The sequence below is a fragment of the Nylanderia fulva genome, unplaced genomic scaffold (assembly GCF_048542155.1).
Source record: "Nylanderia fulva isolate GAGA-0341 unplaced genomic scaffold, ASM4854215v1 Scaffold129, whole genome shotgun sequence".
Classification (NCBI taxonomy): domain Eukaryota; kingdom Metazoa; phylum Arthropoda; class Insecta; order Hymenoptera; family Formicidae; genus Nylanderia; species Nylanderia fulva.
In genome coordinates this window covers 51,349-339,706 of record NW_028189507.1, presented here as the reverse complement: position 1 = coordinate 339,706, position 288,358 = coordinate 51,349, and the positions used below count along the sequence as shown (strand labels likewise).

Below are 288,358 nucleotides of genomic sequence, written 5' to 3'. Positions count from 1 at the left end.
AAAAGGGTTTCGACACCGTTAATTGTTTAATTTTTTCCCAGCGTGGGTTTTTTTACGAAAAAGGATAATTTATGGGGGGGGATATGTTTTAAAAAAAAAAAAATATAAAAAAGATATGCCGGGGTTTACTTGCGATCGGAAACGAATATTCTAAAATATTCATTTAAGTATAAATTTTATTTCATGTAGTTTTTTATTATGCGTTTTAAACATTCCCCCCCCCTTGTCGCGCAGTGACAAAATGTTTTTTTGGGGGTTTTGGGGGCGGCGGGGATCGCCCAAATCGATATTGATCGTGGTGGGGGGGACGCGCAGGCGCGGAGAAATTCAAAGTGATGATCGCGGGAATTTGAATCGATCACGGAGCGTCCTGCGATGGCAGCAGCTATCTCTCCGGGAAGTGGAGCGCCTGAAACTACTCGAACCACTGGAGTGGGGGGCGTCCAGCTCGTCGGGGTAGTGGACAACCAGGTGTGACCTCCCGGCTCGCCCACGTTGAGATCCCAACGACACACCAAGCCGTAACGCGTAGCAGCCGATGAAGCGCAGAGAACCGAAGAAGGATTTCCGGTTCGACGACGACGGAGCCCTTGGTCATCAGGCTGGTTGGTGCGCTGTTCAGGAAGGTCACCCTCTGCGAGTGGACCCTCGGAGCTGGGCCATGCTGTCTCGTCCAGTGCCAACCAGGTAGGCCCAGTCCCCATAATTGCGTGGTTGATTAATTCTCCAGGGTAATCCTCTCGATGCGCAGTCTGCAGGATTATTCTTTTCCCGGCTACGTGTCTCCATCGAGCGTCCGGGAGCTTGTCTGGATATGAGCTACCCGGTTGGCGACGAAAGTTTTCCCAGCGAGGGGCGTGTCCCTGGATCCAATGAAGCGTGACCTTGGGAATCGGACCACAGATATACTGGAGTAGTTGCCAAGCCGAATGTCGCGGACATGCAGCGTGAGCGGGGTGAGTAGGCTAGCGGGCGCACAACTCAAGTCGCGGCAACGAACCTGCTTAAACGGGTTGCGACCTTGGATTCGCCATGAGTAGATTAATTGACGGTTTTCCTCTTTCAGTGGTGCGGGTAGACTACTTCTCGGCGTATCCTCGTTGGGAAGCATCAGAAAAACCGTGAGCTGCAACCTCGAGTGTCGTTGTCGGTGCTGAGCCACGATTCACGCGTATTCCTGAGCACGGCACCTGATCCAACAGCTGTTGCCAATGTCGACATCCTTGGCCGGCATGGAGCGTCCCAATCAAGTTGCGGGAAGCCAGGTGCTTTGGATTAGGATCTTCGCCCGAATACGACAGCGCGAGCCACCCCATCGGGTCGAATAGGCGTGCAGTTTCGGAAAAGGACTCGTCGTTTCGTGAATTTGCTGACGGGCCGAGGATGTATTGCGAAGGGAAAAACCGGGTCATCCTGAGGACGCCATCGCAGGCCCAATGTCGAATGGCTCTCTCCTTCCCAGGAATGTTTGGTCCTTGCTGCGGCCGATGCTCCTGTGGGACTCCCGTGAGGACCTCTGGATGGTTCGAGCCCACTTCCTCAATGGAAAACCGCCCGCCATGCAGAGGTTGCGCACTCCGTCTGGAGGTTGACGGCATCGTCGAGGTTGTCCCCCGCCGGGGACCACGTCGTCGACGTAGCAATCAAGCCAAAGTACTGTGGCACCTTGAGGAAACTGCGCTCCCCTCGTCCGCACAAATTTTTTGCGAGTTCGATGGCCAGGAACGGTGCACCCCCATGCCGTAGGTCACCGTCTGCAGCTCGTACTCTCCGATCTCGTCCGTCTTGTTTGACGCCACAAAATTGTTTGGAGACGGCAGTCCCCCAGGATTTACGAGGATTTGGCGGTACATCTTCTCGATGTCGGTGACGAAAACTACCGGTGCCCACTCCATCGCAGCAACACGTCGGTGAGCGCTGGCAGAAGGTTTGCCCCAGTCAGCGCTGCGATTGAGCGAAGTACCGGCCCGTGTGGCCTGAGAGCCGTTGAACACGACTCGGAGCTTTGTCGTCGTGCTCGATTCCTTCAGCCCCGTGATGCGTAAGTAGCCCTCTAATTCTCCGTTGTTTGTTGAGGTATTTACCTTCTTCATGTGTTTTCAGGTCCTCGTATTCCTGCATGAAGCCGTGATAGAGGTCGCCAAATCGAAGATCTCGGCTGCCCTTGGTCTCCATGGCTTTCAGTAGGCGCTCCGCTGGGCGGCGAGTATCCTAAGAGTCTCGGCGGCGTGAGAAGGGCAGCCTCACCATGTTCTCCCGGTGGCGTGGCGCGTGACGGTGCGCACGTAGAGTTTCCTCGCACTTGTCTCGTCGGGAGTGAGTGAAACCCGGTTATCGGCTCGCTCTCCCTGCTCCCAGAAGCGCGAAAAAGTCGGCGAGGTCAGATCGGGCGGTGCAAACCCGGAAAGGGGCGGCGATGTCCCGTGACTGCTGCTTGCTCGTAGCCGCCAGAAAGGATCCATCCCCAGGGTGGTTTGCTGAGGCGATCGGCATCCTTGATTCACCCTTGCGGAGGCCTTCCTCGAGATCAAGGAAAAGACCCTCGGCTCCAGTAAGCAGCTCAGCTGGTCGTCGTCTAAAAAGCGAGATCGGCCAGTTGGATTTCCCTTGAATGAGGCCAGCTGCGTTCTTCCCGCGAAACCGAGCCTTGCTGCAGCGATATGCGGGGCAGCACAAAGGCCACCACTCTGAGTTTTGGCGTTGGTCACGTCTGACGTTACTTGCAGCGTGACCTTGCCCACGAGCGGATCCCGAGCGAGTCCCCCCCGATGCCGAAAATGGAAGGCCCGTTGAGGCTCGAGGAGGCGAAGACGTTGTGCCAAGGTCCCGAAATGATCGACAACCTCAGAACATTGGTCGATCAACGCGCTACGGCTTTGTTGGGGATCCGTACCGATCGCGACGTTTATTCGTGCCTGTTGCAAGAAGAACGGCCTTGCACTCTGGATTTTGCAGCGTAGCGGTCAGTGTGGGCGCGTGTGGCTTCAGTTGACGCTGACGAGTGGGGTGCTCTCCGTTTTAACATCGTGTGGTGTCGTGCGTCGCATGTCAGACCCGTTCTTCTTTGACTGGCAGCGAAGAGAAAATGGTTGCCTAAGCAATTGTAACAGAGCCTGTTACTCTCGACAAATGCCTTGCGGTCGTTGACAGTCTTGGCCTGAAATCTCGGGAAAGGGCATCAAGGGGTGCTTCTCGCGACACAGGCACAGTGCGGCACTCGGTTCCTTGGTGCTCGTGACGTGTGCCTTGGCTACCCTTGGAGCATCTCCGGGCGGTTTGCTGGCCTCTTCGTCGTGCGCATTGAGCTTTAGGATCCGACGGCTGATGAAGTCCACAAGTGCCTCGTTTTTTTGCCGGCTCTGATGAGTCTGACGTGGACGACTCCCACTCAAGACGTGTGCGTGCATCAAACAGCTCGGTGACCAGGAAGTTGAAGAGGTCCTTCCGTGGGTTTGATTGGACGGTCCGATGCTCTCCTGACCATTGACGGCGGCAGTCACGGCCGTTGGTGAAAAGCGTCTCAATTCTTCTGCGGTATCTCCCTTCATCTCGCACGGGCGATGAACGTGGGGAAGTTGGAGCGGATCTTCCTTTTTGTTTTTTGTAGTGTTTGTCCAGAATCGCCCAAGCGCGATCGTAATTGTCGCTGGTGACAGGCAATGACCTTATTAACCTTCCACTTTCCCCCTCAACATGAGCGCAGGTGGGGAAAGCGCTCGATGTTGGAGATCGCATTGCCACTCACGACGGGGAGAAAAGATCTCGGAACGACGGCCAATCGGCGTAGGCACCAGAAAATGGCGGCACTTTGATACGCGGCAGTTGATTTACCTTGACGTGGGGGTCGGCAGAAGAGTCGTTTGGGTGCCATAGTGTTCAGCGTAGCTGTCTAGTATGCTTCTTTGTGACACGTAGAGATTCTCCGTATCAGCATGCAACTCTTGATTTAAAGTACTCGCTTTCACTGAACTTTCCTTCAAGGCCGCACGGATAAGGTCATCTGCGCCTCGAAATTTTGTCCACAGCTGATCCAGATTCTGGGGCGTGTGGAGATAGCACTGGCGGTGATTTTGGAAACTGCCCAGCTTCTTCAAGTACTCCACAAACGTGAGATGCGGCTTGAAGCTCACGCTGACAGTCAACCAGCGTGGGTACATCCATGATGACTGCACCGAAACTGCACTATTGTTCACCACGCGGGGAAGTCACGCTCGCGAACTTGCGGTTGCCGGTGCGACGTCTCCGCTCGAAGGACCAAGATATGTTCACGAACGCGCTGCGTGAGCAAAGGTCGCGCTGCCCGAAAGGGTGAGTCACTTTTTTTGTAAAACAGGACTTTAATAATATCACACACGTATTGACAAAATACTATAACAAACTTATTACAAAACTTTAATTATTTTACAGTGAAATCGGATCAAATAAAGTGCGGAATAGCGGCGGGGCGTCAACGAATTTTGCGGTGTATCTGATAAGCGGTTTGCGATATGTTTTCACGACGGAAAAGCGATAAAAGCTCTGATTTCGGGTGCGAGCTCCCCTTTATGGGTTTTCCGCAAAAAACCCCCTTTTCGGAAGCGGCCAATAATTTTGCGTCTTTTTAAGTTGCGCGAGGTAACCTGAGCGTATTACGCGTAATTGGCCGCTGTCAAAATTGACGAACAACGGGTGTTAAAGCATGCGCGAGCTGGCGACACGATATTATTGGCGAAACGAGGCGCCCGTGAGAAGCCGCGCATGCTCAATAAATATAATTATTCGGCGGAACGGTTGCGAAAAACCGTTAATTGTTTATATTTCGAGCGTGTTTTTTTGTACGACGGATAATTTATGTCGCGATATTTTAAAAAAAAAACATATAAAAACGATATCCTGTTTGACTTGCGATCGGAAGCGAAGATTCTAGAATATTCTATTTAAGATATAATTTTTATTACATGTAGTTTTCTATTATGCGTTTCAAACAATACATATACTCAGCAAACCCAAGTTAAGCTATAAAATTGTTAGTTGAAATTTCCCACTCAAAATATACGTTTATTATAAAAATTTAAATATTGTTGAGTGGAAAATTACAACTACCAATTATATAACTGTAACTTGGTATTTGCTGGTATAATACTGTAATAAAATAATTTTTTGAAATTTTGTACAATAAGATGTTAACGATAATCAAAATTTTATTAGCTTCCAAAAAGCCGGAACATTTTAACATGTGGCGCAATTCAACAGCAATGATGTAGCAACATTTTGCAGTGAATTTGCAATATTGCAATATTGCGGTGAAAGATTGGTTGTAATGTTTTTGCAATCTAACGGTGCTGTATGGGATAAAATATAAAACATGTTTTATTAATTTTTTCTAAACCGTAAAGTAAAATTAATGAAATATATTTTATATTTTATTGTGATTTTTTTTCCTTTTATTTAATTTTAATAACAGTAATTTTAAATTTTATCATATCAGATTTGTCACTGTATCTGGTTCCGACGCTCGGCCCTTTTTATAGACTATTGAATACGTGATTGAGGTTCGATTGTCGTTCTTCAAGAAAAAAGAAAGACGGATTCGCGGATCCGTTACAGCATCCCCCTTTTAATCGTTGGGTGCTCTTGACTGTGTCTTTGGGCTAACTGAAATCTTTTTTTAACCGGGGAAGACACCGATTCGGAATCACGAGCTTTGCATGAACTCGGCGCGTGACACGCGCGCGGCTAATCGTGATTCGCTTGCCGGTTGACCTGTCGATGTCCGCTCGAGGTGCCAAACAAAGTCGATCGTTGGTCGGAGCCTTGGGGTCCCGGCTTCGACTCGGAACCAGAACAATATATATATATTTTTTTTTTCTCGACAGCTTTTTCCAATTTTTTAAAATAACGCCCCGCCTCGCATGCGAACCCTGCAAATCATTCCAAGGTTTGAGTCGTTATAATGTTCAAATTGAAATCGTGTTAAAACTCGCTGAAAGAAAGAGGCGTGCTTCATCTCCTTCATCATAGGCGGACATAACGCGCCGCTTGATGCTTTCATATTTATTTTGAGCGGGCGGATTTATAACAAGATCGGACACGCTACGCAGAGCTTCGCCGGACAATTGTGTGGTAACGTATCTGAACTTTGTGGTATCAGACGTTATATTGTAGTTAGCAAAAAACAAGGTCTACCTGGGCGAACCATAGCCGTGGATCGGCCTGATAAAATGGCGGCAGTTCGATATGGCGGGAAGATACCACTGAAACTCCGCCGTTGGGCTCGCGTCCTTGGGGTGTCTGGTTGCCACCGGGCTGATTTTGGGTTGTGCCAGCGCCCGGGGCGTCTATTCCTCGTGAAGGCGATCTGTCTACAGGCATCCTTTCTTACGCGGGATCACGTCGGGGTCACCAATGTAGCGCTCGTGTATGTATATATGTATTTTAGCGGGAAGGAGATTCCTGCTGAGGCGTCTTGGATGCAAGTAAGTATATTTTCTATATCTTTCTAAATATATAAGGAGACTTTATTACTTCTTTCTCACCGAACACACTCTCTTTTGTCTGCCTTTGATACTATGATACTGTCCGTTACCAAAGAAGTAATAAAGTATTCTTATATATTTAGAAAGATATAGAAAATATACTTACCTGCATCCAAGACGCCTCAGCAGGAATCTTCTTGCTAAAATACATATATACATACACGAGCGCTACAGAGCCCCAGTGCTAAATTTCGAAAGCTTACATATCTCGTACGTCCACAGCCACTACGGCCAGCCTTGATCGGTCATATGTGACGAACATGGCGGAATCCACAAATAATCCGGAAGATGACCGACTCTCGTGTAAGATCCTGATTGTCGGCGCCGGCATGGCCGGACTGTCGGCGGCGAGTCACTTGCTGAAGAACGGCGAGACGGACTTGCTCATCCTCGAGGCGCGCGGACGCATAGGCGGACGAATTGTGTCCGCGCAAATCGGTACGAGCGATGTAACCTCTCCGTCAGTGTTTGTGTCACCTGCTTTCTAAATTATTTATTTATTTATCTAGCTGCGATTTATTATAAAATATGAGACCATATTCCGCAATTGCTGTTGTAATATTTGGAAATTTCGAAATTTTTAATATTCATAAATTATGATTTAGGGAAATTATATCTTTTGGAAAAAGAATTATTTTTTGGAGATAAATAAAATATATATATAAAATTAAAAAGTGAGTAAGCCAACTAAACGAGCTATATTTGGATATTAATAAAACAATTTTTTTATTATTTAATAAGGTATACGTACGTTTCGCCTGGACTCATTGTCAGTCTTCTTTAATACAAAAAGCGTTAAAGTATATATTTAAAATAAAATTAAAATAAAATAAAATATTGCAGTTGACTGAATGGAGGAGTTAATTTATAATCAGTTAAACGGTTAAGCGATTAACTTAATAATTATGATTGATTTGTATATAAAAAAATATTAAATACCAGTTAAAATAACTAATAGCTATTTGACATAAGTTAAGCCGAAAAAACTTTTAACGCAATTTCTCGTTAGTAGGCGAAAAAAATTGATGGTTAAAATTTCTTTTTGATTTGTTTTCTTACAGAGTGTTAAATATATATATAAAATGTAATATATATAAAATTAAAATCATATAATATTGAATATATAATTTTATGTACCTTGTCAATTATTCTAATAAACTTATTTTGCTCTGTGATAGAATAAGACATATTCCGCAGTTATAGTATATTGAAAGATTATTTAAAAATATTACTTATGTTTGAAATTATTAATACTAATAAAATCATCTAATAATAAGCACAACCAGTGTTGTGCTTAGATGATTTTAAAATTTACTAGATAAAGATGAGATAAAAATATGTAAATTCATTCTTGTTAGATGATATAAAGGTAATTTTGTTTGAAATGTATCTAGATACAAGATAAAATGATATGGCTTTATCTAGATAATTTCCAGATAATATTTTTAAGACTATTTATGTAAACACAGTTATTAAAAAAAATGTAAGTTATAAAAGAAATATAAAAATATATTTATATTTTTATTTGTAAATTTTTATTGCTTACTGCTTAAGTTCTACTACTTAAATATTTTTATACGCTATGACTAAATGAAATTATCTGAACATTATTCTATATAATTTAATAAAGATAACACTTTTTTCACATTTAAAAGATAATACATATTTTTAATCATCTGTACAAAAATAAGACGATGCCAAAATTTCATCTAGATGATCATCTATATAATTTTATTTAGATAACAGTAAAGACTGTCAATAAATTATTAATGACATAGAAAAATTAAGTGGAATATGATATGATACAATGCCTTAGGAAAGAGTGTGATTTAATTACAAAAAAATGTAAATAATAGTAATGACCTCAAAATTTCAAAAATGCTTTCACCTAGAATAAAACTATGACGTCGCCTTTGAAATCCTACTTTTGTTTCAAATATTTTTTTTATAGAAAGTTTAGTTTTCAAGAAATTTCAATCCAAAAGTTAAAATGGGACACCCTAGAAATTTTAATAATACTGTTATTCTCATTATAAAAAAAATTATAATATAACATAGAATAAGAAATTTAACTATTGTGTATACAACTCTTAATTTTTTCCTTTTTGTCCATTTTATAGGCAATGAAAATGTGGAATTGGGGGCAAATTGGATTCATGGCGTGCTAGGTAATCCCATGTTCGAGTTAGCAATGGCAAATGGTTTGATAGACATTGTACATGTGCCGAAACCCCACAAAGTGGTGGCTGCGTTGGAGGATGGGAAACAGTTACCATTTCCTGTCTTGCGAGAGATCTACGAGGCTTATGTGTGCTTCTTGAGACGATGCGAAGAGTACTTTCTGAGCACATACAGTCCACCGGATGGTATCACTAGTGTAGGAGCGCACATCGCGCTGGAAGCAGAGTTATACCTTTCGTCTCTGCCGTCTGAGCAACGACGAGTGAGACAACTGATCTTCGACTGTCTACTCAAGAGGGAGACCTGCGTTACAGGCTGCGACAGCATGGACGAGGTGGATCTTTTGGAAATGGGCTCCTACGACGAGCTCCAAGGTGGAAATATTAGTCTTCCGAACGGTTACAGTGCTATATTGGACCCAGTTTCAAAGCACATACCAAAAAGTTCTATTCTTGCCCATCATGTCGTGACAAAGATTAGGTGAGAGTAGTCGTGATTAATCCTACAGTAAATACAGGCAAAAGTTCACTTGTTTAGATAATTCGAGTTAGTTTATGCTCTTATCCCCTCTAATTACCTCATCTAGAGTTTAGTGAGAGGCTTTCAAACCTCTGCAAGGAGCAGAAAGTTGTTACATGTATTTATTTTAACTTGTATTTAACAGTGAACAAATTTTTTGGGTAGAGCTTAGCATCACCCGGAACAAGTGAACTCTTATCTGAACATTAACATATACTAGTTCTACAAAATGATCTGTTTTGCAGATGGCGTCCCCAGGAAGGCGAGGATTCTACGGGAAACTCGAATTCTAAATCCAACAGCGTCATAGAAGTACAATGTGAAAACGGAAAAACGATTACCGCGGAGCACGTGGTATGTACGTTACCACTGGGCGTTCTGAAAAGGACAGCTTCGGAATTATTCGAGCCTTCGTTGCCGGCGTATAAGCTCGAGGCGATAAACAGATTAATGTTCGGTACAGTGAACAAGATATTCCTCGAGTACGAACGACCCTTTCTGAATCCCGGTGTCTCGGAGGTGATGCTCCTCTGGGACGACGAGCGTCTGCCCGAAGCAGAGAGGCGGGACGTCAGCAAGACCTGGTTCCGGAAAATATACTCGTTCATCAAGATCTCGGATACCCTGCTACTGGGCTGGATATCCGGTCGGGCTGCGGAGTACATGGAGAAGCTAAGCGCCGTGGAGGTGGCCGAGGTGTGCACGACGATTCTGCGGAGATTCCTCAACGATCCCTTCGTACCGACTCCGAAAAGCTGTCTGCGCACTACGTGGCACTCGCAGCCCTACACCAGGGGTTCCTACACTGCGATGGCCGTCGGCGCGAGTCAGCTGGACATCCGGAGTCTGGCCCAGCCGTTGATCCAGGAGAGGACTGAGACGGAGGACGGGAGGGCTAAGGTTCTGGTGGCCTTCGCAGGCGAACACACTCATTCCTCGTTCTACAGCACCGTGCACGGGGCGTACTTGACGGGTCGAACGGCGGCCGAGTTGCTACTGGGGGTGAAGCAAAGCGAGAAACACGCGCTGAGCCTCAGCTGCGAGGACACTAGTGATCTTAGCTCGTGGATACAAGGCATCTCTCTGAATTAAGGCATGATTTCTCTTGTTCCGAGAAAGGAGATGTATTTAGCGGCTATATATATGCGTTACGTTTGCGAAATTATTATTATATCATTTTGTAAATATTATAGTGCGAAATTATCATTGTCTCTATACACATTTTATGTACATAATGGTGCTTTTTAAAGTTTTAAGACCGCGAAATACGGATAAGGTGTGCATTTATCGTATTATGCATACCGTGCCATAAATGAACGAATAACGCAATAGGCATAAAACTGAGATAGGATAAAGAAATTCACATGACATCGATGTCATCGTGAATGAGATCGACGTAGTATGCGTGTATGTATGTGTTATCAGGGTTGAGAAAGTTATTTTTTTAAAATATCTAATTATATAGTTACAATTTGTTATTTTTTGAGTTATTATAACTGTAACTTGTTATTTTTCAGAGGTAACTTTTTTGCAATGACTATATTATATTTTAAATATAATAGTCTTATATATATTTCAATCTGTACTAAACTATATGTATATTTGATTATGTGCTATATTATTTTATATGTAATTACAACTGTTTTAAATTAAAAATGAAAATATATTTAATATATTAAATTAATAATTTAATACATATATATTAAATATATTAAATTAATAATTTGTAATAAATTAACTTTTTCAAAAATTAATATTATTTACTTAGAATAAAAATTATGGGAGTCAGATATTTCAGTTAAAAAATTCATAAAATTTCAAACAATCAATTTAACTTTCTGAAAAATTGTTAGCCCTAAGTTTTAAATAAACTAATTATTAAAAAATAACTATTAAATTAGTTACTAGTTACCAAAAAAGTATAAGTTACAATTATAGATAAAGAAAAATGAGAGAAGTTAAGTTATAATTATCAAAAAAATTTAATTGTAACCAACTTTGTTACAACTAACGAGTTACTTTCTCAATCCTGTGTGTTATAAGTGCATTTGGCACGAATATTGTTTCGAGAACGCGAGAATATATGTATATCTTAAATTTTAACTACACAAATGTTCTTAGGTGTTCATGCAAATATTTATTTTATAAAAGTTGCGCAAATTAAAGCTCCTGAGTCCTTGCCGCGGTCATGTTAGATTGTGACGTCAGGGGCGAGAAAGCACACGCTGAAAATTTTTAGATCATAATTTAAATAAAAATATATTTTGATGACGTTATTTCAGGCTAGTATATTTTTAAAATACTTCGAAAACTGTTTTTTCTCTTGACAGTCAATTGACAACCGTAAAATGATCGTGATAGACTTTATCATGTGGACTGAGCTTCATATTACAATCATTTTACAGCTGTTGATTGATCATAAAGGGAAAAGGATACTTTTCGAGGTATTTTAAGAGTGTGCTAACTACTTGAAATACTGTTTCATTGAAATATCTTTTTATTTGGTGTTTAATGGCATCTAAAAATTTTTAGCATGCATTTTCTCGCACTCTGACGTCACAAATCCAACATGATCGGCCAAGAGCTTTAATATAATGTTTTTGCTAAACTCGTGTAGATAATATACATATATGATAATATATATCGAATTTACATGGACGAGCCTAATTCTATTTGCACGAAACATAACGATATTTTTAATGATTATGTATGTATGTATAAAATAGTAATGAGATTTATAAGAAGTCGGAAAGCGTATATCGTATTTTATATTCTTAATTTTTCTTGTAAACGTTTACTATTGAATGTGAATTATTCGTTTGCTTGACTTCTTTCTTGTCACACATCGTATTTATTGTTTAGTAAAAAAAATGTCGTCGGGCATTAACTTAATCTAGTCAATTTGAAAAATATACAAGGGCGATGTACGTATTTGATAAGTAATGACGGATATTCTTTGACTAAATTGATAATAACAAAATCAGGATAATGTCGTGTATCGAAATTGAAATGATTTGTAGAAAGTAGAATAAGCATTCTACTTGCTCTATATTATTTTTTGTCACCAAAGTATTATATTAGCAGATGTTATGTGTCATCGGATTAGTATTAACTCTTGAAATACTAAATGAGTGGAAAGGATAGATAATGTTTATTTGAAATTACGAGAGTTATTATAATACATATGTAAGTCCAGAGAACTTATAAGAATAGAAGTAATTGTTTATTAACGAATGCTGCACTTCACATTAAAAAGAATATTAATGTGGATTAAATGACTTGATTATTTGAGAGTTTAAAAAAAATAAATAAAAGCACACTTTCAGAATGCGAGAAGAAACAAAATAATCTAACAGAAGAAATTCCTATTTATTTTATAAAAATGTCGAGGAAATTAATATATGTCAAAAATAATATATGTGAAAAATATCAAGTTCTGTAAAAAAGTCATATTTCTGCTCTTCTTTTTTTTTAATCGCAAAAAACTTTCTTGCTAGAAAAAAATGTTAAATATTGTGTTAAGATAATATATTGTTAACAAAAAATTTTAAAGATATAATATGTATTTGAGTATAAAATTTTGAGAAGAAAAAAGGAGAAGATAATTTCACAATATATCTTCTATAATATTCAATGAAAATAATTCAGTGTATAATTAAGAGTTGATATTTTAAATGTATCTTTTCACATCTTATTAATGCAGCGATAAAAATTATACAATCAAGTCTTGTTTTTATATATATTGTCTCAATAATTATTATTTTGCAAAAAAAACATTTAAAAGATAACATCGATTTTATTTAAATTTTTATGATAATAAATAATATAAATATTAATATTTATATATAATATGATAATAAATAATTTATATATAATATGATAATAAATATTAATATAAATATTAATATATTCACAATATTACTTTTGATATTTAAAATTATATTTAATATAAATTATATTGCATGTAATATTCATATTATATCACAGAAGGCTTTATTTTAGAAAATATGTTTAAATATATAAAATATAATAAAAATATATAAAAAATATCGCATTTTAGAAAACAATATATATGATACTTTTACTGTCCTTTCTGTATTGCCTCTTCACATAGATACATACATCTACATATCTACCATATGATATCGCAGGTTCAAAGTCGCAAAAGTGTCAATCGTGACGTATAATAATCGTGCCTAATAGTGATGGGCGATGTTAAAAAAAAGCATCGATTCGGAAATAATCGATGCAAAATAAAATCGATATTTTGCCAAATAAATCGATTTTAATCGATTTTTTTTATCGGGACAATGCGCGCCTAATTTAAATAGCTGCAACTAAAAGGAGAAAAAAATCGGCTAAAAATTAATAAAAAATTAAGTAAAGTATTATTTTGCTTTTATTAATATTCCTATTTTTTATTATTTTACTTCTTATTTATGTATATACAAAATTAAGCATGGAATATTGATGTTCCTGGTAATGGTTTGAATGCTGTATGATTTATAATTTTATCTTGTTTCTCTTATTCCAGAATTGTATCTGCCTCCTTCAAATACATATCTATACAAAGAAAATATTTATTAGTTCTATGTTCATAAAAAAAAGTTAACCGAATAAAAATAGTACAATAAGAGTAAAGGTAGAAGCTTGAGAAACAGGTTATAATTTTTAAAAACCCAAGAAATTTGATATATTATGCTATATTATTAATTCCTGTAAACATATTACACATCTTGTACATAATTTTATGTACAGTAAGAACACATGCTTCTTATTTCGCGAAGTGAAGGAAACATCGATGTTATTTTTTAATAATCGATTGTTACTCGATGTATCGATCAGCAAAAACATCGATTAAAATAATCGATGTTGTAATAAAAAGCATCGATTTTCTAAGCATCGAGTGAACATTGCCCACCACTAGACTGCCTAATCATTCTGCCTCATTTTCTACGATGCTACGTACCGCATTAAATCAAAGTGCCCGAAAATTCGGCACTAACGTCTCTTCTTCGGTAAAATGCAACCGATTAGAAGGAAAAGTCGCGATTGTGACAGCGTCTACAGAAGGGTAAATATAAAAAAATCATATATATATATATATATATATTTATTTATTTATAATTCAAGCAAACAATTCTGCACAATACAGTCAATGTTGTTCAAGAAAGCTCTGATATTTTTTATTTTTCTTATTTCTTTCTCTGCAAAATAGTTACCAATATTCTGAATTTCCTTGCTTAGGTTACCTTGCTTCTTCTTAATTTCCACAGGATAGGATTTTCTATAGCGAGACGTTTGGCACAGGAAGGTGCTAAAGTGATGATCAGCAGCCGTAAAGAAGCAAATGTGAAAAAAGCTGTAGAGGAACTTCTGTCCGAGGGATTGCAAGTTGCAGGCACCGTCTGTCATGTGGGAAAGGCAGAAGATAGGAAAAATTTATTTGAAAAAGTAAATGTTATCTTTTTTCTTCCAATGTAGAGTAAAAAGATAAATTTTGAATTAGCACAGCCAGTTCAGCTGAAAAGAACAGATCTAAACATGAACTAGAGATTAAAAAAAAGAGTCACATATTTTGAGAGCAGATAGTATTGATCAAAACACGAAAAAAAAAATCTAATTAATATGAGTCCTATAATTAATATCTTCAAAGATATTAAACTAAACAAAAGAGTATCTACTAGTTGCTATATTATAACATTGGATTATAATAACTGGGGTTTTTGGGTATTGTAATACATTTTTTCCAATTATTATTGGTAGATTATTTTATTTTCTAAATATAATTGTGTATTAGTATATATATATCAATAATTCAGATAAATTGTGAAAAATTGCAGACCAAATCAAATTTTGGAGGTCTGGACATTCTGGTATCTAATGCAGCTGTTAACCCAGCAGTTGGTCCCGTATTAGATAGCACCGAGGAAATATGGGACAAAATTTTTGACATCAATGTCAAGTCTACATTCCTGCTTATGAAAGAGTCTCTGCCGCTTCTCAAATGCAGTGAATCACCTTCTATTATTATTGTATCTTCAATCGCTGGATATCAGCCTTTTGGTGTGAGTTTATTTAAAGTTTGTTTCTATTTTTATATAAAATCCTTTATTTAGACTAAAAGAAATTTTTATAATAAAAAAATATATCTTATTAGAAAGAAAAATTATATTAATCTTTTCTTTAGTTGCTAGGTGTATATTCAATTAGCAAGACTGCTTTACTGAGCCTAACTAAAACTACTGCGGAGGAGCTTGCAATTGAAGGAATTCGTGTAAACTGTATTGCACCAGGAATAATAAAGACCAAGTTTTCACAACCGGTATTTTTCCATAATTTTTATTGTTTTGTGGAAAAATAATCTCTTATACATAAATTTATTATGATTTCAGTTATACGAATCAGAGGAAGCCTACAATGAAGCAATATCACGTATTAATATGAGAAGACTGGGAACATCAAATGAGATTGGAAGTGTCGCTGCATTTCTAGCAAGTAGCGATGCTTCTTACATTACCGGTGAAACTATAGTAGCATCTGGTGGTATGCATGCAAGACTCTAAAATTTATTTACAATAATATTACATTTTTATACATTTTTTTACATTAATATCTCTAGCTTTGTACAATAATGCTAACAGAGAAAATGTTTTATTTTTATTCTTAAATCTTTTATTTTTGTATGTATATATGTATAAATATGATGGTTGAGTTTTTTTTATAAAATTATAATTGTTATACATATGAAGTTATATTATCTTGATATATAAGATATATATTGTACAATTGAAGAAAATGTAAATAATTGAGAAGAAGAAAATTAGTCATATTAAATATGTAGTTTATGATAAATTGGATTAAAACTCTCGCTTTCTCGTCAAACGTCAAAAGTTAAATATATTTTGTATATACAGTGTTTGCTGTTATTTAAATAAAGTTATATAGATGATCATCTATATGAAATTTTAGCATTATCTTATCTTTGTATAGATAATAAAAAATATATATTATATCTATATCTGCATCTTAGAGGAAAAAAGTGTTATTTTTACCACTGACGAGATACTGTAATATTCAGGTAATTTTTTATTTAGAGTACGTAACATATAAAAATATTTAAATATTTTTAGTAAGTGCTAAAAACTTAGAAATAAAAATATAAATATAGTTTTATATTGCTTTATAATTTATATTTTTTATATTTGTGTTTATATACATATAAGTGGTCTTAAAAAATATCTGGAAGTTATCTAGATGAATCGTCATATATATAATTTTATCTTATCGTAAAAACTAAAAATTATTTTTATCTTATCTAAGATGAATTTACATATTTTTATCTTCATCTTTATCTTTTTTTAAGCACACACAATACACTATAATTTTAAATACAAAAAATGTAAAAAAAAATTCTTCGCGCCTTTTCCCACGTTATATCAATCTTATGATGTCACAGGGCGATATATAGGGTGCGTTCCGTTATGCACTGCAAGTACTGGCACTATGACGTCATGCAAGTGTACTGTTGACAGCGTTCCTTTTTAATTTTGTGCACTTTGAAGCTACTGCAAAATAGTAAAACGGAACGCACTACAGTACGCTTTCAGCAGACTTTTAACTAACCTTTTTCGCTAATAATCATCGAGTGAAAAATTGGTGAAATGGATAATACCATTATTGCATTAATTACATATAATTTAATCGAGAATATATATGATTCGAGTGAGTCATCAAGTGAAAGCGATTTGGAAATGGAATTAATAAATGAAATGAGACGACAAATTAAAATACCTAGAATAAAATGTAAAAATTACGTTAAAAATATTGTATCATTATATTCAGATATGGAATTTAAAAGTTAGTTCCATCGTACACATGGAGGTAGCCATCTTGATTACTGCGAGTGCTTTACCTCGCCGGTTGCAGTAATCGCAACAGGAAATAACGTCAAAATTAATGACGTCATATACTCATGATAGTACTTTCGCAGTGCACTGCTATCTATATCGGAACGCTATTGGTAGTACTGTCAGTACTTGCAGTGCATAACGGAACGCACCCCGAGTCTTCTCCGTACCTCTTGGAAACACAAATATAAATACAAAAGTTTCACGACGCTCGTTTACAAACGAATTATATCTGTCATCTCCCGAGACCTTTTTGTAAATATTATAAATTATATTATATTATTATTTTCATTATTATTATTATAATTATCTTCCGAGACGACGATCCACGCAGCGTCAAATGCTCGCGCGTGACGTCAATCGTCAAACATCAAACGTCAAACGCTCGCGTTGACGCGCGCCTACGTCACATGACGTATGAAATCGTCATCATCGCGTTCGAATCGATTCGTTCGCGATTCGAGCTCTCGATATACATATTTGACACCGTTAGACAGAGGGCGCCACGTGGCGCTCTCTCTCTCTCTCGCTTCGCTTTTATTTACCACACGCACGATACACATAACACACACATACGAAAGTAGGGATACGCTCTCGCTCGCGTAGCTGTAAACATGGCCGTCATCGTGCTTTGTGATGACGATTATCCGCGTGAGTTTGTCGCACGGTCGTGTTGCGTCGCGTGCGATCGCAAATAATATGGACACGCGTGGCACCGTCAGTCCCGGGGACCCAGGTAAGGACGAAGGCAGACGCCGAGGTGCGTCCCCCTCCTCCACCCTTCACCACCCTCCCACCACGGATTTTCGTTCGCTGCTCGTGCAGCGATGGCGATGTGTTTTGTGTGCAATTTGTTATTAGCGTTGCTCCGATTTTTTTCACCATCGCATGCGTCTTGTGATCCTTTTTTCCGCTCCTTTCCTCGTCGCGGACGCGAAGGTGAGCGAACCTGTGCAGTTCTTTCTCCCATGTCTACGTCATGCATCGACTTGACATAACGCGCCCTTTATTTTGGATCTTGCAGTCAGCTTTGACATGTATGTCAAAAACGAAGAGAGTCTGTATATATACATATATATATATTTTTTTTTATTATTTTATTCGAGTAAATTAATTCTCGCAGAAAGATCTCTACCTCTTCTCTTCTCTGTCCTGGTTCCGGATGGTGATATCTCTTTCGCGGAAATCTGTTGCCATGCGATGCATTATCAATATGTCAATCTCTCTCTCCGCTCTCCAGCGCTCGATCTTAATTTAAAGACCTGTTTTTTTTTACGCACTCGAAATATTAAAAAAAAAAACATGTCGCGCTAATTATTTTAATTACGCGTTCAAGTTTGTTTTAGTGCATTTTTTTTATTTACATTTTTTCCTGTTTTTTTAAAAATATGCTCTGATTCAACCAAGATTTTTGCTCGAAATAAATTTGTGTTTACTCGAATATTTTTGAAAAATAAAAATAAAAATTTAATAATAATAAAACTTTTATATATATCATTTGTCATAATTAATGATAAAATTATAATTATGATTATTATTTATACTTTAATTTGGTATATTATATATAGACATGGATGTAGGAATACTTCCTATGTCCATGTATATAGATTACTTGTTTTTGTATTTAGTATTGTAAAATGACATTTTGATATTTAATGACATTAGTTTGCTACTGAAGAATTTTGATTTACTTTGATATATGTATATACATTTATATAATATATATATTTATAATATATTTAAAATATATATTTATAATATATTTAAAATATATATTTACGATATATTTAAAATAAATATTTATAATATATATTTAAAATTATATTGAAATTTAATATTTGTTCAATTATATGTTAACATGGAATTATTGCCAATAGATTGCCATTGACTTATTTTAGACTGTTGTCTGGGTGAGCAATGAATGTACTTCGCATCCTGACACCGTGTGTGTTGCAACGCAGACGCATAAGAAGTATAGATAGTACGGATAAAAGGGATTCCTGGTATATGAGAAGACAGCGTGGAGATGCCTCTCACATGACACATAGAATGGGTGCTTCTGCATCATCAAGCATCACCAACGTAGGTGGAGATCCAGTCCAAGCAGCCAGACTTTCAGCATCGAGTAGTCCGGAGCAACATGGCATTGCAGTTAGGTACATTATCAATGTTTTATATAATTCACTGCTATTGCTCTTTAACTCTTTACAAATAACAGAAATATTTTATTCTGCTTACATTTTATAATATATGCTACATTATTTTAATCAATGATTGCCCTATATATAAATAGATTTGAAATAAAAAATGTAAAGTTTATATATTTAAATACGTGCTTTAGAATATTATATTTCAATGTAAGAGAATGATTTAAAGCTGAAAGTGACAAATGTGATTGCACATCAAACTTCCTATAGTTGTTTATTCATGTACAGAGAGAAAAAGAAGAAGATGACAGGATTTGCAACACTGCGCAAGAAATTTATCAGGAGACGCCGCTCCTCAAAAGCGTGCGATCATGGTAGAATTATTAGAGATCTGGTGTCCACGTGGAGTCACTTGGAAGCAACGGCTCTGCTCGAAGAGTACGAGGCGTTGGCCGCGTTGAAAGATCTTCATGTTCAAGCTGAATTGGCCAGACCGCCAGCCGCCACTTTCAAACAAGACCTGTCAATGTTATATGATTACAAACATTGTTCCGATGTGGATCTTGTATATAGGGGAGCGTGCTTTCCCGTTCACAGAGCCGTGCTTTCTGCCAGATGCCCGTATTTTAGGGATCTTCTGGCTGGTTGCCCCGGTATATATACATTTATTAATTTAATTTACAATTTAATAGTATATCTATCGTTTTTTGTCTTATGTGAAATCAATTTTAGTTAAATCAGTTGATTTTTTTCTGATATGTTGTAGCTTATGACTTGCTGAACAAGGGATTCAAGACTCAAGGAACTTAGAGCTAAATAATGGACAATTATTGAGTTACAGCCAGTCAAACAGCTCGCAAGGCCTGAGTTCTTTATGTTTGACTGATTGTAAATCAATAACTGTCTATTATTTAGCTTTGTGCCTGTTACATTTTTTGTTCAGTAGGTCATACGCTACAATATATGAGAAAACCAACTGATTTTATCAGGATTCAATTTCATGTAGGATTTCACATAATTAAAAAATTACGCCCTAATCTTACAGGATGTCCCATAGGAAAATGCTGAAACTAATTAACTGTTATTTTCTAATGCATCCAATTATTGAGAAAACAAAAATTATGTTGAAAAGAGGAAAATATACAGTTTTTAATGGATTATTAGCACTTTTTTCATTACTTTTTATCAATAAAATAAACTAGTATACAAATATTTTATTTATATCCATTAAAAACTGCAGATTTTCTTTTTTTCAACATAATTTTTGTTTTCTCAATAACTACATGCGTTAAAAAAATGACAATAGATTAACAATTTCCTATGTGACACCCTGTATATAAAATCTAATTTTAAAATCTGTTAGTTTTTTCGTATGTTGTAGTTTTTGATTTGCTAAACAAAAAATGTAATAGGCTCAAAACTAAATAAGACGATTACTGATTTACAATACAATCAGTCAAACACGAAAAACTCAGATTCTGCAAGTTGTTTGACTTGCTATAGCTCAGTAATTGTCTATTATTTAATTGTGAGGCTCTTACATCTTTTGTTCAGCAGATCAAAAGTTACAACATATAAAAAAAGCAGTCAATTTCACCAAAATCCAATTTTCATAAGAATTATGAAGGGTCCTTTAATTGTAAAATTTAAAGTTCCTCAAGTTTTAAATAAATTCTTCCCTGCTATATAAAAAATAATATTGAAAATTGCAGGATACGGGGCAAGAATATGTTTGGAGCTGAGGACTCCGCATCTCGAGGTGCAGATGTTCTCGGCGTTGTTACGGTACCTTTATACCGGCGATATCTGTCCGCACGATGCGACGTTGGAGGCGAATCTGCTGCGGCGACTCGGCGAGGAGTTCGGAACACCGAATCCGTTGGAGCACGATCTCAGATATCTGCTGGACACCGGTGATTACGCGGACGCCGCCCTCGTCTTCACTTCGGACAACGATTATCAACGACCGGACAGCGGGAGTTCGGAGTACGGATTTCGTCCGAAATTAGAGCTGCCATGTCACAAAGCGATACTCTCCGCGAGATCTCCCTTCTTTCGAAATTTAATACAGAGACGGACCAGATCGGGCGAGGATCACACGGAAAGGGCGCTTCATATACCTACTAGAATAGTGTTGGACGAGAGTGTGATACCTAAACGGTACGCCAGGGTTCTGTTGCACGCCGTGTATCTCGACACCGTCGACTTGTCGCTAATATTGCGGGGAAGCGGCTGCGGAAACAGCGCTGGTAGTCTGGGAGAGGTGAAGATTTCGGTTATCAAGACGTCAAAGTATTCTGTACATCACTAATGTTCATGTGTAAACTTGCAGGTTCAAGCTCTGACACATACGGGCCGAATGCGACCGAGTCCTCTGGAAGAAGCGATGGAATTGTATCAGATCGGACGATTTCTCGAGCTTGATATACTGTCGCAAGGTTGCGAGGATCTTATTTTGGAGTATCTCACCCTGGAATCGCTTCCGGCTGTTCTCAAGTAAGTTCTTGCACGCAACTATTAAGCAGCAAATGACATCATTTGACGTCATTTTGAAGTTTATGACGTCATTAAATGGCAAAATGACATTTATGATATCATTAAATGTCAAAATGACATATACTTGCTATCTGGGTACTGATGGATTCTCTTCTAGGAGTATCAGTAGTTACAAAGAATTATGTCATAATATGTGCAGGTGGGGCAGTCAACCTCACGGATCAGCATGGGTGCACAGACAAGCATTACATTACTTGAGGGAGGAATTTCAGCCGATTGCTTCGTCCTCGATTCTCCATCAGCTTGATCATGCCCACTTAGCGAACGTATTACAGAGTCATTTTTTACAAGCGAGCGAACTTGAAGTACTGCAGGCAGTCCTCAAGTGGGGCGAACACGAATTGGTACGTCGAATGGAGGATCGGGAGCCTAATTTGCTCAGCCATACCGTGCACTCCGTCACCAGGAAGGGTATTAAGAAACGAGATCTCAGCGACATCGAATTACGGGAGATACTCAGCGAACTTTTACCGCTTGTCAGAATAGATCACATATTGCCGCCAAATAGCGAAGCATTAGCACAGGTAATTACGCGTGTTATTTCTTGCAAAATATTTTAAACCATCGAAAAAAAAATTATTTTATTAATACACTACATTTTTTTAGGCTATTAGGAGGGGACTGGTTTCAACCCCGCCGAGTCATATGATAGGAGACGAAAGGGATAACTTGCGGGTGAACGCTTGGATAAGGGGCGGAAAAAAGAATGGATTTTTCGTGAGGCCGAGGCTATTCATGCCATATTACGAAGAGATTAAGGTAGTATTGATAATGTTTAAATTTCTAGGAATGTGTATTTGTCGATGTGGTATACGCTGATGAATTGTATTTATTGACTATTGCAGTCCTTGGTGGAAGAACAGATGGTCCAGGAAGCTGATCTAGTGAGATTACGGAGGCCGCGATACGTCGCGGATATACCGGATGCGTTGTACATGGTTGAGGAGAAACCAAGAGCCATGGGTACCGCTGGTGTTGACGTCCTTGCTGCGGCGTTTCCAGGTGTCTATTATCTTATTACTTTCTGAAAAAAATATCCCTCTGCACTAATCTTATGTAAAATGGTTAATTTCAGTTAAATCAGTTGGTTTTTCATATATTGCTTATGATTTACTGAACAAAAAATGTAATAGCTTGAAAGTTGGACAGTTACTGATTGGAATTTAAAATGAAAATGCTTGTAAAATCAGATAATTCTCTGGAAATTTTATAAATAATTTTAGTAGATGAATTTAATTGATGCCCTGCACTAATTTTATATAAAATAATTAATTTCGGTTAAATCAGTTGGGTTTTCCATATATTATAGCTTATGATCTACTGAACAAAAGATATAATAGCTTCAAAGCTAGATAATTACTGATTGTAAATTGGTCAAACATGAAAAACTCGGGCATTGCGAGCTGTTTGATGGACTGTAACTCAATAATTATCCATTATTTAGGTTTTGAGATTATTGATTTTTGTGTTCAGTAGGTCATAAGTTACAATATATGAAAGACAGCTGATTTAACCCAAATTATATAAGATTAGTGCGGGGTACTTCGAAATTGATTATGAAAATTTGCATGGCTATTATTTTATCCAATCTCGACGCTTAACTTTATGATAAGAAAGTAAAAACATTTTAACGATTTTTAATAATGAATAGAAAACATTGGAAAGCGCATATAAATTATTTTAAAAAGCTGTATCTATCAATTTTCTTATTTTATGTGTAATTTTAAATAAAAATTCTTATAAAATCAATTGAGTAGATAGATGAATTTAATTAATAATTGATGGAAAAACTTGTGATTGATTGCGTTATAGTGCCAGATTCTGCAACGATGGCTGCTATGCTAAAGCGAGAGCAGAAATTGAAGCAATCGCCGAGCTGTCAACGAGCTATAAGCTTACCACTTTCCTCGCGACACGAAATAAATCGGCAAGTGCGATTGCGCGTTGTCAGAGAATTCAACCTACCCGACACCGTAGCCGATCTTCTGGAGGTGAGTAATTTCTAATTTCGGGTAATTTATATAGTAATTTATAACAATAGTAGTTTGAATAATATGAGTAAACACATGTATGTAAATATTTGCTGCTTTATTATACTATATATATATATATAGTCTCATTTAATAGTCATATAAAATACTACCTTATAATTTACAATATTTACACGTTAACGTGAACAAATTTTCTACTTTATGTCTGAACGAGAGGCAAAATGCGGCGAATATTGATCGTATTTTTAGCCTCGTGACAAATAAATTGCTCTAATAATTTTTACATCATCTTAGCAATTACTGACTTAATTCTCTCACTAGTTTTGGTCCTAATATCGTCTTAAAAATAGAATTTTCTCATCGTCTACATTTATATACAACTTTACAAATACGTTCGCATAAGATACTTGTCAATTTTCTTTACTACTTATTGTCATTATAACATTATTTGGCGACAATGATTTCGGCTAACACAGAACGTTCTCTCTTCGCTAAAAGGACTGATCTTATTTGATCTTTTGCACAAGTATATCCTTCCACTCTTCATCATTTCACGAGCCATCCCTTCCGATCGAACACAGACAAGACGTGTAGCATTTTTCGCTTGTAATTCTCGTCGTCGATGCCGCCCTTGAAGACGTCCTTGTCCGCCGTGTCGGTGGATTCGGTGACGGAGCCGCGTGCAGCCTGAATCACCTGCACCATCATGATACACTGCTTGAACCTGATGGGCGCACACTGATTCAGCTGCTGCAGAAACTGACTCTTGGGGAATAGGTTCGCGCTGACGCCCAGCGATTCCAAGCACTCGACGAAGGAGTCGTAGTACAGGTCGATCATGTTGTCGAGATGTTCGTCGAGCACCTCCTCCCGGGCGCTTGACATTAGGAAGAATATGAGATCGTGCACCCCGTAGTCGTAGACCGTCAATTGAAAGTCCACGATCTTCATGTCGATCGGCCGGCCCGTCGACTCGTCGTACTTGAACAGCATGTTGTTCACCCAGAAATCGTTGTGCACCAACGTCGTCCAGGGCTCTCTGGGCGTTAAAGTGACTCGCGTCGCGTACTCGAGCGTCTTCTGGATCCTGTCCAGATAAGGCTCCGCTTTTTTCATGCTTTTGTAATCGTTGTGGGCCTTCTGCACCATGTCCACGACGCAGTCCTTCGCGTCCTCATTTACGGAGTACTCGAGGACGGGCAGGATCGCCTTCTCGAAGAGTCCAGGTTTCTTCAGCTTTAGGCCGATCGTGGTGGCGTGCAACTTAGCCAGGTGATCGATCGCGAAGTCCATGTGCATCTTGTCCAGGCCGCGGATGCGATCCTGGGTCGTGTAATGGTTCTCCTTTAGGTTCTCCAGGATAATCGCGGCCTGCTCGTCGAAGCACCGCGGATCCCGCAGACCTAGTCTGCCGCCCAGGAATTGCGGGGTGATGACGCTCAGGGTCTCCTGGGGGATTCCGCTCTCGTTCTGTAATCTCGTAAATTCCGGCGCCACCGTGCTGTAGAAGTCCAACTCCTTTTTGAAAGTTATCGGACTGTCAAACAGATCCAGCAGGTATTGGGATCTGGGTGGTAGCTTGACGACCATGTTTAGGGTTCTCTTCTTGCCGCTCTGCTCGGCGTTTACAGTGACGGCTAGTATTTGGCTGCCGAAGTTTTCCCCCGGATCCGTCAGTTGCTTCCACTCCGCGTCGTGTATTTGAAAATCCGGACCATACGTTTGCATCAACAGTGCGTCCAGATTTTTAACTGGAAGCATGCTGGTCGTTGATTGCGTCTTCCTAGGAAGAAGAGGTGTTATATTAGCGATTGCCTCAGAAAAATTGAAGATCGAGATTATTAAACAGGATGTCTCAGAATTAATGGATCATTTGTTAATGGAAGATTCCTGGGAGACGATTTTTCCTTAGCGAAAATGTTGAGAAACCCATCATTTTTTGCTTGTTCCTAATTTTTGCCAAAATGTATCTTTATGACTAAGTTTTAAATTAAAATTCTATTAAAGTGAAAGTTCTACTTGGAAATTAATTGAAGAATGTAGTTTTGTTTATATCTTATTTCCGCAAAGCTTAGTTTGTGAAAATCCCTTTATTTTGATTGTTTACCTACCTAACATAATTTACTTTACTTAACTCGAAAATTACATTGTTCAACAAAAAAAACACCGGCACGAAACTAGTCGTTTCTTATAGGTTTTTGAACGCTAAACACGAATTCATCACGTGACAATTTTAAGAGACATGCAATTAAAGTTACAAAAAAGAGCTATTTTCACGAACTTTGTCATATTATAGCTACAATAATTAAAGCGACATGCTAAAAAAGTTTTCTTGCCACCAAAATAAAGTATATTGTTTGAACTTTTAATCCTCAATAGGAATTTTCGATATCAGTTTTGGTTCATAAGATATCCATAGTTGAATAGGGGATATTGCAGAAATTAACTGCCTAAATAACTGACTTACTTAGGTTGACGAGTTACAAAAAGTTTTAAATTATGTTTACTTATTCAAAGGTCTTTTAAGTCACTGAATACGAATCCAATATCAAAATTGTCAAAATGGTGAACTCAATATGGTGGATTAAAAAAAAAATATTATTTTTTATTTTTACATACCCCATATTGAGTATCATTTTGAACTTGACAATTTTAACATTGATTTCGTATTCAATGACCTAAAAGATCTTTAAAAATAAATAAACATAATATAAAACTGTTTGTAACTTGTCAACTTAAATATGTGACGTGATGGAGCAATTTTGAAGACAAATTTGTGTTCAATCAGTGTCCAAAGAACTATAAAAAATGACTAGTCTCGTTCCGGTGTTCGAAAATAAAGTCATTTTTTAAACAGTGTTATTGGCAGCTCGAGGAAAAATCAGTTTTAAATGATTCTAAAAATCTACCATTAATAAGTGATCCGCTAATTTTGGGTCATCCTATATACACATATTATAAAATAATCGACATACATTGTACGTGGAAATTGGAATTTCGAGTTTTCTTTGGCACAAAATGGACGTTATTTGGTTGTCAGTATCTCTAGGACCTCCAGTTAAGCTGTAAAATAAATTTCTCTTAAACTGAAAGTTGTTTAAAGTTATCTACATAATGCTATTATTTACAAATTTTATTTTTAAAAATCTTTAATCCTTAAGACCCCTTTGTAATTAATCGACGAAAAGAATAGTTTTTGACGTATTTTACAAGTGTACTTAAATCATCTGAAATAGTGTTTCATTGAAATATTTTTTATTTAAAAATGGCATCTAAGAATTTTCAGCGTGATAGGTATAAGATGAATTGAATTTCAGAATTGATAGAACTCGTCGAACAAAAACAACAAAAAATATTAATAAATAACGTACGTCCTAAAACTAAAATTTTAAATATTCAATATTTTAATTTATTTAAACATATGTATTAGAAAATGACATTTCCAAAATTCAAACGTATATTTAACAAAAAGTTGTTATAAATAATTAGTAAAATTGTCATTGGATCGCGGCGGAGATCATATATTCTACAATTTGTTTTGAATAAGTGAAATTATTATTGTGTTATGTTGTGAATTTGTATCAAGATAAACTCTCGTTAACTTTAATCTAAACAACAATTTAATAATAGTTGTAAATCAATGTTTTTCGTAAATTTTGAATTTTATGCTTTATTTAGTATCGAAAAATTCTATTAAAATTTGAATTCAACGCAAACAAATGGTCGTAATTTTATGCATTTTCGATTTTCACGAATTTTGATATATGAAAATATACAACAGATATATGATATATGAAACATACAAAAAAGACTTTTTATTTATAAATTTAAAAAAAACCAATACATATTTCTCTATAAAGTTCTTTCAATTTTCGAACATGCATTTAATAACATTTTAATTTTTTAAAATAAATTTTACCAATTTACTTACACCCAGAATGAAAACTTCGAATATCGTATAGATACGTTCGTGACACGAATCGGTTTGTAAAAAAAAAAAAAAAAAATCTCACTTTATCATTACACTGCACAATTGACTTATTATCGATATAGACATGTATGTATTTTTCATTGGGCAACGTATCACTCGTGTATCCAAGTCTGAACTGTCATCGTGACGAAGTGTCGCGTTATTTTATATGTATACCACGAAGAGAGAGAATTGTTTATCAAAAACTGTCGTTCGCGCGACTATGATTCTTCATGCAAATGCATCTTGTAGATAAGCATTTTCCTTATCGTCTCTCGGAAGATTACGTATAAAATAAATTGCAAAGTGTAAGTATAATGTGCGCATAAAAAACTGTGTATGAGAATATATATATAAAAAAAAGAGAAAAAACGGAACGACTTGATAACGACCCGATTTTATAGAATGAATGACGTAGTGGTTCTAGAAGTCATTATTTGCAATGCACTTATACGTGGATGCAATTGTGCACCGTATCGATAAAAATGCGCGATGCATTAATTAAGTCCGGTATCGCGGGCAATAAATAAAGTGCATGATTTTATTTATAGTGCGATAAACTTCGACTGTTGTGAGATAAATGTTGCAGAAGTACAAAATTGATGTGTGTCCGTGACACTAAATTCTTTCTGAATAAACGCGAATTTTTAATTACGCAACAATTAAACGAGCAATTGCGACTTTATTAATGTCACGGTCATTCGGATTCGTCAAGTCTGTAAGACTGTCATTTATTATACAGTTAATGTTCTTTTTTTCTATAACATCTATTTTTTTCAAGATTGAGAAGTAACTCGTTACTTGTAACAAAGTTACAATTACAGTTATATTTTTTTGGTAACTATAACTTTGTTCCTTTTTCTGCACTTATAACTGTAACTTAACTTACAATTAGTTACATTTTTGTGGTAATTTAATAGTTACTTTTTAATAGTTAATTTATTTAAAACTTAGGGCTAACAACTTTTCGGAAAGTTACGACTGTCTAAAATTTTATGAATTTTTTAATTAAAAAATCTGAATCCCATATAATTTTTATTCTTAGTATAAATAATATTAATTATTGTGTTAAAAGAAGTTAACTTATTACAAATTATTAATTTAATATATTAAATATATTTTTATTTTCAATTTAAAACAGTTGTAAGTTATTACATACAAAATAATATAGCACATAATCAAGTAATATATATGTAGTTTAGTAAAGCTTAAAACACACATATAAGATTATTATACGTATTTAAAATATAATAGTCATCGCAGAAAAGTAACGCATATTTGTAGATGATCACATTCCGATCTGATCAAAAGTTCTAATAAAAAATTGAATAGGGGTTGTTAGTTTCATCCTCTTATAATGATACGGGAAGATTAAAAAATATTAATAAATATACTTTTTGTGGAAATTAGTGAAAAATTCATCAATTTTCATTATTTAACTTATCCAAATTTGAGAAAAAAATAAAAACCTAATTAAATCTCTCTTAATTAAAAAAAAATTATTTCCTAAAGTTTTTCTGACTTATTTAGAAAACATCCTGTATATAGTATAATAGTTAAAAGTTAATAGTCATTCTCTCAAGATTGTGTAATCCGTTGTTAGCGAGATGTATTCGATTAACCTTAGTATAACCTTGTATAATTGCTTGTGAATGACTTTCCGTAACATATATGTGATATTTTATTATTTTTAATAATAAGTGCGCGTTTATTTTCGAAAATTATTTGCGAACAGGGATGCTTAGATAGCCATTTCTTCAGTATAAAATACAGATTTTTTATCATTACTTTCTTTTTTCTCCAAAATTTTCGCGATATAAATTATTTTTTGCTAATAAAAGGGGGAAAAAATTCTATGAGAGATTAATTAATTAATAAAAATTGATATAACTTGTAAATGATCGATATGTCTCGTTAAAATGTATAAATTTAAAAATTTTGTTATTTGATGTTAAAATTATCACTTAGCTTTTTGAGCATATTTTTTTATATGAAATACTTAAAATAAATAAATAAATATATCTGGAAATGCGTTGAACTGACGGATGATCAAGTGGAAATGCATATTATGAATATTGAATGTCTTTGACAAACTCGTATCTCTATATGTATATATTGAGAATTTAATAAAAGACATTTAATATGCATCATATGCATTTCCAGTTGATAATTAATCTATATCAGTTTGACGCATTTCCAGATATTTTTCCTCGTCTTGTTATTCATGACAAAGTAAATAAATAACTAATCTCCGGAAGATCACTATATCGATACACTATCGGTAATTCCCTCTTAATGATTATCAAGTTACTGGAAGATAATTGCAGCCGACAAGAGAAATTACATCAAGAGACAACAAACACAAAAAAGGGGAAAACCGCTTGAGGCAATTTTTCACATACCGATAAATATCGTAAATTGTTTGCGCTTCTTCTGCATATTATCGTGATATATGTAACATAATAATTGGCCAGTAATCACGTAACCTACATGAATCTTAACACGGAAGCTGTTTTGCATTGGATTACGCGTTCTTCCAGGTTCTCATCTCACAAAAACCACATTGATGTTAGATACGTAATGTTACTTAACTTTTACACCTCGTTTCGGTGCATTAACTGTTACTTTACACAGGATACCCCTGATCTTTTGCTTTCGCTACTTTCTTCTATCTATGGATTCCTTAATCAATTTAATATTGATCCTTGGCTCGATAATTTTACTGTGTGTAATCTCCTTTGGGTATAATTTTTTATTAATTATTTTAATATTAATATAAATCAATCAAAATTAATATTGGACGCTAGTGGTGAAAATAAACTTGGCAAAAGTGATTTTGACGTAACTAGCAATTTTATTCAATACTTTCACGACGTTTCGACCATTTGGTTGTGGTCCTTATCAAGTGAGAATTCCATCAATTAAAATGAGATTAACGCAATATAAAACCGATCTTATTTAAAATTAATAGTTAAAAGAGGAAACACGTCTCATCGCTATGATGTTTCGTCAACGACGGTATTGAATAAAATTGCTAGTTACGTCGAAATCAATTTTGCCAAGTTTATTAATATAAATATTATTAAATTATTTAATATAAAATTAATAGAAATATTATATAATTAATGTAAAATTATTGAGTGTATGTTTAACCGGCGTTCGTGCACAGTGTAAAGTTATGACTGAATTATTACTCTAGTTCGTTCCTTTCACTGGTTGGCATGATCGAATCTAAGATCTTTATCATCATTTAATAGTCTGAAGAGGACCCGATATAGCGGTCGAAACGTTGCTAATAAATTAAATTCAACACCTTAGCCAGTTGGTCGATTTAATTCTCTCTTATCAACCTTGATATAAAATTAATATAAATATTATATAATTAATATTAAATTAATTAATATTAATATTAAATAAATATTATTAAATTAATTAATATTAAATTAATTAATATAAATATAATTAAATATTAAATATTAATTCTTCTATGGGTTTCTATGGGTCTTCTATGGGCTTCTATGGGTTCTCGCGGAGGCCATCTTAAATTGTGACATCAGAGGCAAGAAAGCACACGTCGAAAATTCTTAGATGCTATTTCGAAATAAAAGAATATTTCGATGAAACAGCACTTCAGATGTTTCAAACATTTTACAGCTGTTGATTGATTATAAAGGGAAAAGAATAGTTTTCGATGTATTTTAAAAGTGTGTTAAAGCTATATGGAATTGTTCATGGACATATCTTTCGCCTCTGACGTTCAACATGATTGACGAGGCGTTGGGAACCTTAATAATTTATGTATTTTATTAATATAAATAATTTACACATTTTATTAATAATTTAATTAAATTTAATATTGATAATTTAAAAATATTTAATAATATTAAAAATTAATTAAATTTCTTTTTCTAATCGCATATAAATCTTCTTAAATTATAATTCTATAATTCTAATTATGAGAGAATAGTGTAGTATTTTCTGCAACAACAATTTTTAACATATACAGCTGATAATTTTACTTTGCGTAATCTCCTTTCGATATTTATTATCAAATATTTTTCTAATCGTTCTGTAGACTCGGTCTCGTACTATACTATCTTATTATAATTAGATTTTAATTCTTAGCTAGATAATTTAACTTCGCGGATCTAATCTTCTTTGGATATGATTCATTATTTAGAATTTTTCGGAATTTTAATTATATAATAAGATAGCATGTATTTTCCCTAACTGTAATTTTTGACGAATACAGCTGATATATCGTCTATGTATATATTTTTCCGGATATAATTAAACAAAATTTATTACGCAGTAAGCGATAGAAATTATCACGCTTTTTCGTTTATAACATATAATTAGTACTATCTGATCGGGCTATCTCTACAATTATTATTATCGTCGTTGAAAGGAAAACGAAAACTTCGCGATCGGTATTTCCCGCAAACACTTTCCTCTTGATTACATAATCAAGGATTTTGATTGGTTTTATTAATTCTTCTTTAATCGATTTCCTTGTTGCATCATTATCGTCGTCGCACGTGCATAAATGACTGCGATCGCGAAATGACACAATGGCAACCGTAACAATAAACAGATGTCGCGAATTAATTCTAATCGTATCTGGGGGAAGACTTGCGCATGCAAAACACGACCACGCGTGCGCACACACATACACACATACACACCAACACATGGCAAGTTTGACGTAGAGTTGAGAACTTGGAGACGTGTTTAGCGTTCGGAATGTCTTAATACCTCTCTGCACCATTGATAATATGCTAATTTTTCCTCATGGATTTGTAGAGCTTATATCATAATTTTATATAAAAATAAATACCAAATCGTGTTAATTTATATGTTTAAATTTAATAGATTTCGGATTTTTAAAATTATATAATATTCGTGTGAGCTTTATAAAGAATTTTCCATATATGATTACTAATAATTAAACAAAACTATTTACATAATGACGGAGTAGATCAATATTAAGGTTATTAAGGCTCCTAGGTCCTTGCCGCGGCCATGTTAGATTATGACGTCAGAGGCGAGAAGCCTTAAGAATGGGATGAAGTACAATATGTACTTAAAACTAGGAGTCGAATTCAATTAATCGTTTTACTTGCTTGCTACTTACAAGAAATAATAATTCATATCTTGCGAAGTAATAATTTTTTAAAGCAATTATAAAGAATTCTAAATTATACATATAAATATAATTGAACTTATTTGTATGATATTTAATGTCATCGTCAATTAAGTTTTCCCAAAATATCTATTTGAAGTCGTGCGAAATTTTGACGTGAAATTATTTATGTAATAATTTTATTGACCAGTATATATACAGGGTGTCCCAAAAATCTTGCAACAGTTAAATATCTCGAAAACAAAGGCTTTCTGAGGAAAATGTTTAAATTAAAGTTATAGAGCTATTAGTGTGACTATAAATAGCATTGTGTAAAGGCCACGTAAAATTCACTTTGAAATTTTAAAGTCCTTATTTTTGATTACATATTTATGTAGCTTATCTTAAGAACTTTTTAAAACATTATAATAAAGTTTTTTTCCGTCAACAATAAGTATTTTTCGAATTATGAGGTTTAAAAGATATAGTATTTTGACATAAAATACAAAATATTTTGTAAAACATTCAATTTTTTGTAATCTTATCTTAATATTTTAATTATATTTATAACCTTATATATTAATAACCTATTGTTTATACACAGAATAATGAGAGAAAAAATATATTGCAAATTATATACATTTTCTTAAAAATAACTACGCGTTTTTTTACACTAATTGATTTGTCTAATTATTTTATGTATAAAAGTATTAAAATAAGAGTATCGAAAACTAAATATTATACAAGATATTTTATATTTTATGTAAAAAAATACTAATATAAACTTCAAGCATTATAATTCGAAAAACACTGAATGAAAAAATACTTTATTATAGCATTTTGAAAAGCTCTCGATATAAGCTAGAAGAATATGCACTCAAAAATAAAGGTTTTTATTAAAAAATTTTTAAATAAATTTTACATGACCTTAACAATGTTATATATCGTCGCACTAACATTACTATTTAATGCGACATTTAAAGCTCTATAACTTTTATTTAAAACATTTTATCCAAAAAGCCTTTTTTTTTCGAAGTATTTAATTGTTGGGGATCTATTCACATGATTGTATGCTGTCAAGATTGGGTAATAACTAATTAATTAGTTAAAAGTTAAAAAGAGATTTAATAACTTTTAACTTAGCTTACAATTAATTAATTTAAAATGTATTAGTTTTTAACTTTAACTAGTTATTTTTTACCTTAAACTTATTAACTTTTTTATAAAAGTTATAAACGTATTATTTTTAAATTAAAGAATTATTAATTCTTACGTTTATTTGTCATCAGTTATAATTACCAAAAAATATATTTCTATATAAAAATCAAAATTTCTTTGTTATTTGTTATTATAAATTTTAAAAGAATTAACAAACAAAATTCTAATTTAATATAAATAAAAGTTTTTAAAAATTAATTTTTGATTTAATTTCAGTTAATTTAATCTTAACTTTAATTGAGTTAATTTTTTGTTTATGCAACTATTAACTTAACTAAATTAATTTTATAAGCAATTAACTTTAACTTATCTTAGTTTTAAAAATTGTAAGATTATAAGTTACTTATTAATCATTAACTTATCCAGCCCTGGATGCTATCAATTCTTATCATTCGATAACAGTGCCGTCTTTTTTCAATTATCTGGCCCGATACTCAAATTATATCATTGACATTTTATATCGCGTAAAAATGCAAACAAATAATAAATGACAATGTTGACTTACTATAAGCGCACTTTTTTTTATTGTGATATAATGCAGCGATACTGAAAGGAACAGAACGTCGGAACATTTTCGCGTGTTATGCAACTGTCATTGAAGTCAGTTTTTATCTCGAATAACACGTTATTAAGTATTTCGTCTCATCACGAAGACGTTGTGAAACCTTAGGCTTTAAGTTATCTTCTTTAAACAACAATATTGAAAATTCTTACAACTTGCATATCATTTATAAATAAACCAAATTACAATTTAAACATACTTTTCAAGATATCTGTATCTTTTATTTTATTTCTTTTTACATTTGTAGAAAAAATGTTTTTGTTCTCGAAAAATACTATGCAATTTATAATTTGTTATACAAATTTTCTACCTATCGATCGCACGCAGACAGTTGCGTACAAAATCTGGGCCACCAAAATCAGCTGATGAGGTCATCTGGTTTTGGCGAGCCTTGACATCGCTCTTCGAATTTCGAAAATACTTTGTATTTTTTTTATACATTCGCCTTTTTGTATAATTTATCAATTGAGAACTTATTAAATTTAATTCTGAAAATTTAAATATTTAAAAATTAAATTTTGAAAATACTTTTTAAACATTGCAAATAATGCACATAGGTTTCTTATTTATTTTTATCTTTTAATTATTTAAACATGTGTTTTTATTTATTTTTTTAGAATTAAAAAATAATTTTTTTAGGAAACGTATAGTTTACATATTAATCAAATATTATTTACCTAAAGTATTTTTTTGTAACAAAATGCAAAAATTTGTACTTTTTACTAGTCATCATTTATCATCAATCATTTATATCACGTTTCAACTCTTCTGACTTTTAAATTCAATTTTGAAAATAATGTTTTTAAACATTGCAATAAGTAAAACACATACATATTTTTTATCTATTTTTATACTTACTCTTATTTATTATTTATTTATTATATTACTCTTATTTATTTATTTATTTATTTTTACTCTTATTTATTTAAACATGCTTTTTATTTATTTTTTAGGATTAAAAAAATATATTTTTAGAGTAAACGTAGAAGTTTACAATCGAATATTTATCTAGAGCATTTTTTATAGCAAAAATCATCACTTATCATGATGACAGTCATTTATCATACATCCTTCAACGCTTCTGGGTTTTTAATTGGCATTTAATTATCTCTTGCAATTTCTTTAAATGATTAAATTAATTTTTGTTTTGCACATCTTATTATTGGTTGAGGGTAGCATTTTACCTTAATGACACAATATGAATGACGATCGATGACGTAGGCGAAATAATTCGAAAAAAATACACGCGGTGTCGTCAAATTATTTTCTTGTTTCATGTACTTTTATGCACTTGCGATGCGTCGCGCTGGTTTTGCACAACTGACGAGACACTCTCATCGCTCTGTTTGACTTTGCCTGTTATTTCTCCCTCTTTTTCAGCTGCCCGTGTCTGTTATCTGCGTCTTCTAATGCGACATTCGAATTAGACACTAGAGCGCGAGAGCGAAATAGAGATAGAGGCAGAGAGAGACAGAGACATCGATAAAATAACGATACGTGAGCGCCGCGAGATGCGCACTTTGTCTCGATGCAATGAGATGCAAACGAGTCCTCGGAAGTGTTCTTCTTGTCAGGGAAATCGTGATTTTGAATAGAGGTCTCTCAATGTCAGCATACCTCATTTTACGCCTTTTTTTACGTTTAAGTAAGAAAAAAATATGAAACAAAGCATAATTTATGTGAGAGGATGTTAGGAAATTCACTGAATTTTTCAGATTTTTAATTATTAAAGAAACTTAATTTGAAAAATAATTAAATATTTTTGAAGTATATAGTATTTTTTTAATACTTTTTTTTTAAATACTTAAATTACTATTCTAATATTTACTACAAAAAATATATTTTTTCAATATTTAAAAAATGCCTACTTAAAAAAAAGATATTTTTTTAAATTAATTTTTTAAATAATATTTATAACAATTTTTTTAAATATTAAATAATCTGAAACAACTTGATTACTTTTTATTCCTTCCTCTTTAAAAAAATATTTAATTAAAAAATTTATTTAAAATTAAATAATGACATGGTAAGTGACTAATGGAAATGTATTTTTCATATTTTTCCACAAAAGTGCTTTAAATAAATAATATTCCATTGATATATATTATAACTTCTATTCTAACATTTATTTCAAAAAATATATATGTTTTAAATTAATTAAACATTAGGTTATATGTTTTATATGATATAAATAAATTATAATAATAATGAATTTTTTACTTAATATATATACAATAATTATTTTTATTATATATATTTTTATATTTTATCATACATTAAATATTTAGTTTAATATTTTTAAATTTTTTTTTGTAGGAAACTTCTTTATATAAATTCAGTTTTACCAAAAATAATCTGTCGTGATATTTTGCTTCACACATTTTATACGAGGTTACACTGGGTGGGAGGTGATAATACATAGTAGTATCGCATCGGGGTGACAAGCGAATGAATCATGTGAAACGACATTGCAGTGCTGTCAATCGGATGAAATGCATGCAATCTGTTGTAATACGCTGTATAGCATTATGCATGAATAAATACAGATATGTATTATTAAACACATGCAGTGTATTGCATCACTGCAGCTTGTGGATATATCTATATAACAACATGTAGGTAACAAGATGCGCGAAAAAAAAAAAAAACGTTATAAATATGGAAATTGTTCGAATTATAGATTCTTTTATTCAATAAATAGAAGAAGTTGTACGATAATAAATCGGATTTTATTTTGAACTGTAACAAACGCAATGGGGTTACTTTTAAGTACACAAAACATTTATTGAAAAAGTGGGTCACGCAAAAATATTAATTCATATAATTTTTATTGTATTTTATTCGCAAATATTTATCATAGTTTAAAAAAAATATAGATGACAGAAACGTTTACATTTCTAAAATTTAACATAAAGAAATAATTTAATTAATTTTTTTGATAAATTTTAATGTTAAATGATTGGATTTTTTTATATTTATTATAGTTTTTTTTGCGTTGATAATTGCTACACTTTCTGTATTTCCTTGTATCACTTAGATGATGCGAGATAAAAAAGAAATCTCGTCATCTTGTATTTAACAGCACGTGCTACATTAATTTTTTTTTTTTTAATGATTCACCGACATGTAAGGCCGATTCACAAGAAAAATAAATAATTATTTCAATCGAATAAATTGCTATTCGTATTTAATCGAAATCATTTCGATTCTAGGTAACTCATTAACTAAGATGGATTAAAATATGCGCCAATATACGTCATTTCAATATATCGCTATTCGTATTTAATTGAAATCATTTCGCGCTTACGTCTTTGAGTCTAAATAATTGATTAAGATTGAATAAAATATGCGCCAATATACGTCATCGCGAAATATCATTTGTGCATTAAAATATTTTTAAATTCTCTCTTTCTCTCTCTCTCTCTCTCTCTCTCTCTCTCTCGTAATAAAACAGTTTTTATCATTAAAATTAAACTATTAACAAAGATATAAAAGTAAAAGTTGTTAAAAGACTTTAAATAAATGTGACACATTTTCAAAATATTTGCATCAGTTTAATTTAATACAACGTTAATATTAATATTAAAAGTTACATCCAATCAAAGACAAAAGAACATTCTATTTATGCAACCTATTCCTCTCGTTGGATTATGTAAAATGTAAATGATTAATATAGAATAAATTAATTTATTTATTTGCATTTTAATTAAAATCTTATTTAAAATATTTAATTGATTTTACGAATCAGAAATAAATAAATGTATTTCCCATCAAAGATTACAGATTATTAATTGAAATAATTATTTCTCTCTTATTGCAAAAGTGGTAAAATATTTACACACATTATTTGCATTTATTCTATTTGCTTTTCTTTTAGGCCTATTTTTTATATTTTATCAAATCGTAATTTCAAATAGAAGAAATTCTCTGATAATTATTTTAAAATTATTATTTAAATAATTTTGAAATTATATATATATATATATTTTTTTTAAATATTTTATTATTTAAATTATTATTTAATTAAATAATTATTATTAAAATTATTTTAAAATTATTTCAATGAATAATTTTTCTAAGAGTAATTATTAAGTAAGATAAACTTTAAATATTTTATTTAAATAAAGCTATTTAAATAATAATAATATTGTATTATAATATATTTTATATAATAACATTATATTAAATAATTATAATAATATTTCTTCATAGTTTGAATTTGAAATATTTCCACTATTGTGTGCCCATCTTCATTTTCTAGATTTAATTAGTCATAATTGGCGATATACACAAATTCTTCGACAATATTATTCCTATCATGTTGTTTATACAATTTATCCCATACAATCCGTCAGTATCTTTATGATAAGACGATATTGTTTGACACGTAAACATTATCGTAGATATCGCGGAAGTGTGTGCAGAAGATTCTATTGTATTTTGTGTTGATACCATCTTGCTTATATTTTGATTCGCGACATGTAATGCAATGATTTAATATCTTCCTGTTTGGAAATGCGTCATAGACAAGAGCGTGACGAGCGGTTAATTGAAAAAGTGACAGAAGGGGCTTCGAGAAGGAGGAAAAAATCACGTGTGTGTATAATTGAACGAAAAGAGTATTATGTCATATTATATGAGAATTTTTCGAGCTCGCGTCTATCGAGAAGACGCGCAATATAATTTTGTGATTCAGAGTCAGATGTGGAGAGATTTTAATGGAGGGAGGGTATCTCTGAAAGAGAATCCCGGGCACATCGAGTTAATAATCACGCATGTGTGTCGCATCCACGCTTGCTAATTTACAGCAGCGATAACGTATGCAAAGCATCGCTCTTCAATCGCTATATATTGTATATACAGGGTGTCCCATTTTAATGTCCCACCTTAAGTAACTTTTATTTTCGATTGAAGAAAATGTTTCAAACAAAAATTGTATAGTTTCGAGGGAGACATAAGGTATGATTACCGAAAACTGAATATTTTACATTTTATGTCAAAAAATTGTTAACTTCGAACCTTTATAACTCAGAAAGTACTTAATGGAAAAATATTTTATTATACGGTTTTGGAAAGTTTTTGAGATAAGTTACAAGAAAAATAGATGATTTCATTTAAAAAATTGAAGATAACCTTTACGTGACCTTCAAGTAACTATTCAAGGTCAAACTAATGGTATCATCTTATGTCTCCCTCGAAACCATACAACTTTTGTCTGAAATATTTTCTTCTACAATAAAAAAGTTATTTGGGGTGGGATATTAAAATAAAACACTCTGTAAATAGAGTGTAAATAGATGTTTCTGAAATACTTGGACGAACTGCTAGAACTGCTCTATTCCTCGCGTCAAAATAAAGAAAAAGGTTTATTTATAATTTACAGTAAAAAATGACTGGTTGCGAAATTATAGCAAAACAAAATGTATGTCAACATTATTATTAAATAACATTAATTCATAAAAAAATTTTTTTCATTGTTTTAAATCAGACAAGGTATTTTTATAAATTTTTCGATGCTGAAAACGATGCAAGCCAATTATCAATAGTCAAATTTCTGAAATAATTGAAGTTTGATATGCAAAAAATATTTTTGCGATATTTGAGATTTTTTTGCAAAAAAGGTTAATGTTATCTGGAAATTTTGATCAGATATCGTGAATTGTTCATCCCCTATAAAATTTTATTTCGATTTTTTATTTTGATTTAATTTTTTTTTTATTTTGATATCTTATTTTTTAGTCACGTTAGGAAGAATTTAAATATATAGTTTTGTTGAGGTAGAAAATATTCTGCGTATGATGATAAAATCATAAATTATATACTATGTACTCATAATTTGTAGTTTGCGATTATCGATACAGAGTGTAGCTTATCATAATAGCTTCCACTAAATAATATATTTCTATATAGGATCTCATTTTAATTGCTTACCTTAAATTTTTCGAAACAAATGCATTTTCAAAAAAAGTTGTATGATCTAAAGGCGGACAAGTAAGAGTAAAATCAATTTTGGAAAAATATTTTTTTCAAAAAAACTTCCTCAAATGGAAAATAATTTCCAACTTTAATATTTCAGGCATACATGACTAAAAATAAAATATTAAAATAAAAAATGCATTTTATAGGGGATGAACGATGTATTCATGATATTTGATCAGACTTTCTAAATAAGATTAACTTTTTTTTTTACAAAAAATCTTAAATATTGCAAGAAAAACCATTTTCTACACATTAAACTTCAATTATTTTGGAAATCTAACGTGCTAGTGAAATTTGATTTACGACATCACTTTCAGCATCCGAAAATCTAAAAAAAAACTTTGTCTGGTTTAAAATAACTTTTGGCTATAAACTAGTGTAATATATTGGTATTTCTTCGTTATCAATAGGTTGCAAATAGTAGATTTTAGACGTTTTAAATATCCTCATAGATAACAATTTGCTTTCAACCAAATGGAGACACAATTTGTATATTTTTTATCAGTTAAGTTAGTTATGATTATTTCTCACAATAACGTTGACCTAAACTTTGTGTTACTATAACTTCGCGACTAGTCATTTTTGACTATGAGTACATATAAACTTCTTTCTTTATTTTGACGCGAGGAATACATCCTACAATTTTGCCCAAGTATTTCAGAAACACCCTGTACATATGTCATTTCTTCATGCAGATCACATATGAATTAGGTCGCGTTCCATTTCCGAAGGGGAAGAATCCTTCCTCCCTCTTTCTCTCTGTCTCTTTCCGACGATAGAGCTTCACCTCCATTATCAGAGCACGTTTCTATGTTCTTCCCGCGTGAGCTCTCGACCAATCGACTCTAATTCTCGCGCTACGCATCGTCTATTTATGTCATTAGCCTCGTTTTATTCGACACTCGAGATCGCGGTGATTCAATATATATATATATATATATATATATATATATATATATATGTCTCCGGATTCAATATATATATATATATATATATATATATATATATATATATATATGTATCTTGTACACATACGTTCACAAACCGCTCCAATTCCGCGATCTTCCTCTTTCCTTCTCTCTCTTTCTCTCCATATTATTCCCGGCTTTTAATGCATCTTTCATTTAGCGGACGGCGCGCGATAAATTGCCCGTGATATTGATTTCAGAACACAGCGTCTTACAGTATGAAAGAGCAAAACGAGCAGAGGATGACAGATATAGAGGACATTGACTCGCCGGGCATGGGTATTCGTGTGAGAACTACCGCCCCGGTGTGTTACGGGAGGAACATGACATTTCCTCGGCCGACTTCGTCTTACGCACATAGACACGAACTTCCAGCTATAGTGACCGAGGGAGAGAGCTGCAGACTTCTGGCCGAGGTAAGGGAGAAGACGAGCTAACGCTACTCTATAACATATATGTATGTGTACGCGCGCATACACCGATATATTGCACTGAGAGCAACTTTATAATCTCGCGTTTTAGGCTCGGTTGCGTCTTTCGCTCACTCGCTCGCGCTTAGATCCTCGCAATTTTCTTAATTAGGTTTCCTTTGTTCGGTCTTGTGTATCGCAAACTGAGATTATAATCTGGCAAATGAGGAAGATTACTAAATCGGTCTAATTTAATCCAAGCTGCGCTGGCGCAACCGAAACTTTCTTATGAAATTGTTTTCTCTTCTTGTATGTATTGTGGAATTTTTCTCTTTTTTCTTCTTTTTTCGTGTTCTCTTCCTTTTTCTTCTTTCTTTTATTCTTCTTTTCTTTTTTATTTTGTTCTTTTTTCTATTCTTTCTTTTCTTCTTCCTTCTCTTCTTTCTCTTCTTCTTCTTTCTTCCTTCTTTTTTCTCCTTTTTTTTCTTTTATTTCCTTTTTATCTTCTTTTCTTCTTTTTTCTCTTTTATCTTTTTATTTCTTCTTTTTTCTCTTTCCTCTTTTCTTTTTCTTCTCTTCTCTTCTTTTTTCTTTCTTCTCTTCCTTTTCTTCTTTTCCTTCTTTTCTTATCTTTTTACTTCTTCTTCTTCTCTCTCTCTCTCTCTCTCTCTCTTTTTTTTTTTTTTTTTTTTTTTTTTTTGAGTCAGGAAATTTGCCAAAACCAAACTTCACCGTCCTGACCCCTGAGGGAGGGCCAGGAGGCTTCGTGGTAGATTCCCGCCCTATCCCGAGGGATTATCGAACGGGGGACCGACCTAAAACCTGACTGAAGCGTCCTTACTTCTTTTTCCTGTTCCCTCTCTGTTTTTCTTTTTTGTTTTTTTTGTTTTTGTTTTTTATTAAAATTTGGTTGCAAAATCTCTCTCGATTAGTGTGGTAACCTTAACCGATTCGAGAATATCGGATGAAATGCAAGAGATGGGTCTTATTTCTTATTCACAGCAACAAGAGGCCAACTCGTGTAGCGACGGCCAATTGTCGGGCGTGATGCCGGACGTAGCGATGGCGACGGCCTCCTTCGGCGCTTTGCATTTAATCGAGGAACAGGAACTGGAATTGGATCTCGGTGACGGGGCGTCGCACCTCCTGCCGCACATCTCCCCGTCGAGTGGCGGAAGCATCGAGGCCCACCGATCCTCGCTTCCTCATCAGCATCAGAGGCACTTCTCCGGCCCGCCGCCCCCACCTTACGTGTATCACCGAGCTGGCACTGCCTTACCGAGGTTTATTTGAAATTTATATACAATATGCGGTAGGAGCGAACAAAGTGGCAACTACTGATCTCTTTTTCTTCTTTCTCTTTCTCTCTCTTCTCTTTATCGTCCTTTATTATTATGTAGCAATTTATCGTAGCATATATATATATATATATATATATATATATATATATATATATATATATATATCGATTAAACCTTGTTATTGCGGGTACAAATTTATTACAAGAATAATATAACACTGTTCGACAAAAAATGATTTTTTTTTTCGAATACCGGAACGAGACTAGCCGTTTCTTATATGTAGCTTTTTGGACGCTGAACATCTGTTTTCAAAATTGCTCCATTACAATTTTAAGAGACATGCAATTAAGATTAAGGCTCCTGCATACTCAATTGCCAAGTCCGCGTTGATAGTGACGACTTAATTCAAAACAATGGAAATAAGAATCTCTATATTGTTTCATCGATAAAAAATTGTACTATAATAAAGAAAAATTATATGATTAATAAATAATACGATTTTGTTTATTAATAATAAGCATAAATGACATTTTAGCAAGCTAAGATTTTTTGGGGATTTATAGCGTTATTTTTCATTTTACTGTGGTGTTTTTATGTTTAAAATAATTGCCGTGGTGTTAAAATATACCGACGACTCTTATTTTGGCATAATATGTGAAAACATATAAATATTTATTTCATTTGGATATACTTGTCAAACAGCTGGTTTGCGTCCTTGATTAGGTTTAATTCATAATTTGATATATACATATACACATATTATTTATTGATTACTCAAACAAAAAGAGAGTTCGATATATTTTACATGTCTGCTTTATTGACTTCAAACGCTATTTTATTGAAAAACATTTTTATTTTAACGTAAGTCGCAAAAATTTTTATGATATATTTTCTCACTTTTGACGTTATCAACCCAAGATGGCCCCTGAGTATACAGGAGCCTTAAAATTGCAAAAAAGGATTATTTTCACAAATTTTGTCGTAATAGCTACAAAATGCGACGTGCTAAAGAAATTTTTTGTCATCAAAATAAAGTCTATTGTTGGGACTTTTAACTTTCAATAGGAATTTTCGATGTTAATGTGGTTCATAAAATATCTATAGTTGAATATGAGGTATTGCAGAAGTTAGCTGACTAAATAAGTGACTTAGGTTGACGAGTTACAAACAGTTTTTAATCATGTTTATTTATTCTTAAAAGATTTTTAGGCCACTGAATACGAATCCAATGTCAAAATTATCAAAATGGTGAATTTAACGAATTTATAAAAAAATATTTTTTTTAATTTCTATATCCCCTATTTTGAGTACTATTTTGAATTTGACAATTTTGACATTGATTTCGTATTCAGTGACCTAAAAGACCTTTAAGAATAAATAAATAATAAAATTGTTTGTATCTTGTCAACCTAAGTAAATCACAGCTAACTTCTGCAATACCCTATATTCAACTATGTATATTTTATGAACTATAACCGATATCGAAAATGCCTATTGAGGGTTGAAAGTCCTAATAATATACCTTATTTTAGTGGCAAGAAAACTTCTTTAGCACGTCGCATTAATTATTGTAGCTGTAATATGACAAAGTTCGTGAAAATAACTCTTTTTTGCAACTTTAATTGCATGTCTCTTAATATTGTGACGTGATGGAGTAATTTTGAAGACAGATTTGTATTCAGCGTCCAAAACACTAAAAAAAAAAAAAAAAAAACGATTAATTTCGTGCCGGTAATTTTTTGTGTTGAACAGTATAATGATATGTACATTTTTATTTAAAGCAAAGCTTGAAAAGAAGGTAGGAAAGTACTTGGGGGTTTATAAGGGGATTTAACCTTAACGAAAAATTCCTCCGGGGGAGTCGCACATTTGCGAAAGAAAAAACTATGCTTATGAGTACAGAGGTTTCACTGTACAATATATAAATATATACATATATATATATATACACACATATATACATATATGTAATAATTAAGTGCAATCGTACGAGAGACAAAAAAATTGCGATTGTGATTTATACATATAAATTATGTAATCGTGATATGTGTATGTGGGTGTACTTATGCGTGTATGTGTGTGTGTATGCGCGCGTGTAATCTGGGGAATAAAATGTGTATTCATTCGATTTCCGGAGAAACTGTCAAGACTGTTTAGCAAGAAAGTTTCCAAGGAGGAGGAGAGAAGGTAAGGGAAAAAAATATACCATGTGTACGAAATAAAATCTTTCGCGTCTGTCTTACTCTTACGTAATTATAACACGAAAGAGGAGAGTGAAAGTGTGTAATAATTCTTTGTTCCTGGAGGGGTAGAGCAGCAAACCGTTGGCGGCAGCGATATACTACATTACGCGAAATGGAGCCGCGAAGCGGCTTGATGACATTTTACCCGCGCGCATGTGAAACTTTTTAATTTTTTTTCTCCTCTCTTCTAGGGCAGTTTCGATGTATGTATGTGACACCGGGAGTCTATAGTAAGACTGTAAGTATACAAAGAGAGAGGAAATCCAATCGATAAAACATATATCGCGCGCTGACGGAGATGACGTCCGGGGCGCCTCGGGTCGTAAAAAGCGTGCGTGACGTCCACGATATTTAATGGGTTAATTAATTATCGCTAAGTGCCCGGGTGCATGAGAATTTTCTAAGAAAAAATTTTCCATAAATTTAAATGTATATGTACGCCTTCACCGGCCTTGCTTTCTCTCTTTCTCTCTCTTGATTCCACAAATATTATATATATATAGGATGGCTCAGAAGTCCGTGTACTATTAAAAGAAATAATGCTTTGCAATTTCGGCAAATCGAGATTAAGAGGGATATTAAAAAAAAAAATTTTAGGTGATATTTAACTTGACAAATAAGAATTCCAAATTTCCGGTTTAGAAGAAGGTGATTGAGGGAAAGTAACGATAATTGGGGATTCAGGAGATGCCATCCACAGCCAATTAAACTCTCGCGCGCTGAAATTCCTCTTTAATCGGAAAAAAGGAGAGACTTGTAGTTTTTAGTCTTTGATCAGGAATTTGCAATTCGAGAACAAAAGTTTATTTCTGGGTCATTGTGTATATACATATGTCGTGTATTCCGCAAAATGTCAAGACTTTATTTCAATTCCGCCGTAGTAGCGGAATACTGTAGGGAAAAACCATTAGCCACTTTCATTCTCATCTAAGTAACACACAACGATCGGAGGGGAATTAATTGCTCCGTAAAGAAGAACGTACAGATGTAAGATTAATATGAACGGATATTATGACTGTCCTTTATTTCATACGCCACTCTTCTCTGCATCGCGTGACATGCGTGGGATGTAATTATTATCATTAAGATTATTCTCGATATAGAGAGCTCCTGTTTAAACATATATATATATATATATATTACGAGGGATTCCTTTACCGTCCTTACGTTAAATACTTGAAATTATTATTATTATTATTTTCTGCGTATATATGTATATGTATACAAATATTATACGCGGTTCCGTAAATCTCTAATCAATCGTTCGATTAATTTTATTGTATTATATGCATTTTTTTGTTATACATATTATATATATATATATATATATATATATATATATATATATATACATATGTATTTGAAAGACGCGTTTCGTTTCTGAACAGGAATGAAATTCGGCGTTGTCGGCGCTGTTTTATCATCGCTGACATAAATTGTGATATTATTCGAGAAAGTTCTTGGTTCGATGATCATTGGGGTTTAAATATAATATATGAACCCGTCTCTTGCAGACTTCCCCGCCCTGTGGATTAGAAAAAAATATATATTATATGTATAAATATATATATATATATATATATATATTTATATATATAGTATATAATATTAATATATATTATATATATAAATATATATAAATATATATTTATGTGTATTATATATAATATATTATGTAAAATATATATTAACTCTGTAACGCGATTCACATAAACTATTATAAATACCGATTGTCTGCTTTGTAAAGTGTGTCATTCGCGTTTACTACTATCTTGCGTATAAATATATATATATTCGTAAAAATTATTGAGTCTGTCAAACGATATTAGATCGTGAAATCCGCACGATCGTGTATCAAGTAACGTAACAAGCGTCAGTATAGTAGGTGGATCGCGAGAGGAGGTTGGCGAAATTATACATAATTTAAAAGCAACTAGACCAACTTTTAAGACCAGTATAAAAAAAAGAATAGTTATCACGTAGATAAAGATTAATACTGTATAGACTGTGTGTATGTGTGTGTGGTGAGGTATATCGCGAGAGTAGTATTTTGACATTCGCATATAGTTTCTTCGCAAAATAAAAAAAGAGATATAATTAAATAATACTTCCATTGGAATACTCACGATTCTTCTTTTCTTATCTTCATAGTTATTTATTTGTAATAAAATAAGCTATATCGGCTAAATCTCGCGTTGCGTTCGGCAAAAAGTGAAATTCTCGAAATTCAGTTGATAATTTTTATGATTCGCACCGATAGGTAGCGCTCGCTGGACATATATATTATATTTAAAAATATAAAAAGTTTAATAAATATATATATATTTCAGAATGGAAAGCAAGGACTCTGGCTCTAGTTATTTATTCCTTCTCTAGCATTTCACCGTGAGATTTTTCCCATATAGGAGGAAGTATGCTAAATCGTACCTCCTTGCGATAAAACTATCAAAGAAAATAACATAATTTTTTTATTTATTGAAAATTATGGTTCTTTGTCAACGATATACGCAAAACATTAATACAAATTAAATTTATTATTGTTTCATATCGTAAAAATAAAAAAAGTAGTATTTGGTACAATTTGTAATATTGATTTGCTAAGATGAAATAAAATGAAAAAATGCTTTAATAATAAGTTTAATTGCTTATCTTCCTCAATGTGATAGCTTAGAGATGCCACATATTAAAATCATATAAATATAAAAATCTCATAAAATATATTTATGAATGTCACTCATCAACTGTATTTCTTAAGCAGAATTAATATCTTATTAAAATAATTTAACTCTGTTTAAGAAATACAGTAGAGATTGATTTAACGAACGATACGATTTATAGCATACTTTCCCCTATTTTTTATTGTGATAAAATAAGAAACATTGTGTGTGCAGATGTGCATCATGTTTTAATAAAGTACACGCTTTTTAACGCTAATATAAGTATATCATAGGAAGCGAGAATGCGCTCAAGGAAAACGTTCTTACGCCATTGCTTATACCGAATTTATGTAAAAGCGCATTGTACGTACTCGGGGAAAGGAATATTGCAGGCAAAAGCCTCTCGCGTTCGCTCTTGACGTCACAATCGTACCTTTACAGCGGCAGCAGCAGCATAATTCAACATATAAAGTCGGCGGATGACTTGTGTCGTTCAAGCAAAAATTCTTGTCGCTCGCGTAGAGGCAGATTTTTGCTGTTTCGCATATAAAAATAGTTCGGAGCCGCTTATCGCACAATCTCGGTATTTTTATATAAATATACAGATTTACTGTTAATAATAATTAGTTGGCGAGAAAAATAAATAGGAGGCGATTTTAATCTTTCATCTCTCTCCTTCTCGATTAATTTAAATTTTCTTAAAATATACTTTCTCTCACCGATGGATTTTACGATACCCTTAATAATAGTAATTTTCCTCAAAGTAATAAAAAGATAATATCGTATTTATTTTACACACGAGAATTGTATTCTCGAGATTAACGACGTTCATTACGAATATCGAAGGGTATGTGGAGTTTAATTTATATCTCGATATATTTACGATGTTATAGAAAATATGTTTCAATTCGCGACTTTAATTTTAACGAAGGTATTTGACATTTTTTCTAATTTTTTCTTCCTTGAATTTTCTATGGAGTAAATAATGATCATCTTTTTCGAGTTAGTGATTGGAAGAAATAAGTTTTTTTTTAATAAGCTAAGCTTTCAAAGATATGGAAATAAGTGACATTAATAACATGATAATAAAAACAAATAATTTTTTTTATATTTTTATTTAACTTAAAGTAGACTTTACGTTAATAAAATTACTAATCCTCGATGATTTAGCTTAAATAAAAAGTTATAAAACATTTATTATAGATATCGAAAGATATGAAGTTTAATTTGTATCTCAATATATTTACGAGATGTTACAAAAATTATGTTTCAATTCGATTTTAATTTTACTTTAATTTTAACGAAGAATTTTTTTGGAGTAAATAGTGATATTTTTTTGGAATAAATAGTAATTTTTGAGTTACAAGCGATTGGAAAATATAAGTTTCTTTTTAATAAGCTAAAACAAATGACAAAGACAAATAATTTTTTAAATATTTTTATTTAACTTCAAGTAGATTTTACATTAATAAAATGTCTAATCCTCGATAATTTGGCTAAATAAAAAGATAAACGTAATGTCGAAAAATTGGAAAGTCGCTGCTCTCTTCGTATTTCGACATTATTGCTAATGAAAAAAATCGAAACTACAAATTGATTGGAGAATCTACCATTTACAATCAAGATCACGCAGGACACATTTTCTCTACATTTAGTATCAATAATATTACAGATCTGGTATATTTACAGTTAATTCGACGACACGCATCAAGTCACATCCCCTCAATCGCAATTGAATTGCGTTTTCACGTGTCATAATTTGCTTAAGCGTTTTGACTGTCGAATGTAAGTATGTTTAACTTTGCATAAGGCCTCTAACTTCTTTTTTTCTCGGGAGACATATTAAGAAAAGAAAAAAAATAGGAATAATTTTTTTCTACAATGTATTATAATTAAGAATATTATTGCATTTTTTTTATAAAGAAAGAAAAGAGAGGGAATTGTCAGAATGCGAGTCTTAGTCTTTTCACATTAATGAAAAATCAAGTATCGTCTACAACATCTATAACGTCTTGTTTTATTATGCAACTTTGAAGAATGTGGAATTCATTTAATCGATAATGAGACGCGATTCAAACAATTAATTCTATATTTTTAGAATATTATATGAGGACAAATCGTGCCAGGTAAACTGAAAATGCGTGTTGCTTTTTTACACAAATATATAAAAAAAATCACGGCATACCTCTCCTTCCGAAGTTTAAATATCTTATCCCACGATAGAATCGATATTTTTTTAACGCTCGATGTCGAGGTCAGATAATGACGCGAAGATATAGATTCTTCAAGATAATCAATATAGCTTTTCCTGGAATTATGTACGCATGTGATATAAATGTGTTCTATATTTTCTTTCCCGTAAACGCGAATTCTTATATACGAAAATTTATTGCTAACTGAAATACGAGGCACTGCCGGAGTTTTTTTTCTTTAAGTATGTTCAATGTTTATTTCTCTATAAAACATCGATCTGGTTGTAAGTCGATAAATAGTAAATATATTAATTTATCGCATTTGCACTAATTTACGCACGTAATTAATATTTTATGTTACGTTAAAAAAAAGAACTATTGTCATAATAAGGCACAATTCGAGTCTTGTATCCGCGATTTCTTCTTTTCGCTATAAAAAATATCTGCATACTCCGCAGATTAATAAAATCATTTATCAAAGGAGGCTTTTACGATAGTGTAACAAATACATTAAATCTACTTAATTAGTAATTATAATATGCGCAGTACTGTGGCTTCTTTTTAACCCTTTACTCCAGCCTTCGTGTGTTTCTGCAATATATAAAAAAAGAAAATAAATTATTTAAATAAAATATAAATAAATAAAAATTTTGTTTGTCTAATTATATTATATAAAATAATATAAATATTATAAAAATAATATATAAAAATGTGTGTCCGAACTGAAATATAGAAATCTTACCGCTTGTTCATTCTCCTTGCGTTCTACGATCTTACAAAAAGAACGTCCGGTAAGTCCATGGACTTGCTCGCATGTGCAATCCTTTTCCATTTCGACGCTCACGAGACCCTCGGCGATTCTTCTGGCAGCGACCTGGGCGAACTGTCTCTTCTGATTCGGTTTACCATCCACCAGGTTGTTGGAAATGAACGCCGCTCCGCCAGACTGCAACGATGATTCGATATAGTTTATTCGTTATATTCGAAGCGACTGATTTCTTTTTATTAATTTATTTTATATATTTAATTTAATATATTATTTATATATTTATATTAGGGTTGGGTAATAACTAGTTAATTAGTTAAAAGTTTAAAAGTTAAAAAGTTAATAACTTTTAACTTAGCTTAGCTAATTGAAAGTGTATTAATTTTTAACTAGTTATTTTTGACCTTATTTTTAAACTTATTAACTTTTTCTTAAGTTATTTTTTGACAATGAATACTATTATTGTTTTTTTTATAAGCTATAAACGTATTATTTTTAAATTAAAGTATTTTTATGTTTATTTGTATCAATTGTAATCACGAAAAAATATATTTCTATATAAAAATCAAAATTTCTTTGTTATTTATTATACATTTTTTATAAAATTAAAAATTGTTCAATAAAAGGCAATTTTCGAAAAAAATTTTGCGAAAAAAACATATGAAAGGAACCTACAAAAATAGGTACATACATGCATACATACACTCATATATGTACATATATATGACAAAAAATGTTATTTTATATGAAAAAGTGTGCAAATTGCTTCCTCACTATTCTACATATTTCGCGTTCATTAAGTTTCCTTTAGGAAGTCAAAATTGAAAAACCAGCTTATAGAGAATGAGAAAGCTGGTTTCCAAAATTTGCACATTTTTTAAAATACAATATATTGATTTAATATATTATTTAATATATTTAATATTTTAATATATATATTTTATAATTTTACTTTTGTTTTATTAAATTTAATATATATTATTCAATAAATTTAATATATTAATATATTTCATGGCTTTATATTTGTTTTACTGGTCGCATTCAGTGGAGAAAAATTTTTAAATTAATAATATTTTAAATTAATTAATTTTATTTTATTTCTGAATTAATAAAATTTTTAAATTAATCGAACGTGATTAGTCTCATTTTTATAACATTCAACGCTAATTTACTGATTCCCTCTTTTTCTTAAATTTCCAATTACACTTACCGCGACAGCAAAATCGGCGCACACGTCGATGGTAGGGAAGATCAGGTTGTTTCTGAGCTCGCTGTTTCCGCTCAGGGGTTTCTTCTTGCTGTCGGCGAATACGTAGACGTTGTCACTGTCGTAACCGACGATGTTCTTCTGCGGTTTACCGGATACTTGGATCTCACCCGGGTAGTACACTTGATAGTAAGTCAGACCCAAGTCTCGGTATATCTTCTCCCCGACTATAAGTCTCAATTGTTGCAGCTAGAAAAAGCGGAACACGTCATCGTTTAGCGTCATAGTGATAAACAGTGTTGTGCTTAGATGATTTTATAAAATTATCTAGAAAAAGATGAAATCATTCAAGATAAGATAAAGATGATTTTGAATTTAAATATATCTAGATAAAAGATAAAATTCCAGATAACATTATTTTTAAAATCGTTTATGTAAACACAGTTATTTGAAAAAATGTAAATTATAAAAGGGACAAAAATATATTTATATATTTATTTGTAAATTTTTATCGCTTAGATGATTTTAAAATTATCTAGAGAGATATACATATAGATGAGAGATGAAAATATGTAAATTTATCTTAAATAAGATGAAAATAATTTTGAATTTAAATTATATATTAAATTATATATAACGATTTATCTAGATAACTTCTAGATAATACTATTTTTAAAATTGCTTATGTAAACACAATTATTTTAAAAGATGTAAATTATAAGAGAAATATAAAAATATATTCGTATTTTTATTTATAAATTTTTATCGCTTGAGTTCTACTACTTAAGTATTTTTATGTGCTATATGGCTCTAAAGCAAATTATCTGAACATTATTCTAGTAACATTTATTCTATAATTTAGTAAAGATAACACTTTTTTCATCTAAAGTGCAGACATAGGTAAAATATATTTTTATTCCCTTATAGAAATTTATCACTAGTAATGCCAATTTATAACTTATTTCGAGTATTTAAATTACTGTATAGCAGTATTTTAAGTACTCGAAATAAGTGATTAATTGGCGTTACTAGTGATACATTTCTACAAAGGATATCTATATAAAGATAAATAATGACGTCAAAATTTTATCTGGATGATTATCTATATATATATATAATTTTATTTAGATAACAGCAAACACCGGTGATAAATAAATTTATTGTATGGAAGAATGAGGAGACCATAATATCTTGTACATTTGTATTTATCTATTGTACTATTTATCTGGTAAATACTCTCTTAGAAACTGTCTTAATTGCTTTTCCTTCGTGTAATTATTAATTTAGTGGTGGAAGTGAACGACGAAGTAATTAGCTTGTCGGTGTGAATTCAGCTTTGGTTATCTAAGAAAATGCAGTCTACAGGTTGTTCTCTTTTAATTTCATTAATAAAAGTTGAGTTTTATAGATTCTCATACTCGAGCAATCATATTTATTCCATAAATATTTGTCTAATATTGTATGTACACTTATTAATATTAATAATTATATAACTTTAGGTTAAAATGTAATCTGTTGTTATGATTTAAATTTTGTATTATTTTATAATAAAAGATTTTTTGGAAAAAAAATTATTCTTTTCAGAAACGATTTTGCTATTATTTAATCCCCCTTTAGATCATACAATTGTTGTCTGAAACATTTTTTCGGAAATGCATTTGTTTCAAAAAAATTCAAGATGGGCAATTAAAATAAGACACCTTATATATAAATATAGTGAACAATCATAATTAAAAAGTAAGATATCGAAATAAAAAAATGTATTTTATAAGGGAACAGTATATTTATGCCTTTAGAATTTCAAAACGACGTTGATCTTTTTTGCAAAAAAATATTTAAATAATCACAAAAATAAAAGCCATTTTGTTGCATATTAAGGAAACCTAAATAATTGAAGAAATGATCGGCGAAAATCGGCTTGTGGCATTGTTTTTAGTATCCAAAAATCTATAAGAAACACCTTTCATCTTATTTCAAATAATTAAAAGAAAAAAATATTTTTTTAAACTAGTGTGTGTGTGTGTGTAATATTTAAAGAATATTTCATAAAAATTTTTTCCATGAAATTGACTTGAATCTTAGTTTAATACCGATACTCGAATATCCCTCTGGATATCCGTATGGAGAATTACAATTCGAGAGAGAGAGAGAAAGCTTGGGAAGAGGGAGAGAGAGCGAAGAATCGATTATAAACTGCTGTTAAAGTTAGACGGATCGTTGAATGTGACACGACGAGCGTATCTTAGAATACTTGACAGGGGGGTAAAAATAGAAAAACACTCTCTCACCGACAGAGGCAACGGACTCTTCTCGCACGGGGTGGCGATAATTGCGACGACAGCCTTGACCGCGCCGGGTCTGAACGGATAATTGATGCCCTCCTCGTAAGCGCCTGTCAGCTTGAAGGTACCGAATTCCATGTCCAGCCTCTGCTCGAGATACTGCATGCGCTTCTCGAAGTTGCCTGCCTTGGCCTCCTAAGCACGACACACAGATATATGTATTTCGAAAATGTTCCGATACTATCGAGAAGACTTTAAATATTATTATATATTATTTAAATTATTCATTAAATTTTAATATATATTATTTATAAATTTTAATATTTATAAATATTATATATTTCTCTCTTAAATAATCATTTTATTAATTTATTTTATATTTAATATTTTAATTTTTATTTTATTAAATTTTAACATTTATAAAAATTAGATAAATATTATAATAAAGAAAAATGTAAAAAAATATAGAAAAATTTAAAAAAGATTGAACGTTTGACGCGCAAGTTACCTCGAAAGTGATAAGCGGATCCAACTTCTCGAATTTTATATTCTTCACGTCGCCCTCGATGTTAAGGTTGCCGCCGGAAGTGTAGTGTTGCGGCCACTTCATGTGCTCGCCGTAACCGATTAAACCGATGTGGACGTCCCTGTTATAAAATAGATGTGATAAAAGTGCACTGGTTCGATTCTAAAAAGAGAGAGGGAAGTTTAGGGTGAAAACTCCTCTCGCTTTTAAATTAAAAGAAAAAAATCAATTTTGCTAATTTTGTCTTATTGTTAGTATCATCTATTGAAGATGAGAAGAAGAACTCGAAGGCAATTATTTGAATAATTATTTTTATGTTTAATATTTTATGGTATATTTAAAGTTTTAATTTTTATTTGATTAAATTTAAATATTTATAATATTTCTCTCTTAAATAATAATTTTATTAATTTATTAATTTATTTTATATTTAATATTTTAAGTTTTAATTTTTATTAAATTTTAATATTTATAAAAATTATATAAATATTAAAATAAAGGAAAAAATGTGTAAAAAAATATTAAAAAAAGTAAAAAATATATAAAAAAATTTTTTAAAAGTGAAACTAGAATTAAAAATTTCACCACGTTCTTCATTGTTGATTCTAAAGCAAAAGTTGAGGGCAATAAAAAAATTGTTGACCCTTTCCCCCATCATTAACGTCAGAATCCACTAATGTATAAAAATATAAAATTAATTTTGATAATTTCATAATTTAACGTCGTCTATTGAAGATGTTTTAGATAAAAAGAGCAAAAAAATTTGAGGACAACAATTTAGAAAATAAAAAAAAATATAATAGTGTATAAAATAGAAATAAAAATATAAATAAAATGAAAAAAAACAAGTAACGTTTACATACGTTATGCCTTGTTGTTTTAATTCCTCCCTCAGATCGGTCATCAATGTTGGTAGCAGATCTTTGAAGACCTTTTCGTTCTGTGCGATTTGTTCGATTATGAAAACAATATCAGCTTGGTTCTTCGGGGTCTTGATGCTGAAGCTGTCACCCACAGAGATTGCGTTTTCGCCTACCTTACAACTTGCTAAAATATACGAATAATAAAAATGACAATTATATTATATTTATTTCTTTTCTAAAGTAATCAATATTTACGCAACTGAGTTTTTTACAATCGTATTATTCTTTAAAATAATGTTTTACATAAATTTATAATTATGAAGAGAGAAATTTAATATCACACAATATTAACGTGAAAATATTAATAATAATATTAATTTATGTATATTTTATACACATAAGAATAATGTTTAAAATATAAATTAAAAACACTTATATATGTATAAGCTGTTTCTCTCATTGAATTTTATAATGTGGCAAAATATATATCTATTATTAATTAAAATTTTATATGCAATATTTATTTTACAAACATATAAATTATAAATAAATATTCTAAATAAAGATGAAGAGAAGAATAAATAACAATATTTTCTATAAATAATTTTATAAATAAGGAAATAAGGAAAACTGTAATTTCGTAATTATTTCTCGTTTTTCATATGAAATCGAACTTCTCTGGGATCATTGATGTATGTATTGTAATCGTAGAGAAGCATTTTTAATTTTGTCAAATTAAGGCTTCTATATGCTGCAACCATCTTGAATTGATGACGTCAGAAGCAAGAAAATGTCATGAAAATTCTTGCGACTTGCGTTAAAATAAAAATGTTTTTCAATAAAATAGCGTTTGAAATCGATAGAATAGACATGTAAAATATACTGAAAACTCTCCTCTTATTTGGGTAATCAATAAATAATATGTGTATATATGTCGAATTATGAATTAAACTTAATCAAGGACGCAAACCAGCTGTTTGACAGGTATATCCAAATAAAATAAATATTTATATGTTTTCACATATTATGCCAAAATAAGAGTCGTCGGTATATTTTAACACCACAGCAATTATTTTAAACATAAAAAACACTGCAGTAAAACGAAAAATAACGTTATAAATCGCAAAAAAATTTAGCTTGCTAAAATGTCATTTATGCTTATTATTAATAAACAAAATCGTATTATTTATCAATCACATTATTTTCTTTTATTATTATATATTTTTTGTCGATAAAACAATATATAGAGATTCTTATTTCCGTTTTGAATTAAGTCGTCACTGTCAACGCGTACTTGGTAATGTCGAGCATGTAGGAGTCTCTTAATGCGACAAAATATAATAATTGGTCGATAAAAGAAGACAATCATGTAGGATCCCCTTAATAGTAAAATTGAAGAAATTTACTTCCCAATACGAGAGTTGTTTTCCTTACATTAATGCGCGTATTAATATCACATTCGATCCGTACTTTGTGTTGAAGTAGTATAAGTCAACAATTTAACTTACTGCAAGCCGGCGGGATGCTTATTCCGTAAACACGCTTATAATAGCAGGCGGAGTAGTAAGCGGCGGCGAGCAAGCAAGGAGCTTGCGGATTTCCGTTAGCAGCAAAGTCGCAAGCGTCTCGGTAATGAGCCGGTTTAACGTAGTTGAAGCACTTTCTAAAACATCACGGACAAACATCATTTCCAAGTTAACACGGTTAACGCGACGATTATATTGTTTCTTGTATATTCTCTCTTGCTGAAGGAGAGAATGCAATCTCAAATATATACATTATATACAAAGTGCGGCTGTCTCGCAATAAGATTAAGCTCTAAGGGCCATTTTATTATTATCAAAGAGAGATAAGTGCTCTCTCTACAGTTTTAGATATAATATTAAAATTATGTATATATACATATACATATATGTACATATATAACATACATACATACATACATACATATATATGTGTGCATATATATATATATATATATGTATATATATACAGCGCGAGTCTTTTTAATTTTAACAAGCAAATATTGCTAAAGTATGCAATTTTGTTAATAAAGTTTTTCAAATAGAAGTTTTGAATAAAGGTTACCATTCTACGTTCTCCTCTAAATCAGCGTTTCCCAAACTTTTTTTCCGCGGCCCGATTATTTTTATATTTTTCCTTCGTGACCCACTAAAATTTTTTATTGCCTATACTGGTTTATAGGTAAAATAAAACCGATTTGAATGTTTATACAATTTTTATATATTATAATTATAAAACATTTACTCTTACAACAATGTAAAATGTAAAGAAATCAAAACCAAATAATTTATTGATGAGAAGTTGAACTTGAATTATTATTTATAATTTTTTTAGGCGACCCAGCATTTTGCTTTTGCGGTCCGCTACCGGGTCGCGACCCACCATTTAGAAAATGCTGCTCTAGATTATACAATTTTTATTTGAAAAATTTCTTTTTTGTAAAATTATACATTTTCGAAATATTTGCCTGTTAATATTAAAAAGACTTACACTGCATAATATATATAAAAATTACACTACTAGTTTACAAAAAATATTTTTTTATTATTTTGAAATAGACAAGATATTTCTTATAGATTTTTGGATACAAGCCAATTTCACTTAATAATGGAAAAATGGCGTTTTTGCGATATTTAAAATTTGTTTGTGAAAATTTATCTGAAAATTATGATCAAATGTCATAAATGTATTGTTTATCCCCTATAGAATGCATTTTTTCTATTTCGATATGTTACTTTTTAATTCATTAGAAAGATTTAAATACAGAGAATATTTACTGAGGTAGCAAATATTCCGCCTACGATAATGAAATCATATAATTATACTCATATCATTTATAGTTTAAAGTTATCGATATATGTATACAGTTAATTTATCGTAATAAATTCTACTAAATGTATATCTCTATATATAAGGTGTTCCATTTTAATTGCCTACTTTGAATTTTTTGAAATAAATGCATTTTCAAAAAAATATTCCAGACAAAAGTTGTTTGACATAAAAAGGGACAAATAATGGTAAAATTAATTTTGGAAAAAATAATTTTTTTCTAAAAAAACTTTTCTTTCTCAGAAGCATCTCTATATGAAAAGTAGTTCCCAGCTTTAAGCTTTTATAACATGACTTAAAAAGTAAAATAAGAAAAATTGAAATAAGAAAAGTTGAAGTAAGAAAAATTTATAGGGAACAATCTTTTTTACAAAAAATTTTAAATATCGCAAAAATCACTTTTTACATATTAAACCTCAATTATTTTGAAAATCTAACGTGCTAGTGAAATTTGATTTGCGGCATCGTTTTAGTATCCAAAAATCTATAAGAAACACTTTGTATAATTAAAAATAATTTTTAGCTGTAAACTATACTACATATATACATATTATATATAAATATTACATATATAATATATATTATATATAATATTTTTATATAATATAAAATATCATATATATATATAATATTTTTATATAATATAAAATATATATATATATATATATATGTAATATTTTTATATAAAATGTACAATATTTTTTGAAATGTTATATGACTTTCCTTCTTTCGTTCTCTCTTCAAGTCTGAATTTTCGCCTGATTTATATATTTCTTACTTGACATAATATAATTCAATTTAAATGACGAATGCACTTACTTCAATGTAGACTTCTCGCTGGTGAAGTACTCGGTACAGACTGGATTACGTTGGTGGGTCTTGTGATCGATCGCGTTTACAGCCGGGCAATCGGGCTTCAATTTGTATCCGTTGGCAAATTCAGTCTCGCTCTCGGTAATCTGTTTCAATTGGAGAAAAAGGCGCTTTTTATAAAGAGAGATCAGTGCAAACATTTCCAAGTTTTTTATCGTTCTAAGATAAGATCCTTTCGTTTTGCGAAAATCTTTCTTCCCCCAAGCTTTATGTTTTCGTTATCAAAAGTGGTGTGGAAAATACGATTTTATCTTGACAGCGACAGGATAAAACGCGAAGAAATTTTATCAAACTATGAAATATACGATACTTTTATTTTTTTCACTTAAAAAGACACACAAGAATGGCGTCTCCCGTCGGTTGTTTTAGTTTGAAACTGGAAAAGGAATGCTGATGACGTTTGGGAATTTGCGATTCCTTCGGGAAGGAATGCCATTCGACGCAAGCATTTGTCTATTGATCGAGGGGAAAAGTTTTGAATAAAGACAAAAGAACGATGATTTATAGTTCTGCGATATTATCGTGATGTTTCAAGAATATATAAAAGAAAGCAGGGAAAGAGGTTCCGAGAATAGAAAGGGGATTATGTTAAATATTTATAACAGGTCTTCATACTTTCTTTAGCATTTTTCGTTTTTATATTTTCAATATCAATCGCTATCAATATCAGCTCTTTTTATTATTTATAATTATTATACCTGAACAGTATATTATTTGCATTATTTATTTATTTATTTATTTATTTATTATTCTGTAATATGCACAAAGACTCTATTTCAGCTTGAAAAAATTTTTGTTTATATTTTTCGATGAATTTCAGTTCTTCTTGTGATAAAATTACACTAGTTTACAGCCAAAAAGTATTTTAAACCAGGCAAAATGCTCCTTATAAATTTTTGAAAGCTGCAAACAAAATTTCACTAGTACGTAAGATTTCTAAAATAATTGAGATTTGTTATGTAAAAAATTTTTTTGCGATATTTGAGATTTTTTTTGAGAGAAAAGTTAACGTTATCTGAAAAATTTTATTAAATATTATGTGTATTCTTTATCCTATAAATGCATTTTTTATTCCAATATATTACTTTTAGCCATGTTATGAAAGATTAAAGCTAATCTACTCATATGGAGGTGCTTCTGAGGAAAAAAGGTTTTTGGGAAAAAATTATTTTTTCCAAAATTGATTTTACCATTATTTGTTCCTCTTTAGATCATACAACTTTTGTTTGAAACATTTTTTCGAAAATGTATTTATCTCGAATAATTCAAGGGGAGCAATTAAAATGAGACACCCTATATATAAATTTACATTTAGTGGAATTTATCAGGCTAAATTACATTATGTATGTGTGTATTTATAATCCAAAACTTTAAATTAGGAGTATAATTATATGACTTCATTAGGCGGAATATTTGATATCTCAGCAAAATTCTATATTTAAATCTATCCTAATGCGTCTAAAAAGTATCAGAATCAGTATCAGTACCTATCAGATATCAAAATAAAAAAATACATTTTATGGGATGTATAATACATTTATGACGTTTAATTGAAATTTTTAGATAACGTTAACCTTTTTCACAATTAATGCTTAAATATCGCAAAAAAACCATTATTTGCATATTAAATCTCAATTATTTCAGAAACCCAACATGCTGAAAAGTAGCATCCTTTCAGCATCCAGAAATTTACAAGAAACAGCTCATCTGACTTAAAATAATAAAAATAAATACTTTTTTATAAACTAGTGTTCTAATTGAAAATTATATTAATACTCTGTTATTTATTTATTATGACGTAATATTCAGAGAGAACCTTTTTCAAAGAAAGATTCCTTTATCTTATCGAATCGTTTAGAAAATCGCAAAAAACATTATAATTCCCGTACTTTTCAACGAAATTTCTTTTTCTCAAACAACATTGAGTGATGCAATTAAAATTAACTGTCTGATTCCTACTTCTGCACGCGAGAAATTCTTCATTTATTTATACGGTATATATTTTCTCTCCTGTTTCTCACCTTTCCGGAGGGCAACGTGTAATCGTCATACTGCTCGTTGTTGCCGTCACCGAGAAGACCGCGTAATTTTCCGTGATAAAAGCCGGACACGCGGATTGTGCACACCAAAGGTAGTTTGTAGCTGCATGTGACGTGCACCCCGTAGTCGGACTTGATGTGTGCAGTCGGGGTGACGAGGAACGCGTGCAAATTCTTCGTGCTGGCCGGGAAATCGGCCGGCTTGTTATTCACCAGAATCTGAAAAGAGAGACGTGCAGTTGGCCAAACACATTTTCGCGAGGAAAAAAATGAGTGCAAAAAAATAGAGGCAGGCCAAAGTTGCAGATTCGTATAATAACGAGGTTGTCCGCGCGACGAACGAACAACGGCGAATTTTTTATTCTTCCCTCACTCGGTCCGCCTATGAGAGAAGCGGCGCGAGGATAATAGAGTTTGGCCTGTCAGCAAAGTTTGAAGCCCCCTCTCGGTAAACTTACTCCAAAGTTACAGTTCAATACGGGATTGCATTATAAGACTCGTACTCGGAATACCGTATGAGAGTACGATCTGTGGTTTCCAACCCACCCATCGTTTTTCCCTTTCTCTCTTCTTCACCCCATTTGCCAACCCGAAGCGTTCTCGATTCACGTCACATATTCGTACCGACGTAACTTGCCGCCGCTTTATAGGAAATTGGTTTACAGCGATAAGAGAAATGAACTTACGTTGCCATTGTTCTTGAGCGTGATGCTCTCTTTAGGTTCCGTAACGGTCACGCTAATAAGGTTGCCTTTGTTGAAGTTGGCGACGACCGAGAAATTACCGTCCTGCATATCTTGGGCCAGGATGTATGTACACTCGCCGGCTACGCCGAAGTGATTGCCGTCGAAGGTAAAGAAATGTCCCCCATCGACAACGATACCGACCTTGCTGAAGGGCGGCACGACGTCAGAGAGCAGCAAAGTGGGCCTGTTTGAAGTATAATCGAATTTTTCTCTTTAAGAGGATCCTAAACGCCGTTCTGTTTTATTGATGAAACATTTTTGCGCACCCTTTTCTTTTTATTGGTTGAGTAGAATACTAAATGCTTTTCCACAATTCAAGTACAGACAGAAACGCAGCGCTAACTTACCGATTTTATGTTAAAAACAAATAAAAAAATTCTTTTATGTGTACTTTAATCGTGGAAAAAAATTTATTATTCTATTCAATTAATAAAAAGAAAGAAAAGGGTGCGCAACAATTTTTATCGATAAAACAAGACCGTGTTTAAGGTTCCCTTAAAAAGAGCATCTATTTCTTTTTTTGGGTATAAATAAAATTTTTTTATAATTGAAAGTTTTTTTATAAAGAACAAAAATGTAACGTACCTGTAGGTGTAGTAGAGATCCGCAAGGGATGGGAGTTCTTTGTTGCGTATCAGGTTAATGAGGGATACTTTCACCGAAGTGATCACTGGCAACTTCGTCAACGTATCAAACTGAACGGGCACATTAACATCGAACAAATTATTCGCCAGTTGCTCCAAGACGTCATTATATTCCAGAAGCTTAAGGAGAGACGCGGTAGCGTCGAGCGTACGCTGGTAGATCTTCTTGATCTCGTTTGCGTCATCGACCTACCAGAATACACTTTATTAGGACACCGTTAATCGAAATGGCAAAGTGTGACGTAATAACTCGATGAAAGAATCCTACCTTCTCGTGTTTCACGTGTTTTATGATGTATTCATAAGTAGTGCTGAAGAGCTGTCGTAGTTCCTCGGTCGGCAGCATGGATTTTATGATTTCGCTGAGCTCGTTAAGGGACGCTATTACGCCGTCGGGTACTTGGAAGTTTATAAGTTGCGTATAATATGCCTTGACGGTCTCGTAGATCGGTAACGCCTTGAGTTGATTCAGCAGAAGGTCGGCAAACTCGTCGACATCATTCCTGATCTGACCAACGGTCTTGAATATGATCTTGGCGATGTCCTGAGCAATCTCAGAAGCCACGATTGCTAGTTCCTTTAATTCCTTTTGATGCTCATTGATCAGAGTGAGCACTGCCTTGAGGTAAGCTATGACGACATTGGCCAGGGTATCAAGAATGCTGATGTACGCTTTGACTACCTTTTCGTAGGATTCTCTCAATTGAGGGTAAACCTTATTCCATGCTTCCTGAAGTTTGGAGAGTATCTCGTTGTATTCTTTCTGGAGTTCGTTCAATCGTGCGGTTACCTGCTTCAAGGTATCCGTCACGGCGGTGATGATAGCTCCTAAGTGCTTGTTCCTGAAAGGATACGATCGATATTATACGCACATAGTGCGAGAAAGACCTATAAAACGTTTACAGATATATCATTATTATGGATTTCTTCTACTTCATGTATAAACAAATATATAATTATCAAATTTATGACGGCATACTACTTTGTTACCATTTATAAAATGTAAAATCATATATTATTTTAATTTTTGTAATATATTAAATATATAATATATCAAAAGAGATGTAATCATTTTCTTACAAAGTAGCCTGTATATCTTTGATAGTTTGGTCGGCGTGAAGCTCGTTCTTCAACTTGTTCAATTCAGTCTCATAGTAATCCAAGAGTGGCTTGATATTTGGCTGAGCCTTCTTCAGATGTTCCAAAAGATTTTTCACTTCTTGTTCCAACTCCTTGATTATCTCGATGGAGGCGTCTTTTAGCTGCTTCAGGTGCAAGATGGCTCGGCTTCGATAATGGTCCTAAAATAAAGTAAAGTCAATAAAGCAATGTTACGCGTACATGTTGCATAATGATGATGTGCGACTCACAATTGTGTAGACGACATTGTCCTTGTTGTAACCGAAATCAGGTTTCAGGAACTTCTCCTCATCAAGCTGGACCAGAACATGGAACAGATGCTTCTTTACTCCCTCCTTGTACGCATCTGCGTGAATTTCCGCCAATTGACCGAGGACAACGCGTCCGTTAACGTTGATCTTCGTGTTGGGGTTATCTAAGAAATGTACCAATTACCATATATAAGCTCATGATAGAAGATACACTTAAGCAAAACTGATGATTTCGAGAATACATCCATTTGGATTAACAATTTAAACGAGCAACGAGCTTGATCAGGCACAAGTTACCTTGTTGATACTCCAGATACTTGAAGCTGTTCCAATTATTCGCTTCTGCATTAACTACAATGGGACTATTGTCGACAATCGTGACCTCGGCGTCAAGTTTCTGCAGATTCTTCTCTAATTGCAGCTTCGCGTCAACTTTAAGGAGCTCTTTATTGGGCGCAGTCACGAGGAGATACAGCTTCTTAGGATCCGCGGAGAACAGGACGCCTACGTTCTTCAATTTCTGATGCGAGTCCGTGTAAGTCAATATGCTACCAAAACCGATCGAACGTTCCGCCAATAATGCATGCGACTTCAGATCGACCTTGAGCTGCTGGCCACGGCTGTTCACTTCGATCAAGCTAGTGAGATTGGCACCCTTCTCGAGATTTTCTTGGATCAGTTTTGCCACTACGCTGATCTTTTGCGTTTTCTTCGCGAAGACATCGATATCCACATTCGCGTCCAGCAGGTGTTGGCCGCCATAGTGAAGTCTACCTTTTACCGCAATATCCTTGACAAAAATTGTAATAAGGATGAGAAAAAGCTTGATCTACGTGAAGGCAAATTTAACGGAAGGCCTATTCCTAATAGCATAACATATCCGAAAGATATTCAGAGGATATTCAGAGAATATCCAAAGGACATTCGAACATCCTAGGATGTTCTTTGGACATCTTCGGGATATGTGTACTATTAAGAATAGTATATCGCCTCTTTTACAGCCAAGCGAAATTAGATTGCAAGAAAATCGAAAGTAAACTAAAGGCTCGGCCAAGGCTTGTGCCTCATTCTAATTTCTATATTCAAGACTTTGATCGTATTCACGTAGAAATTGGGAGCGAGATTGAAAATACTTCTTCAGTTAAGTTTTTTCCCTGCCTTTCTCAAACCCAATGTGACTTCTGGATGGATTTAGAAATTGTTTTTCTCGAGCACAAATGAGATTGCATTTTTCTATATCAGAGAGACGTACCTTGGGTTGAGACGGATAAATGAATTTAACTTCTCCGCTGACGGATCCGGTGTCCTTCCCGATATTAATGTCTCCGGCAGCGACTAAGCCGGTCTTCTCGGATGGTTTGTTCTTTCTGTCCAAGTAAACGGACACGTCGACCTTGTACGACCCGCTTTGCTTCGACTTCGGCAAGTCGAGAGTGCCGATGACGGCCAGTTCGCGATTGGGCAAAGTCAAAATGACAGCTGGGAAAGGTATATAATTCTACATAAGTAACGTGATTATTTTTAATTTAATTAATAAGCATTGAAATAGCGAGAGAGAATAAGCTTTCTTACCGCTATCCTTGGGATGAACGTAAACTTGATATGAATACTGGGATTTGTCCTTGGACGAGTGCAAATACAAGTTAGCTGAATGATCAAACTTAGCCTCTTTGATCTCGGTGCTCGTCTTTAATCCAAATTCAGCCGGTACATTAAATTTCTTTAGATCCACGTCCACTGTTATCTGATGATTCAAGTAAGTCTTTTCTATAAGAACGAATAAAAATAACATAAATAGATAATAAAATAAAAATTGCTTCACAAGCAAAATCAAAAATATCAGGATGGTATTTCTAAAAAAAAAAAATTATTTTGCACGATTCTTTTTTCTTTTATATCATTCATGTAAAGTATATACATATATTCGTCTCATAGGTGTCCGCAAAGGGGGGCAAGAGGAGACATTTCTTGGAATCAGTAAAAAAAAATTAAGCATTTGCTCTCGTTTTAAATATACACTAAAATTTATATACGTATTTAATATAAAAAAAAAGAAAAGAAAAGAAAGAAATTTAAAAAAATTAAAAAAGAATATATTAAAATTAAAAGACAAAAAATTAAGCATTTGCTCTTGTTTTAAATAAACACTAAAATTTATTTGCGTATTTAATATGAAAAAAGAAAATGACAAAAAAATAAATTTAAAAAAATTAAGAAAGAACAAAAATTGAAAAACAAAAAATTAACTATATTCTTTATATCTTTCCTCGACATCTATCAAGTTACAGTGGATAATAGTGAAAAACAATTAGAGTATGTAAATATAAAATTATGAAACGATCGTCAAGATAAAGAGTCCTGTAAATATAATCGAGGTCATCGGGTAAATTGAACATCAGGTGTATAATTGACATTTCGGTGCGAGATGACAATCGATAATAATTATTATCGTAAAATCATGAATGAACGACGGAAAGGGGTATTCATTTGACAGTCACGGAGCAATCATAAATGGCTCATAACTATTAATGTCTGTCATTGGAAACTCGTTATGCCCCGTCCCATTTACCCATAGAGCTCTTTCTCGAGAGCCCTCTTCAGCTCGACTTTATAATCGCGAGAATTTTATTTCCGTAAATTCCCGAGTCTCTCGACAGACTCGCCAAATTGATCCCGAGGGAAAGAGGGAAAAAGGGGAGAAAATGAGAGGGTGGAGGAGTGCAAACTAAACATTATTGCGCTATACGTCATCTCGAGGCTGGAAAGGATTAAGACGCGTATATACGTCAGCAGGGTGAGAGAGAGAGCACACGCCCTTGCGGCGCGTGACGTCATTCCGACGCGACTTATTTTTTTCCTTGTATCGCGCCATGAAATACCCTTCGTATACCCTGGCCTAGGTGGGAGGAGGGTTGGTCACGCCTGTTGGTCTTCCCGCATCGCGATCCCGGCGTTCATCGACTTTCTTCCTCGTCATCGAGGAGGCGGTAGGAAGTAAGAAAGAAAAAGAAAAGCGCGGAAGAAGGTAAGAAAGTGCGCGCACATTCTCTCTCTCTCTCTCTCTCTCGAGTTAGCGCGACGCCGAGTTTAAGGGGATGCAAAAATCCGGGGATCTATAAATAACCGAGGCGAGGCACGAATCGGGCGCGAGATCACGCGAGAATAGAACTCCGCTATCGACCAGGGATCCCGAGGTAGCCAGAACCGCGCTGTAGAAAGAGGGTGAGATGGGGTGGAAATAGAAGGCTCTGTCCTCCTCTCTGCTGCTGCTCGCGAAAATTCCATGTCGCGGCATTATTGCGCATTCATGCAAAATACACACGCAAGAGAGAGAGAGAGTGCGGGATTCACGAAGGGAGCTTCTCTCTAATTATTTAGAACGGATATATATATATGGACGTGCGTGCAACGGCTGACGAAAGAGCATGTACAATCGTCGCGATAAGGATGATTTCCTGAGAGACGCACGTCACTATTCGGTATGTGATCTCTGTGAAAAAAAGCAACCGGGGATTTTGTTACAAGGGCTGACGTCCTTTTTTTTTTTTTTTTACAAATTCTTCGTTGACGAGGAGGATGTTCTCCATAAAGAACCGGACTGGGACACGCAAAGCGAACATGAGATGGTATATATTTCCAGGTGCGCCCCCGTATGTAACGTCCTATAAAATCCTTTATTACGTGCGGAAAGCTTTTATACAGGGTGCTTATAAAATATACTTGGACAAATTTTTACGATTCCTCACGTCAAAATAAAAAAAAAAAAAAGCAAATTCATGTAGATTCATAGTTAAAAATGCGAAGTTTTAGTAAAATAATTAGAATTATTATTAAATATTAATAAAATATGCTTGGACAAATTTTTACGATTCCTCACGTCAAAATAAAAAAAAAGCAAATTCATGTAGATTCATAGTTAAAAATGCGAAGTTTTAGTAAAATAATTAGAATTATTATTAAATATTAATAAAATATACTTGGACAAATTTTTACGATTCCTCACGTCAAAATAAAAAAAAAAAGCAAATTCATGTAGATTCATAGTTAAAAATGTGAAGTTTTAGTAAAATAATTAGAATTATTATTAAATATTAATAAAGTTACGTTATTATTGAATAATTTAATCAATTATATAATAATTAAATAAAAAATTAATAAGCACTTAAACTCATAAGAAATGCTAAACATGGTCGCCATATGATTGGAAACAGCCATTAGACGCGGAGGAGTAGATTGTCGAGCTATTTTAAAGACGATTTCATAATGTCAAAAGCATTAATAATTTAATGCATTGGCATAACATCTCTTCGTTATCAATTGTGAATACTCTAAACATTAAATTTGTTCTGATAGATAAAAATTTGATTGTCTTTAATCAAATGGCAGCCATTTTGAGTGTTTCTTCTGAATCAAATGCTTAATTATAATTATTTGATAACGTTAACATAAATTTGGTTTTATTATAATCTCGCAATCACTCACTTTTGAATCAGCAAATTATGCATTTGAAATGTCAATCTGCAGATTCTGTCACAAACAATAATAGGCCGATTATTTGAATACTTTGTAATTCTAACCTTATTGTCTATTTGTTAATTAATTGTTTTAGTCAAACAATATTACACAAATGATCGAAATAAATGCCAAACTTTTAATAACAATAAAAATAATTCGATAAATTTTTCAATTATTTGTAACTCTTTAAAGAAGACTCGAGTGTAATTTCGTCATTTTTTATTTTCGATTTCTTTTTACTTTGTATATTCATTCTTCACAAATGAAGCGCGACTTATGATACATCCTATGTAAGCTTTAATGTACATATAGTTTTTTCTTTTTTGACGCGGAGGAATACACCCTAGAAATTGTCCAAATATTTTATAAATATCCTTTACAACAGTGTATGTACATACAATCAATTTTATAATATTTAGAAATAAATGAGCATGTTATAGAAAAAAATGTTTCACTAATTATTCATAAATTTTTCTTTTTTCCATTTTAAACAGAAAGAAAATATAAGAAGGAAGGACAAAATTGCTGCATATTGTAGATCTATGTAAAATGGAGTGAAGAGGAAGAGATTTTTACTTAAGGCTGTATAAATCCCACTTGGATTACTCTAATTCCGTTTGATAAAAGATTGCTTTAAAGACGATTATATACAGGGTGTCCCATTTTAATTTTTGCATTGATATTTCTCGAAAACTAAGACTTCCATTAAAAAAACGTTTCATATAAAAGCTGTAGGATTTCAATAGGGATGTCGAAAGCAAAGCATAATAGTATTCTATATGAAGGCATTTTTAAGATTTCGGAATTATTACTTTCTGGAACAACCATATAATTTTCTTACATAAATCCATTTTATATAATTAATTCTTCGTAATATTTCAAATAAAAAATTGTTAGAATGAAAATACAAATAATGTATGGTTTACGAGATAGTTCATACTTCATTTTGACATATTTTGATAAAATATATGAAATACGTCGTAATATAATCATTTCGATAACTTTATCTTAAAAATTTTCTGTATGGAATACATCAATAATAAATAAATTAATAAAAAAATACATCAATTGGTGTAAGAAAAACATACTCTTGTGATCAAAAAAGTTGTAATTTGCAATTTGCAACTGTATATATTAAAAAAAATAACTACATATTTTTTTATATCATTTAATTTGTCTCATTCTATGCAAAAAATTATTAACACTAGATTATCGAAATATAAGGATTATTAAAAGAAATTTCATATTCTTGTCAAAATGTGTCAGAATATGATGCACAAAATATCTCGTAAACCATTTATCTTTCTATTCCCACAATTTTTTCACGTCAAATATTATGATTAATTGATTTATATAAGAAAATTATGATGGTTTCATTTTTAAAAAATAATTATTTTGACCTTGAAAAATAAAAACTCAACCTGGAATATTACTATGTTTACGACAAGACGTCCCCTTATTATTGAGAAATCCTTATGAAATCTTACAACTGCAAAAATTACAAAACAGACACCCTGTATATATGTATGTATGTGCATATATATTATATTTTCTTTATAAAAAGAAACTATATATATTGATTTATTAATGAAAATTCGACTTACGATCAGTGTCGTAGCTCGATTGAAGCTTGAAATGAGCGCACTCCTTGCTCTGCTCGCAGTAGCTGTTCGAGACGAGGATCTCCTTATTCGAGAGCTTCAGCTCGCCCACGATAGCCGCCGGATCGAACTTGGCGTTCAAAACGATTATCACGCCGACCTCGCCGTCCTTCTCGCGAGTCAATTGCTGGCGAGTATACTTGAAGGACGAGCTCCTCGTGTTCTCCCCTATCTTCAGGTTGCCGTTTCCTTCGACGATTGTCTTGCCACCCTCGTCGCGTCTCTTGTAGTTTGTACTGCGAATAAATCATAATCTTATGTCAGATATGCATTTTACTCTTATTCTTCTTCTTACTATTTCTTTCTTACGTTATTATTATCTTATGTGTTTTTTGTTGTAATATGTTTGAAATTTTCTTTACCTATCCCAAGTAGCAAACATAGGTCATTTTGATGTCATTAAACATCATTAAAATGACGCCAGTTTGACGTTTAATGACATCAATTTGCTATTTTAGATGATAATATTTCAGAGGACAGAATAAATTTTGTTGTAATATTTTTCGAATTTTCTTTACTTATCCCAGATAGCAAACATACGCCATTTTGATGTTTACTGACGTCAGTTTGCTATTTAGGATGATAGTTTTGTCTTAGGGGAATATATTTCAGAGAGAACAGAATACACTTTTTTATTGTTCTATTTTTGGAATGTTCTTTACCTATCCCAGGTAGCAAACATACATCATTTTGACGTTAAATGATGTCATTAGACATCAAAATGACGCCATTTTGACGTCAGTTTGCTTTTTGAGATGATAATATTTCCGAGAATGGAATATCTTTTTTGTTGTAATATTTTTCGAATTTTCTTTACTTATCCCAGATAGCAAACATACGCCATTTTGATGTTTACTGACGTCAGTTTGCTATTTAAGATGATAGTTTTGTCTTAGGGGAATATATTTCAGAGAACAGAATATATTTTTTAGTGTTCTATTTTTGGAATTTCTTTACCTATCCCAGGTAGTAAACATATGTCATTTTGACGTTAAATGATGTCATTAGATGTCTAATGACATCATTTGACATACATGTTTGCTATCTGGGATAAAGAAAATTCCAAAAATATTACATACGTTATTTTGACGTTCAATGACGTTCAATGATGTCGATTTGCTATTTGGAATGATAGTTTTGTTCTTAAGGGAATATTTCAGGGAACAGAATAAATTGCCATTATTACCATTAAAATGCATATATGCTAAGGAATTCTAAGTATAGAATATTGATATATTACACAATGTTCTTTCTCTTTCTCTCTCTTCCTCTATATATTTAATATTAAATGATATATCGATATTTTTATTACAGATGTGTGTAATGCAGTGCTTGATAATACTTTTTATGCCATACGCGATCGATGGCATAATTTCTAAATTTCTGACATCAGGGAATCGTTCAATTGTCAACCTTCTCTCCACGATTCGATCCGGGGGGTGATCTCGATGAGGCGAATAAAAAGGGCTGGTGCACAGTTGAAAGGTATTCTCGGAAACCACTTGAATTAATTTTAGCGGGTGAATCGATGAAATTACACAGAACAAGGAGAGAGAAAGAGAGATACGTATTCTACCGTATCTCTCTCCGATCTCCTTTGAAAATGACCTCGTGCCCTTTCGTTAATTACAGGAGGACATCTTTACTCTTTGTTTTGTCGCCGCGCGTAGGCGATCGATCTTTTACTTCTTTTATATACGCGCACAAGAGGTGTATCCATATCTCGCGCGCCGTTAGAGAACCATCGTTTAGAATTACGTCGGGAATATCGATCCTTCTCTCTGTCTGTCTCTCTCTCTCTCTCTCTCTCTCTCTCTCTCTCTCTCTCGATGAGAGAAGCGCGACGGAATGTAGACAAGATCGCTAATGGAAGTCGAGAATGTTGAGAAAAACGAATCGCATGATGGACTTCCTGCATTCCGCGCGATCTCGGATTTTAGCCTCTCTCTTTTGCGTGAATTACCTTTCTCGACCAAATAAAACTGCACCGAAAAAAAATTGTACTTTTGAGAAATAAGAAAACTGTATACTCTGTAAAATCCCTCTTGACAGACACATTTTTAAGTGTTTCTGGAACATTCGCTAAAAATAAGAAATCTTGAGAATTTGACTTTAACAGATATTCTCCGACTAAATTTTCTGTGGACTAAAAAAGATCGAAACTGACATGTTTTATTTTTCAGTTCAATCTCTTAATATAAGTAAAAGTTTGGTAATTTTTTTTCTTTATCTTATATATACACAGTATTTTTAAATAACTTTAGGAAAACATTTTTTTATTAAAAATTAAGGAAGGATTTTCATATAAACATACATTCCTCTATATTCCTCCCTGAATTTTTTTTCTCAAATTTTGAACATGTTAAAAAAATGAAATTTAGTGGATATTTTTTACTAGAAAAAAAAAGGATATTTATTAATATTTTTTTTATCTTGCCGTATCATTATAAGGGAATGAAACTACAACCCTATTCAATTTTTTATTAAAACTTTTTAACGGAATCGGAATGTGATCATCTAAAAATGCATTTTTTTCTCACATTTTAGAGAAGTTAAAAAAATAAAATTTAATGGACATTTTCCACTACTATAAAGTATATTTATTAATTTTTTTTTTAAATCTTGTATCATTATAAGGGGATGAAACCAACACCCTGTAAAATTTTTTATTTAAACTTTTTAACGAGTCGAAATGTGATTATCTGAAAATATACCTTAGAAAGCTTAATTTTTTTTAGAAATTTTCTTATTTTTTTAATTTTTTTCGTAAAATCAATAATTAAAAAAAAAAAAATTTAATGTTTATCTTTTCTTTTAGAAGAATATAACTTCTTAAGGAAGGATATAAAAGTATATGAGTTATATGAAAAATCGAAAAACTGTATAGTATTGCAATTTACAGTGCAGTGTAGCATTTGTCACTGAACTGCTTTTAGTTTATTCGAAGAATGGACGAAGTTATATAATAAGTAGTTTGAAAAAGTAGAGTCAAACGACTTAAGAGAAATGTTCGCGAGTAAGTAGCGTACGTGTAACATAATCTAATTCGATCGTCCAGGATCTGGGTCTCGTGCCTAACTATATCTATACTTTCTTTATGACATTTCTTTGCCTTATGTGCTGTGAAATAATGTATTTTTTTGTCAAAGTAAAAATCAGTTCCATTTTGTTTTTATTTTTATAAATTATAAGAAGATTGTTTTGGCACCTATTTTTAGAACAGAATAATTAAAAAATAAATTAATAGGAAATTCTTAAAATGTGAATACAATTTTTTCAGTGCATTAATCATCGTCAATCTTCAGATATTACTATGTTTAGGGATATCGTGCGATAGAACTATTATATTTTCTTTATGACTTTTCTTTGCCTTATGTGTTGTGAAATAATGTACTCTTTTGTCAAAGTAACAATCAGTTCCATTTCGTCCCCATTTTTATAAAGAATGTCTGATACTAATTTTTAGATCATTCTTAAGATAAGAAGATTCTTTTGACTCCTATTTTTAGAACAGAATAATTAAAAAATAAATAAATAGAAAATTCTTAAAATGTGAGCACAATATTTTCAGTGCATTAATAATTGCCAATCTTCAAGGTATTATTATGTTTAGCAATATCGTGCGATAGAACTATTAACGCTTTTACCTTCCTGTGACGATGTTCTTGCCGTCGCTGGTGACGGTGATAATTATTTTCCTGCCGGTCTTGGCGGTGGGACTGTTAGCTATCTCGGCGTGAATTTTACGATGCTTGAGCTTGTCGCTGTCCAGATTAACGTTGATGACGAAATTGTCAATGCTCTCTAGGTTGACGTGCGCGTCGGCGACGGCGAAGCCGTATGGTGTCTCGACTTTCCATTCACCTAAATCAGCCAAATTTGAGAAATTTGATAAAAAAGCAATTCGAAGAAATTTTACTCTTTCGAATAAATATACGATGTGTATGGAATCAAATTTTATAATATTAATATTATTATAGGATATAATATAAAATATAATATAGATATAATATTTTAATATTATTATAGAAAGACAAAACACACAGATAACTTAAAAATATTCAAACATTTGACGAAAAATTTTGTAAATTGTCTTATTGTTTCTTTTATAATTTTCTCAAAACCAGTTAAAAAATCAAAACACAATTTTCTGGTTTTGTTTTGAAAAGTTATTATTCAATTTTTATGTTTGCATGCGTGGTTTCAATTCTTTGCATCCAAATTTATTTAATCGATGTTCCAGACAGTATGAATTTAAAAGGTACACATTTGTCTGAAAATTCGATTTTCTATTTTTATCATTACGTCGTACGTTTTTAAAAGGATTTCGCTTAAAAATCGACTAAAATTACCCGTGTATTCTCGGTCGCCGAGCTTCTCGAATTTCGAGAGTAATTCAGTCTTTCCCTTTGGACAAGTGAGAACTATATGGATAATCGGAGAGACGTTGCCGTCTCGAATTTCGCTCTTGGCTGTGTACTTTGTACCATCGGCGGTGACGGTCACATCGGTCTTCCTTACGTGCGCGTCCTTTTCTCTCTTCAAAAATTAAATAAAAAAAGTATTAGGTACAATGGATAGATATAGTGCCACCCTCGCAGCAATCTCGTTGGTCACTGTAAACTTTACTTTGCTCTTTAAACGGCACTGCTGTCGTAGCAAGAAATAAATTATCATAAATGATGTACTGGGGATATTAGGGGCGATCTATAAGTTAAAATAATCCAGAGAATTCACTCGACAAATCAAAATCGGCGAAAAATTATGTGTTTTTACGGTAAAAAGAATTGTAACGAAACGTTACAATATTTTTTCAAAATTTTATTAATGTGGTTAAATAAAGGTGCTTTTACCATGAAACTTTTCTATAAAACATTTTCTGATATCTCGAATATTTTTCGAGATTTATCGATTCATTTATCAACCCTATATGTGTGTAGAATTTTCGGATTCGTGAGGTTTTTTGTACTCAATTATTCCATATCGTATTTTGTCGCTTTCATATTCTTTATAGAATTAACAACGTTACCTCGTGCTTGATTTCAAAATCGATGTGACGCAGCTTCTCGTACGGGGTGGTAGCCTTGGCCTTTACATCGAGACGCGTGTGATCCCGATCGTACGTGAGAGAGTCGATCGCGAGGGTCAATTCTTTCTGATCGTATGTAACAATCGTGTTGGTAGTGATCGTCACTTTGTCGTTGTCAGGTACCAACTTAAACTGATCTCGGAGAGTAATAGGCGGTATCTTGAGAACCGTCAGATCGAGCTTGAGATCGCTCTCGTAAAGATGTTCGCCATCACTGATTCCGGATGTCTTAAAGACACCTTCGACTTTGATCGTTTTGTCTTTATTATAAGTGAGCGTTGTTGATCCCTCCAGGTCGAACTTGCTTTCTCCGGCTAGCAAGCTGTTCTTGTAGTCGAGATTGACGTGGTGCAGCTCTTGGAACGGTAATACCAGCTCCGCATTGCCGCTGATCGTGCAAGGCTGATCGACGTGGTTACCGTGAACGTATGTTCCAGAATTCTGCAAATGATAATATTTATGCCTCGTTAGTTTATACACATTGCGTTATTATCTAGGTATGAGAGTTGTACTAAAAGTAATGAGTAACAATTTTTTTATTATTTATTCAACAAATAATCCGTGCATACATCTTCAAGCTTGATAATCTAATTATCATATATGAAAAGTTAGGAATAGAGCACAATACAGTTTACGAGATGATTGCAAGCTTTAAAGAGTTGCTAGATTGGAGTTTTATTCCGCAAAAGCATTTTCAAACTGTCAGAACAATGTGTTAAAAGAAACGGACTACTAAGAAATGGACTACGTAAAAAAATAGTTCTACGTATAAAAATTCAGATATTACTTGTTTTCCAAATAATAAAAGATTTTTAATTGATAAAAAAATTGTTGCTCATTACCCTCGGTATGATGGAATTTAGAATATCGGTAATTATCGATTGATTTTCGAAGATTAATTACAGATATTTCGAATTTCACATTATAAATCATCCAGATTAAACATGTATTAGAAATTTATGGCACACTTGGAGTCACGTTTTGCTACATTTAATATTATTGTAGGTTTGAATGTAAATATGTATTGCTGTTTTTTGCTCTATTATATCTACAACGTACGCACACATACGTACATAATACACATACGTACATAATACACATACGTAATACAAACTATATTGGACTTCTAATCTAGAGTATAACAATGCTTTTTTTCATGTATGTTAATCCCAGGGATTTTGTGTATATATTTATATAAAATGTATATTTTTTATATAAATCATGTATGACGAGTTGACAACTCGTCTGTCATTCGAGACGTCATATTGAGATAAAAGTAGATAAGAAAAGCTGTAATTTCGTAATTATTTTTCGTTTTTCATATAAAACCGAACTTGTCTAGGATCATGTATTGATGTATGTATTGCAATCGTAGAGAAGCATTTTTAATTCTGTCAAATTAATGCGACAAAAAAGACCAGGAGTATGAAAATAATAATTGGTCGATAAAACAGACAATCCCGTGAAGAATTCTCTTAACAGGTTACTCTTGCTTACCTTCACCTGGATGTTCTTGCCTAAGGAGGAAGCAACTTCATATGTCAGCTCACCATTATCGCGTTCGCCAGTCTTATATTGCAAATTAAACGGCCCTTTATCGAAATGTGTACTTGATATGGTCAGAATGATCTCGTACAGTTTCTTATAACCCTCTACACGGGCGAGATTCTTTACATTGAGATCGGACTGCACTTTATTGCCGTCTACATCGACGCCCGTCACTTGTCCGTTCACCCGGAAAGTGGATGTCTTGTAGTCGACGTCGGTGGCGTCGGCGACGTATATGATTTTCCGCGATTTTCCGCCCTTAGTCTCGTGGTCTTCCAACTCGGCGTTTACGTGAATGTCGTACTTGTCGTTCTTCTTGGCGGACGTGCGCTTACATTTCCAAACTAGATAACGACCGTTCGGCAAAGTGATGTCCGCGTCGACAACCAACTCGCCCTCGTTGATTGTTCCATCCAGTTTGCCCTTGCCGTTCACCTCGAGCTTGTGATCCAACACCTGAATCACGTTCTTCGAATCGACGGCGTTCTTCTTCAAATCGTTCACGGTGGACAGCTTGATACGCTTGCTCGGGTCTTTCTCCGCGTCGAAGAGAAGCTCGATTTCAGCATTGTGCTGCGAGCCGCTTATCAAGAACTCGCCGGTTCCCTTGATCTTTCGATTAAGCTTGGGCAGATCGATGTTGAGTTGCGCGTTACCCTTTTCGTTTTGCGACGTGATCTGTCCCGCGACGTTCAGATAGTTTTTGACGTTTAGGGACAAGTTACCTTGCGGATACGCGCCCTGCTTCAGCAGCTTGAGCACTAGGTCGACATACTTGATGTCGTTAACGGTGACGTATGCTCGGGACTGGATGTTGCAGGGACGCTCGGCGTTCAGACTACCGAAAACCTTGACTTTCTTGCCGTTCAGATCCAGGTCACCGTCCACCTCCGTATTCAGCTTATTGGCGTCCTTGTTGTACGTTACTAAGGCATCAGCTTCGAACTTGCCGCCCGGCGTTAGCTCGATCTTGTTCTGATACTTGCTCTTGTGCGGATCGATGATGGTACGTTTGGATTTCAGTTTGATGTTGTTCTGCAACAGGTTGGCCTCGAATCCGATGTCATAGTCGCCCGGCTTAACCATATTCCACTTGGCTTTCAGGTCCGAGCCGAACTTGAATTTGTCATGCGCGATCTCGACATCGCCGTCGATGGAATTGGGCGTAAATTTGCCTTCGAGATTCAGTTTCAACTGCGTTGCGGGATACGAGATTTTGTTAGATACGCTCAAGAAGAAGTTCGGGTTTCCTTGCTTCAATTTGTTGATTACGTGCTGCTTAAGAGTGAAACGCGCAACTTTGGATTTTAGATCCGGGCCATGAACAAAGACCAGATTGTTCTCGAACTCTTCGTCACTCTTACGAATGTCCCAATCGATGTTGAAACCTATATTGGGATCTCTAGATGGCAACGCCGATAGGCCGACCGAGTAGTGATGTTCTCCCAGCTTTTTTCCATGTGACTTCAAGTCTATAGAATCGTCACCATAACTTGTTTTTAAATCTAGATCAAACTCGTTCTTGCCTCCTTTAAGATATCCGTCGAGACCGACGAGATTCTGGCCATCCGCGACTAGGGCTACCTTGTTAAACACGTATTTCTTCACGTTATTTTCATCAATCAGTTCCACGGTACCCTGAACATTGTATTGTTGACCACTGCCGCGAGTCTTTTCGGACTTGCCTCCCGCCAGCTTTTCGATATGCTCCGGCACTTTGTACTCCAATATGGGCTTGTATTTGGAACCATCGGCCAAGATGCCGGCGCGCCCAAAGTACTCGTGGTTATCGTTGTGCGCCTTGACTGTGAGCGTATGTTCCTGAGAATTGCACTTCAATATTGCCTCAGCGGAAGCTTTCTTGATGGGAGAATCAAGTGATAGTTTGGCAACCTTATCGGGCTCGAGAATGACTTCGCCAATCAGAGATACACGTCTGTTACTTTTGCTATTGGGCGTGTCTAACAGAATTTCAAACGATCGGGTGCTGGGTGTTTTGTCGTAATGTACTCTGAGATGTACACTTGACAGATCGTTATTCTCAACGCTAATGCCATACTTGGACGGTCCGTTCAGAGGGAAAAAGGCTCTCTTGTTCACCGACTCGATGCCATCATACGGGAATTCTAGGTGTCCGCAAACTGTTACGCCTAAAGCGCTGGAGAATTGTTCGAAGCAGTCTTTGTATACCTTGCCCTTGCCGAATTTGGCAGGCTTGTATGATTCGCCTTGCGATCCGCTGCTCAGCAGGATCTCGCTGCTCACGCTTATGATCTCCTCCTTTTTCTTCGGCGAGCTGAGGCTTATGTCAATACCTTTGCCGTCCAATAGCTTCACTGTCAGATCGTTCGCCGTGTCGGTGTGCATCGTAGTGACAAGCTTTATGCCAGACTCCACATCGAATCCTTTGACAGCCAAGCTGCCAGCGATCCGAATGGAGGCGCCAGGCTCCAAACCGATGCGCACATCAGCGGTTTTCGGGTCCTTCAGGATTGCCGGAATATCCAATTTGCCATATGTCTTCAAATGGACCACGCTGGTGCCGAGCACGCTCAAAGAGAGCGCCGTACCGAGATTAGTCGGATAGATGACCTCCGCGTCCAGGAACTGTAAGCGATTCTGCAAGTTCAAATCGAATTTCTTCGCTTTGTCAAATCCTTTCTCGACGTTGTCGAATATCTTATCGATGATATTCTCCAAAGACAATTGCGTGGGATTTCCGTTATAAGTTAAGTAGGCTAGTTCGACACCAAACAATTTAACGGATAGATCTAAATCAAATTGCTGGTCCACCTCGTTGTCTCGTAACTTGACAGCTTTAGCAAATTTGTCGAGTTCTCCCTGCTTTATCTCACGCTTACGACGCAACTTGTCGACCTTTGTCTTAATATACTGTGCAATATTCTCAACCTTATCCGCTCCTTTATCCACTAAGTCTTCCACCTCGTCCTGCGTTAGTTGACCTTTGGGTCCAAAATAGTGCTCGATCAATCTGTCGAGGTTCTCGATACGAGTGTTGAGCTCCAAGAAGTTAAAAGATCTGCCGAATATCTCGGTAGTCAGATTCAGATTCACCGAGCGTGGCACAAAACTCTCTTGGCTGTAGATGACGTTACTCTCCGCGGAGGAGCCGACTCCGAGACCGCCCACGTTGTACGATAGTTCGTTGTTGAAGGAGAACTTGCGGAAATCTTCCGGGAATTTGGTTCGCGGCTTAATCTGGCCGAGCTGTCTCTTTGCTTCGGCCTTGCTTGGATCGGCGGAGGCTCGCAGATTACGCAAGTGACTCTGAATAAAGGATCCAACTTGATTGACTTCCTCCTTATCCAACGTTTCCTTGATACTGTTGGCAACTTGCGGGCAAATACAGGCGACCAGCGACAGGTAAGATTTTATCCTGATTTCGCTGTCCTCCTCGCGATTAGCCAGAATCTTTAGAAGAACGGTCTTCCACTTCATGGAACAGCGAGCTGGTAGAGCCTCGATCGCGGCAACCCTGACGCGATTGCGGACATTTTTGTCCTCGCTGATGCCGGCCAGTTTCTGTATACTTGCGTCGTCAAGATACCGAGTATTGCCCAGCGCTTTCAGGACCGAGACTATCAGATTTTCCTGTTCCCTGGTCTTCGCCTTCCCGTTGCCGATCTTTTCACGAATCTTCTGAATGGCTTGTTTGACCTCAGCCACGTTCTCGCAGGTGTGTTCTTGGCAGTATTTTCCGATCACTTGGCCAACTCCGAGGTAACCGAGACGCGGCAGATCCGGTTGATCGAGAAGCGACGTGATGGCGGTCACTGACGGTAAATGCACGTGATTGACGAGAGCGAGACTCGCGTAGAAGAGCAGAGCCTGAGTTTTGGAGAGCTCCTGATTCTTTAGTAGATCGGCAACCACCTCGGCGGCCTCGCCGCTTCCGGTGCGGTACAGGGCGTCTAACAAGATCTTTTTGTCCAGGACCTTGTCGAAGCCAGCACCGGCCTTCACCTTCTGATAGACGGCTTGCATGTCGTCCTTGCTACTGCGACGGAGGACCCGAATGAGCTCGGCGAACTTCTCCGCCGCGTCCTGCTTCACGCCATCGTGCTCCTCGGAACTGACAGTCTTCAGAGCCGCGGCAATAGCGTCCGCCGACGACTTGATAATGGGATGCGACGCCTCGAAGATGAGAGATTTGGGTTTAGTCACGGGCGCGCTGGGACTGTCACCTTTCTCGCCCTTCAGAGTCAGGGTAGTCTGCACGACCGTCTTGGCTCCGACGTCACCGTTGCTCCATGGTTTTAGTTTGTAGGTCTCGACCGAGATCGCCTTGTTCAGGATACCGCGTTTGAAGCGTTGCTCGATCTTCTGATGGGACGACAGCAACGGGGTCGATTGGATGTCGGACTTTGAATCATAGATCGCGGACACGGGTCCTTCCCTGATGCTCTCGCGGTGGGAGCAACGAATCAGGTTTCTCTCCTTGTTAACGACCAATGACTCGCCGTCTTTGTGGAAGGTAAAGTCAGTCGGACAGCCGCCGAACACGTCGAACTGAAAGGGGATGTGTATTATAGTTCAAGATAGGTTCTCCAATGACGAATTAAGACAGAGTTTTTGGCTTGCATACCTCGTGGTGAGTTGTAGAGCCAGAATCTTGGATGACGGCCGACTGGAAGAGAGAGGCGACAGCTCTCTTGATGTTGAGGGAGGCTTGCGAGTCGCCAGCTTCGGTGCAAACCTGCGTGTCAATGTGGCCATCGTGATAGTTGAATTGCAGCGCGTGCTGTTCAACATCTGGCAGGGATATTGGCTACAAAAATAAATGGTACTTATATTTTTACATACCTATGATATCTTTGTGAACGAATGTTATTTATTTCTGCACAAAAGATCGTATTTTTATTATAAAATTTTAGTAAAAATGAATTAAAAACAAATATAAAATATTTATTATATGAAAACTAGTCTACGATAATTTTGAAATGTCTACGGATAACGAGAGACTTTTTGTGAACTGCATATTTCAGTTAATATAAACAAAACTGTTCCAGTTGATATAAACCATCGTGCATCAATTTTAATTAATTGCACGCGCGTGCGAAAACAGTTCCAATTAAAAGTTTTTAATTTACAAATATAATTTATTCAGGAGGTAGAAGAACGTTTTAATGTACCTCCGAAAAAAGTTAAATTACATATTTGGGTGTCATATTTATTTTTTCATTTTTACTTTTTTCCTTGTATATTTATTAATATACTTTTAATTAATAATATATTTATTCATACATTTTAATATATTTATAATTTGATTTAATATATTTTTTTAATTTGGAAATACGCGATAAGCATACGCGGATCAGATGTAAGACACTTACGGCTCCATTGATTTGTACGCCCTTCAATCGGATCTGCCGAATGCAGTCAGGCTTCACTGACAATTCAACGGTACCTTTCAATTTCAAGGTAGCGTCATCCTGAGCATCGGGGACCGTCGATACAGACGTTCCTTCTAAATCGTATATGTATGTGTGTCCTTCCTGATATGCTTTACCTCCTTGCACTAAAAAAAGGCCACAGGAGAAAATATGCAATTAAATATACAATAAATTTATAAGCGACACTATACAGGATGTGGCTATTTTAACGTTTTATCATTCGCTAAATATCTGTTTTGCAAGTCTTTTACAAAAAATGCTTCGCACAGAAGTTGTTTTGTATTTTTAGAGAGAGACAAGATAACGAAATCAATTTATTTGCAGTCACTTTTGATAAATTCACTAATTATTACTTTTGTTTAAACGGATACTGACTTTTTCTTTAACAAAAGTTGTGGATCTTGTCCAGACAACTCTAACTATATGTATTAATTAAGAATTTTCTCGATTTTTTAATTCTGAGTTACAAAATTTTTTAATTTTAGAATAATAATGTTCCGCAAATATGTCGAGAAGCACTTTCTGCTAAAATTGAATTTTATTTTGTGTTCTTCGGTAATGATATTCAATTATTATTGCATAATAATATTAAATTACTTTAACGAGATCAAAATGAATTATCCACTATGAGAGATATTAAATATATAATTAAAATGTGATAGAGAAATAATTTCAGAGCTGAAAGAGAATCTTCGTGTATCGAGGAAAGTGTTTTACATCTATATTATACTTTTTGATGTTTGCAAAATATTAATATTTTAGAGAATAATTTAGAGATATTAAATATATAATTAAAATGTGATAGAGAAATAATTTCAGAGCTGAAAGAGAATCTTCGTGTATCGAGGAAAGTGTTTTACATCTATATTATACTTTTTGATGTTTGCAAAATATTAATATTTCAAAGTTAAAAAATTGTGTAAAAGAAAAATCAAGAAAACTCTCAAGTAATACATTTTTTGTTGGATTCGACCAAATTTAATAACTCTTGTTAAAAAACTTGGTTTTCATTTAAAAAAAAGTGATAATTGGATTTTTCAAAAGTGACATCATCTAAAAACAAAGATGTAGGCAAAAAAAAATTTCGAGTAAACATTAAAATGGACCACCCCGTATAGAGGATGTATAATTTCTCAATTTCAATGAAAAATTTTTCTTGAAAATATAATTATGATAAATTAGAGATAAATTCTTCGTAGTCTTACGATTTAAAAATATACTTACATCCGTGGCAGCCGACTGTACATTTATCTGTAACAAGAAGAAAATTGCACGTCAATTTCTAGCTTAAAATAATACACATTTCTAACGTTAAAATTGCATTAATTATTAAATTAACAGTATATAATAAAAAAAAAGAACAGGAAATGTTATTAATTATTTTTTCTTCTCTTTGCATAATCAGAAGCGCGGAAATATTGTAAGAATAAAGCAAAAACAGAGTGCATACAAAAATTATTCAAAGCAATTGCATCTTTGTTTTCTTTTTATGAGAGAGAAATAAAAGCTTTTTTATATATAATGTTGCTTACAATTTTCATCGAAATACGGAGAAGCGGAGAGAGACAAGAGAGCGGTTATAATCTATTATGCTTGACGCAGATTGTTTCGTGAAAAAAAATATATTTGTGCATCTCGGGATGAACCCGATGCTAAGGTCGAGCTCTGATAACGTGTCGTTAATCGTGACTTTCTTGACCCTGGACCATGGAACTTCCATTTCTGTTTGATAGAGCGTGTCGAGAACGAACGGGTTTATAATGGTTTATACCACAATAGTTTCACCCTTTAACATTTAAATTGATTTCAACACGTAACTGCGGCAGTGACTTTTCGGGGCTATAAAAGGGAACGTCACCAATCAATTGCAGTGCTTGCACAATAATTTGACATTTTGTGTGTCATGCTCTTTTTAATCGAAATCAAACTTTTTTCAATTTATACGTGTTTCGTACAAAGGTGATTTATGTTGCGGTTGAGACATATATATATATATATATATATATATATATAAAAGATTCTTTTTTAATTTTATAAATTTTATTTGAAATGTTCAAATGACATTTATTAAATAAATTATACATTACGTATTTTATTAATATATATTAAATTAATTATATAGTGTTCCGTAAAAAGTATTCGATATCGATATTTGTTACGCTTAGTATACACGCTCTTATCTCTCATTTCACTTTATCTTGCTGACATTTGGAAAAAATAGCATTAATGGCAAAATTCATAGGCGAGCGTAAACACGATGGAATTGCAAATAAATATAATCGCTGACTCAGTACGCGTAGAAAGTTTTATGCTTCTTTTTGTTTTTTAGAAAATGTTTATGTAATTTTACGTTATGTAATACGTTAAATTGGTTTATGTATTATATTAATAGTCATTTGACATACATTTTATTATAGTGATATAATTGTTTGTATATATTATAGCTTACTTTTAAGCTCGATTTAGGTCAATAATGTAAAGAAAATGTGACGGATGTCATCAAGTTACAACGGAAGTGTAAAGTTCACAAATTACAACTATCACGAAAATATATATCAATATCAATTTTCCTGTATATAAAATATTTATTTCGCAATCGATACATAATAAAAATCTCGTATGATACGAATGAATAAATTCTAGACGTTAATTTAATTAAGAAAAAAAATATATATATATATATATCGAATTATCTGCAATATAAATAGATTGAATTTGTCGAATATAGCATTTAACGCATTTAATATACGATCGTTTTATTCGTGGTGTCACATTTGTTGGTTTTAGAATTTTAGTATTTCATTTTATTTATTTATTTTTTTTGACATACATATCTCTCTCTTTTTACTGAACAACAGTCAGCAGGCCTTGTTGACAAGTCAACAAAGTCAAAGCTGTATATTCGATTTTTCGCTCGTGTGTTTTCGACGTTTCGTTAAACGCATAAGTTAATTAATGTTAGAAATAAAATAGCTGCACAAATATAAATAAATCTCGTTAACTAAAAGTATCATTCAACAATACATCGATGCATCGTCAATCGGAGCGAAAAACAAGCGAGCGTCCAAATTTGCACTTTGCACTGCGATCGATTGCATAATTATTTGCTCGTCGAAAAGACGATAATTGATTGCATCTCTCGGCGCTTTTAAAAGATAAAGCTTATCTCTTCTCCGAACAAGAGAATGCGCGAACACAATAGAAAAACATGCAAAACCAAAGCGGTTTAAATAAATGTGCAAGCTTAAATAAGAGTGCATATATCTGTATTTAAAGAGAGATCTATGACAATGTTTTCCATCGAAGCGATTACAGCCATAGTGGGAGCAGTTAGAGAGAGATTTACTTCCAATTTATATTCGGATATTGCCAGGAATCTTCCATTGTCGTCGTTTCAGAGGGAGCGTAAATTAATTATTTTTATTTTTGCACGAGTGAATAGAACGAGTGATTAATTTTTTTCTATAAAAATCATACAAGAATGTATACAGGCTGCGCTTTGTTTAGACGATGTAAAAAAAAAAATGAAAAATTGAGAGGACACAGAGTGACCGAATAAATGAAGAGAAAGGGAGATATATAAGAGAAGGGGATTTCTTCAATGGAGACAAAGGGATAACAAAGAGATAAAGAACGACGCGAACGCTAAAGAAAAAGTGGAAGTCTTGAGAATAGACCAAAAGAGAGGAAGGGTGGAGTCTATCCGATGAAGCTGCACATTGTTTCTCTACAAAATGATACCGCGATCAATTTTTTCTCCTCCTCTCGCTTGTCGTCCCCTAACTTTAACGACAATCTATATTATATGTACGAGTTCGTCGAAATATTCCTTCGCAGCTGGAATTTCACCCGTTGAATTTCGCGGAACGCGCACAACGGAGGAATTTTCTTTGAACTTGCATTAGTTTGCTTTTATTTCTCTCTTCTTGTCCATCTCTTTCTTCTCGATTGCCCTCCATTTTTCGTAAAAATTATTATTTGGGAACCTTATACGTTGACCAATTTGTAAACGAGTTTTCTTCAGCGACAATCGAGAGAGAAGGATATTTATAGATATCAATGTATTTCTGGATATGCAGATATACAATATATAGATAACAGAATATCTCTTGTTTATTTTTCGTTTTCACGCAGCAAATACGAAAATTTCTGATTTGATAAAATTTTACACATAAATTTAAAAACTTCGATTTTTGTCGAAAAACGATTCTAAGGGGTGAAACCACCCTCTCTCATATGTAAAGCAGTTTTTTGTTTTACTCGATGTATCTCGAAAAATATTTGAAAAATGTTTTCTACAAAAGTTTTACGATAAAAATACCTCTATTTAATCACATTAATAAAATTTAAAAAAAAATCATTTTTATTTTCAGATTAAAAACAATTGTTTTTAGAAATTAATTTTTCAAACATTTTTGTTATTTATTTGAAATGTGATTAAATGTGATGGATATTTTTATCGTAAAATTATTTTATAAAATATATTCTTTTTTTATATTTCAAATGTGCTATCTGCGAAAAGCAGATTCTTTTTTATATAAACACGAAGGGTAGCTTCACCCCTTTAGAATCGTTTCTGAACAGTAACTGAAAATTTCGAAATTCATTTATTCTTCCTACACGTATGTAAATTTCGTTAAAATCGGAATTTTCCGGTTTGTAAGGTTTTCCTGTCAGATAAACTTTATATCAGTTGAGCTTTACTAAATTTCTTTTTATTTGAAATATAAAAGATATTTAATGTTGAAAATAAAAAAATAACATATTTAAATTTGTGTTAAGAAAAAAAAGAATCTGAAATAAATAAATATGAAAAATATAAAAATATAATAATAAATCAAATAAATAAATAAAATAATAAATATAATAAATAAATAAATAAATAAAAGAATAAACGTAATAAATAAATAAATATAATAAAATATATAAATATAACAAAATAATGAATACATATAATTAATAAATATATATAATATAATAAATAAATATGAAAAATATAATAAATAAAATATAATTGTAAATATATAAGTAATTTGTTGAATTTCACGACCTTTCACCCGGTCAACTGAATAATGCAACATCAAAAATCATAGTAATGCGTTTAGAGAAAATCTCGTGTCGAGATTTTGCTAATCCAACGCAATTGCAACCGTAATTTCTCCTCTGTCCTGACTCGCGCGATTAGGGGGTGCTTCGCTCTCCCGTGTTGTATCACTTAAATTGCGTGCATTATGCAAATTATTTCGCAGCTTACATACGTATATGTATGTGCACTTTCATATTTCATATGCTCCGAGAGAGGAGAGGATGCGTCCTCGCCTATCTTTCTCGTTTATTTCACGCATCGCGGTTTCATACGTCGATCTTTCTCCTCCGATGATCCCTCTCGTATATATATTTTTAACCCGGCACAATCGCGCCTGGATATTTCTCTCTCGCACACAACCGCGCCATTGTAATTATTTATCAGAGGAATTTTTCATACACCGTCAATAGCCATTGAGGGACTCGATATAGCGAGAGATATTATGCTTAAAGGAAAATATTCATGTGAAAAGGTCCATCTATCTCTCCCTCTCGCGTTGTTTCCATTTTCCGGCGTGACAAAAAAAAAGAGAATAAAAAAAGAAAGAGGTGACTGTGAAAAAAGTGCGCGAAACGCGCCGATGATTCGTCACGTGGCCTCCCCTTTTATTTTATAAAACGCGGCGCGGTGAAAGAAGAACGTTTGAGAACATCGCAACGCGGCCAGATCGGCTCTATTTTACTGGGATGTAGAGGGACGTCAGATCAATTTACCAAATGTCCGGTCAAACACGGGGGACCTGTAATCGTTTCAATGATACGGGACCTCGTTCTCGGGTATATGTGCGTATAACTCTTTAAACCCCGCTATTTGTTACTTTTAGAACGCGCAAGAAAACTTCGCATTTTCACCATCTTGAATTTCACACCGATTTTTCGCCCTGTCATTCGGGAGAGAATAATCTAACATACATATATGTATTTCTTCTCTTTCGCAAATCATATTAATACGTCTTATTTTTTTAAATGCCTTTTTAATTATTATTGTTCAATGTTTTTTCAATTATTTTTTATAGTCATTCCGTTGATGATTTGCATAAAAGAATAGATGAAATGTATCCAAATACATGTAATATTACAATAACTTTTTATTATTAAATTAAATTATATATTTATTATTATATTAAATATTACGGGAATTATATATATAAAATTCCCATATACAAAATTTTTTCTATAATTTCATGTAACATATATGTGGAAGAATATGAGATATCTTGTTGCATCTAAAATACTTTATAAAGAAAATCACATAAAAAGAATCGTTACATATCCTAATAATTATTTTAGCGCACATGTAAGTAATTAGTAATAATTATGCTAATTATATATACTCGATTTTTCTTTGCGCTTGTATAAATTAAAAATAAAAATATGGAAACACGCACGATAAAATGTTATCAGGTAACAATAAATGGAGGATTCATCATAACATATCGCGTTTGAAAGAGCAAAAATGTAAAATCAATTTCTCTTATAATTACAGAATAAACCATTTTTTTATATCGCCCACTTTTTGCCAAGCAATATAATATCACTCAATATTTATAAATTCGTTCATTCACGCGTATTCAAACCCGATTTGAAGAATATTTGCAAATCAATGATCGCGCCTACATGTTTACAGTTTGATGGTATAACTAGATTTTTTACCGTTATTTATATATAATTTTCATGTATTTACTATTGCACTTTTGCAAAAATTCAAAAGCTGATATTTTCCTGAAAAAATATATATGTATATACAGATACACGATAAGAGATATCAAATAATTGTAGAAAATTGGATACAAGAAAATATCAGTATTTGATTTTTTCGCAAAATTGCAATATTTAATATATGTAAAAAAATTATAAATTGTTAATATATTAAATATATTGTTAACATACATTTTAACACTTTTTTACGTATATTTAATATTGCAGTAATATGCAAAATATATCGTATATTTAGAAAACAGTTTAATCTTAAGCGTCCTTTCAGTCTATTTCGCCGATAAAGAAACTAATATTCATCCAACGTTTTCTTCCATTACGCGAGTATAATTTAATGAAAAAACAATTTTCTTTTAAACTCCTGCTAGTAATAAGAAAGTATATTAAACGCATTCAATGTATGCCGATAAAAAGTTTTATACTTTGTTTAACATAAAATAAGTAGGCGGAACTTACAACTTCTCGATAAATCGCTTGTGGAATAAAATGCAACGTAATATGATATAACATATATATACGTAGAATAATACGAAGAAAATGTATAGATCACAAATGCATAACGGAAATGCACAGATAAATTATGTATCGATAAGTGAATCATCAGCTGCTGGAGCAAAGGCCGGCCAAGAAAGAAACGATGAAGGATTTGTCGGAAAGAAAGTTATAAACACTTGTTTATTACGAAAGAGATTAAGACAAATCTCTCTTTTTCTTTCTTTAAAACGCATGGCTATAAATGGAAGATAATTTTTTTTTCATAAATCGGGATTTATTATGTATCGTAAAAAAGAATATTTTTAATTTATCACTAATTTATCGCTAATCGCAACATTAAATGCAACACACAATTGCGGATAAAGTTCCGCGAATCTCTCTCGGGATCCTATCGCGCATATATTTTTAATAACACACACACGAAAATATATATCACCAATTTCAACATCCATTCGCGACGATAATCTTTATCCTTGACACGAGCGAAATAACCTTATGATATTCAAACCTGACACCGAGCGCGTTGACCTTTTCTATCAACTCTTGCGCGCGTATTAATCTTTAACTTGATAGAAAAATTAAAACTCATGGAAAACCATGGCCATCCGGCCTTCTAGAAAGGTCTGACACAAACCGTGCTTTTCAATCTTTTAAATACGCGTGTCGGGGCGAAATTGTTATATCGTGAATGCAACGTTTTATCTCGGCTCTCTCTTAAAAATATTTAAAAAATTAGAAATTATAACTAAAATTATAATTGTAAAAATACGTGATATGCCGACAATATTTTCCACGTAAAAAAAAAGAAACTGGTGGAATAAAATGAAAACTCGCGATACTATTTTTCATTAAATTTATTATATATTTTTTAAATTAATACATTATTTAAAAATGTATAAAATTAATTATACATTTTTTAAATATTGCATTAATTATGTCGTAACATTTTTTTAAATATTTAATCTTTAATTAGTATGGAATTAATTATTTTGAAAATCAATGCTTCGAAAAAATGCTTTTTTTTTAGTTTTGAACGATATTAGTTATTCTGATTCCTCTTTTATATATACGGATTAATTAAATTATATGAGTATATATATATATATATATATATGTGTGTATGCGTATGTAAGAATTAATTTATATATGTATATAAGGATTTATATATATCCTACCTAGTCGCAGGAATGATCGGTCGAAAAGACGTCGAATCGATATCGAATCGATATCGATTCGACGTCGATTTAACTATCATTTCTGGCTGGGTACGAGGTAAAAAATATAAGAAAATAAATAAATTAGATAAAATAAATGGAGGATTAATCATAATATATGAAAAAATACGAGTATTTTCTCTTGATATTTATCTAGCTGTCTGGCTATGTAATCTGGGAAAGAATTTTCCGTCCAGATAAACGAGAATCGAACTGTATTTTTCCTGTAGCTTCTCACACTTTTGTAATCATACATCTAAGAATAGAGGCGGGAAAGCGAGATAAGGGTCGGTCGGCTGTTCATCCTTCTCGGGGATTAAATTGAGAGTATATACTTTGCGCAGAGAAGAGGCTGAAGAAAGCAGAAGAAAGGGGGATGTTTAACTCACCGCCCAAGGCGTCCACCGCCAGGAAGAGAAGGCAGCAAGCGAAGACGGCCGTCCTCGCGAGCCCCATGGCTTCTTCCCCCGAGTAAGTACTCGCTCGCAGAACGTATTTGCTCTCTTGGCACCACTTTCTCTCTTAGCACAATCAAGCGGTGGTGACACGATCGGCGGCCACGGGCGAACACGACGACAAAAGCGTCCGCGCTTTTCTACGTCCGTGCTTTTATGCTCTCGCCCTGCTTTCTCCCACCACCGACTCGCACGAATCCTTCTCCCTATATGCACATCTCTCGGTTCATTTTCATATATTTATATATATATATATATGTGTGTGTGTGTGTGTAATTCGGGCCCCACGCGATACGCGGGAGATAAAGGAGACCTCTACTCCCGAGAAGAGAGAAAGAGAGAGAAGGGATGATTAGTAAAAAAAAAAAAGACGATTTATTGACATTTTTTCTCTCGTTTGTCTGTGATAATTTTAGTGAGATTATACTTACCGAAATGCTCGACTTTTGTTAGTTAAACGAACCATCTTTTTTATCACCAAGACACTCGTTTTAATTTCCGTTTTTTCTTATTTACTATTTCCTCTGATAATCAGATATTACAAAAGCTTTGTTTTAAAACAAAAAATTTGAACATACACACACAAACATATATATATATATATATATATGTACTACATATAAGAATATTATAATATAAATATTATATAATAAATTCATTATATGTATAAAATTAATAATATAAAATAACAATAATATATAAATATTAATAATTAGATAATAATAGAGAAAGGGAGAGAGGGGGATAATTAGTAAAAAACGACTATTTATTGAAATTTTTTCTCTCGTTTGTTTGTGATAATTATAGTGAGATTATACTTACCGAAATGCTCGACTTTTGTTAGTTAAACGAACCATCTTTTTTATCACCAAGACACTCGTTTTAATTTCCGTGTTTTCTTATTTACTATTTTCTCTGATATATTATCAGATATTACAAAAGCTTTGTTTTAAAAAATAAAAATTTGAACATACACACACAAACATATATATATATATATATATATATATATATGTACTACATATAAGAATATTATAATATAAATATTATATAATAAATTTATTATATGTATAAAATTAATAATATAAAATAATAATAATATATAAATATTAATAATTAGATAATAATAGAGAAAGGGAGAGAGAGAGGGATAATTAGTATAAAACGACTACTTATTGAAATTTTTTTTCTTGTTTGTTTGTGATAAAATATAGTGAGATTATACTTACCGAAATATTCGACTTTTGTTAGTTAGACGAACCATCTTATCACCAAGACACTATCGTTTTAATTTCTATTTTTTCCTATTAACTATTTCCTCTGATTATATTATCAAATGTAAAATAGCTTTGGTTTAAAAAAAAAATTTGAACATACATGTATATACCATATACTACATGTAAGAATATTATAATATTAAATTTTTAGAATATTATAATATATGTAAATATTATATAATAAATTTATTATATGTATACAATTAGTAATATAAGATAATAATAATATATAAATAATAATTAGATAATATTATAAAATTAAAAAAAATATAAATATATATGTATATAATATATGAGAATATTATATCTCTATTCAATTATTATATATAAAATCAATAATATTTTATTTTTTGTTTTATATGCAAACCAAATTAATTTTAAATAATATTGAAATAATATTTAATTTTTAATATATAATATTTTAAAATATGTGTAATTATATACAGTGAATATTATGTGTATTCAAGTATATAAAATCTACTATATAAAATTAACAATATTTTATTTAGGAACAATATATTAAATTCGACCCAAACTAGCCTTTTTTAACTAGCAACGTTTTAAGTATTCAATTTAATACTTTATTTATTTGCAAAAACAAATCAGTCTTATAAATAATATTTATACATGTATATGAATAATAATATATTTTTAAATAATATTCTTAAAAAATATTTTTATTTTGTCATATGTTGCATATGTATTTTTCATCGTACACAAAGCTTCTTTCTTTATATAGGACCCGAACGCAAGTTTTCTCGTGTCGTATTTAAGTCAGAAATCTCTACTAGGACCAATCCAAGTCTTTACGATTCATTAACGACTCTTGTGGGAAAATTCATAGTTTCCTTTGCTACCCATATGTCGAAACATATGTGTCGCATCGTCCTTGTCGCTTAAATTAACGTCCCGGTTCTTTTTTCTAATTTAACTTCTAGGGGAGACACGAACGATTTTCTTATACGTTTCTTACTTGATTTTTAGGATAGGGTAATCGACATATATTGTATAAAAAAATCGTATTTTATTTTTAAAAAAATGAGAAAGATTCTTCTCTCCTTAGGGAACCGAATAGCAGTATTTCATATGTAAGCAGTAACACATAAGCTTGAAAAATATGAATAATAACTTGTATAAATAAATTAATAAAAACATTATATTTAAAAAAGAATAATTAATTAAAATTTTTAATTCTTTTAAAAACATTTGAAATATTTACGATATCAAGTTATTAGAAATAGAGTAGATAAATTATTCAAATTAAAATAATAATGCAAATTTTAATTTGTTGATAAGTCAAAAATTGAGAAAAAATTTATTATCATTTTCAATTTTATTTAATTTTTAATTTATTTGAAACAGGTAAATTAAATTTATTATAAAAAGGAGAATATATTAGATAAGTATTCTAATGATTATTTATAAATAGAATTATTATAGTATAAAGTAAAAAATGTAATGAAAAAAAATATTTATATAAGTGGTATTATATGAGAATATTTTTAAATTAACAAGTTTTATTCGAATTTGAAAAAATCAAAACTCTTACTCTCATTTATAATAAAATATAATTTAAAATTATAAAAATAAATTTAGTTAATTTTTAAAGTTCAAAAGTCAGCAGATCTCACAAATATCGAATTTTTTTATCGTCATTTCGAATAATTTTAAAAACTGCGGAATATTTTTAAATCTTCGAATAATATCGAATGTCGACATTTTCCATAGATATTTGGAAAGATTTAAGTATCGCGCGTGGGATTGTTTAATCTGAATTTCGGGTAAATTAGTTCGGAAAAATTTTCCACGCTTATCTTGGAGTAGATGTTGGTTGGCTTGACATTTATCGAGAAGCGGAAGAGGCGGGACGATCTCCACAGTACGATGTAGATTTATACTTCTTTCCTTTTCTTACGTATTTACATATCTTACATATTTTACAAAACATTTTCATTTCGATTAATCCATTTTCGTATTTTTTTAAATATCTTCACGATCTTAAAATACTTTCTGATATTCGATTAATTATATCTTCGTTATACTTTTCGTGGATCGGAATATGTAAGTACCACATACACATTCACACACGAACATATACATTCGCTTCGGTCGTGTCCAAAAATAATAAATATCGATTATCGTTTAGTAACAGCGAAGAAATAATTTTATCATTTCTTTTCTCGAATGTTTTCTCGTATTTCTGTCTACGGAATATAAAATAACGAAATAAATATTTGCTTCCTAGAAATGATGAATGATATCATTATAGTTTGCTCGGGCTATCGTGAAGCTCTGACTAGGGACGCAAACAAATGAAACTATAGCGATAATAAATATAGAACGCGATGGAAAATTTAAATGTGATTTTTTTAATTATAAAATTAAACATATAACATTAATTAAAAATTTTATATTTTACATACGCGTGTTTTTTTTTTATATCTTTCAAATTATTCGCATTATTCTAAGCACGACAATTAAATAAAAAAAAAAAAAATATATATATATATATATTATATACTTTATAGATTCTTATAATCATCCAAAATATCCTTTTAATTTCAGCTAGATATGTCTAGAAAATAGCTATTTCATCCATGACGTCATGCGCGATCGAATCAAGGAAGGGATAAAGAAAGAGAAACCGACAAAACAAGAAAAAGAGAGATGGCGAATGCTTAAAGTTCGACAACAACCGCTAAACAGGATGTTGTTTCCATGATGCATCAGCGGTTACGAGAAGGGCTGCTTAATGATATCTAAAAGTTCTGACGTTTTAAGCCCCTCGAGATATGTACAACGGAACTTTGTCTTTTAATTAATTTTAATAGAATTTTACGTTAAAACGCGCGCCCGGAAATTTAATTACCGTTCACTATTTATTCTTAAAAATTTGCGTAAAATAATGCGATCCTAACTTAAAATCAACATTGGTTTTATTCAGTTTTTAACTCAAATTCGATAATTTCCTGATGTATTATATAACACCGTGACAACAAATTAAAATAATTACTTTATATGTATATTAATCCCAAGTAGCAAATTGACGTCATTAAACGTTATTTTGACGTCTAATGACGTCATTTGATATAATGATGCACCTGAGTTAATAAATATAAATAATATGAATATAAATATAATTAATAAAATTTGTATATAATTCGCATGATAATGTCTACATATAATATATACATATTTTATATATATATATTCATTTATTATGTATATATTATATAAATAACATGTATTTTACACAAACAATTATATGATGGATATAATCCAGACTATATTTTCTTCATTCACTTGTAAATAAAAAAGCATGTATACTGTATCATAATTTTTAAAAAAATCACTATAAAAATATATAGATAAAAGTGAAATAATATATAGAAAAAAAATGATAAAAATAGGGCGAAAAAAAGAAGATATAGAATATATATATAATACTGAAAAAAATATATATATATTTCAGTGAAATGCTTCGGCCTTTCTATATGCATATCGGACTTTTCGGTCTGCAGATAAGGAAAGTTTTATCTCTTTGACAGTGAACTCTGCTTGATCTCCGCCGATCGCAATCGATCCGCGTTGACTCTTCGCGCGAACAGAGACTAAACAGGCATCTCTCCTCTCGTCAGCGCATATACGAATATATATCACTGGTTATTTGCACGGGATGGCACGGATCGGCAGTGGACTTAAATAGAGTGAGAGTTCGCCGTATTGCTCATTTTTTCCTCAACGGCGGGATCAAAGGTTCACCGGGTGTTATCGGAGGCTTAATATATGTATATCCGACAAGTTTTCCGAGGCGAACTTCGGCGCTTCGATGGATCGAAAAATGACGGAGAGGATAAAGTATAAAATCCGATGTATATCGTGAGAAAGAAATAGACGTGGGGAAAAAAATCGAAATTTCGGAAAGGTCGACACGTCGTTGAAGGAATCCCGTTAATTTTTCGTCCGTCATCCGGAGTTCACATAAACAGTGTTGTGCTTAGATGATTTAAAAATTAGCTAAATAAAGATGAGATGATAATATGTAAATTCATCTTAAATAGAGAATGAGGATGATTTTGTTTTAAATATATCTAGATAAAAGATAAAATTATATATGGCAATTCATCTAGATAATTTCTAAATAATATTTTTAAGACCGCTTATGTAAACAAAAATGTAAATGATAAAAGGGATATAAAAATTTATATTTTTATTTATAAGTCTTTATATCGTTTATTGCTTAAATATTTTATGTACTATGACCCTAAATCAAATTATCTGAACATTATTCTAGATAATTTAGTAAAGATAACACTTTTTTCATTCAAGATGCAGATATAGATAATAGTGATGATACATATTTTTATTATTTATATAGATGATGTTAACATTTTATCTATATAATTTTATTTAGATAACAGCAAACACTGTACATAACTAATTGAAGATTAGGAAGAAAAAATTTTTTTTTTTAATAGAAAAAAATACTGAATCTCTCTATCTCGCATTCTTGCGTTAATTCATATCTGCCTTTTCTATCTCAGGATTCCATATTTTATCACCAGAAATGTGTCCCGTCGTGACTTGAGTAAATGTCAGGATTAGGGATGGGATTAACCCAGTGAAAACAGCTTATTGTTAATCAAAGTGATGTCAAAATGTCATCAAATTGATGAAGAGTATGGGGTCAACATGACACATCAAAATGATGGCAAAAAGAGTACAATTTGACTGCTTTGACGATGATTCTGACTGTCATTTTGATGTCAGTTTGATGTCAAAGTAAATAATTATACCTCTTTGAAATAAAATATTGCTAGGATTAAATAGCCTCTGTACAATATTAAGCAACAAATAATAGAAACAAGGAATAGAAAATATACACCAATGAAAAAATAATATTAATATTTCCTCTTTTTCCATTGATGAACATTTTCTATTCCTTGTTTCTAATATATTACCTGTTGTCTGGAATTGTGCAAGAGTCTCAAAATTAATAAAATTACATTGAATATGAGCAAAATAAAGAAAAAATTACATTATGGAGAATTAAAAATGACAATATAGTAAATTATATAATACGACAATTTTTGTGATGTCTATATTTTATTAATATAGCACAAGACATTGCAATTACATGGAAGCAATGTTATATGATAAAAACTCATTATGATATACATATATGCCATGTTGACATCAAAATGACTATATATATTTTATAATAAATTTTTGTCATATAATATTAAAATAATGATCTAAACATCTACTTTCACCTTATCTTATATAATATTTTCGTCACGCACATCAATATATATGATGTCAATTTTTTATCATATAAAATTATTTCCTTGACGTAATGACGACAAATGACGGTTTTGATGTCATATTGACATCATTTTGACTAAGCTGTTTTCACTGGAAAGTTTAGTGTATGCTTAAAAATCCAAAAGAAGTTTAAATGAGAGAAAAGGAACAAAGGTTTAAATATAAAAATTTCTACTTAATTTTTTGACATTATATGAAGAAGAATTTATGTCCTCCTATGCATAACTAATCAGTTTGAATCAATTATTTCTTGAAATTGATGCACTGTTATTCGTGTTTTTTGGCTCTTATAGCTCATTAAAGTTCAAATAAGTTTAATAATGTATTTAAAAATCCGAATCGAATCCAGTAATCAAGTTTTATTTTATAGAATTTGAATAAAATTAAGAAATATTATTTTATATTGTACAATTGTATACTCTTGCGAAGCAATCGAATCTAGAAACTGTTATATTCGAATTTTAAATTGAGTATATGCAAGATTCGAAATAAAGTGCTTCTAAGAACTTTTTGTCATAAAGAATTGAATCTTTTACAAATAATATATAAGATACAGGTTGTTTCTTAAGTAAGTATAAAAAATTTAAGGGGATTTTTCTTATCTGGCTTATTTGATGAAGAAAAGGAATATAAACATATGTCCTAAACTGCTGCATTTTCAAAATACAAAATGTCAAAGTTGTGAAAAAATATGAAAAATTTAAAAATCTCGAAAATGTTTAAAGGGAGATATTTTATTTAAATTTGGCACACGTATAAGTGGTATTAAAAATTATTTTTCAGTATCAATGAAACATTTATAGATCCACTAGAATTCTGCGTATAATTAATTAAAAGTTTTTAATAAAAAAATGCCACTACTTTTCTAAATTTAATATTTTTTTTAAATCCCTAACAATAAAATTTTACAAAAATTGCCTTTTGTGTGTTTTTTTAAACGATAAATCGTTTTCGAATTAAAATAGAAAATTGAAAAAAAATAAAAAATTGTAATTTAAAAACTGAATATCATATGTCAAGCTACCTTAAAAACAAAATAAATTTTTAAAACTAAATAAATTAGTACTCCTCAAATTATATGACGATTCATCTAGATAACTTCCAGGTAATATTATTTTTAAGACTGTTTATGTAAACATAGTTATAAAAAAATGTAAATTATAAAAGGGATATAAAAATATATTCATACTTTTATTTATAAATTTTTATCGCTTACTAGGATGCAGATATAGATAATACATATTTTATTATCTATATAAAGATAAGATAATGCCAAAAAATCTAAATGATTATTTATATAATTTTATTTAAAAAATGTAAATTATGAAAGGGATATAAAAATATATTCATACTTTTATTTGTAAGCTTTTATCGCTCACTACTTACATTCTATTGTTTAAGTAGTTTTATGTGTCATGGCCCTAAATCAAATTATCTGAACATATAGATAATTTAATAAAGAACACTTTTTTATCTAGGATATACAAATATAACATATATTATTATATAAATTCTCTATAATGATAAGATTACGCTAAAATTTTATCTAGATGATTATCTATATTATTAGAATAAACTCACAGAGAACTCTCGCCTTTTATACCAATGCAACTTGCTTTTTAAGGACAGAATGATAAACGTTCAGACAATGTAGATGCACAACTGAACTTTACATTATTACTGAAAATACTTTATATATGAATAGTCAAATATGCGCAATAATGCTACAACTTTTCTTTTTGAGACGCAAGTACAAAAGGTATGCGTGTGTAGTCAAGACGCGTGTGTATACAGCGCCGCAATCTAAGAACTAAAAAGAATCGCTATATACAACGAAAACTAAATATGAAAACTGTGACAAATTAAATTATAATCCTTTTATTTTTATATTATTATTTAATATATCCAACATATACAATTTTATTTAAAAGTGTAAATTATAAAACAAATTTAAGTATTTTTAAGTATTTCAAGTTTAAGTATTTTTATGTGCCATGGGTCTAAATCAAATTATCTGAACATTATTTTAGATAATTTAATAAAGATAATAGCTTTTTCATCTAGAATGCAGGTATATATTTTATTACCCAAGTTCTATATGAAGCGCCAAAACTTTATCTAGATGATTATCTATATAATTTTATTTAGATGACAGCAAACACTGCTCGTAAGATACTTAATCCCATCGCTAGTCAGGACGCGCGCGCATAAATTGTCATAAATACAACAGTGCTTTTGCGTAGCGCGGATCCACGACGTCGTCGGTTTGCATTAACCAACGGCTATACACCGGATGTTAGATATTCATTGCGGGATTATATCAATCACGAGTTAGTATATACGGTCACCGCGAGGTCGCCGAATGGAGAAGTTGCACAATATAATGCTCCCTTTACACGTCGGAAGTGTCGGAGCTCGGGGATCCTGTTTTTAACGATATTATTCCCAAACAGGACTTTATCCTCTGAAAATAACACGCTTCTATAATCGACGCGAGGCAAACTAAAATTATTATTATACATTATTTATGTCGACGTTACACGATGCACAAACGCCGGATTAATAAATACTGATTTATATACATATATATATATATATATACGAGAGATAATTTAGATACTTTTTTCTCGATAGGAGATATTATTTGTCTGATCGATTCACTTTTAATATTGGCACGAGTGATAACGCATTTCTATCTTTAATGTTTAGTCTAAACCGAGAAAGCAGCAACCTTTAAATATTTTTTCAGATGCGATCAATAATCATGTATTCTGTAAAAGTTCTACACAATGTTGATTAAATTAGGTCAAAGTAAATTAATTAATATTTAGTGTATATTTAGTTATAATTTCAAAACTTAGTATAACTCTAAAAATTGATTTCTTATGCATTTAATTATGTATATAGGTACATTATTAATTATATTTTAATTATAATTAAATTATATATAATAATTTATTATATTATATCAATATATATGTAAATATACTTAACAATTAATATATATATTAATTGTTAATTATTAATATCTTACGTTATTACTAATATCTCTATAATAATTATTAATTTTATTAATTATTAATTATATTAATTTCTTATAAAATTATTTATTAATGTACATATACATACAATACATACATTGTATAAATATATATATATATATATATATATATATATTTGACTATTCATATATATTTATTTATTCATACATTATATAATTATTAATTATATTATTATACTTCTTGAACAAAAATGATTTGTAATTATATATCCAAGATTAGAGAAGTTAGATATTACGTCGTTATACAATAAGCGATACTTATTATTTGGAAACAATAAGCATAGATCTCTCATTGATGGAATATAGGCATTTTGATTATGTGAACTTTATTTAAGGTATCAATGCTGGAACTATAATCGGACCAACGAGCACGATGCAATCTACCGCGTCCATCATTGTTCCTAAGCAAAGTTTATGCTCCCTATTGATACGCAACCATGCATGCGCCTGCATATATTCGAATGCATGGCGAATAGGGCGCGATCAGGAACAGCGAAAGGCTGTAGTTGACGTAGAACTTTTCATAGTAAAGTTCGACCTCAATCGTTGCTTTCCAACAAGTTTGCTCGAAAAAACTCACTAGTTTTTTTTTTTCAAACCCTTAAATTCTCACTCGAATAATCACCGTCGTTAAGTAATATATAATTATTTTGTTAAATAAAACTGTGTAAATGCGTTTATTACACTAATTTACTATACACAGCTAAAAATTATTTTAAACTAGACAAAGTGTTTTTTAATAGATTTTTGGGCGCTGAAAACGATGCCGCAAACCAAATTTCAAATATCAAATTTTCAAAATAATTCAGGTTTAATTTGTAAAAAAGGTTTTTTACAATATTTTTAGATTTTTTTGTAAAAAAGATTATCTGGGAAGTCTGATCAAATATCATGAATGTATTTATCCCCTTCAATTGCTCATTTTGAATTTTTCGAAAATAATGTTCCAGACAAAAATTGTATGATTTAAAGGGGAACAAATAATGGTAATATCAATTTTGGAAAAAATAATTTTTTTTCTAGAAATTTTTTCTTTAAAAACATCTCCATATAAAAAGCAATTCACAATTTTTACAAAAAGTAAAATATTGAAATAAAATAAATGCATTTTATAAGAAATGAATAATACATTTTATAAGAAATGAATAATACATCTCTTCTTTGGATCAGAATTTTAAAATAATGTTCATTTTTTTTTTACAAAAAAAGTCTCAAATATTGCAAAAAAGCTATTTTTTACACATTAAACCTTAATTGTTTTGAAAACCTTACGTACTGGTGAAAATTGGTTTGCGGCATTGTTTTCAGCATCCAAAAATCTATAAAAACACTTTATCAGGGTTTAAATAATAAACATTTTTTTTGTAAAATATCCTCTGAGGCGTTCTACTGACATGAGGATTACACTAGCGTCACTTTTGTTACTGTTACAATTAAAATACTATCACATCATAAATATATGATGCGATTAATGTTTTATATTTTAACACCTGCCAACCTCGTAGTCAGAAAACTAAAGAGGAGCGCTTCCCACAGTTACGTAAATGTGATGAATTAGTGAGAATCATCTTAGTGTTAATCTTACGATGTTTTATTTCGTTTATTGATGTAACCGCGTTTAAATATGTTTATTAGACTTTTATACGTTAAACATGAACTTTAGACTTTTGTGATTTTAATTTGCTTTGTGTACTGCGCTGAAGAAGATCCGAAAAATTGGATCGAAACGTTCGCTTTTTCATTTGTTTTAACTTTTGAGTTTATTTTTTATAATTTTATATTAATTTAAACTTTATTATTTCTATCAGTATATATTGATTAAATTAGTTTTTTATAACCGTAATATTACTTCTGCTTTTATTAGCCTTTTATATGTGTAATACTTTATTTGAATTAAAGAGCATTTAATTAGTATATTGTTTTTTTGTAAAGTTGTGTTATTTTTTGTCAATGACAATCTTATTAGCTCTACTATAAATTAAAACACTAAAAGATCAATATGTGATTTGGCTATGAAAACATGGGCATAGACGATATTACAAAAATTATTTTTATTATATTAGAATGTTTATATATAAGTAGCGATAAACGTTTCGGCACCTTTTTTGGGCCTTCAAAACATGTGTCGAAATTATGAAGAAAACATTTTATACTTCTTATCTTTATGTCATAACCACATATTTGCGACCTCAAATTAATGCAATCCGTAATTGTTTTTAATTTTTATCCGTTTTTTTAAAGAAGTAATACCAATTTGTGCTGAAGAAGGCCCAAAAAAGGTGCCGAAACATTCGCTAGTTATATGTAAACATTCTACTATAATAAACAGTGTCGGTTTTTTATAGGCATTATAGGCAATTGCCTAGGGGCGCCAGACCCAAAATGATTTGATTACTTCTCTTTCATTTAAAAATATAATTAATAAAGATTTTATCGTTTTAAAATCGCACAAATATTATTTTTAACTTTTTGTTGTAATCTTTTTCTTAATTTGTGAACGTACAAAAAATGAATATTTTGTTTATTTGAATTTATATTTTTAACTTTTTTTCATATTTTATTCTTAGTTTTGTTTATAAAGTAAGTAAAAATTTTTAAAATTTTACATAATTTTTATCTTATTTGATACCTTCCCATCTTAAATTAAAAAATGCAGGGGGCGAACTAAAGTTTAATGATAATAAAAGTAATTTTTGCGTAATATCACCCATGCTCATGCTTTCATAGTCAAATCACATATTGATTTTTAGTGTTTTAATTTTTTGTTATTTTATTATTAATAAATATCTATCAATCAAGATTTTATTCTCTTTGCCATTGATTTATTAGAAAAATGTATAAATAGCAATACAAGAAAAATGTTAAAATAACATATCAATACGATTTCTCTTTTAAATTTTCACAAGATATTAAATAATCATTAGTTTCAATATAAAACAAATTGCAAACCTTAAATTCATTTGAATAAATAATCATTGTAAAGAAATATCGTGAAGTAGTGCAATCTTTCTGTTAAATAAAAATATGTGTGTATTATATTTTTCTGCCATTTTATATTCATTAAATATCAATCAAGATTTTCTTTCTCTTTGCTATTGATTTATGAGACAAGTGTATTAATAGTAATGAAAGAAAAATGTTAAAGTGTGTAACTACATATCTCTCTTTTAAATTTTCACAAGATATTAATGATTATTACCTACAGTATAAAACAATTTTTATTTAAAACTTATCCTAGCACTTGTAATTTTTCTTCAAATCTTAAATTCTCACTTAAATAATAATTATTAAAGATAAATATTATAAGTAATATAATTTTCTTGTTAAAATAAAAATATGTATACATATTATTTTTCTGTCATTTTATATTTATCATTAAATATAAATTAAAATTTAACTTTCTCCTATTGATTTATAAGACCAGTGTATTAATAACATTGAAAAAAAAATGTTAAAGTAATTACATATCTCTCTTGTAAATTTTCACAAGATATTCACGATAATTATTATCTTCAGTATAAAACCGATTTTCATTCTTAATCAAATAATAATTAAAATTGACGCGAACGTGTCATTATCTTTCTAAATAACTACATTATTTTACAGATTACAAAAAGATATTTGCTACATCCTGTTTACTGATTGCACTCATTATAAATATTAATCATCTCTTGATTACTCATTCGAGAGTTTAGATGGTTTTATATTTTTCCTTCCGCAAGAACACGTTTTATATCAATTAAAGCAGAAATCGAATAGTTACAAAAAAACTGATGTGCCAGCGTTTGTTTGTTGTAAACATGCATTCGAAAGGGCAGTGGTTAATTGCTGTTCCGTGTTTCTCGCTGCTATCTCTCGATACTCTTTCTCTCTCTCTCTCTCTCTCTCTCTCTTTTTCTCGTGTAGACTCATATTTATATACGCACGAGAAAGATCAGCAGAGAGTGTGTTTGTGTTTTTTTATTGTTACAATGGAGTCGTCTACTATTTTTACTTACACCTGCGACAAACAACATATTTCTCGTCATACATCAGCAATTGCGCATCCCAGAGCAATTTTTTTTTATTTAAATATTTTCTCTTAATTCATTCTAGACGTAATGAGCTCAAAAATACACACATAAACACAATTTACAAAAATATTCATTCGAAGCAAAAAAGTGTGTGTGTGTTTGTATGTAGTGCATATACATAACTCATATAAGCGCAATATCGCGCTTGTATTTCGAACTTTACTATTTGCAGCATCTCCCCGGAGAGATTCGGTAGGCGAGTGTATCTCGTTAAAAGTTATCGAGAGAATATACAAACTTGTCTGATGCAATTAAAAGACTGTGTCGGGAACTAAGTATAAGGTTCGTATCATTAGTAGACGCACAGTTTGCAAAATTCATTAGATGAGTATATTTGTAAGAAATATTAATTTTTTCTCTTTATCTCTACTTTATTCAGATTAATTATATAATTTAATTTCTCTGTGTATTTAAAACAAGCAATACTTGACAAGAATGTTATTTCCGCACAACCCAATTAGATCATTTTTGTGGAATTTTTTCAGAAGAAGAATGCCACAAACCACAATGCGCTACGATCTACCCAGATAGCCACAGTAATTATTATGACATCATTTTGATGTCAAAATGCATCATTTGCCATCAAAATGATGCATTTTGATGTCATAATAATTACTGTGGCTATCTGGGTATAGTTTCAAGATATGGATTTTTTAAAAAATCGCAATAACAGTAATATTTTCGTCAAGATAGAATATATTTCATGGAATAAATTTAGTGTTATGCGTGTGAAGAACAAAGCTCCTTCCTAACCTTGCATGAAAAAATTCTAACCTAATCTAACCTAACCTAATCCCTAACCTAAGCCTAACCGGCCATTTTTGATTAAATTAAGATTAGATGTCATATTAAATAGTTTTATGAAAAATCTCTAAGAATGACTTGTCAAAATCTTCAAAATTTCAATACATTTAAAAAAAAAACATTTGCGACATTTTTTCCTCTGTAAAAGGTTGATTAAATCTACCTACTAAATTGAGGAGAGGAATTATATTCTCCTCTGATACTTTTTTCAGAAAGTTTCTTTTTAAGAAAAACTGGTAATTACATTATAGAGATTAATTTGGTATACAAGATCTGAGATTAATGCATTTTCAGTTTCGTTGGATAATCTATTTCTGAACGACGGACGTAAATCGTCTATAATTATTTATCCGAACGTACGACGAACCATTCGTTAACGTGTGCGAAAAATGATTATAAATAAGTGAACTTTTTGAATCGATACGACGAGAATAAAGAGAGACACGTAAATAAGAAGTCGACGTTGTCCGGCAGGTGCTAAAAATTTTTGTTCCTGCATTTTTTATACGTAGAGAGTTCCAGAGAGAACTACCACTACAGGTTTGAATTATAAATATCTGTTGCTAAGAGTATATGCTAAAAGATAGATAGAAAGAGTAAACGTGGTATTTATTTATACGTCAATAATTTTCGACAGGTTTAATTAAAAATTAAATATATATACTTTTTCCGCCTGTGTATTAGCTCCGCAAATCACTAGAAACGTAATGAAAAATTGTATTGCGCAATTTAAACTGAAAATCTCGCCAAATCGCAAAATGATATTACCTTTAATCAGATAGTCGAGACGAAATTTGTTTAATGGTCAAGTTCAAATAATCGTTAACGCAAATGTATAATTTTCGAGAAATTCCGAGTTTAACGTACGTATCATCGCGTAACTTTGTGTCACGAGCGTTGATTTACGGTAGCAAACATCCAACCCGGCGCTGGTGAATCCATTAGCTAACAAAGCGAGAAGGGACATTAACTGAGTAAAACTGACAATTAATTAACGAAAACGCCGAAGTAGCGCGCGGAGGGACTCTCGGTTCGTGGAGACCGAGACAATTTCAACGAGACGGTGGCCAATTACACGTTGTACCTTTCGGGGAATGTTGAGGTCGACTAACGTCATCCGCAAATACTCCCACGAAGTGGGAGCCGCAGCACCGCATCGGGGACCCTACGACATGCGTGGCCGAATATATAGTGATCGAAAGAACGTGCGTCAGGTGATGGCTACGTAAAAGGGAAGAGATAGAAAAACGGGGCGGATACACACGAACGAGGTGTATTAGAGGCGGGGGTTGGGTTGGGATTTCACCGGGTTTAATAATATGAAGGTCGAACCGGAGAGATATCCTAGACCCTAATTTCGCGATCTACGCGCTTAATGGAAGAAAACGACAGGACGAGACAAACTTTGATCACCGAAACACGATTCTCCTTTAGGGTCTTTCTCGAGAGCTTGTATTGGGGTATAATCTTGAATCTTTAAAAGAGTCTCATGTATACAATAACGTATAATATCGCCCCTCGTGTTTGATGTGTCGCGCACGTGAATTGTCGGACGGACGGTGGCACTTTATCGATGGTGCCACATATCAACCTTTGACCGTATCGCTGTGAAACGTCATATAATATCGCCAAGCGTATATATGATGTCCGGGATTGCTTAGGGCTCTGCAGCAGCTTTAATCCGTTCATGGGCGCGTCGGCCGGGGTGGTGGCAAAGGATAGACAGAGAGAGAGAGAACGAGAAAGGGAGACGGGAAGAGAGAGAGCTACTCCGTCGCTACCGAGTCTCCACGTTCGTGGGGTGGAGAAGGGTTGGCGATGCCGGGGAGAGAGAATGCGCGTTGTATTAAAAGCGCCGGTCCTCGCCGCGCAGCGTGGGAGTTAGTTCTGGTGAGGGCGCCAGGCAGCTCGCTCGCCGAAGCTAACCCACCGTCTCTCCCAACCCTTCGATCCTCCACATCCCTCGACCTTCGACCAACAAAGCAACCACATCCACGGCCGCAAACCTCTCCTCGCACCGTCTCATTCGTGTCCGTCGTCGCATCCTGTCAGTCCGAAAAAGTCCCTCCCCCTGGAGAGAAGGCGACGTAATCGCGAGTATCTCGGGTGTCCGCGTTGACGAACGACGACGAACGACAACGGTGGCGACGACGACGACGACGACGACGACGAAGACGACGACGACGACGACGAAGACGACGAAGACGACGACGACGACGACAAAGACGAAGACGGCGTTTGCAACCACGAGAGAAGCAGCGGTGCCTAGGTCAGGAAAGAGCACGCATCGTGTTGGGAGACGGAGCGAGGGAGAAAGAGAAAGAGAGAGAAGGAGAAAGGAGAGAGAGGGAAGAGGTTTCTCGTCGCTCAATGGAACACCGGCGCGGCCGGTCGAGATCGGCGACGTCATCAGCACGGCAAGTCGGGCAACCGCGGGAAACAGCCTTTAACCTTTGAAGTATCGCCGCCGCCGCCGCCGCGCGCGCGATTACAGTCCGGAGAACCGCGCGGATATTGTGGAAGACCGGAGTTAGGGACTGGAGGAGAGGAACGAGCAGAGGGAGAAACGGACAGTAGCGGACAACCTGAAGAAGTGTGTTCTCTCACCCCGGTGATCACTTCTCCCAATCGTCATCGCGATCTCGTACTTGGACCGTGTGTGCTTTCGGTGTACACAGAGACACAGACAGACAGACACGCATACCTAATACACGCGCGCACGCACGTCACGCTCGCGTGCGCGGGCGCGCGCACGGCATCACACGCCCATATGAGCGACCATACGGAAGCGGAGCATGAGAGAGAGAACGGCGAGAATGTCAGTGAATGAATTACGGCCCGTGTGCGAGCGGACGACGTCGTACGTGGTATGATTGTACGGGGTGTCGTTACGTCGTCAGGACAGACATAGAGGCTCTTTTTTTTTTCGTGGCGCGCGTCAATTGTCGACGAGGAAGAGAGGAGGATTCGAACGTGATGCACGAAGAACATCGCCGGACGTCAGCCAGAAATTCAGGTGTCCGCTAAAAGAAGGGCGGAGCGGTGAAGGAGGAAAGCGCAGCAGAGGACACCATCCTTCCCTCCCTTCTTCCTTCCTTCCTTCCTTCGACAGTGCGAGAAGAGTGTCCGAAGAGTGTCGGAAGAGCAAAGTAAAGTCGCGCGATAAGAAACGAGGATAAAGAAGGAAGAGCGGAGATATACAGAGAGGAAAAAGAGAGAGGGTGAACATCAACGGGATCGGCGCGACGAGGAGGGAAGAAAGGTCGAGATCGGTGGAAAAGCTCTCACGCGGAAGGAAGAAAAAGCGCACACGAGGCAGACGAGATAGACAGAGAAATAGAGAGAGAGATATATATATATATATCTGATAGAAAGAGATAGAGAAAGAGAGAGAAAAAGAGATCACACACACAGAGATCAAGAAGCAAGTATTACCACAGTAAAATGCCCCGCGCATTAAAACTACACTGCACCTCCTATGTATTATCGATGAACCTCCCGCGCGCGCATAAAATCTTCTATCTGTACTTCACCGGGGCCGTCTCTCGCGCCCCTGACATCTCTACTCTCACTATACCGCATACACGCATATATATCTCGGTGTACCTTTTTTTCTTCTGTGCCTTTGTTCTAAAACACTTCTCTTGTGTTGTGTAAACACATCGCCAACCTCTGTCGCAACATCTCACTCGCTCGTGTGTACAAATCGCCTGTTTTATATATACTTTCCGCGTTTCTCGCACCGACAATAAAACGCGCACCCGCCTCTCTGCCAATACGGCCAAGCCTTTGCTTTTTGAACGTTTTTCGGGGCACCTGTTGATATACGACCGACCTACATACCACACAACACTCTAGCCGCTGTCCACATTATTGCTCTGTCATCCTCTCGTCATTGTCGTCGCGACCGATCCGGTATCAGGTCATCGAGCACGGTATCTTCAACTGAGGCTGATCAGGTATGACCGATCTTTTCCGCTCGTCGCGGAAGATTCGAGACGCGAGTTTTTTTTATACTACGTCGTACTTTTCAGTTCTAACTTGAAGCCACCTGAATCGTACTTGAGAGAGAAAGAAATTATTAATTCCCTCTTATGTTTTTCACAATTTCTTCTTCGTATTTTTAAAACCGCTCGTTCTCAGCTCAGGAGGATTTTAGCGAGCTTTGGTTTGCAGCATATGGACGTTTTTGAGTGACAACAGCTTCTATTAAAATTTTGGCCCGATCGGTATATATTAATATTAAATGTTGAAATGTGGAATGACATATTAATACTAATGTAAATATGAGAGCGATTGGCTTTGCAAAATTTTTTCCGCATTATTTGTTTTATTACTAAACACCTGATCAGCCTGATTATACTCTATCGGTCTAGGTCTAGGTCTTGCAAAGTTTCGAGTATTTAATTATATCGCGAAAAATGTGTAAATACGAGTTTTAGCACTTAATATATAGTATATGCAAATAAAGTTTATAAAGATTGCCGAGAGATTTTGGCAAATGCAAATTTTGCAACGCGATAATATCTTTTGGAACGAAAACGGCACGTTTCGTTCAAACGACTTGGCCAAGCTTGCGCGTTCGAGCTTTATCAGGATCACCAGGGCGAAAGTTGGGACCGATAGGGCGCGATTATTTACACATGGACGCATCGGGATGTCTATTATCGTAATTGCAATCGCCTCGCTGGCGACGGCGACGTAGCTCCGGTTTCCTCGTTTAAGAAACGTACATACACCCGGGTATGTTCGACGTAAGCTAAAGGAGATAGGGCGGATAGGTACGTGAAAGAGGACAAATGGAAAAGAGGAGTTGGGCGGAGATAGATAGATAGATAGATAGATAGATAGATAGATAGATAGATAGATAGATAGATAGATAGATAGATAGATAGATAGATAGATAGATAGATAGATAGATAGATAGAGAGATAGAGAGAGAAAGATGGACAAAGAGAGCGGCAAGGTAAGCGGATAAGGAAACAACGCGCTCCGAGGAAGAGGGTTTTTCTTCTCTCTCTTTCCAGAGAGACGGTGTAGCTTTATCGGCATCGCGAGCGTTTGGGTGGCACGTCGATGATTTGGTTTTGACACTAAATGTTCTTAACACCTCTCGAGCACCTTATTATATATATACGTATTTATGAGCACGCACGATGAGCACCTCCGATAACCACCACCTCCACACGTCGCAGCACTCTCTGTTGAATTATATCCTGAGAAAACAAAAACCAAAAACAAAAAAAAATACGAAAAACCACTTTTTGTGTTCCTGGCACCTGCGATCGTATATAGATATATAATCGCACGTTATTCTCTTATTAACGACCTGATTTCAGGATCGGTCAGTACAGGACAGATGTGAGGTTTATCACGAAGGGAAAGCCAAGGTCGCGGCTACTATCATGGACTACCGAAAGTGAAGCGTATCGATTAGAGGAGCGAGTCGAATAGAGGAGCATAACGCAATCAAATGTCAAACGTGATACACCGTGCGCTCGAGTCGGCGATTTATCTTCGATAGAGAGAGAAAGAGAGAAAGAGAGACCTGAAATCTTTCCGGGGCCTGGCAGAAATCGTGGGGGTCCCTCCATCTGGGACATGCTAAGGAAAATAAGGCAGAGAGAGATCACCCTCTCGATACAGTTGCACGCGTAGCACCCACTTGCGTTTTTCTATGCGATAGTCTGCGTCGCCTGTGTGTGTCAAAGTTAATCGCCGCTCGTGATTTTTTATCAAGTTTATCTTCAAGAGATTTCCCATTCTTCGCCCACTCAGTATCAATCGACCGCCCCAAATCTCCCACCCGACCCTTACCGCACACACACACACACACACACACACACACACGCACACGCACACACACGCACACACACGCGCGCGCACACACACACACACACACACACACACACACACACATATGCACACGCTCACGCACACAGTCACACAAACATAGACAGATACACCTACATCCTCCATCCTTAGCTTCCCAGTGTACCGCGAGTTCAAACGAAAAGTCGGCCTAACTCAGAATCGCTACAGACGTGCCTTTAGACTGGCAGTGAGTAGTAAAAACAGCTAAAGAGAGCGAAGAAAATAAGACAAAAAACAAAGCATATCAATTATCGCTGTTCATGTAGGTCAATTAAAACACCACGTTCAACCGTGTATAATCGGGTGTGACAAAAGTGGTGAACAAAAGAGAGAAAGGAGAAAGAGAGGGATATATATATATATATAAATAAATAAATATATATATATATATATATATATATACATACGTAGATACATATATAGAGATATAGAAGTTTAGAACAAAAAAAGGAAAGAGAAAAAGAGGGATAGATAGCGGAACGTTAACTCGAAGACGTTGATGATTTGTAAAATGGCGATTTGCATGTTCTGGCTTCTCACGTACGTGGGACAGGGGCTGGACCTGGCGGTGGGCAATCGACCTGTAATCATACAAGTGCAGGGCGCCCAGGGCGGGCTCGAAACCTATCGTCACGGAAGCAGCGGCGGCATCAGAAAGAAGAGCGAGCTGAGCTCCTCGGTAGGTGGCAACCTGTTGCACCTCAGAATATATCCCACCGACGGTAGTCCGGGACACATGCGGGACGATCTGTCCAACTGGTTGGTATTCAACGACGAGCCACGGATAACGCCGTGGTCGCCCGCTGGGATGCTGATCGACGACATGGTGAAGGAACCGCGGGAGCTCCAGAACGTGTTCTTCAGCCTGTCGCCCGCGGTGCTCAACGTTCTCTCCGAATACGCGACGTCTCAGCATCATCAGGCGACGCAGTCGTCGCAGTCGTCCCATTCCGCGATCGCGACCGAGCCCTATCTGCCTCCCCACGACGAGAGTAGCAATCATCATCAGCTGATCGGCGGCGGTGGCCGGCAGCGGGCGAAAAAGCGGCGCATAGGCTGCCGGCATCCAAGGGGTCCACTTAGCGTTCTGCCGCCGATCCTGGTGTGCGACCAGGAGACCGGCAGAAAGACGACCGCCGCCGCCGCCGTCGCAGCAGCAACAGCCGCCGCCGCCGCCAACGCCCTTCACGAACCCAGACAATCCAATCACGACGATCTCTACGCGGAGCAGAGATTCAACACTGCGACGAGCACGAAGACTGATCTCGCGCGCGGGGCCGAGGCCGGCACCACTAGTACCACCCTCAACTTACCCACGAACGGCGGCTTCATCCCGAGGGCCTTCGCATATGAGACTGGCAAGTTACCCGGTAGCAAGCGGAATCAGATCACGGTCGGACGTCGTTCGATCGACGCCCAAGGAGAGTCCCCGGGACACCAGGCTCAGGCGTCCTCGGTGTCCTCGGCCGGCGCGAGCATCGCCTCGCAGCTCATGCTGAGGTCCATCCGGGGTAGCATACAGTACGACGTGCCGCAAATCGGTAAGCGACGTCACCTCATTTATATTAGTTAATTATTATATTTATTAGATTTTTTTATTATATTGTTTTATTTTTTCATTTTGTTATATTATTATATCGTTTTATTACATTTTACATTATATTTTCTTATATTTTTATTATTATATTATATTATATTATATATTATTATATTATTGTTATATTATTATATCATGTATTATGTTATTATATTATATATTATATTTATATTATTATTATATTATATTATTTATTATATTACTCTATTATATTTTATATTATATTATTTTTTGGATATATTATAAATATTATATTTTGTGTCGACATTTTATTTTTTTCTCCTACTGTACGTAAGTACTAATCTGTACGAATTTGTTTTTATATGTCTTTTCTCTCTCTTCCTTTGTATTATGTGAAAATGTTATAGAATTTTTGAAGCATCAATATTGTGAGCAAACACATGAATAAAAGATTGGCTGTCTGCGAAAGATCAGACGGTAAAGTTAAACCATCTAATATATATAAGCTTTCATAAATTTGTTTGAAGAATATCTCAATCCGTTAAGCTGCTTCAAATACCGCGATATTTTTAAATGTCCAATTTCTCTGATAATGATACATGCGGACTTTTTTTCATGCATGATACATTTCGAAACTTTGTGCTCAAAAAAATTACTTTTTTCTCACTTTTCACGCGCAAAAAATGATTAGATTAAAATGGAGTAGAAAAAGTTGGATCTGTGTATGAAATTCGATAATTTGTGAAATGGAAGAACTATTGAAAAGAAAAAAAAATTGGATTTTTATAATTATTTTTCTTCCATTTCTTTCTATTTTTCAACGTTACAATAGTTTACTGTGATTTAATTAAACGCTGAAGAGATAATTGGATCAAAAGCACCGAATAGAAAGCACTTTACTTAACGGGGTCTTAATTCTGAATGAAAGGCTTTTTTCCTCGAATCTTAATTGTTCCTCACATTCGAGAATTAGAACAAATAAACGAGAAATTCGCGACTTTAAAGAATACTTTTCAAATACTAAAGAAATATTTACAAGATTACCAAACAAATTTTTCTCTTTAATTCATCCAGTTTTAAATTATTTGAACAAAAAATTGATTAATTGTAAGAAAGATCCCCTTTATGTATTATTTTCAAAGGTAAATTTAATAATGATATTTATCTAAAGTATTAAGGGCGCTCAATATTTTGAAAAATTCTATATAAATTAATCCCATAAAGACCCCGTAAATCTACGTTTGCGGAAAAGATATTTTAATTTCCAATGAAATATGAACCGAGCAAGAGTGTATATACGCGTTATGAGTTATAATGGCCCAAAAAAGGTCTATAAATCCAAATGAAAAGCGTCCGCGTGCGGAAATATAGACAAAGCGCTTTTGCAAATCAAGAAAAAGTGACGAAACGCTGTACGTCCGTTTTGCGTCCCTCCCAAATTTATTGATCCAAGAGAAGGACAGAGGAACGGCGAATCCCGCGACGAGAAGAACAGAGGGATATAGGATCCTTTTCTATATAGTGAGAAAATGTTCTCTCTTCGGCGAAGTCTAGACGTCATTGAGAAATCTAAAAACGTGAGAAGCACGCAGAATGCGGAAAAAAATGCTGTTTCTTTTTTTATTTCGTCGAGAAACTTCTTTCGAGCAACCGTATGTAGATTTACTTTGAAAAAGCAGGGGAAATTATTATAAAAATGTAAAACATAAAGTATGTGTTGAAGCGTTATTTTTATTTTATTCTGTATAAAGAGAGAGATCTGTGTTAGGTCACGATGATATATAAAGTGGCAAGGATAGGTCACAATGTATTAAATGTTAAGTGTCCATTTTTTGCAAAATGTAGTCGCAAAAACTCAGTTTACACTTAGTACAAATTATTTCAAAAAGAATATTCTCCTTTTTATACATGCATTTGACATTATATAGTGTCATTTTAAACTTTAGCATTGAAATTTCTCGAAAATCAAGGCTTTCGTTGAAAAATGTTTTATCTTATCCTTTATTCTGACATTTTGACAAAAATGTGAAATATCTCGTAATATAATGATTTTTCGATCATTTTACTTTAATAATTTTCTGCATAGAATCATGAGATAAATTAATTTGTGTAAGAAAAATATACTCTTGTGATTGAAACAATTTTGCAATTTGTAATGTGCAACTGCATACTTTCTTAAGAAATAATTATATTTTTTTATATCAATTAAGGTAAGAAAAAAGAAAATTAAGATAAAATGATAAAAAATGAGTATATTACAAGAAATTTTATATTTTTTATTAAAATAAAGTATAAAATAAAATAGGAAAAGCATAAATCAAAATAAAGTACAAAATATCTCAAAAATCTCATTCATTTTTCGATTATTTTACTCTAACAATTTTTTATCCCGAATATTACGAGGAATCGATTTATATATGAAAATTATGGTAGTTTAAAAAAATAATGATGATCTCTCCGAAATCTAGAAAATGCCTTTACCTGGAATAAAATTTTATCTAGTTATTACGACAAGACATTCCCTTCGAAATCTTGCAACTTTTGTATGAAACATTTTTCGATGAAAGCCTTGGTCTTTTACATAGAAATGTCAATACAAAAGTTAAAATGGAACATTCTGTATTTATTCCTTAAGACTACTTAATCCTTCTGTTGAATGAACGAGTATATCCGCGGGTATCCAGAGCAAATTTAATTCTTGGAACTTTTGTCCGCCCGAAATAAAATACAAAGGGTAATAAAGTTTTTGTATTCAGAAATTTCCTGAAATATAACGGGAATGATAGAATGTTCGATGCAACTGCTATAAAAAAATTGTCGTAGTACAATACAAGGTATCTCATAGAAAATTGCTGAAACTAATCAACTGTCATTTTTTAATGCATACAGTTATTGAGAAAATGAAACTTGTGTTGGAAAGAGGAAAGTCTGTAGTTATAATGGATTTCAGTAAAATGTTTGTATACCAGTTTATTTTATTATTGATAAAAAGTAATGAAAAAAGTGCTAATAATCATATAAACTGATGATAAATATTTTTAACAGTGCCAGATTTATTAGCAGCTATTAAAAGGATCGTCAATAACGTTACAAATTATATGTTAAACAGTTTTTACGAGTTTTCGTAAAAGAACAAAAGTACAAATTCAAATGGTGTGCACTTCGAAAATATTTATCATTAGCTTACATAGCACTTTTTTAATTACTTTTTCAATAAAATAAATTAGTGTCGGCGACGAGGATGGGATTTCTCTTTTCTCTTTAGAAAGGATAATCTTCTCGATCGGGAGATTGTATTATATAGTCAGGATAGATCAAATATGAATATTTATTCCAACGTTAAACATGTATATGTATATTATTATTGCGAAACTTATACGTCTTCAAGTCGTGCCGTGAACGATTCCGATCCTTCCGAGCTGGGTGTTCCAATCTCGCTCTCCGTTCCGAGTTAAAGAGATGTTTAAGAGAAGATCTGATTTAAGACGTTCAAGCCGGGAAAACTCTCTGTCACTTTCTGACGATCCCCAAAAGTCGGCATATATATATATATACCCGGCGTTAAAAACCTTCCCACCCGAAATATCGGACCAATCAGCGTTACCTTCGTGTATCGAACAGAGATGTGTTTTCGGTTTCTCCGATAGACAAAGGATCGTTCAAAACGCTCTCGAAAATAAATAATACCTGATACGAGGTCAATAAACAAAACACGGAGATCAGATAATCTTTTTGTCAAACAAATCTCTCTATCTCTCTTATGAGAGTTTATAAAAATGCCCACATTAGTATACAAACATTTTATTTGTATCCATTAAAAACTGCAGACTTTCCTCTTTCCAACACAATTTTCGTTTTCTCAATAACTGCATGCATTGAAAAATGACAGCTGATTAGTTTCAGCAATTTCCTATGGGACACACTTTATGTAAAAGACACATAATTTGTACCCAAGTATCCATATATTGATGAAAAAATTATGTATCGAAAGAAGGGTTAAGACTTACCCTATCCTTCGAATAAAATTTTTTTATTAAGCAAATAACACAGAAAAATAGAGTAACCCAATTCAAGCATATACATTTAGCTCTGAATGTGCGTTGAGCATGTACACAAGGCTTTTGTAAGATGCATCATTATCATACCGAACAAATAATACAGAGGAATCCGTCAACTGAATTTAATACTAAACACACACGAGTTGGGAATGTGTGTATATATTTAGATTAAAATGTATATGCTTGGATATTAATGCGATATTAGATTACAGATTATTATTGTGAGATTAGAAATTATTATTGTGTGTACAGTAGTTGATACAATTAACATCAAATTTACACTGATTTAATTGTCTCACGATCGAAAAATTTCTCTGTCGCATTTAAAGACTTATTTTGTGATCAATCTTTGTGCGCAATTTTCAATTTAACTAAAAGAAGGGAAGAGAGGAGAATATTAGGTATCCTAAAGTGGTCTCACAAATAGATGACATTATATAGTTTATTCACATCTAATCAATAATTCTGCAATTATTAAAATTTACATTACATAAAAATATGCAAGCGGTAAAACTTAAGCAGTAAACGATAAAACTTATAAATAAAAATACGAATATATTTTTATATTTCCTTTTATAATTTACATTTTTTTATAACTATTTACATAAGCGGTCTTAAAAATAATATTATTTGTAAGTCTATATATAGGTAAATTACATTACATAATTTTATCTTTTATCTATAGATATATTTAAAACGAAATTATCTTTATCTTATTTAATTGCAAGATGAGTTTACATATTTTTATCTCATCTTCTAGCTAATTTTAAAATCATCTAAGCACAACACTGTCCATAATGTATGTCTTTATTATTTTAATTCATCTTTTAAAAATGGATGACAAATGATGTCATCCACGCGACCTCTACAACGTCCCATTTACATAACAGCGACCACTTTAGGGTTAACATTTATATCTACATATACATATAATAGTTTTCTTTCTTCTATATTCTTAATTCTAGAAACGGACTCGAGGAGAATATTTGTGATTCTTATTTATAGAATGTCCAGTTTCCGAAGATGGAATGGAAAGATTCGCCTGTCCGACTGCGGATAGAATGGGTAGATATCATTGCATCGACGATCACGTCCTATGCGACGGCTTTATAGACTGTCCCACAGGCGAGGATGAGGATAGACATGCTTGCATGTTTTACAAAACTGTGAGTACAATTATGATAATTTACAGATATAGATATACGCAGTGTTTACTGTTATCTATAAATAAAATTATATAGATGGTTATCTAGATGAAACTTTATTGGCATCATCTTATCTTTATATGGATAATAAAAATATGTATTATCTATAGTTGCATCTTAGATGAAAAAAGTATTATCTTTACTAAATTATCTAGAATAATTTTCAGATAATTTTGGTTTAGAATGATAGCACATAAAAATACTTAAATAGTAGAACTTAAGCGATAAGCATTTATAAATAAAGATATGAATATACTTACAATATTTTTATATCCCTTTTATAATTTACATTTTTATAACTGTGTTTACATAAGCAGTCTTAAAAATTATTATCTAGAAAATTATCTAGATGAATCGCTATATAATTTTATCTTTTATCTAGATATATTTAAAACAAAATTATCTTATTCATCTTATCTAAGCTAAATTTATATATTTTTATCTCATCTTTATCTAGCTAATTCTAAAATCATCTAAACACAATACTGTTGGATATATGCGAGAGAATTCTATAATTATTGAATTTTTAAAAATTACATTACAGCCAAAAATTATTTTAAACCAAACAAAGTGTTTCTTATGGATTTTTCGATGCTCTGAAAATGATGCCGCAAACCAAATTTCACTAGCATGTTAAAAATGTAATCGAAGATTTAATGGCTTTTTTCCGATATTTGAGATTTTTTGTAAAAAAGATTAACATTATTTGGAAAGTCTGATCAAATATCATATTGTAAATAAATTGTTCATTCTCTATAAAATGAATTTTTTTGATATCTTATTTTTTAGTTATGAAAGATTGAAATTGTGAATTTCTTTTCATATAGAGATACTTTTGAAGAAAAAAGATTTTTGGAAAAAAATTATTTGATTCAAAATTGATTTATCATTATTTGTCCTTCTTGAGATCATACAATTCTTGTCTGAAATATTTGTTCGAAAATGTATTTGTTTCGAAAAATTCAAGGTGGTTGGTCTTAATTAAAATGTGGTATCCTATATGTAAATATACATTTAGTGGAATCTATCACAGTAAGTTTACTGTATGTGTATCGATAGCTAGATAGCTTTAAATTACAAATTATGAATATAATTATACAACTTCATCATGATAGGTAGAAGAATATTTGCTATTTTATAGCAAAACTCTGTATTTAAATCATTCCTAACTAAAAAGTAAGATATCAAAATAAAAAATGCATTTTATAGGGGATAAACAGTACAATTATGACATTTGATCAGAACTTTCAGATAACGTTAATTTTTTTCACAAAAAATCTCAAATATTGCAAAAAGTCATTTTTTGCATATATGTTAAACCTCAGTTATTTCGAAAACTTGATATAGTGGTGAAAATTGATTTGCGGTATCGTTTTCAGCATCCAAAAATTTATAACTAAACATATAACACTGTCTATTTAACAAATCGATAAAAAAAAGCCAACTAAAACGAGCTACCTTAATTTAGGATGTCAAATATAATTTATATTATTACGAATAGAAACACATTAAACAAGTTATTGCAATTGTATACGTTTTGACTGTACAACAGTCTTTCTCAATACATTAAATTTTAGAATTGATGCATAATAAATCAAATAAATGAATATTTGAAAACAAAATATTGAAAAATCAAAGATTAAAATATCTATGTCTGAAAGTATATGTTAACTCGCATATTGATAATTAGTCTATGTTGTCTAAAATGTTTCGCAAAGTATAATTTATAAAAATAAATTTTGATTAAAATATAATGATACTTTTTTCTCTGAAACATGTAACACTATCTCGTACGATATAATTTATTATTTATACTAATAATTATGCTTAAAATATGTTTTTAGAGCGCACATGTGTAAATTCTCAGATATTTATTTACTAATTAAATTTTGTGACTCTATTATTTTATAAATAATATACGGTCCATCATTGCTTTTGTACTATTTCACATGCATAAAACAAAACGCGATTGTTAATGGAATATGTATCTTTTCAAAAAATGTGTATTTCACATGTTTTAGTTACTCTCTTTTATACATTCTACTATTTAAAATATGAAATATAAATATGCTATATATTCAAATTTTTTAAAAGGAGAAAGATAAATGCAAAAAGGTGTAAAATGTCGCTAAAAGAGCAAGTGAAGTATATATTTAAAAAAGAATAAAATTATATGAAAAAAATTTTGTGTCAACTAAATAAAATTAATACAATAACAAAAGAAATAAATATATAGCAAAGCATATAAGATAATATGATTTAACCAACTGTATATGTGTGAGCACCATGTTTTTCGATAACATTCAAACAAATTTAGAGAAGGAATTTTTGTTTTCTACGTGCGCGAAAATGCCATTTATAGATTTCTCAAACGCTGATTGATAAAAAACACGTAGCTATGTGCATTCTGGGGTTCTATGTAAATCTTTGCTGAACTTTTCAAGTGACTTTTCTTATAAAGTTCAAACGAAAATGGAGGCGTGTATTTGTGCTGACCGTGGGTGTAATATCAAGAGCTAGTTTTCCCAACTCGTAAATATAGAGTTCGCATTTCCCGAAGCTTTGAAAACGAGACGAAGGAACACAATCTTTTTGATAATTTGCACATTGTCTGCTCCTATAGTATATTTTGTACGCGTGAAATAGCGCGAGAATGTAAGTCGGTAAATTCACACAATATCAGATTCTCTTTCATCAGCCCACGTCATAAGGAAATGTTATCATTATGTAATAGCAGCAGCAGGGACAAAAGATCTAGAGAAATTGAATATATACACATATTTTTTACATTTATCTCCCTAAAAATATATATAAAAAATTTATATATAAAAAAATATATTTATATTATATTATTAAATATATATATATACATATATATATATATATATATATATATATATATATATATATACATGAAGCATATTCCACGTCAAGTGAGCTTTTATTGCAAAAAACGACCTTTTTTATTTTTAACAGCTTAATTTTATCCTCATCCCTACATTAAAACATAGAAGTTACAGATATGCAAAATTCTAAATAATAGATCAATTTTGTGCGATTTTAGTTCCATCATATTATTGAGCACATCTGACATCGAGATAGAATAAGGTGTCATTTCTAAATAAAAAAGATAATAACAGTTTGTAATTCTAGTGTAGAGATACTATAAGAATAAAATTTAGCTGTTAAAAATGAAGAAAAAGCTTTTTTGCAATAATAAAAATAGCTCACTAACATTGAATGCTTTATATATATTTAATATACAGGATGTTCCAAAAATCCTGCAAGTCAAATATCTCGAAAACAAAGGCTTTTTGAAAAAATTAAATGTTTCAAATAAAAGTTGTAGGACTTTAAGTGACGTATTCAATACTAATAATGTTACTATAAATAGCATTATGTTAAGGCCATGTAAAATTTTAATTCAGTATTTCTCGAATTAAAATGCTTGAAGTTTACTTGAAGTATTTTTTGACATAAAATATAAAAAATATCTTGCAAAATATTTTATTTTCGATAATCTTATTTTAATACTTTTATGCATAAAATAATTAGACAAATCAATTGGTGTAAAAACGCATAGTTATTTTTAAGAAAATGTACATAATTTGCAACATATTTTTTTCTTAAAAACAATTATGCATTTTTACACCAATTAACAATGAAAGCTCTATAACTTTTATTCGAAATATTTTTCTCAAAAAAATCTTTGTTTTCGAGATACTTAATTGTTGCAAGATTGTTGCAGGGTACCCTATATATATAAATTTAATAATAATTAATAATTATATATATACATATATATATATATATATATATATATCATATAATAAATATCTCAATTATTAATTATAAAATTAATTACAGTTGCATGTGACAGATATATATACAACGTGTAGGAAGAATAGTGTGTATGAATCGTTTATGCGGATAATAATGATCCATCCCAGATATAGCATGCGAACGTATTTTGACGTTTAATGACGTCATTAAATGTCAGATTGACACCATTTTGACGTTTAATGACGTCATCAGACGTCAGAATACCATTAGTTTGACGTTTAATGACGTCATCAGACGTCAGAATGCCATTATTTTGACGTTTAATGACGTTATTAGATGTCAGAATATCATTTTTGACATTTAATGACGTTATTACCCAAGTAGAACAGAAAAGTCAAAATAATGTCAATTTGACGTCATCTTGACCAAATTTGAACTCTAAATTTGATCAATATGACGTCAAAATGATATTATTTTGATTTTTTGTTCTACTTGGGTAGACATTTATTAAACGTCAAAATTAATTAAATGTTATTCAATTAGAAATGACGTCATTTTGACGTTTAATGACGTCATTAGACGTCAGAATGACATTTAATGACATCATCAGACGACAGAATGACATTATTTTGATGTTTAATGACTCCATTAAACGTCAAAATTAATTAAACGTTATTCAATTAAGAATGACGTTATTTTGACGTTTAATGACGTCAATAAACGACAGAATGACGTCAGTTCGCTATACTTGAGATATAGAGTCTCCTAGGTTTTCTTTTCCAGCGAACGGTGTATATACTCTATATAAATATTTAGATAAATGATATATTAATCGCATTCCGATGTGTTTCAGACGAAAGCGCATCTGGACGTATTAGCGGACGCCATATTACGATGGGCGAGAGGACGCTAATTCCTTCTTTGTTGATGATGAAAAAAACCTCCAATCTGTACATAAAATCACAAGTCTGATACGTCTACTTCTTTATATACATATATTCATCGATGATATCTTTTTCTCCTACATTAATCTATTTTCCGGAAACTGTTTTCTCTCTATGTTTGGCGCATAGAGACGTTCATATTGAAATCAAACTCAGGGGAACGTTAAGATGAACCGTCTCTCTCTCTCTCTTTCTATCTATCTATTTCTATCTCTCCTTTTCTATCTCGCTCTGTATTTCTCCTTCTCTCTTTCTCCCTCTCTCTACCTTTCTATCTCTTGCCCTGTGCCTCTATTTCTATTCCTTTCTCTCTATCTTTCCCAGAAATGAAAATGGCCGCTCGACTTAATCTCCGAGAGGACACGGCATGGTTCTAACTACATTAAAAAAAAAGAAAAAAAAATCGGTTAGCAAGGTCTATATCTCGTAACCAAAATATCCTCATATAAAGTACAAATTATAAGATGTCCGAACTTTTAGGATGTTATAAATATAAAGTTCGTAAGAGAGTTATGGCATTTTAACGCCGCTGTGTACAGGCGCGCGAGAATGAGGAAAAAGAGTATTAAAAAAAGAAGAAGAAAAAACCCGAATACTTGAAATATAATTTCAGTTCTATAAGCATTCTATATAATATCAGCTAATATAAAAAAATATATATATATATACATATAAAGTACCACACACAGACAGACATACACATACATATACACACACATACACACACACACACATACAGAGATGATGTATTACGATTTCATATATATTGATGAGCGATTTCCGCGAGATCGTATAAGCTAAACGACTCTTTAACGACTTTATTTTTGGTATATAACAATAAAGTAATTTTGAAGACTGAGAACTATTTACTTCATTCCCAAGAGTAAGACACGCAGCTTTTTTCGTGCCGAAATACCGATATAGGAATGATGAACCTGTTTCTTTTTTTTTCTGTGGGCAAGGAACGGGCACGTGTACCTAGAGATTTCCTCCTAGAGTACTTCCTGAAGAGATAAAGATTGTAAAAAAAATTGTACTCGTGTTTTTTTTAATCAAATCGCTCCCGTAAACGACGTTGACGCGTTATATAATATATATAATATATATACATACGTATATATACTACTAAAAAAAAAACAAAAAAATCAGGAATACTTTTCCTGTCCTAAAAATTATGTCATTTTCCAAATCACTGAAACTTGGCAAAACATTGTCGTAGATTAAAAATTAAAAAAGCATTTTAAAGCTTGAATTTTTAACTTTAACGCGGTAGTTGAAAAAAATTTTATTACATATTTTTGACACTCTAAATCTTGGTAAAAAATTTCTCTCGAAAAATTCTACTCAAATTAAATTAGCATTTTGCTCACAAAACGCTATTTTTTTTAAATTTTCCTATGATTTTTTTGACTGAGTTATATAATTTTGAAAGTAAAACTATATTTTTTTGATACGATGTTACTGTCGAAAAATCATCGAACATAAAAAATTAAAGCATTTGAAAGCTTGCAATTTTAACTTTATCGGTGATTTTTTTTTAACTTTTTTGTTTTGTGCTAAAAACAAATATTTGGTTATGCTCTTTAAAATTACATATTTTTGACACTTTGCAGCTCGGTAAAAAAATTTCTTTTAAAAAATTCTACTCATGTTCCATAAACTACATTTTAGTTATAAAACGCTATTTTTAAAACTTGCGATTTTTTTTTGATCAAGTTATCGTAGATTAAAAACTAATAAAGCATTTTGAAATTTAAAGTGTCAACTTTACCGCGTTGTTGGTGATTTTACAACTTTTTTATTTTCTTTATTCTGAAAAATACAGATTTAGTTACAAAATTATATAACTCGATTAAAAAAGAATCGTAGAAAAATTTAAAAAGTAGTGTTTCGTAATTTATAAAACTTTAGCAGAATTTTTTGAAAAAAAAATTTTATTGAGATACAGTGTCAAAAGTACGTAATTTTGAGGAACAAAATAACCTTTTTAAATAAAACGAAAAGATAAAAAATTGGTAAAAACCACCATTAAAACTTTAAACTTCAAAATGCGTTTTTATTTTTTAGTCTACCATAATTTTTCGCCGAATTCCAGCGGTTGAAAATAACAGAATTATTTAGGATAGAAAAAATGTTCTCTATTTTTTTGGAGTAGTGTATAATAACAAACTATAATAATTAAAAAAAACACTCAATGTCGTTCCGGTCTTCTGGTATCACGAAGAGACGTCTCCTTCGCCTTGTGTGCACACGCTCCATGTTTTTTCGTCATCGAACAATATATCTCTATAAATACTAAATTTATTTCGAATTTATGGAAAGATGATGTCCGCGAATATAAAAAAGACAAAGTGAATGCTTTCACCAAAAATAAATAAAAACAACAAAAAAAAAAGAAGAAAAGACAAAATAGAAAAAAAAGAGACCCTATGAAGATTAATTGCTAATTGCGCTTCACCAAAAAAACAAAAGAAAAAAAAATAATAATTCTGCTCCGAGGAGAGTTTAACCGAGAGTTAGGAAATATTTAGGAATTTATTAGAAAGCCATTTGCTGCCGTGTATACACTTATTTGCGTTCTGCGAATATTTATTTACGAGCTATTATTATTATCACACGTATTCTCAAGAAATTCACAAATATATGTATCAATATTGCTGTGAAATTAAACGAAAAGTGAATTTGCTCCTATGTTAAACATTTGATGTCCAAGAATTATGACTTAACGGTAAACATAAATAATACATATATGTTCCAACTATTACAGGTAGTTTTGTGTATTTTCATTTTCCGTACCAAATCAAATATTCATTAAGAAGATATCCGACGTTAGAATTGATTCATCTATATATAATCCCTCTCTCTCTCTCTCTCTCTATATATATATATATATATAAGGTGTTCCATTTTAATCAATTATCCCTATAAACGTTTTTATTTTTCTTTGTACAATAAAATGCTTCAAATAAAAATTGTTTGATTTGAAGGGGGACAGAAGATAGCACCATTGACTTTTTTCTAAAAGACGTTCTTCAAAGTTATTTGATAGTCATTTACGTTTTTTAAAATGGAACTACCATATTTCTTTAAAATAAACTGTTTCCTCGTAATTTTCGGCATAAAAAGTTATAAGGGTAAGAGTGAATAGTTTACGAGATATTTTATACTTAAATTTGACATAATTTTACATAAACTATGAAATATTTTGTAAAAATGTCAATATTTTTATGCATAAAATGAGAAATTGTTTTAAAGAAAAAATATATAAATTTACTTTTTCTTACAAATAACTATGTGTTTCGTTTTTATACCAATTTATTCCTTTCATTATTTTATGCATAAAATATTTGGGTAAGATCGTCGAAAAATGAATATTTTACGAGATTTTCATAGATTAGGTAAAGTTTTGTTAAATTTAAGTATTTATTTTATAAACTATTCATGTTTTGATCTTTTTTCTCTTATAACTTTTTATGCCAAAAATTGCGAGGAATCGATTTATATAAAAAAAATATAGTGATTCCATTTAAAAAACAAATGACTTTCAAATGACCTTGAAGAACGCTTTCAAGAAAAAAGTCAGTAGAGACATCTTCTGTCCCCAAATGGTTTGAAACATTTTTAATGTAAAAATTCTTAATGAAATATTTTGTTATACAATCAAAAATGAAAAAATTTATGGAAATGATCGATTAAAATAGAACACCCTGTATACATTGTTTTATAACAAATATCATTTCTCATCTACAAAAGACATTTACAAAAATACAGCATTTCTTTTCAAGATTTCTAATTATAGAGTAATATATATATATATATATATGAATTTAATTTTATATATATATATATATATATATATATATGAATCTAATTACTCTATAATTAGAGAAATCTTGAAAAGAAATGCTATTTTTATAAATGTATTTTTATAAATTTCTTTATATATATAAGAGTGTATGTATTTTTTCTTAGCTTTTCTAGATATAATTTTTATCTTAGTTGTAGTAGTATCTTACAAGGATTTATATTTTGCAATTTGTTGAAAAAAGAAAAGTAGCTTTTGTTCCTTTGTATAATTATATACATTATCAATAAACTTAAAATTGCAACATACATTCTTATACAATTTCAAAAAGTATTAACTATATTAAAAATTGCAAATCAATTACTGGACTAAATATTACAGAATTTAAAGCTTCATAAGAAACTAATCGTTATTCTTAAATGTAATCAATGGAGTTGCAATTGTATTATCTGTGTTGTAAATTATTCACTTGTGAAAATAGACCTCTTCCGTGTTTTGAACATTTGATTTTACTAGAGGTACTACTGGGGCATTTTCTATAATACTTTTATCGCTTATATAAATGGGAATTCGTTGGATGTTGGAGTTGTTGCTTACAGCGAAATATTTTACAGGCTGAGTGATGTTTTGCGCAGCGCAATGCTGATCGTCGTGTACATTCAGGTATGTAGCATGTTGTTGTTGCAGTAATGATGACGGTATACCTTGCACATTATTGGACAAATTAATGTAGTTGTTTATGTGGCTGTTATAATCTTCGACCTGTAAGATTCCGGATTGCAGAGCTCCTTCATGAAATGGACGCGCTTGCGAGACGTGACATTTATGTTGATACTTGACAGAATCAAAATGAATGGGCTGGTTATGGCAATAATAGGAATTAGTTTGATTCCTAGAGCATTCCATGTCCGGTTTATTAAATATTTCTTCGTACGTAGATTCTCTACGTCTTGCGCCGGTTTGACTGAGGTTCAATGTTGACGATGGATGATTTATCGCTCTTGAGTTGTTGAACAAGATGTTTTGGTACGGATTGCGAATAGTCTTCTTAAAAAGTTCTTGCTTTCTATCGTCGTTCTCGCATGTATATTGTCTGGTCCGTTGAGGCAATGATTGGATTGATTGTACATTGAAATTATCAGAGGTACTTGGGTCTAAGTAAAATCTCTTTTTAAGTGGTTTAACGCGTTCCTGTTTCAGTTGTTCCATAAATAAATTTGTATCCAATGAAGTCTCCAAGGTTTGCAAGTTGTGGAATGGATACAATTTGTTCCTCCCATTCAGTTTGTTGGGATGCATATTTATATCAAACTGATTTACCAATGACTCTTGTGAGTCTTCTAATTCTATTGATTCAATCTGCGGCTTGAATGATTCTACTCGATCGTGAGTATTTACAAATTGTTTGTTTATTATACTAGGGGTAGGAAAATTGCTCGAATGTGCTATTGATTCAATCTGCGGCTTGAATGATTCTACTCGATCGTGAGTATTCACAAATTGTTTGTTTATTATACTAGGGGTAGGAAAATTGCTCGAATGTGCTAGGTATGTGTCTTCCCTTTGAGATACGTCTTTTCTTGAAGGAAACTTGAATAAATTTTCATTATATTTAGAAATTTTATTGACTTTATAAGTCGACATTAAATTTGGTGATATTAGCAAAGCATCTGAAGCATCTGAATATGTGCGAGCTTGATATTCCACAGACAGATCAGATGATTTCACAGTTTCTAATTCTCGTTTACTTTTTTCGCGCAAAAGTTGTTGACTAAAAGAATCAACATAAGTACGTCTTTCATTAGCTGGATATTTATTATTTATATCAATTCCAAATATATTATATCTTTCCATATAAGCCTCATCGTACACGTTTTTATCACTTCTTTCCACAGAATGATTTCTCTTAGAGCGATTCCTCTCATCATATTGATGAATGACAGGTTGTTCAACATTCTCCCTGTTATACGTATTTGTTACTTCAGCAGAAGTATTTTTCCAAATATTAGTCAATTCTTCTTCGGAATCATAATCATCTGATGAATATTTGTTAGCAAGTAACATGGAATCATTTGAATGAGTTGAGGTCTCTGCGTGTCTCCTGTTATCGATACTCTGTGCATTTTTAGAAAGATCAAGAACAAAATAATCCTTGTTGTGCCGTTTATCTTTCGACGAGTGAGCAATATAATTGAAATCCTTCTGGATAGAATCCTCTTCATTCACTAAAGAAAAATTTGCTGCTTTTTGCAATGCAAGGGATGTAGAACTATTATGTGCTACATTATCATTTTGCATCAAATAAATGTTGCCATCTTCTGCATTATGTTCCTTATTTTTACTATTATTAGGAACTTCATATTCGATGACTGAAGTTGAATCTAATGAAGTATCTAAATTATTATATGTTTGATATTCCACAGCTTCCAATTGTTGTTTATACTTTTTACATCCACGTTGTTGAGACTGAGAGAAGATGTGTTGTAAATTTGTAATTATTGTTGTAAGAGGACCTAAATAATGAATGATAAAAATTAATGAAGTATATAATTGAGTTACAATAATTATTCTATATGTAATATACCTTTTTTATTACTTCGGGAGTCTTCAAAATTTGTGGCAGAAGTCATGCCACAAAGTTTTACATAGAGTTTCGATTTGTTGGATGAATTTTTATTGTCTTCAAGTGTCTGTTGTGTTCTATTTTCATTTATTCGATTTTCTTTCATAAAATCATTATCGAATGTTCTGCAAAATAATAATTTTATTATCAAATATACAACTAATTTTTCTACTATCAGATTTAATAATCAAATCAGAAATAATATAATTTATGACTTTACTTACTGCATCTGAGTAGCAATGATATCTTTTGATTGTTCCTTGTCATTTTGGAACAGTTTTCGCTTAAATATGTTTTCTTTTTGGGCAACATATTTTGATTCATTATTTTGTTTTTCAATTTCATCAGAATTATAGTTTTTGAAAAAATGCCTTTTCTTAGGGTAAGTTTTCTGATTTCTGTTACAATATCAATATGTAATCATTATAAAATCTTTTACATCTATATTTAAAAGTTTGTATAGAAAAATGGTATATATAGCTTTATAAAATTAATAAATAATATTTGAATCGATAAATGTACCTCCATTTCTCTCTCAAAATAGGACTTTGCTCCAGAGTGCTTTGTGTCCAGTTTAAGCTATTTTTTACAAAGCTTTTATTTGGTGATTGATTAGTAGTTTCATTATGAGTTAAATCCTCTTCTCTATAACTGTAAAAATATATATTCAATTTACTTGTAAAATATTCTTTTAGAATATTTCTATTCATAATGCACTTACTTGGATTCTGAAGTGTCACCATTAAAAAGCTTTAATGCATCTGCTTCCAACCGAGCTCTATCAAACATACTTTCTGATGATTCTGTTATAAAATATTAAAATGATTAACATTGTATATTATTTTAATATTGTAAAAAAAAAAAAAAAAACAAATTTAGATGTAAATACCTTTTTTGATGTCTTTGCCCTTTGAACCATTTCTATATATGCCGAGAGCCTGAAAAAATCATATAAAATCTTTATCCAGATGCAATAAATATTAAAATATAGTTATTATAAAATTATATGTACAGTATTAGTACAGTACAGTATTATACAATACAGTATTATAATTATTATAAAATTATATGTACAGGTTTTGGCAGAAGTCTGTTGGAAATTTTTGCATGACTTGGTCTTCTTGACCTATCTTCGTTGTTATTTTTCCTCACATTGTCCTGCAAGAAATTCCTATACATGTATATTTAAATTATGCACAAAGATCATCGTTAAAAGTAATTTTTACATGTGAATTATATTTCATTGTCTGTGTATAGACACTAATTTAAGTTTTACAAAAAGCTGTTAATTTTTCTTCTCTCTTTCTCTGCAATATTATAATTCAAAATATATATATAAGTTATTTATATAGATTTTTGTGTAAATATTTTTTCAGTTAAATTTTTCCAATAATATAATTCTAAGTAGCTAATTGACGTCATTAAACATCAATATGACGTCTAATGACATCATTTGACATCAAAATGACATAGGTTCGTTATCTGGGATGTATAATTGTATAATATATATGTTAATATTATTTAATATAAAGGATTATTTTTAAAAATAAGTAAATAATATCAAGAAACGTCCTAGCGTAGACTTTTGCTGGCAATAAATATAAAAAAAAAAAATATAATTTTTGTCATACAGACGTGTGTTCTAATCTAAGAAACTAACCTAATACTGTTGCGAGGAATATAATCGCGTATTTATATCGCAATATCGACTCGATGCTTTTTAAATTAGCGATAACTATTTTGCCGAAATAACACATCTTCACAATAATCTAATTATCTCGCAAATCGCGAAGAATTGTGATATAATAACAGCGCGTACGTCTCACGTGTCGCGCGTGTGCACACGTTCGATAGGACCGAACCACGTGATGCGTGACAGCTGACAGCTGACAGCGCGTTTCGCGGATCTATTACGCACTACTACAGGAGAAAAGAGGGAAATTGTGACTGGCATTACTTATACGACAATCGATATGAATGAACGTATATTATCATGGGCATTCGCAAAGAAGGGCAGAGAGGGCATTTGCCCCCCCTCCCCTTGGAATCAGTAAAAAAATTAAGCATTTCCTCTCCTTTTGAACAAAATTTATTGGTGTATTTAATTTAAAAAAAATGGAAATAAAACAAAATAACTAAAAAATAAATTTTAAAAAGTTAAAAAAAACAAAAATAAAAAAAAATTAATTATATCCCCTTCTGGAAAAAATCCTGCGGGCGCCCATGTATATCATACAAATAACATATAGTTTTCAGTACTATATCGAAATATATCGAAATACGCCGCGAATTTGCGAGATACGATAAAGAGATAAAAATAATGATATATTCCCCAAATATTCTCCTTTCCTTGGAATTTATATAACATCAATATATCGAGCCCGAAAAATAAAAAATGCTTGTGGATAAAATTAAAATCGATTTTGTGGATTTTATAGGAAAATATGTGGGTGAAAAAATATTCGACATACCAGTTCCTCCCTTGCCTTCAGGATCATGGAATGTATTTTATTATCATGGTCCTTTTCGCGTCGTTTCTGCTTCATTTTCTGATCGCTGGTCTTCTTGACATCTTTTGACATCTCGGCGCAAGATCGGATCCTCTCTCTGTGTCACACAAAATTGTCCGCAGGAACAAACGTGAACGCTGACGAGTCTCGGCGACGACTGATGACCGCCTTCGTATATATTATTGTATAGTTTTGCTTCTAGGATAGTACACCGAAATTTTCTAGATTCTATAGTACAGGAAAACAGTGAAATGTATTATTCATCTATAAAATTTCGAGTTTTGTTTTTGTCGTCATGCGCAAGACACGTGTTTGGAGGAAAGAATGTTATTTACTATTCGTCGAGAGAGGAGAGAGAGAGAGAGAAAAGACGTCTTTGAAGAGAGTAAAGCAATAATATGGAGGGTACTTTATTTTTTGGGCGGGAAAAACGAATTCTTTGTATAAAGATGATTTATTGCAATTTGTAATTCTAATTATATCTTTATAATTATTTTACAATATAATAATATATTGGAATTTATTTAATAATTATTTTATTATATTTTATAATACTGATTTACAGAGTGGGACATTTTTAATGTCCACGATTTCTTGTTTCATAAAAGCAGTGGTCATAAAAAAAATCTTACAACCATTCGTTGATTTTTAGTCAAATTCAAAATCAGAAAAAAACGTAAACAAATTTTTTTATGTACTGTACAATTGTTTTTAAGTCAAAATAAAAAAAGAAAAAGTCGGTAATTTTTACATTATATTTATTTATTTGTAATCTGTCTATATGTTTTTGCAAAAATTTTGGCAATTATTCTGATAGAACAAAGTTTTAGTTTTAATAATAATTTTTTAAAATTGCGGTACGATTATTTTTACAACAGAGTTATGAACAATTAAAATCAATATGCTCATTTTTTATTCAGTCGGCGATAACTCAGTAATAAAAATTTGTAAAAATATTTTAAAATATCGATTTTATTAAGAAAATTTCAAGTTTTTACACCAGAGAGTTGAAAAATTTCGTAAATTTCGTAAATTTTTTTATATACGTAGCAGATCTGCCAAGTTAGAAGAAAATTTCTAATTTTGTCCAGTTCGTAGTTTTCTATATATGTAAAAATTACCGAACAGAAACTTAAAAAAGTAGTGAGCTTTCGAAAGTAGAGATTTCAAGCTTTAAACTCCTTTTTCGAAATTTAAATTTCGTTCATTTTTAACGAAGTAACAGCTGATTGAATTTTGCCTATTTTTTAAGAAAATTTAAGTGCTCCTCTAATTGTTTTAGTGTATTATCTGGAAATTATCTAGACAAATCGCCATATGATTATATATATATATATATATATATATATATATATATATATATATATATATAGATATCTAGATATATTTAAATATTTTTATCTTATTTTTATTTAGCTAATTTTTAAATCATCTATGCACAAACTGGATATAACTAAAGCAAATTTTTTGAATATTATTCTAGATAATTTAGTAAAGCTAATACTTTTTTTTATCTAATTGTAAGCTACACACACAGATATAGATCATATATATTTTTATTATCTATATTTTTATTATTTTAATAAAACATAGTTATTTCATTTTCATACTATCATGTTATTATATCATATCATATTCTAAGATTGAATTCTTGTTTTTTAAAAAAGTTGTGATTTATTTTGTTTTAAGAACATAGCACTTGATAAGGGCCGAAACCCACGGCCGAAACATTGTGAAAATTCAATAAAATTACTTATTTGCCAGAGTTGGTCGATTGAATTATTATTATACTATTTTTTATTATTTTCTTATCAAATTAAACGATGCGAACAGTGTTTGCTGTTATCTAAATAAAATTATACAGATAATCATTTAGATGAAATTTTGACATTATCTTATCTTTTTAATTTTTTCTTTATTATATGGAATATATGGCTTTATTATATGAATATATGGCTTCTTGTTGCTCACATTCGCTCTCAAACATCTTATCGTTCGCAATTATGTATTTTATATTTCTTTGTAGCGTTTGCGTTTTTATGATGACCTAATAATTATCGACTTTATGATTATATTATTTTTATATTGTATTATACTGAAGAAGCCCAAGTATAGTTCAAAACGTTTGATTTTGTAATGTAATTTAATTAAATTTGTTCTAAATATATTATTTTTAATTAACTCGTTATTATGGCTTTTTATTAAATTTGATTTTTGCGTTTATAATTTATTTAGATAACTGCAAACACTGTTCGCATCGTTTAATTCGATAAGAATGCTTGCATATCTTCAGTGAGTGAGAGCAGCGATTAATCAGTTCCGACGAATCAGTACGATTAAATCAGTGCAATGATAATACGATAAAATCTCGTGCAATTTGTTGATTCAACTTTCACACAATAAAAGTCAAGTAAGAGAGACGGTGAAAAGAACGCCGCATTTTCGACGATGCCTCTCAACCTTCGTTCTCGTCATTGCGAAACGTCATACTTTCAGTTCATATAATTATGGATTTTTTATATCATATGATTAAGTACAATTTTTTTTTTTAAATTTCCGTATTTTTGAGCGTGATGCGATTAAGTGCATCCCCATAAAATGACATCATATGGGTTTTGGAAGGTGAGTATTTTCTACAAAAGTGTTTAATCTTTGTGCATAAACATATCTCCCCGTATTATATTGTAAATATATATAAGTCCCCGTTTTATATGTATATATTATAAAATGTTACACGTTGAACTTGAAATTTATTAAGAGAGAGGAAAAGATTAATTTTTAGAAAATGCATTTAATTAGAGTAGATAAATAATTGATGAGGCCTGTATCAATAAATATTCAATTAACATTTTTATTATAGTATAGATGTAATTTTGTTTATTTTTAAAATTTTAATCAATATTAATAATGAAATAATAAAATAATAAAATCTAATACAATTTTTAATTATAAGCGATAAGCTAAATATCTCTTTTCAGTATATCTATTATTATATTATTGCCGTTGTATATAATAATATATGTAACTATCAACGAAATGTAAATTAAATATTCAAATGCGAACAGCAAATAAGCTTGGAACCCTCAAGTCGTGTATATCGTTAAGATAATGTTTGGGTCAGTATTACTTAATGCAAATCGTTTCATGGTATATTGCGTGTATGTCTGACATTGCACGAAATTTTGCTCGACAAAATTTCTTTATCAATTTGAAATCGATGTTTTTCTCATCAAAAATATTGAAAACAACTTTTACAAACAAATATAAATTGAGTATAAAAATAGATAAATGGATAAATAAATAAAAAGTAAATAACAGAAAATATATAGATAATAAATAGAAAAATAGATATAATAAATAATTAAACATACAAAAATAGATAATGGAGTATACAAAATTAGATAATATTTAGAAAATAAATAATAAAAATTTATTTTTTAAATAAACACTTTACTAAATTTGCAATATATATATAAAAATTAATTATAAAGATGCATAACGTTTAGAAAATATATTTAAAATTTAGCAAATCACAACTTTTTTCCTAAAAAATTCTGTTAAAAAAGAAAAGATTCGAACTTTGTCATAAAATTGCATATAATTATTAACTTAAATGATTTAGTACGTGACGTTAAGCACGATTTAAAGTGTTTCGTACTTCTTTCTTAAACTTATCACGTATGTTTCTTTTGCAATTCATTAAACTTATCACGTATGTTTCTTTTGCAATTCATTGCCAGTAGTCAAGATTTAATAACTATCAAATATCGTAAGAACATTTATTATTTTGTTTCTTATAACATTATTACCTTGAAATTCCATAGCACATTACTTTAAGCATAATTTAATGTTTAAACGACTTGACTACGACGTAACTAGCAATTTTATTTGATTGGGCATAACTTTGATTGGAAATCACCGACAATTTTACATAACGAGAAACATGTAAGAAAGAGAGAGATTGCTGAAATGTTCTTCATAAAGAAGCATGACAATACAGTTAACCTACAGAAAGACACCGAGAATTTGACAAACATTTACGACAAAATAATAAAGATTGTTTAGTGGCGCGTTTCAAGTTTAGTCGTTGACGAAACATCATAGCGATGGGACGTGTTCCTCTTTTAATTTTTAACTTTTAACATCATAACGATGGGACGTGTTCCTCTTTTAACGTTTAACTTTCGATTTCAAATAACACCGGTGTGATGTTATGTTAACCTCGGTTTAATTGATGGTATGTTTATAAAATTTATACTTATTTTATTAATTTAACACTTAAATGAGTTTTCGTATGTTAAAAAATATTGTGTAACATTATGTTGTAGAAATTTCACTTGAAAAGGACCACAACCAAATGGTCGAAACGTCGTGAAATAATCAAATAAAATTGCTAGTTACGTCGTAGTCAAGTCGTTTAAGCTTATTTTCACCACTAGCGACAAATATTAATTTTGATTGATATTAATTTTAATTGATCATAATTTAATGTGTTTCGTACTTCTTTCTTAAACTTATCACGTATGTTTCTTTTGCAATTCATTGCCAGTGGTCAAGATTTAATAACTATCAAATATTGTAAGAACATTTATTTTGTCTCTTATAAGATTATATTACCTTAAAAAAATTCCATCTTGTTCATCATATTTTATTGTCGTTGTGCATATTCTAATCATTTTTCACATCTAATAATAAATATAAAAATAATATTTGTTATTGTTTATGTATTTTATTATATCTAATAACTATCAAATATTGTAAGAACATTTATTTTGTCTCTTATAAGATTATATTACCTTAAAAAATTCCATCTTGTTCATCATATTTTATTGTCGTTGTGCATATTCTAATCATTTTTCACATCTAATAATAAATATAAAAATAATATTTGTTATTGTTTATGTATTTTATTGTTTCTTCGTGACACGAGACAGAATATACAAAAATATAATTAAATCACGCTAAATGAAGCAAATTTTTATTTTAAGAATTTTTTAGATTTTTTATTTTAAGACTTTTCTTTCGTTGTGCAATAAAAAATATAATATATAAAATTAATAATGGAAGATAAAACGAATCGGAAGTACTCTGTTCGCGATTAACCGGATTAATTTTCGTAATCTCATTTTAATCACAGTAACCGAGTAATTAATCAATATGATAGCAATCTGTAATTAAATTGACTCAGCGAAATTTTTTATGTATCTTTAATAAGAGAATTTAATATGCTAATGACTAATTTCAAAAGCGATATAGCATAAAAAAATTATTTTTTTTAATATTCAATTTTAAGTGTCTATTTGGTTCATGAATCATTCTTATGAATTTGTATTTCTACTTTATGACAAACAAAAGCTCATTTATTTCACTCTTTTTTCTTATTAGCAGAATTTTAGATTACGTGTTTTTAGAATTAATTCTCAAATATACATTACTTTAAATAAAGTACATTTAAAAATTAAATTTTTACATTATTTGTTTTTTATTATCTATTTATTATATCTTTATATGCTCAATTATCTGTTGTCTATTCTTTCTATTTATTTCTTATCTATTTTTTATTATAATAAATATATTTATATAAATATATAAAATAAATTTAAAAATAAATATATAATAAATAAGTAAAAATAAAACATTAATATATAAGCAAAAAATAAATATAAAATATTTATATATATTTATTAATAAATATAACATTATCCATTTTTGTATGCTTAATTGTGCCTTGTATTTGTTTGTAATTTAAAAAGTATGAATATCTCGCGCGATTTTTTGATAAGAAAAACATCGTTTTCAAATATTGATCAAAACATTTTTTATAGTATAAAATTTTTCGTAGCAATACATCGTACAACAATTTTATCCTTTTTCTGCGTGTTTATAAACACGTGTAATATTTTCGCAAACGTGCGGCGACATTCTCGCAAATACGTGCGATACAATACGAGATAAGTCCTTCCAGCAAAAGAATTTTGTTGTTTGTTGCCGGATAATCGGTCATACCGTTTTCGGATAGTCCATCGCTTTTATCGTCAATGCGTCACGCGCAGCAATTCCGCTGTTATTCAAACAGAAATCTGCAAATACTAGGAAATAGATTTTTACGAGTGTATGTACACATATACACGCACGTGTAGTTACGATAAAACTCATATTTAAACATCTATTTTGCTATAGACAGCGTTTCAATTGCATAAGTGACTAATTCGTTGTGTGCAATTTTGACTCAAGAAATTTTTCCACGAAAAAAACTTAAGAGTAATACAAGAAAATACAAAAATAATATAAATAAAATTGTGCTTATTAAATAATGGGTCGAATTTCGTGATGCAATCTGATAACGATCTAATTTAAAACAATAAATTTTTCAAAATATATTGTGTTATAATATATAATATAATATAATTATAAAATAGATATATTAATAATTATCATTAAAAATTTATTAATTTTTATAACGGTAATTTTTTATAATATTAAATTAAGACATACTTAATATTCATAAAAATAGAGCAAGGATATTCGTATATAAATATGGTCATCTTGTTGCACTTTAGAGCAATTAAGCCTATTATTCACTTTAATATTAAAATACTGCATATATTAATGTAACAATCGTTATTATATATAACACTGTAATAGCTGACACATGCATGTAATGACTAGTATATGTGCAATAACTTGAACATGTATGTATGCATACATATATGCATTTATGCACTTGCAAATAAAATTGAATTTTATCTCTTTCTTTCTTAAAGTTGTTAAAAGTTCAACTCAAATGTAAAAAAATATACATATATATTTTTGCATATATACATTATATATTATATATTTTTATATATAAAATACATATGTTTAAAATTAATTTTATTTAAAAAATATACATATATAATAGATTAGATTATTTGGAAAATTTGTTTCAACGCATTTCTACGTAATCAGTAAATGCAAGGGCACTACAGGCAATTTTCTGCTTATCAGCTAATTTCACAAAGATAGTATAGCCTCCAGCTGGAATGAATTAAAGACTGCCATCGCACGAAAGCGTCCTGAACTGGCCAACAGACGTGAAGTTGTCTTCTACCATGATAACGCCAGACCTCACGTCGCGATGTCTATCCGTAGGAAACTATATTAGATGTAAAATGGGACGTTTTTTTTCATCCTCCATATTCTCCAGATCTTGCTCCATCTGACTACTACCTATTTCTTTCTTTGAAAAATTTTCTTCGGGACAAGAAATTTAAGTCATTCGAAATCCTCAAAAATCATCTCGATCAATTCTTTGTCAATAAGAAACCTTTATTTCGGAAGAAACTCATACAGCACACAAGTTTGCAGCAATATTGCAACAACATTGCAATATTGTACATTGCATAGCTCTATTGCAGAAATATTATATAGGCATGAATTTGCAATCTCGATCAATTCTTCGTCAGTAAGAAACCTTTATTTCGGAAGAAACTCATACAGCACACAAGTTTGCAGCAATATTGCAACAACATTGCAATATTGTACATTGCATAGCAATATTGCAGAAATATTATATAGGCATGAATTTGCAATATAGTTTAAACAACGTTGCAGCAACATTTTAGAAATACTATAAAAATAAAATTCACGCAAAAAATATTAGGTACAGAACATTTAGTGCGATCATGTATTTGGCATATTTCCAATAAACCAATAGTAATATTACATATATATTTTATTACATTATTGCTGCAATGTTATAGAACATTTCTGAAAGCGGATATTTTACCGTTGCTGCAACTTTGCAGCAAAATTGCTGCAACATTTCACAATGTTTATGCAATGTTGTAATATTGCAATGATATGTTACCACAATGCTGCTGCAATCTTGTTGTGCTATATGGGTTAAGGCATCATGTCACTTCCTGAAAGATGGTTGAGCAAAACGATGCATATTTGCTTAAATAAAGTTCCTTTTTGTGTAAAATATTGCGTTCAAATTTATATTGAAACGAACTTTCCGAACAACCTAATACATATACATATTATATACATATTATACAATAAAAATATACATATAGGTATATAAATAAACCTATACATATATATGTATAATTAAAATTTGTGTTTTTTATAGAGTTAGATTTTTAGCTAAATGAATAAATAATTTGAAAGATATTTTTTTTATTTAGAGGACATACTCTTTTATTTAATTTAATTCATCTCGATGTTAACAGATTATAAGACATATATCTTTTCATTTGTTATTTATTTTGTGCTTACGATAAGAAGTTCAAGATCGTTTCTTTTTTAATGCGATAATGTAACGCAATTAATTTAATTAACATCATATTAAAGATTGTGGATATCTCTCTTATCGTTTGTTTACAGAATCCTCGTTTGACGTTCTAAATTTTCATTTGGATTTGATTATAAAAAATGCGATAATTGATTGCACATTGTGATAAAATAACATTATCTAAATAGAATAACACAGATCAAGCACACCGTTTTAACGTAGCATAAATGTATCATGTTCATTTTAGCTTCAATATACTTTCAACGGTTTATATAAATTAATTCACTTTGATTCAACATAGAACGTGGAAATTTGCATGAATTTATCATTGATATAATACGTCGCTGAAGGATATGAAGGTGTTCAGGAATTAATTGCGACGAGCTCGTGTAAATTATTGATCGTAGATTATACTTGCTGACATATTTTTATTTTTGCTATTACCAGTTTTGTTGTTAATTAAATAAAAGTATAATATATATAGATGATCATCTAGATGAAGAGTTTTGGCATCAACTTATCTTTATATACATAATAAAAATATGTATTATCTATATCTGCATCTTAAATAAAAAAGTATTATCTTTACTAAATTATCTGTGATAATTTTCAGATTATTTGATTTCAAGTTGATTTAGGATTTTATGACCATAGCACATAAAAATATTTAAGCAATAGAACTTAAAAGTATAAAGTATGAGTATATTTTTATATTTCTTTTATAACTTACATTTTTTATAACTATGTTTATATAAACGGTTTTAAAGATAATATTATCTGGAAGTTGCCTAGATGAATCACCATATAATTTTATCTTTTATCTAGATAATTTAAAATAAAATCATGTTTATCTAATCTAATAATCAGATAAAATTACACATTTTCATCTCATCTTTATGTAGCTAATTTTAAAATCATAGCACTGGCTATTACATAATACGTTCTTGTAATAGCGACAATGAGAGAAATAGGTCAAGCGAGAATTGACTGGTCGAAATCAGTTATATGTTACGATATATTTATATGATTTTTTTAATATACCGAATAACGCCAAAAATTTAAATTTATCGATACACGCGGGAATTATTATTATGTACGAGGTATTATTATATGGAATCAAAGGGAGCTCATGTGTCAAAGCTTCTCTATCCAAATTGACTGCAGTACGAATTATGTATCAAATGCGAGAATATATTTCACATATATACACTTACAATTAGTGTCGAATTACGTTATATATATGTATATGTATATATTAAACTGTCTACCAACGTTGTATATATGGTATGTTGATAGTTGTTATATCGAGCAAGCAAATTACCGATTAAACCCACGATAAAATCATATAATAACCGATCTCCGATATTTATAACTAACCGTATTTATGAAATGCACATTGATGAATTAATGAACTATTAATTTACATCGATGCACTGATTATACTCTCATATACACTTTCGACAAGAAAAAGCTCATTACAGCGTATCAAATTATAGCATAAAATGGCTTTTATTATTATGCATATCGTATTTGGCGAATATAAGGTCATTTTTCAGTTTAAAAATTTCGATTAGATGCATTTTATAGCACGTACAAGATATATTATAAAAATTATATCATAATATAATATATATGTATAATATACAATATATATATATACACTAAAAATTAAGAAATCAAAAAAATTGTTCAAAAAATAAAAAATTAGCAAATTTTAAATAGCTGTAACTTTGTTTCGAGAATTAATAATTTATATTTTAAAAAAGGATTTTAAAGTTTGAAATCTTTACTTTTGAAAAGTCATAGCTTTTTTCATTTTCTTCAATTCTGATATTTTTTACATACAGGCAACAACGAACATAACAAAACGGAAAATTTTTTTCTTACTTTGTAGACATGTTGAATACACAATAAGATTTGAAAAAATATTTTAACATTTTCACGTTAAAGCTTAAAGTCTTCCCTACAAAATCATTTAAAAAATTTTTTTAAAATTTCGATCTTTCCTTATCAAGTTATCGCAAATTGAAGAGAAAATGTCATTTTTAGTCTAATCGTTCATAACTTCGTTAAAAATCATTGTACAACAATTTTAAGAATGGATTCTTAAAGCTGAATCTTTGCTCTATAGTATGATGTAGAGACTGATTTTTCTTTAATTTTTTACAACTGAATTTGTTTACAAATATGTGAAAATAACGAAGAAATTGGCGAGTTTTCTCCTTTTTGTTTAAGCTTTAAAAAAGTTATATATAGTGACTAAAAAATTTGTATTGACCTAAATTTTTGTGCCTCCTAATACTCAAAATTTGGCAAAAAATCACAGACTTGCCGTGATAATTTTTTTATAATGATCTATATGTTTAAAATGATCGATGTGTACAATATGTTAAAAAAATCTTGATTTGCTTTGATAAAAAATAAAAAAAAATTAAATTGGTGGCAGAACAATCTTTTCTCTACACATTCTAACCTATAATTCTTTAACTGCGTCAACATAAAATTTAGAAAATGTAAAGTTGCATATCATTTCCAAAATTACCGCCGACATTATAGCTTCACCACATGAAGGTTATACGATTGGATTTGTTCTTTGATGGTGAAAATGATGGTGGAAAAATTACATTCGTCAATAGAGTTGAACATGCACGTTCGTTCACCTTCCCTCTCCCCTCCTACGATTAGTTTTGCCTTCCTCCGCTCATTCAAATATATAGAGGCATTATCACGGAATGCGTTTACTGTCAAAGACAGTAAGTACGCGCTGTCCTTCTGAGACAGCAGAATAAGCAAGGAAGGTGTGCGTGATGTCCGGACGTAGACGATTCATTAATTCGCTTATCGACGATCATCCGTTTAAAAGTACGTCCGTACGTTTCGTCCGATAAACGTCTCTCGGAGAGATACGTGTTAAGATAATAAAGGAAATATGTAGATTTCGCGCGACGAGAGTGCGCGAAAAACGTTTTCGTTTCATCAGAGTCGGCAAAAGTGCGAGGGAAGCTCATACTAATCGTAAATGTTCGTCTTGTTTCTGTAATTTTCGCACTGTTATCACACTTTTTTGTTCTCGAAACGTATGTGTGTGTGTGTGTGTGTGTGTGTGTGTGCGCGCGCGCGCGCGCGCGAAAACACGCGGAAAAAATTTGTAATCGCTGCGAAATATTAAAGAATGTATATTTCTCTTAAGTACGTAATTATATTGTATCTTGAGGACCCTGCGAGATATAGATGCATGTATAGTATCTCCAAACTTGTGTAATGATAGATTAGACAATGATAAACACGGTTTTCTTTCGACAGTTCTTAGGAATTATCATGACTTATCAGTATAATAAGCAAGTAATTTCTAAAATAATTTTAAACTCTAGAAGCATTAAACTAAAGTAAAAACTAAAATATATGAAATAACAAAGTAAAAATAAAATAGAAAATAAAAAATAATAAATAAAAATATAAAATATAAAATAAAATAAAAATAAAAATTAAATAAAAAAGAAATAAAAGAATAAAAATAAAAATTAAAAAATTAAAAAAATTAAAATAAAAATGTAATAGATTGATCATACAGTTATCGTTATAAAAAGATTTTTATATTTAAATAATCTGATTAATGATAATTTATGAACAAAATATTGCTGATTATCTGAGAATTTTTCGTTTAAAATTATTTTTTTCATTATCGAAATGATTTATAAAAATGTAATATTTCTTTATATATAAGCTTGCAGAACTCTCTGTTTTTTGCCATAATCAAGTTGAAGAATATACTTTTTGTATTTATAATTCATTATTTAGGATACTTCATGTAAATGCTCGACTATTTCGCAAGAAATCTCTCCCATCGTGAATCGAAAAAAAGTGTATCAGGAAAAAACTACGCGAAATTAATATCTATTAATAATCCATTCTGTTATATCTACTCACTTATGTCATTTTCAAGTTGAAGAATTTCGTCAATATTTCTTCGCAAATCTACCGATCTACCTCATTCAATTAAAATAATCGATACAATATCAAAGCAGTATCTATTTAATTTTTGCAAAATTTCAATTTCGTGGATACAAAATAAATCCGCGCACAAAATATCGCGTGTGTATATAATGTGTGATATCAGAATCGTAAAATGGACACACGGTGCTTACTCTTCGTAGGGTACGATTTAATGCGGGCAAAACAATATTTCGTGACGTAATAGGATCAATTGCGCAATTGAGCAGCGATTTGGCACAATTGGAAGATTACTTTTTTCGGTCTCTCTTTTGTAGAGAGAGCCACGTGGGCTTCTTCCGGTTTCTTTCTCGTTGGGAAATCAATAATCACGTAGAAGTTGACCCTGCGCTTGCGAGAGGTCAGCACGCAGTCTAGAGAGATACGGATTTTATATAGGGTAAGTGCACTCTGCATATACATTTCATAATTGCCTGTTTATTTATTTCAACAATAGAAAGATTGCATATTGCATGTTTCTCGTGGAAAAGTGTGGTTTTGTGTAAGAAAAAGAAAGGGAGAGAAAAAGCAAGGAAGAAGCGAGAGAATTGCTTTACAACAAAAATTCTCATTCCCTCGTTAAAATATGTTTTTAAATTACCTGACAGCAGAGAAGATGCTTTGAATAACAAATCGGTTCATATTCAACGTTCGCGCAGAAAATCCACAGCAATAATTTTTCTATATTTTGTTTTACATATTTTCAAGAGGAAGCCGACGATAAACTGTCAAATTCTATGCAAACAGATCATTTAATCCGTTTAATCTTGTTCAATAGCGCCAAATGTTTCTGAAGTCTTACGTACAATGTTATATTATTTGTTTTACGGATAATTTTATTCGAATAATTATTTTATATCACAAGACTCTCACTTGTACATGAGAATTGAATTTTTATAATTGATGTGTATTCTGGATATTTTTTATTATAAACATAAATTAAAATTAGTTATTATATTTTTAATTATACTAGTTTACAGTCAAACATTATTTCCAAGTAGTGTTTTTTATAGATTTTTTGGATGCTGAAAATAATGCTGCAAACCAAATTACATTATAACATATCAGATTTTTAAAATAATTGAATTTTATAAATTCAATATAAAAATGGCTCTTTTGCAATATTTGAGATTATTTTGTAAGAAAGGTTAACGTTATTTAATCAAGCAAAAACTCATCAAATATCATAAATGTGTCATTCATCCCCTATAAAGTGCATTTTTTTTAAATTGTAATATCTTGAGTAAGCAATAAAGGTTCGTAAAACTTAGTAATGTTTGAGAGATTACAGGTCAACTAAACGAACTAAACAAATTTGGATATTAATAATTTCATATTATCTTATTATTTCAATATCTTCTTCTTAGTCATATTATAAAAGATTAAAGCTGGGAATTACTTATATAGAGATGTTCCTGATGAAAAAATTTTTGGAAAAAAATTATTTTTTCCCAAACTGATTTTATCATTATTTGTTCTCCTTTAGATCATATAACTTTTGTTTGGAACACTTTTTATTGAAAATGCATTTGTTCCGAAAAATTCAAGGTGGGCAATTAAAATGAAACACTCTCTCTTTCTCTCTCTCTCTCTCTCTCTCTCTCTCTCTCTCTATATATATATATATATATATATATATATATACAATTAATAGAATCTGTCACAATAAGTTACATTGTGTAAGTATTGTGTAAGTGACAGCTCTACAAACTACAAATTATGAATATAATTATATGATTAAAAATAACTGTGAGACGACCCAACTGGCTTAAATTGATTCTTATTAATAATTTGATGTCATATACAAGAAAAGACAACGTTTCGACCTTAGGTTTAGGTCCTTATCAAGTCTAAAATTAAAAATTAAAAAATACCAATAAATGTAACATACAAGAATTTCAATTTTTAAGAAAGCAAAGCGTAAACCAAGATTGTAATAACAAATTACAACGTACCTTACAAAATCTTTAGTACAATATATAATTAAGTTTTTTCATTTTACACATTTCAATATAAATACTGTGTCAAGTAAAACGTTTAGTATGGATGGTAAAGACGAACTAAGTTAAACAGCTTTGATTATTCTATCATAAATCGGATTCAAATTCTCTGTGTCTTTCTGTAGGTTGATCGTGTTGTTAAATTTTTTTATAAAAAACATTTCAGCAATCTCTCTTTTCCTAGTGTTTGTTTCTCGATGTAAAATATTTAAGTTTGTCCATTTAAAGTCATGCAAAAAATCATTTCTATGTTTGCTTATAACATTCTGGTTGCTGACATGCATTTTTATATTATTCATGTGTTCTTTAATCCGAGTATTAAGGTGTCTTTTAGTTTGTCCAATGTATGTGGCGTCACAGTCGTTGCAGTCAACTTTATAAACTATCTCGGTCATATCGGCTTTAGGTAATTTGTCTTTTCGGGGTTTTATTTGACACAGTATTTATATTGAAATGTGTAAAATGAAAAAACTTAATTATATATTGTACTAAAGATTTTGTAAGGTACGTTTTAATTTGTTATTACAATCTTGGTTTACGCTTTGCTTTCTTAAAAATCGAAATTCTTGTATGTACATTTATTGTATTTTTTAATTTTTAATTTTAGACTTGATAAGGACCTAAATCTAAGGTCGAAACGTTGCCTTTTCTTGTATATGACATCAAACTAATAATAAGAATCAATTTAAGCCAGTTGGGTCTCACAGTTATTTTTAATTTTATTCATCACTGGCGATACAAGATACCTGTTATTAATAATTATATGATTTCATTATTATAGGCTAAATATTTGCTATCTTAGCAAAACTCTGTAAAAAATAAGATATCAAAATAAAAAATGCATTTTATAGGAGATGAACAATGCATTCATGACAACAACATTTCCAGATAACGTTAGCCTTTTTCACACAAAATAAACTTAAATATTACAAAAAAGCTATTTTTAAAAGCCTCATTATTTCGGGAACCTGACGTGCTGGTGAAAATTAGCCCGCAGCATCGTCTTCAGCATCCAAAAATCTATAACATCTGGTCTGGTTTAAAACAATGAGACAGAAAATATTTTTTGTAAACTTGAATATTTGATATTTTAAATAAATGTAATATAAAATATTAGCACTCCCATCTTTCTTTTTATCTATTTATTCGTCGCACGCTAACGCGCATCTTTGCATCTGCATCGTTATATGCACACGTTGTTTATGCACCGCCGGGATAGCTAGCTGCTCTCGGCAAAGCCGTTCCTAAGGCTAGTTCCTCTCTCCCACTTTTTATGGGAAAAAGCTTTCTGTAGCCGCCCTCGCGTGGGTGAACTGATCCCGTTTCTTTATGTAACGCCTAGGTTCGCCCAAGTTCGACGCGCGACCGGCATCATTTTTCACTCGCGATGTTCTTTAAGAAACTTGAAACATAAAGCGCCAGGCCAGGTTGAACTTTCGATCGGCGCGATTCGCGACGAGCGCTATAAACTTCGTATATGATTGCAGTTTACGGGATATAAAGGACGACAGCGGAGATGACGCTGGACTGCTGTTCGGAGAAAGACGAGGTCTCCTCCTCGTCGCAACCGGGACGCGAAAGTGGTACGAATGTTATATATTTGCATTTGATGTAAATTGTAAACTGAAAATGCGCTTAAAAAATGCGTTAAAAGGAATAGAAGTTTTGAAAAAGCTGAGAAAAATTTTGGTTTAGTTAACAAATAATTACAATGTAACAAAATTATGTACGAAATTTTCTACTGAATTCTTTTGCATTATTAAAAAAGATTTATGAAAAATGTGGAGAGCGTTAAATTTTGAAAGGATATTATATTAGTTAATATACAGATTTTTGTTTCTAAATAAGCGCAAACGAATTTTGGAGATAATTCTTTGTCGAAAATTAATTTTTTCTTGTAAAATATTCTCCTATATCCCTCCCTGAGATGTTACATTTCTTTAAGGAAAGAGATAAAAATCAGGTTTTTAATTTTTTTCTTTGGAAACTATTAATTTTACGGAAAAAAATAAAACAAATAAAAAAGTTTCTAAAGAAATCAAAAGTTTCTAAAGAAATCTTTCTAATGCATATTTTTAGATAATCATTCCGGTTCCGTTCAAAAATTCTAATAAAAAATTGAATAGGGGTTGTTAGTTTGATCTTCTTATAACAATGTGGGAAGATTAAAGAAATATTAATAAATATCCTTTTTACTAGTAGAAAATACATATATCTATCAAATTTTATTTGTAAGAAAAAAATAAAAATCTTAATTTTTACCTCCCCCTCGGAGACGTGTAACTTTTCACGGAGAGGTGTAAAGAATCATTTCCTAAAGTTTTTCGTATTTATTTAGAAACATCCTGTGTATATATATATATATATATATATATATATATATATATATTTAATAAGTTATATTATATTATATATTTATTATATTATAATATAAATTATATAATAATTTATATTTATAATAATATATATTATATACTTTATTATATAATATATAAAATATTACATAATATTATTATTTTATATTATATTCTATATATTATATTATATTTATTAGTATTATATATATATATATATATATATATATATAATATATATAAATATATATAATTCATTATATTATATTATATATTGTGTAGATGTTAGATATTAAAGATATTATATATAGTTTGCTGCGCTATGTGTTGTATATAACATATGACTCTAACTATTTCTAACAATTTCCAAGTTTGCACCGTGCTTGTGAATCAGAAGTTTAAAGTTGCTTCTCTTTCCGTATGTGATATTTCGTCGAATCATCTCGATATGAAACAAAAAATATCTCAACTCCCATTATTCAAATTCGGAAGAACGTTTGCACAAACTTGTGATAAATGTTGCCTAGTTCTACATTGCATAACAGAGAGGCAAATTGTACAAAGTCTTATGTGCATAGCCAGCCGTTTGAAGAGGGAGGATCAAGGTGGGCTTATACTTCCAGCCGGATTATTCTTCCAGTTAGAGAGCGTTGTTTAAGTATCACTGCTTAACGTGGTATTAAATCACTAAGTATACATGTACGATGAACACGAGCTTGTTAAGTAGATCCTAGAGATCGTATATATATACTATGCAATTGCGTATGGACTTTATATATATTAATAAACTTGATTAGTCAATATTAAATAAATTCGTTATTTTTTAACTTATAATTATTATTTATGTTGCACATATGTATATACATACATATACATATAATGATGAACAATATAATTAGCCGTAATAATATTATCTTTACATTGTGATTTAACTATACAGAGTGTTTCTAAATAAGTGCGTAAAAATTTAGGAGATGATTACTTGTCAAAAATTAAGAAAGATTTTTTTATATAAATATATAAACTCCTAAATACCTCTCTATAAGGAGTTACAATTTTCCAAAAGAGAGAGTAAAAATTAGATTTTTATTTTTTTTTTTGAAAACTATTTGATTTTACAAGAAAGAAATTAACAAAATAAAAAATTTATAAAGAAATCAAGCTTTCTAACGTATATTTCCAGATGATCACATTCTGATTTCATTCAAAAGTTCTAATAAAAAATTAAATCAAATTTCATTTTTATAATTTGTCCAAAATTTGAGAAAAAAATTAAAAACCTAATTTTCATTTCTCCCTTTGGATGAGTGTAACTTCTCAAGGCGAGATATATGGAGGAGTATTTATATAAAAAATCCTTCTTAATTTTCGACAAAGATTTATTTCCTAAAATTTTTTGCACTTATTTAGAAACATGTATATTTAACAAACCTTCATTATAATACAAATCGATGTATTAATAATTTTTTTATAAGTTTTCTTAATTTTCTTTTACCTTTACAGGAATTACAAAAGATTACGTACAAAATGGTATAGAAAAATTTGGATTTTATCAGATAGTGATATTCGCAATTATAAGCATACCAATAATTTCATCAGCAATGTTTATGCTTTCTTACGTATTTACCGCAGGCGAAGTTAAATACAGGTACGAATACATGTATTTTGGCTAATTAGATTTTTCTTTACACGTAGCGTTCAACTTAATTATATATTTGTGCAATAATATTACAAAACATTTAATTCTTCAAAGATTAGAAAATTAATAAACAATTGTCCAATTACACAGATGTTTAGTGCCAGAATGCGAACATGCGGAAAACGCGACGTTCGACGATGATTCACCATGGATCAACGTTTCCGCCCCGAAGGTCAACGGAGACATTTCCGGTTGTGTACGTTATGTGGTGTGGGATAATCATTCGGACTCATGTTCGACGACGTCGTTCATCAACGTGACTCGTGAATGCGATTCTTGGGTTTACAATCCAAACGAGCATACGATACTCGACGAGGTAAGGGTGGCTCATTTATAAGCATTGTTAGGCAACTGGTCATCAAAAGACAGAGGTTCTATGGAAATATTTCAAACAGTTTGTGAATAAAATTAGAATGGGACAAACATTTAAAACTTGCCTCGTTATTCTACAATACTAATGAGGGCATCCAATTAGACTCCTCACAAACTTCTATTCGGAAAGGTTTTATAGAGTATCATGCAGTGACTGTAATATTGTGGACATATCCAACGAAAGCAACACAAAACATCTCACATCTTTTGTTCAATGTAACTTATAAGCATTGTTAGGCAACTGGTCATCAAAAGACAGAGGTTCTATGGAAATATTTCAAACAGTTTGTGAATAAAATTAGAATGGGACAAACATTTAAAACTTGCCTCGTTATTCTACAATACTAATGAGGGCATCCAATTAGACTTCTCACAAATTTCTATTCGGAAAGGTTTTATAGAGTATCATGCAGTGACTGTAATATTGTGGACATATCCAACGAAAGCAACACAAAACATCTCACATCTTTTGTTCAATGTAACTTATAAGCATTGTTAGGCAACTGGTCATCAAAAGACAGAGGTTCTATGAAAATATTTCAAACAGTTTGTGAATAAAATTAGAATGGGACAAACATTTAAAACTTGCCTCGTTATTCTACAATACTAAAAAGGGCACCCAATTGGACTCCTCACAAACTTCTATTCGGAAAGGTTTTATAGAGTATCATGCAGTGACTCTAATATTGTGGACATATCCAACGAAAGCAACACAAAACATCTCACATCTTTTGTTCAATGTAACTTAAAAGATTCGTAAGCCGCAACCTACGAAAATTTAGTAAACGCTAGGTTTATAGACGTATAAGAGATAGGTTGGTGACAAACATCTGATCATAACATTTCTGGGTAATTATTGAGATATGGGGTAATTATTGAGGATAATATTGACATACAGGGTGTCTGGTGACTCGCGTTTAACACATTAATGAGAGATTTCTGAGGCGATTTTTCCTCAGCGAAAATGTCCTAGGCACCAATAATTTTTGAGTTATAAATGATTGAAAATAAAAACTTTTTTGTAAACTAAGCCTTGTAAAAATAAATTATTAACAAAACTACATTTTTTACTTAATTTCAGGTAAAGTTTACTGTAATAGAATTTTAATTTAAGACTTAGTTTCATAGATACATGATTTAAAAAATTGGGAACATTAAAAAAATGATGACCTTTCTCATCATTTTCGCCGAGAAAAAGTCGTCTCCAAATTGTCTCAGGAATCTCCCATTAACGTGTAAAATGCGAGTCATCAGACACCCGGTATATTGTCAAGGTCACTAAGTAAGTATTAAAAGGTTTTAAGTGTCGCTCATTATTTATAAAAAAGTTATTAACCAAAAAAGTTTACTAAATAAAATTATAATATTTGTGACATATAACTGTACATTTAAATATATTATATGTTTGGACGCGTAATAAAATGGTCACGCGTAAGTCAAGAAGCGTAATAAAATGGTCAACGCGTAGGTCAAGAAGGACCCAGGGGCTCCGCCGGGCGAGGTAGGAGCCAAATAATGAATTTCAAACATAGGTTGGGTAAGGTCAGTTTTTGAGTGAGGTGGGGGTGCAGGAAAAAGAGCGAAACCCCTCCTCCGTTTGGTGAAACTCCTGGCTCCTTCTTAGCCCAGGCATTATTTATTTGGCGTAATATGATTTTAAATTAAAATTTATTTAATATATGTTTACATTAAAATCAAATGTCCGAGCGACGCTTAAAACCTTTTGATAGTTACTTAGGACAGTGACCTTGACAATATAATGTCAAGGTCATCGAAATCGGATGTGGCTCCCTATATCTGCATAATTACTTATTTCTAATTGGCACTTTAGTAGTACTACACGTTAGAAAAGAACGAACTGGTGGTAATTATCTATCTTGTCCCGGTTGTTTTTATTGAAATAAGTATTCCAGTGTAGTGTTTAGAGTTCAGTGATACTTTCCCTAAGATTCATTATTAAGTTAGGTTAGGATTGGGAAATCCGTTTAGGTTGGTTCCCATACAGCACCGTTAGATTGCAAAAACATTACAACAATCTTTCACCGCAATATTGCAATATTGCAAATTCACTGCAAAATGTTGCTACATCATTGCTGTTGAATTGCAGCAATGTTAAAATGTCCGCTTTTTGGAAGATAATAAAATTATTGATTATCGTTAACATCTTTTATTGTACAATATTGCAAAAAATTATTTTATTATAGTATTATACCCAGCAAATACCAAGTTACAGTTATATAATTGTTAGTTGTAATTTTCCACTCAACAATATAATTGTTATAATACACGTATTATACTTTTGAGTGGAAAATTACAACTAACAATTATATAGCTGTAACTTGGTGTTTGCTGGGTATATGTATATATATTACAATATATAAATTATAGAATTTGGATTACATGCAATATTTCCGAAATATTAATGTCATGTTGCTACAAGTGTGCTGGAATTTTGTGCACCTATATCTCTGCAATGTCTTTATAATGTTGCATTACAACTTGCAACATTGCAATGTTGCTGCAATATAATTGCAATAATCTGTGCTGTATGGGTTATTAGGAATGAGGAAAAAGCTTTTTGTAGCCGGTTTTTATAGCCGCTATTTGTAAAAAGTATATAGAAGCCAATTAATTATTCCTTTTGTCCTGACTCAGTGGGACTTTACCTGCGACTCTAATCGATGGAAACTCACATTGGTGGGCACAATGCAAAGCACCGGCTTGTTCGTCGGCTTGATGTTCGCTGGATACATATCTGACAGGTGAGAGAGGCAGATTACTTCCGTATATATGCAAACATTTCTCCTCCCGTTAATTAATTAACTCTGAATAAAATATCCTTCCCAACGTTCGGATGCGACGCCATCGTATTTTAATTTCACGTATTTCTACGTTGTATGTAAAAGAGAGAGAAATAATAATTCTAATAAATTTCAGTATATACATATGTATTATTGGATAACAATTGATTTAATAATTTGGAGTACCTCTTTTTTATTATATTGGATATTTTTCTGTATATAAATTGATATGGCTTATACATTGAAAAAATTATTCTCGACATAAGAGGACTATATATATAAAATTAGGACTATATATATATATATATATATATATATAAAATTATTGATATATATATATATATATATATATATATATACTGAGGCATTTAAAAAGACAATTTTAATTTAGTCGGAGAATTTCTATCAAAATCAAATTATCGAAATTTCTTAATTTAAGGGGATGTTCTAGTAGAAACACTGAGGAATATCTATCAAAAAGGATATACAGTACATATATATATATAATTTTCCTAACTTTTAACTAATTCTAATCTTTAGAGGATTCCCCTCTTAAAGTAGGAGGAGCCTTTTGGTGTCTATTTCAGAATAGGGTATTCTAAAGAATAAATCGGAAATTCTAAAATGAGAATTTAATTTCTTTTGGAGTAAGAGAAGACTTCTTACACTTATAATAATTTAAGTTCCGTCAATTCCTATTAACAACAACAATTCTATTCAAAGGTGTCTGAAACCATCTTCTTGCTCGAGTCGTTTGATACGCTTGGATGAACATTCAGCTGTGTTGCGAAACATTTTTTTACATGTTTTTTTTTATCTATCGCAGCGACAAATCGTGCAGTTACGAGATATATGTTTTTACGTAATACGCGACACGAGGAGGAAGAAGGAAGACCGCGATGCGGAATGAACCTTCCATAGAGCTCGTCGTCAATTTCACGCATTTTCGATAAGAAGGTGTATATAGGTATACAGCATATCGAAGGGAGAAATTTCGCGGTACAAATGCGCTTTATATAAGAGAGGACACATAACGCGTAAAGGAAAAAAAAAGTGTCTCTCCTCGCGTTTTTATTCTTTTTGTAGGTACGGGAGACGAACCTTTCTGACGGTGTCGACGTTTCTGGCCGGAGTCAGCGGCTTGATACATTCCTTCTCCGTGAATTATTGGATGTTTCTCTCATTCGAATTCCTCGACGCCGTCACAATAGCCGGAATTTACAGCGCGGGATATATTCTAGGTACAGTACGCGCTAATAACTCGGGGACAATAGTTCGCGGGAGAGAGAGAGAGAAGAAGGGTAGGAGGGTGAAAATATATGCGACACACCTGTGTGAAACGTTGCATGTTTGCTCCATGGTCCATTTATACGCGTGTGCGGAGTAAATTCTAAAATGCGCGATGCAAATGCTCTTTACCCGTCTTAAAAAGAGAAGTGCGCGTACGTAATACGGATATTTTCGAATTATTTCATGATGGATTTTTCTATCACCGGAGCTTTAGTTATTTATTAAAATTGTAGCTTTATACAGTATGTTTCCAAAAAAGTGCGAAAAATTTTAGGTGATTTCTTGTCGAAAATTAAGAGAGGATTTTCATATACATAAATATATACTCTTCTTTTTCTGAGGAATTACATTTTTCGAAAGGGGATGTGAAAATTAAATTTTTAATTCTTTTTTAAATTTTGGACAAGTTAGAAAAATGAAATTTAGTAGATATTTTCTACTAGTAAAAAAGATATATATTAATATTTTGTTAATCTTCTCGTATCGTTATAAGATGATGAAACAACTTCTATATTTAATTTTTTATAAGAACTTGAACGGACCGGAATGTGATCGTTCAAAAATATGCGTTAGAAAGCTTGATTCCTTTAGAAACTTTCTTATGTCTTTTATTTTGTTCGTAAAATCAAAAATTTTCAGAAAAAAATATAAACCTCATTTTCATCTCTTTGAAAGAACGTAACTTCTTAGGAAGGAATATAGGAGTATATTTATATACGTTTATATAAAAAAATTATCTCCTAAAAGCTTTTCGCACTTATTTAGAAACATTTTGTATATACGCGACAGATAAGCATTAAGATACATATAGCAAAAATCGTATTCCATAAAAATATCAAAATTTTTTGGTAAATGTAAAACTCCGACCTGAACTTCGTCAAGATAATAAATTTTCGCTTAAAATTTCGGGATTATATTTGCAAAAAATGAATAGGAAAAAGATATTACATAATACGCGCAATAATTCCATCATTTAGCGAAATATGGCTTTTTTGAATCAGTGGTTGATATTTATCATTGACATGCATTTTTCTTATCTAAATATCGATATTAACTTATTAATTGTAATGGACAGTCTCAAGAGATTCAATGTATTTTGTAATATGGAGCAAACTTATCGCGGAAAATTTTCCAAGGTACGAATGCACTTTGCATCAATAGTATAAATATGCATACATATATATTCTTCCACATTTGTCCTTTTATCAATGAAAATTAAGTTTCATTGTTACAGACGTTAAGTTATAGATGTATTCAGACACATTTTTATGTTAAAATCATTTTACAGTTATATTCTTTATGTTTTTTAATAGTCACAATTTGCTTATATAGTTAATAGTGTTATAATTAAATTAATTATATTGTTAAACTTCCTACATAATAGTTTATATAAATTACAATTTTTTTTATAAAAAATTTAAGATTTCTTTATAATTTTCTAAGCTGGATATAAATCGCAAAAATCTTTTTTAGTAATGTATGTGTGTATTATAAAATAAAAGCAAGGCACCCTCACCCTAAAAAATTCTAATCTAATTCAAACGTATTTCTGATTAAATTAAGATTTGTTATATTAAAAAATTTCATGAAAAATTTCATGAAAAAAGAATAATCTATCAAAAATTTTGAAATTTTAATATATTTAAAAAAATTATAAAATTGTGAAACAATTGATATCTCGAAAACTATAGTGCATAGAAGTTTACGATATTCTTTTTCTCGATAAAAAAATCTATGAAACACACACCTAATAAATTGTGAGATCCCGGAAATAACATTCCCTCCTGAAATATTTTTTAGTATACGAGAATATTATTGGAATCCTGAAGAAAATAAAACTTGATTTGATTATTAGATTTTGAAGTACGCATTGAATTTGATCCCATCTCCACCTATTACGTTTTGCACGATTACACAATGGCAATAATTTCGTTCGCAGGGGTGGAGACCCTAGGAGTAAAGAATAGAGTCTTTGGAGGCGTTCTTTTATCCTGCATGTTCAGCACGGGCGAGGTCCTGTTAGGATTAGTCGCAAGGTCGGTGAGATCCTGGCGGGTGCATCTAAGGGTGGTATACGCGCCGGGACTGTTGGCCGTTTTCTTGCCTCTGCTCATTCCAGAATCGGTCAGGTGACTCTTCTTAATCATGACAAACACACGAGAACATATCTTCTTTGATCGCGAGATTTAATCGGCGAGCGATTTATTTTTATTTCGCTTTATTGCATACTAGATGGTTTTTTTGCTTATGGAAAATATAATTGAAATTATTACCAATCCCGAAGTAAAGAATTAATTATAATTATTATGTTTACAACTTAGTAGAATTTTTTATTGAAATCGATTCGAATAAATTTATACTTGCATTTATATATAAAATGTAGATAAAATATTTATACTCTTTTCAATCAAATGAAATTTTATTAAACAATTGGGATGTTCAAGGTGGCTAATGTCAAAGGGTAAACACGACGAAGTGGAGAAAATATATCGAAAAATGGCGCGGATGAACAACCTGCAAGTAACGAATGAGGCTATCGATATATTTAAGGAATTAAATGCTAAAACCGAAACGGTATATTTATTTCTTACTTTCTCTGGTAAACATATGTTTATAGGATCAATATAAGTTTATAGGATAAATTTGTACTATTATATGTGTATAATAAATATGATAATGTAATATGCAGGCTGTTTTTCAAGTTAGTACAATTCAAAAAATATTCCTTGGCTTAACTTTCTATAAATATATATTCTAAACTGCTTCAACTGTTTTCAAAATACAGGGTGTCAAAGTTGTGAAAAAAAAATATAAAAAATATGAGAGTAGAGTAAGCATTTCGAATTTTCGAAATATCAAACAGAATAAATAGATGATTCATTGATGTATATGTATAATTATCAGTTTTTAATTTTCAATTTTTACAGTTTTTAATTTTAACAATTTTTTATCTTAACTTCGAAAGCGGTTTATTGCTCCAAAAAAATATAAGAGGCAATTTTTGTAGAATTTTGGGGATTTTTATCTTAAAAATTGTTAAACTTTTAACAAAAACAGTGGCATATTACTTTCTTATTAAAAAGATTCAATATGATTATTCATATGCACGATTCTTGTGGACCTAAAAATGTTTTATCAATAAATAGTTCTTAATAATATTAATATGTTTGCATAACATTGACTATATTTTAAAAACAAAAGCAGTTTATAGGATTTTTTCTAATAATGTAGAACTTTTCTAAAATAAGTCAATTTTTTGTACTTACTTAGGAAACAAATGTATATAATATATATAATAAATATATAACAAAAAAAAATAAAATAAATAACACACTCACCAGTTCTCTCTGGTTTATAAATGCTAACATAACATAATAATGTGACGACAAAATCTTTTTCAGAAAATCGAGCTAACGAAGGCGGACGAGAGGAAGCCGATCGTGCAAGTCCTACGTAGTTCAGTGATACTTATTCGTTTGTCGACCTGTTCATTCTGCTGGATCACGAACACATTCGTTTATTACGGATTGGCGTTGAATTCCGTGGCGTTCGCCGGGGATAAGTACATCAATTTCATACTCGTCAGCATAGTCGAGATGCCAGGCTACCTTCTCACCTGGCTGCTGACAGATCGCATAGGACGTAAACCGATGCTCTCCGGCGCGTTTCTGCTAAGCGGAATGTTCTGCCTCGCGATTCAGTTCGTACCATCAGGTAAAAAAATATCATTTCTCATGGAAAGATTGTCTTAGGGGTTCAAATTCAATGATCAAGTTTTGTTTTCTAGGATTCGAATGATTCGTAAGAAATAATATTTTATTTTTATCAGGGTTGGGTAATAACTAGTTAATGATTTAAAAATTAAAAAAAAGTTAAAAAGTTAATAACTTTTATATATAAAATAAATATATTTTTCTGCTATAATTAAAATTTTCATATTTATCTTTTTTTATTAATTTATTTTATAAATAATATATTAATTAAAATCTGATTAAATTTAATAAAACTTTAATTAATATATTATTTATAAATATATTATTTATAAATATATTATTTATTTATAATTTACCCAACCCTGATTTTTATTATAAAGCCAAAAGATCTAGAATATTATTATTAATACTTTGCAATGTTTAAAACGTTACTATAAGTACTTTCTACTTTTTCGTAAAAGAAAGAAATCTTTTACAAGTATTACTTGAACTCTAAAAAAACATCAAAAATTAAATAAATCTCAATTTGAGATTTTTATATTTAATACTTACTCTCTTCTGTCCCCTCCAAAAAAGCTTAGATAAGAAAAGAGGACAGATAGGTTTATTAAATATATAAATCTCGAATTGATATTTGTTTATTTCTTGGTATCATACTAAGAAAAATTTTGTTTCTCATATTCATAAACACTCAGGTTCAAGGAAAATTAATTCTTCCGCATTTGATTCTATTACTATTGATTTTACGAAAGAAATCAAATAAATTAAAAAGTTTCTAAAAGAATTAAGCTTTCTAACGCATATTTTTAGATGATCACATTTCGGTCGGTTAAAAAATTCTAATAATAAATGAAGTAGGGGTTGTTAGTTTTATTATGATGCGAGAAGATTAAAATAATATTAATAAATATTTTTTTGGACTAATGGAAAATATCCACTAAATTTCATTTCTTTAACTTGTCCAAAATTTGAGAAAAAAGTTAAACATCTCATTTTTATCTTCTGTTTTGGAGGTATTCTTTAAGAATAAAAACTCTCCTTAATTTTTTGACAAAAAAATAATAATTTTCTAAAATTTTTGCACTCAAAAATATCTTGTATACAACTTAAATTTTCTCATAAGTCGGTACTTCTAAAAGATTTGATCATATTTGATTCAAGTTTTAAAAATGCTTAAAGAAGTACTGCTCTTGTTTTTTGAGATATTTAATAAAAAATTTCGAATATTTCTTCCAGGTTTCGAATCTTGAAAGCACTGTTTTTTTTCAAAGTAATCATTGAGTGTTCAAAACCATGCAAACAAATTCGAATCTGCTTGTAAGATACTTAATTCCATCGTTAATTTTCTTTTATTCACACGAGTTTCCTTATCATCACGAGTCGCTTATGAAAAGTAGCTGAATTTACGATTAAGAAACTAGTTATCTCGGAGAAATCTTGCAAAGGAGAAAAAATTGAGTAAAAAATTTTGAATTATTATTCTCTCCTTTTCTATAGTCTTATAATTTATTATTCACTTGATTATTCTGTTAACTTTTTTATAGTATCTATCGTTTCTGAGAAACTGCACATACTTATAAAAAGAAAAATTAAAAAAAAATTTCTATTGAAAAAGATGTCATAAATACTTGACATTTATGTTTCTTTTTGAGATAAAAACCACTTTAAGCAAACAATGGTTGTTTTTATGTAAATGAATGGGCAACTTCAAATGTTAAAAATGTGTAGTAATTTTTCTCTGTCCGACAGACAAAATATAAAGGGCCTTTGTATTCGAAAACCTTTTAAAACGAGATCTCTTATAACAGAAAAGAGTATTCGAATGCTCAATAGCTGCAAAAAAGAAAAAAAAAAGAATCACAAAACAGGTGTTGAAAATTGCATAATATCCCCTCATACATTGAAAAGATACAAAATTATGCGTTGACAGAATTTTTTCTGTTTTTTTTTTATTTCAATTTTTTCTTTGGTTCACAATCTGCGTACGATCGCACGTACTTTTATTCGAGGATCGCGAAATTTAATCGAGTAAGTAAACGAGCTATAATCGCGCGGAGAGATACGATAAGCCGCAGAACAAGTAATATTGTACAATATATTACCGCATAATCCGAGTCCGAATGCAAAGAAAAACGTGTTGAAATAAACGCGCCGGCGTCTCTCCTCCGGGAGATTAGCGTTCGCAACGCGCTCGCGCGCGCAATTATGTCCTGGCGCAGCGGTGGATTTTGTATAGGGGGTTCGCAAATCATCCCGGATGATTTATCGCTCACGCCGCGTTTCCGCAGGTACCTCGAGTTACGGGCCCTTACTTTTGTACATGGCCGGGAAAATGTGCATCACCGCGGCGTTCTCCACCACCTACGTCTACACCGCGGAGATGTTCCCGACGACGTTGAGGCATTCCCTGCTCGGCTTCTGCAGCATGGCCGGTCGCATCGGGTCTATCTTATCCCCGCAAACGCCTCTATTGGTGAGTTATTGCGTTGAACAAATGTTTTTCACTTAGAACATATATACTTGGAAGGGGAATTGCTATTGTTCTCCATGGTAAAAATCTGTGTCCAAGTTGGGTGCGAGAGAGAAAGATAGCTTTTAACCTGTGCTCGCAATGCGCAAACGTAGATGACGTCACGGTGACGTCACGCTCACCGCGCCGTTTGAAACTAGAAATGTAATTGGTGCTTTCGCTAATTCGCGTTTGCGCATTGCGAACGGAGGTAACAATCTACCCTTCTCTTTCCTTAAAAACGTGGTTCTCTCTCGCACCCAACTTGGACACAGTTTTGCGCTCCTATTCCCCTTCCATATCTATATGTTCTAAGGTTTTTCATGTGTGAGAGGAGAGACGTCCTTCATATTTTTATATTGATATATCAGATTGAGGAAAAGAGATATTCGGGGCTTAAAAATTCAATGCGACACTAGTGGTGGTCGCATGAACTATTTTTTCTTTTAAACTAGGCGCGAGACACTACCGTGTCTCTTGATAAATGACCGCCACGAATATACATCTAACATGATATTATTATTTGAACAATTAATTAATAATGTTCTAGGGATTACATGAGATTCTGATGTCAAAGGCACTTATTTGTAGACATAAGGAATATAAATCTATTCTTTCTTGACTTTTTATAGTTACACCGCACATAATAATCACCGGAATTTATAACATTCTGGCCTTCGATCATATTCCATGATGAAGGCGTAGCTTTTGTATAATCACAGAATGTGTCTAGTCGCAATGACGTCTTTTTTATTAAAGAAATTTATTTTTACACTTAAACCTGTGTTGTATAATCGCGGCGGCCATATTTGTTTTGCTTTAGTAGAGCCTCTCTTACCGCGATGGACGTTTTTTGCCAATAGAACAGATAATATGAAATATTTTATAATATAAAATAATATATACATATAATATTATTTCTGATAATATAAAAATTTTTTATAATATAAAATAACTTGTAGAATTAATAATAAATAAAATAGTTTTAATAAGCATTTATTAAGGGAAATGTGCCCAATATCGGATTTTCATTGTTAAAGCCTTGTATTTGAAAAACTTTTTAAAATAAAAATTAATAGAATTACGTGGTTTACACGGATTTATAACTGTAATAAATAAACAAAACCTTGTTCATAATACATTTTTTAAAATAATAGAAGCATAAAAAGATGGCAATTTCTGATATTAGATGTATTATGTTTTTAATATATCGTATATGTTATTTTTAACTTTTTAAACTAAATTTTTGAAGAAAAAATATTCAGTCTCTTTGAGCAAGATTTTAAAAAATAAAAATTAAATAAATCTCGTAGTTTATATAGATTTTTAATTGTAATAAACAAACATTTTCCGATAATATAGTCCATGTTTTTAAGTAGAAATATACAAAATTTCTGATATTGAGTACACTATATTTGTAATAGTGTACTCATTATTCTGCAATTTTTTAAAGATTAAAATTATTGAAAAAAGATTTTTAATTTATCAAAATTATTTAATTATCAATATAGAAGAAAACTAATTAACAATATATATAGAAAAAAATTGGAATATAAAATCTTTTAGCAAAACTTTTATGAAAGCTCATAAAAATAGCATATAAATTTGGATAATTACAGTTTGAACACAAAATACAAATAAATTACAAAATAATACTTTAAAATTATAATGACAGACTATAGTTTATATCAGGATGTATAATATTAGATAAATATTTATGAAAAAAATATGACTGTTTAAACGAGAATACAAAGGTCTACAATTTATTTTTTAAATGAAATTAAAAAAATATCTTTACGTACTTTTTTATTCAAAACATCTGTCTAAATTAACGTACGTACGTAAAAATTTGTTATAACTAAAACTGAAATAATTTACAAACTGATTACTTTGTTTACTTTTAAAACTAGACGTTATATTGCACAGACAAGAACTATTATTAAGACACTTTCCAAGAGAATACAGTATTTATCAATAGTTAAAGAGAAATAATTAAGACAATTTCTAAGAGAATGCAGTATTTATACCAGAGCCAAGTCAGAAATATAAATGTACAATATTAAGGTGTACGATACTGGGCTCGGTTTCCTTACTTTCCAAGGATTATAAGAAAATCTAGTTAATATAAAGAATAGAATAATTTGTAAAATGGTTTAAAATGTGTTTTTAACGAATATTTTATGAGAATATTAAATATAGCCTTTCTAATTAAATTTGTCTCGTTTACGTTTAGGCGCAAATAATGCCGTCGCTGCCGCTCATCCTCTTCGGGTCTATGAGCATAATCGCGGGCATCCTGTCTCTGATCTTTCCGGAAACTTTGGGGACGAAACTTCCGGACACCGTATGGGAGGCGGAAAACATCGGTAGAGTTAAGCCAAACCCGTGAAATTCGGTTAAAATAGAAAATAAATTACAAAATATTAATGTTAAGTGTGAAATATTATTATGAGAGGCACCACCATGCACAATCATCTTTGTCTACTTTCTTTATACATACAGGATGTATGTTCCGTTTTAACTTCGCCATTGAAATATCTCATAAGTCTAAAAGATAACAAAAAATGTTTCAAACAAAAGTTGTAGGGTTTCGAGAGGGACATAAAATGGTGCTATTGATTTGATCTTGAAAAGTCTTTTGAAGGTCACCTGAAGGTCAACTTCAATTTCTTCAATGGAACCATCTATTTTTCATTGCATATTCTTGTAGCTTATGTCGAGTGCTTTTCAAAACTCTATAACAAAGTTATTTTTCATTAAGTACTTTTTGAGTTATAAAGATTTGAAAAGTTAACAATTTTTTGACATGAAAGTTCTTTTATTCCGATTAATAAAGAGGCTGTTTTGTTTGCCTAATAGTGCTTTTATTATTTAACTGCGGATCTGAATACGTAGTTCAAATATACATATTAGAAAGACGAGATGTGTTTCAATCAGAAAGTAACTCTAATAAATTTCGGGTGTTTAGACCGACACAAAGACCCCCTAAGTCTACCGAGAAAAGGAGAAAAAGAGAAAGAGAAATGGCAATAACTTTTAAAACTTTTACCAAGTGTTCCTTTCAGATGCGCTGGATAGCGATATGGGATGATCTTTATAAGGCTACGTTATGTCCAAAAAAATGTAAAATATATAATTGATTACAAGCATCGAGATTCAGCCTTATCGAAAATTATCTCGTCTTACTACTTATTTATATTTGCGTGCGAAAAAAAAATTATATAATATAGAATTATATAATATAATATAGGATTATAATATCTTCCCTAAAATCTCCCATAAATATGGTAAAAAATGAGTAGAGAGAAAAAGAAAAAAAGAAAGATATGTTGCACATTTGTGTATATTTTCTCTTCAGATTTGTCTACGCAACGACAATTTGCTCGCATGTAAATCGCCAATTATGCACCTGTCAACGCAAAAAAAAAAAGAAAAAAGAAAATAGTTGCGTTGTACCGATGTGTAGTATCCGTATATAGTACAATGTTTTTGCGTGATTATATTTAGTGTATGACACGCGGGGCGATTTATTTATTACTTTCAGTTCTCAACTTTATCTTGTAAAATAGTGTGATGTAATTCATTATATGTAGTTTAATTTTAATTATTATGAAACGAACTATGTTTGTATAACGTATATATAAGATATAACTGAAAAAAAGAAACATATCTGAAACACCATTAGATTTTCCGGTCAATTTGGAGATTGATTTTGTTGCTTTTTTAATAACACTTTATTTAAAAGATTAAACTTTGATATTTATTTATATAACTTAAACTCTTGTTAAATATATAGGCTTTTCTTGTGGGCCGTGTGATCCACACAGGGAGTGTAATAGAACAAAAAATCTAGATTGGAATATGAGCATATGAATATTAGCAATCTAAAAACAAAAAAGAATTAAACAAGCTAACAAACTATTAAATAACAATGATGTGTAACAAAAATAAATTCTTTTAACATCAACAGATTTTTCCTCAGTGAAAATGTCGAGACACCAATAATATAATTTTCAATTTTATAAATAATTGAAAAAGAAAAGTTTCTTGAAAACTATTATTTTGCGAGAATTTTTTGAGATTATGCTGTTGTATCGTAATATTTAATAATTAAATTAAAATGATTATAACGTTGTGATTTAATAAATAATATTTGCCAGTACGGTCGAGAGAAGAGTGTTACTTTTTTAAATTCTGTCTGGAGATTCTCAAATAAAATGATTATAATTAATTAATGAAAGGCTCGTATAAATTAAACAAAATTAAACAATCATATATAGTAGGCCAACTAAACGAGCAAATAAATAAGATGTAAAAATTTTTTTATTAATAGTTAAATCATTAAATTAACATTCCGTTACAGAATCGATATAAATTGTAAACGTTTCGACTGCACTACAGTCTTTATCAATACATAAAAATTAAATATTAAAATATAAAGTTAGATGTTAAAAATACAAAGTTAGTTAAATATTAAAATATAAAATTGAAACGATTCTTCGCTGTTGACCAATAGATATGCAAGGCGATTGGTCTGAGATGCCAAGTTATGAGACATTTGAGCATGCTACGGATATAATACGCGAATTAAATCAATGTCAGAAAATATTAAAAAATCTTTCAACTTACATTATCGTTTTAACAAGTCCTTTTCCCCGATATTTCAAGTGTGTGTTGCGAAGTCTGAATACCAAATGTCAAAATAGAGAGCGTGATGTATTTATTTATTACCAATGTTTTTTCTAAATTATGATTCAGCAAATTTTTTAAGTATGTCAAAATAACTACTGTCTAACAATTCGGTGTCTGTATTTAAATTAATTCCATTTTTCTGTTCTTTAATGTGGATCATTTCAGATATTAGTCTTTTATGGTAATTCTTTTCATGATCCATAATTTTAATATTGTCCCAGTCAAATGTATGTTGTTCGTTTAGAATGTGTTCCGTGATAACCGAATGTCTAGCAGAGTCTAATTTAATATTATTTTTATGTTCTTTAAGTCTCGTTCCTAACTGTCTTTTTGTCTGTCCGACATATGTGGCGTCACAATCGTTGCAATTCAATTTGTAAATAACGTTAGAATTCGTGGGGCAATTATTTTTGTCCTTTTGAACTCTTATGAAGTCACTTAATTTTTTAATGCAACGATATCCTACCACTACGTCAGGTCTTCTTATTGCTGAAGCAACTTTCTCAGATATTGATTCTATATATGGTATGACAAAATATTTAATGTTAGTATTAGTATTATTAGTATCTGTTATATTGTTATTATTAGGCTTGTTAAATTTCTTAGTTGAGAGATTTTTTAATCTGCGTTTTATTTCTGTGAAAATTAGATCAAGAGGATAACCGTTGGATAGCAAAATGTTAATAGCTTTCTCTATATTTTTTTTGTGAAATTGCGGATGTGATAGTAATAAAGCTCTATCTACCAAGTTATAAATTGTTCCTATTTTATGACAAGTCGGATGATTTGAAAAAAATGAAAGTAATCTACCTGAGAATGTCTTTTTGTGATACCAATCTAAATAAATTTTGTTATCTATTACTTTGATCATTATGTCTAAAAAGCTTATACAACGATTATCCTCCTTTTCCAATGTAAATTGTAGTCTATCGTTATAATTGTTGAATTCGTTCAAAACATATGTAATGTTGTCAGCGGAAGTGCATAAAATAATGTCGTCTACATAACGGAAATAGAAAGTCATTTCGCAATTTAAATTACTAATTACTAATGTTTCCAAGTCCTGCATGACTATATCGGCAATGATCGGAGAAAGTGGGGAACCCATAGGAGTCCCATAAATTTGTTTGTAAGTTATGTTATTAAAAGTGAAAAATGTAGAAGTTAATATAAATTTTATCATACCTATGAATTCATTTTTGGGAATCTTTGTGTGTGACTCTATAAAATGTCATCTATTATTGATACCGTTTAATGCAAGATCTACGGAAACATTAGTAAATAATGAAACAACGTCCAATGAAGCCATTATGTCGGTATCTTGTATTGTTTTCCCTGATAGAATGTTGCATATATCAAAACTGTTATTTACAAAACTGTCCGCTCTAGGAAGGCTATCTTTTAAAATTTTATGAAAGAAAGAAGCAATATTATATAGAGAAGTATTTATTGAGGAAACTATTAATCTAAAAGGAATATTTTCCTTGTGGATCTTGGGCTTATGGGCTCCCCAAGATCCACAAGGAAAATATTCCTTTTAGATTAATAGTTTCCTCAATAAATACTTCTCTATATAATATTGCTTCTTTCTTTCATAAAATTTTAAAAGATAGCCTTCCTAGAGCGGACAGTTTTGTAAATAACAGTTTTGATATATGCAACATTCTATCAGGGAAAATAATACAAGATACCGACATAATAATTATTTAAAAATTATTTAAAAATAATTATTTTCAAGCGACTCTCTTCTTCCTAAAGCTTATGGGCTCCCCAAGATCCACAAGGAAAATATTCCTTTTAGATTAATAGTTTCCTCAATAAATACTTCTCTATATAATATTGCTTCTTTCTTTCATAAAATTTTAAAAGATAGCCTTCCTAGAGCGGACAGTTTTGTAAATAACAGTTTTGATATATGCAACATTCTATCAGGGAAAATAATACAAGATACCGACATAATAGCTTCATTGGACGTTGTTTCATTATTTACTAATGTTTCCGTAGATCTTGCATTAAACGGTATCAATAATAGATGACATTTTATAGAGTCACACACAAAGATTCCCAAAAATGAATTCATAGGTATGATAAAATTTATATTAACTTCTACATTTTTCACTTTTAATAACATAACTTACAAACAAATTTATGGGACTCCTATGGGTTCCCCACTTTCTCCGATCATTGCCGATATAGTCATGCAGGACTTGGAAACATTAGTAATTAGTAATTTAAATTGCGAAATGACTTTCTATTTCCGTTATGTAGACGACATTATTTTATGCACTTTCGCTGACAACATTACATATGTTTTGAACGAATTCAACAATTATAACGATAGACTACAATTTACATTGGAAAAGGAGGATAATCGTTGTATAAGCTTTTTAGACATAATGATCAAAGTAATAGATAACAAAATTTATTTAGATTGGTATCACAAAAAGACATTCTCAGGTAGATTACTTTCATTTTTTTCAAATCATCCGACTTGTCATAAAATAGGAACAATTTATAACTTGGTAGATAGAGCTTTATTACTATCACATCCGCAATTTCACAAAAAAAATATAGAGAAAGCTATTAACATTTTGCTATCCAACGGTTATCCTCTTGATCTAATTTTCACAGAAATAAAACGCAGATTAAAAAATCTCTCAACTAAGAAATTTAACAAGCCTAATAATAACAATATAACAGATACTAATAATACTAATACTAACATTAAATATTTTGTCATACCATATATAGAATCAATATCTGAGAAAGTTGCTTCAGCAATAAGAAGACCTGACGTAGTGGTAGGATATCGTTGCATTAAAAAATTAAGTGACTTCATAAGAGTTCAAAAGGACAAAAATAATTGCCCCACGAATTCTAACGTTATTTACAAATTGAATTGCAACGATTGTGACGCCACATATGTCGGACAGACAAAAAGACAGTTAGGAACGAGACTTAAAGAACATAAAAATAATATTAAATCAGACTCTGCTAGACATTCGGTTATCACGGAACACATTCTAAACGAACAACATACATTTGACTGGGACAATATTAAAATTATGGATCATGAAAAGAATTACCATAAAAGACTAATATCTGAAATGATCCACATTAAAGAACAGAAAAATGGAATTAATTTAAATACAGACACCGAATTGTTAGACAGTAGTTATTTTGACATACTTAAAAAATTTGCTGAATCATAATTTAGAAAAAACATTGGTAATAAATAAATACATCACGCTCTCTATTTTGACATTTGGTATTCAGACTTCGCAACACACACTTGAAATATCGGGGAAAAGGACTTGTTAAAACGATAATGTAAGTTGAAAGATTTTTTAATATTTTCTGACATTGATTTAATTCGCGTATTATATCCGTAGCATGCTCAAATGTCTCATAACTTGGCATCTCAGACCAATCGCCTTGCATATCTATTGGTCAACAGCGAAGAATCGTTTCAATTTTATATTTTAATATTTAACTAACTTTGTATTTTTAACATCTAACTTTATATTTTAATATTTAATTTTTATGTATTGATAAAGACTGTAGTGCAGTCGAAACGTTTACAATTTATATCGATTCTGTAACGGAATGTTAATTTAATGATTTAACTATTAATAAAAAAATTTTTACATCTTATTTATTTGCTCGTTTAGTTGGCCTACTATATATGATTGTTTAAAAATGATTATATTAAATAATTAAATTAAAGTATTAAAAATCGGTAAATATTATGGATTTTATGTATATTTACATATTTTAATTTAAATATTAATGGATGTAAAACATAATATAATATATGGTATTTAAGGGGATGCCAGAGTGAGTTTTTCCTTGTTTTATCGACAAAATGTAAGGTTAGATAAAGTATAAATAGGTTATTCTTTTTATTGGCAACTTGTACATACAAAGTAAGACCAGGCCAGATTTGGCATTAGATAAAGGAATATAAGTGAATGTTTAGATATCAATTTGGAAGCCTAGTAAACGAGAATAACTCATCCTACATTTTCATGTGTGCACTTTATCTAACCTCACATTTTGTCGATAAAACAGGAAAAAAAATTTACTCCGGCATCCCCTTAATACAAATTGTGCAAGATTATCGTACAATAAAATTGATTAGTATTTACATAGAAAAATAAACATTAAACGAATTACTTGAACAATTTATGTATTCAAATATATTATACACACAAAGATGCAAAATATATTATTTTATTTACAAATACAATGTATTTTTTTTTTTCAATTTCCACACTTAATTGTCAAATAAAAAAAATATACAATATGAGGAGTGCATCTCGAAATTATTACGCTTTAAAGAATACGTGCAGTTTTGGATTATCATGTCCAGACAGAAGTCTCTCCCTTGTGCGAAGCAAGTAAATGAAAATACAATTTGTATGTGTTTTCGTTTCCACCTGTGTGTGTGTATGTATGTGTGTTTACAGCTGCAAAAACGGAGAGAGACTTTTGTAACTCGCAAAGAGCCCCACGTAAATGGCGCATATAACTTTCTTCCGGAGAAAGAGAGAGAAAGATATTATCGCTGCGCGAAGACTGCCTCTGCGTACTTTCCTCTTCAATTTTTAACGAAACGACAAAGAGGAGGGGGTGGAATATATTTCGGGGACGGAACGAATTTTCGTCGCATACACACAGTCGGACCCGAAAGGACTGGAATTGAGACTACGCGATGCAACAGGAGGGCACACGCGATGTATAAGCGCTCTGTTATTTTATGTATACGGATAACATGCCGGGCGAGCCGTAATAAATTTCGTCCTGAGAGCCACAAATCTTGAGAGGAATACGCTCCTCCTGTTCTTATTCACCTCCTAGAGAGCAGAATGTTCCCGTTATGTTCGCGTTGATTTTTTATCATATCAACGGAAGCGCGATCAAGGTCTCCAGGGAATATCTATAGCATTCTCTCTCCGTTAAGTATTGGCGAAAAAAAAAACGTCTACCGCGGTAAGAGAGGCGCCCCTAAAGCAAAACAAATATGGCCGTCGAGAATATACAGCAACAGTTTTAAGTGTAAAAATTAATTTTTTTAATGAAAAAGATGTCATTGCGGCTAAATACATTTTGTGATTATTCAAAAGCTACGCCTTCATCATGGAATATGATCGAAGGCCAGAATGTTATAAATTCCGGCATGATTATTAGGTACGATGTAACTATGAAAAATCAAGAAAGAATAGGTTTATATTCCTTATGTCTACAAATACGCCTTGATCTCAGAATCTCATCATGTGATCACTGGAACATTATTAATTAATTGTTAAAATAATAATGAGATAATGTTAGATATGTATATTTGCGGCGACCTTGTATTAAATTTTTAAGCCTCAAATTGACGTGTACAATGTTGTGCTTATGGTTTTAAGACTAGATGGTTTTAAAACTAGCTAGATAAAGATATGTAATTTCATCTTATTGTTAGATAAAGATGATTTTATTTTAAATATATAATATATCTAGATAAAAGATAAAATTATATAGCAATTTATAGATCATTTTCAGATAATATTATGTTTAAGACCGCTTATGTAAACTCAGTTATTAAAAAAATGTAAATCATGAAAAAGATATAAAATATATTTATATTTTTATTTGTAAATTTTATCGCTTATTGCTTAAGTTCTACTACTTAAGTATTTTTATGTGGTGACTCTAAAGCAAACTATTTGTTATTGTATAGATAGTTTTACAGTGACACTTTTTTTTATTAAGAAGATACAGATATAATGCATATTTTTATTATCTATATAAAGATAACATAATACCAAAATTATACTAGATTATAATAGATAAATATAGAAGTACTTATAAGTACTATTATAGAATTTGCAAGGATTCGATCTAAAATATTGAATATAACTGATCTAAATTCGATCACTTTGCAAGAATATATAGTATATAAATTATTATTTCTAACGAGTATTACATGAATCCTAAAAAATGAAACTTGATTATTGACTCGATTTTTAAATACATATCAAACTTATTGATCCTGTCTTTAATATTAAGGAGTGACTTTCCGGGATTAATCTCTCTCTCTCTCTCTCTCTCTCTCTCTCTCTCTCTCTCTCTCTCTCTGATCTATCCAAGCAAACGGGATATTAGCGGATCATACGTTTGCCCGGGATTCGCTTTGCATTCCGTTGGCTTGAGAAATCGGTCTACAATCGGTGTAGCACAATTTCTCGATTCAATCGACTCTATATAAATCCGAGGATACGCGGATCCCCGTACATCGGGACGGATCTTTAGCACAGGATCATGTGCACAAGCTTATGCGTACAAGCTTTATCCTCTGGATTAACTACCCCGACTCGGTCACGATCCGCCGCGTAGTACGTGTACCTTATCGAGGACACGGTTTTCCTCATCCGTGAAAGAGAGGCCCGTCATCGTGCATCGTCGTCGTCATGGTCCAAGTATTAAAAAATAAAAAAAGCTCGACAATGACGTCATTTTTGCGAAAAAATCGTGCATCGTCGTCGTCATGGTCCAAGTATTAAAAAATAAAAAAAGCTCGACAATGACGTCATTTTTGCGAAAAAAAAAAAATGTTAATATATAATTTAAACCCTCCTCTTCTTCTCCCGCACAGTCACAATGATTATATTTCACGGTTTAAACACGGAGCAAGAGCATCCCGCGGCTGATGACGTTATTAGCGAACTTCGTCACACTTTGCATCTTCATGCATTTTCATCGCGTTATGCATTTGCATTGCTACCAAGATGATAATCGCGCCTCCCCTTTCCCTTCTTAATTTATAAATGAAAATGCACGTAAGTGGAACCGATGCCTTTGTTTTTGGAAGCAAAAGGATTCCTTCGCATCTTTAAAGCGATGTCAGATTAAATTCGTCTTCTTAATAGAAAAGTGAAGCTAGATTTGACTATAAATCTATTTATTGGCTATACGGATTGTTTATTATTTTGATTTTTTTAATTCATATTTTGTGATTGGCTATATAGATTGATAAATCCTTTTCCACAGATAAAGTATTAATATTAATAAATTGTGTTATTAGCAGTGTTGTGCTTAGATGATTTTAAAGTTAGCTACATAAAAAGATGTAAAATCTTAGATAAGATAAAGATGATTTTGTTTTAAATATATCTAGATATAAAAGATAAAATTATATGACAATTCATCTAAATAATTTCCAGATAATATTATTTTTAAGAGCGCTTAAAAATAATATTATCGACGATATAAACACAATTATAAAAAATGTAAATTATAAAAGTATATATAAAAATGTATTCATATTTTTATTTATAAATTTTTATTGCTTACTAATTAAGCATTATTACTAAAGTATCTTTATGTGCTATGACTTCAAACCAAATTATCCGAACATTATTGTAGATAATTTAATTAAGATAACACTTTTTTTGTGTCTAAAATGCAGCTATAGATAAAACATTTTTATTATCTATATAAAGATAAGATGGACGCCAAAATTTCATCTAATGATCATCTGTAATATTTTATTTAGATAACAGCAAACACTGTGCGTAGCTTATAATTTCAGATATATAAACAATCCGTATAGTCAACAGATTTAATTAACAGAGTATAGTCAAGTTAACAGATTTATAGTCAAATCTAATTTTATTTTTCGATCAATAAACACAGAAGTACACTTGTTACGTACACTGTAAAAAAAATATGTAATATTACATTAAAAATATGTAAAATTACATAATAAATAATAAATGTAAAATTACATAATAAATAATGAAAAGATAAACATTTCTATTATTTTTCGTGTAATTTTACACTTATTAATGATGTAATTTGACATATTTTTGTGTAATATATTACATATTTTTTTACAGTGTAGGTTGCGATTTTGCCGTTGAAAATTTTACCGCTCACGATCAGCTGACTAATGCCACGTCTGGATGACATTAGTCAGCTAAGCGAGAGATATCGCGATACAACGACGAGAATCGTCGATTTGTCGCGAGGGTTGATTACACTCTCGCTCAACCGACTAATGTCAATGCTGACATTAGTCAGCTGAGCGCGAGCGAGGGTAAACGAGCGCGTTAACAAGCGCGACAACGCGAAAATGAAAACAATTTTGCAGCTCTCGCATCGTTTCCGTCGCACTTGCACTTTTTTGCGAGAAAAGGGGGTTGAGGGAGAGAGGGAAGGGTCTCACGAGCGCGCATTGTTACGTTGTTAATATCAGGCGACCAGCTGGCGGAAAAGCGCAATTTTTGTTCGGCGGGTAGCCGCCGTTTAATGAAAACGGCGCCGAATTTTTTTCTCCCCTTCCTTCCTCTCCCGTCGAACCTTTAACGACAAACAATTGCACCGTCACCTGTCAAACACACGCCACGCGCGCGCTGGCTGCGAGTGCGAATAATTGAACCGATATTACGTAAGAGACAGTATGTATGACGGTATTAACGAAAAGAAATTATCGCGAGCGTTTAATTAAAACGTTTCGACTATATAAAAAATACACGGATGTGTTAAAGAATTAACACGTTTCTTCCATTTAAATTTGACATTAGAATGGCTGTGAGATAATTAACTTATTTTTTTTTCTTATAGTGTACGCAGTAGTAGTTCAATGTATTCAATTAATTAATAATTGTAATTTTTAAAAATATGTCTTTAGTAATATACGATTCAAAATAAAATTATAATTACATTAGTTTATAAAAATTAATTTATTTATTATCTCAAACCAGGCAAGGTGTTTCTTATAAATTTTGAGATGCTTTTAAAACGATGCCGCAAGTCAATTTTTATCAGCATGTCAAATTTGCGAAATATAATTAAGGTTTAATATGCAAAAATGGCTTTTTTGTGATATTTGAGTTTTTTTGTGAAATAAGTTAACGTCATTTGTAATTTCGATCAGATGTCATGAATGCACTGTTCATTCCCTATAAAATGCATTTTTTTATTTCAATATTTTACTCTTCAATCATTATTTAAATATAGAGTTTTGTTGAGATAGCAAATATTCCGCAAATATTCATAATTTGTAGTTTAGGACTCTTGATATATATACACAATGTAACTTATCGTGACAGATTCCATTAAATGTATACTTATATATATAGGATGTCTCACTTTAATTGTCTATCTTAAAAATTTTAAAACAATTGCATTTTTGAAAAAATGGTCCAGACAGAAATCATATGATCTAAAGGGAGACAAATAATGGTAATATTAAGAAAAAAAATTTTTCGTCTTTATTTCTTTAAGAGCATCTCCATATATAAGAAGTAATTTCCAGCTTTAATCTTTCATAACATGATTAAAAAGTAAGATAGTGAAATAAAAAAAATGCATTTTATAGGGGCTGAACGATACATTCATAACATTAGATCAGACTTTCCATATAACTTTATAGTCCAGTCAAATTAGCAAAAAATTAAAAAATAATCGGTAAAAAGCTAAAAATTGGTGAAGACCTTTATTTTAGCATACCATTGAATATACTGAAAGTCCGGACCTCTATCTGTAGGGCTCAATCCGCTATCTTGAGAAAAAGGTGCTCTAATTCAGTTTTTTCTTCATATCTCGGTAATCGTTGATCCTACTGTATTAAAGATTATAATAAAAAATAAAGCTTATTAAATTTTCTATAAAAAAGGTCCAATACATTTTTTTCATATCTGTAATAGTTTCTATGCCGCTGAAACTAGCCGCCGCTAAGTGATAATAGCGCGGTGCAGCGCAACGAGTCAAAAATGTGTATTAATTTTTTTACTGCAAAAATTAAATCTGCGAATTCAAACATTTGTAACTCGCGATAGACGCGTCTGACTCGTTGCGCCACACCACGCCGTTATCATTTAGCGGCGGTTAGTGTCCGCGTCATAGAAACTATTAAAGATATGAAAAAAATGTATTGGACCTTTTTTATAGAGAATTTAATGAGCTTCATTTTTTATTATAACCTTCAATACACTAGGACCAACGATTACCGAGATATGAAGAAAAAACTGAATTGGAGCACCTTTTTTTCAAGATAACGGATTGAGCCCTGCAGATAGAGGTCCGGACTTTCAGTATGTTCAATAGTATGCCAAAATAAAGGTCTCCACCAATTTTTAGCTTTTTACCGGTTATTGTTTTAAATTGCTATACATATTTTGATCTAATTTGACTGGACTATTCTTTTTACAAAAAAATCTCAAATATTGCAAAAAAGTTATTTTATACATATTAAATTTCAGTTATTTTGGAAATCTGACGTGCTAGTGAAATTTGATTTGCGGCATCATTTTTAGCGTCCAAAAATCTATAAGAAACACTTTGTATGTTTTAAAATATTTTGGACTGTAAACTAGTGTTATTGATTACACATTTTATTGTTATAAAAAAAACTCTAAAAAATTGGCTATAAATAAAAATAGATTAAAATAGATACAAAAACAATAAAAGAAATAACAGAAATGATAAAAAAATAATATAAAAAATAAATATAAAAATAATAGAGAAATAATTGGCAGGAACATTGCAATTCGTTTTTCCCCTTGAGTAACAATAACATTTGTAGATGACAGGGCGCATTTTGTCCGAAGGACTTGTCTGATAAAAGTGCCTTCGTAGCCGATGCCTCACTTAGAATAAATTGCGAAATGCAAACTGGGCCGTAAAAAGAATTCCGATCGAGGAAGAATGCATCTATCTACCTATGAATGTACCTATCTGTACGTATCGACCGAATCACGGGAGTGGATTAGAAAACTCCGACTGTCGGTTTGAAATCGAAGCTGTCACTGCACACATACACGCACCGTACAAAGCTATCGATGCATTTTTATTCAAAATCGCCCGGTAATCCTGTTACCGTATGCATATTGATTATCGTCCTCTTCGAATAAAATGGCGCGAGCGGAGCGATCAATCCCTTTTCTCATTACACAATCGAAGGTAAGAGAGAGGGAAAAAAGGGCTAATACATCAATAATCTTGCATTTGCTCTCGTGCAACACCGTTAACACGCTCGACTGCAACTGAAAGCCGTGAGTAAATTTTGTCGAATAAAAGAGAACATATATATATATATATATATATATATATATATATATATATACAGGGTGTCCCATTTTAATCTCACATTTTAATTTTGATCTTGCCTTATAACTTAAAAAGTTCTTAACGAAAAGATACTTATTATAGGGAAATTTGAGAAAGTTCTCGTTGTAAGCTAAAAGAATAAGTAATAAAAAGTAGGTAGTTCTATTTTAAGAAATTGAAGGTTACCTTTACGTGACCTTCAAGCAACTATTCAAGGTCAAACTAATGGCACTATCTTATGTCCTCCTCGAAACTATACAATTTTTGTCTGAAACATTTTCTTCTACAATCAAAAATAAAAAAGTTAGAGGTAGGACATTAAAATGAGACACCCTGTATATACATGTAACGCGCGACAGAAAAGGTTAATCGGTTTTTTCTGGACAAAGATGCGAGCTTTTTCAATATAGAAATCTCGCACGTGTCGAAAAGGAGAGATCGATTCCAAATGCTTTTTTCAGATGAAAGATTTCGACATTTCGAACGTTTCTGTAAATAATAAAAAGTGACGTCGACGTCGCGCTTCGATCTCTGCACAATTTGTGACGTTATACGACTAGCAATGGGATTAAGTATTTTATAGATAAGACATGATCAAATTTGTTTGCATGGTTTCTTGAATTCTGTATGATTATGATAATAAAATTGGCGTCATCTTATCTTTGTAGATAAAAAAATATGTATTATTTATATCTGCATCTTAGATGAAAAAAGTATTACCTTTACTATAAATTATTAGAATAATTTTTAGATAATTATGGTTTAGAATCATAGCATATAAACATACTTAAGCAATAAGAGATAAAAATTTATAAATAAAAATATGAATACATATATTTTTTGTCTCATCTTTATCTAGCTAATTTTAAAATTATCTAAGCACAACACCACTTATATAGATGTGAACAAGCAATACGTAGCTATGACCACTTGTCTTTTGTTTTAAAGGACAGTTCTTTATGTCGAGCTATCTTCTAAAATTTATTTATCTGAAACTCAATTTTATCCTTTATTTTTAAAATTTCGTCCTTTATTTCTTATTTAGCCATTTATTTTTTTTTATTGTTTAATGTTGTATTAACATGAAAATTTGTACAAAAACAACGGTACCTCTTTTCTAGAACCTTTTTAAGAAACCAAGAGTTTGTTTCAACATAGACGAATCAATTTCGAACTCTAAGAATATGTAGACTTCTGATAGTCGCAGAATTATTTTTTTCTTGCTCGTCTTCACTTGGTGGCAAACTGAACTTTAAAATAGAGTCCTGAAATTGTCAGGTCTTTGCCTTTTAGTTTCTCTCAGAAAATATATGGTTATTATATACATAGCAGACTATGTCCAGAGAAGGTTAGAGAAAGAAGAAACATTCTTTTTAGTACGTTTCTCTTTTGAAGAATCCGGACAATAATGGTTTTGAAAGCACTAAAAAGTATGCTCTTTTTCTTTCTAATTGATTTCTCTCTGCGGAGGTTGCTTTTGACCAGAAACTGTAGGCAACTGTCAGTCCATCTCTACAAGGTCTTTAACAATTACAATTCATCTCTAATTTATAATTTATAATTTATAATTTATAATTTATAATTTATAATTTATAATTTATAATTTATAATTTATAATTTATAACTCTAACTAATCCTGATTTATAATGTATATAACTGCGTTTACATAAGCAGTCTTAAAAAATATTATCTAGAAAATTATCTAGATAAATTGCCATATAATTTGATTTTTTATCTAGACATATTTAAAACAAACTCATCTTCATACCTTATCTAAAATGAATTTACATATTTTTATCTCGTATCTTTATCTAGCTAATTTTAAAATTATTATTGTACAGCTTCTTAAAATAAGTTTCTTTATTGTATATGTTATCTAATGTATTTTATTTGTACGAAAAGGAAAGAAAACTACCAAAATGTGGTTTTAGAATTTAATACTGATTTATTAATCATAAAATTAATTTAATATAATAAAGTGCTATATATAATCACTGTACCTAAGATATACGCAAACATAAAATAAAATCAAATAAAATAAAAATAATATAAAACAAAATATAATTTATTAGAAACGTCTTAACGAGTACTAATTTTATTTAAATATTATTAAACAATTGAACAATTTTCTCTGTAAAACTTACATAAGACCTTGATTCTAAAAAGAAATCGTCAAGAAAGTCACTTGAGATTTTAATAAAAATTTAAATATTGTAAAGATATGTTAAACATATATTGGACATATGTTAGACATATGTATGTTTCTTATGTGCTAAATAACAGTAAAATAATTACCAGACAATTTTTGAAAAAATTCTCTGACTGAGATTCAACAAAATTCTATATGAGAAAAAATTCCCGAATATTTTCGACGTAAGAAAATCCCTGAGAATCTCCGGTTTTCCCGGTTTTTTCAGATAATAGATTTCCTATTTTACGAATATTTATACCTGTATATGTCCCTAATAGCACATTATCTCCGAAAGACATTCTTAGGATATTCAGAGAACATTTGAACATCCTCAGGATGTTCTCTGAAAGTTTTCGGGATATGTGTGTTGTTAGAGATATGTGCGTTACATAAGCAGTCTTAAAAATTATAGAAAATTATCTAGATGAATCGACATATAACTTATCTTTTATCTTTTATCTAGATATATTTAAAACAAAATTATCTTCATCTTATAACTAAGATGGATTTACATATTTTTATCTAACATCTTTATCTAGCTAATTTTAAAATCATCTGAGCACAACTCTGCCCGCTCGTCTCATATATGAAATTTAAAAATTAACTAGATAAAGATGTGAGATAAAAATATGTAAATTCATCTTAGATATAATTCGTCTCATATATGAGACGAGTGGGTAGGGTTGTGCTCAGATAATTTTAAAATTAGCTAGATAAAGATGTGAGACAAAAATATGTAAATTCATCTTAGATATCAGATGAAGATAATTTTGTTTTAAATATATCTAGATAAAAGATAGTGGAATTTTACTCCAAAAAAATAAAATCTCACTCTTTTGGAGTAAAATTCCACTCTTTTGGAATAAGATTGTTCAGTTTTTACTCCAAGAAATTTAGAGAATACTTCATAACGTTACGTATCTCCATCATGCGGCGCGATTTGCGCGTACAGAAAGGAAGAATTCCGGAGAGCCGCCGCACACGTGCACCGAGGGACCGACGGTCAGGACGTAGCTTTCCTCTCCGGGGTATGCCTCTGAGTAAATCAGGTACTGTCAGGACGGGATGTGGATGGATATGACGGCGCCCGGGCACACACGGAGTGAGATGATTGGCGTACCGGGCCGCGGGGGACCAATCGTAACCGCGGTAATGGATCATCGATTTTTCCCTGACCTCCGGGGTAAACGGTCTCGACGGGGGTGGCTCGTCGTACGGTGCGAAATTACGTTATTTCCGAGAATGAGAGAGATAGATAGATAGAGAAGAGAGAGAGAGAGAGACGCCGGCGTCTTGACCGAGAATCAACGAACGGGCCAACAAATAAATTAGTCAGAGTTGGGATTTAAGGCATCCTCGGTTTCCATTAGACAAGATGAGTCTCGACTCGTCCCGTTGCGTCGTTTCCCCCCTTTTTCCACCCCCTTTCTCGGACGGAGAGAGCCCGTATTAGGACGCCTGTCCGACTTCCGGGATGTTCGCCATTTGTCTGGGAGCGGAGAAGCCAGTCGAAAGAAGCTAATTTCGAAACTTTGTGTGAGTTGCGCAGAAAACACGGATTTTTCCGCATTACTTGTCTTGTCAGATATCCATTGTTGCCGGCCACGTAAAATTTTTTCTTCCAGTCGATGGTGAAAATATTCCGAATTTTTGCGTTTTTATTGTAATCTATATGTTATTGTAATCTATATTATTGTTCAAAATTCAATTATGATAAAAAATACTTATTTAAATTGTAGTTTCGTTGAAATGAATTATTATCTAAGAAATTATTTTCCTTCAGCGAGAATGTAATGAGTACAAATATATAAAAAATATTTATTTATAGTTAGTATTTCTTGTATTTATTTATAGTTACCGCCAATAAATAATACGATAAACATATATGTTGGTCGATCAAATCAAAGGAGATTGGAGTGCTCGAGAAAAATATCACTTTATATAAATGTTTACATCTAATATTTGTGAAACATATTGATAATTGGTCTGAGCAAACGAGAAAAATCAAGAACATACGAAAGAATGTAATTGATCTGAAATAATTATGGCATAAAATATGATATTTGACATTTGAATATAATGGTAATGCGCAAACGTGTTTGTAATTCATTTTCGGCAAAAAATTATCTTATTTTTCACAAAAATCATTATTCTCTTAATTAATCGATTTGTTGCCTTCAGGCGAGATCTGACGTAATATTTGTGGCTAAAAAAAATGGATGAGAAGAAAAGAGAAAAAGAAAGATCTACTCTGAGTAAAATGACGATTATCTTATTTTTAATATGTCATCTACATATGTGTATGCATTATTTTGTTAACACACTTATTATTTTGATATTGCATTATGATTTAATCTCATTTTTTGGCTGATTAAATATATTACTGTACTACTGATTTATCTATAATTTTAGAAATTGATTAATTTTTATGCTCAATAATTCGTGTTTTATAAATAGTAAAAGATATATACAACACTATAATTAGCGATTATGTGCATCAATAAATATTATGTCAAACAAGAAGCAAGAAAATTAAATTAAGGGAATGCTGACTTTTTTTATTGACAAATATTATTTTCACTGTTTATTGATTATACACAATGAAAAATTCTTTCTTCATAATTAAAATATTTATAATAACAAATCTATGGGCTACTATTATATTTATATAAAAAAATCAAGAATGTTAAATAATTACAGTTTATCGCTCCTTTACATCATGTCGTATATTATGGTTGATAAGAAACCCCGATTAGAAAATTGTAATTATTTAACTTTCTTGCTTTTTTAATACACATATATATTAATCCAGATTTGTTATTATGAATATTTTAATTCTAGAAAAGGATTTTTCCTTCTGTATATTTAACAAATAATTAAATGCAAATAATATTTGTTGATAAAAACAGAGTCAGCATCCCCTTTAATTTTCTCAAATTAATTAAGAATCCCCTTTAATTTTCAGCATCCCCTTTAATTTTTTCAAATTAATTAAGAATAAATTAATTAATTTTAAAATATAATAATAATTTTAAATAAATAATAATTTTAAAAATATTTATTATAATAAATAATTTTTAAAATTAAATTAATTAATAATTTTCTAAATTACATTAAAAAAAATAATTGATCATTTAAAAGGCTCGTATATCTCTGTACATAAATAGCGAAAAAATTCCAGCGTATTATACAAGAGAGTGAAAGTGTCTGTAACTCTTTCCTAGTTATTTTTTCATGTTTGGTCCGTAAATAGTTTATCACGCGTACAAGCTCGACAAGGTCGCGGAGATTACATTGGACTTTTCGCGTGCAATCAGTATATCTATTTCCGCTTCTATGCACACTCTTTTCTCTCGGACGTAATTAGACGCACGCGCACCCTGTCGCGCTCTCTCCGTTGCAGCACGTGCTGGCTAAATAATTTAGCGGTTTGTTCTCCTGCAATTAGCGTAGACATTGGCACGGGCTACACCGCATCTCAACGGATCGATAAATTGGATAAGGCAACGGCGCGGCAACGCTTAATTATACACGTAACTTCCGGCCACCGCGACGAGATTAGAAGAGCGAAACGCGCGTTTTTTAATTTTTCATTATAAGCAGTGTTGCGCTTAGATGATTTTAAAATTAGCTAGATAAAGATGAAATAAAAATATGTAAGTTCATTTTAAATAAGATGATTTTTAAATAAGATATAATTTTTAAGACTACTTATGTAATACACATACATATACATATAAATATGTATAAATATATGTAGTAAATACATAAATATGTATAAATATGTGCTATTAGGGACATATACATAAATATATATAAAAATCAGGAAAACCGGAGATTGTAAAGGATTTTTTTACGTTGAAAAAATTCGAGAATTCTCATAGAATTTTGTTGAAACTCAGTCAGAGAATTTTTTCAAAAATTGTGTCTGGTAATTATTTTACGGTTATTTAGCATATAAGAAACATACATATATCCAACATATGTCCAACATATCTTTGCAATATTTAAATTTTTATTAAAATCTCATGTGACTTTCTTGACGATCTCTTCTTAGAATCAAGATCTATTACTGTAATAGAATTTTAATTTAAAACTTAGTTTCATAGATACATGATTTAAAAGATTGGGAACATTAAAAAAATGATGACTTTTCTCTTAATTTCCTCTGAGGAAAAGTCTCCAAATTGTCTCAGGAATCTCCCATTAATGTGTAAAATGCGAGTCATCAGACATCCGTTATATTGTCAAGGTCACTATCCTGAGTAAGTATTAAAAGGTTTTAAGCGTCGCTCATTATTTATAAAAAAATTATTAACCAAAAACAGTTTACTAAATAAAATTATAATATTTGTGACATATAACTACCGTTGAAGTAATTACCGTTGAATAATAAGATATAAAAAAATGTTTTTATTGTTGGGAGAGGAGATATTTGAATAAAGTACTTTATGCGTTGAAAATTGTTTATTACGCGGATTCAATACGAGGAGAATAATGAGTGTAATAAGTGTCTCTCGATCGGGCGGTCGTCTTATATACCGTCGTCAAAATAACCGACGCTTCAAATCGCGCCAATCACGCGAGGACACGAATTCGACAAAAATCTCAGACGACGAACGGATGAACATGTACGGAAGACATACAATACAAAAGAATGTAAATACCGAGACAATGCCTTATAATAATACATGCCCGCAATAACAAGACGGACGACGGATAACTAAATAAGTCGAGCCCAACAAATAAATGCCAACATTATATAATTCTTATTTATGTTTTCTATATATTTTTCTATGTAAATTAAAGTAAGGTTAGATGTGAGGGAGAGTCTGCCGCACCCCAAGCTAATTTCTGTCTTAATCGTCGATTTCGAGTGCGTCTAGCTTCAGTTCGCGAACTCTATTTTTGTAAATTGTTCGCCACAGAAAGAGTGCAAGGATAAAAATTTGTCGCAAAGAGATGTTTGTTAATAAAATAATTCTTAAGTTATGTATAATATTAGAGGCTGTATTTTCGATTCCAAGAATTATTGTGTTATATGATAAAAGAAAAATTTCTTTCGTTTACTTAACCACTTGTGGCGTGGGGTGGATCTTGATCCGCTTAAGGGCAGCTTTGAGTGGCTCGGTGGTATGTTGCACAAACTTATTACTATCTTTTGTTTTACTAATATGTCTTATTAGTCTTATTAGTTAACGTACAAGAACACGAATATTCTGTTTAAGAACGGAAGAAACTACTCGTTCGAACGATGTCGCACGAATAACTGTTTTTCCTCCGTTGAGGAAACCTCTGGTCCCTCTGCCCTCCGGATAGTAGCCCCTTCCCTTCCTTGTTTGCTAATATTTTCCAATGAATAGGAAAATGTTCAATGGGCCATCCTTTGGGCCTTGGGCCGTCTCTTTGACTTTAAAACATACCTGGATTGGTCAAGACTTTAGTTCTATTCCTTTCGACTGCTCAGCGCAAGATCTTTAAGCAGGACCTCAGCAAACTGTTGTATATTGCATTAAATTTATATAAAATCATGTTATAATTTATTATTATGTTTAATTATAAGAAAAAATTGAAAAGAGTAATGGCAAAAAAACCTGTTTTTTATAGAGTTTATTTTATAGAGCCGCATTTTTGGGCTTCAAATTTCAAACTTTTTATTTTTATGCCAAATACTACTATATGGGACATTAATCCTAGAGAAATTTCAAGATGAGCATAAGCATAGTTCCGGAGATATGAAGAAGTGAAAGTGATAGTTTCTCATACACCCTGACTAAAAATCATCACTTCCACCCCCTTGTATCTCCGAAACCGTGTCTATGCTTATCTTGAAATTTTAATGGGATTAGTGTTAAGGATTAGTGTCATCTAATAGTACTATTTGCCATGTAAAAGAATTTGAAAAATTCGAAGAATTTAAGGAATTCAAGAAATGAGCGAAAGCCATCACTCTTTTATGTGTATTTAGAAATTTTACATTATTGGGAGATTTTACTGTTAGAATAATATAACCAATATAACCATATTTCATCAAGTTTAACATAAATATTTTGTTTAAACATTCAGTGACTGTATTTTTATCGGCACTATCGAAAGTATACGGTTTAGCGAATATGTAGCGCAGTAAATATTTTAATATCTTAAAATATTTGATAAACAAATTATTACATCGAGATGTGGAAAGTAAACTTTTTCGATAAAGTCACGTATAAATAATCGAATTTTGAAAGTCATAATTCTTTTTTATAAGTTCAGTAACATGTTCTTATTTTCCTGTGTCTCCTCTTTGTAACATCATGTCTCTTATCGGTTTTCGTCATCACAAGGACAATTTGTATATGAAGGAAACTATTGCGGAATTCTCATGTCTGGCTATATATCACATTTTAATACTTTGACGAATCTCGGACCACAATATTTTAGACATTTGAAAAAATGTGACAGTTTAAGAAATTTGATTTTCTGCTTTTATATGTTTACAAGCGATAAGATTAGAATTATCAGCGCGTAGTGTAATATAATTTATGCCATAATCGTAATCGTATCATATTGCGTTAGATGGATTAAAAAAAAAAACTTATATTCAGTCAATTTCGAACTCGTAGACATAGAATCGTTCTTTCAAATAAGCTAATTATGTAAAGAACTTTTAAATTCAGTTTCTTTATTTTGGAGGATTTTTTGTACTGAAGAAGACAGTTGCGCGAAACGTTTACACGTGTAGGCTTGCAAGGATAATAATATATGGTAAAACAAAAACAGATTCTTTTTATTTAATAAAGAAAAGAACAAAAAAAAGTTTATTGCACTGACTCTAGTACTCAAACAAGATCAATAAACAATTAATATAGAAATAAAAAATATTCGTAAGCGCAATTATAAACTCCCTATACGCTTTAACAAAATCTCTTACTAATAATCTCGATCGGAGCCCGCTCATTCGTCTCGCGATCTCAATTTTCCTCTCTTCTCGTAACGCTTGCTCTCACTCGACTCTCAGACTACGACTGTGTCCCTTATCGCTCTGTGAACCTTTACCTGCTCTCCTATCAATTTTTCGCAAGTCATTCTAATTCGGCAGCGCCCCTGCCTAATCGCTGATTTCGGATAACTATATCCGAGGAATCTTTCGAAGAATCGATAAAACCTTCCTGCCTTATCGATCTTTTAAAGTACAATTTCAGGATATCTCTAGTTGCCGCTTACAGCTTCGGCCATTCTGACACTTAATAGTTCGTCCCGAACTATTATTATTATATATATATATTTTTTTTCATTATATACATTCTTCGCTTTGTTCGGTCGCTTTAATCGCAATTTTCGCCTATCTTTATCCATGGTTTAATTTTGTCTGCCGACAGAATCGTATTGAGCGGCTTTTGCGTGAGATTAAAACCAGGGATATCGCATACTACAAATCGGTTGTTCCTCAGAATTTTTTTAATTTGATAGGGCCCTTTATATTTTGCCGCTAATTTCTGATTTGACCCAGGTTTGTGTTGTAGAATCCTAATCATTACAAAATCTCCCTCCTTATATTTATTTGGTTTTTTGTGACTCGCATCATATCTAGCTTTATTATATTCTTGCACCGCTCGATTAACCAGTTTAGCAGTGTCTCTCAATTCTTCTCGTTCCTGCTCTATATTCCGGTCTATGTCCGCTAAATTATTAATAAATTCTCGGAGTTCTTTATCGGTGGTGTTTCGCTGATCGTATCCTAAAAGTAATTTACTCGGGGTAGTATTAATTGATTTATGAAAAGTATTATTTATTATAAATTGAGCTCGACCTAATCTATTAGCCCAGTCGGCCGGGTTATCAATTAATTTGGCTAAGGTGGATTTTAAGAATCTATTCACACGTTCTACCGCGCCATTCGCCCAGGGCGAAGCCACTGCCGTCATTGAATGTTTGATATTATTCTCGTTTATGAATTTTGCAAAACTATTCGCCGAAAAAGCTGTTTCTCTATCGCTAATTATTTTTTCCGGGGCGCCAAACAAATGTAATAGAGTCTGCAAGTGCAAGATGACTTGCTCAGATGTCGTCGACACACAAGGGAATAACCAAACGAACTTTGTATATGCATCGACAACTACTAAAATATACTTATATTTTTTCGAGGTTTCCTCTAATGGCCCAAAATGATCGAGGTGAAGCGTATGAAACGGTACGGGGGTTATCTCTACTAATTCCATTGATCCTTCGCGTTTCCCTGCAGCTAGCGAATTACTTAAACATTTAACGCAATTATCGATATATTGTCGCACCCTAATTTTCATTCCGGCAAACCAATAATTTTTTATTATTCCATGGATGGTTTTATCGATTCCAACATGCCCTAATTCGTCATGGTGAATTCGAATTATATTATTTACCATATTTTCCGGTATTACAAATAACTGGCGATCTTGATATTTTCTAAATATTAAACCATCAATTAATACAAAATATTTATTTTCTTTAAATTCTAGCTCTGTTGCCAACTCTTTTAGTTTGATGTCCGCCAATTGTTTGTAGAGAACCTCATCTTCTATCGTAATATTATTTATTAACATTACTTGGCGACTTAAGCTGTCCACGTGTATCATACGGTTAGAGATACGATGTGTTAATTCAAATTGATAGTTTTGGAGAAATATGCTCCATCTTGCTATTCGCGGATTTATATTAATTTTCTTCATTGCAAGCACGAGAGAGTTGCAATCTGTGACTATTTTAAATTTAATTCCCTGCAGATACATGTGAAATCGCTCGACAGCTTTAACAATGGCTAATGTTTCGAGTTCGAAACTATGATAATTTTTTTCACTATCATTAGTCGCCTTGCTATAATACGCGATCGGTCCGAAACATCCATCACTTTGTTTCTGTAACAGAATTGCTCCTAAACCGTGGCTGCTCGCATCGGTATGCAGCTCTGTTTCGGCCAATGGATTATATACACGTAAGGTCGGCGGGGAGGTCAATTCTTGTTTCAGGCACTCGAATGCCTCTTTACATTGAGCATCGAATATATACGGGGTGTCTTTTCTGACTAGAGCATGTAACGGCCGCGCTTTTATTGCAAAATCTTTAATAAATTTCCTAAAGTAACTGCATAATCCAAGAAATCTTTGAATTTCTTTTACATTACGTGGCTGTGGATATTCTAGAATAGCTGAAATGTGCCTTTTGCATAACGTAATTCCGTTCTGTGAGACTAAATAACCCAAATATTCTATTTCGCGTTTAAGAAAAAAGCATTTAAATATATTCAACTCCAAACCATATTTTTTAAGGGTAATTAAAACTTCCTGCAAAATAGTTAAATTTTCTTCGGCAGAATCGGTGCCTATCAATAAATCATCTATATAGACTAAAATTTTTCCCGCTCGAATCATGTCTTGAAATATATGTAAAATTCGTTTTTGAAACTCTGCGGGTGCCTCTGAATATCCAAACGGTAATTTTATATATTCGTACTGTCCGTTATGCGTCGCGAAAGCAAAATATTTGGTCGAGTCGGCGTGTATCGGAATCTGATGGAAACCGTCCTTCAGGTCTAATTTTGAAAAATATTTCTTACCGTACAAAGAGTCTAACTGATCGTCAATAATTGGGAATGGATATTTTTGTTGGTGAATTCTCTGATTTAGAGGTCGGAGATCCACGCACATACGTTTTTTCCCATCTCGTTTCGGAATTAATAAAACCCGCGCGCAATAAGGTGATATACTCGGCTTGATTATTTTTCGATTTAATAAATCGTCGATTATATTGTCTAGATCTTGTTTTTCATTGACCGACATTCGACGCGGCGCGTAACGAAATAATTAATCATCTTTCAAATAAACTTTAGCACAAAAATCATCTTTTACCATTTCCACCTCTAGATTATCCACATAACTAAAAATATTAAACAATCTTTCTTTTATTGCATGAGGTAAGTCCGCATCTAATTTTTCATTTATCTCATCTTGTACACAGCGCTTCTCAGTAACATCAATCGCAAAAATTGAATGTACACATTCTTCCTTATTGATCTCAAAAGTATAGCTTCCATTTCGATAAATTAACGTTAGATCGGCCTTTTGGAAAAATTGTCTACCTAAAAGCAAATCGTATTTCATCGTTCCGTCCTCTACTACCAAAAAATCTAAATTAAACCAATTTTCCAGACCGTTTAATTTTATTTTATCGAAACTTTTTCCCAGTACTTTAATTAATGAGTCATTAACTCCTTTAAGTTTTACATTTTGATTCACCGTATTTAACGCTTTCAATCCGTACAGTTTTTTAAACATTGATTCTCGCATTAAGTTCACGTAACTTCCCGTGTCTATTAGCGCATTTGTTTCTGCATTCGAAAAAAAACTGATTACCTCGGTACAGGCGTTGTCCTTTGCATTTGACGGAAATTCACTCACATAAATAGTAGTAGCTGAAGACCCTGGCACCACGTCTGACGCCTGATCCTCTTCTTCTCTCCCGCTCTCCTGCTGGTCGATCACGTGACTCGTTCGTGTTTTCATCGTCGCCGACCTTTTCGGGCATCCTGGGCTGATGTGACCTTCTTCCCCACAGGTGAAACAAACAGGCTTTTTTACTGTACAGTCCTTGGCAAAGTGTCCTGGCTGTTTGCAATTAAAACAATTTTTTGACGAATTGTCTGTTGAGTCAGCGTTTTTCTTCCACTGACGATGTCCTCCCAAGTGACCTCCAGATCGAGCGTTGAAAGGTGCTCTAGTTAGCGTCGAATCCTCCGTGATTCTTCTAACGTGATCTATGAAATCCGGCACGTTGGTTACCCAGGTGCTTAGCACAAGCTTTCTGGTTGTCGGATCCTTCACTCCGTCTGCCAACAGCTCTATTTTCTCTTTCTCTGATAACAAAAGATGCTGCATCAGATTTAGTTTTTCCTCCGCATAGTCTACGAATTTTTGCTTGTACATGTTCCACGTCTTTTGTCCTATTTTCGCAAGGGTTGCTGTGTAGGATTCCTTGACTTCAAAATGTCTACGGATTTGAAATTTGAAATCTTCCCACGTTGCCACTGACTCCATCGCTTGTCGATTGTACCATTCGTAAGCACGATTTTTTAATTGAGAAACCGCTGCAAGCACGATAACGTCGTCTGTTAGCCTGTACATTCTAGCCGCACACATTATCCTGTCTAGCCACTTGACTATATTTTCATCGTCTTTTCCCGAGAATGTGGGAATCAGCTTCGTTGCAAATTTAATTTGCTGCCAATTGATTGCCGACACATTAACTTCCGTTGAAGAGCCACTCTCTCTTAAAACGGCAGGCGAACCTCTCGTTTCCTCCGACGCTTGCTGTCTCTCCTCCATGATCTGCACTACTGCTTGCACTACCTCTTGAATATTTATTGGGGAATACCCTGTGATTGGTGCACTCACCGACGGCCTTATTATATTTGAACTTGCCTGCGAGCTTCCGCTCCTTATCATTGACAGTCCCGCAGTCGGCTGCTCTTCTATTCTTACGCCCGTCGCTTTTCCGTGTTGATCCAGAAGATTCGGCGTACCTTCTCCTCTCTCACTTCCGGTTTCTGATAGCTGGTCCATGTCTTGGGCTGACGGCCACCCGTATCGTATACAATGGTCTAAGATTCTATCGAGAATAGCCAAACGCTTCCCACTTATATTCACCTTTAATCGGGCACCTAACGAGCGCAGTTGATTTATCGTTAATTGTTCTATATATGCGCGATCCATCAAAGACTTCCCGTACTGTTAACAGCCGGTCCCTTTGCCACGTGGCCACTCTCCTTTCGCCACGTCAGCGTCGCTCTCTCACTATCGCGCTCTCTTTCTAATACTCTGCTCTTCGCTAATTTTTTAACAAAAGTCTTATCCCACTTCTGATATGATATATATATTATATCCCAGCTCAGTTGTAGGCTTGCAGGGATAATAATATATGGTAAAAAAAAAAACAGATTCTTTTTATTTAATAAAGAAAAGAACAAAAAAAAGTTTATTGCACTGACTCTAGTACTCCAACAAGATCAATACAAAATTAATAAAGAAATAAAAAATATTCGTAAGCGCAATTATAAACTCCCTATACGGCTATATATCACATTTTAATAAGTCTGACGAATCTCGGATCACAATATTTTAGACGTTTGAAAAAATGTGACAGCTTAAGAAATTTGATTTTCTGCTTTTATATGTTTACCAGCGATAAGATTAAAATTATCAGCGCGTAGTGTAATATAATTGATGCCATAATCGTAATCGTATCATATTGCGTTAAATGAATTTAAAAAAAAAACTTATATTCAGTCAATTTCGAACTCGTAGACATAGAATCGTTCTTTCAAATAAGCTAATTATGTAAAGAACTTTTAAATTCAGTTTCTTTATTTTGGAGGATTTTTTGTACTGAAGAAGACAGTCGCGCGAAACGTTTACACGTGTAGGCTTGCAGGGATAATAATATATGGTAAAAAAAAAACAGATTCTTTTTATTTAATAAAGAAAAGAACAAAAAAAAGTTTATTGCACTGACTCTAGTACTCCAACAAGATCAATACAAAATTAATAAAGAAATAAAAAATATTCGTAAGCGCAATTATAAACTCCCTATACGCTTTAACAAAATCTCTTACTAATAATCTCGATCGGAGCCCGCTCATTAGTCTCGCGATCTCAATTTTCCTCTCTTCTCGTAACGCTTGCTCTCACTCGACTCTCAGACTACGACTGTGTCCCTTATCGCTCTGCGAACCTTTACCTGCTCTCCTATCAATTTTTCGCAAGTCATTCTAATTCGGCAGCGCCCCTGCCTAATCGCTGATTTCGGATAACTATATCCGAGGAATCTTTCGAAGAATCGATAAAACCTTCCTGCCTTATCGATCTTTTAAAGTACAATTTCAGGATATCTCTAGTTGCCGCATACACACGTTATGTAATGATTCTTTAAGTGGTGTATCAGGGGTATTATCACATATTTTTTATTTCATTTTTTATGATAAAATTTTAATCTTTATGTATTATTAGTATATGTTGTAATAAAGAATCTTTAAAGTTCGTAATTATTCTAACCTTTATGTATTATTTGTATATGTTGTAATAAAGAATCTTTTAAGTTCGTAATTATTCGGCTCAAAAGTTGGCCTATTTATTTTATTGTTTGATTGTAATTTAAAAACGAGCTTTAGCGTAATTTTTTTAAACAATTATCTATTTTCTTTATGCCAGCTAAACGTACTCTCTGCTGTCATCTTTCTTCTTCCTTCTTCGCCATTGTGATCTCGGGTGTGCTGTGTATTCTCCTCATAGACATAGTAAGTATAGACTACGCGTTTCCTACATTTCCTTTGTTCGGCCGTCATGAAACTTTAGAATAGTTTAGAAAAAGAGAGCCTGCTTTCCTGGTAGCCTCCTATCTGTCTAATGACGCGTAGTGGGGGAACGAAGTCTTCGTTGATTCGTAGAATAGAAAAGTGGGAAGGAAAAAAATGAAGGAGATTAAGAAGACGCTATGACTGCTACCTAGCAGACGCAAAACATATTTTCTGTATGTCAAAACTTCTATATAATATATAAATATATATTATAATTATGTTTTTAACAATTATTATAAATTCTCGAGATATTGACTTCGTCAAGCTGATCAAGTCATATGTTAAGCATAGCGGCCATATTGAATTTATGTCCATTCTAGCTATTGATAGACAGAGAAGAGGCTACCAGGAAAGCAAGCTCTCTCTTTCTAAAATTTGAACAGCTTTTACCATAAACCGAACGCGCAGTCTATACTTACTATGTATATGGTTCTTCTCACATTAAACATTCGTATTCAATAGTAAAAGTCTGTATCAAAGTAAAAGTTTGTCGGTATTGTTTAATTTACGATTCTTCTCAATGAAAGAGGAAAAAAGAGAGCTCAGTTAAGAATTTATTCCAACGACACGGAAGAGAAGCAAACTAAGGCGATCTTTGACCTTTCTCGGTCCAAATTCATACAAGGCGGCTTCGGCTGTTCTCTGGACTGTTTATTAGAAAAGGTTATTTAAGGCGAAAATTCTCTGTTCTCTTAACTGGCGAAGTCTTTTCGTTCTCTCAAATGGCGGCGTTTCTCCGTTCTCGAACATCACCAAAGATTTTATTATCTTACGGCCAAGCAACTATCTTGGATATTAGATTGACGTCATCAGAGGAAAATTCCTCTATTATCACTTGGAAATACTGATCATATGATTCTCATACACAGACGAAAGCAAAGGCTTGATTTGAAGACTATCGGTCATATGATTTTCATACACGGACAAAAGTAAAGACTTGATTAATTCAAGTTCTCTGATATATATATATATATATATATACACATCTTCCACAGGTAATACCTATTCATTTCAAGGATAGAGAATCTATTGCTGTGAGAGCCAATATATAATGCTTAGCAAATTTGTCAAGATGAGGAACAATCTCAAATCGAGATTTATAAGTTCCTCTTCCTTCCTAACAAACCCCCTAAAATTTCCTAAAATTAATATAGACGAGAAAAATATATCGGTCCGAAAAAGTCGGCTGAATCGGGAATTCATTTCTATCCATCTATTCATTTCAGTTTATTTTAGATTTTGGGGTAATGCGCGTGCTAGTTTGATAGTTAATGTTTTGCCAATATCGCGAATCGGGAGAGGATATTTTAGACGGAATAATTATTTGGTGTTATACAGTAAATATTGTCTTTCACTGCATTTATTCGAGTCACACAGAATACAGACTTTTTACTCTTCACCGAGGAAAACCGTGTATCGCGAATGCGAGTCAAATTCTATCTCTCCTTCGAGGCCGCGCATTGTCTTGCTTCTCTCAATTTTTCCACGACCTTATTTTTATTTTTAGGTGATTAGTCTATATATTATTCTCATAGGTACTTTCGCTTTTTATTATGTACGGAAATCGAACTTTACCTTTGTCATATTAGTCGCTTATTTGTTTATTTATTATTTCGTGTCACCGGTCGCGATATTCTTAACACACGTCGCTTGTAATATATTTTTATTTTGTATGAATTTTACTTTATATATATTTTCATTTTGTAATATTTTATATGCTTGTGGCATTTATCGCCACAAGATCATCAAGTGGATCTTCGTCATTCTGTTTCTCTGTAATCAAATATGCTGGTTTTAAACGATCGATGGATATCGTTTGCTCTTTCCCGTGCATACGCACGACAAAGGTTTTCTCTCCTCGTCGAACCACCGTGTAGGGCCCATCGTACGGCATCTGCAATTGTGTTTTCGGCTCGTTGTGCCGAACAAACACATTCTCCGTGGTTCATGGCGATATCAGCTGCTTGAATACAAACGGGCGTCGTTCTCCGTGCTGCGTGATTTCGACCGGCCGGACCTCCTCGAAATGACGTCGCAACTCTTTGACGAAATTGCTGGCGTCTCTGCTTATTTAAGAATTGTCCTGGCAGTCTGAGCGCTTCTCCATACACCAGCTCGGCCGCCGTCGCCTGCAGATCGTCCTTCCATGCCGCTCTTATGCCCATCAGAACTGTCGGCAGCACATCCGTCCACCGGTCCTTCTGATGGCACTTGATCGATGCTTTTAATTGGCGGTGCCATTGTTCTACCATGCCGTTGGCCTGGGGATGATAGGCAGTCGTCCTCAGGTGGTTAGATCCTAGCAATCCGCTCAACTCCTTGAAAAGGTGCGCCTCGAATTGCCGTCCCTGGTCGGTTGTTATCCTCAACGGCACGCCGAATCTGCTTATCCAGCCGTGGTAGAACGTCCTCGCGACTGTTTCTGCCTCCTGGTTCTCCATGGGAAACGCCTCCGGCCAGCGCGTGAATCGGTCGATGCAGGTCAAACAATATTTGTTTCCGTCCGATATCGGCATATTAATAATATCCACGTGCACATGCTCAAACCTTTGACTCGGTAGCTCAAAAATGCCTCTCGGTGATTTTACGTGGCGTGTAAAAGGGAAAGTGCGTGTTCGGACAAGCGGAAGTAGAATTCCTCGGATACGAAGTGAGCGGACACGGCACGCGACCATTGCCGGCGCGCGTACGGGCTCGATCGAGGAGTTCGAGGAGCCGAAGACAGCGAAGGAACTGAGGCGGTATCTTGGCATGATCAATTTCTACAGGAGATGTCTGCCAAGAGCCGCGGAAATTCAGGCGCCATTAAACGAGTTGCTTCATGGCGATATCAGAGGAAAGGCGCTCGTTAAGTGGACGCCGGCAGCGAGACAGGCGTTCAAGGACGCAAAACGTAGCTTGATGCGAGCTACCCTGATATCGCACGAAAAAATTAAGCCCGACGGAAGCTAAATACAGCGCATTCGATCGGGAGCTTTTGGCGATTTATTTAGCAATCGAATACTTCCGCCACATGGTCGAGGCAATTTATACGGACCACAAACCTCTCACGTATGCATTTCATAGAAAGCCTGAAAAATGCACGCCGCGACAATTTCGGCATCTGGATTTTGTTGGGCAATTCACGACGGACGTACGACACGTGAGAGAAGAAGAGAACGTAGTGGCGGACACGCTACCGCGCATCGAGGAAATAAAAACATCGCTGGATTACGAGGCACTCGCGAGATCGCAGAAGGACGATGCGGAGTGCAACGAATACATCGAGGGCACGAGCGGACTCAAATTGAAAAAAATAGAAATTCCAGGCGCAGGCACTACTGTATGGTGCGATACGACGACGAAGATTCCGAGACCATTTTTGACAAGGCTTTTTCGGAGGGCCGCATTCAATATATTACACTGGCACACCCGGGGATACGAGTGACGGTGAAGATAGTGACACAGCGTTACGTCTGGCCGTCGATTAAAAAGGATTGCAGTACATGGGCACGCACATGCATTGAGTGCCAGCGAGCGAAGATTACACGCCACGTGAAAGCACCAATAGGCATTTTTGAGCAACAGACTGACGAAGCGTTGCCGACAGCAAGGACTCCTGGAGACAGAGAGATGAGACTGGATCCGGAGCAGTCAAATGAGGCGCAGCCAGCGAGTGAGAGACGAGAGACACGAACAAGGAGCGGTCGAAGGGTCCGATTCTCGGATCAATATACGATTGATGGCGGCGTGTCGGACGAAATTTTTTAATTTATATTATTATTAATTTTTATTTATTTTTCTTTTATTTCTCCACGCGAAATTATACATTGACGCGGTGACTAATGACAACTCGAATCGACGAATAGGCGGTAATAAAATAATTGTGCAATACACAAGGTCGGAAATTAGAAAACCACTAGAAGGGGGATACTGTGGCGATAAATGCCACAAGCGTATAAAATATTACAAAATGAAAATATATATAAAGTAAAATGCATACGAAAAAAAAATATATTACAAGCGACGAGTGTTAAGAATATCGCGACCGGTGACACAAAATAATAAATAAACAAATAAGCGTCTAACATGACGAAAGTAAATGTCGATTTCCGTACATAATAAAAAGCGAAAGTACCTGAGAATAATATATAGTCTAATTACCTAAAAATAAAAATAAGGTCGTGGAATGATCGAGAGAAACGAGACAATGCGCGGCCTCAAAGAGGCAGATAGAATTTGACTCGCGTTCGCGATACACGGTTTTCCTCGGTGGAGAGTAAAAAGTCTGTATTCTGTGTGACTTGAATAAATGCAGTAAAAGACAATATTACTGTATAACACCAAATACTTATTCCGTCTAAAATATGCTCTCCCGATTCGCGATATTGGCAAAACATTAATTACCGAACAAGCACGCGCGCATAATACCCAAAAAATAAATTTTAATTTGAAATCATATTACGCCAAATAAATAATGCTTGGGATAAGAAGAAGCCAGAGGTTCCGTTTTTTTCCTTGCACCCCCATCTCACTCAAAACCTGATTTTACCCAACCTATGTTTGAAATTCATTCTTTGGCCTCTATCCTGCCCGGCGGAACCCCTGGGTCCTTGACCTACGCGTTTACTTTATTACGCGTCCAAACATATAATACATTTAAATGTATACAGTTATATGTCACAAATATTATAATTTTATTTAGTAAACTGTTTTTGGTTAATAATTTTTTTATAAATAATGAGCGACGCTTAAAACCTTTTAATACTTACTCAGGATAGTGACCTTGACAATATAACGGATGTCTGGTGACTCGCATTTTACACATTAATGGGAGATTCCTGAGACAATTTGGAGACTTTTCCTCAGAAGGAAATTAAGAGAAAAGTCATCATTTTCTTAATGTTCCCAATCTTTTAAATCATGTATCTATGAAACTAAGTTTTAAATTAAAATTCTATTACAGTAAACTTTACCTGAAATTAAGTAAAAAATGTAGTTTTGTTAATAATTTATTTTTACAAGGCTTAGTTTACAAAAAGGCTTTTATTTTCAATCATTTTTAACTCAAAAATTATTGGTGCCTGAACATTTTTGCTGAGGAAAAATCGTCTTCAAATTCTCATATCTCAATAATTACCCAGAAATGTTATAATCAGTCGTAAGTTACAGTTACAGTTACAGATGGAGAAAAGTAACAAAGTTAAGTTATAGTTACCAAAAAAAAGTAACTGCAACTTTGTTACAAGTAACTCGTTACTTCTCAACCCTGAGTTTACATAACATTACCCAGATAGCCACAGTAATTATTGTGACATCATTTTGATGTCAAAATGCATCATTTGCCATTAAAATGATGTCATAATAATTACTGTGGTTATCTGGGTAAACATTGATATTATAGACGATATGCATTTCTAGTAACTTACTTTTGTACTTTATTCCGTTTTTTAGTAACGAGTGAGCAATGTATCGCGATTGAGAATGACGAAAATTCGAAATTTTATAGAATTTTCATCGACGTGTCTTTCGAATCCAGTTGGATGCGATTAAGAATTAAATTTGTGCCGCGATGGAAATTTTACGGCAATTGCGATTCAAAAAACTAATCACACATACCCTCCTTTAATTCCATTTTTTCAAATTTACATTTTAATGAAATTTTGAGACTGATATCTTTTTTTAGTCTTTTTACTTTAAAATAAAGTTTTGTTCTGTATCTTATCGCGAATCATGTCATATTATCAATTATTTATGCTCATGTCACATCTGACAATGAGTACAAGAATAATCTTGATTGAAATACCTTGAAAGCTATACTTATTAGAGATTTATTATTCATGAAATTTATCCAGCTGCAATTATATTTTTACTCGCGCAATGTTCAAAAAATGTATTGTACATAAATAATTATATAAATTAAAATTATAAATAAATAAATTAGAAATTATTAAATATAATTATAGAAATTAAAATATTTATTATTATATGTATATAAATTATATAAATTAAAAATATGAATATATAAATTTAAAATTATTGAAGCTTATATAGTATATATATTTTATATTAAATTTTTGTTCAAGTATAAAAGTAGATAATAAATACGCGAGATGACAAATTTATGGAGATAAAAAAATTAAACAAATTTGAAATTTGCATATTGCTTTTTTAGCATTTTATTTAGTTTATTAAGATGTTTTTTAATTATGACTTCCTCATATAGTATCATATCATAGTATCATATTAATTAGCAATATCACGTACCGGAACTCTATTTTTCAATTACTCGATAATTCAAGATGCTTTTCATTTGTGAGTCTATTTATACACAATTGTATGTAGATATTGTTGATATTTCTCTCTTTTTGTGAATTTTATATTTTTTATTACTTACTTGAGACGTTTTATTGGTTGTATTTGTGATGTTTTACTCGATTGCTTGTAAACTGTGTCTTGTAATTTACTAGATTAATGGTATTCTTTATTACATTTCGAATTTGTTATAAAATTATCCATAATGATCAAAATTTCAATTTTAATTAGACGTGAAGAAATATAAGTAGTAGATTTAGATAAATGTATTAAACTCTATAATTAGTCATCAGTAACAAACCTCATTTATAAGTAAAATTCAAATTGCACGACAAAATCTTTTTTAACTAAAGTTAAAGTAATAGACAATTATTAAATTCCTTTATTTCAATCTAACGTTCTACATATTTTAGTTTGAAAAATTTGATGGAATTAATTACTTGTAAGCAAGAGCAACGATTTCTGTTCAAAATAACGAGAGCAAGTTTGTTAAAAAAATTTGCAGCAATTTCATAATAAAATAATTTATTGAAACGAATTAAATGGAAAAGTATACACATTTAACATTTGGCTAATTAAATTCTACAGACGCAGCTAGCCATTAATGTGTATGTGATGTTTGCGGGTGATCCATGAGTGCGAAGTTCTTCAACCGGGATGGAGAGAGGAAGAATTTATTGTTTAAGAATATTATGGTCTCGATTGGTAATTACAATTGTCAATTTAATAAAATAAGAGATAAATGAATGTGTTTCTGTGTCATGGAGCGAAAATTCGGTTATCACTTATTTCTTTGCGATGATTTCGCAACTGTTTTATGATCCTTTGAAAATGATATTTGATTTTCACTAAACAACGAGGTTAACGTAAGCGTAAGTCTCTTTCGAGAAAGAGTTCTTAGACTAAATATCTATTTTAGATCAAAGAAATTCGCAGCTCTATGATTTAATTTATGGAGTACAGTGAGGTAAGCTTGCGAAGATTTATACTGTAGATACTCGAGGGAAATAAGAAAAGGGAAATAAAAAAATTGTACACAAATAGGGTATTCAAATTATAATATAAATTATGTAAAAATAGCACTCTATTTAAAATTGACAATATTAAAATTATACCATTATTATTAAGATATAACAAAGCAATGTAATTTTAATGTCGATATAGTTATATTTATAAAAAAGATCGATAAAAAAAGATTTTATTCAAATTATGTAAAAATAGCACTCTCTCTATTTAAAATTGACAATATTAAAATTATATTATTATTATTAAGATATAACAAGGCAATGTAATTTTAATGCCGATATAGTTATATTTATAAAAAAGGTCGATAAAAAAAGATTTCATTACTATAAATAATATAAATAAAAAAAATGCGTAAAATTTCTTTTTACCAAAATTTGCAGATAAATTAATTCTAAACATAAAAAATCATTTTTTTATATTTTACGTCCTGTTAACTTTGCTACAGCTGCTGAATAAGAGATACGATTGCAGATGACAATGGAATTTTCCTTTTACGGCAAATTGAGAGGAATCATGCCAAATATCTGCGACCAGAACAATATCAAAAAGTTCAGATTACAAATGTGAAATTGAGAAATTATATATTTATCAACAAATTAATTTAAGCATATATACTAACCTCTTTAGCTGGAACAGTAGCTGGAATGTTTTCTAGATACAATGTTCTGCATAAGAGCCATTGATCGTTTATACAATCCGGATATTTGGCAAATTTTACGTTGAAACATCTTAAATTTTCTAAATCTAAATTATTAGCAGCACTGTAAACAATATATCATTATATATTTGTGCCCGCATATGTGTGTGTGTGTTTGTGCGTTTGTGTTTTTTTTAGCACGCCCGTACACAAGTTTACAGCAATATTGCAACAACATTGCAATATTGTACATTGCATAGCAATATTGCAGAAATATTATATAGACATGAATTTGCAATATAGTTTAAACAACGTTGCAGTAACACATTTCAGAAATATTATGAAAATAAAATAAAGTCACGCAAAAAATATTAGGTACAGACTATTCAATCCGATCATGTATTTGGTACATTTCCAATAATCCAATAGTAATATTACATATATATTTTGTTGCATTATTGTTGCAACCTGTTGTTATAGAACAATGTTTCTGAAAGCGGACATTTTACCATTGCTGCAACCTTACAGCAAGATTGCTGCAACATTTCACAATGTTTATGCAATGTTGTAATATTGCAATAAAATGTTGCCACAATGCTGTTGCAATCTTGTTGTGCTGTGCTTGTGTGTATGATAAGTAAGAGTTAAAATGGCGTAATATTTAGATATTGCTAAATAAAATATTATACTTACTAATTTGGTTGCCAAAATATACAGTTATGAATGCTTGTATGTGTACGCAATTTAATTATATTGCAACGCAAACCAAGTCTTCTAGCGACGCTATGGTATATTATTAATAAAATTGTTCCATGACCACATTTATTTTCTAATACCTGTGCAGGAATTATAATACGAAAATTAATAATAGAAAGACATGATTTTTACATAATATAAGAAACAAATTTAGATGTATTCACAGTATAATTGATTATAATTATATATTAATTTACTATAATTATATATTTTATAATATGTATCAACTTACATTATATATACACTTATTTTCCAACTTTGTATTTTCTATACACTGAAAATTTAATTTGCCAAATATATATTTTGTAAGTGTATCTATAATCTGCGTTCCTTTCTCTCCTTCCCAGTGATTTTTATCGATATTATTGTTTTCCCAATAAGTAAATGTTTCGGCGGATGTTGAGAATATTGGATGATTGGGATGTTTTACTTTGAGATATTCCAATACCTGTTGTGCTATATTATTTAGTGATGTTTTCACGTGCAAGTAAAATGTATTCTTTTCTGGTTCAACCGATTGAGCAAAAATAGTAGCGCTTCGTTCCCAAAGTTGCTCTTTCTGAGATTGATTATTGAATATTTTCCACTTTTCTTCCACCGAACGTTGTCTCAGATAGCAAAACATGTTTTTAATGCAATTTTGTTTTATTAGATCGCAATCAGCTCTTCTGAAAAAGTTACATACTAAATTCTTAAAAGTACATTACTTTATGATATAGAGAAAAGAATGCTAAATCGTACTCCTTAAGGTAAATATTGAAACTGAAAAATAACTATCGTACTCCTTAAGGTAAATATTAAAAATCGTACTCTTTAAAGTAAATATTAAAACTGAAAAATAACTATCGAAGAAACGACAAATTTTTTTTTCATTTGAAAGTAGTTCTTTGTCAACAATGTATGCTAAACATTAACATAAATTTAATATTATTCCATAATGTAAATTAAAAATTAAAAAGAAGTTTTATTACAGTGTACGATTTACAATACGTTTGCTAAATCGTACCTTTGTAACAATAAAATTAAAAAATTGTAACAAAAATAAAGTTTTAACATCTTAAAATATTTTAATTCTGTTTAAGAAAAACAGATATGTTTTAACGAACAGTGCGATTTAGCCATACTTTCTCCTACATATAGTAATTTAATTTATTTGTATCTTACCGTGAAGATTGTGTAAGCAAATATTTCATCTCATCCATGAAAAAAGAACTAGTCATAAAATTGTTAGGCTTAACAATCTCTGTTAATTTTTCTAATTGAAACTGCCTAAAACCTTCTGAATTTTCTATTGAATAATTATTACTATTATTGATTATTTCAGATATCAAATTTTGTAATTGTTTCGCACAATTAATTCCTGCTTCTATAAAGCTTTCTTGATTATTTTTTTCAGATTCTTGCTGATCATTTTTCTTAAATTTTTGGTCATAAACTATTCTCGCAGAAGGCCACCTAAAATTATAGAGCAATAAATTTCATTACTTTCCTATTCCTTTCCTATAATATTAAATTTTTTATATATTATATTATATATTTTTTGTATTGTATTATAAAAGCGGTTAGGAAGTGCGGAAACAATTAGAAATGCCAAGGTTTCGAAAATAGATATAAGTATGTCGGATATTCGGTAATATTTGATATCCGGCCTATATTCGACTACTCTTTTTATAATTCGGTCGGGTAGTCGAATAGTTAATTTATTCAATAATTATTCGACTATTCATCCTATTCATTGTCCACAATCCGACTTCAAAATTTTATTATTTTAAATATAATGAATAGTATATAACTTAAGATATAAAATCGATTATAATTGTATAAAAGATACACATTGATAAATAATAAATTTTTTAAATAGAATTATCATATTTTTTTATACAAATCAATTCCTTACAATATTCTGCATAAAAAGTTATAAGAGTCAGATAATCAAAAAGTAAATAGATTATGAGATTTTATACTTAAGTTTGACATAATCGTATCTAAATGTGTTAAATAATAACAAAAGTACATGTCACTTTAAATATAATATTTTCTTTAGTAAAAAATATAGTTAAATCGATATTTTTAATTTCTTCGCGTTGAATAATACCAATAATAGCAAAAGTACCGAATTATCTGGAATCTATAGTTAACCGAAAAATTCACTATCCGGCAAATCTCTACTTGAAAGTATGGCGAAGCAATTATCTTCTAAAAAAATTTCCTTAATTTTAAAAAATTTTATTAAAAATTATATAAATATAATTTAATTAATCAAATAAAATTAATTTGTTCTCGTATTTGTATCATTTAATAAAATCTTCTTATTTGACGTCAGATCTGAACACATACCTTATCGAAAATTTTCTTTCCCAATTCTTTTGGTAATGTGGTGTCGACCAAAATAGTTTGCATGTCGATTTAAAATTAAGGACGTCTTCAACACTGATATTGTAGCCAAGAATAATATCTATCAACTCTACTGGTAATTTATCTATTGTAGCCATTATAGAAGAGTACTTCAAAAATGCACACACACAGAAATGTAATTTAATATAAACGTAAAACTATTCCCGTATATTGAATTTCTTCTTTAAATATAATTTAATCTATTGCGATATGTGTTGCTTTATATATGAGTGCCTCTGTCTGTTGTTTGCAGAAATTCGTGTCTTACGTACGTACACTACAGAAGTTCTCTACGGTGTGACTATTCATGTTTTGGAAACTTTTTCTCAAGCAATTTCTCCCACCAGAAATTGTCACGTGACTGTACAAAAAAAAACCGGAAAAAGAAAAGTGAAACAGCAGGAAATACTGTATTATAATATTTCGTATTTATAATCTTATAATAAACATAAATTTTGTGTAAGAGAAAGAGCGATTATTAAATATATCATTATTTTAAAAAGATAAAAAATAATTAGTTATTATAATTATTTATTTTGTCATGTGCTGTAAATGTATATAATTATTTGTTTTAATATACTAATTCAAATTTCAATTTTTTCACAAATAAAAAATAAATAAATTTTTTAAATATAATAATATAATATATAATAATATATAATACGATAATAAGAATATTAAGAATATTAGATCGGCTTTTTAATATAAAACACGATATACACCTCCTTCTTCTCGGTCACAGAGCCAAACGCGCTGTTATTCCCGATTTAGCCAACTTTCGGACCAATATTTTTCTCGTCTATTTCTTTACAGGGGAATTTAAAAGAGGAACAAGGAGAATTCTTGAGGTCCCAACCACAGGATACAAATTCTCAAATTTCTTAATTTTCTTACTTAATTTTCGCAATAACATCGCGTTTGGCTCTGTGGCCGAGAAGAAGGAAATGTATATCATGTTATAATAATATATGTATAATAATAATTATTTAAATTTCTTTCTATGATGCAGGAGTTGCTTCTTAGAACATATATACCTGGAAGGGGAATTGCTATTGTTCTTCATGGTAAAAATCTGTGTTTAAGTTGGGTACGAGAGAGAAAGATAGCTTTTAACCTATGCTCGCAATGCGCAAGCGTGGATGACGCCACACGTCACGCTCCACGCTCACCGCGCGGTTTAAAACTGTAAATGTAATTTTTAATTGAGATACAATTGACAATAATTGAATAACTGATAAGTAATGTCGGACAGTGTACATACAGTGATAAATAATTATAAACTTTATTTTACAAACAGAATAACAAAATAACATTCGATATATATATATATATATATATATATATATATATATATTATAGATATATATATGTATATATTATTGGTGTTTAAAGTGTATTAATTTTGAATATTTTTGTCTAATAAAATTTTTTTGCTTAATATCAGTTGCACTTTTTCCTTCGTGAAACAAACGCAAAATATAAATTTTAATAATACTTTGTATTAATTCAGTCTTATGATTATTGAAAATATCTTGTTCCATAACATGTTCCGTCATTTTAACCTCTTACAAACAATAAAACGCGCTAACGCTGTGCGCCGTTTTGCTAATTCGCGCTTGCGCATTGCGGACAAAGGTAACAATCTACCTTTCTCTTTCTTTAAAACGTGGTTCTCTCTCGCACCCAACTTGGACACAGTTTTGCGCTCCTATTCCCCTTCCAGGTGTATATGTTCTAAGAGTTGCTCGCTGCCTTGCAATGGCCGCCGCCGCCATTGCCAACGCTGCGCGATGGTACAGCTTCTACTGTTTTATATATATATGTATGTATATAAACCAATGTCTAATATAAACTTAACAATTAGTACTTAACAATTATTAAAATTTTGCTAAAATTAAAGAATATTTTCAGAGTAGGCAAAATATGGATTTTTTCCTACAAATTAAAAAAAGAAACGCTTTTATTGTTAGCTTCGGTTTCGCATTATTTTTGACTGAAGAATTTATGGGTTTGTATTGTTGAACACCCCAAAAAGATATTCTATTGTTTAGTGGTTCCGTTTCGATTCTAGAGGATTTGACTCTTATATATGGTCTCAAGAAGATACTCTACAATCTAGCAGAATATCCTCTGATCAAGAGATACTGGATTTAAGGTTATAATTCTCTTAATGCTAGAGTATGTCTTCTTTTTATTAATTTAATAATATTCTTATGTAAAACATTTAAAACAATACTTTAAGACAAGTATCCTCTACTTTCAACCTTACTGAGTATTAATTTAAAACTCAAATAATTTTATTTATAGAGTATTAATTTTTTTTTTTAAGAGGAATCTTCTTGCTCTCTCTCTCTCTCTCTCTCTCTCTGTTTCACACACACACGTAAAAATTTAAATATTTTTCAAGTTATTTTTTTAAACCACGTAATCTTGAAATAAAAATTATTTCAAGCAGTTACGTAGTTTTTAAAAGTAATTAAAAAAATGCATATATGTATCGTAAAAAATCATAAAATTATAGAAGCATATAATTTTACAAGAATATATATGAAATAGGTATATTTGTTTTTTTAATGAAAAAGATTTGAAAATTACATGTTCACAAAAAAATTACATGTACTTCTACATTAAATAATAAATTTCTAGAAGTATTAGCTTTTGTATCCGCGGAGGCTGCCAAAACCCGCTGCGTTCTCGCCGGCAAACGGTTTTTCCTCAAGGTCAACACGAAATCGTCGGGAATAGATGGGGTCGCGGGTTTTCTCAGGTCGCGGAAGAACTGCGAAGATGTCCGGTCACCGATTTCCTCGTCTTTGAGTAATTTTCGTACCCGTGTATACTGTCCGACTCTGTCTACCTCTTAATAATCTCTTTCTTGAGGTGTTCGTACCGTCCGCTCGTGGGTGGGTCCATCACGACGTCTTCCACTTGTTCAATGTATTTTTCCCCAAGGTTCGCGATGACCACGTTGAATTTCGTTTCGTCCTTTACGATCCGAGCGGATGCGAACTGCAGCTCTAAAAATCGGAACCACAAGGCGATTTTCTGCGGCCAAAAGGGTGGAATCTGCAGATTGCTTTGGCTCACTACGCTAATCTTTTCGTTCTCGTTATCGTTGGCGTCCGAGCCATGAGCTGCGTTGTCCTCAGCGAACGACATTTCGGAATCTCGCGGAATCTTCTTTTCTTCGAAGGAATATGCCTCACTGCCGCACGTTCACCTCTTTGCACGTGAATCACGTCGGGATCACCAATTGAGGTGATTACGTGGGAAAAAATATTTTAGTTGAGGCTCCAGTTTCGAGTTTCACATATGTTGTACATATGTGGACAATAGTTTAATCCTATGCAAACTCGAAAGGGTTCGAGACTTAAAGTTAGACGTCGAATAATTCTTTTGTTCTGTTGTGCCACTTGAACCTTGTGTCGTGCATGTGTACGTCACATGTATAAAATTTAAAATACATGATATTACTTTTTTGATATAATTAGAGTAACGAATTTTCATAAACTTATATGTAAAACTTAGTATACTTAGTAGTACTTTTAAGTTAGTGAATTAAAATTCACTAACTTAAAAGTTATTGCAATTTCAATTTCTGTTAGTTTTACATATAAGTTTATGAAAATTCGTTACTCTAATTATATCAAAAAAGTAATATCATGTATTTTAAATTTTATACATGTGACGTACACATGCACGACACAAGGTTATAAAAGCCAAATGTTAACAGTAGTTTTAGTATCAAAGTAGAAACAATATATTTATATAATTTTTATAAATTTTGCACCATTTTTTATGCCTCTCGTACTAGAGTAAAAATAATGTATAATTCTTAAACTGATTTTTGCGGTTTTTTTGTATTCATAAAAACAATTACAGAATAATTACAAAAATAATAAGCTCTAGATAAGTTAAAAGAATGTGTAATCATAAAATATATTTTTTTAATGTTTGGTATTTTTTTTTTAATTTAATTTGTTAAAAAAAATGATTTGAAAAATTGATAATTTTATAATAAAGTTCAAATTTTCACTTTTTCTATATAAAGTAACAATTTTTAAATAGTTAGATAGATATATGTGTATATGTGTATGTATGTACTCACTCTCCTTTATTTATTTCGTAAAATTTGAAAGTTTTTATTTTTTTGAAAACTTAAAATTTTATAATTCACCGATCCATATTAAGGAGATGATGAACGGGAAGCGACGGCCAAACTCTGATAGGTTAGCACATACGCATATACACATGATAGGTTAGTACCACACATATCTAAACATATGCACGTATACAACACATATGCGTGAAAATGTTTTTAATATATAACTTTTTCATTAGACTTGCAATCTCACTTTTAATCGTTTACTAATAATTCTTCATATTATCCTTACCGCGTATACTATATTTCATGCACAGACAAATTGCAGAACTTTTTTATTAAATAAGTATTGTTACGAACTGACACAAAGAAGTCGCGCGATAACAAAACTGTAATTTTTTATTTTTATATGATTTATATATGCAATCATAGCTGACGCGGTCCGTTTTTATAAGTACTTTAATCGTGGAAAAAGATTTATTGATCAGTATAGTCAATAAAAAGTTATTTAAAAACGAACCCTTTCACTGAACCTCGTCAAATTCAATACCACACAACCATCCTTTGATGATAGTCTATTTATATTAAAAAATTTTAAAAAATTTAGATATTTTAAAAGATACGAAAGTTAGAGCAACCACGGACATTTCTACAAAAATTAAAAATTTTATGAAAAATGAAATACTTTATGAATTTTTTTAGAAATTACAGTAAATAAAAGTGTAATTTTACTTTACTTGTATGCCAAATTAGAGCAAGATACAATATATAGCTATTTTTAAAAATGTGATTTTTCGATGTTTCGGAACATTCTAAAAAAATTTTTTTCACCAAAACAGAGGTTCCTCTATGAGGAAGCAAAAAAAAAATGGATCTAGAAATTAATTGATTAAGTGAGAAGTTAATTCTGCTCTTCGTTATACAATGATATCAATGATGTAACCGAATCTCCATAATTATTCTAAAGATATACGATGCGACAGCGAAATTGGATGATTCTGTTAATAACATGATTATCCGTGAGTTACGTTATAATAAGTGTTCATTTACTTGCTTCGTATTTTAGAATCATGTCTAAGGTCGCGTCTAATTCAGAGCCGTCGCTTCATTTTTCCTCTCTTCTACTTTTTCGTGCGAGATTCTCGCACGAATATTATGTCGTATTATGTATTCATGGGCAAACACAAGGCAGGGGCTCCCAACACGATAATCTAGTTAACAAGATGACATATTTCAGAATCTAGACGGTTAGTGGTAAATTTTAAAGGGAAAGAATATTTGTGCACATATATTAACAAAAAAAAAAAAAAAAAATATTCACATATTAACAAAAAAATGGTTCAGCGATTTATTTATTCGCAACTGTTTATTCTGCCAAAACGATTACAGTTTTGATGAAAAATTTTTTTTTACGTGGCTACGCTATTAACTTTATTAAGTGCGGTAAAGAAACAATATTTGCTGTCATAACATGAGAGAGAAACGTTTTCATGTAATATCTCATATTCTTCGTAGCGTAATGCGTGTTTAAATGATGAAATTATTATAAGGAGGCTACTTCAAATATTTAAAAAGTTATTAATATTTAAAAATCAAGAGAGATAACAAATGCTGAGGATAGCATTAGCATTTTAAGGCTCTATTGTATAAAATGCGACGTATTTTCTCTCATCGCAGAAATTTGCTCCAATAATTTCTAATTTTTCTTTCAAATATAAAAATAATAAACACGTGAGACAATAAATCTATGGAAATGGAAGAGTCGATATAAAATGAAAAAAATAAGAAATTATTATAAGAAGACTACATCAAATATATTTAAAGCATTTATAAAATTATATATATAATTTTATATAATTTATTCATATATATAATTTTATATATTATTATATATAAAATTTTATACTATTTTATCTTTTATTTTATTTTTATATTATTAATTAAATAAACATTATAAAATTCAAAATAATTTAAAAAGTTTAGAAACAACAAATCCTGAAGATAATATTTTACTTTCAGATATTTTTTTACCGAAGTAATTCGCTCCAATAATTTCTAACTTTTTTCAAATATAAAAGTAATAATAATTAATAATAAACATGCAAGACGATAGTTTTATCGAAATGGAAAAATTTTGAAAAACGAATCTAAGAATAGATTATTTCATTTTTTACATATATTTTATTTTTACATCATCGACGAAATAAATATTATAATATTTAAGATATTGAAAAAAAAAATCAAGAAATAACAAATACTGAGAATGTGTATGTAAAATTCTAGGAGCTGCATTGCATATAAAATACGACATTATATCTTCTCACCGCGGTAAATTGCTTTAATTGCGGAACAATAACGCGCGCAATGCGCCAGTTGCAGTTTCTTAATATTAACATAGTTTCGACGCAACTATGTTAATATTAAGAAAACTAGCCGGGTATGGCGGTGCGCGAAACCTAATAACGCGGGTAGTCTCGGAGTGTCGTTTATCAAGCTTAGCGGTTAGCTTCAGCGTTCAAGGGGGTTCGAACGAACGCAATAAAAAAAAAAAAGAGCTCGGGTGCGTAAGCCTGTTTACAAAGTCCGGCGCTGCGGTGGTTGCAGTCGGTCGGTGGCGCCCGTCCGGGGCACATTTATCGTTACCGCCGACCGCCCACATTAGACGTAGGACATAAATTCTCCCCGAAAGTAATCCAGGCCGACGCGCGTCCAGGAGGCTCTCGCGCGTTCGTTCTCGTATTCGCGGCGATACGTCGACTCGAATTTGATTATAGCGGCCGCGAAGAGGGAGAGAGTCACCCCTAGGGAAGGGTGCGGATCGGATACGCGGGAACACGCACACAAGCACGTATATATAAAGAGGGACGTGTTTTATTTAAAACCGACATCGCTCGGCAACCCCACTAAAGTCGTACAAACACATAAACGTATATATGTACACGTACATATACAGGGTGGGCCATTTTAAAAAATACGATCGTGTTCGGATCTTGTCTTAACTAGCTGGATCATGCTTGGACTTTGCCCTGATTGGTCATAGCATGTAAAATATGACTATCGGAAAAAGTGAATATTTTAAGAAATATTTTGTATTTTTATCAAAATGTAGTAACTTTTGAGCTTTATAACTCGAAAAGTACGCAATGGAAAAACATTTGACTGTAGTGTTTTGAAAAGCTCTCAAGATCAGCTACAAGAATATGTAATAAAAAATCGGGGGTGCCATTTAAAAAAATTGAGGTAACCTTTGCGTGACCTTTAACTAAATATCCAAGGTCAAACTAATGGCACCATCTTATAGCCCCTTTGAAACCATACAACACATGTTTGAACCATTTTTCGATATTTCGCTTAGTTTACGAGAAAATTGATCGTATTTTTTAAAATGGCCCACCCTGTATGTATATATATATATATATATATATATATATACAGGGTGATTCTAAATAAGTGCGAAAATTTTTAGATGATTCTTTGTCGAAAATTAAGAGGGTCTTTCATATACTTCTGTATCTCTTCTTGAAAAATTATATTTTTCCTAAGAGGGAGGCGAAAATTAGGTTTTTATTTCTTTTGCTTTTGTTTTATTCTTCTCCAACATTTATTGTAATTTTACTTTGCTTGCTTTTTTTATTTTAAAACTCAACTTCTCGTAACTCGAAATCTATATCTATATCATGAAAATGTGTATCTTGATTTTTTTCTTGCAAACTATTGATTTGACAAAAAAATAAAAGAAGTAAAAAAGTTTCGAAAAGACTCAAACTTTTTAACGCATATTTTTAGATTATCATATTCCAACCCATTAAAAATTTTAGGAGATAATTCGTCGAAAATTAAGATGAGTCTTTCATATAAACATATACTTCTATATATTTCTCCCTGAGGAATTACACTCTTCCAAAGAAGGAGAAAAATTAGATACTTATTTCTTTTCTCAAATTTTATTTTTGTTCCATTTTTTTCCAACATTTACTATAAGTTTGTTTTGCTTACTTTTTTATTCTAAAATTTAACTTCTCGAAACTTATGCCATTTAGTACTCTAATGTGCAGGAAAATGTACTTTAATTTTTTTCAAACTATTGATTTTACGAAAAAAAAATAAAATAAAAAAGTTTTTAAAGAAATTAAGCTTTCTAAGGCATATTTTTAGATGATCATATTTCGACTCATTAAAAAGTTTTAATAAAAGATTGAATAGGGATTGCTAGTTTCATCTTCATATAATACGGGAGGATTAAAAAATATTAATAAGGGGAGGATTAAAAAGTATTAATAAGTATCCTTTTACTAATAGAAAATGTTCATTTTTTTAACTTGTTCAAAATTTTACAAAAAAAAGAAAAAATAAAAATCTAATTTTCTCCCCTTTGAAGGAGTGTAACTATATAGGGTGTTATAAAAGTACCGGAACAGCAGAATAATTCGAAAAATATGAGTCCTAGAAAAAATGCTAGGTACTGTTTTTATAATTTTTTCAAAAGACACCCTGTATATGTTTTATATGTATGTTAATATGAAAGATCCCTCTTAAATTTTGACAAAGAATCATCTAAATTTTTCGCACTGTAGAATCACCTCGTATTTAAAGAGAGTGCGTCATCGTTAAAAGGGGAATATTGTCTCATGCATTATTCAACGTGATATCGATATTACTAATTTAATTACAATTCCACCTTCGCGAATGCGCGGGATCTCGGTATACTTGCTGTCTAATTAACGTGACGACGTTGAAAATTATCGTGAAACGTCCTAGTAGGATGTGTCAGCTGATAACTGTCAAGCTATCACGTCAACGATTGAAGGGATGAATGATTGAAAAAACCGTTGTTAATATTAATGTAGGAATCGAGAATTTATCGTCTTAAGTCCGTTTTTATTTCAAGTTGTTTTGACATATTGTTATTTCTCGTGTTGACGAATCGGTCGTGGCCGAAATTTATTGTGACTTGCGGGTCTATTGTCTCGAGCCCGTATTTGTCTTGAGACAGTTTTTGTACTCTTGTTTTGCCATGCGATGGATTAGATATGCGAATTTGAACACTCGATGTGTCGCTTCCTGATTGGCTCACGCGGGGCTTGACGAAGATATAAAGCGTCTCTCCCGAGGTTCCGGGAGAAGAGCACTGAATTTCGCGAAGCCGTAGAGTACGTGGAACTGCGGATAAGTTATCTGAATATACCTATATTAAACCATTTCTCGTAATACTTTATTATTTTATCCGAAATAAGACACAATCCGTGATTCCTACATTAATATGATTAATTTTTAATATTATTAATTTTAATTGTTATGCGCTCAACTAGTTTCGTTTTTGACGGTAAATTTTACGAACAGGTTTTCGGTTCTCCTATATAATAACCATTATAGATCGATTACTTTTAGTATCAACTAAAAAAGCTGAGGAACTATTGCCTAAGTGGGGTGATCAAGCTGAATTTTTTAGCAGAAGAAATACTTTGAAAGCTAATACTTCTAGAAATTTATTATTTAATGTAGAAGTACATGTAATTTTTTTGTAAACATGTAATTTTCAAATCTTTTTTATTAAAAAAACAAATATACCTATTTCATATATATTCTTGTAAAATTATATGCTTTTATAATTTTATGATTTTTTACGATACATATATGTATTTCTTTTAATTATTTTTAAAAACTACGTAACTGCTTGAAATAATTTTTATTTAAAGATTACGTAGTTTAAAAAAATAACTAAAAAATATTTAAAATTTTTACGTGTGTGTGTAAAACAGAGAGAGAGAGAGAGAGAGAGAGAGAGAGAGAGAGAGAGAGAGAGAGAGAGAGAGAGAGCAAGAAGATTCCTCTTGAAAAAAAACTAATACTCTATAAATAAAATTATTTGAGTTTTAAATTAATACTCAGTAAGGTTGAAAGTAGAGGATATTTGTCTTAAAGTATTGTTTTAAATGTTTTACATAAGAATATTATTAAATTAATAAAAAGAAGACATACTCTAGCATTAAGAGAATTATAACCTTAAATCCAGTATCTCTTGATCAGAGGATATTCTGCTAGATTGTAGAGTATCTTCTTGAGACCATATATAAGAGTCAAATCCTCTAGAATCGAAACGGAATCGCTAAACAATAGAATCTTTTTTTTGGGTGACCGTTGCTGCAATCTTGTGCTGTATGGGTCTGTCCAGGTAGAGAGTGACCAAACATTTTTTTTGAAAACCGTTACGTATTTGTAAACAAGTTTTAGGTCCTTTAAGAGGACCTAATCCTAAAATTACAAAGAAGTTTTTTACCTGTTCGTTCACTTTAAATATACATTTAAAATTTAAATATTCAAAAATTTACTCATTCAATCGAAATAAATTTGATGCGCGAACTCGTATGGTGTTGCCTTACATTAGAGATTTGAGCGAGAATATTACGTGTTGCATTAATAAAAATGGAATTGATGTGTTATATACCGTTCCAAAAAAATTAAACACACTGATAAAAAGATGAAAAGATAGGATAGAGAACTTAAAAAGAACCGATGTCGTGTATAAAATTGAATGTGCGAATTGTGATTCTACGTACGAGTATATTGGACAAAGAGACATTTAGAAACGCGCATCAAAGAACATAGAAATAATATCAAAAAATACACTACATTGCATTCAGTCGTTACTTTGCATCGGACTTGCAACGATCATGAGTTCCGTTGGGATTCTCCGGTGATCTTGCATCAAGAAAAACAAACAAGAAAAAAAGAAATTGCAGAAATGTTTTATATAAAAAAACAAAGTAAAGGCATTAATTTACAGAAAGATACGGAGAATTTTAGTGGGATTTATGATCGTGTTCTTGACGCTATTTAAATTATTTTTATTTTTACTTGCTTTTTCTGTGATGAATTCGGAATTGATTTTCTTCAATTTTATAATGACGAAACGTAAATCAATTATGAATTATATAAGTTCAAAAATGACGAAGTTAATGTGTAAAAATCTTTCCTCAATGGTAAAAGTCGACCAAAACTGGCAATCATTTATTATAAATAATTAGTTAAAATACAACGTTTCGGCTGTCATTGCAGCCCTTTTCAAGTAAATCTGTAAAAAGGTACGTCGATGATATTTTTTCAATTATTCCGAAAGGAAAAATGGAGGATATGCTTAGGATTTTTAATGGTTTTCACACTCGACTTAAATTTACATCTGAACTAGAGAACAATTGTTCTCTGAGTTTTTTGGACACAAATGTTATACATATTGATGGCAGATTAACGAGTAATTGGTTCCGTAAACCTACGTTTTCAGATCGATATATAAATTTTCTATCGAATCATCCGATGAGATATAAACTCAGTATGATTACAAGCCTAGTGGATAGGGCTATTGTATTCGCTGACCCTATGTTTCACGAAGAAAATATTAATATAGTCAGAAGAATTCTTCGTAATAATTGTTACCCGCGTTAACGGTTATAAACAAAAATATTATCAAAAGATGTAGGGCGATTAAATTTGGCGATAATCTTAGCTCATTGAACCAAAATAAATTTGATGCGCGAAATTGTATGGTGCCTTCTGATAATTATAAATTAATTGCCTTCATTAGAGATTTGAGCGAGAATATTACGCGTTGCATTAATAAAAATGGAATTGATGTATTATATACCGTTCCAAAAAAATTAGACACACTGATAAAAAGAAGAAAAGATAGGATAGACAACTTAAAAAGAACCGATGTCGTGTATAAAATTGAATGTGCGAATTGTGATTCTACGTATATTGGACAGATAAAGAGACATTTAGAAACGCGCATTAAAGAACATAGAAATAATATCAAAAAAGACACTACATTGCATTCAGTCGTTAGTTTGCATCGGACTTGCAACGATCATGAGTTCCGTTGGGATTCTCCGGTGATCTTGCATCAAGAAAAACAAACAAGAAAAAAAGAAATTGCAGAAATGTTTTATATAAAAAAACAAAGTAAAGGCATTAATTTACAGAAAGATACAGAGAATTTTAGTGGGATTTATGATCGTGTTCTTGACGCTATTTAAATTATTTTTATTTTTACCTATTTATTTATTTATTTGACTTTGTTATGAGGTTTTAGATTGCGAAACACACATTAGTTTTGTCTCGATTTTCTTAACGCGTAGTGACTAAGATTTTTGCTAACTGTTAACATCTATTTATTTCTTGCTTACTTCTGTCAATTCTACATTGTTCATTAAAACAATGGTGAATATTGTCGGTGGTATGCAGTGAATTTGATTTATTGTATTAATTTATTATGCATTTACGTTTGGTATGTAACATATTTTTGTATATGAATTTATAATTATTTGTTGCGATGAAATGTATTAAAATTATAATTATTTTTATGTAACTTTTTATAGATTTACTTGTGAAAAGGGCTGTAATGACAGCCGAAACGTTGTATTTTAACTAATTATTTATAATTTGGTCGACTTTTACCATTGAGGAAATATTTTTATTATTAATTTTAATGAATATTAATTATGTACGATGCAAAAAAGGTGAATTTAATAATGCAGAGAGCGCGTTATATCAAAGACTAAATTGGCTATGAAACATCTAACTTTTTATAAAAGCTGTATTATACGTAAATAAGATAACTTGGAACACATGCTCTTACATAAAAATAATAATTACGGATTAACTGGTTACGGATACCGGCTATTTTAATGTTTCATAAACCTGAGGAAAGTAACTTTAAAACTTTTCTTTAATATATACAAAAAGAGTGAAGAAAGCATAAACGCTTTAAAAGTTAATTCGTTATATTCATAAGGATAAAAGCGCGCTTTTCTCATTAAATTAATTGTAAGAAAGATGCAGACATTTATTAAGTAAATTTCTAATATTTTATATAATGCGGAAATATTTTTTAAACATATAATTTTTGTTCAATTTTCAAATAAAAAAATGCACGATTATTCAATAAAATGAAGCTATCTAAAGATAATGTTTCTTCACAAAGTTTATATTTGTTGCAGACTTTAAGAAAATTAAAAATTATCCGCAAAATTCTATCCAGCTTTGTCGACTCGCCATAAAGATAAAATTGACACTTTCTACATTTAGCTTGTTATCAGCATTTTCGAGAGATCCCAGATATCATGATGCTGTGAAATGATAAAAATAAATTTGTACGAGATTCGATTAACATCAAAAGATCACATCACGACGAATACTCGTATAAATTAAATCTGACAAATTGTAACACGCATAAATTTCTTATAAATTCTCGATTCGAAGTAACGAACTAACAGTAATTTTTAATTTTTAATAATATTATGATTTATCAGATAAGAAATATATGTCGGCTCTTAATATTATTAATAATAATAATACATGAATTTTAAATCGGCCAATAGAGCCCAAGCGCGAAAAATTAATTCTTCGGAACTGTATCTCTTGGTTTGAGATTACTAAGTTCCATATACAATATATATTAATCTTGAACTTTCATATGGAGAAAAATAGGCGAGAAAAATACAAGTCCGAAAAGCGAGAATCGAACACGCGTCTTTCATTTTCCGGGCTACTGCTCTTACCAACTAAGCTATTCAGACTCTTTCAATCTTATATTTTTCATTTACCTTTTTATGCCTTATTATGATTTATCTTTTTGTAAGATTTGTAAAAAGCTAACATTGTAATACTGAAGAAGACCGCGTGCGGTTAAAACGTTGATTTTTTTAAAATCACAATCTACACTTTATTTCTCTCGACCAATAGAGTCAAACGCAATGTTATTGCGACAATTAAGAAAGAAAGAAAATTTGGAAACTAAGGAATTTGAATTCTATAGTTGGGATCTTAGAAATTCCCCTTATTCCTTCTCTTAACATCCCCTGTAAAGAAATAGGCGAGAAAAATATTGGTCCGAAAGTCGGCTGAATCGAGAATTGAACACACGTCTTTCATTTTCCGGGCGACTGCACTTACCAACTAAGCTATTCAGACCCTTTCGATCCTATATTTTTCATTTGCCTTTTTATGATTTATTCTTTTGTAAGATTTGTAAAAAGCTAACATTGTAATACTAAAGAAGACCGCGTGCGGTTAAAACGTTGATTTTTTTAAAATCACAATCTACACTTTATTTCTCTCGACCAATAGAGCCAAACGCAATGTTATTGCGACAATTAAGAAAGAAAGAAAATTTGGAAACTAAGGAATTTGAATTCTATAGTTGGGATTTTAGAAATTCCCCTTATTCTTTCTCTTAACATCCCCTGTAAAGAAATAGGCGAGAAAAATATTAGTCCGAAAGTCGGCTGAATCGGGAATTGAACACACGTCTTTCATTTTCCGGGCGACTGCACTTACCAACTAAGCTATTCAGACCCTTTCGATCCTATATTTTTCATTTACCTTTTTATAATTTATTCTTTTGTAAGATTTGTAAAAAGCTAACATTGTAATACTGAAGAAGACCGCGTGCGGTTGAAACGTTTATTCTTATATATAGAAGGTTTTGTTTGTATTGCTAATATAATGGTTTATGTTCTAAGATATACAGGGGGTAGACAAAATAATGTGAACACCTGTAAAAGAGGGGTATTTATATTTGTTTGTTAATAAGATGGGCTACCATTTGCTTTTTTTCTAATTGGAATGTTGTCTCATTTTTGTATCTGCTAATTGCTTTGTTGAAGGAGGAAATATGTTTCTCACTTTTTCAAAATTGCCTACTGTCCGATGATATTAAGCTATTAAGATGTTTAAATATTTTGCTGGCCAGCACAATTACCAAATTTAAATATCATTGAGCCAATTAATCGTTTTTTCAATCTCTTCTCCAAAACTGCCTATAGTGGTTTGATGATAATTGGGTTTGGTAATTATGCTGGCCAGGGAGAGTGTTTAGGCATTTTAATGGCTTAATATCATCGAACTGTGGGCAGTTTTGAAGAAGATTGACAAGCGGATTTCCTCCTTCAACATCTATCTCTAAGGCAATTGGCGGATGGAAGAATGAGATAACATTGGAAAGGGGGCAAATGGTGGCCCAACACTGGAAAAGGGGCAAATGATGGCCCAACATTTAATTAATGTACATATATAAATACCTCTCTTTCACAGGTGTTCACATTATTTTGTCTACCCCTTGTATATGGAATAAAATTTAATTCGATATAACATCTCACGAATTGCTCGATAAATTGGTCTTTTTTGAATACATTTGTTGTTTTATACAATATACGAGCGAATAAGAATTTTTAATTGATATTGATTAAAATAAAAATGTAGAACAATTTCCCGGACACGTGTCAAAGTGTCCTTAAAATCACCCTACACAGAGACACGTTCGATGTTTTTGCATACGTAAAGAGACACGGTCCCGGCGTAATAGATGCATTTACGGTGGTACTTTGGTACTTCGGTACTTTGATAACGATAGAAATTGTGTCATCGACGGCGTGTGACTAATAACTACCGAAGAACACATCGCTTCCCCGAGTATACCGGAAGTCGAGCCTCTCGTTACGTCCGCCTCGTGCACGTGGGTCTGTGTGCACCTGTTTTAATTCGATTTTCGTTAATAGATATTTCAGGTATCAGAGCATTAGAAGAGCTCAAGCAATTATCCCGTACTGAAGCGGAGAACGAGAGAGAGAAAGAGAGAGAGAGAAGAGAGAGAGAGAGAGAGAGAGGAGAGAGAGAGAGAGAGAGAGAGAGAGAGAGAGAGAGAGAGAGAGAGAGAGAGAGAGAGAGAGAGAGAGAAAGAGAGAGAGGGACCGGGCTACCTCTGTCCTCTTCCATCGCTCGTGTCCTCCTTAACGCGTTGAAAGACGACGGGAACAAAGTTTCCGAGTTTCCGCTCGGAGCTTTCACGTGGTTCACGTCTTCCGCCGTTACACTTTACGAGTACGGTAATTGGGTCATCGTCGACGGGACGGGTATCGTCGGATCATCCTTGCGTTTTACGTTAAAATTCGCAAGTCCCGCGTTAAGTAGACGTCGATCCGGATTTCCGTCACGGACCGAATCGTGTTTCGCCGATCACGTCAAGTTTCGAATTCGTGAGTTTGACCGATAACCATATCTCGGTCAAACTCATGAATACAATTTTCATTTATTATTAATTATCTTTATTATTTATTATTAAATCCACATGCCTCGTGATTTCGAACGACTTTTCATTTATATATTTAGAATTCGTGAATAACAGACAAATCCAAATCAAATAAATAAATCAAAATAAATGCGCAGAATGAGATAAAATAAATATTGAATCTTATATTATTCTAAATTTAAAATTATGAAAATAAACATATATTTACAATTTTGAAAAACAAAATATAAATATGGACATAATCCAATTGTTTTTATTTCATATCTCGTATAATTAAACGATTAGATATATTTACAATTTTTCTAATATAAAAATAAAAATTTTTTATATAAAATAATTTTTTTATATTTATTGTTAATACATATATATATATATATATATATATATATATTTAATCGCAGTTTGTTGAAAATTTTCAAAACAATTAATCCAATCATAAGATATTTGACGTAATTATATATTATCTAGAAAGAAGAATAAATAGCAAAATGTAAAATTTATGAATAGAGTTAAGGGAGAGGCAAATTTTTTAATACGCCACATACATATTAGGTATATTAAATAAATAATTATGAATTGTTTATATGTGCATTATTCCCCATTGCGTTTTTCCCCATTGTATCATTATCCGTTGTATCGACTATGATAATTTACTAATCGAGTAATGAGCAGTTTGCATAAATGAACAGCGGTATCTCTGATTTTCTACCCTCCAAATAATCCACATGGCGAAGCTCATTTGTTCGCACGAGATCCGATACGAATACGAATTTGTGTGTGAATTTATTACTAGAAAGAGAGAGAAGAAGAGAGAAATATATTTTGTAAAGTGCTGTAAATTGAAAACATCAATATATATATATATATATATATATATATATATATATTTATAATTTTGTTTGTGTTTGAAAGTTTCGTGGATATAATTCTCCGAGAAAATTTTCACTTAATCATTGTGGTATCAATTTAAATATTAAAATACTTTTTTTGTATTTCACATGATAACGTTAAAGGAAGGAAAAATAAATTGCTTAAATGAAAACCAGATTGGTTCTTAATTAAGTCTTTCTTCTTTGCGATAAAATAAATTTTGTCATAATTCATTTAATAATAATTAATCATTTTTTACGTTTAAGATTACAAAATTTTAGTAAAAAGAGGATTTAAAAAATTTTGATGTTTGATATAGAAAATTTATTTATTCCAATCTTTCAACAAAGGATCTTTTTCGAATCTGTCCATTTTCGTTTTGTGCATCGCTACAACGAGATTATATCTCGCCAAAGGTTGCATAAAGATACGCGACTTAAAAGAAAAAAAAAAATATCGATTTATATTTAAAAGAGCTTCGGCGATTTATCCCTCTCCCTCCTTCTAGGATGTCCCCTGAATCAGTCGTAAATTCCTCGTCTCACGACGGGTTTTACAAACCTAACCGTGGAAAAAAAGGAATCCTCATGCGTGGGTCGAAGAAGCGGTTCTGACGATTTCGAAGGTCGAGGCACATCAAATCGGCAGATTCGACCGGTGGGATGGAACGACGAGCTTCTTCCACCCCTCTTTTTCTCATCCCCTCCTGACGAGAAGATAAAAGGGGGTGCGATCTCCCTCGCACGCGCGACGTAAGAGTGTATTACACGTGGCAGGAGAAAGGACCCCCTATCTTCCTCACATCCTACCACCCTTGTACGAGAAAGGAAAACGGTTCAAGTATGCGCACACATATATACAGGGTGTCCAAATAAGTGCGAAAAATTTTAGATGATTCTTTGTCGAAAATTAAGGGAGGTTTTTCAAATAAATATATAAAATCCTATAACCCTCCCTGAAAAGTGAGAAGTCACACTTTTCTTCAAAGAGAAAGATGAAAATTAGATTTTAATTTTTTTTCTTGAAAACTACTGATTTTACAAAAAAAAAGAAATAAAAGTTTCTAAAGGACTTAAGCTTTCTAACGCATATTTTTAGATGATCACATTTCGGTCCGTTCAAAAGTTTTAATAAAGAGATAAATAGGGGTTGTTAGTTTGATACCCTTATAATGATGCGGGAAGATTATAAAAATATTAATAAATATCTTTTTTTTTACTAGTGGAAAATATCCATCAAATTTTATTTTTCAATACCCAATAACCACGATACAAGATTTAAAAAATATTATAAAAATAATAAAAATCCTTTTTATTTTACTAGTAGAAAATATCCATCAAATTTCATTTTTAATGCCCAAAATTTGAGAAAAAAAGTTAAAAATTTTCACCTCCTTTAGAGGACTTTATACTCTTCAGGAAAAAATATAAGAAGTATATATATTTATATAAAAATTTTTAGATGATTACATTTTGGTCCGTTTAAAAGTTTTAATAAAGAATTAAATAGGGGTTGTTAATTTTTTCTCTTTATAATAATACAAAAAGATTTAAAAAATATTAATAAAAATTCCTTATTACTTTTACTAGTGCAAAATATTCATCTTTCATTTTTTAATGTCCAAAATTTAAAAAAAATGAAAAATTTTTACTTTTCTCTTTGGAGAACTTTGGGAAGGAATGTAAAGAGGAGTATATATATTTATGTAAAAAAACCCTTTCCCATACAGCACAACAAGATTGCAGCAGCATTGTGGCAACATTTCATTGCAATATTACAACATTGCATAAACATTGTGAAATGTTGCAGCAATGGTAAAATGTCCGCTTTCAGAAATATTGTTTTATAACATTACAGCAATAATGCAACAAAATATATATGTAATATTACTATTGGATTATTGGAAATGTGCCAAATACATGTTCGGACTGAATGGTCTGTACCTAATATTTATTGCGTGAATTTTATTTTCATAATATTTCTGAAATGTTGCTGCAACGTTGTTTAAACTATATTGCAAATTCATGCCTATATAATATTTCTGCAATATTGCTGTGCAATGTACAATATTGTACCTAATATTTATTGCGTGAATTTTATTTTCCTAATATTTCTGAAATGTTGCTGCAACGTTGTTTGAACTATATTGCAAATCATGCCTATATAATATTTCTGCAATATTTGCTGTGCAATGTACAATATTGTACCTAATATTTATTGCGTGAATTTTATTTTCATAATATTTCTGAAATGTTGCTGCAACGTTGTTTAAACTATATTGCAAATCATGCCTATATAATATTTCTGCAATATTGCTGTGCAATGTACAATATTGTACCTAATATTTATTGCGTGAATTTTATTTTTATAATATTTTTGAAATGTTGCTGCAACGTTGTTTAAACTATATTACAAATTATGCCTATATAATATTTCTGCAATATTCCTGTGCAATGTACAATATTGCAATGTTGTTGCAATATTGCTGCAAACTTGTGTGCTGTATGGGTGGTTAATTTTCGATGTGTGTGCTAAATTTTTTCGCACTTATTTAGGAACACCTAGTATAGGTTTATATACGTATGCGCGCCCGGGGAGTTCGCAGGATGTGTAATTTGTCCGCGTTACGTTGCGTGGAAAATGGAGACGCTATGTTTCTCTTTTTTCTCTCTCTCTTTCTCTCTCTCTCTCTCTCTCTCTCTCTCTCTCTGTCGGGGGCTCGGGGGTCCTTAGCTTCCTCCCTCCCCTCGCAACCCTCTACCTAATAAAAAAATGCAATCTTTCTCCTCCCCGACGACGACGTTATGTCACGCTTCTCTCGCTCTCTGTCTTTCCTTCTCTCTCCCTCCGGCGCCGCTATGAGAGATTCGTATTCCTGACGCGACACGGTGGATTACGGGATTTATCGCGGGTTCCTGTGTATTACCTCGCTCTCTCAGTAACGGACCTTCAAATGGAATGAATCTCCGTAGGACTTCTCTCTTTCTCTCATTCTCTCTCTATCTCTTTCCGCGAATAGAGCGTAAATATGCAGTGCATAGACGGTTTCAGGAGGGTTTTTACTATACGAGTCCTCTGTCTCTTTCGCTTTCGCGGTACAGCTGACGCGTGTGTACCTGTTCGCTGTCAGGGATAATTAAATGGTAGTCTTAACGTCGCGCTTTTTACGTTACGCTTTGCTCGGCTGTTATTAATTTTGTCGTCGGAACATCCGACGTGGTAAAAAAAAATCTTGTTGCTTTTTCCGCGCTTGCGTTTCATATTTTGAGAGGCAGAATGCTCACTCTTTTCGTTCCTACTCTCTGCTTGTTAGACGGGAATGATCCACTCTTGTGCCTTCTCGCTTTTTAACATGCCAGGTTTACAGTACAATCTAATTTGTTATTAAATCGTACTGCGTAAACAATCCTTTCGCGGTCATCTTATGTTCAAAATGTAATTGTTGCTTTATTATATTAACTTAATTAAATTTGTTATTTATAAAAGATCTGTGTGTGTGTGTTTTATATATTATATAGATAAAGAGCGGAATAAAAAATGTATGAAAGAAGTATTAAAATTAAGCGCAGAAAGTAATTATTTGCGCAAAGCCAAAATTTAATAATTTTTACAAGCTCCAGTCGGAAAGTAAAAAAGCTACAATAGTCTCGTACAATAATAAGTAAAGAGAAAAAAGAAGAAATGTTTAAAATGGAATAATTATATATGTGTGTTAATTTCTTTGAATAAATATACTCTTTATTTTCTTTTGACTGATATTTGAAAAGTCCAAGCCGAATCGATACATCTTATCTGCTGAGAAATGTGTAGGAAGAGACAAATAAAGTCGAAGAGAATAAAAGAGAGGGCAGGGATTAGTTAAAGAAAGAAGGAGAAAGGAAAAGGAAAATGGTCAGGGTTAAAGAAGAAGAGGAAGAAAGGAGAAAAAAGGATCTTATAGAATTGTAAGCTCGCTGAAGGCTAGGGAAAAAAGAACGAAAAAGAATGTATTGCAGGAAGATTCAGGAATGTTCCTACAAAAATGGCCTTGTAAACTCTGCGGGAAAAACAATAAGCTGACTTTCTTTTTTATTAAATAAGTTATGCTTTTAAAGAATATCAAAATAATGAGATTGATACATATTTCTGAATAAAATTATATCTGCACGATTTTCTCAAATTGACGGTGTCAGTTCTTATTATATTATTCACATAAAATCTATTATAAACTACTTTAATTTTGGAATAATAGCAATAATTTCTCAAAATAATTTAATAATATAAAAACTTTCTTAAAAAAGGAAAAATACATATATCAAGTACATAAAATGTTAAGAAAATATTATATATATATATATATTAATTGATGAAAGGCTCGTATAAATTAACGAAATTAAAAAAAATGAATATTGTAGGCCAACTAAACGAGCAAAATTTACATAAGATATAAAGATTTATTAATAATTAAATTCTCATTCCATTAGAGAAACAATATACAACGTAAACGTTTCGATTGCACTACAGTCTTCTTCAATACATAAAAATCAAATATTAAAATACAAAGTTAACGATTCTTTGCTGATGAACAATGAATAAGTAAGAGGATTGGTCTGAGATTCCAAGTTTTGCGACATTTAATCATGATTATCGTTTTACAAGTTCTTCTCGAAATTTCAAGTGTGTGTTAAGAAGTCTAAATAACAAAACATATTGATAATATTTGATTTTTATGTATTAAAGAAGACTGTAGTGCAGTCGAAATGTTAACGTTGTATATTGTTTCTCTAATGGAATGAGAATTTAATTATTAATAAATCTTTATATCTTATGTAATTTTGCTTGTTTAGTTGGCCTACAATATTTATTTTTTTTAATTTCGTTTAAATATATATATATATATATACAGCTAGATTACAGCTATTTTAACTATAATTTGGCTGTAGTTCGCACGCGCGCATAAACTTTTCACATGGTGATCTACCTTAACCTAAAATTTGCTGTGGCTGCATTTTGGATTTTCAGATCGCTGTCACAACGACTTTACAGCTATAAATACAGCTCAAATTGCTGTGGCTGCATTTTGGATTTTTGAATCGTTGTCACAGCGACTTTTCAGCTATAAATACAGTTAAAATTGCTGTGGCTGCATTTTGGATTTTTAGATCGCTGTCACAACGACTTTACAGCTATAAATACAGCTCAAATTGCTGTGGCTGCATTTTGGATTTTTGGATCGTTGTCACAGCGACTTTTCAGCTATAAATACAGCTCAAATTACTGTGGCTGCATTTTGGATTTTCAGATCGCTGTCACAACGACTTTTCAGCTATAAATACAGTTAAAATTGCTGTGGCTGCATTTTGACTCTTTTATTAACTATCGCAGCGCTTTTACAGTTAAAAATCCAGCAAAATAGCATTTGCAGCCAAATAGATGTAATTAAGGCTGGCAGAACGTTTTACTAGCTACATGTTTGCTGTTGCAGCAAATATAGCCAGATTGTGTTACTTGGGTAGTTACTTTTTCAATGAAATAATTGTAACTGTAACTAGTTACGTTTACAAAGTAACTTTCCTAACCCTTAAATTAAATTTGTTACTCATTTGTAATGAAAAACAGTGAAGATGACGTTATTAAATCTGTGTTAAAAATATTTAATATTATATTTAAGGAAATTATTTAAATATAAAATTTGACGCGGACAATAATACCTAAGTAAAGAGAAAAAGAAAAGTATTCTTTAAATGTATTGTGTCTCTTGTAAAACACGAGGAATTTTTCGGGTCTCAGCCGTTTAAAGGATAGGGATCCGAAGAATCGGCGGCATCTCTTTTCCGGATTAGTCTCGCAATACATTTCAGTTTTTTTCAATAAACCTTTTTTTCTTTTAACTCTGGAGTTAATTAAATCCTAGCTTCTGCAAATTGTATATTTGCTTAGGTTCGGATTAGTGACTTGTCTCTCTGAATTTTTTTTAACGACTGACTTCATCGCCTCGCTCTCCGTTCACGGTGGTCTCCTGTCTTTTCTACATCTTTTGGGAAAAGCCCAGAGGTTTTAAAAAAAAACCAGAGAGACAAAATCGTTAATCCGAACCTATAACCTAACAAATGTACAATTCGTTAAATTCAGGATTAAATCAACTCCAGAGTTAAAGAAAATAAAAATTTATTGAAAAAAACTGAAATTTATTGCGAGACTAATCCGCAAAGAGACACCGCCGATCGTTAGGATCCCCATCTTTTAAACGGCTGAGACCCGAAAAATTCCTCGTGTCTCATCAGAGATACAACAATACATTTGAAGAATACTTTTTTTTCTCTTTACTTAGGTATTATTGTCCGCGTCAAATTTTATATTTAAATAATTTTTTTAAATATAATATTAAATATTTTTAACACAGATTTAATAACGTCATCTTCGCTGTTGTTCATTACAAATGAGTAACAAATTTAATTCTATTTTATGAAAGACGATAAATACATATATACATCAAATAACCCATACAGCACAGATTATTGCAATTATATTGCAGCAACGTTGCAATGTTGCAAGTTGCAATGCAACATTATAAAGACATTGCAGAGATATAGGTGCACAAAATTCCAGCACACTTGTAGCAACATGACATTAATATTTCGGAAATATTGCATATAATCCAAATTCTATAATTTATATATTGTAATATATATACATATACCCAGCAAACACCAAGTTACAGCTATATAATTGTTAGTTGTAATTTCCCACTCAAAAATATAATACGTGTATTATAACAATTATATTGTTGAGTGGAAAATTACAACTAACAATTATATAACTGTAACTTGGTATTTGCTGGGTATAATACTGTAATAAAATAATTTTTTGCAATATTGTACAATAAAAGATGTTAACGATAATCAATAATTTTATTATCTTCCAAAAAGCGGACATTTTAACATTGCTGCAATTCAACAGCAATGATGTAGCAACATTTTGCAGTAAATTTGCAATATTGCAATATTGCGGTGAAAAATTGTTGTAATGTTTTTGCAATCTAACGATGCTGTATGAGAATATATATACATTAATATATAGCATATATTATATATAAAATATATACAGGGTTGGGAAGTAACGAGTTACTTGGAACGAAATTACAGTTACAGTTACTTTTTGCGGTAACTATAACTTTTAACTTTGTTACTTTTCTCCATCTGTAACTGTAACTGTAAGTTAATTACATTTTTTAAGTAACTAGTAACTATTTTAATAGTTACTTTATTAGTTACTTTTTTGGAAACATGTGCTAAAAGTATCGTTCAAGTATAGTAGCCGTTATATTGTAATTAAATTCTAATAACAGTAACATATAGATCTTCATATGATTTAATCTTTTACTTAAAATTCTCATTTAGTGTACATAAAATAATATAACACATAATTAAGATCGACCAATCACAGTCAAGTATTTCAAAAAATTCTTAAATGTGGTCGATTTGCTTGCGACTTTGCGATTACCATTTAGTAAGTTACTAACTATTGTTACTGTTGTATTTAAAAGTCATTCATACATTGATGGTACAAGTCGATCAATTATTACATTCAAGAATTTTTTAAATATATGACTGCGATTGTGCATAAACTGTAAGCTTCTTATATTTAAAATAATGTATAATTATTTTTAAAAAGTAACTGAAAAGTAACGACTCGTTACTTTTTGAGTAACTGTAACTGTAACAAGTTATTTTTTAAAATCGGTAACTTGTAATTGTAACTACCCATACAGCACAGATTATTGCAAATAAATTGCAGCAACGTTGCAATGTTGCAAGTTGAAATGCAACATTATAAAGACATTGCAGAGATATAAGTGCACAAAATTCCAGCACACTTGTAGCAACATGACATTAATATTTCGGAAATATTGCATGTAATCCAAATTCTATAATTTATATATTGTAATATATATGAATTAACTACAACGTATTTTCATTAATGATTTATTTACATTTATATACCTGTATATGCAACATTAGTTTAAGGTTGCAATAACAATACATTATTGCAAACTCATAACATATTGCAATATTGTTGTAATATTTTGTTGCAATCTTCCAAAAAGCGGACATTTTAACATTGCTGCAATTCAACAGCAATAATGTAGCAACATTTTGCAGTGAATTTGCAATATTGCAATATTGCGGTGAAAGATTGTTGTAATGTTTTTGCAATCTTTCGGTGCTGTATGGGTAGTTACTTTTTCAATGAAATAATTGTAACTGTAACTAGTTACGTTTACAAAATAACTTTCCTAACCCTCAGGGTTAGGAAAGTTACTTTGTAAACGTAACTAGTTACAGTTACAATTATTTCATTGAAAAAGTAACTACCCAAGTAACACAATCTGGCTATATTCGCTGCAACAGCAAAAATGTAGCTAGTAAAACGTTCTGCCAGCCTTAATTACATCTATTTGGCTGCAAATGCTATTTTGCTGAATTTTTAACTGTAAAAGCGCTGCGATAGTTAATAAAAGAGTCAAAATGCAGCCACAGCAATTTTAACTGTATTTATAGCTGAAAAGTCGTTGTGACAGCGATCTGAAAATCCAAAATGCAGCCACAGCAATTTTAACTGTATTTATAGCTGAAAAGTCGCTGTGACAACGATTCAAAAATCCAAAATACAGCCACAGCAATTTGAGCTGTATTTATAGCTGTAAAGTCGTTGTGACAGCGATCTGAAAATCCAAAATGCAGCCACAGCAATTTTAACTGTATTTATAGCTGAAAAGTCGCTGTGACAACGATTCAAAAATCCAAAATACAACCACAGCAATTTGAGCTGTATTTATAGCTGTAAAGTCGTTGTGACAGCGATCTGAAAATCCAAAATGCAGCCACAGCAAATTTTAGGTTAAGGTAGATCACCATGTGAAAAGTTTATGCGCGCGTGCGAACTACAGCCAAATTATAGCTAAAATAGCTGTAATCTGGCTGTATATATATATATATTTAAACGAAATTTAAAAAAATAAATATTGTAGGCCAACTAAACAAGCAAAATTACATAAGATATAAAGATTTATTAATAATTAAATTCTCATTCCATTAGAGAAACAATATACAACGTAAACATTTCGACTGCACTACAGTCTTCTTTAATACATAAAAATCAAATATTATCAATATGTTTTGTTATTTAGACTTCTTAACACACACTTGAAATTTCGAGAAGAACTTGTAAAACGATAATCATGATTAAATGTCGCAAAACTTGGAATCTCAGACCAATCGTCTTACTTATTCATTGTTCATCAGCGAAGAATCGTTAACTTTGTATTTTAATATTTGATTTTTATGTATTGAAGAAGACTGTAGTGCAGTCGAAACGTTTACGTTGTATATTGTTTCTCTAATGGAATGAGAATTTAATTATTAATAAATCTTTATATCTTATGTAATTTTGCTCGTTTAGTTGGCCTACAATTCATTTTTTTTAATTTCGTTAATTTATACGAGCCTTTCATCAATTAATATATATATATATATATATATATATATATATAATATTTTCTTAACATTTTATGTACTTAATATATGTATTTTTCCTTTTTTAAGAAAGTTTTTTATATTATTAAATTATTTTGAGAAATTATAGCTATTATTCCAAAATTAAAGTAGTTTATAATAGATTTTATGTGAATAATATAATAAGAACTGACACCGTCAATTTGAGAAAATCGTGCAGATATAATTTTATTCAGAAATATGTATTAATCTCATTATTTCGATATTATTTAAAAGCATAACTTATTTAATAAAAAAGAAAGTCAGCTTATTGTTTTTCCCGCAGAGTTTACAAGGCCATTTTTGTAGGAACATTCCTGAATCTTCCTGCAATACATTCTTTTTCGTTCTTTTTTTCCTAGCCTTCAGCGAGCTTACAATTCTATAAGATCCTTTTTTCTCCTTTCTTCCTCTTCTTCTTTAACCCTGACCATTTTATTCTCTACGACTTCATATTTCTCTTTCCACACATTTCTCAGCAGATGAGATATATCGATTCGGCTTGGACTTTTTGAATATCAGTCAAAGGAAAATAAAGAGTATATTTATTCTAAGAAATTAACCCATACAGCACCGAAAGATTGCAAAAACATTACAACAATCTTTCACCGCAATATTGCAATATTGCAAATTCACTGCAAAATGTTGCTACATCATTGCTGTTGAATTGCAGCAATGTTAAAATGTCCGCTTTTTGGAAGATTGCAACAAAATATTACAACAATATTGCAATATGTTATGAGTTTGCAATAATGTATTGTTATTGCAACCATAAACTAATGTTGCATATACAGGTATATAAATGTAAATAAATCATTAATGAAAATACGTTGTAGTTAATTCATATATATTACAATATATAAATTATAGAATTTGGATTACATGCAATATTTCCGAAATATTAATGTCATGTTGCTACAAGTGTGCTGGAATTTTGTGCACTTATATCTCTGCAATGTCTTTATAATGTTGCATTGCAACTTGCAACATTGCAACGTTGCTGCAATATATTTGCAATAATCTGTGCTGTATGGGAACACACATATATAATTATTCTATTTTAAACATTTTTTCTTTTTTTCCTGGCCTTCAGCGAGTTTACAATTTTATAAAGTCCTTTTTCTCCTTTCTTCCTCTTCTTCCTTAACCCTGACCATTTTCCTCTTCTTTTCTCCTTCTTTCTTTAACTAATCCCTGCCCTCTCTTTTATTCTCTCCGACTTCATTTTTCTCTTCCTACACATTTTTTAGCAGATGAGATGTATCGATTCGGCTTGGATTTTTTGAATATCAGTCAGAAGAAAATAAAGAATATATTTATTCGAAGAAATTAACAAATGAGTAACAAATTTAATTTTATTTTATAAAAGACGTTAAATACATATATACATCAAATAATATATATACATTAATATAATTTTGGGAAAAGATGTAGAAAAGCTCTCCGATTGGCTAATTTTATTCACGCATTTTTTATCTAGGTGCAAGCGAAGCAGGTTAACTCTTCGCTTGCGATCCGCGGTTTTCGGTGTTTCTTCTCGCGATAAGCGCTTTTACTAATATGATATTCAATATAATATAGTTATAGTCATTCCGGACTATAACAGTACATGTAATTTTCCTGAACATATATGGTACTATTTCTTTTCTTACGCTAAATATAAATTTTCATAAAATGCAAAGCAGTCTTTCTCTAATTCAGGAATCACATCAATCAATTTTTTACATCGCGACACTACCGCGTCGATTGATTGATTGATTGACACAATTGAACAATTTCACGTATCTATACGAAATAAGTTACCGCTTTTAATGATTTGATAAGTATTATTAGTCCTGTCACTGGAAAATATTCCTCTGACACTTTTACCCTCCAGTCACAATTATTCTGATTGACCCTAGACCCCGCCTCTGGTTTAGGTCGTTGACCCCTAAATTGTGGGGATCCTAGCTAGAAGGGAAACACAAGAGAATGTACAAGAAAAGTAAATTATCAAGCGTAAAAGTTAGTTTACAAGGCTTTCCACAATGAGTCGAGAATTTTTCAATTTCGAGTTTTTAATTTCCACGTATAAAAGTAGGTACGCGAGTAAAAGTATACAAGGAAATAAACTATAATTAATTAATTTAAGTGTATAAGCAAAATATACGCAATTTTTTCTTTATGAAACAAATATACATATAATGGAGCAGGAATATGATTTGCGAAAATTCACGAAGCATTTTGAAATTTTTATTTAAATCTCATGTACTTTTATGGACAATCTCTTTTTAATATCAAGGTATGTAAGTTTCATAGAGAAAATCGTCCAATTTGTAAATAAATATTTTGATTAATATTTAAGTAAATTAGTACATTTTAAGACAATAAATTATTTTTTGCATATATCTTTAATGTTAAATATTCTTGGAAAAAGAAAAAATATAATTAACTAACTTAAATATAAGCAAAAAATTATTTCTTGTTTAACATTTTCATTTTATATTTTTGTGCATATATTTTTGACATTTAATTAGTTAATGTTCAAAAATTAATTTTATCAATTTTAAATGCTAAAAAACTGCATTCTTAGAAGAAGAAAAACCTATAATTACCTAATTTTAATACAAGCAAAAATGCGCAATTTTTTTTTCGTGAAACACGCTATATGCATACATATAATAGAGCAAGAATACGCTTTGCGAAAATTCGCGAAGCGTTTTGAACCGGAATTCAATCACAGACCATCAAGATGCGAATTTCCCTAATGATTCATGCATGACTTTGTTATACGCGTCTAATTTGTCCAATCGCAAACGCGTTAGTCATTTATGCGCATCGCTTAATTATGCACAGCACTTTACGTCAACTAATTTATGAGGACCGCAGGGGGTGAAAAGGGAGAGCCGCCTATTGTAGACCGGCCGGCCGTGATTGTTGCTATCGTTACTGCTACAATACACGAGAGAGAGAGAGAGAGAGAGAGAGAGAGAGAGAGAGAGACAGGGAGAGAAAGAGAGCGTGTTAATTTCGCCGACAATAGATATCGATTCTTCCGCTTTTCCGGATGTACGTAATAATACACTCTGTCAATTTCTCTAGCCAGAGCAATTTTTTTTTGTATTTCTGCTCTCTCGTCAGGGAAATTCGTTCTTTTTCTTCAAACTTTAGAGAGAGAGAGCGAGAAAGAGAGAAAAAGTCCACAGAACTCTCCGAACTTCTATTTCGTCTCGATTTTCGCGCAGAATGGCTCGTCATCCGAATGTCACATACGCGTGTGTTAGGTCGAAATTATAAAAATTATACTCTACGCCTGTGCGGATGCACTTCGTAAAAATTTACGTTTACGCGATATTCGGACAACTTTGTAAAACGATGTAATTTAACGGTTCGGGTTTTTTCTACTGTCTTTCGACGACGAAAAAAGAAAAAGACAGATGGATCAAAGTTTCTCTTTCTCTCTTTCTCTGAGACTTTCGAATTACGAATGCTACAATTAAAATAATGAAAAAGAGTTTTCTGCAGTAGAAAGTCGACGAAAGAACGACAAAATTGAAAAACGATGGAAAACACGAACTTTCTTCGGCTATAGAAATATATAATTGACGTAGTTACAGAAATAATTCTATGACTAAAGTTGGATGAAATTCAAATTGTGTACCTTGAGGTGTGTCTTTCAAAATTTCGGTCAACTTAAATTTAATTATGATAATAGTTTGCCGAGCAAATGTTTGAGTTAAGTTTAAAGTTTCTATTCAAGTTTATCAAAAACAGCTTTACCAAAATTCTTATTAAATCTCTATGTAAGCCAACAAGTCAATTTAATTTCCTTCAATAACTCATTATTAAACGTCAAGTACGTTCAATATCAACGATGTTAAATCTACTCTTTCAAATATTATAAATAAATAAATAAATAAATAAATATATATATATATATATATATATATATATAAATTAATAAAATATTATTGCAAACTTTTACAAAATAACTTTTTTTAAATTATGTATATCTGAATAATTTATTTAAATTATATTTTAAAAATTTATAAAATAATATTTCATAATTTTACAAAATTTAATATATATGTATGTTGGCATTTATTTGTTGGGCTCGACTTATTTAGTTATCCGTCGTCCGTCTTGTTATTGCGGGCATGTATTATTATAAGCCATTATAAGGCATTGTCTCCGTATTTACATTCTTTTGTATTGTATGTCTTCCATACGTGTTCATCCGTTCGTCGTCTGAAATTTTTGTCGAATTCGTGTCCTCGCGTGATTGGCGCGATTTGAAGCGTCGGTTATTTTGACGACGGTATATAAGACGACCGCCCGATCGAGAGACACACTCATTATTCTCCTCGTATTGAATCCGCGTAATAAACAGTTTTCAACGCATAAAGTACTTTATTCAAATATCTCCTCTCCCAACATGTATATGTTATATTTTTATTATATTATTTATATATTATGTTTTTATTATATTTTTTATATTATTTACATATTATTTTTCTTTTTTAATTATATATAATATATATATATATATATATATATATATATATATATATATATACATATATATATATATATTTGAATGATTTATTTAAATTATATTATGAAAATTTATAAAATAATTTTGCATAATTCTCTAAAAATATATATACATATATTATATTTTGTAGAATTATGCAATATTGTTTTATCAATTTTTATAATATGATTCATGGAGGTATATGTATATAATTAAGAAAGAAAAATAAATACAAAAAGTGATAAATAAAAGGCCAACTTATCGAGCAATTATTAGAGTTGTTCAGTCAAATAAAATTTATTTCATGTATAAACTATTAAGCTACAATCATTCAATACTAAAACTTACGCAAAAATTACAGTTATTCTAAAATAATAAAATAAACGTTTCAACCGCACGCGATCTTCTTTAGTATAATTATTAAAACTCTCCTCAGAGTTTGAAATGAGGTGTCTTTTTATATTGTTGGTCTTGTCTTGTGTCATCTTCAATAACTTTTTCAAAAAAAACGTGGTTAAAATTGTCAAGAAGGACGATGTCAACGCCTATGGAACGTTTTAATTTCTCGCATATTATCGATGAAACTTTTCGAGATCTGATTAAAATCAAAGATCATATCAAGGCAAACATTTGTTGGACATGACGGATTGAAACACGCGTTAACTGCTTATAAACTCTCGACTCTTGAAGAACTAACATTAATTTTCGATATTATGTGAATTTTTTTATGATTTTGTATTTTTAATAATTATACTGAAGAAGACCGTGTGCGGTTGAAACGTTTATTTTATTATTTTAGAATGACTGTAATTTTTGCGTAAGTTTTAGTATTGAATGATTGTAGCTTAATAGTTTTTACATGAAATAAATTTTATTTGACTGAACGACTCTAATAATTGCTCGATAAGTTGGCCTATTATTTATCACTTTTTGTATTTACAATATACAAGCAAAACTTTGTATCAATTGAGAGAAAAATAAGTTTGCAATAATATTTTATAAACTTTTATTATTGCTTTTACATAATTAAATAAATGAGTTAGATATTTATTAAATCATATAAAAGTTAATGTAAAATCATATGGCATAATTCCACAAAATAATTTCATTTTCCACGCTCGTCGCATTTCTCGACGACGCGCCCATACAGCACAAGTTCGCAGCAATATTGCAAAAACATTGCAATATTGTACATTGCATAGTAATATTGCAGAAATATTATATAGGCATGAATTTGTAATATAATTTAAACAACGTTGCAGTAATATTATGAAAATAAAATTCACGCAAAAAACATTAGATACAGAACATTCAGTCCGATCATGTATTTGGCACATTTCCAATAATCCAATAGTAATATTACCTTTTATAATTTATTGATTTATTGCTGCAATATTCTACAATAGAGCAATATATTTCTGCAAGCGGATTTTACCGTTGCTGCAATCTTGTTGTGCTGTATGTCTGCTGGGTCTACTCTGTCCAGTCAAAGGGTGGCCAACGTTTTTTTTGAAAACCGTTCCATTAATAATTTGTAAACAGCAGGTAAAAAACTTTCTTCTATAAAATTCAATAGAATTTTTTGTTAAGATCCTTTGAGAAGACCTAATCCTAATGACTAGAATGGGGGAATGACAGTCGTCAGGCAATGCCGGTCACCCGTTTACATAAATATACAACAATTATATCAAAGTTTTTTGTCTCTATCCGTTTATATAATTTATATGTAATAATTTATATGTATATAATTTATTGATTTATTGCTGCAATATTCTACAATAGAGCAATATATTTCTGCAAGCGGACTTTACCGTTGCTGCAATCTTGTTGTGCTGTATGGGTCTAGTCTGTCCAGTCAAAGGGTGGCCAAAGGTTTTTTTTGAAAACCGTTCTATTAATAATTTGTAAACAGCAGGTAAAAAACTTTCTTCTATAAAATTCAATAGAATTTTTTGTTAAGGTCCTTTAAGAAGACCTAATCCTAATGGCTAGAATGGGGGAATGACGGTCGTCAGGCAATGCCGGTCACCCGTTTACATAAATATATAACAGTTATATCAAATTTTTTTGTCTCTATCCGTTTACATACATGATTATCGAGTAATTTATTATGCCGTGCCTATTAAATCAACATAAATTAATAAAAATCTAGTGATTCTTATTTTACGCTCTTTTTCTTATAAGAATCGATGTACTTTTGATAAGGGTTTTGCGAAATTTTTAGTAGTTAAAATTACATTTAACCGTTTTTTATAACTTTTTTTGGTTCTTTAGCTTTCATTTTGCCCATATTAAAACGATGACATCGTATAAATATATTATTATTTAATATAACAAATACACTTGGTTTTTGGGGTAACGGTAGTCGCTTGCACGGGGAAATTGCAGTCGAACGTAACCTGTTAACCATCGGGCACATGTCTGCAAACGTCGAGTGACAGCGTGAACATCACGGTATGTATATACTTATATTTATACCACAAATTTGATGGAATTTATCCAAACTCAGTGAGAAATGAATAATATACATGATTTACATAGAAAATATGTTCAATTTGATGGACATTTCAGTCTTGAAATAACGCCGGAATTTTAGGTTAAAATTTCAATTTTTCTGTTAATCATTATTTGTAATTATATTTTCAATTTAAGATGCCTCGTTGTAGAGCAAGAAAAACAGAAAGAGGAAAATGGTCCTCAAACGAGCTCAGAGCAGCTATCGGGGCAGTAAAAGCTGGAATAAAAGCTGCGCAGCATTTGAGTTTGCTGAACGTCACAACATCCCCAATAATTTTAATAAAGAAAAAAGGTGTGCTGGCGTAGATTGGTTCTATGGATTTCAAGCTCGTAATCAAAATATACCACCGAATCCTGGCTGCTAGCGACCGGCCAAAGGTGACCGTAGTATAGTTATCCAAGAGGCGACCGTAATTACCCCAACACGTCGGTCAATTGCGGTCAATTCAGAGATTTTTTTAATCAATGCAGGCTCAATTATTTATTAGCTTTCTTAACTTTTATGCTTCTACTTTCGAAGAATAATTAATGAAGTATCCGTCAACTATTCCATTTTGGTTCTAAAGACATTTTTTTTTCAGAAAATAAGAAATAATTCTTACTGACTACAATTCCCCCATTCTCCCCTAACCGTTTTTAAAAAGAATGTTTGATCATGCTTTGACTAGACAGATTATACCCATACAACACAATCCTTTGTAAGGACCTAACCATAAACTTAAAAAGAAGTTTTTTACCTCGTTCACAAATTTTAAACGGTTTTTTTATAAAATAATATTCTTATAATAAATTATCAGAGACATTTTTCAGAGGGAGTATTCATTATATCGTGTATACTTTCACAAAAATGCTTTTCCGAAAACTCATACAGCACAACAAGATTGCAGCAGCATTGTGGCAACATTTCATTGCAATATTACAACATTGCATAAACATTGTGAAATATTGCAGCAATCTTGCTGCAAGGTTGCAGCAATGATAAAATGTCCGCTTTCAAAAACATTGTTTTATATTTTATAACATTACAGCAATAATGCAATAAAATATATATGTAATATTACTATTGGATTATTGGAAATGTGCCAAATACATGTTCGGGCTGAATGGTCTGTACCTAATATTTATTGCGTGAATTTATTTTATTTTCATAATATTTCTGAAATGTTACTGCAACGTTGTTTAACCTATATTGCAAATCATGCCTATATAATATTTCTGCAATATTGCTGTGCAATGTACAATATTGTACCTAATATTTATTGCGTGAATTTTATTTTTATAATATTTCTGAAATGTTGCTGCAACGTTGTTTAAACTATATTGCAAATCATGCCTATATAATATTTCTGCAATATTGCTGTGCAATGTACAATATTGTACCTAATATTTATTGCGTGAATTTTATTTTCATAATATTTCTGAAATGTTGCTGCAACGTTGTTTAAACTATATTGCAACTTATGCCTATATAATATTTCTGCAATATTGCTGTGCAATGTACAATATTGTACCTAATATTTATTGCGTGAATTTTATTTTTATAATATTTCTGAAATGTTGCTGCAACGTTGTTTAAACTATATTGCAAATCATGCCTATATAATATTTCTGCAATATTGCTGTGCAATGTACAATATTGTACCTAATATTTATTGCGTGAATTTTATTTTCATAATATTTCTGAAATGTTGCTGCAACGTTGTTTAAACTATATTGCAACTCATGCCTATATAATATTTCTGCAATATTGCTGTGCAATGTACAATATTGTACCTAATATTTATTGCGTGAATTTTATTTTCATAATATTTTTGAAATGTTGCTGCAATGTTGTTTAAACTATATTGCAAATCATGCCTATATAATATTTCTGCAATATTGCTGTGCAATGTACAATATTGCAATGTTGCTGCAAACTTGTGTGCTCTATGGGAACCGTTCGCGCGTCAGCGAAAATTATCGGAGAGAATCGCCCCCGAATACTCGAACACCAGAATTTTCGTATGAATGCGAACCGCATTCACAAAGGGAGGCATGAGGGCGCGTCGATAATTTCGGCGACTTCCACGCGACCTTTCCATGATTGACGTGGCTAGTCAAGCTCGCTGCGCTATGCTATGCCGTTATATGTCGGCCCGCGCGAAAATTGGAAAACAGGAGAGAAGAAGAGGGATGAACGAGGGAAGCTTCGATTCTCTCGTCCAGCTGCGCGGCAGTTGCGTTAAGTGAGAACGCAATTACCGTCGCGTCGTCTCTCCCTCGGATGTCGGATCCGGAGGCGTATAAATGCGGGGAAACTCACCCGCCGTGTAACATACTGCGTCCCCCCTCCTGCCCCCTTTTCACCCCCGACGGGGCGAGATTTCGTTAAGTTTTAACGATCGCCAAGTGTAACATCGCGTTTCTCCATTCCTCGTGTTAACGATCGTTAAAATGAATCGTCGCGCGATTCCTCGTGCAATTCCGCAATTCCGGACCGTGGCTCGCATTGTGCGAGTATCGTTTTGTCTCTCTCGCTTTTTGTCGCTGTCCTTTTTTATCCCAGCGTGGAAACATCGTGCCTTCTGCCGTTATCATTCGGCACGTTGTTTGCCGCCATTCGTGACGTCGTTTAGGCTGAATTACTGCAGCTTCTTCGATGTGTAAAAAATAGAAATACAAAATTAATTAATTCTTTTTTTGCAACCCGAAAATTCGCTTTTAGTAATGTGTATAGGGGAGAGTTTGCTAAATTGCATCCCCAAGGGAAATATTAAAATTGCAGTAAAAGTATCAAAAAAATATGTGTGTTAACATTTTTTTATTTATTTGAAACTAAAATTCTTTGTTCAACAATATACGCTAAACATTTTTATTATAAAGTTATCATTGTTCCATTTAAAAAAAGTAGTATTTAGTACGATGTTACAATACCGATTTACTAAATCGTATCTCTAACAATGAAATTAAAAAATTGTGACAATAAAAAGGTTAATCATTTTTTGGCAACATAAAAATCGTTCGAGATAAATATTAAAATTGCAATAAAATGATCAAAGACACAAAAACTTTTACAAAACTTTTTTATTCATTTTAAATTATAGGTCTTTATCAACGATAAACATTAACACTGTCATTTTATATCGTAAAATAAAAATAAAAAGTAGTATTTGGTACAATTTACAATTCTGGTTTACTAAATCGTGCCTCTAACAATAAAATTAAAAAATTGTGACAATAAATAGATTAATCTTTTTTTGGTAACGTGAAAATCGTTTGATAAATATTAAAATTGCAATAAAATGATCAAAGACACAAAAACTGTTACAAAATTTTTTTATTTATTTGAAACTATGATTCTTTGTCAACGATAAACATTAACACTGTCATTCTTTCATATCGTAAAATAAAAATTAAAAGTAGTATTTGGTACGATTTATAATTCTGTCTACTAAATCGTGCCTTTAATAATAAAATTAAAAAATTGTGTCAATAAAAAGATTTATCTTTTTTTCGACAACGTAAAAATCGTTCAAGATAAATATTAAAATTGCAATAAAATGATCAAAGACACAAAAATTTCAACACCTTAAAATATTTTGACTCCGTTTAAAAAATACAGTATAGAAGTACGATTTAACAAATGATACGATTCAGCATACTTTTTCCCTACTTTTTCCTTGCAGATGTTACTTTTCTCTTCATGACGTGGTTTATTTTCTCTTTGACGAATTTGGGGATGCGCTTTAACGAAAATTGCACGAGGGACTCAACAGCGTACGTTAGGTAATTGTAGGACGCAAATTTGGATAATCGTCTATTTATTCGCATTATGCTCGAGGAGAGAAAGAGAGAGAGAGAGAGAGAGAGAGAGAGAAAGTGAGTGCCTTCCAGAAGCGGTTAAATAATGGCGCTGCCACTCACAAGCGCCAGCCTCGGCTCGTTGGTTCAACTTTGCCGTGTATTTTTTAAGCGGTTATTTCTGCGTTAATGTTAATTGCACGCGGCCGCAGGGCGGGTTGTTTTACGCTGAATCCACGCGAATTAATTTTCCATCCCGCATAAATATATTGAAAAGATGTGTGTGTGCGCTCGCGCGCGAGAGAGAGATAATAACGACGTCGAAATTTTTAAAGTACATATTTGTTTAACAGCCGTGCCTATTAAATCGTTCTTTTTAATAGCCAGAATATTCGTACATACAATAAAATTAATAAAGTCTAGATTTTAATTTTTGTTTGCGCTCGAGTCTGTCTTATACGCAGAAGTTTTCCAGAGAAGCGATTATTTTCACAAGTAATATTAAATATGTAATATCGTACAATAATATAATATTTTTAATTATAATTTAGAGATATACTGTATAAGATATTTTTTATTTAATATAATATAATATAATATATATATATATATATATATATATTTTTTTTTTATTTAATATAATATAATATAATATATATATATATATATATATATATAAATTTAACATATATAAGATAGGCAATAAGAGCCAAATCGCGGATGACAGTGCGTTATTCTAAACGAAACTAAAATTTTTTTCGTTAGAATTAAATACCTGTGCACAAGGCACCAAATTTTTACTTGGACACGGCCAAGATATAAAATTGGAATAATCTCTACAAGAGATTTTTAATTCCATGTATCCCCTATTCCCCCTAAAGAAATAAAGTGCGAGAGAAAAATATAGATCCGAAAGTCGCAGAATCGGGAATCGAACCCGAGACCTTTCGCTTGCCGGGCGACTGCTCTTCCAACTGAGCTATTCAGATCCTTTCGATTCTATACTTTTCTCTGTTATATATATTAATGTTGGTAAATAAACGCCTTTAAGCCAGCGTGTATAAATTAAGAGTTTAACTAGGCTCTGTAATATATAAATATAAATTTAACATATATAAGATAGGCAATAAGAGCCAAATCGCGGATGACAGTGCGTTATTCTAAACGAAACTAAAATTTTTTTCGTTAGAATTAAATACCTGTGCACAAGGCACCAAATTTTTACTTGGACACGGCCAAGATATAAAATTGGAATAATCTCTACAAGAGATTTTTAATTCCATGTATCCCCTATTCCCCCTAAAGAAATAAAGTGCGAGAGAAAAATATAGATCCGAAAGTCGCAGAATCGGGAATCGAACCCGAGACCTTTCGCTTGCCGGGCGACTGCTCTTCCAACTGAGCTATTCAGATCCTTTCGATTCTATACTTTTCTCTGTTATATATATTAATGTTGGTAAATAAACGCCTTTAAGCCAGCGTGTATAAATTAAGAGTTTAACTAGGCTCTGTAATATATAAATATAAATTTAACATATATAAGATAGGCAATAAGAGCCAAATCGCGGATGACAGTGCGTTATTCTAAACGAAACTAAAATTTTTTTCGTTAGAATTAAATACCTGTGCACAAGGCACCAAATTTTTACTTGGACACGGCCAAGATATAAAATTGGAATAATCTCTACAAGAGATTTTTAATTCCATTGGAACACGCTGGCTTAAAGGCGTTTATTTACCAACATTAATATATATAACAGAGAAAAGTATAGAATCGAAAGGATCTGAATAGCTCAGTTGGAAGAGCAGTCGCCCGGCAAGCGAAAGGTCTCGGGTTCGATTCCAGATTCTGCGACTTTCGGATCTATATTTTTCTCTCGCACTTTATTTCTTTAGGGGGAATAGGGGATACATGGAATTAAAAATCTCTTGTAGAGATTATTCCAATTTTATATCTTGGCCGTGTCCAAGTAAAAATTTGGTGCCTTGTGCACAGGTATTTAATTCTAACGAAAAAAAATTTTAGTTTCGTTTAGAATAACGCACTGTCATCCGCGATTTGGCTCTTATTGCCTATCTTATATATGTTAAATTTATATTTATATATTACAGAGCCTAGTTAAACTCTTAATTTATACACGCTGGCTTAAAGGCGTTTATTTACCAACATTAATATATATAACAGAGAAAAGTATAGAATCGAAAGGATCTGAATAGCTCAGTTGGAAGAGCAGTCGCCCGGCAAGCGAAAGGTCTCGGGTTCGATTCCCGATTCTGCGACTTTCGGATCTATATTTTTCTCTCGCACTTTATTTCTTTAGGGGGAATAGGGGATACATGGAATTAAAAATCTCTTGTAGAGATTATTCCAATTTTATATCTTGGCCGTGTCCAAGTAAAAATTTGGTGCCTTGTGCACAGGTATTTAATTCTAACGAAAAAAAAATTTAGTTTCGTTTAGAATAACGCACTGTCATCCGCGATTTGGCTCTTATTGCCTATCTTATATATGTTAAATTTATATTTATATATTACAGAGCCTAGTTAAACTCTTAATTTATACACGCTGGCTTAAAGGCGTTTATTTACCAACATTAATATATATAACAGAGAAAAGTATAGAATCGAAAGGATCTGAATAGCTCAGTTGGAAGAGCAGTCGCCCGGCAAGCGAAAGGTCTCGGGTTCGATTCCCGATTCTGCGACTTTCGGATCTATATTTTTCTCTCGCACTTTATTTCTTTAGGGGGAATAGGGGATACATGGAATTAAAAATCTCTTGTAGAGATTATTCCAATTTTATATCTTGGCCGTGTCCAAGTAAAAATTTGGTGCCTTGTGCACAGGTATTTAATTCTAACGAAAAAAATTTTAGTTTCGTTTAGAATAACGCACTGTCATCCGCGATTTGGCTCTTATTGCCTATCTTATATATGTTAAATTTATATTTATATATTACAGAGCCTAGTTAAACTCTTAATTTATACACGCTGGCTTAAAGGCGTTTATTTACCAACATTAATATATATAACAGAGAAAAGTATAGAATCGAAAGGATCTGAATAGCTCAGTTGGAAGAGCAGTCGCCCGGCAAGCGAAAGGTCTCGGGTTCGATTCCCGATTCTGCGACTTTCGGATCTATATTTTTCTCTCGCACTTTATTTCTTTAGGGGGAATAGGGGATACATGGAATTAAAAATCTCTTGTAGAGATTATTCCAATTTTATATCTTGGCCGTGTCCAAGTAAAAATTTGGTGCCTTGTGCACAGGTATTTAATTCTAACGAAAAAAATTTTAGTTTCGTTTAGAATAACGCACTGTCATCCGCGATTTGGCTCTTATTGCCTATCTTATATATGTTAAATTTATATTTATATATTACAGAGCCTAGTTAAACTCTTAATATATATATATATATATATATATATATATATATATATGACAATAATTTAAATTAAAGTTTCAAGATAATAAAATAATGTAAATATAACTTTAAACGTGTAATATATCGATATTTAGTATTTAGAATTGTACGGACACTTTGTAAAAGATTAAGTTATTTTAAAAATTATATATATATACAGAGTGTCTCATAATTCGCGAATCATCTTTCATGGGCAGATAGAGCGTGTTAAACTGAATAGAAAATTCATGTATCATTTTGCGATATTCGCAATAATTATTAAGTTATTTATTAAAATATCTAAACGAATAAGCAGGTAGAAAACATTATTTGATCGAGAGGCGGCGTCATGCAGCGAGCGGAGACTAATGTAGCGGCGCCGAAAAGTAAAATGATACTTCTGATACTAAGCGGTACATGCACACCGAGTCCGGCCGCTTTCTACCCGCTCATTTGTTTAGATATTTTAGTTAATAACTCAATAATTATTGCGAATATCGCAAAATGATACAGGACTTTTCTATTCAGTTTAACACGCTCTATCTGCCCATAAAAGGTGATTCGCGAATTATGGGACACCCTGTATACAGGGTGGGGCAATAACTATTAGGATCCTTAAATATCTTCGAATCTATGAGGCCGAGAGGAAGATTTGTGTAACAAAATTGCACGGTACGAAGGGGGCTATCATATGGCGATAATAATTTTTGTCCAGGTGGAGGTGCTTCGGAGATACCAAGGTCATCTTCATTTTTTTAAATGGATCCGATATGTTTTTTTTTCTATAATATGATAGAGGAACTCGAAACAAGTTCAGAACTCACGACACAAGATCATTGAACAAAATTTAAAGTAAAGAAAAATCGATAGAAATACATTTTTATTATTAAATGAAATTCACGTTTACAAAAGATGTTCAAATGGATACATCGTGCATAATTGACTGACTTTTATTTCCATTTTATTTTAATCTTATTTCAATCCATTTTCATGCTTAGTTTATCCTGAGAACTTGGCACTGACCGGCGTTGCCATACTGCCAATTCAGGAACTGACATGGCATGCTGGTAAGCGTCATCTTAGATTCGTCACGTTTTGCTCGCTGTTGCCACAACTTTGAAAAGATTTGAATTATAAGTAATTGAAAATAAGGGGTTTTTCGCCAATTCTTTTATTAATTTTATGTACAATTTCGTTTACATTAATAAAATTTAAGGTTTAATTACGAAGATACATGATTGTAAAAATTGAGAACATGCAAAAAATAGTTTCCCTTGATATTTTCGCTGAGGAAAAATCGTCTCCAAATAATCCCAGGAATCGAGGTTTACTATTAATTTTGAGACACCCTGTATATACGTAAAAATTATTGTATATAAAATCTCAACATAAGTCATTAGTTGTTAATAATATAACTTATATTTTTATTAATATCTTCTTAATTATTGACAAATTGTTTGATTAAAAAAAGATTTAATAAAAAAGATATAGACAAAAAAGATTTAGACAAGACAATGAGCAAATTTTAATTATTGTCTCTGTACAATGGGTTCTGCCGGGCGGGGTAGAGGCCAGAGAATGAATTTCAAACATAAGTTGGTTAAGGTCAGTTTTTGAGTGAAGTGGGGGTGAGCAGGGAAAAGAGCGGAATCTCTCTTCCGCTCGGTGAAACTCCTGGCTCTTTCTTAGCCCAGGCATTATTTATTTGGCGTAATATGATTTCAAATTAAAATTTATTTAATATATGTTTTTATTTTGTTTTACTATTTATTTATATCTTTATCTATGGGATACATATTAGCCATTAGGGTTGGGAAAGTTACTTTGTAAAAGTAACTAGTTACAGTTACAGTTATTTCATTAAAAAAGTAACTAGTTACAGTTACAAGTTAACAATTTTAAAAAATAATTCGTTACAGTTACAGTTACTCAAAAAGTAACGAGTCGTTACTTTTCAGTTTACTTTTTAAAAATAATTATACATTATTTTAAATATAAGAAGCTTACATTTTATACACAATCACAGTCAAGTATTTAAAAGATTCTTGAATGTAATAATTGATCGATTTGCTTGCGACTTTGCGATTACCATCAATGTATAAATGACCTTTATATACGACAGTAACAATAGTTAGTAACTTACTAAATGGTAATCGCAAAGTCGCAAGCAAATTTACCAATTATTACATTTAAGAATTTTTTAAAATACTTGACTATGATTGGTGGATCTTTAATTATGTGTTATATTATTTTATGTACACTATGAGAATTTTAGATAAGAGATTAAATTATATGAAGATCCATATGCTACTGTTATCAGAATTTAATAACAATATAACGGCTACCATACTTGAATAATACTTTTACCTAACGTGTAAAATGCGAGTCACCAGACACCCGGTATATTGTCAAGGTCACTGTCCTGAGTAAGTATTAAAAGGTTTTAAGCGTCGCTCATTATTTATAAAAAAGTTATTAACCAAAAAAGTTTACTAAATAAAATTATAATATTTGTGACATATAACTGTACCTGCTGCGCTAGTTAGAAAATATTAAATTTTTAACTGCCGTGAGGAATTATTAATCGTACGAGTCAGGAATTAAAATAAAGAGAGACGTTAATTACGTATAAAGATGCGGTATATTCACGGTAACGAAAAGTCTTTGCTACAATATATCGCAGATGCATAGAGAGCTCGCGTAAGCGTACGACCTGACAGGCGAAGTAGAGATAACTTGAGATAGCTAAATCGTAAAAATAAAATAATAAATACAGAAAAAAGCAAAATAATACAGAACTTTTCTATTCAGTTTAACATGCTCTATCTGCCCATGAAACGTGGTTCGCGAATTATGGGACACCCTGTATATATACACACACATACTTCTGTTAAATATTGTACCGGATAAGTAGGAAGGAAATTCAATTGGATTGTAGCTAAATATAAAGAAGTTTTACATATTTACTATAAATTATTGAAACTTAACTCTCAATAAGTTCATACAGAGTTGTAATAAGATATAACATTGGTAAACCTGGTGAAACATAATACATAAAATCAATTAAGTTATAGAAATGAAGGTTTGCATATCATAATCTTAATTAGAAATAAAAATATAATGATAGAGAAATTAATAATCTTAAATCTTATATTCAAGATTCGATATATCAATCTTCAATTTTTATTAAATAAAATTGTATATGTAATTAAGACGTCATATAAAGAAAGTAATAGAATAATTGCAAATCAGAAATTAAATAATCGATTAGTATATAACATAATAATTTTAAGCCATAAAATAAAGGAACGTTAAATTGAATTCTGTGAATTAAAAAATTACCAAATTAAATAGAATATGACATGAATTTAATACAACAAGAATTATTAAATGTGCGGTTCGCATAAATTTAAAAATCTTTAACTCGCATAACATTTTTGCATATAAAACGACATTGAATATTGAATACAAAATAAATAAGTAATGTTTAGTTAAATATAATACAATTCTTGATGATCTAAAATAAACTGAAATGAATAGGTATTACCTGTGGAATATATATATATATATATATATATATATATATATATATATATATGTTGGGCGAGTGATATTTGAAATAAAATACTCTTGATGCGTTGAAAACTGTTTATTACGCGGAGAAGAATCAATAATGAGCGCCTCTCTCGACCGGGCGGTCGTCTTATATACCGTCGTCAAAATAACCGACGCTTCAAATCGCGCCAATCACGCGAGGACACGAATTCGACAAAAATCTCAGACGACGAACGGATGAACACGTACGGAAGACATACAATACAAAAGAATGTAAATACCGAGACAATGCCTTATACTAATACATGCCCGCAATAACAAGACGGACGACGGATAACTAAATAAGTCGAGCCCAACAAATAAATGCCAACATATATATATATATATATATATATATATATATATATATATATATTCCACAGGTAATACCTATTCATTTCAGTTTATTTTAGATCATCAAGAATTGTATTATTTTTAACTAAACATTACTTATTTATTTTGTATTCAATATTCAATGTCGTTTTATATGCAAAAATGTTATGCGAGTTAAAGACCCTAATATATATATATATATATTAGGGTGGTCGTTATATAGGTTTTTTCAAAATTTTAATGTCGGATGGTCGTAAATTAGCTCTAAGTGTAGAAAAAAAAATCTCTAATTTTTTTAGATTTTTATTTTAAGTCCTGAGTCTCCCTTTTGGCATGTAGAAGTTGAAACTATTTCAAAATACCGAAAATATAGTATAAAATAATATAAAATAGTTAAATAATATAAATAGCGGAATAGCCCATAAAATATTTATGACTATCTTTTATGAAAAATTAAATAATTTTGTTCACTACTTTTGCAGCTGATTCCATCTAGAACTGAAGTAAATTAATTATTTTTTCAAATTATAAAAAATATAATATAAATAATATTTAAATAACATATAAATGAATAAATAAATGAACTGATATAAGAATATAACATAACACGTGTAAACAGGGAGACTCAAGGCTGAAAATAAAAATCTGAAAAAATTAGAGAATTATTTTTTCTACATTTGGAGCTGATTTATGACCATCCAACATGATGTTCAATTTAACAACCACCCTAAATTATATATACATCTGATATCTCTCTCTCTCTCTCTTTCTATATATATATATATATATACATCTGATATATCTCGATCTCTATATATATATATATATATATATATATATATACTATATCAGAGAACTTGAATTAATCAAGCCTTTACTTTTGTCCGTGTATGAAAATCATATGACCGATAGTCTTCAAATCAAGCCTTTGCTTTCGTCCGTGTATGAGAATCATATGACCAATATTTCCAAGTGATAATAGAGGAATGTTCCTCTGATGACGTCAATCTGATATCCAAGATAGTTGCTTGGCTGTAAGATAATGAAATCTTTGATGATGTTAGAGAACGGAGAAACGCCGCCATTTGTAAGAACGGAAAGACTTTGCCATTGAGAAAAAGAGAAACGGAGAATTTTCGTCTTAAATAACCTTTTGCTGTTCAAATTTTAGCAAGAGAGAGTCTGCTTTCCTGGTAGCCTCTTGACTGTCTATCAATAGCTGTCTATCAAGGACTCAAAGAAGAAAAAATGATGCAATAAAACAGTTTGGTACATCATTTTTTTCCTTTTATCTTGATGAAAAATGTCTCTGATAATTATCCTCTCAAAAAACCTAATCCTAAATCAACAAGAGATTTCAATTGTATTTGACAGACCAAAGCTTTTTGCCCGCTCGTTCATAAATTTTACATGTAAAGGTTTTCAAAAAGAAAGTTTAGTCACGCTTTTACTAGACAGATTATATGCATTTTGTGAAATATTTCATTCTTCTTTCTACATAAAAATTCTCTTTCTACATAAATCTTTCTACATAAAAATAAAGAGATGCTTCCCTGGTGAAAATTTTGAATGGGCACTTGCATGGCACTGACCGGCGTTGCCATACTGCCAATTCAAGAACTGACATAGCATGCTGGTAAGCGTCATCTTAGATTCGTCACGTTTTGCCCGCTGTTGCCACAACTTTGAAAATATTTGAATTATAAGTGATTGAAAATAAGGGGGTTTTCGCCAATTCTTTTATTAATTTCATGTACAATATCGTTTACATTAATAAAATTTAAGGTTTAATTACGAAGATACATGATTGTAAAAATTGAGAACATGCAAAAAATAGTTTCCCTTGATATTTTCGCTGAAGAAAAATTGTCTCCAAATAATCCCAGGAATCGAGGTTTACTATTAATTTTGAGACACCCTCTATATACGTAAAAATTATTGTATATAAAATCTCAACATAAGTCATTAGTTGTTAATAATATAACTTATATTTTTATTAATATCTTCTTAATTATTGACAAATTGTTCGATTAAAAAAAAAGATTTAATAAAAAAGATTTAGACAAGACAATGAGCAAATTTTTTCAAATTTTAATTATTGTCTCTGTACAATGGGTTCTGCCGAGCGGGGTAGGGACCAGAGAATGAATTTCAAACATAAGTTGGTTAAGGTCAGTTTTTGAGTGAAGTGGGGGTGAGCAGGGAAAAGAGCGGAATCTCTCCTCCGCTCGGTGAAACTCCTGGCTCTTTCTTAGCCCAGGCATTATTTATTTGGCGTAATATGATTTCAAATTAAAATTTATTTAATATATGTTTTTATTTTATTTTACTATTTATTTATATCTTTATCTATGGGATACATACTAGCCATTAGGGTTGGGAAAGTTACTTTGTAAAAGTAACTAGTTACAGTTACAGTTATTTCATTAAAAAAGTAACTAGTTACAGTTACAAGTTACCAATTTTAAAAAATAATTTGTTACAGTTACAGTTACTCAAAAAGTAACGAGTCGTTACTTTTCAGTTTACTTTTTAAAAATAATTATACATTATTTTAAATATAAGAAGCTTACATTTTATACACAATCACAGTCAAGTATTTAAAAGATTCTTGAATGTAATAATTGATCGATTTGCTTGCGACTTTGCGATTACCATCAATGTATAAATGACCTTTATATACGACAGTAACAATAGTTAGTAACTTACTAAATGGTAATCGCAAAGTCGCAAGCAAATCCACCAATTATTACATTTAAGAATTTTTTAAAATACTTGACTATGATTGGTGGATCTTTAATTATGTGTTATATTATTTTATGTACACTATGAGAATTTTAGGTAAAAGATTAAATTATATGAAGATCCATATGCTACTGTTATCAGAATTTAATAACAATATAACGGCTACCATACTTGAATAATACTTTTACCTAACGTGTAAAATGCGAGTCACCAGACACCCGGTATATTGTCAAGGTCACTGTCCTGAGTAAGTATTAAAAGGTTTTAAGCGTCGCTCATTATTTATAAAAAAGTTATTAACCAAAAAAGTTTACTAAATAAAATTATAATATTTGTGACATATAACTGTACATTTAAATGTATTATGTATTTGGACGCGTAATAAAGTACGAGGGTCGTTTGAAAAGTTCGTGCAAAGTCAGAGAAATGGCACTACTGGCGCGTATCGAGGTTATGTTTAGTTAGTAGTATCTCTTGGAAGAACACACCAAGTTTCAGCCAGATCGGTCTATTTCTTTGTGTTTGGCATTCGTTTGAATCGAGGAAGTCGAGTGATTTTCCACAACGCACCAGCTCACGCCTCAGCAGTTGTGGTTGCAAAATTAATGGAATAAGGGTTCCAACTCGTTGCACATCCCCCTATTCTCCAGACTTGGCTCCCTCGGACTATTATTTGTTCCCCAATTTGAAGAAATGGCTGGCGGGAAAAAGATTTTATTCAAACGAGGAGGTGATTGCAGACACGAATGGCTATTTTTCAGACTTGGACAAATCCTATTATTCGGAAGGGATCAACAAACTAGAGCAGCGTTGGACGAAGTGTATAAGCCTAAAAGGAGACTATGTTGAAAAATAAAAAAAGTTTACCCCAAACAATGAAGTAGTTTTTATTTTTGCATGGACTTTTTCAAACGACCCTCGTAAACGCGTAGGTCAAAGACTCAGGAGTTCTGCCGGGCGGGGTAGGGGCCAAAGAATGAATTTCAAACATAGGTTATGTGATAAACTTAAAGAAATACTCAAATTGTTCTTCTTTTTTAATTATAATATTCCTATAATTGTATATACAATATAAATTATTTTAAAAATCAAAATTTTAATTTGTGATAAACGCTGTCTTATACACAAAAATTTTAGAGAGAATCGATTATTTTTATAAATTTCTAATTTCTTAATAATACAATACTTAAAATATTAAAATATATATAAAACAATATAAGCATAAATTTCGAGTAATTGTATATATATATATATATATATATATATATATATATATATATATACTATATATATATGTAGATATTTATTGTTTACACATTAAACAGATAATAATCCTTAAGGTTCGCCAGTAATAATTAATAAAAATCTTTCCTCAATAGTAAAAGTTGACCAAAACTAGCAATCATTTATTATAAATAATTAGTTAAAATACAACGTTTCGGCTGTCATTGCAGTCCTTTTTAAGTAGAATCTATAAAAAGTTACATAAAAATAATTATAATTTTAATACATTTCATCGCAACAAATAATTATAAATTCATATACAAAAATATGTTACATACCAAACGTAAATGCATAATAAATTAATACAATAAATCAAATTCACTGCATACCACCGACAATATTCACCATTGTTTTAATGAACAATGTAGAATTGACAGAAGTAAGCAAGAAATAAATAGATGTTAACAGTTAGCAAAAATCTTAGTCACTACGCGTTAAGAAAATCGAGACAAAACTAATGTGTCTTTTGCAATCTAAAACCTCATAACAAAGTCAAATAAATAAATAAATAGGTAAAAATAAAAATAATTTAAATAGCGTCAAGAACACGATCATAAATCCCACTAAAATTCTCCGTATCTTTCTGTAAATTAATGCCTTTACGTTGTTTTTTTATATAAAACATTTCTGCAATTTCTTTTTTTCTTGTTTGTTTTTCTTGATGCAAGATCACCGGAGAATCCCAACGAAACTCATGATCGTTGCAAGTCCGATGCAAACTAACGACTGAATGCAATGTAGTGTCTTTTTTGATATTATTTCTATGTTCTTTGATGCGCGTTTCTAAATGTCTCTTTGTCCAATATACTCGTACGTAGAATCACAATTCGCACATTCAATTTTATACACGACATCGGTTCTTTTTAAGTTGTCTATTCTATCTTTTCCTCTTTTTATCAGTGTGTCTAATTTTTTTGGAACGGTATATAACACATCAATTCCATTTTTATTAATGCAACACGTAATATTCTCGCTCAAATCTCTAATGTAAGGCACCATACAAGTTCGCACATCAAATTTATTTCGATTGAATGAGTAAATTTTTGAATATTTAAATTTTAAATGTATATTTAAAGTGAACGAACAGGTAAAAAACTTCTTTGTAATTTTAGGATTAGGTCCTCTTAAAGGACCTAAAACTTGTTTACAAATACGTAACGGTTTTCAAAAAAAATGTTTGGTCACTCTCTGACTGGACAGACCCATACACAACAAGATTGCAGCAACGGTCACCCAAAAAAAGATTCTATTGTTTAGCGATTCCGTTTCGATTCTATAGGATTTGACTCTTATATACAGTCTCAAGAAGATACTCTACAATCTAGCAGAATATCCTCTGATCAAGAGATACTGGATTTAAGGTTATAATTCTCTTAATGCTAGAGTATGTCTTCTTTTTATTAATTTAATAATATTCTTATGTAAAACATTTAAAACAATACTTTAAGACAAGTATCTTCTACTTTCAACCTTACTGAGTATTAATTTAAAACTCAAATAATTTTACTTATAGAGTATTAGTTTTTTTCAAGAGGAATCTTCTTGCTCTCTCTCTCTCTGTTTTACACACACACGTAAAAATTTTAAATATTTTTTAGTTATTTTTTTAAACCACGTAATCTTGAAATAAAAATTATTTCAAGCAGTTACGTAGTTTTTAAAAGTAATTAAAAAAAATGCATATATGTATCGTAAAAAATCATAAAATCATAGAAGCATATAATTTTACAAGAATATATATGAAATAGGTATATTTGTTTTTTTAATGAAAAAGATTTGAAAATTACATGTTTACAAAAAAATTACATGTACTTCTACATTAAATAATAAATTTCTAGAAGTATTAGCTTCCAAAGTATTTCTTCTGCTAAAAAATTCAGCTTGATCACCCCACTTAGGCAATAGTTCCTCAGCTTTTTTAGTTGATACTAAAAGTAATCGATCTATAATGGTTATTATATAGGAGAACCGAAAACCTGTTCGTAAAATTTCTGTCCAATATACGTAGAATCACAATTCGCACATTTAATTTTATACACGACATCGATTCTTTTTAAGTTGTCTATCCTATCTTTTCCTCTTTTTATCAGTGTGTCTAATTTTTTTGGAACGGTATATAATACATCAATTCCATTTTTATTAATGCAACGCGTAATATTCTCGCTCAAATTTCTAATGTAAGGCAACACCATACAATTTCGCGCATCAAATTTATTTCGGTTCAATGAGCTAAGATTATCGCCAAATTTAATCGCCCTACATCTTTTGTTAATATTTTTGTTTATAACCGTTAACGGGTAACAATTATTACGAAGAATTTTTCTGACTATATTAATATTTTCTTCGTGAAACATAGGGTCAGCGAATACAATAGCCCTATCCACTAGGCTTGTGATCATACTGAGTTTATATCTCATCGGATGATTCGATAGAAAATTTATATATTGATCTGAAAACGTAGGTTTACGGAACCAATTACTCGTTAATCTGCCATCAATATGTATAACATTCGTGTCCAAAAAACTCAGAGAACAATTGTTCTCTAGTTCAGATGTAAATTTAAGTCGAGTGTGAAAATCATTGAAAATCTTAAGCATATCCTCCATTTTTCCTTTCGAAATAATTGAAAAAATATCATCGACGTACCTTTTTATAGATTTACTTGAAAAGGGCTGCAATGACAGCCGAAACGTTGTATTTTAACTAATTATTTATAATAAATGATTGCCAGTTTTGGTCGACTTTTACCATTGAGGAAAGATTTTTACACATTAACTTCGTCATTTTTGAACTTATATAATTCATAATCGATTTACGTTTCGTCATTATAAAATTGAAGAAAATCAATTCCGAATTCATCACAGAAAAAAATCATTAAATTTATTATCTTAAGACTTTCTAATGTGGCAGACACAATACATATATGTAATTATTTATTTAAAAAAATGAAAAAAATTAAATATGTAATATTACGATACTTTTGTATTAATAAATGTCTTTTTCAATTATTGCCTAACATTTTTGAAGTATATTTTCTATTGATTTTACAGCTCTCGAAATAAAGATCGTCATATTGAACGAATATCGGTCGAGATAATTGTTTTACAATGTGTAATTTTTTGTCCAAAAAACTCATGTCAGTTTTATATTTTTCATAAGATTTATAGACATTTTGGACTTGTGTTTGGTTACAATGATGATCAATATTTCAAATATTTTACGATGTCATTTCCTTTGTTTTCTTCATGAATATAAATAACATAAATCCGATAATTTATTACTTTCTAGAGAATCTAAGCCTGACTGATTCTATTGTATTTTATACGTTATAGGCAAATGATGTTCTACCTGCTGCGCTAGTTAGAAAATATTAAACCTTCAACTGCCGTGAGAAATTATTAATCGGTACGAGTCAGGAATTAAAATAAAGAGAGGCGTAAATTACGTATAAATATACGGTATATTTACGGTAATGAAAAGTCTTTACAAGTCTGTACATGAATATAAGATCGTTCGTATTTACAATGTACGTCCGTACGCGGTGACAGTCGATAATCGAATCTCTCGAACGCAAAATCGCTCTTCCTATCTTTCGCCTCAAAAATCGACCTTCGAGAGGCTTCGAGAATTTTATGTCCGTTTATTTCCTTTATCTCTTAACATCTCGATATTTGTCTCTGTGCTTCTCGTCCTTCGTCTCTCTCTGTCTCGTCTGTTATGTTTTTAATTATATTTGCCTGTGTCTCGGTACTTTGTCGCATGTGTGTGTCTGTATTCGTATGAGTGTTTTCGATCGCTAATTTTCGGGATGTATGTGACGATGTAATCGCCACAAATCTATTATCATTTTCAAACAGAGTGAGATTCCACTTTTTTGGAATAAAATTTTACACTTTTGGAATGAGATTGTTCGATTTTCACTCCAAAAAATTTAGAGAGTATCAGATTATATTAATTATACAAAATATTTGGATATACAAATACATGAAAACTTAATATAGAAATATCACAAATTGGTTTTTAATATAATATTTATACACATAATAATACAAATTATTAAAAAAAATCTAGATTTTAATTTTGGTTTGTAAACGACTGTTTCTTACAAGCAAAAATTTTCAAATATTTTTATAAGTTCTTAATATCATGTAATAATATATTTAAAATTAATAAAAGGAAATTAATAGGCCAACAAATAAACAGAAATTAGGTGTAAATAAAAAATATTTTACAAAAATAGAGAATCTATTGCTGTAAGAGCCAATATATAATGCTTAGCAAATTTGCCAAGATGAGGAACTATCTCAAATCGAGATTTTATAAGTTCCTCTTCCTTCCTAACAAACCTCCTAAAATTTCCTAAAATTAATATAGACGAGAAAAATATATCGGTCCGAAAAAGTCGGCTGAATCAAGAAACGAACCCGAGACCTTCCGCTTGCCGGGAGACTGCTCTTCCAGCTGAGCTATTCAGACACCTTAACAAACCTCTATACCTTTCTCGTCTCAATGTAAACTAATGAAAATATACGTATCACAGCCAGCATGTGTAACAAACAAACGATATGGCTAAATCGCTCCTATTGTAAATAACAAAGATAGAGAATCTATTGCTGTAAGAGCCAATATATAATGTTTAGCAAATTTGCCAAGATGAGGAACTATCTCAAATCGAGATTTTATAAGTTCCTCTTCCTTCCTAACAAATCTCCTAAAATTTCCTAAAATTAATATAGACGAGAAAAATATATCGGTCCGAAAAAGTCGGCTGAATCGGGAAACGAACCCGAGACCTTCCGCTTGCCGGGCGACTGCTCTTCCTAATAAAGAAAAAATATTTTCTTTATTATTAATATACTTCGCATGCATGATTAGTGTGTAAACGTTTTGACCTCACTAAGATCTTTTTCAATACAAAGTTTAAAAAATTAATAAAAACCTAACATTAAAACATGATATAAATAAAATTATGATATAAAAACATATGGTGTGGTATCAAAAATATTTAAATAGAGAAAGTTATATATGTCAATTCGAAACTCAAATATCGCCAATACAGTAGAATGTTCTAACACAATTTTGTAGAAGTCGTTCAAAAAAAATCTTTGGCATAATTTCTCGTTGATAGGCGAAGGAAAAGATAGTTAAAGTTTCTTTATGAGTCATTATCTTGAAAAATCCGCACAGTCAAAAGTTAGAATTCAACCAGTTTCGTGATAATCTGCACTACACATATACATAAGTTATTAATACTGAGAAAATTTTACAAAAAAAACTTTTTTGTAATATGATAAATTACTTACTTCTATGTCCATATGTTAAAACAATTAATCGATAAATTAGTTAGAATATTACAAGAATCACAAACATTTTATATAATTGTTGCTATACGATTGAAAGTCAAAGTTAAAATGAAAAATGAACGTTGGTGTAAAATAATATCTGTGCTGTTATATTTATTTGTCATGACTAAGATAATTCATCGAGAATGTCAAAATAACTGCTATCGAGCAAGTCAGTGTCCTTTAAGTTAATGCTATTTTTGTGTTCTTTAATATGTAGCATTTCAGATTTATGATCCTTTTTGGTAATTTTTTTTATTATCCAGGACTTTTACATTTTTCCAATCAAATAAATGTCCTTCGTTTAAAATGTGTTCAGAAATCACTGACAAGGGACCGTTACAAACTGAACAATAGCTACAACGTAGACTAAATTATCCAAGCATCTTGACTCTCTTTGGATCACTTTCCACCCAAAAACTAAACCGGAAATGAAAGAAATACAAATAATAAGATAATAAAATAATTTTTCTAAAATTTTTTTTTTAATTTTTTTAAATTTATCCAAGCATCTTAACTCTGTTTGGATCACTTTCCATCCAAAAACTAAAAAACTAATCAATATAAAAAACGAGGAAGCACGACAGGCATTAAAAAATTAAAAAAAAATTATTTTATTATCTTATTATTTATATTTATTTTATTTCCGGTCTAGTTTTTGGGTGGAAAGTGATCCAAACAGAGTTAAGATGCTTGGACAAATTAAAAAAAAATTTTTTTTTTATTTTAGAAAAATTATTTTATTACCTTATTATTTGTATTTCTTTCATTTCCGGTCTAGTTTTTGGGTGGAAAGTGATCCAAAGAGAGTCATGATGCTTGGATAATTTTGTCTACGCTGTAGCTATTGTTCAGTTTGTAACGGTCCCTTGTGAGTGTCTCGTGGAGTCTAATTTAACGTTATTCATATGTTCTTTAATTCTGGTGCGCAATTGTCTCTTAGTCTGACCTATGTAAGTCGCATCGTTGCAGATATTAGAATTATAAGGTCGCTCATTCTTGTCCTTCTGTATTTTTATAAAACAATTGAGTTTCTTAATGCAACGGTATCCTACCTTTACGTTAGATTTTTTTATCGCGGATGCAACAAATTCTGAGATTGTAGTAAGGAATGACAATGTATTTTTTATTCTAGCTAAATTATATATTTTATTTTTTTATTTTATATATATATTTTATTTTATAACACGATACACACCTCTTTCTTCTCGGCCACGATGCGAAAATTAAGTAAGAAAATTAAGGAATCTGAGAATTTGTATCCTGTGGTTGGGATCTAACCTAATCTAAACCGCAATAACATCGCGTTTGGCTCTGTGGCCGAGAAGAAGGAGGTGTACATCGTGTTTTATATTAAAGAGCCGATCTAATATTCTTAATATTCTTATTATTGTTAATTTTTTAAATTGTTTTATTTTATTATTTATGTTGACATTTCCCAATAATACAATATCTTAAATTTTTTGACGGAAGAACCACCACCTTCTCGCGGATTTCGTTAAACAATGATATGTACGTCATACAGTAGTACAACAAAATAAATAGGAAAAAAACGAATATAATCTCTATCAATATTAATAAATTAAAATATTATTTTATTAGAATTGTTTCTTTAAAGATAAAAAATCTGTTTTAATAAAAAGACGTACATATTGGCCAAGAGTGGAATTATTTTGTTGATATATTTAAAATATATTTTTTATTTCATTAATATTATTTTATAATATCAAATATAATTCTTATTTTTATATATTCTTTTTGTCACATGTTGGATCGCATCGCCGATCGCCGACTCGCTTAATATTCTGAATTTGCTAAAATTTGTAACAATATATTTAAAACAAAGTTTAGGACAAAAGATATATATCTGTCTTTTTCTGTATTTGAAGCGAGCCGCTAAACGGCTGAACGAGGGTTCTCAATACTTTCACTTTCAATGTGCGGCTGGCTGCTAATTCATCCTCTCCCATTCGCTTTACTGGTTGCAAAGTGGCTTACCTGTTACATCGGAAATCTACCAGCTCTGGCTAGAAGATTTGTATATACATAATATATAATATATCGTAGATGCATAGAAAGCTCGCGTAAGCGTACGACTTGACAGGCGAAGTAGAGATAACCCGAGATAGCTAAATCGTAAAAATAAAAGAGGTATAAAAAGACACGGTAGTGTCTCGCGCCTAGTTAAAACAAAGCCGACTCCTCCTTAGAAGCAATGCACCGTGTACTCTCTAAAGAAGAATGTCCAAAAAGTGCGATTTTTCGACCTCGAGCAGAAAGTACAATTCGAGTTGTTTTACCTCATAGCGTCTTCTTAATCTCCTTCATTTCTTTTCATTCTCACTACTTTTCTATTCTACAAATCAACGAAGACTTCGTTCCCCCACTACGCGGCATTAGACAGAGAGGAGGCTACCAGGCTCTCTTTTTCTAAAGTTTCATGACGGCCGAACAAAGAAAATGTAGGAAACGCGCAGTCTATACTTACTATGTCTATGAGGGGAACACATAGCACATCCGAGATCACAATGGCGAAGAAGGAAGAAGGAAGAAAACAGCAGAGAGTACGTTTAGCTGGCATAAAGAAAATAGATAATTGTTTAAAAAAATATAATATTCAACATGCAGCTGCATACTTTTTTAAATAAGTAATTATGTTTTATTTACACCAATTGATTGGTCTGATTATTCCATGCAAAACAGTATTAAGGTACAATTACCAAAAACCAAATATTTTTTCCTCTCTTATTGAGAAGAATCGTGAATTAAACAATACCGACAAACTTTTACTTTGATACAGACTTTTACTATTAAATACAAATGTTTAATGTGAGGAGAACCATATACATAGTAAGTATAGACTGCGCGTTCGGTTTAAAAGCTGTTCAAATTATAGAAAGAGAGAGCCTGCTTTTCTGGTAGCCTCTTGTCTGTCTATCAAAGCTAGAGTGGGGGCATAAATTCAATATGGCCGCTATGCTTGACATATGACTTGATCAGCTTAACGAAGTCAATATCTCGAGAATTTATAATAATTGTTAAAAACATAATTATAATATATATTTATATATTATATAGAAGTTTTGACATACAGAAAATATGTTTTGCGTCTGCTAGGTAGCAGTCATAGCGTCTCCTTAATCTCCTTCATTCCTTTTCATTCCCATTACTTTTCTATTCTACGAATCAACGAAGACTTCGTTCCCCCACTACGCGTCAGTAGACAGAGAGGAGGCTACCAGGAAGGTATCCTCTTACTTTAAGAGAATATGCAAGATTCAATTTATGATTAATTGACATTAAAAAATCGTTCTAAATAATTTTAGAAACTTGGTATTACCAAAATATTTACCAAAATATTCGGGTGAAACATGAAGAAATCTCAATTTGTTGAGATATTGATTTACGTGATTTTCTTTACGCGTCATTAGACAGAGAGGAGGCTACCAGGAAGGTATTCTCTTACTTTAAGAGAATATGCAAGATTCAATTTATGATTAATTGACATTAAAAAATCGTTCTAAATAATTTTAGAAACTTGGTATTACCAAAATATTTACCAAAATATTTACCAAAATATTTACCAAAATATTTGGGTGAAACATCAAGAAATCTCGATTTGTTGAGATATTGATTTACGTGATTTTCTTAAACATATGATAATATTTAAATGTTCCCTGCATTTCCAGAAAAAACCACTATGGTTTTTACAATATTCTAGATGTATGAGATTTAAAACAACTCGAATTGTACTTTCCGCTCGAGGTAAAAGAAAAACGTTATATGGACAATCTCCTTTCGGATGCTAAATAATGGTACTAACCACGGGGGGGCAAACAGACTATGTCTCTTTGTTTGATCAGCAGGAAACGCATCACAATTTAAGCAGTTTATTTCATAAATCACGCTTGAATTGCTAGATTGTCTTGATGAACCGATTGTCTTTGGGCTATTTGATTATTACTATTTAATTTGTTGTTGATAATATATTTAATCCTGTGATTAATTTCGTTAAAAATGAGGTTGAGAGGACCCATTGTCATGCAGTATATTTATAAACGTTTTCAGATTCTTTTCGTGGAATTGTGGATGCGATAACAGCATGGCTCTGTCCACTAAATTATAGATTGTACCTATTTTGTGGCAAATAGGATGATTGGAGTGAAAAGATAGAGTGAAAAGATAATTCTTATTTTTATATTTTCTTCTTGTCGTATATTGAATCGCCTCACCGATCGCCGAGTTGGTCGACTCGCCGAATATTTCGCAAATTCCATAAAATTCCTAACTATGTATTTAAGGCTTAAGGTATTCCTTTCATGACACCAAAGTCTTAAGAATTCATTGATTTTTCGGTACAAGTAAAGTTAAAATGTATATCTTTACGCCAGAAAAAAAATTAAACCATATTACCGAATAATAACGATACTGTGCGGATATTCTACATTAACAATAAGTACTAACTTTGAAAATAAGCGAAGCAAAAGACTCGGGTTCGATTCCCGATTTAGCCGATTTGGGCAATTTTTTTTCTCGTCTACATCACTCCGAGAGGATAAAGGGTACTTAGGAATTAATATCTTAAATACGATATGTTTCCTAAATAAGTCTTAACAATTGCTAAGCAAATTTCGTGTTTCGTGCACATGTATAAACAATGAAAAATTAATGATAATAATATAAAAAAATTAAAATAAAAAATAAAAAATTACGCTAAGGCTCGTTTTTAAATTACAATCAAACAATAAAATAAATAGGCCAACTTTCGAGCCGAATAATTACGAACTTAAAAGATTCTTTATTATACAATATATGCAAATAATACATAAAGCTTAAAATTTTATTTTAAAAAATAAAATAAAAAATATGTGATAATACCCCTGATACAACACTTAAAGAATCATTACATAACGTGTAAACGTTTCGCGCGACTGTCTTCTTCAGTACAAAAAATCCTCTAAAATAAAGAAACTGAATTTAAAAGTTCTTTACATAATTAGCTTATTTGAAAGAACGATTCTATGTCTACGAGTTCGAAATTGACTAAATATAAGTTTTTTTTTTTAAATTCATTTAACGCAATATGATACGATTACGATTATGGCATCAATTATATTACACTACGCGCTGATAATTTTAATCTTATCGCTGGTAAACATATAAAAGCAGAAAATCAAATTTCTTAAGCTGTCACATTTTTTCAAACGTCTAAAATATTGTGATCCGAGATTCGTCAGACTTATTAAAATGTGATATATAGCCAGACATGAGAATTCTGCAATAATTTCCTTTATATACAAATTGTCTTTGTGATGACGAAAACCGATAAGAGACATGATGTTATAAAGAGGAGACACAGGAAAATAAGAACATGTTATGAACTTATAAAGAAGAATTATGACTTTCAAAATTTAATTATTTATACGTGACTTTATCGAAAAAGTTTACTTTCCACATCTCAATGTAATAATTTGTTTATCAAATACTTTAAGATTTTAAATATTAACTGCGCTACATATTCACTAAACTCTATACTTTCGATAGTGCGGATAAAAATACAGTCACTGAATGTTTAAACAAAATATTTATGTTAAACTTGACGAAATGTGGTTATATTGGTTATATTGTTCTAACAGTAAAATTTCCCAATAGTGTAAAATTTCTAAATACACATAAAAGAGTAATGGCTTTCGCTCATTTCTTGGATTTCTTAAATTCTTAAAATTTTTCAAATTCTTTTACATGGCAAATAGTACTATTAGATGAAACACTAATCCCAGTAAAATTTCAAGATAAGCATAGACACGGTTTCGGAGATACAAAGGGGTGGAAGTGATGATTTTTAGTCAGGGTGTATGAGAAACTATCACTTTTCACTTCTTCTTATCTCCGAAATTATGTTTATGCTCGTCTTTAAATTTTTCTGGTATTAATGTCTCATATAGTAGTATTTGGTATAAAAGTAAAAAGTTTGAAACTTGAGGTCCAAAAATGCGGCTCTATAAAATAAACTCTATAAAAAACAGGTCTTTTTGCCATCACTCTTTTCAATTTTTTCTTATAATTAAACATAATAATAAATTATAACATGATTGTATATAAATTTAATGCAATATACAACAGTTTGCTGAGGTCCTGCTTATAGGCATCTAAAAAATACGCTTTTTTGCGAAAGAATATCTTAAGAGAAAATTTAGGACGAAAGGTATATATCTGTCCTTTTCCGTGTTTAAAGATCTTGTCTATCTTTCCTTTATCCCCTCTACTGGCTGTAAAGTCCCCAAAATCTGGTAGCTCTGAATACACTACAATAAGTCTATATATGGTCAAAACCTAGAACTCTAAAGAAATGTCCTGACCAATCCAGGTATGTTTTAAAGTAGAGCTGTCCACATTTTGCTCTTTTCGGCCGATTTCCGAGATTCACCGCCCAGCGACCCCCACTCGCGCTCGAGGCCTTAGCAACGCGTTGACCGATAGCCGTAACTAAGACGCACGGCGCTCCGTCTCAGGGACGATGCATCTGTAACGCGATGCCGTTCCGTACCCTTTCTTTAACTTTAAATTTAACTAAATATTTTCAATATTTTAAAATCGCGATTTTGTAATTATTATTTTTATTATTAATTATTTATTATATTTTATTTATATATGTTTATTTTTAGATTATATTTATATTTATAATAATTGTGGCAATAGATTTCCACGTCACCCATGAGGTACTATTGTTAACGTGGAAATCTATTGCCACAATTATTATAAATATAAATATAATCTAAAAATAAACATATATAAATAAAATATAATAAATAATTAATAATAAAAATAATAATTACAAAATCGCGATTTTAAAATATTGAAAATATTTAGTTAAATTTAAAGTTAAAGAAAGGGTACGGAACGGCATCGCGTTACAGATGCATCGTCCCTGAGACGGAGCGCCGTGCGTCTTAGTTACGGCTATCGGTCAACGCGTTGCTAAGGCCTCGAGCGCGAGTGGGGGTCGCTGGGCGGTGAATCTCGGAAATCGGCCGAAAAGAGCAAAATGTGGACAGCTCTTTAAAGTCAAAGAGACGGCCCAAGGCCCAAAGGGTGGCATTGAACATTTTCCTATTCGTTGGAAAATATTAGCAAACAATTGGGGAGGGGCTACTATCCGGAGGGCAGAGGGACCAGAGGTTTCTTAGACGGAGGACAAAATAGAAACGAAGTTATTCGCTCGACATCGTTCAAACGAGTAGTTTCTTTCGTTCTTAAACAGAATATTCGTGTTCTTGCGCGTTGGCTAATAAGACTAATAAGACACATTAGTAAAACAAAAAATAGTAATAAGTTTTGTGTTTTTCAATATTCGTGTTCTTGCGCGTTGATTAATAAGATTAATAAGACACATTAGTAAAACAAAAGATAGTAATAATTTTTGTGTTTTTCAATATTCGTGTTCTTGCGCGTTGATTAATAAGACTAATAAGACACATTAGTAAAACAAAAGATAGTAATAATTTTTGTGTTTTTCAATATTCGTGTTCTTGCGCGTTGACTAATAAGACTAATAAGACACATTAGTGAAACAAAAGACAGTAATAAGTTTGTGCAACAGACCACCGAGCCACAGACCAGAGCTGCCCTTAAGCGGATCAAGATCCACTGTGTTCTTGTGCATTGACTAATAAGACTAATAAGACACATTAGTGAAACAAAAGACAGTAATAAGTTTGTGCAACAGACCACCGAGCCACAGACCAGAGCTGCCCTTAAGCGGATCAAGATCCACTGTGTTCTTGTGCATTGACTAATAAGACTAATAAGACACATTAGTGAAACAAAAGACAGTAATAAGTTTGTGCAACAGACCACCGAGCCACAGACCAGAGCTGCCCTTAAGCAGATCAAGATCCACCCCACGCCACAAGTAGTAAGTAAACGAAAGAAATTTTTCTTTTATCATATAACACAATAATTCTTGGAATCGAAAATACAGCTCCTACTATTATAAATAACTTAGAAATTATTTCATTAACAAACATTTCTTCGCGACAAATTTTTATCATTGCACTCTCTCAGTGGCGGACAATTTACAAAAACGGAGTTCGCGAACTGAACTTAGTGTTTAGACGCACTCGGAATTGACGATTAAGACAGGAAGTAGCTTGGGGTAGTAGCTCTCCCTTTTATTAAGAACGCGGAGACTTCACGAATTCATTCTCCTTCCTCATTTGTCTGAACTTGGCACCCGATTTTAAGTAAAAGAGTTTTCAGATACGTATTCGATTTGTCTGTACCCGTTTGTAGTCTTTAATTTCGTTTGTACTTCAAAGGATGTATATATTATATTATATTATATATATACATATATATATATATATATATACAACAAATCAAACAACTTTTATTAGAAACATTTTGTTATAGAATAAAAAATGAAAAAGTTTTTGAGGAGTGGTCGATCAAAATTGGACACCCTGTATTACATTATGCAAAATATTTCCATATAAAAATATGTAAAACTTGACAGACGCGAAGAGATACCGTGAGACCGCAAATATAGTTGTCACGATAAAAATTTGCGGGAATTTCAATAATATGTCGCACACGCGTATAATATACTGGGTGTCCCGAAAACAATTTTATATAGAAGCCGATTATTGGGGTCGCGTATATATATATATATATATATATATATATATGTGTGTGTATACATTACGCGCGTTTATGCCTCACGCATACTGATTAGCACGCGTTTTACTCCTTCTCCCTCCACGTGTCCTTGATAATATGTACGCAATTATTTATGCAAACCAATCCGGTTATCGTCGGATCCGTTTTGTATCGCGTTGCGACGGGGCAGCCGGAAGAGGAAAGGGGAGGGACATTAGTTAGCATCAAATGAAGGGGTGTTTCGAAATCGATTGGATCGTCGGGAGATGATGAGTCGACGCCGAGGGGGAAACAACCCGGCGTCGGCTGTTGCTGCCTGGCTGGAAAGTAGGGTGGTTTAGATCAAAGCGGTGCAAATGAGGAGGTTAACGGCCTAAGCTGCTTCTATTTGTCTCTATTATCGATGTGTGTAGCCGTGTATGCGTCTGGGATCTGCGTTAGCGTTAAGCCTCGAATTAACAAAGGTCATGACAATAAGCGGAATAATTCGAAATCCGAGTTCTACCTCACCAGCAAAATATTATTTGAAGAGTAGAAAGAAAAAAGTGTTATTTTTATTTAAACGCGTATACATGCTACTTTTTCTATTATTAGATTATATAAAATGGTTAACGTAAAATATCAACCCTTTATTTGTTCTGTCAATTAAAATATATATTAATGATTTTGTGCGGATCACAGAAATAAATATTTCAAATACGTTTTTCTTGTTGCAGATTTTACTATAGTAATCAGTTGAGATAATTATTTTTTTCATTGTGTGGACAGACTCGATATAATATTTGAATATTTTCACAAATTTATTTTTAAATAAAAGCAAACCTAAATAGGAAAGATTAATTTATTTAGCATTTACTTTTGGTATGTAACATATGGTAGGTAACCTTTTTTTTTTGTTTATGAATTTATAATTAATTGTTGCGATAAATGTATTAAAATTATAATTATTTTTATGTAACTTTTTATAGATTTTTACTTGAAAAGGGCTGCAATGACAGCCGAAACGTTGTATTTTAACTAATTATCTACAATAAATAATTGGTCGACTTTTACCATTGAAGAAAGATTTTTACTAAATAGGAAAATTATGATAAAATTTACTTTTGTTTCGAAAACCTTGAAAAGATGTGAAAAGTCTAATATAACGGAAAAGTCATAAAAAATTTAATTAACGCTGCTAATGATTAAAATTTTATAGAAAATGAAAGAATATAGATTTTTAGAGACGTGCTTTTATTCACGTTTTATTTACTCGTTACAGTTAACATTAAATAAAAAATTATTTTTTAAATAAACGTATATTTATTTTATAATATATATCTAAAATAATATTTAGAATAGTCAATTGAATTTTGTAAAAATTATTTTTTAAAATAAAATTATATAAATAAACCTCTAATAATCATTTTGAAATTATTATTTTAATTAAAAATTTCAATTATTGCGTTTAAGATAAAAATATTTCTTATATACTATACCTATCGTTCCCAAGAACAAATTTGTAGACATTTTATATAAACAGAACATTATTTCAATGATTATTTTCTCAATAATCTGTACTTTAAGTACCACAATTTACAATACAATCCGAAGAACAATGTTCGGAAAGATTAAACAATCGTGATCGAGTTAACATAATTTTTCCGTGTTTGCTTTATCATGCATCGTTCCATAAGAGTGCGCAGAATAAACGAGCGTATTGTATTTAAAGACGCTGTGTAGCCGTGCTTCCTCTTTTGTCATTTCCTCTTTTCTCTCTTCCTCTCTTCGTTCATTTCTTACCTCATTTCTTTCGGCTTACTTCTTTTTGAGCACTTCATTTCCAGCAGCGATTACGCGGAAGATCGTTAGCCAATGTTATTTCATTCTCTTCAATAAAGATTCGTGATTTAACATTCATTATTTTACGGGATTTTAACTTGATATCATGAAATAAATTACTATGGGAAAAAGATCGCGATTGCTACGAGTCTCTCTGTTATCCTGTACATTATTGACTTGAAGTATGCTTTCTCTAATTTTTCTTCATTTCTATTAGCAGTGTTTGCTGTTATTTAAATAAAATTATGTAAATGATTATCTAGATGAAACTTGTGTCATCTTAGTTTTATATAAATAATATAAATATGTATTATCTGTATTTGTATTTTAAATTAAAAAAAAGTGTTACTTTTACTAAATTATCTAGAATAATTTTCAGATAATTTCGGTTGAGAATCATAGCATATAAAAATATGATAAAAATTTATAAATAAAGATATGAATACATATATTTTTATATCCTTTTATAATTTACATTTCTTTTATAACTGTGTTTATATAAAATGTTCTAAAAATTATTATCTAGAAAATTATTTAGATAAATCGCCATATAATTTTTATCTTTTATTTAGATATATTGAAAACAAAATTATCTTCATCTTATCCAAGATAAATTTACATATTTTTATTTTATCTTTATCTAATTTAAATAGCTCTAGCTAATTTCAGGATCATCTAAGCACAACACTGTCTATTAGTATAGAAATAAAAAAAATAAATGAAAAAAAGTAATCAAGAACTTCATGTCGAAATAATTAAGCGCTTGGAAACTTTGAAAACCGCGTAGTCTTTATTTTTATATCTTCAAGCGATGACACTCTTTGGCGGAGGGAGGTTTCGCCTTAAAGAAATAAATTGTGCCTTATAATGTGCCTAAGAAATAGGTTGCGCCTTAAAGAAATAATTTTTTTTTTTTTTTTTTAGAAATAAATTGTGTCCGAAAATGCGGTCGCTCTAATGAAGACCGCACATAAGTATTCTGTAACTCTCACGTGCACAAGACTAATGTTCCAGTGACATTAAGAAAATAAACTTGTTCTCAAAGGAAAGAGACCCGGCCCCCCAAAATGCCCTTCTTGTTAGTCTTTTGATGCCAAAGTCGCGGAGTATTAATTCCACGGACCGTGCAAATGAAACTCTGAGTTCGGCTCCTCTTTTTGGTGTCGTAAAAAAAGGAGGCAGTTTTACTGTCTGTAGAATAATCTAGAATCTTTTTCTAGGGATATGTACTTGGTAAGTACTAATTCAATGAATTTTATTTTTTAGGAATTTTTTCGAATAATGAATTTGTAAGAAATCATTCATATATCGTACTGTTGCGAAGTAATCGAATCTGGAATAGATATGAAGTTTCTAGATCAAATATCTGCGTGGTACGAAATTGTACTTATTGTTAGATGTATTCTCTATCGTAAAAAATCTTTTACACACACAAATAGCATTCAAATTTTAAAATAAAAAATATATTTAATCTTCACCTATCTTATTTAACATCCATTTATTACCCTTCTAAACACAATAAATATTCATAAAACAGGATGTCTACTGGAAAAATCAAGAATTATCAGGAACTTTTTTTTATTTCGAAGAAATTGAAAATTTTTATAGAATTTTGTCAGATCCAGGGAATTTATCCCAAAATTGTGTCATTGATAATTTTATTCTTATTTAGCACTTAAGAAACATCTGTCTAACATATATTTGCAATATTTAAGTTTCTATTAAAATATCATGTGATTTTATTGATAATTTTTTTTTAAATAAAGGCATTATTATTGTATTTATTAATTATTAATATATAATTTTCTAAAAATTCTTTAATTTTCCAGGTATTTTTATTTAAAGTTAATTTTTGCTAATTAGGAATAGTATCTTTGGTTTAGAGCTCTAATTCCTGTGTTCCCCTTTAAGTTGACACAAAAGACCATCGCGTTAAGCTCCTACAGCCGACACAATTATTAATAATACAATAAATAATACTATCAATAACACTATTAATAATACTACTAATAATATTTAAATAAATTATATAAGTAAAATGACATAATTTTTTATTTTATATTTTTATTTTAAATTTTTGCATATATCTTTAGCGTTTAAAGTTAGTGTTCTATTGCACACTGTAAAAAAATTGTGTGTAAAATTACAACTATTATAGTGGGTAATAATAAGACCCACTATAATAGTTGTAAATTTCCACGCGTTTGTAAATTTGCAGTGTAGAAGTAAAATTAATTTTTTCATTTGTAATTAAGCTGATTACGGAAATAAATTCACAATATATATGTAAAATTATAAAACGGTAATGTAAAAATATTTTTTATAATTGTATTATTAAACATTCAAATATTGAATTTACACAACAGAGTGTAAATGCACAAAACGTTAACGTAATAATAGTTCACGCATTTGTATGATTACAAATAGAAATACGAAATTTATATTGCAGAGAGATTATGTTTACCATACTCTTTTGTAATAGAATTCTGCATGTTTGTGATATTACACTTTAAAATATAATTTTTACTACAATTATTCAGGAAGATTATACCAGTTAGTAATATATATATAATTCTCAATATGCCGCGTGATTAAGGAAATACCCTGTTTCAAAAACCTTCAACCATTCAAATAATTCATATTACATTTGCAAAAATAAACTTATATAACCATATAAAGAATTTCTTTTAGTAATACCAAAATAAAGACAATTTAAAAACTTTATATTTAGCATAAAAAATAAACTCATTAATTATATGTATTTAGTATTATAAAAATAAATATATTAATTATATATTTAAGAATAACTAACGAAAATAAATTCTTTATATTTGAGATTACAAAACAAAAATATATTAATAAATTATATTGAAAAATATAAAAAAAAAATAAACTCACATTATAATTTTACAACAGTAAAAAATATTGTAATATAGATATTGTTATATACTTTATAACCAAAATTGTTGTTTCTTCGAAGTCATTGAATTATTAGCATAATCACCAAGAGATTCTCATTGCAAAATAATATATGTAGCGTGTTTTCAAGTGGTTTTTATTTTGATCTTCATATGAAGCTTTTTATAGACTTTCACATAGAATATAGAATATAGTGGTAATAGATTATATTTCTACTTTTGTAGAAATCTGAAACAAATAAAAATAGTACAGATTATAAAACAAGTATTAAAATGTATAAAGATATAAAGTGTATTACATATTTAATATAAATAACGTATATCATAATTTTTTAATATGAATAATGCTTACTTTTGTTTTATGTTTGTTACATGTTATCTGTAGCAATATTTTCTTGATCTGATATGTTTCTCAATTTATTAAAAAGTGACAATACTTTGTATTTTGTTGACATCTTATGAGATTTTGAACCACAAGCTGGATGAATATTTAAAAAATATTTTTGTAAAAATTCTAAGGTACATGTACTATTTTTGGGATATTCCATATTGAAAATGTAATATACAGACATAAATTGCTTATCAAAATTATCACTTGGATGATATCTACATATGTGTACTGTATAAGTGCTGACTGTTTTGAAAATTTTATTAGTAGAACAAACTGGATATTCGCAATAAATCCCAATTTTACTTTGTCTTATATGTTTATATAAATGTTTATTAAAATTTAATCTATCGTTAAAATGAGCATTGCAATTTCTTTCTTTACAACAATAAGTTATGCATGTTTGTTTTTTATCTGTTGAATGCTGTCTAAAAATATGTTTCTTAAAATTGAGATATTTATTAAATTGTTGCCTACAATTTTTGAACAGACAAATTATTTTTAAATAAGGCATGTCTTTATGAAAAATTTGGTGCTTATTGTACAAAAGTATAGATGAAAATACACAATTGCACATTTGACATTTGAACATTATTAATCAAAAAATTGTATATCAAAGGAAGGAGAAAATTGGATTTATGAAGGAAATTTTAGATATATTCCAAAAGTAATAACACTGTAACATTTAATACATTATTATAAACGAATTATTAAAAACGAAAATAAAACTATCAAATATAAATATTTTATATATAGTATATATTCATTGACTCAGAAAATAATTATATGTGTTGTGTTTTTATATTCTCTCTTATAGTCATTATTTTGTATTGAATTATATTCAAGATATCTAAAAATTATTCAATTTTTTGGTATAAATTATTAATGATTTAGTAATATGTTTTAGTTACGAAAAAATAATACATTTACAATTATATTAAATTTAACTAATTACAAAACATTGAATATAAAAATATAAAAGCATATATGCACATAAATGTTTTATATATGAGTTGATATTGTGTGTGTATTATAATAATATTTGTCATATTTAGTGTCAAAATTCAATAAAAAAAATCGATGAATTTTTTGCAATTTTTGCAATATAAATCTCAAAATAATTATATAAATAAACTATCGAGCTTACCTTTTTTTTAAATTGAAACTTTTGAACAATAATAATATAATACAGATTATTTTTTTCCTTCAGTCTTGTAGAAATGATATTGCAACGTATCACGTTCACATGCGCAGCTATATATAACATCATAAATATATATCATTAATTACATATAATATTTTAGGATATACCTAATAACACTTGAGAAGGGCCCGTACCCTAAGGCCGAAACGTGTACAGAAACAATTTTTATCGACAAGTCAGGTCGAACTATTAATAAACAAAATACTATAATTTTAGGATATGTTAATTGTACAAAAAATAGCTGATCTAAACAATGCGATGGAATTAACGCGATTGCGACTAAATAAAAATTATACTAGTATGTAATATTTTTAGATTACATTTTTTGTTTCCATAGTCATGTATATACTGTGTAAGAATTTAGCACATGCCATATAAAACATTTTTTCACATGCCATATGAAACATTTTTTCACAATATTTGTGCGCGAAATAAATGAATACCAAACAAGGAATCGCGAGTATATACAGAAAAGACTTAAATTTAATATAAATATAAATATATTAAATAATTTCACTATTAAAGTCTATGTACAAAAGACCTACTATTTTTAAAATTACATGATTTTTTATATTTACCAGACTAGTCATGTAATTTTTACATCTATTATTTGTGCAAATTTACTGAATTTTTTTACAGTGTATAATAATTCATTTTAGAGTGCTGCGTTTACAGATTTTCTTATTTTACTTGGAACTTTAAATGAAAATACCTGGAAAATTAAAAAATTCTTAGAGAATTTTTTTACAAGATTTGAGTAGACACTCTAAAAAAATTCGAGCGTGCTTGGAAATATTGCTCTTGTTTTTCGAGGTACTTATAAAGAGTTTCCAATTTCGAGTCTACTTGAAAGTATTGTACTTTTTTTTTCAAAAATAATTATAAAAAGTTTCAAAACCATGCAAAACAATTTCGAATTGTTAATCCCATCGCTGATAAAAATCACGAAGCCGTCTCGAAAAATATTAAATATCGCGCCGTCACATTCTCACCCTTCCACCAGGCCTTTATTCTTAATTCCTCCCGATGGATTTTTAATGAATCTCGCCGACCATATTGGTTCCTTTATTAACAGTATGCCGAGAATATTTAACTTAATGATTACGGTATTCCGTAACACAGCGTGGAATCTTTTACGATATAAAGGACCCCGGCTCCTTTTATCTCCTTTTTAATCTTGCCCGTAAGAAGGGATGAAATTTTCTCTGAAGTGGACGAAATCGCCGAATATTAAACGTAAACGTACGGCTCGGGTCAACCTCTCTCTCTCGTCCCTCTCGTTTAAGGATAAAGCTTTTTATATTTCAAGCGAGACACGCGATGAAGCAATGCAATTTTCTCGACGTAATTACGTAAAAAATTTGAAAGTAAAGAAAAAAAGTACGTCTTCTCATATAGATCGAGGAGCATTTATTTATATATTAATTATTATTAGAGAGCACCATTTTATTTTTAATATATCCCTTCCACTTTTCTGATCCTTTCTTCAAGACTTTCGGTGTAATTCGCATTTTCTGTATACCCATGTTCGTGATTGTTTTGCGAGTAAACTAATGGTGTTGTCTCAATCCTAGCGTCTGCATCTCTGATTTATAGTCAAACGATCTTTTTTTCATTCGAGGGTCATCGAAAGACCCCCGAACGAGGAAAAATAGAATGTGGAAATCCGTAAGAAAACGTCGATTGTTTGTCGAGCGGCGAAGGTTAAACATTATAGAGAAGAGACGTCGAGAGGGAAATTAATAGTCTGCCTGCTTCGAGATGTAAAGACGTTTACCCGCTAATTAAAATTTCTGTTCCTCTCGCTCGGAAGCCGTCGAATAACAAGGGGAAAGAGAGAGAGAGAGAGAGAGGCTTTGGAGTGAAACCGCATCTCAAAGTGATTACTCTAGGAGGAAGAAAGATTTTACGCTAGACGGCTTATCATCACATTCAACATGTATTTATATAAGATCGTGATCACGCTCGTGGAAAATGTATTCAAATCGACTAGCATCCAACAGTTTCAATTATGTTTCATCCATCACATGTTACCATAGGCGGATTTGCCCCCTTCTCAGTAAACATATTAAGTATTTGTTATCTCGGGAATAAACACAGGAATTTATTTGCAATTTTATTTAATATAAAAATATTAATTAACAAAAGAATAACAAATTGAGAAAGAATAATAATAAGAATAAAAAAAATTAATCATGCACCTCCCTGGAAAAATCCTGCGGACGCCCAAGCATGTTACTTATTTTCAGAATCAACGGATTCGAGTTTTCAAATGAGAATGATACTATTTATTCAAATCTTGTAAGGTAAATCTTCTAATTTCCTGGTTTTTCCCAGAAGAAAAATTGTATAAATGTAGTTCTTTGAAAGAAGTTTCTTTATGGTATTGTGCCTTCTAATATTTCTTCTGTCTATACGAGTACAAAAAGAAAATGATCAAGAATGCAGTTTTTCTGATATTTGATTTATTGATCGTAATAACAATAAAAATTGATTTGTTGACTATAAAATTTGAAGAAAGTGAAATATATCTCATTAAATCTGAACGCTGAAGGTATATACAAAAATATAAAATAAAAATATAAAATAAGAAATAATTTATTATAAATATCTTAAGAGGAATGCTATTTTATTTAAATATTATTAAAAAAATTGAACAATTTCCGGTATGACTTATATAAGATACTCTTAATATTCTCTCTCTCTCTCTCTCTTTCTGTCTCTCTCTAAAAGAGATTAATCAGTAGATGATCGACCGCTTGTAATATAAAAGTGAAATAATCAAAGGTCCAATTTTTGAAAAAAATTCCCAGAGTCTCGATAAAATTTCATGAAAAATTTCCCGGATTCTTCAAAGCAAAAAAAAAAAAAGAATCCCGACAATCCCCAGCTTTTCCAGAAAACAGGCACTTTGTACATCATTCTCTTTGCAAATGTGAAACGCGAGTTGGCTAAAAAATTCGGACAAGAGCAAACCGGTTCCAACTGACCCTCGTCTTATTTGAATCTTATTTGACGGCCGGAAGGAAGAGCGTTGACAAATTCCATTCCGTTAAGTGGAGGCGCGGCTGACGTGTCGGGTTTCGTTCGCTCGGGGTTGGATTCGCGAGAGACGACGACGTTCCTTCCATTCGGCAGGGAGAAGCCGACGACGTGGTGAAGGTACACCAAAGTTCTCCATCGTCCGCACCACGACGTTTCTCCCTTTTGCCTTCCCTCTCTCTCCCTCTTGCGACCCTTTTCCACCCTCTCCACCCCCGGGCATCGCCTCGTCTTACGAGGGAGAAGCTACCGAGAGAGAGAGAGAGAAAGGAGCATCCCTTTTCTGGCTCCCATACTTCACCGATTCCGATCCATCCACCTCCTACCTCCATTCCGCCATTCTATCCCCTTTCGCCCCCGTTCGCTCTTCATCCCTCGTCATCCCCCGTGTCTTTACTCTCGTTACACTTCGCCCCCTTCGGCACTCGCCCCAACGCGTTACGCTTAGTTTGATTCAGCACGCGGTACCAGCCAGCGGAACGTCGTCTCTCCATCTATCAGTAGCTTTCTCTCTCGCTCCTTCATCCCCATCATCCCCCTACTACCCGCCTGGAGAATACTTTTCACGTTCGCTTGTGCGAATTTGCGCTAATTTCGACCTGCGCATTACGAAGGTTGGCACTTTGTATATGTGTGTGTGGCCTAGTTTCATTCCTATCGACTGATTTCAATAGGATGTTGAAACTTTCGTCTCCGGAGCGACACATCCTCCAAGAAATGTCGAAATATTAATGGAGTGGTTATAATAGATGGGCTTGAGCAATGTATTTTATATCTGCATAAAGAAGTTTGGATTAAAATATTATAAAAAAATATTTTGTGGTATATAAAACTTTTTTAATTCTAAATTATCGCTTGGAATATTTTATTTTGACTTTTTATATAAAATTTTTTTATTTAAACAAAGAAATATGTATTAATCAATAAGTTGCAAGCTTATACTGTTTCTCATATATTAAATATTTGATTTCTTCGTGTTTAAAATATTTATTATTGTCGAATAAAATATACATCAACAACCTCTCTCCATCTCTTAGGATAAATTTATAATTTATAAAATTAAATATTATCTCGAAGAAACTGATGAAAATCAATTTTCAAAAGCAGTCTATTATAATACACAACGATCTTTTTCTCTATTTATTAATTCATTTAAGAAACCTTTAGAAAATGTTACAATATTATCTAACTTAGATAAAGCGAGATAATTTTTATCAAGATTTAAAACAATGGTCTCCACATCATTCAGATATTCGCATATGCAGTGTTTGCTGTTATCTAAATAAAATTATATAGATGATCATCTAGATAAAATTTTGGCGTCATCTTATTTTTATATCAGTAAATTAAATTATATTATAAATTTATATATTATTTATTAAGAGTTTAACTAGGCTCTGTAATATATAAATATAAATTTAACATATATAAGATAGGCAATAAGAGCCAAATCGCGGATGACAGTGCGTTATTCTAAACGAAACTAAATTTTTTCGTTAGAATTAAATACCTGTGCACAAGGCACCAAATTTTTACTTGGACACGGCCAAGATATAAAATTGGAATAATCTCTACAAGAGATTTTTAATTCCATGTATCCCCTATTCCCCCTAAAGAAATAAAGTGCGAGAGAAAAATATAGATCCGAAAGTCGCAGAATCGGGAATCGATTCCCGATTCTGCGACTTTCGGATCTATATTTTTCTCTCGCACTTTATTTCTTTAGGGGGAATAGGGGATACATGGAATTAAAAATCTCTTGTAGAGATTATTCCAATTTTATATCTTGGCCGTGTCCAAGTAAAAATTTGGTGCCTTGTGCACAGGTATTTAATTCTAACGAAAAAATTTAGTTTCGTTTAGAATAACATGATTATAAAATATATATATAATATATAATTATATAATATAATTTCTATTATTTTATTATTATTATTATTATATTATTATTATTTATTTATGTATAATAGAGCAGGAAAAGTATTCGTCATAAATGGAGCAAAAAGGATTAACGCTCAATTTCCGTTTCGTAACTTTTGTCACGGAAGTACATTTATTATTCTTTGGAGCGGATGATGTATAAACGTGCGCGGCGGGAGATCTCGAGAAAGTTCGAAGTATATATAAGTAAGATGTAAACGCGCGTGGATCTCGAGAAACGAACGACAGGGAATTCCTTGGGATTTGTGTGACTCTCTCCCCGGCTGCTTTACATATTAACTAATTCCGCCATTTCCCCGCCGCTGCATGCCTATAGGAAGTTTGAATTAGACCATTCCCCAGTTAGTAATACCGCATAATGCGATTCGCGGTACGAAAGACTGATTGTAAAGGGTGTCGGAAAATGTATCGGTAAAATCTACGTTACACGCTAAAGAAGGTGAAAGGGGGGATAGAAAAGGAGTTATTTTGCAGCTAAAACGCAAAAATATCCAGCAAAACGTACATACTCTTCTTCTACGTACTTTCTCATTTCTCGTTCATTTGCTTCTTCTAATTAACAAACGCGGCCAATTAGCAGGCTCGATAACGATGCAAGAGAGAGTTGCACTTCATAACATTACGTAATACGATCGACAAATATCAAAGAAACTAATGGGCATTATAGGATCGGTTTTACGTAAATGAGAGAAAAGTCATCTCTCTCCCAAAATGTAGGAAAAAGTATGCTAAATAGTATCCCTAAATTAAGAGTTTAACAAGGCTCTGTAATATAAATATAAATTTAAAGTTAAGACAGGCAATAAGAGCCAAATCGCGGATGACAGTGCGTTATCCTAACACAAAACTAAATTTTTTCGTTAGAATTAAATACCTGTGCACAAGGCACCAAATTTTACTTGGTCACGGCCAAGATTTAAAATTGGAATAATCTCTACAAGAGATTTAATTCCATACATCCCCTGTTCCCCCCTAAGAAAAATTGCGAGAGAAAAATATAGATAAATATGACAATGTCTGGGTTGGTTGCATGTTGTATAGTAGAGAATACGAAGTCTACTGTACAACTTGCTACCTGTCCCAGTCGTCGGCGCTACGACGCTACGCGACTTACCAAGAATCACAAGATTCGCTGCGGAAAGAAAGAAATCTCATTTTTATACGAATGCGTATCAATTGGCAAGTTTTTCGCGATTTAGTAATGTCAGAGTGCGCGCACGTATCTTTTGACACGAGTGCGTGTATGAATGCAAGAGAATGAGTAAAAAAACATCACGCAATATGACGGTTCTTATTTTGATGTTTTAGAAAAATTGTCTATGTCATTTTAGCATGGCGGTATATATACAGCGTTCTGACATTGTAATTTACAGATATTGAATTTGCTTCTTATAAAGTATACATTGTTTATAATGTTTTTCAACAAGAAATATTTTAAAGAATTTTTATCGTCTCGACATAGATGTAAGTTATCACTATTTATTTAAAAATCAAATATCCAATATTCAGGCTAACACATTGATTATTTCACAGCTCATTACATATTATTATTACATCATAGATTACAAAATTAGACGTTTATTTAAAAAAAAAAAAACTACAGAAATCTGATGCTCGAGATTAGGCTCTTTAACGACTAATTCGAACGATTAGCTGTAATTCAAGCCAACAATTATAATGTGTTATACTGCGTTTTTCATATTATAAGTCTATATATTTTACATGTATGATATAAGTTCTGTCTTTCCAAATTATTTAAATTATGGATATGTTAGCAAAGCGATATTTGCATTGATAAAGACTGTCGTACAGTTGAAACGTTTACTAATTATCATTTATATTATTTTTATGGCGTAGAATAAATTGTTAACACCTAATTAATTAGCTCGTTAGGTTGACCTTTTAATTTATAACTTGATTTAATTTTACACGAGCCGAATGTTATTTTTCATTATATATATTTATATCTATATACTTAATGTATACAACGACATAGTATTGAGAAATGTCATAACGTGTATTACTGTTAATTGTCGTATTAACAGATAGAGCTCGGTGTGCGAATTAATTGGATCGCGTAGATACAAAGAATTTCTAGTCTAGTGTAAAAAATGAAAATGAAGGAGATTTAAGGCGAACAACACGTCGCAAAATCAATCAAGAGTTAAGGAAAGGAAGAAACATCGATAGACGAGAAAGAGGAAGCCCGCGACGATGTCTGGGTCAGGTAATAATCTGTATAATAGGGAATGGAAATTTGCGAAATACGAAGTTTATTGTACATCTTGCTACCTGTCCCAGTCGTCGGCGCTACGACGCTACGCGACTTACCAAGAATCACAAGATTCGCTGCGGAAAGAAAGAAATCTCATTTTTATACGAATGCGTATCAATTGGCAAGTTTTTCGCGATTTAGTAATGTCAAAGTGCGTGCACGTATCTTTTGACACGAGTGCGTGTATGAATGCGAGAGAATGAGTAAAAAAACATCACGCAATATGACGGTTCTTATTTTGATGTTTTAGAAAAATTGTCATCTTAGCATGGCGGTATATATACGGCGTTCTGACATTGTAATTTACAGATATTGAGTTTGCTTCTTATAAAGTATACATTGTCGGTATGCGAATTAAATGGATCGCGTAGATACAAAGAATCTCTAGTCTAGTGTGAAAAATAAAAATGAAGAAGATTTAAGGCGAACAACACGTCGCAAAATCAATCAAGAGTTAGGGAAGGAAGAAACATCGATGGACGAGAAAGAGGAAGCCCGCGACGATGTCTGGGTCCGGTAACAATATGTATAGTAAGGAATGAAAATTCGCGAAATACGAAGTCTACTGTACATCTTGCTACCGGTCCCAGTCGTCGGCGCTACGACGCTACGCGACTCACCAAGAATCGCAAGATTCGTTGCTGGAAAAAAAGAAATCTCATTTTTATACGAATGCGTATCAATTGGCAAGTTTTTCGCGATTTAGTAATGTCAGAGTGCGCGCACGTATCTTTTGACACGAGTGCGTGTATGAATGCGAGAGAATGAGTAAAAAAACATCACGCAATATGACGGTTCTTATTTTGATGTTTTAGAAAAATTGTCATCTTAGCATGGCGGTATATATACGGCGTTCTGACATTGTAATTTACAGATATTGAGTTTGCTTCTTATAAAGTATACATTGTCGGTATGCGAATTAAATGGATCGCGTAGATACAAAGAATCTCTAGTCTAGTGTGAAAAATAAAAATGAAGAAGATTTAAGGCGAACAACACGTCGCAAAATCAATCAAGAGTTAGGGAAGGAAGAAACATCGATGGACGAGAAAGAGGAAGCCCGCGACGATGTCTGGGTCCGGTAACAATATGTATAGTAAGGAATGAAAATTCGCGAAATACGAAGTCTACTGTACATCTTGCTACCGGTCCCAGTCGTCGGCGCTACGACGCTACGCGACTCACCAAGAATCGCAAGATTCGTTGTGGAAAAAAAGAAATCTCATTTTTATACGAATGCGTATCAATTGGCAAGTTTTTCGCGATTTAGTAATGTCAGAGTGCGCGCACGTATCTTTTGACACGAGTGCGTGTATGAATGCGAGAGAATGAGTAAAAAAACATCACGCAATATGACGGTTCTTATTTTGATGTTTTAGAAAAATTGTCATCTTAGCATGGCGGTATATATACGGCGTTCTGACATTGTAATTTACAGATATTGAGTTTGCTTCTTATAAAGTATACATTGTCGGTATGCGAATTAAATGGATCGCGTAGATACAAAGAATCTCTAGTCTAGTGTGAAAAATAAAAATGAAGAAGATTTAAGGCGAACAACACGTCGCAAAATCAATCAAGAGTTAGGGAAGGAAGAAACATCGATGGACGAGAAAGAGGAAGCCCGCGACGATGTCTGGGTCCGGTAACAATATGTATAGTAAGGAATGAAAATTCGCGAAATACGAAGTCTACTGTACATCTTGCTACCGGTCCCAGTCGTCGGCGCTACGACGCTACGCGACTCACCAAGAATCGCAAGATTCGTTGCGGAAAAAAAGAAATCTCATTTTTATACGAATGCGTATCAATTGGCAAGTTTTTCGCGATTTAGTAATGTCAGAGTGCGCGCACGTATCTTTTGACACGAGTGCGTGTATGAATGCGAGAGAATGAGTGAAAAAACATCACGCAATATGACGGTTCTTATTTTGATGTTTTAGAAAAATTGTCTATGTCATCTTAGCATGGCGGTATATATACAGCGTTCTGACATTGTAATTTACAGATATTGAGTTTGCTTCTTATAAAGTATACATTGTTTATAATGTTATTCAACTAGAAATATTTTAAAGAATTTTTATTGTCTTGACATAGATGTAAGTTATCACTATTTATTTAATAATCACATATCCAATATATTTATATCTATATACTTAATGTATACAACGACATAGTATTGAGAAATGTCATAACGTGTATTACTGTTAATTGTCGTATTAACAGATAGAGCTCGGTGTGCGAATTAAATGGATCGCGTAGATACAAAGAATCTCTAGTCTAGTGTGAAAAATAAAAATAAAGGAGATTTAAGGCGAACAACACGTCGCAAAATCAATCGAAAGTTAAGGAAAGAAAGAAACATTGATGGACGAGGAAGAGAAAGCTCGCGATGATGTCTGTATTTGGCAGCATGCTGTATAGTAGGGAATGGAAATTTGCGAAATACGAAATCTATTCTACAGCTTGCTACCTTTCCCAGTTGGCGCTACGACGCTACGCGACTCACCAAGAATCACAAGATTCGCTGCGGAAAGAAAGAAATCGCATTTTTATACGAATGCGTATCAATTGGCAAGTTTTTCGCGATTTAGTAATGTCAGAGTGCGCGCACGTATCTTTTGACACACGAGTGCGTGTATGAATGCGAGAGAATGAGTGAAAAACATCACGCAATATTTTTATTCTCTTGCGAATAATTTCCGATTCAGCGACTTTCGGATCTATATTTTTCTCTCGCATTTATTTTCTTAGGGGGGAACAGGGGATGTATGGAATTAAATCTTTTGTAGAGATTATTCCAATTTTAAATCTTGGCCGTGACCAAGTAAAATTTGGTGCCTTGTGCACAGGTATTTAATTCTAACGAAAAAATTTAGTTTTGTTGGGATAACGCACTGTCATTCGCGATTTGGCTCTTATTGCCTGTCTTAACTTTAAATTTATATAGTATCCCTAAATATTAAAACGGCAATAAAACTATCAAAGAAATAACAAAACTTTTTTATTCATTTCAAACTGTAGTGTTTTGCTTATCATTGTTTTTTATATCGTAAATTAAAAATTTTTTTAAAGTGCGATTTACGATATAATATCGGTTTGTTACATTCTATAAGTTTTTAAATCGTGCTTCTAACAATAAAATTTTAAAAAATTGTAACAAAATTGAAGTTTTATTTTCTACAAACATTCTCGATCTACAGAAAAGCATATGTGTAAGAATGTTTTATTTGTAATCATAGATTCTGTTTAAAAATTTAACAAAAATATTTTTTGTATTACAGAAAAATATAAATAAATATTATCTCAATATAATTATAAAACTTGATAATATTCTTTAGTTGTTCGCCTAAATATTAAAGAAAAAAACTAATGCCTGAGTAAAAAAATTAATTTAGTACAACATAAAAAAGAGTTAGTGATACGTTTTACCGAACTTCCATTGCTTTGTCAAATTTATATGAATAAAAAAATAATCTTTAAACATTTTACCGATTTTTCAATATACAGGATTAAATAAAATAAAAAAATAGTTTTAATATAATAAGTTTAATCATTTATCTTTCTCAATGTGATAGTTTAGAGACAGGGTACCGAATATTACATGAAAATCACACCAAATTAAGAAGGAAACAAATATTACAAATATGACATTTGACTGAGGCTAACTACGATATAACAGCATGAATAAATACCTTAAAATATTTTAACTCCGTTCAAAAATTAAATTAGTGGTACAATTTAACATATTTTCCCCTATATATTTTTTTGTTAGATTTGAAATATCAATTTTATAAATAAAGTGGAAATCTAAAAATATATATCAACCAACAAGCTCGATGTATACGTATAATATTTCGGCGCTTCTTCGGACGTTTCGCGCATTTCGCAGTCACGTTGCGAGAGAACCTGGAAGCCGGATGACGTGGGGGAGTAAGATATATAAAGGGTGGTCGGAAGAGAGAAAGAGAGAGAGAGAGAGGGGGAGAATGAGCAGCGCGGGACGCAGGTAAGCGGTAAGTTTCTAACGAGAAGCATTAGTGGAGTGGACGAGGCGACATCAAATATGTAGATAGCGCTTCGGGGAATTTCTCGGGAGAACAAAGTTGCCACAACGTGAAGGCCGTGGAAGCGGAAGGGTGGAAGAGACGCGAGGTCCGCGGTATATAGAGACGACGACGAGATGGGGTGGCAGGGGGTGAAGGAGGAGGAGGAGGCCACCGTCTCATCCTTGGAAGATTCCTCGCGGCGCCAGACTCCCCTGTGGTACGCGCGCCTGTGTCTACCCTCCCGTATGCCGGATAATAATGGGAAAGTCAGCCTAGGGAGAGAGAGAGAGAGAGAGGGATGGGCATCCGGGGCACGAATTAAGTCTGCGGAAACAGCGTCGCGACTGGAATTGATTAACCTTCGCGCGCGATTGCTGAAACCGTCCGTCGCCTCGGTTACGTCAGCGTGTTTCCGGGAACACGATCACGAAAAGAGATCTGGGTGTACAAAGCTCCCTCTTTGATCTCGTACTTTAACTTGTTCACTGGACTTATGCACGCGTGCTATTAAGATCCTCGTTAAGAGAGAGAAAGGGCATTCTTGAACCCGATTCTCGAATCTAGACCATAAATCAGGTACTGAAAAAATTGTACTCTTATTTTTCATTTATTTGATGTGTGAATATTTTGTTCTACAATGTAGGACAAAAAGAGATTCCTATTCGCAAGAAGGAAATCCTCGGAAGATTAGATTTATCATATATTTTTAGTTAATTTTTGTCAGCTCACAATTTTCCTGATATCTAAATAAAATTATATAGATGATTATCTAGATGAAACTTTGGCGTCATCTTATTTTTGTATAAATAATTAAAATATGTATTATTTATATTTGCATATCTTAGATGAGAAACAGTATTATCTTTACTAAATTATCCAGAATAATTTTCAGATAATTTTGGTTTAGAATCATAACACATAAAAATATTTAAATAGTATAACTTAAGTAGGAAGTAACAAGAATTTATAAATAAAAATGTTAATACATAAATTTTTATATCTTTATTATAATTTACATTTTTTTTATAAATGTGTTTACATAAGCATTCTTAAAAATTATTTAAATTATTATAATAAATTATTAAAAAATTATTATTAAATTATTAACTAGAAAATGATCTAGATGAATCGCTATATAATTTTATCTTTTATTTAGATATATTTAAAACAAAATCATCTTTATCTTATCTAAATAAATTTACTAGATATTTATATTCATTTACATATTTCTCATATTTATCTAACTAATTTTAAAATTATCTAAGCACAATACTGGATACTTGGGTCCTGAATAATAATAAATTAAATTTTGTTACACGTTATTTATTTGAGAAACTTCTCTTAAGTCGTTCAAATTTTCTTCCTCGAGCCAAATATTAATTTCATCCATTTTTCTGATAAACTAAAATAATCATTCCGTGACAAACACTGCACTACACTATAAATTGGCAACACTATATAAGCATATACGTTGATGCAACAACATAACACCAGATGAATAGCTGCATAAAAAAAACAATCGACTATTTGTTCTTAACAAAAAATGTCTTCTTAGGTTTAGAAGATGTTCTAAAAACATTAAAAAATATCTGTCAAGAGAGATTTTATACAATCCTTTTTTACTTCGAGAATATACATTTTTTTCGGTAGATGTATATAGACCCTAACCTTAAAGTATCAGAGAGAAAAGGTATTTTTTTCGGTAGATGTATATAGACCCTAACCTTAAAGTATTATGTCAGAGAGAAAAGGTATTTTTTTCGGTATATGTATATAGACCCTAACCTTAAAGTATTATGTCAGAGAGAAAAGGTAGCTATAAAGATGTCGATACTTCGATTCAAAAAAAGCTCTAACTCGATTTATTCCGAAGTTATGTTGATGAACCGCATCATCGAGTTTTACTAGAAACGTGAATAACCGCGATAGAGAAGCTATAAATAAATTTGAAGGCTCAATATAGATTGCGCTGTGATCGACAGTTTTATTCGTGGTGGAGCACGAATAGACACTTACTTGGCGAGGATACTTGAATTAGTCGACATTTCTAAGGCTTATCTAAGGGACGTCTTAATTCTTGCGCCGTCAAAATTGACTACACGCTTGCTTGATGGATCGCTTCTTTTGCGTGTTCAGAGCTTCTGACGCTTTAATGTCCGACTCACGCAATTCTTCAATGTGTCAAACGTTACAATTAATCTTATAGTTTTGTAAGGACCTGAGAGGGTGGAGATTACCGGGAAGCGGGGGAGTATTTCGGTATTCAACCGAAATGTAATTTTTCCGTCACGATATTTCATCATCAGTTATTGTTGGAAAAGTGATTTAGCGCGTTACAGTAAAGCCGGGGTCGTGCTGATCGATTAAGAAAAATGAAGCGAAATTCCTCTTCCGCATTTCTTCGCTCGTGGCTACGAGGTTTACTCGCGGCCTGGATATATCTCAAAGTTTACATTATGAACGCGAACGGTAAAAAAAAAACGAGCAGTAACGAAGAGTAAAAACACACACTCCGTTATATAGAGCGCGCCGTCAAACGCCCGACGTAGTCTGGTGTTCGCGGACTTTAGATAAGCGAACCCGCTCAAACATAGACGTCGTAAACCCCGAGATGGAGTGAGAGTGAGAGGAGAGAGAGAGAGAGAGAGAGAGAGAGAGAGAGAGAGAGAGAGAGAGAGAGAGAGAGAGAGAGAGAACCAGTGCCGGAGATACCGCGGAATAATATTTTGGCAGCTTAACCGACTTTCTTCTCTGTTTGCTGCATTTGTCGTCGCACAGTTGGCGTAATAAATCTCTGCGCAAGAAACGCGGATCTCAAATCACCTTCAACAGAGGTTCTCGAAGTTCCTCGAAGACCTAGTTGGGATTTTCAAGCGAACTAATTGTCGGTGTTACTTGAAACTTCCTCAAAGCTCATTTCAAGGTTATTATGAATTCTTGGCATAAAAGTCTTAGAAAAATATTTACAAGTAATAAAGGCGGTATCGATTTAAGCTTGAATGCATATGACTGAAGAACTATAAATCATAAGAATCATGTAAACTGAAAAATATACATTAGGAATTTTTTTTTATATTTATTATTTATAAAAATATTAAAAAGATGTAGTAAAATTTTTATTTATTTTATTTATGCGAAATATAATATTTACAAAAAATATTATTTAATATATTTTGTAAATAAAAAAATATTAATATTTTATAAATTAATTTTAGTGTTTTATACAAAATTTTGTAAACTAAATTTAGGCTAATCAAAAAAGAAAAGGAGGAGAAGATGTATAGAGAGTGAGAAAAATACAGAGATAGAATTTATGTATAGACTTTTACATTCACATATCGACGCGAATATATTTAATCAAACTTAAACGACCTAATCATTTCTCATTTCATATAGTATTGCTGTAATAGATATCCTGCAAAATTAATATTCAGATTGATACATGGCACCAAGGATTCGCTATCTCGCTGGAAAATGTCATCAGCAGTTGAATGAATTGCAGATGAATATGCCTGTTCGACTCGCTAATGATACCCGATGTCCAATAAATTTAATTAATCTGGTCACGACTGAAATATCTGAGGTGACACGGCGGGTTCCGGGGCCGCCGATAAAAAACCTCCGATCGCATCCTCGACGATGGACGGTCGGAAAATATCCGTTCTAGATATCGAGACCCCGGGAGCTGCAGCAAAATGATTTTTCGGTCGCCATTTAAGTTCGCGAATATTCGAATTTTTTTTATTAAAGTGCACGCGATGCATCGCGCCAGCCGGTGTCTCAT

General features: G+C 31.6%; 8 protein-coding genes across 23 annotated transcripts; 5 read left to right on the top strand and 3 right to left on the bottom strand.

Moving 5' to 3' along the window:
* Window positions 1–5,978: 5,978 nt before the first annotated feature.
* LOC114934021 (spermine oxidase) lies at window positions 5,979–12,665 on the top strand. Of its 3 annotated transcripts, none has more exons than XM_029306623.2 (4): window positions 5,979–6,102; window positions 6,738–6,953; window positions 8,636–9,176; window positions 9,461–12,665. In XM_029306623.2, the coding sequence occupies exons 2-4, from the start codon at window positions 6,776–6,778 to the stop codon at window positions 10,305–10,307; spliced, it is 1,566 nt and encodes a 521-aa protein (XP_029162456.1). In that variant the 5' UTR covers window positions 5,979–6,102; window positions 6,738–6,775; the 3' UTR covers window positions 10,308–12,665. The 3 variants fall into 3 exon arrangements, with proteins under 3 accessions (XP_029162456.1, XP_029162454.1, XP_029162455.1); XM_029306621.2 differs by having other exon boundaries at window positions 6,035–6,397; XM_029306622.2 differs by lacking the exon at window positions 5,979–6,102 and having other exon boundaries at window positions 6,891–6,981.
* A 1,445-nt stretch (window positions 12,666–14,110) lies between these two features.
* Window positions 14,111–16,181, top strand: LOC114940144 (dehydrogenase/reductase SDR family member 4-like). The gene is made up of 5 exons (XM_029314666.2): window positions 14,111–14,289; window positions 14,492–14,669; window positions 15,059–15,283; window positions 15,406–15,540; window positions 15,611–16,181. The coding sequence occupies exons 1-5, from the start codon at window positions 14,174–14,176 to the stop codon at window positions 15,779–15,781; spliced, it is 825 nt and encodes a 274-aa protein (XP_029170499.2). The 5' UTR covers window positions 14,111–14,173; the 3' UTR covers window positions 15,782–16,181.
* Window positions 16,182–17,667: 1,486 nt separating this feature from the next.
* LOC114940148 (BTB/POZ domain-containing protein 7) lies at window positions 17,668–47,930 on the top strand. 4 transcript variants are annotated; one of them, XM_029314671.2, is made up of 11 exons: window positions 17,668–17,861; window positions 19,024–19,281; window positions 19,561–19,925; window positions 20,985–21,535; window positions 21,605–21,768; window positions 21,968–22,352; window positions 22,435–22,587; window positions 22,674–22,830; window positions 23,641–23,819; window positions 41,839–42,054; window positions 43,051–47,930. In XM_029314671.2, the coding sequence occupies exons 2-11, from the start codon at window positions 19,043–19,045 to the stop codon at window positions 43,339–43,341; spliced, it is 2,700 nt and encodes an 899-aa protein (XP_029170504.2). In that variant the 5' UTR covers window positions 17,668–17,861; window positions 19,024–19,042; the 3' UTR covers window positions 43,342–47,930. The 4 variants fall into 4 exon arrangements, with proteins under 4 accessions (XP_029170504.2, XP_085335837.1, XP_085335839.1 ...); XM_085479711.1 differs by having other exon boundaries at window positions 19,543–19,925; XM_085479713.1 differs by lacking the exon at window positions 17,668–17,861 and adding an exon at window positions 17,936–18,064 and having other exon boundaries at window positions 19,543–19,925.
* LOC114940149 (uncharacterized) lies at window positions 23,898–36,024 on the bottom strand. Of its 2 annotated transcripts, none has more exons than XM_029314672.2 (3): window positions 35,876–36,024; window positions 26,795–26,882; window positions 23,898–25,602 (listed from the first exon to the last, which is right to left on the bottom strand). In XM_029314672.2, coding segments are annotated over exons 2-3 (1,239 nt in total). In that variant the 5' UTR covers window positions 26,797–26,882; window positions 35,876–36,024; the 3' UTR covers window positions 23,898–24,365. The 2 variants fall into 2 exon arrangements, with proteins under 2 accessions (XP_029170505.2, XP_029170506.2); XM_029314673.2 differs by lacking the exon at window positions 35,876–36,024 and adding an exon at window positions 27,751–28,704.
* Window positions 47,931–49,671: 1,741 nt separating the features above from the next.
* Window positions 49,672–91,965, bottom strand: apolpp (retinoid- and fatty-acid binding glycoprotein apolipophorin). The gene is made up of 26 exons (XM_029314667.2): window positions 91,758–91,965; window positions 84,083–84,109; window positions 82,799–82,983; window positions 82,051–82,233; window positions 77,394–81,974; window positions 75,837–76,337; window positions 75,160–75,346; window positions 74,455–74,671; window positions 70,751–71,043; window positions 66,204–66,398; window positions 65,884–66,110; window positions 64,929–65,421; window positions 64,611–64,795; window positions 64,321–64,541; window positions 63,509–64,082; window positions 63,182–63,429; window positions 62,537–62,780; window positions 61,833–62,069; window positions 59,758–59,897; window positions 57,594–57,748; window positions 56,086–56,269; window positions 55,205–55,343; window positions 54,703–54,891; window positions 52,418–52,663; window positions 51,184–51,387; window positions 49,672–51,032 (listed from the first exon to the last, which is right to left on the bottom strand). The coding sequence occupies exons 1-26, from the start codon at window positions 91,822–91,824 to the stop codon at window positions 51,003–51,005; spliced, it is 10,152 nt and encodes a 3,383-aa protein (XP_029170500.1). The 5' UTR covers window positions 91,825–91,965; the 3' UTR covers window positions 49,672–51,002.
* Window positions 91,966–108,236: 16,271 nt separating this feature from the next.
* On the top strand, window positions 108,237–126,546 carry jeb (low-density lipoprotein receptor domain-containing jelly belly protein). 3 transcript variants are annotated; one of them, XM_085479709.1, is made up of 4 exons: window positions 108,237–109,787; window positions 111,703–113,778; window positions 118,859–119,019; window positions 123,695–126,546. In XM_085479709.1, the coding sequence occupies exons 2-4, from the start codon at window positions 112,737–112,739 to the stop codon at window positions 123,752–123,754; spliced, it is 1,263 nt and encodes a 420-aa protein (XP_085335835.1). In that variant the 5' UTR covers window positions 108,237–109,787; window positions 111,703–112,736; the 3' UTR covers window positions 123,755–126,546. The 3 variants fall into 3 exon arrangements, with proteins under 3 accessions (XP_085335835.1, XP_085335836.1, XP_029170497.2); XM_085479710.1 differs by having other exon boundaries at window positions 108,237–110,322; XM_029314664.2 differs by having other exon boundaries at window positions 108,237–113,778.
* On the bottom strand, window positions 126,349–133,041 carry LOC114940146 (uncharacterized). Its single transcript, XM_029314668.2, has 8 exons — window positions 132,685–133,041; window positions 131,288–131,371; window positions 131,103–131,151; window positions 130,935–131,016; window positions 130,736–130,864; window positions 130,438–130,611; window positions 130,175–130,338; window positions 126,349–130,103 (listed from the first exon to the last, which is right to left on the bottom strand). Exons 1-8 carry the CDS (start codon window positions 132,793–132,795, stop codon window positions 128,056–128,058), a joined length of 2,841 nt encoding a protein of 946 aa, XP_029170501.1. The 5' UTR covers window positions 132,796–133,041; the 3' UTR covers window positions 126,349–128,055.
* A 3,645-nt stretch (window positions 133,042–136,686) lies between these two features.
* LOC114937348 (organic cation transporter protein) lies at window positions 136,687–165,696 on the top strand. 8 transcript variants are annotated; one of them, XM_085479707.1, is made up of 13 exons: window positions 143,761–144,022; window positions 145,156–145,391; window positions 148,479–148,574; window positions 150,849–150,875; window positions 150,978–150,993; window positions 151,135–151,360; window positions 154,072–154,178; window positions 155,304–155,458; window positions 157,447–157,636; window positions 157,952–158,081; window positions 158,909–159,221; window positions 161,509–161,693; window positions 163,963–165,696. In XM_085479707.1, exons 3-13 carry the CDS (start codon window positions 148,508–148,510, stop codon window positions 164,116–164,118), a joined length of 1,572 nt encoding a protein of 523 aa, XP_085335833.1. In that variant the 5' UTR covers window positions 143,761–144,022; window positions 145,156–145,391; window positions 148,479–148,507; the 3' UTR covers window positions 164,119–165,696. The 8 variants fall into 8 exon arrangements, with proteins under 8 accessions (XP_085335828.1, XP_085335830.1, XP_085335833.1 ...); XM_085479702.1 differs by lacking the exon at window positions 143,761–144,022 and adding an exon at window positions 136,687–136,960 and having other exon boundaries at window positions 145,270–145,391; window positions 150,849–150,993; XM_085479704.1 differs by lacking the exon at window positions 143,761–144,022 and adding an exon at window positions 143,706–143,754 and having other exon boundaries at window positions 145,270–145,391; window positions 150,849–150,993.
* The last annotated feature ends 122,662 nt before the right edge of the window (window positions 165,697–288,358 follow it).

Excerpts from the sequence above, each read along its gene's own strand:
- LOC114934021 (XM_029306623.2), top strand. The coding sequence starts at position 6,776 with ATGGCGGAATCCACAAATAATCCGGAAGATGACCGACTCTCGTGTAAG. Across the intron at positions 6,954-8,635 it reads AATTGTGTCCGCGCAAATCG|GCAATGAAAATGTGGAATTG; the intron begins GTACGAGCGATG and ends TCCATTTTATAG. Across the intron at positions 9,177-9,460 it reads CATGTCGTGACAAAGATTAG|ATGGCGTCCCCAGGAAGGCG; the intron begins GTGAGAGTAGTC and ends TCTGTTTTGCAG.
- LOC114940144 (XM_029314666.2), top strand. The coding sequence starts at position 14,174 with ATGCTACGTACCGCATTAAATCAAAGTGCCCGAAAATTCGGCACTAAC. Across the intron at positions 15,284-15,405 it reads CTGGATATCAGCCTTTTGGT|TTGCTAGGTGTATATTCAAT; the intron begins GTGAGTTTATTT and ends TCTTTTCTTTAG. Across the intron at positions 15,541-15,610 it reads AGACCAAGTTTTCACAACCG|TTATACGAATCAGAGGAAGC; the intron begins GTATTTTTCCAT and ends TTATGATTTCAG.
- LOC114940148 (XM_085479711.1), top strand. The coding sequence starts at position 19,043 with ATGAATGTACTTCGCATCCTGACACCGTGTGTGTTGCAACGCAGACGC. Across the intron at positions 23,820-41,838 it reads CCGTAGCCGATCTTCTGGAG|AACACAGCGTCTTACAGTAT; the intron begins GTGAGTAATTTC and ends TATTGATTTCAG. Across the intron at positions 42,055-43,050 it reads GCTGCAGACTTCTGGCCGAG|CAACAAGAGGCCAACTCGTG; the intron begins GTAAGGGAGAAG and ends TCTTATTCACAG.
- apolpp (XM_029314667.2), bottom strand. The coding sequence starts at position 91,824 with ATGGGGCTCGCGAGGACGGCCGTCTTCGCTTGCTGCCTTCTCTTCCTG. Across the intron at positions 62,070-62,536 it reads CGCTCAAGAACAATGGCAAC|ATTCTGGTGAATAACAAGCC; the intron begins GTAAGTTCATTT and ends CTCTCTTTTCAG. Across the intron at positions 55,344-56,085 it reads TTAAAACAACAAGGCATAAC|GGACGTCCACATCGGTTTAA; the intron begins GTATGTAAACGT and ends ATTTTATAACAG.
- jeb (XM_085479709.1), top strand. The coding sequence starts at position 112,737 with ATGATTTGTAAAATGGCGATTTGCATGTTCTGGCTTCTCACGTACGTG. Across the intron at positions 113,779-118,858 it reads GTACGACGTGCCGCAAATCG|AATGTCCAGTTTCCGAAGAT; the intron begins GTAAGCGACGTC and ends TCTTATTTATAG. Across the intron at positions 119,020-123,694 it reads CTTGCATGTTTTACAAAACT|ACGAAAGCGCATCTGGACGT; the intron begins GTGAGTACAATT and ends GATGTGTTTCAG.
- LOC114940146 (XM_029314668.2), bottom strand. The coding sequence starts at position 132,795 with ATGTCAAAAGATGTCAAGAAGACCAGCGATCAGAAAATGAAGCAGAAA. Across the intron at positions 131,017-131,102 it reads GGGCAAAGACATCAAAAAAG|AATCATCAGAAAGTATGTTT; the intron begins GTATTTACATCT and ends ATTTTATAACAG. Across the intron at positions 130,104-130,174 it reads CTCCCGAAGTAATAAAAAAG|GTCCTCTTACAACAATAATT; the intron begins GTATATTACATA and ends TTCATTATTTAG.
- LOC114937348 (XM_085479702.1), top strand. The coding sequence starts at position 148,508 with ATGACGCTGGACTGCTGTTCGGAGAAAGACGAGGTCTCCTCCTCGTCG. Across the intron at positions 150,994-151,134 it reads GCAGGCGAAGTTAAATACAG|ATGTTTAGTGCCAGAATGCG; the intron begins GTACGAATACAT and ends CCAATTACACAG. Across the intron at positions 159,222-161,508 it reads GATTCAGTTCGTACCATCAG|GTACCTCGAGTTACGGGCCC; the intron begins GTAAAAAAATAT and ends GCGTTTCCGCAG.